Source organism: Sinohyriopsis cumingii, unplaced genomic scaffold (genome assembly GCF_028554795.1).
Source record: "Sinohyriopsis cumingii isolate HCF-2022 unplaced genomic scaffold, ASM2855479v2 utg000198l, whole genome shotgun sequence".
NCBI classification, from domain to species: domain Eukaryota; kingdom Metazoa; phylum Mollusca; class Bivalvia; order Unionida; family Unionidae; genus Sinohyriopsis; species Sinohyriopsis cumingii.
In genome coordinates, this window is record NW_028315875.1 from 1,020,902 (window position 1) to 1,309,259 (window position 288,358).

At 36.6% G+C, this 288,358-nt stretch overlaps 1 protein-coding gene and 1 pseudogene across 12 annotated transcripts; both read right to left on the minus strand.

Annotated features, from left to right (window-relative positions):
- Positions 1 to 9,167: 9,167 nt before the first annotated feature.
- LOC149774563 (uncharacterized) lies at positions 9,168 to 11,069 on the minus strand (annotated as a pseudogene).
- Positions 11,070 to 71,499: 60,430 nt separating this feature from the next.
- Positions 71,500 to 227,552, minus strand: LOC149774564 (uncharacterized). Of its 12 annotated transcripts, none has more exons than XM_089945086.1 (18): positions 227,380 to 227,552; positions 209,693 to 209,802; positions 193,289 to 193,384; positions 184,735 to 184,836; positions 165,093 to 165,233; positions 160,635 to 160,736; positions 154,972 to 155,034; positions 144,004 to 144,141; positions 135,002 to 135,151; positions 128,936 to 129,043; positions 121,508 to 121,529; positions 115,695 to 115,901; positions 107,096 to 107,146; positions 98,087 to 98,256; positions 86,221 to 86,319; positions 83,289 to 83,372; positions 81,411 to 81,563; positions 71,500 to 77,443 (listed from the first exon to the last, which is right to left on the minus strand). In XM_089945086.1, the coding sequence occupies exons 2-18, from the start codon at positions 209,756 to 209,758 to the stop codon at positions 77,333 to 77,335; spliced, it is 1,863 nt and encodes a 620-aa protein (XP_089801212.1). In that variant the 5' UTR covers positions 209,759 to 209,802; positions 227,380 to 227,552; the 3' UTR covers positions 71,500 to 77,332. The 12 variants fall into 12 exon arrangements, with proteins under 12 accessions (XP_089801212.1, XP_089801211.1, XP_089801210.1 ...); XM_089945085.1 differs by lacking the exon at positions 227,380 to 227,552 and adding an exon at positions 227,282 to 227,351; XM_089945084.1 differs by lacking the exon at positions 227,380 to 227,552 and adding an exon at positions 226,741 to 227,061.
- Positions 227,553 to 288,358: the final 60,806 nt, after the last annotated feature.

Sequence of the window (288,358 nt, forward strand, 5' to 3'; positions counted from 1 at the left end):
TTTCATTCTTAATTAAGCATTTGTTTGTGCAGCAGCCAGACGGACTATTAGGGACTCGGTAAACTTTGATTTCATGGTAGAACTGTCACAAATTGAGAATTTCCAATGACCAGTAGTCGCAACGTAGAAGATCAAACCGACCCCAGATCGGCGCCTCTAGAAAAAGGTGGCAAATATACTTAATCCTGATTGTTTACGCTAAATAAGGGGCGTGTTTCCCACACTAAAGTTCCTAGTTTTAATATCGCCCACATCGAAAATTTTAATCAGTCTAAGCTTTTCTGCAAGAGAAAACAAGTCAAGGAGACTACGAGAGAATTTGGGAGATATTCTCTCGTAAAACTGTTGTCGAGAAAAATCGACGAACAAATTTGGCGGTAGAAGCGAGGAACGCTGAAAGCTCAAAGGTATTTGGAACAATTCCGTGTAATTTGTTGATGCCATATATAATGCTTTGCTGAATTTATTTATTATATTTGCATGAATTGAATTTCTACATTCGTATATCAATTTGCTTTATGAAGTATAACTGTGTTGAGTTTATGCATAAGAAGTCGTACATTAATCTTCTTTAGATAAGTTTCACAAATTGTTTGAATTTGTCGTCTAGTTTGCATGAGAATTAGGTTCTAAAAATTTCATGCATTACATTAGTTAATATGAGTTACGAGAATCCGTGTAAATTCACCGAATTTAGAAGATTTCATGTATGATTAAGGCTGAATGTGTATTCTCCGAACATGACGTAGAAACCATGTAATGTATTTCATTTATTCACTTGTGTAAATTGAGGCTGGCTCGGAACCGTTATGCCTCGTGTGGTGTTAATTAGTGATGTTAATGCGTGATGAATTAGCCATTAAACTAACTAGGGTCATTATCGGACACGTGGAGCTGACTGATATCCTTGGCAACTGTTTAGCACCGATAGTAAGATCTAATAACGAGGGGGAATAATGCAAAAGCCCCTGTTATCATAAACAACAGAAAATTTAGGTTGTCTCTATTTATATTTTTAAAAGGGAGAAAATAGCTCCTGCGACGTATGGTGCGAAGTATTATTTCTGCGACGAATTCTGAGACGTATCCTGTGACGTACCTGTGAATCTACATGCACCGCACAGAGTGAAAACCGAAAGAGGCAAGACCGACAAAAGTCGAAGGAACAGCTACAGTGGAAGTGGAGTGAACCGACTGAACAGGTTATGCAATCGTACAAGGCATTGACCTCGATTGTTCACGCGATCCTATGATGAACTAAATCTATCAGTAAAACAGATCGGCTACTTTATTTAAATATATTTGTGTTTGTTTTTTGTGTTGTTTTTTTTTGTAATTCGGTGAAAGTTTTATATGTAAAAGCAGAGTATATTCCAGATGTAATGAATTCTCACAGTTGTTTTATGTAATTGAATAAATTGTTTGTTTACATGTACGGGGGCTCGTGATGCTTTGTTCTATATATCTGCTCAGATCTCTATCTATTCCACCTATAAGTTTCACCACTTATATTTATATTTACTCGAACCGTTCAATAATATCGAGGGCGGTCAACCTCTAGATAACGAAAACCAAATTAAGCAGACACCTTGAAAGGAGGTACAATCCGCCAACCCACACCTCTTGCAAGAAGAGGGGACACTGTATAAGGTTTCTACAAAGTGGACCGTGCGTAACGCTTACAGTACTGCATCGTTTACGAATAATCTTGTTTAATAGTGTGAACCTTCAAAAAATATGCGCAGGTATTACCTATCCCTGATATATATATATATATATATATATATATATATATATATATATATATATATATATATATATATATATATATATATATATATATATATATATATATATATATATATATATATATGCTGTAGTGAAGTAGTGAAGTATCGCTAGAACAAATTACTCGCTAATGTAGGGATTGTATTCGCAGATGGAGAGATTATATTTAATGGCACCAAAAACTTATACTACTGAGATAAGCAAATATAATGCCTATACTACCATACTACCAGCTAATCATATGAATATGGTTCTCATTATATGTGTCTATCCTTTCCAGTTTATGGCACCGATGTAAGTTGTCGTGTAAACTCCTGGATAGGAAAATAGGGTTTTCTTCATTTTGAGGCTAGGATGAATCTGCAGCAGGTACTCTCGCCCCATTCATTTTTGAGTTGCTGTCATAAAAACAATTTGCATTAATGTTGCATTCTTTTTTGTGGGGTGGGGTGGGGTGGGTTGTTACGGTGTTTTCGTTTGCTTATACTAGAGTTTATTCATTCATTGCATCAAGCATTATACAGCTAATACAATTTATTCTGCGACATGCTCGACCAACCATTTTACGATGAGGTCAAGGTCATACAGTTTACATTAATTTGCTGATTATGCACTCAACATGCAGGCCTTTGGCTTCTTGTGTTTAATTCAGGATTTTAAATATTATTTGTGGCGTAAGCATCCTACATAGTATTAGTATGTGTCTTGGTGAGTGAAACGCACCATGACCAAATGATGCATCATTGACTTTGGTTTTCTTTGCATTTAACTTTGCTAGGATTCATTTACGGTCTCAGAGCCATGCAATCAGCGGGTGGAGAGGCATTCGTGTTCTGTGAGCACATTTCTAGTTTTGATAGTTATGCAATTTTGATAAACACATCACTGAAAATAATGTGATAAGTGCAAACTGTTTTGCTGGCACAAAGCTTTACTGACAGATGCATTTTTTAGGTTTAAATTTAGTTGATCCTGTGTCAGGATTAGAACTAAGACATCACGCCTAATTTTCTTATCAGAGATATTTTGTTATGTTTTTAACAATACCAATGGCATATGCTATTTAATCTTTTTGTATTTGTCCTCCGTCAAGCTTTGTACAGCGTTTATAATGTTAAACATTTCTGTTCTTATTTATCCCGTTATGTGTTACCATGCCAAATGTATACCATTCTAGTTTTTTCTAAGTATTTCATGATTTGAAACCAACCTGCGTTTAAGAATTTATATTTATAAGACACAGGCAAAGTTTCATCTTTATTTTTTTCTAACAAAAAAAACTGGAATTGTTACCGTTTTATAAACTGCATAACACAGTTATATCATTGGTCATTTCACACCATATCGTCATGCTAAAAGTGTCCGAAACAACCACGTTCGTTCTGTATATTTATATCTGAGAAACTGCATCTTAAGAAATAAAGATTTTTTCTAATTATTTTCTACTGAGCGAGAAAAATGTTATATTTTTTTTTTGTTCTATGAAACAAAATGTGTGAAACTATGACTTCATTTAAACATGTTGTGATTCATTTATCACTTGCAGTTTACATTATTTATGGTAGCAATGTGATGTCACACATGACAGTTGATTTAATGCAAGCGGTATCCAATGTGCTGTTGTGATTAAATTTACTTTTAATGGATGGGATCTGCAATGTGATATTGACAAAAAGTTTACATTTAATTAATGGGGTCTCAAATGTGCTTTTGAGATAAAGTTTACATTTAATGGATGGGGTCTCCGATGTACCATAGAGATATGGTATACATTTAATGGACGGATTCTCCAATGTGCTATTGATATAACGTTTACATTTAATGGGTGGGGTCTCCCATATACTATAGAGATAATGTTTACATGATTTAATGGTGAGCGTATCCCATGTACTATAGATATATGGTATACATTTAATGGATGGGGTCTCCCATGTACTATAGAGATATGGTAAACATTTAATGGATAGGGTCTCCCATGTACTATAGAGATATGGTAAACATTTAATGGATGGGGTCTCCCATGTACTATAGAGATATGGTATACATTTAATGGACGGATTCTCCAATGTGCTTTTGAGATAAGGTTTACATTTAATGGATGGGTTCTCCCATATACTATAGAGATAATGCTTACATGATTTAATGGTGAGTATCTCCCATGTACTATAGAGATATTGTATACATTTAATAGGTTGGGTTGTCCATGTACTACTGGGATAATGTTTACACTTAATAAACGTGGTCTCCCATGTACTATAATGATAAGGTTTACATTTGATAGACGGGATCTCCTATGTACTATAGGAATAATGTTTACCGTTAAATAGACGGGGTCTTCCATGTACTACAGGGATAATGTTTACATTTAATAGACGGGGTCTTCCATGTACTACAGGGATAATGTTTACATTTAATAGACGGGGTCTCCCATGTACTACAGGGATAATGTTTACATTTAATGGACTGGGTCTCCCATGTAGTATGTGATGGTCAGTTTATTGGGCATATAGTTCTTTCATCATTTCCTAATGTATTGATGGAGCGACTCTCAGATCGAAAGAGTGAGAGAAAGGCATCATTCTGGCCTCCTTTAAATGGCGGTGTCGCTTTTGCGATGTAGGTGTTACATCGCTAGTATTAGCAAAGAAGTAATGGGATCAAACTGGATAAAAGGAAGTCAGAGATCTAAGTCTGCAGTACAGCAATTCTTTATTAAATTAAGCAACACTACACTAGATATAGAAGAAACGTTACACACAAATCATTTGAAATATATGATAAAAAATGCTATATTTAATTAGAGCTAACCAACTTCAGACAATTCTATAATTTCTAAATTTTAGAATTAAAAGCCGAATAAATTGTCAATAAAGCAAAAACCTTAAGAATCAAATATTAAACACTTATACCAAATTTATTTTCAATCAAAGTATTTTATTAAATCTTTATCCTAAAAACTAAAATATTACTTCCTGTAGTTTCAAAGGCATTTTGTTTCTCTATAAATTATTTTGTAGCATGAAGTTGGTACCAAAATATTTCTACATAAAAAACCAAACTTAATATTATACATTAACACAAATTCTAAATAAATATAAACAATCCGAGACACACTATATTTAAAAAATCATATTGTATCATAATAATGGCAACGTGTTTCAAGTTCTTTAGAAGTGAAATAATTACTCATTATGCTATTTCTCAATGCATTAGACACCTAAGAGAAATCTCTAACTAAAATTAATTACATTCTTATTACCTGGAATAAAAGAAGTCAGAATCAAAGTCTACAGTACAGCAATTCTTGACCAAGCTGTTAGAGCGGGCGTATAAATAGTGATCCACATTCTGGGAGGCCTTTGCTTTGCCCATGATAGGTCATGACTTTACAACACTCAGCTTTGGAACACGCTTGTCCCTCTTGCTTCAAAAGAATCACTAACAGCTTTTATTCTGAACCCAATGATAACTTGCCTCGTCAAAATTGCTTACAATGCACAACCTAGAACCCAACCTAGTTTTAGTCAATGTCTGAGAATGCCGGCGTGAGAAAGCCTCTTCTTAAGATTTGTTTTATAAGATACCACAGTTGTTTTACAGTGATACAGCTGTAACACTGATAGACTTTGTTAAGGTACCATAGTACATAGAATCACATAATACAAAATTTCAAACGATCATTTTCATTATTAGACATATAATATTTATTATGTAAGTTTAAATTACAATTCCGAAAATGACACTTTCTAAAAATTCCTCAAAAAATTACATTTTAACAATCTCAAGAAATTACATCGTAAGATCACTATGCACAGTAAATGTGATGACATGCATTCCTTTATCTCTTTCTAGAGCACCAACCCCGTCCAATATGTAAAAACGGCCCAGACACGAAAACACATCTATTTTAAAATGCAAAAAGAATGAAACACATAGGAATAAAATTATGAGCGAAATTTAAAATACGATAGGATATTACAATGAAAATCAGCTTCTATACACTAGGGACATTATTGAATCCAAATTGTATTTTTTTTAAAAAATAACTGACTACATATACAAAACTATGGATATGAGAAGAAGAAACATATGGCTAACAGAATTAACAGTGACCTCAGTTTGAACTCTGCCTCCCCACTCCTACACTTACCCCCCACCCAACCCCCACCCACATACACACACACACTCCTATAAACACAGAAAATACACCCAGGCTCTCACGCCTGTCTAAAGGATCAGATTACAAGCAGCGGGGAGTTAATTAGTTTCTCCTAGGCACACTGTTTAGTCGATAACATCCCTCCACCTTATCTCCCCTACTATATACTAAATCAGCACCCTTTACCTGACTACAAACTCCCCCACCCCAAGCTATAAACCATAAAAGGGGCATTCGGTCTATATAAAGCTACAGGGACAGGGAAACACAAGACATATTTAGAAACACAGGGTGTCACTTCTAAGTCCTAAATAGCAAGACATACTATGAAAGTCCTAAGAGGGTCAACAAATTATCTCTTTTTAGATATACCGATGACTGTGTAGAATTAGTCGCTTTATTTCGTAACTCTCGACTTGCGAATGGTAACTTTTAGACTGTAAATACATAATATGTAGCTGAATACACAAATGATACATGTTAATACTCAATATTTTAAAATGCATATTATTTGTAATTGCTGAAGTGGACATACTCATCGTATAATGTAACTTTTAACACATTTCACTCCAATATATATAGATAACAAGCGCAGTAGAACTTTCAATCGCCGTTGTGTAATCGACAGATAAAATATATAAATCAATAGATAAAATAGAAAATGGAAATTTCAAAACAAACAATTTGGCTCAATATGCGAAATTTAACTTTCTGACAGACAACACTGACATTTAAACTGCTGTTTTTTCATTGGACTAAATTTTGTCCGTTATTGTGCCTTATACGAATACACAAATGACACATCTTCATACTCGATATTAGGTTTAGTTGTTAAAGCGGGCATACTCATTGTGTAATGTAACTTGCAACAACGACAACATAAAATAGCAGCATTGTGTAATGTAACTTGCAACAACAACAACATAAAATAGCAGTATTGTGTAATGTAACTTGCAACATCAACAACATAAAATAGCAGTATATTAAAAATGCAGTGCTAACAAGCACAATACAACTTTGAACAGTTTATGTGTAATGTGTAATTCATCCGATAAAATCTAAAACCTCAGAATATGGCATGGAATCATCAGCACATACCAGCTGATTCAATATGTCAAACTGGAATTTTCGACAAAAAATGTCAACATATCAAACACTGCTGCATATTTCAACAGATAACATCTAAAAACTCGACATATCAAATGAAACGTTCAAGTAAAAAAAAAATGATTTAAAAAGTGAAATTGGAATTGTCGACATAAAACATTAAATTTTCAACTGCTTCTTTTTTATCTTAACAACATTTTTCCGCTATATTGCTTCAAAGTCTTAACGGCCCATGTCATTATTGGAGTAAATAGAAACTACCTGAGGTGCAGTGTCGTTTCAAAAGAACCACCTCTTGTACATATGATACAAGTAATAAGTATATGGTCAGAATTGTGTTTACAGTACGCACATGGAATAGTGTTTACAGTACGCACAGAGAATTGTGTTTACTGTACACACAGGGAATAGTGTTTACGGTACGCACAGGGAATTGTATTTACAGTACACACAGGGAATAGTGTTTACAGTACGCACATGGAATACTATTTACAGTACACAGAGGGAATAGTTTTTACAGTACACACAGGGAATAGTCTTTACCGTACACAGAAAAAGTACACAGACAGGAAAAAGTGTTTACAGTACACACAAGGAATTGCGTTTACAGTACAAACATGGAATAGTGTTTACAGTATACACATGGAATAATATTTACAGTACACACATGGTATAGTGTTTACAGTACACAAAGGGAATAGTGTTTACCGCACACACAGGAAATAGAGCTTGCAGTACACACATGGAATTGTGTTTGCTGTACAGACAGGTAAAAGTGTTACAGTACACACAAGGAATAGTGTTTACAGTACACACAGGGAATATTGTTTACAGTATACACAAGGAATAATATTTACGTAAAGGTATGGTACTTAAGAGAATGTCGTTTCAGCTGCAAGATACAATAAGTAATAGGGATAACCTCTTTTACTGTAGATAACATAGCACGTACATGCTTAATGAAAAATCAACAGAGCGATTAACCTAAAAAATGCCTAGAAATAAAATGCACTTTCCCAAAACTATTTCCACGGTAAATACATCCTTTAAGACAGAAAGTAAGTCAATTTCCTGTACATTTACACAAAACACAACTAACAAAGGGGTGGGTGGATGGGACACTTAGCCATGCGTCGAATACGATAATTTGCAATCAATCTTTTTATTAGGACGCCATGTACTTTGGTGATAATAATACGCATATTAGAATCAAAATCCCCAACAATATTAGTATTATTACTTTGTAATTAATATTTTTTACATGTCCGATACTGATATGTTATCATTTAATGATAATGTGTACAAAGTAATCAATCCACGATATGAAATGGAAGTTGTCAACTTTATATTTTCATCTGTATTAATTATTTATACAAAAATATGTCTTTGTTGATACATTTAATTCGTTTTATATCTTTTTAAATTCCACTATCTGATTACAATTTGAAAAGAAAATATCATATGCAGATTTTCATTGCGAAATTATATGAATACTCTAGACAAATGTCCTTCATCAAAATAAGTGCCTTTACCCCCCTCCACCTTTAGAAATTTCTGGATTGAACTCTAATTACCAATCATTAAAGAGTTGTTATCTATACATTAGTCACTTCAACTCTGTTACTTTGACTAGTTGTTCAAGAAAATATTTTCAATTTTCACAAGGGAAGTAAAACAAATAGCCTGCTTTGCACATCTTTGTCATTCTAGTGCAGTTTGGGGCTTGTTGTTATCATGAGGTTTTGTTTACGATCAATATAGTCCGAATATTCAAGTTTTCCACTCCAGTTTTTAAAACATTTAAAAATAATCGTACAGTAACAACTTACGAAACTGCCATTTGAGTAGGTGGGAGTTTCGTTTTTTATATTGTTTAAAACATAATCCTTTTACTGGGAGTCCTTCTTGAATAATGAGTCATTATTCTTTTGTTTGAACGGTACTTATAGGGATAACGTTTTCACGTATAATTTATATAAATAATGTGTGGGGATTTAGTAGAAAGGTTGGTAGAAACCGTCATAGGCAATATTTAAACAGACAATCATTCAGACTGCCCAAGTTTTGATAAGTGTTTTCGGTCAATTTTTTAGACGCTCAAATCTAATATGTCCTACATTGTACATGTTCTGTCCCGTTGTTTAAATGTGCGTTTGAAATTAGGTGAAAGGGAGGTGAATCCGTTGAAAAACGGAAGTAGGAATAAAGACCCACACATAAATAAATTTATAAACGCCGCTTTTAAAGTTAGGCAGACGGCAATGCTTGCTATTAAGGCAAACAGTGAATATCCCCATAAATGTTTCAGACTAGAAACAAAAGGATTTGAGACTTTGAATTCTTTCTCTATGGCCCTCTGTGGAATCCACTGGACACTGGGTGACAAGATGGCTAACCAGGACCGGCAAATACGTACTGTACCAACCACAGCCTCTGGGGTAAACTGACAAATTGAGGTTACTGTCTCCAAAAACATGATCTTGTAGTTTGTCTTGTTGCATGTTGTAATCTTTGGGAAGACGATTACCAAGATTATGACGATGATAACGGATATATAAGGATACCTAAAGTGAATATTGGTATGAAGAAAGATGTATAACAGAAGGAGAGGTCTCATAAACATTTGCCGCACGGCCAAATTAGCAAGGTAAGAACTCAAAAAATCAAGCTTACTTGGTGTTCTCACTTTGGTCATGTCGAAATTCTGCCCCTGAAGAATATTTTGCAAGAATCTCATCGGTCTGCCAAAAGCATTTGGCCAAAAATACATAGCAAGAAGAATTTCACCTATATTCCATCTCCTTTCGCGAATATTCCATGTTATATAGTTGTAGCTTGGAGCTTCCAGCAAATAAACAGATCCAGCATAAAGAGGTTTCAAAATGGCTGCTTCAAATGTGTCATGGCTGAGAACATCAACCGGGACACGTTCAATCAGTTTGTCTTTAGTGCCAATTACTTTGTCAATGTACATACGATTTTGAATCAATGCCTTTCCAAAGAATCCAGATTGACCAAAAAAAGTCATAATAGCGTTTATCATCGGTGTGTATGTGGCTTGTTTCATGTATTCTAAATGCATGAAAATTGTGTCGTATGGTTTGCACTGAAGCTTTATTGCTGGTTGAATTATTGCCCTATCCGGGTGTGTTGCAGCTATCTGCAGTATTTCGGTCACAAAACCTTTGGGCACTCCACTGTCAGCGTCAAGGACTAGAGTGTAATCAAATTTTCGTTTAAAAATATTATTTACGTCCGCAGAAGAATGAAACAGAGGCTGCCCGTAGGGACGAGCTCTTTTTCCGTAATATTCCGGATCACAGTAACTGTACGCTTCATCTACTCCTTCTGATAACAACATCAGGTCCTGGTACTGGCTACATTTTCGAAGAACACGACTCACGCGATGGATGACCATAAACTCTCGTGCATATTTGTCACATATATCGTCTAAATGCTCACGAACAAAGACTGTTGGATCTATATTTTCATATACCTGCCAAACATTGCTGAGGCGAAACGGATCCACAAATCCGTGATCTCCTTTTGCATATGATACTCCTTCACGAAACAATTCCTTGCAAATTAGGACTCTGTAGGTATCTCGTATCTTTAACTCGTAATGTTTCAATTCTTCCTCATTTGTTGCGCTCACTAGGACAGCAGAAACGTTTAGTCCAAGATTGCTGATGTACCCTTCGTACATTTTCTCAAAACATTCGTCAATGTCATCTGTACTCGTTGCCAGAAGGTTATAGTTCAAAACTACAGTCAATATGTCAGCTGAAATCTTTTTGTTCTCCCTGCGGTTTCTCGAGACTATGATTGTTACAATCGTTTGGACGGTGATTTCTAAAACAGAACCTTATATAACGCTTAATATCACTACCATTAGGACTCCATTTACAATGTTTGTACGAGACCAATCAACGTTGATAATGTTTAAGAGGATGGCTATTAAAAATAGAGCCATCCACGTTGAAAAGTATAGAAACACTCGCACACTTTTCCCCATACTAACGACAGCAGTTTATTTTCACCTTCAAAACCTACGAATTAAAAAACAAATATGAAATCAATCAATCTCAGGCTAGAATTTCTTTTAGATTGTAAAACAGTATTCCCCTTAGAGATTGAATGTTGATCATTCTACAAATCTGACATGCTTAAAATCAGGAATTGCTTCAAGACATTTACTTTCAACAATATAACTGTAGTTGTGTCATCTGCTTCTAAAAATATTATATCAGATTAGTGGCGTGCATCACTAACCATTGTTTGAATTCTAAATACCTAGTTGTTTTTGTTTTTCTTTCTAAATACGCCGTGTATGTAACGCGCCTATCACTTTTCTTCAGTACAAAACTGATCCATATTTAAAATGTCAGATTCATGTTAAGATCGGAAGTTTGAGATTTATAAATAGCAGCCTATTCAATAGGAACTTGCTGCATATAAGTCAAAAAATTATTTCAGTGCAAGAAAAAGGAAATTAGTTTTGACAGAATGTTCCAAAGTCTTATCATGTAGGACACAGGTTAAATGACAACTTATTCTGTTTGGAATATGTACACGTCAAATATCTTAGAAATTAGGACTACGTCATAGTAGCATAGTTAATATACAGAAGCAAAAATATATAAATTGTCTGTTATATTTTATATACATATTAACAGTTAAAATACTTACTTTTCTCAGTTGTAATAAGTTACTATTACAGATGCTTTTGTAATCCAGGTAGAGTAGTTGATACTGAGCAGATAGTTAACACCAGCCTTTTACAAGCCTATCGTAGTCATGCACAATTTACGTTAAATGGTAGATTGGGATTGCAAATTTGTCTGGGCTTGTTCCACCCATGGCCGTGTTCTACTCATCTGGAAAAGATAATTTACATATACCTTTGACCAGGAAAGCGTGTAAATTAATTATTGAATGCCGGCTGTTAAGTGGTGCATTCATTCCTATATTCAAACGTAAAGATATTTACTTCTTGTTATTATTATTCGTTCATGAAGAGTGTTATTTCTGATACCTTTTCTTATCCTATGTTTGACAATCTTGAGTAGAATTTAACTAGGACCACCAACTCAAAAAAAGAAGCTTGAATGCACCTAACGTTTTCCTGGGTCTGACCAAAAGAAATTTGTCCAATGCAATGTGCCCCCCACCCCCAATAAAATGGTAGATTGGTATATGGCGAATGATGAAACAAAGAAACAAAATCAGATAATTGTGTCTCAATAAATTTATGGTTTATCAGGTGTGATAATTGACAACGATGTGATTCTATTATAAAAGCTAAAATGATTTTTCCATTACATTAAAGGTTATTAAAATAATATCCAGTTCTAAAGAAGAAACTATTAAATAAATTAGTTTATCATAATGGTTTTATTCAGCCTAAGGGATTATTATTGATTATATTATATCCCAGTTAAAATATTATATTTTATACACCGTAAACAATAACTACGGTCATTTTAGAAATGGAATTACATGTATATTCAAGTGCAGCTCGTCATTAAGGACTTGACCTGCAGTCCTGAATGAAATTATTTGAGGTAGGTATAAAGCCTTAATTAATTGCAGATGCACTTTCACGTGTATATGAGTTCTAGATTACTTTATTTGTATAAATTTTGTACATACATTTATACAGTAAATGAACATTAAAATGTAGTGATCAGCAATCTTCAATGTCGATCCATATTTTAGCGTAAAAATGTAAAGTTTATCATGCATTTATTGGCTCATAATGGCCTAATTCTTTTCTTTAAAAACTTATGTTGTTAGCATTATTCTGTATCATTGAATTTGTTACGATTAGGTTGTTGACACTACTCAGAATCTCTGAATTTGTTCATTATGTTCTGGGTATTGCTCAGAATCAAAGTTTGTTTAATTTATAACGATTAGAGTGTGGGCATTACTCAGAATCACCCTATTTGTTACTTATATGGTTGCGGGCATTACCCAGAATCATTTAATTTATAACGATTAGAGTGTGAGCATAAGAATCACCCAATTTGTTACGATTAGATTGTAAACATTACCCAGATTCATTTAATTTGTTACGATTAGAGTGTGGGCATTACTCAGAATCACACAATTTGTTACTTATGTAGTTGCGGGCATTACCCAGAAAAATTTAATTTGTAACGATTAGATTATGGGCATTACTCAGAATCACCCAATTTGTTACTTATATGGTTGCGGGCATTACCCAGAATCATTTAATTTGTAACGATTAGAGTGTGGGCATTACTCAGAGTCACCCAATTTGTTACTTATGTGGTTGCGGGCATTACCCAGAATCATTTAATTTGTAACCATTAGATTATGGGCATTACTCAGAATGAACAAATTTATTCCGCATTAGATTATCTTTATTATATTTTCCCTCTGAAAGCATTCACTGATTAATGATGATAATGTTACTAATTGGAAAATAATAATTATTGTTGTTTCTAGCCAGTTCAAAAGTCTTATTGTTGTCAATGCATGTGTGATGGGTCAGGGATATATACTCATACTCAGTGGGTAAGTCAGATATATATATATATATATATATATATATATATATATATATATATATATATATATATATATATATATATATACTGGAGCGTGAGAGAGAGAGAGAGAGAGAGAGAGAGAGAGCACCGGCGGCGGCGACCTAAGTGATGTGATCTCGCATTATGGCCGCAAGCGAGGAGGGCCAAAACATTTTGGAGTTTATTTAAAGCATATCATTAAAACAGAATATTTAAAAGGAAATTTAATTTTGAAAACAAACCTGTATATTGCAATGAATACATCATTGAATGTTTTCAGTGATATAGAAATTAGATTCTGTGTGCCCATTGTCCTCATTTCGCACCGGTCCCGCACAACCGAGAGAGAGAGAGAGAGAGAGAAAGAGAGAGCGAGAACATTGTAAATATACACCAAATAAAACGGAAAGTACTATCCCTTAATTCTACAGGAGAATGTTTGATAATACATAGTTTTTTATAAATATGAATAAATAATGTTATCATACAAGTTAGAATTTTTTAAATTTGTACTCTATGGTGATTCAAACCCGGGGATGTGACTATTTATTAAATCTAGTTACTGTCAAGTATCTATGGATGTGTCATTATTGATTCAGTATAGTTAAATGCTAAGGGATGTAACATTATTTACTCAATCCGCCCAATGCATCGGTGATAATTAACATCACGTACAGGTAACTAGGAGTGGATGCAGTAAGCTTGATGTTTACTGTTCTCTTTGGTTTTTAAGTAGTTATGCAGTTGAGTTCAACTTAAATTCGTATTCATCGCATGTCATAGAACAACCAGAGACTAATTATGTTGAATGGCATTCCCTTTTATTGGTGAATAAATAATACAATCAATTAAATTTTGCCACGGGATCTCGAATTCAGTACACGACTTTCCGACCATGTATAGCAATATAAATAGAAGCAGCTACTGTGGAGTGATCATACGTAGCAGCAGAGAGGGCGAACAGCCTCTAATTGACTCACTATTTCAACAAATACGCCTTCCTGGAAATCGCAAAAAAAAAAATGTTCAAATTGAACATCCTTGGAAAATCTTAGCAAAAAAGGATTTACCAATCGAGTGTCGAGTAGGAGACTTCGCCCTCTCTGCTGCTATTAATTAAAAGTTTTATCAAGACCGATTCGATATCGTGACCGTGGGTCATTGTAAGTTTATTGTTATAAAACCATGCGGGGATAACTGAGCCTGACTAAATAAATTTCTAAACTTAATTATATCCATATCACCGCTACACCAAGTCTGATGAATATTTCGTAACGTGTGAGTATCAAATCCGTTAAATACAGCAAGAATATTACAATTATCCCTAATTACTTTAGGTATTTGTGTATACCGCTGAGTAACATAAATCACGTCTGTGTTTTTATGCCTACCTCTAGAAAATATTCTAGCTGGATTTGATTGCTTATCCAGCATTACATCATCGTATACAACTAAATTATTAATAAATCCGTCAGTGTCATCTATAGACAGTACTTCATTAATGTCAGTGATAAATTCAATAACATCATCACCGCGCTCTTCCAGCAACTTTGCGTTTTCATTAAAGTCTTTCAGTACACCATAACATCGCTGGTCATCTACAGACGGAGCAACTAAATACAATTTATCCCATTTCAACCACCTCATTATCAAATTAAGCAGCAGTTACGTCTTACCAGACCCGGACAGTCCAATTATGATCACACGGATAGAATTTGGTAACGCTGCGTGATGTTTAACAGGCTCTTGTTTTCTTGCCGCTGAGAAATAAATTACATTCGTGTTATAGAAATATAATAAATAATATTTATTTATATTGTGTGAAATGCAGGATGTGTACCCCAACAAGTAAACTGATAACTATTACAACAAAAAATAACAGGTCAGCAGTTACAGTTAAGTGTGAACGATGCAGTAAAAAGAAATTTAAGTTTATTTCTAATCCAAACAATACAAAAGAAAAGAGATGATATTGCCGCCCAGTTAGCCAGACTACCAGGAACTCCGTGGGCTAAGTACCCAGGAGAAAAACACCTCCCAGGATATAATTACTGTGGCCCTAGAACTCGACTTGATATCAGACTTTATGACCAAGATCAACCAAAACCAGGTGAATATCCAATAAATGCTATTGATAAAGCGTGTCATGCTCATGATCTAGCTTATAAAAGTAAAGATCTGCAGCATAGGCACATAGCACATGTGAAATTAATTCACGCGCTAAATTCCATAAAAAATAAATCTTTCAAAGAATCATTAGCTAATTGGTTGGTGATATCTGCAATGAAGGGTAAGCTTGTATTGGGAAACAGAGTTTCCTAAGCTGGTAATTAATCAACCGATTATTGAAATAATGGAGTCGATTTATTACTGGAGGGGAAGAGCAGCGATTAGTAAACTCGCTTCGGCGGCAGGTGTCGAACGTTCTACTGCTAAAAAATGGTTAGCCCGACAGGCAATATGGCAAATTTATCTACCGCCGCCTAAAACAATACGCGCATTTTGATGTCAGCGTCCCTAATGAAGTTCATCAGGCTGATATTTTATTTCTGCCACATGATACGATCAAAACTGGAAGACGTCGAGTAACGTACAAATACGCCTTAACTGTCGTTGATGTTGCAAGTAGGTATAAGGAAGCAGAGCCGTTATCAACAAAGACAGTTGCTGAAGTAGCTTCTGCGTTTAAACGAATTTATCGACGTGGTGGTCCGCGATGGCCACAGCTGTTACATGTTGATTCTGGCAAAGAATTTCATGGCGCACTATCATCGCTGCTGAAGCGACATAATGTCAAAATACGACGAGGACATACTGCAATTCACCGCGATCAGGCAATTGTTGAGCTATTTAATCGAACACTTGCTGAACGGTTATTTGGATATCAATACGCGAAGGAAATAATTCAAGATAATAGATCTCGCGAGTGGGTTGCAAGATTACCAAATGGTGTGATAGCTGCGTTAAATAATGAAATTATTCGAACAACCAGCATGGAACCTATTAACGCGATCACAAGCGCGCATATACCAGTACAACGACGTGATTTTTCAGCGCAGCCAGTGCTGGGTAATGTGACTGTAAGATATTTATATGAACCTGGTGAACTTGAAGGTGGTAAAAAAGAGCAACTGATCCTTTCTGGAGTATCATATCACATACAATTTCCAGCGTGGTAAGATCCACGGGTAGACCTTCAGTCTACAGATTAGATTCAACTGCTCCTCAACGTGGATTTACACGTGAACAATTACAAGTAATTCCTGAATACACATAATTACCACCGCGATCACTTAACTAGCGCCGATACTTCGATTACACTCGAGACAGGTCAGCATAACATTTTCTTGTGTATGACCGCGACTACTATCTTTTCTATCTACGGTAAATTGTCTTGGATTATTACTCGAGTACTGCCACAACATTACACAATTACAGCTCGCACAATGATTATTCTGCTGTTGTTTTAGCGCTATGACAAATTCAACATCTAGATCAAAGTCGCGTTTTTTTGGGTCACTTTGTTTATAACCGGCTAATTTTTTTCTTACTATATCGCTGTCAATAACATCATTGATGGTTTCTGAAACGTCTATGACAATTCTCCGCAGCTTAGATATTCTTCTGACTCGAGACACTGCGAGATAAACTAAGTTTGACCACTCGACACGATCGTCGACAATCCAAACTCGAGTATCAGAGATGGTTAACCCTTGAGATGGGTGAATTGTCATTGCGTATCCTAACGTCCACAGGGATTTATCAGCTCGTAGCGCATCCTCAACAACACTGACATCATCTAAAACAACATCTTTTAATACGAGATTCTCTTTCTCAGTCTGTCGTGGTATATCAGCGTCGATATTCTGTCCTCGTGTATCAACTGGTCTATAACACAATGGTACACGTAGATCTGAAAACGTTTCTTTATGCTTTTCAAATAACCGCTGTTGAAGTGTATCACGAACTATCTTTCTACTTGCCACTATCAAATCGTTGGGTCTCCACACTTGTAGAAAGTCGTGCATTGAAGTTTCTGAAATTATTTTACGCATTATTTCATACTGAATTTTATTCGGTTGTAGTATGATTAATGTTTTTAATTCTCTTAATTCTGCATCAAGAGATCTATGATCATCAGTTATCTCCTCGTAATAATCTACAAAATTCTTTAGCCAATCATGTGAAGATAACCCAACAAACGGTGGTGGTTGATTGTGATCGCCGAACATTATCACAGCTGTATTTTTTAATAACAACCAATCGAGAAACATTTTTAATGTATCTTGAGATACTGTACATATCTCATCCCAAATAATAATTTTTGGAATATATTTCTCTCCCATTCGGTAAGGAGTCCATGTGTCACCCTTGTATCGAAAAAAAAAACCAAAAACGGTGATAAGTACATGATTGCACTCCTCGTTGTTTCATTTCTCTTGGAGTCTGTTTGTAGGTGTTAAAACAACCATATCATCTGAATTCTTTCGAAATAATTCGATCACCCGAGTCGTCTTACCAGAACCCCCCGGTCCGTTTAGATAGACCGTCTTGTGTCTGGATACTGGATCATACACAGATGCCGCAGATGATAATTCTGATATCTGATAGCTGTAATAAATATCCTTGATCTCAACATCTGCGGATTCAGAATAATTATATAACATTTCTTGTTTTATTCTCCATTCACCACATGATGCATCAGTACTTGTAAAACGAGTCAGTAATTCTGAATATTTTTTATCGATATAAAACGAATCCGATGCAACTCTGACTGCAGTGTCGGGGAATCTATTTATCATCGATAATAAATTTATAGAAACATAAGCGAGCATTGAAGATCTTAAATGAGTAAACTGAGGTGACTCGCATTCAATATAACAAACAAGTGTACCTAACCGTGTTCCGTCAGATAAATTAGCGTTCTCTCGACTTACAAATATATTTCTCGCTGTTGCATCAGCGATTATAAAATCATATTCAGCATCATCTAGAATTAATCGTGCATAATGTCGTCTGTGATCAAATGCACACACACCCATCCCCCTTGAGTAAATTTACCGATTATTCTTCTACCAAGATCCTTTGCGGTTTTATCATCATCAGGTGGTGGTAACCAAACTTCGGTCTGCATCCGATATGATATAATTGCCTCACTTACAACCAACGATATTAACATTGTAAGACAGTATTCCCATTGTTTGCCAACCATATTACTGTCCTATTTTTCATATTCTTGACAGGGTAATGCATATTATTATATATATAAAAAACACAAATTCTGGTGACTAAGGTCAATCCGTTTCACTTTACTGAATCGATAGCATCGGTATTTGTGTTTAAGGTCAATCCGTTCCACTTTACCGAATCAATAACAACGGTATTTGTGAATAAGGTCAATCCGTTTCACTTTACTGAATCGATAACATCGGTAGGTTTGATTAAGGTCATCAACCTGTTTAATGTAATCATACAGCATTGTATGGTAAATAAGTCAATATAACTTCACATAAAAGACTCAGTGACTTTCTTACTTCAATCGCACCTTCAATCATCCTTACACAAAAGACATACCCCTCTGTGACTTTAGTACCTCATTTAAACCTTCAAGCATGTACGAAAATCTTTATATAGAGCTAGTTTGTTTAAAAAGGTATTATAATTCGAGAACGGCATTTCAGATTTAAATCATTTATAAATTCATAACGTCTGTCGCATTGGATGTTATAATTGTTGTCGTATATCATATGAGATGTCCCTGGAATCTTGACACGTCAATTGAGAATGGTCATATAGTACGTCATTTTAATATTTATACTGCAAAGAGTCAGGAGGGATCAATTAAGTAAAACTAAAAACATAAAAATTAGTCTGTTCTGATGTGTGTATGTATGTATGTATGTATGTAGATAGGTAGGTATAAAGGAAGGTAGGTAGGTAGGTAGGTAATTATGTATGTATATAGGTAGGTAGGTTGGTAGGTAGGTAGGTAGAACATCTTTATGAATTTTTGACCTCTATTCTTGTCTTTGAGCCCATGTGGTTAATCTTTTCTTTGAGCCCATAGGGTCCATATAATTTCAAAAGATTACACGTACTTCATCTCTGCAAAACAATAACCGGGATATAATGTGGCCTGAATAACTGGGATATAATGTGGCCTGAATGACTGGGATATAATGTGGCCTGAATGACTGGGATAGCACTTGGCCTGAATGACTGGATATAATGTGGCCTGAATGACTGGATATAATGTGGACTGAATGACTGCGATATAATGTGGCCTGAATGACTGGGATATAATGTGGCCTGAATGACTGGGATAGCACTTGACCTGAATGACTTGATATAATGTGGCCTGAATGACTGGGCTATAATGTGGCCTGAATGACTGGATATAATGTGGCCTGAATGACTGGGATATAATGTGGCCTGAATGACTGAGATATAATGTGGTCTGAATGACTGGGATATAATGTAGCCTGAATGACTGGGATATAACTTGACCTGAATCACTGGGACACAGTGTGGCCTGAATCACTGGGATATAATGTGTTCTGAATGACCGGGATATAATGTGGCCTAACTGACTGGGCTATAATGTGGCCTGAATGACTGGGATATAATGTGGCCTGAATGACTGAGATATAATGTGGCCTAAATGACTGGGATATAATGTAGCCTGAATGACTGGGATATAAGTTGGCCTGAATCACTGGGACACAGTGTGGCCTGAATCACTGGGATATTTGAGGTTTTGGCTCCAAAATCCAAACATTAGCGATCATACGCCAAATATTTCAAATATATAATAGCAGGTAAGTATAACAGAAATTTGAGGTTTTGGCTCCAAAATCCAAAACATTGCACTACTCCGCATTAAGTTTATATTTATAAAATAATTGTACTATGCCGTACGTTTGGGGATGTGAAGGTACAAACTCAAGTCTTAAGCTAATACTCCTCACGGTGGTAACAATGCAAATGTTTTCCGTTTCTTCTCTCGTTAAAACACATTCAAAACTAATTACATCAGTACCAGGACAACGACACCGGTACGACTCAGGTGCTCTGTATTACATCCGTACCAGGACACCGACACCGGTACGACTCGGGTGCGTTGTATTACATCATTAACATGACAAAGATAGTGACATTTCATGATTTATTACTACTACGAGACCGACTACTTAACTTACCGAGTGGTGGGGTCAGAGATTATCCTGAGAAATAATATAATGGTACTTATATAGCTTACAAATGTTCTTGCTTTCGTTTATGGCAAGAAAAATAGTATATACGTTATATTCTTTGAACAAAAATAAGTTATTGTCAGGTGGAAGAAAACAAAACAGGCTTGAAAGAAAATCCCAGACCAACCTTGCTGAAAATGAAATTGTCTGTGCATAGACTTTTCTACTGCGTAGCAAAACGTTACAATCTGTTGTACCTTATCACTGCTTTAATTCGTCCATCATCTCTGTTTATTATATATATATATATATATATATATATATATATATATATATATATATATATATATAAAGAGAGAGAGAGAGATAAATTACAAGCATCCAATCCAACCCGTGCTGACACTTCCATATTACCCATAATGCATACCAGTAAGTCGTATCAGTGACTTTATCGTGGGATGCATCTGAGTCGCATCAGTAGCTGTGGCAGAGCACTAATGTTCTATTATACACGGTAGTCGTACCGGTTTATGTATCATGAGACTAATTCGCTACCAAACATATAAGTCGTGCCCGTGACCTTGTCCTGGCACTAAGGTACTAAAATAAATCGCTACGGTGGTTAGAGCGTCCGCTAGACATCACTATAAACTGCCACACTGTAGACATCTTAGCGATATGACTCAAATATTGTTAAAGCTACGTTAACAATTCAAAACACACACGCACACACAGGCACTAAAATGTATGTCAATGGTACCAGTGTATATGTTATGACACTGTGGTATTATCAATACATGTTACATATAAGTTGTGCCAGTGGCCTTGTTTTGGCACTGAATTACTACATATACACCTGAAACGTGCCAGCAGTAGTATCCTGATATACATATGAGTCGTACCAGTGTATATATTTTGTCACCGAAGCACTCCCATATATGTGTTTCGTATAATTGATGTGTTATGACACTGGGGTATTATTATACTTGTGAGTCGTGTAATTTACAATGTCATGGTATGTATAGGAGGCATACGCGTGTATTTGTTATGTTACTGCAGTACATGTGATTCGTACCAAAGGTTGTCTTATGACACTGAGGTATTACCATCCATGTGATTCGTACTAATGACTATCCTGTGGCACTGAAATGTTTCCATACATTGAAGTACTACAAGTCATTGTCAAATGACAAGGACGTAATACCATACATGAGATTCATAAAAATGGCTGTCTTATGACACATAAATACTACTATACATGTGTCGTGTGTAGTACAAATGCCAGTCTGATGACACAGCAGTACTGCAATACATGTGATACACACCACTGATTGTGTTATGCCACTGGAGTACCACCATACATATGACTAGTACAGATGACTGCTATTAAGACACTGGACTACTACCATATATGTGGTTCATATCAATGGTTGTGATATGACACTGGAGTACTGCCATACCTGTGATTCATACCAATGGCTGTGATATGACACTGGATTACTACCATACAGGCTGGTAATACAAATGGCTGTCTTATGAGACTGAAATAACACCATACATGTGAGAAGTACAAGTGACTATCTTATGACACTGGAGTACTGTGATAGATGTGGTTCATACCAATGGTTGTTGTTGGGTTTAACGCCGTTTTTCAGCACACGATAGGCTATGCATGGCGGCCAGTATTAATGGTGGAGGAAGAACCCGGGAAAACCCCGGAAAGAACCACCGAACCTCGAGAAGCTACTGGCAAGCTTTCTCACACACCCACATTAGCCGAATCCGAGAATCAAGCCCACGCAGACAGAGGTGAGATGGCAGTGATCCGTAACGGAGAGCGCTTAAGACCACTCGGCCACTCGGGGCCCCTCATACCAATGGTTGTTATATGACACTGAAGTTCTACCATACCTGTTATTCATACCAATGGATGTGATATGACGCTTTACTACTACCATACATGTGATTCGTGGGTAGTCTCATATTTATAATAGCAGTGCAAACAAAGAAAACCATCTGATTTGGACAGCAAACTTCCTAACATTGATTCATATTGATTCTTAGTGAAAACACATGGCACAATGGACTTTTCATAAATCTTTCATCACACTCTTATATTAAAATACGTTGCATGGTCCAGTAGAATTTCAAGAAAGTGTACACATATTTAATAAATTACATGAACATTTAGAAAAAGATAGAGAAGGTTGGTGGTGGCTGGTGTTTGGTATTTCACTCCAAGGCACAATGCTAAAGGATAGAAATGTATTATTGTCTATCACAAATAATGCAAGTAACCAATAAAGCATGTCATTATCTTGTTCAGAGCAAGATGTTTTCCTTGTCTCAATAACATGAAAACATACGTGCCACAACTTTTGAATGTAATCATACAGCATTATATGTGTAAATAGTCAGTAGAAAATCTAAATTATAATCATACAGCATTGTATGTGTAAATAGTCAATAGAAAATCTAAGTTATAATCATACAGCATTGTATGTGTAAATAGTCAATATAAAATCTAAATTATAATCATACAACATTGTATGTGTAAATAAGTCGATGGAAAATCTAAATGCAATCATACAGCATTGTATGTGTAAATAAGTCGATGGAGAATCTAAATGCAATCATACAGCATTGTATGTGTAAATAGTCAATAGAAAATCTAAATTATAATCATACAGCATTGTATGTGTAAATAAGTCGATGGAAAATCTAAATGCAATCATACAGCATTGTATGTGTAAATAGTCAATAGAAAATCTAAATTATAATCATACAGCATTGTATGTGCAAATAAGCCGATGGAAAATCTAAATGTAATCATACAGCATTGTATGTGTAAATAGTCAATAGAAAATCTAAATTATAATCATACAGCATTGTATGTGCAAATAAGTCGATGGAAAATCTAAATGTAATCATACAGCATTGTATGTGTAAATAAGTCGATGGAAAATCTAAATGTAATCATACAGCATTATATGTGTAAATAGTCAATAGAAAATCTAAATTATAATCATACAGCATTGTATGTGTAAATAAGTCGATGGAAAATCTAAATGCAATCATACAGCATTGTATGTGTAAATAAGTCGATGGAAAATCTAAATGTAATCATACAGCATTATATGTGTAAATAGTCAATAGAAAATCTAAATTATAATCATACAGCATGATATGTGTAAATAAGTCGATGGAAAATCTAAATGCAATCATACAGCATTATATGTGTAAATAAGTCGATGGAAAATCTAAATGTAATCATACAGCATTATATGTGTAAATAGTCAATAGAAAATCTAAATTATAATCATACAGCATTGTATGTGCAAATAAGTCGATGGAAAATCTAAATGTAATCATACAGCATTGTATGTGTAAATAGTCAATAGAAAAACTAAATTATAATCATACAGCATTGTATGTGCAAATAAGTCGATGGAAAATCTAAATGTAATCATACAGCATTGTATGTGTAAATAGTCAATAGAAAATCTAAATTATAATCATACAGCATTGTATGTGCAAATAAGTCGATGGAAAATCTAAATGTAATCATAGAGCATTGTATGTGTAAATAAGTCGATGGAAAATCTAAACGCAATCATACAACATTATATGTGTAAATAAGTCGATGGAAAATGTAAATTATAATCATACAGCATTGTATGTGTAAATAAGTCGATGGAAAATCTAAATGCAATCATACAGTATTGTATGTGTAAATAAGTCGATGGAAAATCTAAATGCAATCATACAGCATTGTATGTGTAAATAAGTCGATGGAAAATCTAAATGCAATCATACAGCATTGTATGTTAAATAAGTCGATGGAAAATCTAAATGTAATCATACAGCATTATATGTGTAAATAGTCAATAAAAAATCTAAATGTAATCATACAGCATTGTATGTGTAAATAAGTCGATGGAAAATCTAAATGCAATCATACAGTATTGTATGTGTAAATAAGTCGATGGAAAATCTAAATGCAATCATACAGCATTGTATGTGTAAATAAGTCGATGGAAAATCTAAATGCAATCATACAGCATTGTATGTGTAAATAAGTCGATGGAAAATCTAAATGCAATCATACAGCATTGTATGTGTAAATAAGTCGATGGAAAATCTAAATGCAATCATACAGCATTGTATGTTAAATAAGTCGATGGAAAATCTAAATGTAATCATACAGCATTATATGTGTAAATAGTCAATAAAAAATCTAAATGTAATCATACAGCATTGTATGTGTAAATAAGTCGATGGAAAATCTAAATGCAATCATACAGCATTGTATGTGTAAATAAGTCAATAGAAAATCTAAATGTTAAACCTGGAATTTATGATTCATAAACCTTCATAAAGGTTCAGAGACATTTGTGAAAGGAATAGAGTGTAAATTGCAACTCTTTATATGGCATGCAAATGTTAAAATCCTTTATTCTTTCACATGAAAGACCCGGCGACTATCGTAATTCAGTCGCACCTTCAATCGTCCTTACATAGTGGACATACCCCCTCAGTGACCTTCATAATTTCATCACACCTGCAATCGAGTAAGCAAATCCTTATATAGAGTTAGTTTGCATGAAAAGGAATGCTAATTCGAGTAGGGCATTTCAAATTTAATGTATTTATACATTCTTATCAAACCTATTATCAATTCATATAAATTCATATCGGATTTATGCTGTAATTGTTGTCGTGTATCATACGAGATTCCATGGAATTTTTAAACATAAACGAGTCAGGAGGTTTCAGGCCCATAAGACAAACAAAACAAAGCATAACCTATTATCATTGATATATGTATAGATTTATATGTCTATCTATGTATAAATTTATATGTCTATACATAAAAGTACACGTCACGTCCTCCTGATTCTCATATATGTACATTTTGTCTATGTTGATTTGAATCTCCTAAAGGAAGAAATAAAAACGCAGGTGTGTGTGTGTGTTTAAATGAGCGCGAATTTCTCCAACCTTTAATGGACCATAGTTTAGTAAAGTTCTAATTTCAACATACTGGTTTACGCTTGTAGCAGTCAGGTCAAACCGTTCATCTTTGTTCCTTTAGATTTTGTGTTTGTAAAGATGGCAGTGTTTACAGGTGGGATGGTTTTGTCATGGTAAACAACCACGTGGAAAAACGACTTAACAGCCCTCTCAGTGGAACACCCACATCTGATTGCACACATACAGAAAAATTAACTCGTGGGGCCATCAGTTAGGTTTTTCTTGTTTTACCGATATCGGCGCAAAACCTATTAAGCACAGTGCGGGATACAAATATGTATCCACATATATCCTCTATTGTAATATTTCCCATATACAGATGGAAAGAAGGTGAATTATATGTTATTTACAAGCTACTGAGTCACTTAAGACGGGGACCTTGAAATGACCAGCATGATTTTCTTTTCATATATTCATTGCAATTATTTATAAGGAGACAAATAAGACGGGGAAGATGTAATGCCCAGCATTAGTTCCTGTTCATACGCTCATCACACTTATTCATAACGAGATGTACAAGAAGGGAACCGTGTAATGACCAGCATTAGTTCCTTTTCATAAATTCATTGCAATTATTTATAAGGAGACAAATAAGACGGGGACCTTGTAATGACCAGCATCATTTCCTTTTGATACATTCATTACAATTATTCATAATGAGTCAGATAAGACGGTTACATTGTAATGACCAACATTAGTTCCTTTTCATACACTCATGACACTTATTTATAGTGGGGGCCCCGAGTGGCCGAGTGGTCTAAAGCGCTCACCGTTACGGATCACTGCCATCTCACCTCTGTCTGCATCGGTTCGAGTCTCGGTTTCTACTAATGTGGTTATGTGAGAAAGCTTGCCAGTAGCTTCTCGTGGGTCTGTGGTTCTTTCCGGGTTTTTTCCGGGTTCTTCCTCCACCATTAATACTGGCCGCCATGTATAGCCTATCTTGTGCTGAAAAATGGCGTTAAACCCTACAACAAAAACAAAACTTATTTATAGTGAAAAATACAAGAAGGGAACACTGTAATGACTAGCATTTGTTCCTTTTTATACATTCATTGCAATTATTTATAAGGATACAAATAAGACGGAGATCTTGTAACGACCATCATGATTTCTTTTTCATACATTCGTTGCAATTTTCATAAGGATACAAATAAGATGGGGACCATGTAATGACCAGCATTGGTTTCTTTCCTTATACTCATTACACTTATTCATAATGAGATGTACAAGAAGGTAACCGTGTAATGAGCAGAATATTCACTGTAGTATCTACATTACCATCATTAATAAACAAACAAGTTGAATATTTTTACTTAAAGTGGAAATTTCAATGATAGTTTCTGTCTGTCTTGGGCGAAGGTGTATTAACCATTTTTGGGAGGCGACCCAGGTTAGGTTTGTGATGTTAACATTGAGGCCAATCAACTGCAAAAAAAAAAAAAAAAAAAAAACACTTGGGTAGGAAATTTCAATATACACAATATATACACCTCGTTACTGACAGACAGGGGACAGACAGGGTGGTCGAGATACGTAAGCGCTTGCTTAGACATATCCTTGACATCTCACATCTCTACGAGGGTTCGAGAGTCGGGGTCGGCCAAGGTGAGTATGCGAGAAAGCGTGCCAGTATGTTCCGTACGTTGGTGCTTTTTCCAAGGGTTTCAACGATACTTCCTACACCAGATATGCTGGCAATTATAGTGTAGGTTTCAAACGGCGTGAAGCCAAAACAACAACAAATGAGAGACAATTTGATCTTTTGCAAAATAAGACAGTTATATTTGTACTAAACCAACAGAACTTGTGGCAACATTAAAAGGATTATTATTGTTGTCATAATTTACACCTCGTTACAGACATAAAAATGTGGGTTTGAATATTTTGTGACAGCAAGGTGTAAACTAAATCAACAAGCACTCTTATGAATATTAATAGAAAAAAATTAATGGAGTACGCTGGCGCTAAACGTACACCCAAATCACTTGTCTCCTTTATGGCATCTCTCTCAAATGCATGGTTTCAATTTACCGCATGTAATAACTTTATACCGTTAATTATTAACTTTCACCAAACACAGAACACCTATAATATGTTTTGCTTTGAAATGTAGTCCCGTTTGAAACAAATTTATCCCGATTCCATATGTCTGAGCATACATTCCACGATTTGAATAATTCAAATGGTTTATAATCCAGAACAAATATGTAATTTAGACTAATGGTTTGTAATCAAGGATAGTTTATGACGAATAATTTTGAATGAATTCGTTTAGCATTTATTAATATATCTGAAGATCATAATTTGTATTTTTCTTAATTTTTCATTAGATTCTCATTACATTACGATACATTACACCGAACGTTTTTCTCATTACATGTGAACCTCCTAGTAATTACTTATCATACAAAACCAGGGAATTTTCCCACATTTACATATTAACATGTTGCTAATGAGTGAATTTAAAAAGAATTGAAAATAAAATTGAAATAAATTCCCAAACTGCAGCAAGTCAACGAGCAGACGATTTTATACAAGGATTTTGAATATTTAATGGTAGACCAACATGGTAGATCTGTGACATATATTAGATCAACAAGATATATCTGTGATATGTGTTACACTACCAGGATATATATGTGGCATGTATAAGAAAAAACCGGGTAGGTCTGTGGCATGTATCAGACCAAATGGATAGGTGTGAGGCATGTTTTGGACAAAAATATATATATGTGGCATAAATTAAACCAAAAAGATGGGTCTGTGGCATCTGGCAGACCAAGAGGATAGGTGTGTGGCATGTGTTAGAGCAAAGGGATAGATCTGTGGCATGTATTAGACAAACAGGATAGGTCTGTGGTATGTGTGAGACCAACAGGATATGTGTGTGGCATGTGTTGGACAAACAAGATATATATGGGGCATACATTAGACCAACCGGATAGGTCTGTGACATGTGTCAAACCAACATGATATGTATGAGGCATGCGCTAGACCAATGGGATAGGTCTGTGACATGTGTAAGACCAATGGGATAGATCTGTAGCATGTCTTAGACCAACAAGATAGGATTGTGACGTGTGTTGGACAAACAAGACATATCTATGGCATACGTTATACAAACCAGATAGGTCTGTGTCATGTGATGGACGAACAAGATATATATGTGTCATACGTTAGCCCAACGGGATATGTCTGTGGCATTTGTCAGACCAACATGATAGGTCTGTGGCATTTGTCAGACCAACATGATAGGTCTGTGGCATTTGTCAGACCAACATGATATGTGTGTGGCATCTGTTAGGTCAATGGGATAGGTCTGTGGCATGTGTTAGCCCAACCGGATATGTATGTAGCATGTACTAGACCAACAAGATAAGTTTGTGGCATGTGTTGGACAAACAAGATATATATGTGGCATACGTTAGACCAACAGGATAGATCTGTGACATTATTAGACCAGACAGATAGCTCTGTGACGTGTTGGACAAACAAGACATATCTGTGGCATACGTTAGAACAACCGGATAGGTTAATGGCATGTGTCAGACCAACAGGATAGATCTATGGCATGTGTTGGAGAGACAAGATATATCTGTGACATACGTTAGACCAACCGGATAGGTCTGTGGCATGTGTCAGACCAGCCTGATAGGTATATGGCATTTGTCAGACCAACCGGATCGGTCTGTGGCACGTGTGAGACCAACTGGATAGATTTGTATCATGTGTTAGGGCGACAGGATAAATGTGTATCATGTGTTAGACCGACAGGATAGATTTGTATCTTGTGTTAGGCCGACAGGATAAATCTTTATCATGTGTTAGGCCAACAACAAGATATTTTTGTGGCATTTGTTAGACTAACATAATAAAATTATGTTTTATTCTCTTTGGAAAAAAATATGATGATTAATGTTCATTTTCATTATGGAAAAGTATGTTCTAAAATGTTAGGTTTACCTTCAGATTTTGTTACTAATTAATACATTTTTACTAAATGTATTCTTTTTGATTATGGTTGCAACTCTAAGGTCTTAAAGGAAGTAACAGAAAACAGACAAGTTTTGTAAAATTCAACAAAAGAATACAAAGTGAAAATATTAAAGGAATTTAGCGCTGTGAATTAAATACCCAATAATTATAAGTTTTATAACATGTCCAAAAGTACAGAATATTCCAAATGAATTCCAATAGAGTTACGATTTAATTCAAATCATGAACGTGCTGATGTGCCAATATAATTGAATGTGCTGATGTGCCAAGACCGGATGTATCACAGTAGTTTGAATATCCTTAAATAAATTCACTATAATTCAAAAATAGTGAGTCAGTCCTAAATCCGACGAGCACAGCTTCAATCATTCTGGCAACAATCCGGGGCTGTGGTCAAACAGTGGTGAGTCTTCGCTACAACATAGAATTGTTTGTATTCCAGGGAGCGTTACCTCGCTTAAACTGCGTGTTTCTCTTCTCTAATAGCCACCTTTCATCGTTGCATTTAGTACTGCGTTTTGAATTTATCTGATAAACCATGGTGCATCCATAATATTTATATGTAATAATTGGTATCATGATAATTATGTACATTCCTAACACGTTGCAACTACCACATGGTAAGTGTCCGTGTTTGTATAGTACCTGATGACTTGTACACACCCTATTTAACCGATATGAGAGTAGCCAATGACAATAGATTTAATATTCTATCTAGCCTGTGTGTGAGTGACCACTGCAACAAGATCAAATATCCAATCCAGCTTGTGTTTGAGTGACCAAAGCCATGAGATTTAATACCCTATCTAGCCTGTGTGTGTGACCACAACCACTAATTTAATACGCTATCTAGCCTGTGTATGACTGACCACTGCCACTAGATTTAAAATCATATCAAGCCTGTGTGTGAGCGACCACGTCCACTAGATTTAACACCCTATCTAGCCTGTGTCTGAGTGACCACTACCACTAGATTTAATACCCTATTTAACTTGTGTGTGATTGACCACCGCCACCAAATTTAATATCCTATCTAGCCAGTGTGTGAGTGATCACTGGCACTAGATTTAATACCCTATTTAACTTGTGTGTGATTGACCACCGCCACCAAATTTAATATCCTATCTAGCCAGTGTGTGAGTGATCACTGGCACAAAATATAATACCCTATCTAGCCTGTGTGTGAGTGACCAATGCCACTAAATTTAATACCCTATCTAGCCTCTGTGTGAGTGACCACTGCCACTAGTTTTAATACATTATCTAGTCTGTGTGTGAATGACCATTACCACTAGATTTCATACCCTATCTAGCCTGTGTGTGAGCGACCACGTCCACTAGATTTAACACCCTATCTAGCCTGTGTCTGAGTGACCACTGCCACTAGATTTAATACCCTATCTAGACTGTGTGTCAGTGACCACTTCCACTTGATTTAACACTCTATATAGCTTATGTGTGAGTGACCACTGCCACTAGAATTAATACCTTATCTAGCCTGTGTGTAATTGACCACTGCCACTAGATTTAATACCATATCTAGCCTGTGTGTGATTGACCACTGCTACAAGATTTATTACCCTATCTAGTATGTGTGTGAATGACCACTGCCAATATATTTAATATCCTATGTAACCTGTGAGTGAGTGACCATTGACACTAGATTTAATGCCCTATATAAGTCTGTGAGTGAATGACCACTGCCTCTAGATTTAATACCCTATCTAGCCTGTGTAGCGTCTGTTTGCGTGACCACTGCCACTAGTTTTAATACCCTATCTAGCCTGTGTGTGAGTGACCACTTCCCCTAGATTTAACACCCTATATATCCTGTGTGTGAGCGACCACTGCCATTAGATTTAATATCATATCTATCTAGCTCTTGTATGAGTGATCACTGCCACTAGATTTAATACCCTAATTTTATGCTTTTGAGTGACCTCTGCCATGAGATTTAATACCCTATCTCGCATGTGTGAGTGTCCCCTGCCACTAGATTTAATACCATATATATCCTGTGTGCGAGTGACCACTGCCATTAGATTTAATACCCTATCTAGCCTGTGTGTGCGTGACCACTACCACTATCTCTAATATCCTATCTAGCCTGGGTGTGATTGGCCACTGCAACTAGATTTAATACAATATCTAGCCTGTGTGTAAGTGACCACTTCCACTAGATTTAACACCCTATATATCCTGTGTGTGAGTGACCACTGCCATTAGATTTAATATCATATCTATCTAGCTCTTGTATGAGTGATCACTGCCACTAGATTTAATACCCTAATTTTATGTTTTTGAGTGACCTCTGCCATGAGATTTAATACCCTATCTCGCATGTGTGAGTGACCCCTGCCACTAGATTTAATACCATATATATCCTGTGTGCGAGTGACCACTGCCATTAGATTTAATACCCTATCTAGCCTGTGTGTGAGTGACCACTACCACTATCTCTAATATCCTATCTAGCCTGGGTGTGATTGGCCACTGCAACTAGATTTAATACAATATCTAGCCTGTGTGTTAGTGACCTCTGCCATGAGATTTGATACTCTATATAGCCTGTGTGTGAGTGACCACTGCCACTAGATTTAATACCATATATAGTGTGTGTGTGATTGACCACTGCCACTAGATTTAATACCTTATCTAGTTTGTGTGTGAGTGACCTCTTCCACAATCTCTAATTTCCTATTAGGTGTGTGTGTGATTGGCCACTGACACTATATTTAAAACCCTATCTAGCCTGTTTGTGAGTTACAACTGCCGCTATATTGAATACCCTATCTAGCCTGTGTATGATATACACTGCCACAATATCTAATATCCTATCTAGCCTGTGTGTGAGTGACGACTGCCACTAGATGTAATACCCTATCTAGCCTGTGTGTGATATACACTGCCACAATATCTAATATCCTATCTAGCCTGTGTGTGAGTGACCACTGCCACTAGATGTAATACCTTATCTAGCCTGTGTGTGAGTGACCACTGCCACTAGATGTAATACCCTATCTAGCCTGTGTGTGAGTGACCACTGCCACTAGATGTAATACCCTATATAGCCGGTGTGTGAGTGACGACTGCCACTAGATGTAATACCCTATCTAGCCTGTGTGTGAGTGACGACTGCCACTAGATGTAATACCCTATCTAGCCTGTGTGTGAGTGACGACTGCCACTAGACTTGATACCCTCTCTAGCCTGTGTGTGAGTGACGACTGCCACTAGACTTGATACCCTCTCTAGCCTGTGAGTGACGACTGCTACTTGATTTAATACCCTATTTACCCTGTGTGTTAGTGACCACTGCCACAAGATCTAATACCCTGTCTAGCCTGTGTGTGAGTGGCCTCTGCCTTTAGCACTTTGTGACTTGAAATATTTTATATCATACAAATTTCAATTAAATTATTTTTTTAAAAATTCCCAAAGTTCTGTTTAAAAACTGCATTTTTTTCGAGCATATTTGAATACAATTTTCTGATAGAGATTAATCCCAAGTTCTTCATGACAAATTCTAGTAAATACACAAGTTGGCTTTCTCACTTCTAGGCACATTAAGCTGCAAAATTGTTACATTGCTTAACAAAAACAGTTCATCATTTCAGATGGCTAAAAACTTTCTTATTAATTAGTAGATAAAACTTGGTAATGCCATGATTGATACATGAAACTTGGTAATGCCATGATTGATACATGAAACTTGGTAATGCCATGATTGATACATGAAACTTGGTAATGCCATGATTGATACATGAAACTTGGTAATGCCATGATTGATACATACAACTTTGTAATGGCTTTATTAGTACATGAAACTTATAAATATTAACAATGTGCCTTTTCTGAAGATATTGTAGTCCGTTTAACCGAGATTCATTGCAACAAGTTTAATCTGGCAGGAACCGCATCACAGTTATGATATTCCACGTAAATAGTGCTTTGTTTGCATGGTGTGTTTGCCATTGACCTATTGAGTATAGTTACTTATTGCATTATAAAATAGAAGACATGAAACTTCCTGAAATTGTTCACAAAGTTGCATTTACTTGTTGCTGAATGTAAACAGTAGGATGTCAAATATCCCAGTTTTCTAGGTTATGCAAATGCTTGTCGTTTAATGAAAAGAGTAAGATGTCAAATGTCCCAGCCAGTTTTCTGGGTCATGAGAATGCTTGTTGGTTAGTTCTTCTGCATAGTTTGTTTACATTAGTAATACGTGAATCAGTCTGGTATTGATCTTGGTTTGTACACCAAAAGCTGGTAAAGAACTGCATCAAGTGCTACAAAAACGTTGTATGACTTAATGCAATAGCATTGTGACGAACTATATGGCTGGGGTGGGGTGTTCCCGATATTTTATTAAAACTATTATAGAAGTCCCACCCAGGCTCCGTTTTGTTGGAAGTTAAATTTAGTGAAAGATAGATGTAAAGCTCCGAGCCCCAAGTCAGCAATGCCGACGGGAGGATGGTTAAATATACAAAAAGTCTGGCATTCAATTAAATTTTTTTAAATAACAATTCAATAATCAAATTGCTCAAAATTCCAATTACACTCCTTCTGCTCGACTCTTTAATAGCCTGTTGCATCACTTGATTAGCAGTATGAGATTGATTTCCATCTGTGCTTGTATTTTTACTCATCTGTTGTTACCTTTCTCTCTTATTTTGCCCAATTTCTTCTCCTCTTCCTTCCCGACCTTTCTCCTAATTCCTTCTCAACCTCCTCCTCCTCAACTTTTTCTATACTTTGGTCCTCCTCCCCCACTTCTCTCCCACGACTATAGTTCTGTCGACTTCGACTGTTTCGGCTACAGTATCAATTCCGTCTCCAACTCTTGAAGACTTGGAACCCAATGGAACCGGAAGTTCTCTGTCCCCTTATCCATTTCATCTCACACTACACACAGCCTATCATCAGATAACGGTTATTAAATTTCTTCGGTCATGCATTCTTTCACATCGAGATGCCCATACTTTCTTGCATGGTAAAACAAACATATTCATCAACAAGGATATCGCCTCATTAAAATACACACAAGTGATCATATTTAAGATGAGGAGAGTGATGCATTCCTTAAAATGTATTCCCGGGAAATATTGTGCGATAATCATATCAAGCATCTGAATAATATGCTAGTTTTAGACAGCTTCAGGCAGCTTCATTTTTAGATAGCTTCAGACAGCTTCATTTTTAGACAGACAGCTTCATTAGGCCACATCTATGATGATGTAAAGTGTAATTTTAAAAGGGAAACAGAATGTGCCAACAGTGATTCCTTGAAACTGCACACCTAAGCTGCAACACCTTGATGCAATCATTAATAAGTCTTTCAAGGCCTTGGTGAAAAAGGAGTGGGTGGAGCACATCAGTACCAGTAAGACCAACCAGAAAGGGAAGATAAAGCCACCAACCAAAAACATAATAGACTGGGTATCAAAGGCCTGGGTTCCTGCATAGATTTTACTTAATCAGAATAATTGTGAGACCATCCTATTTTGATAAAAAAGTATGTGCTTATGTCTGATGCAGCAACAACTTTACATTTTAGAAACTGAAATTTTATATTCCCATGTATGTTTGATGTGGTAAGCTTGTGTTTTCTGTTCTCTTTTGGTAAAAGATTTAATAATGCATTCAATAAAATTCGAGCCACAAACCAAACTCAGTACATGACCTTTAAGGCAGCTAATGTAAGAATGATGATATGCATCCAAAATGCCAAAAATAACTTTAAGCATGTTGCTTGTCCTGGTCAAGCTTCACCTCTACCACCTGTACAACCTGCAAATTCTTTACATGGGATTGCTAAATGTTATTAAATATGTAAAATATATGGCTGCCTTTAACTATTTTTAATTTTGCTTTTCATTCTTGCTCTCTCTTTAACACACACACATACACTTTCTCTCGTGTCCTCATGTCACTTGATCACTTTCACTCTTATGCTTCCTTTCAATAATGAAAATTGATTGAATGTAAAGCTAAGAGGGAAACATTTGTTTCGTATCTATATATTTTGAGGCATTTGAATAATCTACATCAGTCTTAAAGGTCTACAACATCAGAAGATACCGATTCATATGTCCGAATCCAAGATCTAAATACCTGCTAATTACTGCCATAATACCTGGTCTAGAAAATGGTATCATTGTGTGCACAAAACTGCCGCTTTGCACTTGGGCCCAAGGCAGCAAGTCATGTGGCTTTGCATATACCACAGCATTACACAGCACAGCTGGTCGATAGAATTAATGAATATTAGACACATATTGTTTTATCAACTGAAAATAAGTATTGAGTTTTTCCAAGACAAAGATAATCAGGTTCTCATCTTCGAATGAAACTGTCAAAGCATAGGGTGCTGAGCATAATCATACTAAAATCTTTTATCTGTTATTGATTTACAGGCGAGTATTTACTGTTTCTCAATATGAATATTGGGGCATTATTATAGCACTAGTTTCTCAATATGCATACTGGGCAGTATGCTTGAGCTAGTTTCTCAAGATGCATACTGGGCAGTATGCTTGAGCTAGTTTCTCAAGATGCATACTGGGGCGGTAGTATTGGGCTAGTTTCTCAAGATGCATAGTGGGTCAGTATTAATGGGTTAGTTTCTCTCGACACATACTGGGTCAGTATTACTGGGCCAGTTTTCTTTGTGGAAACTTTGCCAATAATTAAATAGCTCAAGGATTTAAATGTTTAACTTTGTTCTTATTACAAGCACATGTTACTTGCCCTTAATCTATTTCTGAAATGCTTTTATACTAAAATCTTTCTCTCTAACTGATACAAGTTCACATGTGGTATCCACTGTCTTTATTTTGATCACTGTAAACTCAAGATAGGATGTCAGATTGACTCATTATTTGCATATTGGGATAAGTAAACCATGACAGTAGTAAATGGGGACGATTCAGGGTCTATGGGACTTATCATTAAAAACACCCCTGGGACCATATAGGGTCTATGTAAATTTAACATGGAGAAAACCCCTGGGACGATATAGGGTCTATGGGAATTAGCATTACAGACCTTCTTGGGACTGTATAGGGTCTATGTAAATTTAACATTAACACCCCTGGGTCTGTATAGGGTCTATGTAAATTAAACATGGACAAAAACCCCTGGGACTGTATAGGGTCTATGTAAAATTGAAACAGGGAGGGTCTCTATGTTTTGTTTAAAAAAAAATTAAAAAAAAAAAAAAAAGTTAAAAAAGGGTAGGCAATTGAAAGTCTATCTCTTTTCAAGAGAAGTGGGTGGCCCTGAAAAGGGCCTTTGGGTTTCTTCTTCTTCTTTTATTTCCTCCACTTCTTCATCCATCCCCTTATCTTTTCTAATAATCCTTTCTTCTTCTTTATATCTGACTCCGGTAACCAGTCAGGATGGCCCAACTCTCTAAACTTCGTCTGTATCTTCATCCAATTGTTGTTAAGCCTCTCAAACTCTTCCTTTTTCTTTTTGTTTTCCTCATCTTTTCTTTCTTCCCTCCATCTCTCTTTAATCTTCTCTATTTCTTCCTCCATTACTTTTCTCATCAGATCTTCCCCTTTCTTCATCTTGTCCAACCCCCATTTTACATTCCTCCACTCTGTCCAGTACAATATCTTTTCTAGGAAGCACCGGACTTGATGACATGATCCAGTGCTTCCTTCAAACTTCCCACTCTGAAGTAAGGTGGGTTAATGAAGCCTCTTGACTTATTGACTTCTTCTTCTATCATCCCTGCTATGATATCTCTTGCTGTCTTTAGGCCTTGAACTTGACTGGTTACCAAGTCTTTCATGTCTCCATGCCTCCATTCCTCTTCTATTCTTCCTACAACACATTCTACACCCATTATCCAAAAATAGATGTCTCTCAATAGATTAAATAAAACTGATACTTGAGTCATTTTGTCTCAGTTATTCCTTAGAATGGTTCCAACATCAAACTTTGTGGGTTCTTATAGTTAAAGCGCGGACGTGAAGGAAAACATCCCCCAAGACATAACATTGATACTACCTAGATCATAACCTAACAACGCGCGGACGTGAAGGAAAACATCCCCTACTTTTCTCATTTCATATGATCTACTATCCACATACGTGAAGCATCAATAAACAAACCCCTAATCTACTATTTACACACGCAAAGCATTAAAATGAAACCCAAATCTACTATCCACACAAACCTACGTCAGCGCTTACAAACACACACACACACACACACACACACACACACACACACACAAACACACACACACACATACACACACAAGAAAAAAGAGTCAGTGTTTATATTCACACTACTCTACATACACACATTGGCAAATCGATTGTTATTTCTTTTCTAAAGGTTTGGGTAGCCCTGAAAAGGGCTGTTTGTTTTTGAACTCCAGTGACACCTGGTTAATGATGACACCTTCCAGGCCTGGCACCACACACACATCTTCTTCCCCAGTCTTCTTTTACCTTTTTTCTTGGGAGTGCAGAGGCGGGATAAGTGGCTTCAGAATCCCAATTTTCTGTCTCTGGGATTCTGAAATTTCTTCTCTCCTTTTCCTCCTCTTCTTTTTTTTTCTTTCCTCCTCCTCTTTCATCCTTCCCTCTTCGACAATGGCCTCCGCGGCCAGTTCATTTAGTATGCGCCTGGCATATTCCAGGTGCATCTGGAGTTCTAGAAGCTTTACAATTTCTGGTAATTCTGGTATTCATTGTCTTGTTAACGAATGAACAGGGTAGCTAGACTGCCAAGCGAGTTTCAATTTATACTAAAAGCGCGGACGTGAAGGAAAACATCCCTAAAACAAAATTGATCTTACCTAGATCATAACCAAACAACGCGCGGACCTAAAAGAAACACTCACTCACTTTTTTATACTGCCCATCACTATTCTAAAAAATTTTCATTAATCACTTCAATATACTATTCACATACGCAAAGCAATCCAATCAAACCCCCAAATCTACTCTCCCCACACCTCAAACAGCTAAAAACATGATCTTAATCTACTATCCACACAAACGTACGTGAGCACTTACAAACACACAATCATATACACAAACACATACACTCACACTATAAAAAAGAGTCAGTGTTTATATTCACACTACTCTACATACACACATTGGCAAATCAATTGTTATTTCTTTTCTAGAGTATTGGGTAGCCCTGAAAAGGGCTGTTTTTTGTTTGCTATGGCAATCTTTTAGTTTCTAAGAATGCGTCGTCCTCTGAGGATAGACTTTCTGACGATAGGCCTGCTTCTTCGGAAAGAGAAGAAGAACTCTTTGGTGTCGATACGACAATCGGCAAAGCCTCTGTCAGGTTCAGGTTGCTGCTGCTGCTGCTGCTGTTGCTGCTCTCTCTGCTGTTTCTGAAGTCTGTACTTCTCTGTCCATTCTTCTTTCTCCCTGTTCACTTCTTCTCTGAAGAGCTCTTCTATGAGGTCTTCAGTGACTTTTAACATTCTCACATTCTCCATCTCTTCTGGCTTCGGTATCAGACTGTGTCTGACCCTATGCAAATTCACGTAGGCTTCGTTTAGCTTAGCTAGTTTTGGAGCACATCTTCGTAGGAGGATGAGTCGACAATGGATGGTTAGACTGAAGGCTACCCCCGGCTTTAAGTCAAAGCGCGGACATGATGGAAAACATCCCTCTACGGTTTTCGAGCCGCAACGTTCAATGAGTGCCATGAGAGGAATAGTAAGAAGTCAAAGAGCATGAATCAAAATTCCTATAGCCAAACAAAAGACAAAGGCATTTTTTTCAACACACATTTTTTTTTATTCAAAATCACTTAACACTAACAAACAACTATAACATTTTTAACAATAATCCAACAATATAACATCAAACATTTTTTTCAAATCACAAACATTTTTTTCAATGATCACTCTACTTTAAACAGGGCTGACAACGTTGTGAATGAAATTGTGATTTCCACTGTTGGAAGTCATTAGGCCATTGACGGACACTACGTTTCCTAGCTTGAGACAAAAGATAAGCATAATGGTCACAAAACCATTGATCTACTTTCACATCGTTTCTAGAAGAAGAACGAGGATCAAAATGAGTCACTAAATGTTCACAGGAATAGTCCAGGCTGCGATGATGCAGAAAATACACACAATATTGTCCACACACCAAGGAATCTGTGCCTTGTAATTTCACATTATTGAATCGGGTGGTTTGAGCATTTCTTCTCATAAAGTCAATGATATCGTTTTCCGAAGGAGGCAATCCGTACGAATCGAAATATTCCACACATCCTTCTTGAGGAAAGTAGACGGCTACCCAGTGAGTTCCTGGGAGATGACTGTCGTCCGTGTTGATCACATAAGTTAGATGGTCTTGAGGTTTGCGATGAGGGAGTTCATCTTTATCACAGACGACAGGATTCCAAGAAACAGTATACGAACTGTGGTTCAAAAGGTAATAAAGTTCCCAGGTATCCATGTTTTTTTCTTCTTCACAGGTAATGATAAGTGATCAATTCGATCCTGACCTTTTGCTTGAAAATGTCTGACAAGTAAAAGGCGTTTGGCTCCGACTTCTTATTCTGGTCAAAGAGAGATTCGATGCGACGGCGCTCCAGAGACGTTAATGGAGGAGAAGAATGTTTATCCAAGCCTTTATACCACTCGTTCAACACGAATTCTATCTCGATGACACCCCAAGCTTTGTCCAGATATTCGTCCAATGTTTCTTCTTGGCTCAACATCAGACATTTGTGGTGTTGAATTTGACTGGGATGATCGTTGTGACATCCATAGCACTCTTCCTTGATAAATTCTTTCATTACATCTGTCAGGAATGTAGCAAAACAGGAGACTAAATGGGCTTCTTGTTCTGGCCATCTTGACTTCATCATGATAACTTCTTCGTCTTGGGATTCTTCTTCTTCTTCTTCTTCTTCCATGGTCTACTCACATTTCATGTCCAACGTTTCTCCACCAGGTAAAGAGGAATAACAGTCTTCCATGGCTTCTAATAGTCTAGAATGACTTCTCTCAAACTGTTGATTTCTATGGTATTATCGAATTCGGCATACAGGAGGACGTTCACCGTCTCTGTTAGATTTGTAGTAAACTGAATTTCCACACGAATCTGGCCAGATTTTATAGGGTGGAAATGTCCCTCGTCGCTGCCTTGGTCTGGAGTGAAATCGAAAGCCCACAAAGCGTAGCCTCCTGCGTAATCCTCGTGCGTAATGCCGTGACTGGTGTTGGTTCCTAACTGACCGGTGGCTTCGTACAGGGACAAATACGACCTCAAGTAATTCTTCTTGTCAAAGTTAGGTTCGAAAGGTCGGGTACACAAGGTCTTGCCATCGCGACTGACTTCGATCTTGGACACGTCAAAGTGATTGAAGTGGAAAGGATTTTTAGCCAAAGCTCCGTTGAAGGCTGCATTCTCGACGATACCAAGGATCAAACGTTTGGGTAACTGTCCTTGGAACAGATGATCTTTGATCATGGATCGCAGCCCCGTAGGAATGGTGAAGGTTTTCACTTCCACGCGTCGTATGGGATACTTGGCGGTCGTTCTGCTCAACGTCTGACTGATGTCGTTACCCACTTTAGGTAACACTTCCACGCGTCGTACGTAGAGCCTGGCTTCCTCGATGACAGTTTTGCAAGCACTAGTACCTATCAAATGGAAAGCGGCACTACTACGATTCAGTCTCACGCGGAGATTCACTCCGTTCAGCAAATACTTTTCTTGTAACCACATGTCCAAATGCAAACGATCCATCAGTTCTAAACTATCTCCACTTTTGATTCTGTCTCTTCGTTCTACAAATCCTGCATTGTGTTCTTTGGTTGTATTAATTTCGAATTCTTCAGACTGGCCTGCATCGTCAGCTTCCCATACCACACAGGCATTGAGATGAGTCTTCTTGGCGTCTATTCCGTACGTAAAGAGATTTTCTAGGTACGCTCGATAAGGGTAAGTATCCATGCTGCTACTGACTAGTTTGTTATTCAAGTACAAGTCCACTCCACTGAACAAGGAATGCATGAAATTGTTGACGGGAGCTATTACCTCATCACCATCTAGGGGCGTATTATCATCATCGACAACTTTAACTTTCAGGTACAAGTAACTGCTATTCAGATCGATGTAATCTTCTGGCTGTCCTTTGATTTCAAACTCGATGGGAGCTGAGGCTGTCAAAGAGGAGACGGGGTGAAATTCCACCCACTGGGATTCTTGCATGGTCATCATGGTGGGTGGCATGACAAAAAGATCCAGTTCCGACTTGGAACAAGCGCAAGACTCTCGGTGCATCATTTTTTGTTCTTTCTCAATAATCGAAAACGTCTAAGTCTCGAACGGTTTTTCTTTTCTTTGCCTTTCTAGAAGTGTGAAGTCTGGTGAAAGGGTGTTTTCTTCGTCGTCTCTTTCTACCTTGTCCTTGCTGAATGCCTGACTCGGTAGCGTGCAGGGCATTTATAGGTGTTTCTCGTCGGCCCAAAAGGTCTTTACCCGTTTGCAGCAAGACATTTTTACCTGCCCTCAAGAAAGCTTCTTTGGGGTTTTGTTTGTCGATGATGACATTTTGGAGAAATTCTTTACCGTGTGTCAGTGCTGCATCTTTCAAGGCGTGCAATCCGCGTGTCACCATCGGTTTCAACACGGGGGCCACCGAATGAAAGACTGATTTTAGCATATCTCCTAAACCGTGTCCTCGCTGTCGAGCAACGCCTCGGTACACTGGATACATGACTTACGAGTCGTGAGAGAATCGTTTTCGAAAATGGAGTCTCACCGTGACTTTTCCTTTGGTGAATGGAATATTTTGTCCCAAATCTCCTTTTATAGCAATGTTGACCGTGTCCAAATACGACTTGCTGACCGGCAAATAGTGGGGATATAGAAACTCGCGGTGGACGTGGTAAGTGTTTCCACCTTCCTCGTCAGCGACCGTGGCAGAATCCACTTTGAAAGGAATGACACGCAGTAACGGTACGGAGGTGTGTCCCACCACGTTATACTCCACCACATCGGAGTACACAAAAATCAAATTCAGTCCTTGGTTCAGTTCTACCGGGGCACGAAAAAACTTGCTAAAAGAATCGTTGTCGTAAATAACTGCTGATTCGCCTTTTTGTTGTTCTACTTTCTTCCTCAGTTCCATGTCCCCGCCCAACATGGCAAACAATTCAGGACAAAATATGAAACCCAAGATTTTACTTTCAGGAAATTTCATCAGGAGGCGACGAGTTACTTTGTGGTACTCCAGTGTGACACTTTTTCTGGCAATCTCCAAAGATTTCACAAACGCAGCATTAAGTCTGGAAGCTATGGTGCTGACCAAATGTTGACCACTAAAATAATAGCCTGCGGGAATGGTCAAGACATAGGCGGTCCACTTGTGATCTTTTTGGCGCTGGTATTTTTTTATGAGATTTTTCCCATGGGTATCCAAGTACTGTTGCATTTGTTCGTCATAAACTTCCACCTCAGAGAAATTTTGACCGGGAAGGACATTGAGGACTTGGGTCGGGTGAATCATTTCTACCAAAGCCACTTCCCAATGGGCTTCGTGATCTAATGGCATGGCCTGAGATAATTTGGCCGTGCAACAGCACAACGTGTTGTTGGGAAACACCTCCATGGAACTGACACTAGGTAAGGTTAAGTAAAATTGGTTTTGGTGACTCATAATTCCAGAGTTCTGTGGCTGTCCGAGGGGTTACTGGACGTCAGAGGCGTGTCTCCGCCCAAAATAGGGTTGTTGTTGTTGGAGTGGTGACTGGCATTGGCACTGGACACAAGGTTCCCGTTGTTCCCGTTCGAGGTGAATTTCAGGGAGGGATTGGGAAGCAGGTAACCGATGCAACTGCTCAATAAAATGGTCCACAATTGTTTGTCTCCTTGTTGCAAACTCAAATTGGCAATGGCTGCCCCGATGACACAATACACCACGAAGGTTTGGCAGAAAAAGACGATTTGCGTTTTAGGCACACGTTCTCCGCACCACACCCACAAAGGTTATTTTTGTAAATCTTGCAGAGAAGAACTGGGTGAAGGAGTGGTCGACGTAGCTGCGTCTGTGTGAAAGGGCATGATGGTCACTTCTTTTTATAGTCGATGACTTGCGAAGCGTCGATCCAAGAATCAAAACTGGGTGGATATCCTTTCCAACGTACTTTGACTTCTTTGACACGTCGTTTGCCCACTTTACGGGTTCTGCGTTCGAGAATGCTTTCGATGTCGTACACGTCGTCTTCATTTTTGGTGACACGTTGTAACTCGGGCAAATAAAACGTTCCTTTGAGCACTTCTCCGTTCATGTCTTCCAATTTATAGACGGCAGGATGACGGCCATGCACTCGTCCAGTGACACGAAACAATTCGGTAGTCCAGTTAGGTAAGTAACCTTTGTCGAAAGTGCGTTTGGTTTTGCCATTGCGCACCCAATCTCCTACGGTCAACTCTCCACTTTTCTTGGGGACAGCCCTCGTCGGGGACGTACCAAACAGGTGCTCAAACACCAGCACTTCGTTGTCGGGAGTCACTTCTTGCGGGGCACGTCCAATGCTTCGATGGTAAGATTGGTTGTACGCTTGCACCAGGTGGGGTAAGATGTCGATGTACTTCAGAGTGTGGTGATGCGTAAAATATTTCCACATGCGTTCTTTCAAAGTGCGTTGAAAACGTTCCACGATGCTAGCTTTGGTTTCGGGATTCTCGGTGGTAAAAAAATGAATGTCACGTTTCTTTGATTCTTTTTGGAAAGCTTGGTTCAGAAATTCGGTACCTTTGTCCGTTTGCCATCGAAGAGGGTGACGATCGCTTTGTTTCAACACTCGTTGCAGAGCTCGCACTAATTCGTTGCTGGATTTGGAAGTCAAGGGCACGACCCAGGCAAATTTGGAAAAGACGTCGATGACACAAAACAAATATTTGTAGCCATGATTGTAGCTGGCCAAATGAGAGACATCGGCTAAATCGGCTTGCCATTGATGATCGATGCCTTCCACTCGGGTGCGACTTCTGGAAAACTTGCGTCGAATGGGTTTGTGTAAAGTGTAGGTAGCTTGTTCTTGTAGCCATCGTTGCACTTGAGGTAAACGGAGACTTTTCAGTCGAGTTTTGGCAGCACGATACAATTTTTGAACTCCTGCGTAACCTGCAGGATGGGAGGGATCGTAGTAAATGCTGGCTAAGACGTTTTCCATTTTTTTGTGTTTGTTTGTGTGTTAATAAGTCACCCACTCTTCGGTGATGCTACTTTGGGTGGGTCGAAAGGGTGGTTTAGAAACGGATTTACGTGTCCGTTGGGCTACGGGAGTAGAAGTCGAAGGTAGTGGTGGTGGAGGTGGCAATGGAATTTCTTTGGTCTTCTTTTCTTTTTTCACTTCTGGTTTCCCTTCTTTCTTTTTCACTTCTGTCGAAGGAGGAGTGGACATCATCTTTTTAACCCAAGCTTTCATTTCTTCTCGTTGGGGTGTGGGGGACGGGGTCAACAAGGATGCTGCAATCTTACTCGAAATGGGAGCTGCTGACGGTGTTTGAAACACTTCTCGCATCGCTTCTTCCTCAGGTCTTCGTGGGGTAGCATCTCTGGTGACCCCTGGGCATGGTAGTAGTGGTGGTGGTGGTAATGATGATGGTGCTGGACTTTACATCAAGGTCATAAAATCTTTCAGAGTGGGTAGAGCTGTTTCGTCTAAAGCTTTCTGGTGAAAGAGTTGCAGTCGTCGCAAGAGTTGACCGTACTTTTGCGATTTTTCTGTTTCGGACAAATCCTGGCGATCCATCAAGGACTGCAATTCGTGTTGTAACTGGGACATCTCGCTCAAATTAGGATTGGGAGGTAAATGCGGGGTGCGTTGTTCTTGCCAACGATGGTATTCCATCCATCATTTGTAAGGCACTAAAGCTAGTTTTCGTCCTTCCATGGGGTTGTCAGGGGTTGATTCTGAGATCTTGGGACTTCAGAGGGCCTTTTTATCTTGCTCCCACCAGTCCTCCCAACATGGTTCCCAAGACTCCTTTCAGCATGGGGCCTAACAAGAGGGGTAAAATACCTCCACGTTGGACCAACATCTTCTTCTTTTGACGAATGGGAAATTTCTTTTGAACCATTTGGCGAAGAACGATGTTTGCCTAAGCATTGTTTCTGGCGTTTGGACAAAGGGATCGTGCCTTTCAAGACGTTCAAACAACATTCGCACACGGTATCGATGACGTCTTTGGAGGCCGATTGAATGAGTTTTTTTCGTAGGGGTGGAGAAGCTTTGGACAGAACAGATAACATGTCCCCATGTTTGACTAAACGAGGAGGCAGTCCTTTCCTTTTCTTTCCTTGGGGTTGTTTAGAAGAGGGATGTTTTCTGGAGGGTGACATCTTCAGGAGCACCAAAAATACTGATACCCTAATTGGTCACACACCTTTTTTATACTGAAACGCGTCGCCACTGATTGTCTTTACGTCGTATCAACTTGAGGACAGGCATGACACGTCGTGCAGGGGTACGTAACGGACTAAATCGAGCAAGTTCTTGCTTGGACAAATCCAGTAAACCTTGTAACATGCCCGATCTTTCTTGGACTTTGATTTTGGGAGAAGGTACTTTGTGAGCAGCAGCCACTGCCACTAAATTGGAGGGTCCTGCCACTGGGGAAGTTCTTGGGGTCATCAACGGAGAAGTTCTTGGTGTGATCAACGTCTCCAAGTACTCTTCAGTTCTTGGTGTCATCAACGGAGAAGTGGATGAACGTGAGGCTGCCGAAGACGCAGTCCCCGTCGTGGCAGGTCGTGGTTTGCGAGTGTAAGGTTGCGTCCTGGCCGAAGTGCCTCTCTTGCGACTAGTTTTCTTCTGTGGACTTTTCTTTTTCTGGGGACTTTTTCTGTTTCTTTTTCTGGGGGCTTCTTTTCTTTTCCGGGGTGGTGTCTGGTAAGAGGAGGGTCCCGCCACTGGAGAAGTTCTCCTTGGGGACCTGGTCTTTTTCTTCTTCTTGGAACTTCGTTTGGCTTTTTTCTTGGGGAGAACTTTGGGGGCATTAGGATCCCATCTTAAGAGAGAACGAATGATGACCCCTCCTAGAGTACCGCTCCCTCCAGGTTTCAAAATGATTTGTTTTTTGGTTTGAGTGTCGATGCGAGGATCGGCCAGATGGGTCAAAGCGACTTTGTTTCGATCAAAAAGCGTTTGGTTTGATGAGGAATCTGAATGATCCCTTGGAGTAATTGAGGTGCTGTCACCGTGAACCTTCGTAAGACTTCTTTGAGACTAGCTTCTAAGACACGACCTCGTGTTTCTGGATTTTTTTCTCGACTGATGCCATACAAGGCACGAATCAATTGACGGGAAGATGCGACTGAAGGGACGTCATGTTGAGGTTGTGTGAGACAGACGAAAAGGGTCTGAGGTTTTTATATATTTTTTGTGGAGTGAAATTAAGTCGAGGACGGAGACGTGTACAGGACAGGCCCTCCGTCTTGGCACCAGTGGTGAAACAAGTGGGTACGAAATCGCAAATCATCGGAGGTCGTAGGTTTCAAATCGACGAGTAAATAGGCGTGTGAAGTTTGAGTGGCATCGTCGTACGCCTGAGTCAGCCAAGGCGTTCCTAACTGTTTGGCTAAGACTTGCACTTGCGATTTATCTCGAGGGCTTTTAAACAAGACCACTTAATGCGCATTGAGACTGATGGTGCGATGGGCTTTACTTTGTTGAAACAAATTTTGGGTGATGTAAACGACACTGGCATTACGATGATGTCCTTTGCGCTTGAACCACAGTTTAATTTCTTCTTCGTCTTCTCCTAGCATGTCGTCGAAAATGACCAAATGGGTTTGCCGTCGTCTTCTTTAGGAATGCCTTCCACAAACACGATGGAATCGCCTTGACTTTCTCGCAAGAGGCTGTACGCCGATTGCCACTCTTTGTAACACCACACGATGTGTTGAGGTGGCCGATCGATCAAATGATGCTTATGTTCGATCAAACGTTTGACGAATTCGGTTTTGCCTGAACCGCTAGGTCCAGCAATGAGCATGTTAAAGGGATGGCGAAGATACAAAGCCTCCCAAATGGCACGATCTAAGTGTTCGTCGATGACTTTGACAGTAGAGGAAGAGGGAGCAGAGACAGCAGAAGTAGCCATAGTGTCAGGAATGTCACTTGTGACACGAAAACAAACAAGACGAGAGTTTATATACTTTTTTTCAGAACACGTTTATTGAATGTTTTAAACATGAATACGAAAGACAAAAATACATAAAAGCCAAAGGCTTAAGTACAACGATAAAAGGCACATGAAAATCATTAACGTGGAATAAAAACAAGTGCCTGTACAACACGTTTTGGGTAAAGTTCTGACCAGTTCTATAGGGGGTAAGGTCACACAAGTGTCCTCCCGAAAGGGTCTTTCAGGCCTGTCCACGACAGTCCTGTCCTGGGTGACGGGTTCTTCTGGCACCGTCACTAACACAGGTTGAAAAGTAACTTTTTTCTTTGGACGTTGAAAGGAAGAATCACAACTCTCGAGCATACTTGGCCACTTCTTGGGTCCAAGCCTCAAAATCCCATTTTTTCCAGGCACGGACATCTGTCCAATGGGGGTGTAACTCACAAGCTACACACACATCGTCATACACGTCTTGGGTAGCTAAAAGTTGACGAATCTTTTTTTCCCGTAGAGGTCGAGAAGTATCCAGATGAAAACGTAAGGCTTTGAGCAAAAGGAGTCTCTCGTGAACATTTAAAGGCACCACTTTCATCTTGAATGGGGTGGTAAATACTGTTCGTAAAGCGTCCACAAGGAATCGGCTGGTAAACGAAATCCCAGAAAACAAGTCACTAAGACACACACTATGCGTCGTCCCAAATTGAACGGATACAGTTCTCGTAATAATTGATGGTAATGATCCACGGTTTGAATATGGTCATTGAGTTCCTTCCACGGAATCTGTTCAATTACATGCGACATAAGTCGTGGCATGGCAGCCTGTTTTTATACTCTCTTTGTTTCGGAAACAATACACGTACTTTCTAGCCAGAGATCTTCGTTCTCCAGTGGGGAATCTAAATCTTGCATACTGTAACCTAAACTTCAAAGTTTGTTTAGAAGTTTCCTCTTCCGCTAAGTAGATTCCACGTAAAATATGTTGGTAATCCTTTAACTTGTCTTCCTCAATGCGTTGCACTAGGCGAATCTCGAAGTAACCAAAATGATCAACACGTGGATCATCGGGGCCCTGGAAGTATTGTACAAGGTCTGGCCACTGAAACAATTTCTGACCAATCAGTTCTCTTATACCATTCAGGTACCAGTGGTTAAAGATCTGGTGACGTAACGGATGCAACTGTTCTTTACGTTTGACTTGTATTTTGACCAGCTCTCGGTAAATGCGTTCTGTCAACTCCACATGCAAAGCACGAATGTTCTCTTGTAAAGTATCCATGAATAGGTCATACTAAATCCTCTTTTGTCTGACAGAAGAAATGTACCGTTTGCACAGACATGATTTTACTTCAGTGTCGAATCTAAATCGTTTCATCACTAATTTGCACATTAAAATTCGTTGAGAAGTTTCCTCTTTCACTAAGCTGACATTGTGTAAAAGATGTCGGTAATTTGTTAACTCTTCCTCTAGAATTCGATGCAGTAAGTTCACATTGAAGTAGATAGAATCATCAATAGCAAACCAATCCTTTTTAAAACCAGGGGGTTGTTGATCAATGTCTGTCCAATGGAACACTTTCAACTGAATCAGTCCTTGTATAGCATTCAGGTACCAGTGGTTCAAACACCGGTGACGTAACGGATGCAACTGTTCTTTACGTTTCACTTGTATTTTGACCAGCTCTCGGTAAATGCGTTCTCTCAACTCCACAGGCAAAGCACGAATGTTCTCTTGTAAAGTATCCATAAACAGATTATGGTAAGTTACTTCAATGTCTCGGTCCCACTAAGGGTAAGAAATGACAATTCGGTGACCATCGAGCATGTTCTACGTAGGCCGAATCTTGCGGTTCCCAGTGATGAAGTGACACACCGCAACTGAAGCACTTGACTTTATCTCCTTCGCCCAAGTATAACAATCCGGCTCTGGCTAATTCTTCGGGGGTCGGTCCTCCCAGATACTTAGGCCATTTTCCTTTGAACGATTGAAGACGATTTTCAAAGTCGCAGTATTCCGACAAACGCACAGGAAACGAATATTCGTCTTTCACAGGTTCGTTTCGATGAGGGTTGGGTGACATGGACAGGAGTTTGCTCAGAGCTGGATGACATCCGTAGGGGGGTAGACGTGAAGTGAACATCCACCTTTAAAACGAAACCCAGTAAAATGTCCAAGAGGACGAGCGGCATCGCTTTCGCATCCCTCAGGTTTGATACGCACAGCATCACTTTCCATGATAGGGGTAGTGAGAACAAAGTTCCCATGATGCTTTACGGCATCGCTAAGGTCACAACGTACAGCATAGTACCCATCGCAAGGCTCACAATCGCATTCCACTTCAGAAGCCCCACACTTGAATTGTGCCTTTCTAAACTTGTTTTGTGTTTCTCTGAAAGTATTCATCTTGTTCGCTTGGTCTTGGTAGTCACAATGAACTATCGATCTTGCCTAGGGTTCCTTTTTATATACAGACCAATACCGACGTGTCCATACGGTAAAGTGAAATGATTGGGAAGTCGCACTCGCTTCTGGTACACGATTTGATAGACTTTTTCCAAGGGTCGACTGACGATGTGGTGAGTGGGTAAACGTACAATCTTGTTGGGTTGATAGGTGGTCACTTTAAAGTGTTCATCCTCTCCCGATTGCAAGGCTTCTTTCAATACCCCAAAGTTGACCACACGACTGGTACGATAATTCAGAGTCAATCCTTTCACTTTACACGTCGTGTGCACTTCTCCTTGTGGGTCCCGGTATTCGTAGCCGCAATTTTTGGGACCGCAACTGACGAAACTTAGAATCTTGTCGTCGGGATGCTCGTCTGTCCAGGCTACTAAACGGTCTCCTTCGATGTCAGGGTGCTGTTGACTCGGGTGATGGATGTAAATGCAACTGTCCGCGTCAAAGTACAGGACGCGTTCCCCTAACAGTTCTAAAGCTTCGTACAATTTTAAGCGAGCATGAGCTGTCACGTAAGCCGCAATGATGACATTTCCAAAAGGGTCGTCTTGTACAAAGTCCAGATCTTCTTCGTAATTGACCAAGATCAAATCCTCGCGAAAGACGTCCACATGTTTCATGAATTTTGTTTTGTCGTGGATCATCTGAAAGTAGCGGGAAGGTTCTGTCAAATACTCCGTCTTGGGTAAACACGGTCGTTGTGCCATTTTACCCCACAAGCAATTTAACATCACTTTGGCAAACGATCGCCTGCCTTCGTTTTTCTCGATGTGGTTTAAAGGAATGCATTCGTGTTCATAGTATTTCTCTTTGAATGTCTTTTGGTCTTCGGGAGTGTGACACCAGGGCGGATAGCCGCTGGCTTCTTGCTTCAGTTTCAAAAAGGCATCCACGTAGTCGGCGAAAATGTCTTTCTGCGTGGGGTCACCCTTGTGGTAATGCTGTGTCTTGGGAAAGTGACAAATTTCGTACACTTCTAACAGTTGGTACCCCGTGTCCAGAGCTTTGAACAATTCTACGCTGACCCAGGTTCCCGTCAAAGCCCGTTCTTCCTGGGTGTGCTGACAAGACTGATCTTGGTTGCACGTTTCGGCACAAGTACGGCACAAAGGAAACATCAGTTTGCCTTGGCAATGGTGAGGTAAGACGGGATGGTACAAGTCCGCGGGAGGCAAAACTTTGCACTTGATCAAGCCTTCGTATTGTCGAATGTTTTTCAGGTCAATGTGTTCCGTCAGCAATTGCGGCTGCCCTGCAGGAAAGTGACAATATTTGCACACGTAGGGATACAGCGAACACACGTCCAAGTATTTGATTTATTCTCCTTTCTCTTCGTCGGCTTGGTACAGCAAACAGGTGGCATTGGTCCTTCCTCCGTACAAACTATCCCTCGGGTTCAGGGGGTCCATGAACTGGTAGCTTTCCACGACACGTTTAAATTCGGGATCGGTTTTCAAACGGTGATCGTATTCGTGTTCCCACATTTCCACCACTTGGTATCCTTCCTGTTCTAACTTTAGGCGTCGCTGACAAGTGTCCTGGTACAAGTCTTCCATGGTTCGTTGTAAAAACTGATTTTTAGTGTCGCGGTCAGGGTAACAGACGGGACATCCGTGAAATAAGCAACCGTTAAACTCGTACATGATCTTGGGGTTTTCTAAGTCCCAGCCATCGACCGAATGCGTTCCGATGGTCTTTTCGCCTCCTCCGTTGCGGGAATGCTGAATCCATTTGTCTTCCTTGTCGCACAAGTAATGTAACCAGCGTAGGGCTTTGACCGAGTATTGACGTTTGACATAGTGGGTCGTTTGAGGACTGATGACAGCCACGGTGTTTTCAGGCATGAATCGTTGCCGGTACACTAAGGAACACGCTTTGGCAATGGTGCAAGCTTCTTTCAAAGGATCGACCCCTCCGTGTTACATGAACAGTTCTCGAAATTTTCCACAGCAACGTCGTAAAATGTCCACGTCGGAACGACAACACTTTAGCATTTCTTCCTGAAAGTCGAAAGGGTCCGAGGCGTGAGCCTGGTACCAAGCGTAGAAAGCTTCTCGTTGTTCGATACGCATGTTGTCAGGGTCGTAATAGTGAGCCTCAGGTAAATGGGGTAGAACGGCGTGTTGATTGGCTTCTGTATTGAAAAAGTGTGGAAAGTACCCTTTAGCCATTTCTGTCATTCCAAACGTTTTAGGCATTCGACTCAAAGGCATAGCCAAATAGCTCATCGAATCTTTAAACTGCACTTGTCCCACTTGCATGAAAATGATTTTGGCTCCGTTCAAAGTCACTTTAGGACGCTCGGTGCCTTGTTCCGTAAAGTATCTCAAAAGAAACTGTCCATCATATCCGGAGAAATTGTGAGCCATCACTGTGGCATGGCGATGACAATCTCCGTAACGTTCGATGTCCTCTTGGCTCCACGTCTTGTCGATGGGGTCTATGACCCATTTGGCAAAATCGGCTAACGTGTTCGGTCCCCGAAAGATTTTTTCACGCCCTCCGGGAATCTTACTGCAGTGAGGGCAATGAGTGAAGATAGGTTCTTGAATGCACTTCTCGCACGCTCGATGAGCCACGCAGAAATTAGGAATGTGAATACCGGTCTCTTGCATGCATTCGAAATCAAAAAAGATGAAATTGCCTTTCTTCTTGTGACCGTCCTCTTTCTCTGGTGGGGCTTGGTATTTTTGCACGTAGCATTGGTGTTCCAAGTCCACGATGTGGTGACAAATGTGACTTTTTTTTTCCTGAACATACGTGTGCCTTGGTACTATTGGTACGTATGCCTTGTCCACACGTAGGGCACAATCTCAGGAGTTGACAAGCACATTTCTGCTGTGAACCTTGCGCCTTCAAATGTTGTTGGTAACAGGTAGGGCTGACAAAAGTGCGCAGACAAGTTGAACAATGCACTAGTCCTTCGCTCAGACAGGGTGGAGAGGCCAAACATCCTGAGCATTTCGATCCACAATGTTTGTGTTGCTCTCGATTATTATAACCATAGTCACATTTCTCACAGTAATAACCGTATCCAAGGAATGCAGTGATACTGGTAATGGTATCGAAATGGTCATCGTGATAATAGACGTGAATGTATTTTCCGTCCTTAAAGTCTTGGCCTCGAAACAACAGAGGCCCACTCACTTCTTGAGGGTGCACTTTCAAGGTGTAGAATGGAGCTAGGGCATCTTGCAATATTTGCATCTCAGGAATGCCGCAGGGTGTGTCTTTGGACAGGACAGCTTGTCGTAACAGGAGTTCTGCTTCACTTCGTTGTTTGGCTCGGTCCGATTGTCGAATGTTCTGCCAGGCTCTTTTCCATTCTGTCGTGTCGTTCTTGTTGGCATAGGTTCGTCCCACCACGATGGCTCGGGCTAAACACATCTGGTCTTGAGAATTCTGAATTTGGACGAGACTCTTTTTGGTGCTGCGAAGGTCGTTCACCAGTAACACCTTATTGCGTTGTCCGGTCCCTTGAGGAGGAGAGACGTGGGTCATGTCCAGTGTGGCTTTTCCATCGGTGATGTCAAACTGGTCATTAGATTGTTGCACGTGTTGAATCTTGTCCATGACTTTGGAAGCGGTTAGTTCTGCGGGTCTGCTAAACTCGATCGAAACAGGGGATTTCAAACCGTCGTGTTGTATGGAGAGTCTCAAGCGATCGTCTTCTTTGGGTTGACATTGTCGCTTGAGTGTAGTGAGCAAAGAATCCCACACCCGGTGATGAACCCTTCAGTCTTGAAATCTTTAAACTTCACCGTGTATTTGTAAGCCGTGGTTCTAAATTTTCTAGAGGAGCGCTTTTCCGTCTCTCGAATGGAATAGTACCTTACAGGGTTGACTGAGGGTGGTGAACTTTGTTTAGAGGGTTCGGATTCTGGTTCACTCCTGTCCTCTTCAAAATCACTGGCATGAATTTGTGCCAAGACTTCAGCCCTGGTACGAGGCGATAGATCACGTTTCTGCCTCTTACTTTCTTCTTCTTTCTTCTCAAAAGAATTGGATCGTTTCATCTTGAGTGAAAAACGTCAAATGACTCAAGTTTATACACCATGGACTAATTTATAGTCATGGCAAACCAGCGTATATAAAAGGGTGTGTGTCTTTTCCTTTCACTATTCATTTCACTCTCTAACAGAGCACAACGATGGAAGAGACTAACCAAATCGAACGTTTCATCAGAGCTTTGCGAGGGGTCATTAGAAAATTCTCTTCAGACCAGCCGACGGACTACTCACTTCCTTTCGAGATAAAAGTGAAGATACTTGCTATATCTGTCAGAAGAAGGGGCATTGGTCTTCAGAGTGTCCAGACCGTCAAAAAAGAAAAACAGGGGTTAAAAGAGACAAAAGTCAAGATACCTGTTATTATTGTGAAGAAAAAGGACATTGGTCTCCAGATTGCCCAAAAAAGAAACAAGAGGAGTCAGAAGAAGAGAGGGATTGGTTAGAGAAAGAAGACGAAGAGGAAGAAAGCAGACAGGTGAAGAAAAAGAAACAGGAGAAGAAAAGAAGAAGGGAAGAAAGTAAGGAGGAAGAGGAGGAAAAGACTGTGACGGTGAAGAAATTGAAAAAACAGAGAGAGTAAACAAAGAAACAGAAGAAGTGAATGTACTTTTTAAAGTGCTCTGTTGTGAATTGTGAATTGGATTGTAACTATTGATTAAAGAATAAATTAGGTATAAAAAGGTAAGTGTCTTTGAGTTTTGATTTTAAAATAAGAAGCTACACTCACGCACTCATATACACGTACTAAAGGAGTAAAATGGTTTTTTTTTTTTTTGAATTATTGGCAATTGAAAGTTTATCTCTTTTCGAGATACGTGGGTGGCCCTGAAAAGGGCCTTTTTTGGTGTAGGGGTGAGTTTAAGCAATCAAATTTAACTGTCTTAATCCTTTGCCACGGCCGATGCCTACTTCTGATGATGATGATTTGGTTGAAATCACTAAGGGTGGTACGGTAGGCTTAGTCACAGGGTTGGCGTGTTTAGCTCGGGAAGGTCGTATTCTCTTCGGTCGTGATAAAGAAGTCTGATACATTTGTTTCAGACTTCTTAACTCCGCTGAAATGTCCAACAGTACCGTGACGGTTTGACTTTCACCCTCTTGTTTCTTTGCTGCTTCTTCTTCTTGTTTTTTTTATTTCTTACCTCTTCTCCTTGTTGCTGCTGTAAAAGAAAAGCTTGTTCCGCTTCCTTTTGCCGCTGTATAAATTTCTCCAATTCTTCTTTCTGTCTCTGTCTAAAATTCTCCACTTGCGGTAATGAAGAAGGTAACGAAGGTTCCGGAACAAATTCTTGCGAGGTAAGAAAATCCACAAAATCCCAATTCACCTCTTCTGAAAGTAAGTCCGGGTTCCCTTGGTCAGTCTCCCCTGCTGGTGCACCCCAATGGATCGTTTTCTGAGTTTCCGTCATGTTGAATCACTGTCACATAAATTGACTGTACACAAGCGCTAGCGAATCTATATAGACCACGTGACGTCACAGACTGCTCTCTTCGGATTGGATGCGGGCTGACTGAATTTTGTAACGCGTGTTCGGATTGGTGAATGAACTCAATTTGTTTCAATCCTTCCTCTACCTATAAATAAGACCAGTTCACTGCATTGATTCACCTGTTCTCGTCGCTTCAAGATGTGGACCACAGTCGAATCATCCACCCTTGTGTCTTCGATGATGTTTAGGACGGACATGCTCAAAATCCACAAAATCCCAATTTACCTCTTCTAAAAGTAAGTCCGGGTTCCCTTGTGTAGTCTCAACGGCTGGTGCACCCCATTTGATCGTTTTCTGAGTTTCCGTCATGTTGAAAAACTATCGCATGGATTGACTACACACAGGCGCTAGCGAATCTATATAGACCACGTGACGTTACAGACTGCTCTCTTCCGATTGGACGTGGGCTGACTAAATTTTGTAACGCGTGTTTGGATTGGTCAATGAACTCAATCGTTTCAATCCTTCCTCTACCTATAAATAAGCGCAGTTCACTGCATTGATTCACCTGTTCTCGGCGCCTCAAGATGTGGACCGATGTGCAATCTTCTACGCTTGTGTCTTCAGTGATGTTCCGGACGGACATACCCATGTATGTCCGGTCCAAGTGCTCTAATGGAGCATATATCACTGGTTTAATAACGCACCGCGTGATTTTTAATTACTCCAGGGAAAGGAAAGAGAGCCTCATCCCCAGGCTTTTATGTACTCACAGACTACTTTTAAATTTATCCACTCAGGTGTAGGACTAACTAGTCCTTAACAACCTGACTGAAAGGCTTTAAACATGAGTGGGAATAGTCTCACCACACACTCATTTTTCTGTCCGAGCGTGGTAAAGGAGGAAAAAGGTGCTCCAAAAGACAGCCATGGGTGTTAAGTACTCAACAAAACGCTAGCCCGTACTTATTTCAAATCAAGTCGTGTCACCAAAAAAGACGACGTGTACGACATCAAAGGCATTGTCAAACGCAGAAACCGTAAAGTGGGCAAACGACGTGTCCAAGAAGTCAAAGTACGTTGGAAAGGATATCCACCCAGTTTTGATTCTTGCATCGACGCTTCGCACTATAAAAAGAAGTGACCATCATGCCCTTTCACACAGATTCAGCTACTGCGATCACTCCTTCACCCAATTCTTCTCTGCAAGATTTACAAACACAACCCTTGTGGGTGTGGTATGGAAAACGTGTGCCTAAAACGCAAATCGTCTTTTTCTGCCAAACCTTCGTGGTGAATTGTGTCAACGGTGCATCCATTGCCAATTTGAGTTTGCAACAAGGAGACAAACACTTGTGGACCATTGTATTGAGCAGTTACATCGGTTACCTGCTTCCTAATCCCTCCCTGAAATTCTCCTCGAACGGGAACCACGGGAACCTAGTGTCCATATATACTAGAATTCATAAACAGGAACGTCACTCAAGCTGAGGCTATAAAAAGATAGTGGGATTTTCCAAAGGAATAACCCACAAGTTGGAGCTATAAATAGATAGTGGGCTTTCATAGGAATTTCAGCTGATTATAGATACATAGGTATTTATCCACGATCGTCACACAAGTTGATATTGTAAGTAGTTACTAATTTTATCCATTTTAGTCTAAACCATTGTAACTTAATTTTCGGGGATATGTTTATTTTCCTTTAAATTCTGGGACAATTTCGTCATTTTAGCGTTACTTTCAGTCACATCCATTTTGTCGTTGAGCATTTCCTTGATTATAGCTATTTATAGCATCATTACAATTATGCAGATTTTTGAACACCCCAGCAAGATTTCAGGTCTTGGTAATGCTTTATATATAAATCTCACGATTGTACTAGTGTATGTATGTTTCTGACTCTGTTGTGTTTGACCCTCTACCATCATTGTCCCTAGACAATCCCACCATGTTCAATTCCCCTTGACGCTATACAGACCCACCATGTTCAATTTCCATATGTTAAATTCCCCTTGACGCTAGACAGTCCCACGATTTATTTCCATGTTCAATTGCCCTTGACGCTAGATTGACCCACGATTTATTCCCATGTTAAATTCCCCTTGACGCTAGAGTGACCCACGATTTATTCCCATGTTAAATTCCCCTTGACGCTAGAGTGACCCACGATTTTCCTTAATGTTAAATTTCCCATTGACGCTAGAGTGACCCAGGGGTCTCTGTAATGCTAATTTCCATTGACGCTAGGGTGACCCACTTAACTACTTAGAAGATATGTATTCCTGGCATACGTGCTTGATAACAGAAAGGTACACCTGGCTTATATGCTTGCTAGAAGATAGGTACACCTGGCATACATGCTTGCTAAAAGAAAGGTACAAGTGGCTTATATGCTTGCTCGAAGATAGGTACACCTGGCTTACATGCTTGCTAGAAGATAGGCACAACTGGTTTATGGGCTAGATAGCAGAGATAAAAATTATGACCCCAATTTTGTAACAATATAGATGCAATATATTAAAAGAATATAGACTCCTACAGCACTTAACAATGGTCCAATACCAATTTAGTATAAATAACAACTGAGAATAACGATTTCATTTCAATAAATAAAATGTTGTTGTTATCAACATGCATGGATTGTTCCTGAAAGAGAATATTTGTTTAGAATTTGTAAACAAAACGTATAAAAAAGAAAGAAAATTGAAACTAGACACTATACTACACTGATAAATTTAATATTCATTAGACATGATAATATCTTCATGTTGTGTTATATTTTTTAATCAAATTTATTAGGTTACTTCTAAAATCAATGTAGACCACTGTACTCTCTTTCTTCTAATTATATCTTTTTCAAAACCATGTCTGCAAATTATCTCCTTATCTTAGTATTACTTTCTTTTATATTAATGAATGCTTTATATATGCAAGAAAAAGCTGAAAATGACAAATTATGTACAAAACTGAAATGACTAAATATTTAAGAAAACGTTGTAATTTTGTTTTGGTTTCCTTATAAACTTGCTTTTCTTTTGACGTCATGTCCAATGTATTTTTCGGGTGTAAGCATTAATGCAGAAAGTCTTTTAATTTAGCATGGAATGTCTTGAATGATATTTAGGCATTTTTAAACAATAACAGTCAAGTGCTCAACAAGGTTAGAAATATAAATAACAACATAAAATCTAAATGAAAACTGGTCTTGGACCAACTGAACAATGCTCTTTAGAATAGTGTGTGTCTCAGATGGAAATTGTGAATTGACCTGCTACCATTACATCCATTAACATTATCAAAGGAAAGTTTCACAGAAAATCTTAAAATTTAACATGCGGAACATGTGGCACATACATAAACATTGCCAGTTGCAAGATGCCGGTCTGATATCATAGGTCATGACATTTTTCTTTTTAAAAAGCACTCTTCATAAGTGAGATTAGTGGCAGTGTTGTCCACCAGACCACTTGACTAGGCAGGGTGCTGGTTGCCTGTCAAGCTAAGACCACTAGAGTGGGCAGGATGTTGACTGCCTGTCAGGGCATTTTAAGCATTGCAAAGTCTCTTACAAATGAACCCTCTCAATGACCAAGAATGTCTTTATGTACTGCACTGATACATTTATAAATTAATATCTGTGCTGTTAGTGCAAAATAGATTCTTACTGTACATTAATGGTACGCGATTTTCGACTGCGATCTTGTTTCAGACGAAACTTTCGGCTATATTACTTACTTCAATAAGATGAGTAACTGTTTTTTATTGTCGTATTGACATAATCGTGACTTGTGTCATTCAGACAATTTCATACAACGCAATATTGCATAACATAACACCACTGTGGGAGCTTTGTTTCATGCTATTGTTGGAATTCCACTGCTAGCGGCGCTAATAGTGTATGCAGGAAACCGCAAGGATAAAATATCTCCAGCCTCGTTAGAGAGGTATGGTAATACGAAATCACAAAAGGATATTGTAATTTTCCTACTTGTAAGAAATGTCGGTAAACTTCTGGCTTTTCTGGGGTAGAAATTTTTTAGGTATATAATAAATACATATATCGTATATTTCATCCCTAATTCTGTCAGTTAAATAGATTTGAATGATGAAGTTTACTACTTTTCTGTGTTACAATGACTCATAATTATTACCCCTGAGAATGTAACGCGAGGCTGCTACATCAAATGTTGTTACCTTCCAGAAATGAGTGAGTGTGTGTGTGTGATTTGGATTTTTAACGTAGCTTGAAAAATTTTTCAGTCATATCGCTACGATGTCTGCAGTGTTGCAGTTTATAGTGATGTCTAGCACAGGGGCATCATGCCGCAGACATGTAGCATGATGTCCCACCCAGTCACATTACACTGACACCAGGACGACCAGTCCTAACACTAACCTCTTAATGATGAGCGCCAAGCGAGGTAGCTGTTAGTACCATTTTTGTAAGACTTTGGTATGACTCGGCCGGGGATAGAACCCACGATCTCCCGCATCCGAGGCGGACGCTCTAACCACCGGAGTGGTCCAGAAATGAGAGTTGCACATGTATGTTAAAGCCATGGACAAGCCCACATTTATAAATAATGGGAAATATCTCGTAGATCTATCGGTAACTAATGGGATCAGTGTACCTTACAGTTGTTGCTATAAGGAAAAAATATTTTTGGGGGGGATAAATTCTAAATTTGATATGTCATTTTGGATTTTAAATGTGGAAAAAGATACATAACCTAAAAAGGGACGACCAAAGATAATATAATCGGATAAATAATTAACAAGTTTTGCATATCTAATCTAACTTGTAATAAATATTGTCTTTACTTTGAGCATTCTACTCCTTTTCTTGGTACGGTTATTCTTGGAAGAAAACAATCGTGTCTTGCTTGAGGATGCTGATGGTGATAACTCCATGCACTACAGCCGTCACCATTCTAACATTGTCATGCTAATCTTCACAGGGGTCATGGATCCACACTATGTCCCTATCCCATTATACCTCAAAGTGCCTTCGCCTGTCCCTTGTAACGGGCATAAAGGGCCGAACAAAAGAGCATTGGAAATCGTTTCAAGATGAGCAAACATCGATTGCCAACACGTCACTTAAATAAGACCTGAATTATGGAAGAGAAGGTATGATTTATAAAAGAATGATGAGAACGCCATGTCCAATAAGCTATTTCGTATTCTTTCATGGTTATGGATATTTACATATGAAGTTAGCGTACAGAAAATATAAAGATACACTTAAGATTTGAGAGAAAGAAAGTTCTTCTTGAAAAAACATTTGAGTCATATATGTACTTGGAACTAAAATAGAATCGTTGGGAACAAGACTTGTTAAGATACAGAAAAATTATTGCTACTTCTTTAAATGTAATATCGTTCAGTGTTCTCTTTGTAGGATTGTAACTGTATTTTACTCTATGAACTTATAATAACGTTAGTTTAATCTTAAGACACAGAAGCATTAGTAAAATACTCACTTCCGTTTCAGATATTGCCATCTATTCTAATGCCGCGAAAGACGATTCTTTTTAAGAGGATCTGCAACCGCACGTATATGCAAATCCATTTAAATTGTTCCGATATCAAACGATCGAAATAAATACGAAATATTCTTCAGAAGAGGAAACAATTCAGTCATCCGCGTTGAAAACCTTGAAACCTACAACACAAAAGCCCCCAGCATTTCCAAATAAAACCAAGATAAGTTGAGATGACCCGTATAGTTCAATGTCTGGAGACCCCCCCCCCCCCCGCTCTTCCCGCGATAATTCCAAAAAACCCGAGAAGGAATGTTCTACATGGTTAAATTCCTGTTGAGCAATTACCTTCGACCAGCATAAGAAAAACAAGTCCAGTTACTTCAGATCACGCTCTTTTTGGTGACATTGATCAGTTCACAATTAAAGATGTGAGCGAGGCACTAAAGCTTCTGAAGTTAGAGAAGTACATTCCTGAATTTGCAGACCAGATGATCGATGGAAGAATGCTTCAAGGATTAGATGAGACTATCCTCAAGGAAGATCTCCATTTCACTAGAATCGAGGTACTGCGACTTATGAACTTTGCGAAATACAGTCATATTACGACGTAGGGCTGTTTTTCTTTTTAGGAGTCTGCATATAATACGTGTAGTTGTTGTTGTTGTGGGATTTAACGCTATTTTTCAGCACACGATAGGCTATACATGGCGGCCAGTATTAATGGTGGAGGAAGAACCCGCGAAAACCCCAGAAAGAACCATCGACCCACGAGAAGCTACTGGCGAGCTTTCTCACATACAATGGCTGGATCCGAGACTTGAACAGGCGCAGACAGAGGTGAGGTGGCAGTGATCCGTAACGGAGAGCGCTTTAAACCATTTGGCCACACGGGGCCCCGATAAGTGTAGCTTTCAATTAACGTAATGGCTTCATTATAGTTATGCTTGATTGTTATGTATATTTAACTGAATTGTTTGTTAGTAAGTATTAATATTTTTTATTCCATTACACGTTATTGTAATGTAAAATTGTATGCTGGACTCGACTTTGTCCGAAATTGAGTTCATTTCTGCCTGACCCAATTGACTTTTTTAAATTTCAATTATTTAAACAACTAATAATAGCTAAATTATACTCTATGTGTATGAGCATATTCATCATCATTGGCGACTCGGTCTCGAAAGACCATGCAAATAGCGCCCTTGGGGTGTTGTCTGTCTCTGTTGGCAACGTCTGCTGTGGCTGTGCAGGCCTATACGTGAGTGACAGTCCCTACTGCAGTTGGTGCAGACATACTGGGAAGTCTGCGTTACTGTGGTTGCTGTTGCGTTCTTCTTTCTCTTACGTTTCTCTGCCGCCAACTGGCCTCTCCTCGCATCAGCGACTGATATGCCATTGTTTACCATCAGTCTCCAGGTGCCTCGGTCCTCAGCCAGCTCTTCCCAGTCATCGGGTGAAATGTTGCATGCCTTCATGTCCCTTTTGCACACATCTTTGAAACGGAGTGAGGGGCGTCCGACTCTTCTCATGCCAGTGGCCAGCTGTCCATATAAGATGTCCTTTGGCAGCCTTCCATCCTCCATGCGTCGGACGTGACCCAGCCATCGAAGGCGGCGTTTAATTAGCAGCGAGTACATGCTGGGGGTACTTGCACGCTGCAGGATCTCGCTGTGTGGAACACGGTCTTGCCAGCTGATTTTCAGGATGCGTTTTAGGCACCGTATATGGAAGAAGTTGAGCCGGCGTTCTTGCCTCATGTAGGTACTCCACGTCTCACTTCCATATAGAAGGGTGCTGAGAACACAGGCCTGGTAGACTCGGACCTTGGTGTGCTCTGTCAGCGCGTTGTTTTTCCAAACCCTCTTTGTTAATCGAGCCATGATGGTGTTTGCCTTTCCAAGCCTTCTGTCCAGCTCCATATCAATCGAGAGAGTGTTGCTGATGGTTGACCCTAGGTAGGTAAAGTTGTTGACTGCTTCCAGGGTGACACCGTTGATTTTGATTGAAGGGGCAATGGTGGTATCTTGCACGCTGACATTTGTTTTTTCCAAGCTGATTGTGAGACCAAACTGCGTGCAGACAACAGCAAAACGGTCTCCCAGTCTCTGGAGGGCTTCCTCGGTGTGGGCCACAAGAGCTGCGTCATCTGCAAAAAGCATCTCCCTGATGAGCACAGCTCTCACTTTGGTCTTTGAGCGCAGTCGTGCCAGGTTGAACAGGCTCCCATCAGACCTGGTGTGTAGATATATGCCATCCGTGGACGTGTCGAAGGCGTAGGACAGGAGCAGGGAGAAGAAGATCCCAAAAAGTGTTGGTGCCAGCACGCAGCCCTGCTTCACACCACTGTTAATTGGGAAGGAAGTTGAGGATGATCCATCATACAGGACTGTTCCCTTCATATCTGCATGGAAAGAGATTATCATGCTGAGGAGTTTTGGGGGGCAACCGATCTTACTCAGAAGTTCAAAAAGGCCCTTCCTGCTGACCAAGTCAAAGGCCTTGGTGAGGTCGATGAACATCATGTAGAGTGGTTGACCTTGCTCTCTGCTCTTCTTTTGGAGTTGTCGTAGGGAGAAGATCATGTCTGTCGTCGACCTGCCTGCTCTGAAGCCGCACTGTGATTCCGGGTACACACGGTCTGCCAGCAACTGCAGCCTGTTGAGTATGATGCGGGCGTACACTTTACCAACAATACTCAACAGCGAGATCCCTCTGTAATTATTACAGTCACTGCGGTCGCCCTTGTTTTTGTAAAGGGTCACAATTGTGGTATCACGCATGTCTTGGGGGACTACTCCTTCCTCCCAGCAGCGGCAAAGTAGCTCATGCAGTGGTTTAATCAATGCTGGTTTTCCACGTTTGATAGCTTCGGGCGGGATGCTGTCACTACCTGGTGCTTTGTCGTTTGGAAGGCAGTCGATTGCTTTGCTGAGCTCCTCTAATGTTGGCACTTTGTCCAGCTCTTCCATGGTGGGCAGATTCTTTATGCTGCTGAGGGCTGCATCAGTGACTGACGTTTCTCGGGAGTATAGTTCTGAGTAGTGCTCCACCCATCTGGCCATCTGTTGCCCACGGTCTGTGATCTTCTCTCCTGTCATGGATTTCACGGGAGCGACCCCTTTCACTGTAGGGCCTAGAGCCTTCTTGATGCCACTGTACATGCCTTGGATGTGTCCGAACTCGGCACTGCGCTGGATCCCTTCACACAGTTGTTGCCAGTACTCGTTCGCACACTGTCTAGCAATGTGTTGGGTGTTACTTCGGGCACTTCTGAGAGCAGCAAGCGTCCGTTCATTAGGGCATTTTTTGTAAGCTATGAAGGCTTTTCGTTTCGCCTCGATTTGTGGTTCCATCCTTGATAGGTGTGCATTGAACCAGTCCTGGCTGGGTCGTTCCTTCTTGCCAAACGTTGACATAGCTGTACTGTAGATGGCACCCTTCATGGCGTTCCACTTGGCTGTAACGTCATACTCAGGCAGGTCCTGGAGAGCCTTGTTCAGGGCAGACACATACTCCTCCACCTTGGCAGGGACTGATATCTGTGCAGTGTTTATGCGAGGACGTCCTTTTGGTTTTGAGCGGTGTAGCGCGTGTGGCTGTAGTCGCACTCTGCTGCTCACAAGGGCATGGTCAGAGTCACAGTCTGCACTGTGGTAGGTTCTGGTGGAGAGGACGCTGTTAAGGGCAGAGCGCCTGGTGATGACCAAGTCGAGTTGGTGCCAGTGATGAGATCTGGGGTGTTTCCATGACACTTTGTGTTGTGGCTTACACTTGAAGAAGGTGTTTGTGATGCACAGGCCATGGTAGGTGCATAGCTCCAGCAGTCTCTGGCCGTTTTCGTTGGTCTTTCCAGTGCCATGATATCCGAGGCAGGTAGGCCAGGACTCGTGGTCCGCACCTACTCTGGCATTAAAGTCGCCGAGGAGGAATAGTGGTTCATTTTTGGGGCATCCTTTGATCTGTTCGTCCAGCTGCCCATAGAACTGATCCTTCACGTCTTCTGATGACGTGAGGGTTGGGGTGTAGACACTGATGATGTTGACAGGACCTGAAGTAGTGGTGAGGCGGATGGACAAGAGACGCTCAGTGCCGCCTGTGGGAGGTTCAACCGAGGCCAGGAGATTGTTTTTGATGGCAAAGCCCACTCCGTGCTGACGGGGCTCCTCAGGTTCTCGACCCTTCCAGAAGAAGGTGTAGTTTTCCTCTCTGAGGGAGCCACTAGAGGCGAGCCTGGTTTCCTGGAGGGCAGCTATGCTGATATTTAGTCTGGTGAGTTCTCTATCGATGATGGCCGTCTTTCTGGTGTCGTCCACTTCTCTGAGGTCGTCGGAGATGCCTGTACACATGGTGCGCACATTCCAGCTTGCAAATCGAAGAGCTGGAGTCTTCTTTATTGGTTTCTTGTTTCTTTTGTCTGGTGTGGAATTACCGTCTGCTTGTCATGCTGAACAACACACTGAGCTCCAGACACCCACTGGAGCAGGCAGACGATGGCGGGTCAACACCTTATTGACCGGGGGCTGCCCGGCTTGAGGCGGGCGATAGTTGGCCAGTGGGACACGATGATCCCTCCCACCGTCAAAGCTGACCCGTGGCGCCCCTTCCCTACGCCAATCGGGTGGGACTTATAACCCGTAAACTGTCAGCTTCCGTGTTGTTTCCTCACTCAGTAGCGAGACTGGAGTGTCCTCTCCAGGGCGCAAGCCTGGGCGTGGAGTATGGAGATCCTGGGCTGCCCAGACGTCAGGATCCCCCTCTCGTCCTTGCCGGTGGGGTCCAAAGGAATGCTGAGCATGACATTTGGCACCAGTTTGGATGCAGGAGCTGCCGGAAGGATGTCGTAGTCGACCCCCAGCCGCCTTAGGCGCTCCACTCCTGATTTTCTGTCTGGGTTTACTCCCGTAGCCTTTCCTTCTCCCGAAGATATCCACAAGGCAGTGGAGCCATAATCCAATGGATGGGACTTGGTTGGTTTTGAATCAGAGTTTCCTTCTCCTAGATGAACTGCCTGACAAGGCTAACGAGCTTCATCTGCCCGGGTTTGGGGTCAGAGTTTCCCTTCTCTTAGACTGGTTGCCTGCGAAGGCTAATGAGCCCAGTCTGCCCACCCAGTTATATCGCCGGGTACTCGGTCGCGCCACACAGCAGGCTCTGTTAAAACAGGGGGCACCGCGTGAAGGTGCTGCTGTGGACACAATAGTGTAGGAGAGGCCATATGCAAGTAATCTCCCGCCCCGCAGAGCGAGACAGTGGTCCTGCGGCGATCACTACACCTGGGAAGGAGAGGCTATGAGAGACACTTCACTTTCCTTTGGCAAGCGGGACGTCAGGCCCAGGCCACGCTCCCCCCATGAGCATATTACCAGGATTATTATTCTGGTAAGCAAGGAGTAGTAAATATGTTAATTTGGGTCAGGGTTTTAGAGATTCCTAACTGAATTTTAAAGGTTATTGTGTTGTAAATAAACAAGGCTCATTAGATCATTCTAGAAGGTTATTTTCCAAATGCTAATTGTGACCTGAGCTTATGTAGAGAACTATATAATCTTGTGATTGTGAGGATTTGGTCATTCATGCTTTAACATCCGGCACCTTCAAGTTGTATTATGTTGTGACCTGTTTGGGCTGAATTTTATTTTCTTCCAGTTACTGAATTCAAGTGATTATTTTCTCTGGAAATACACAAATGCTCTGATAAATTTCTTGGATAAAGAAATTCACTGGAATTTATAATATATTCAAACCTGGAATTATTGTGATTCAACAAAAGGCTATTGACACGTCAGCACTCCAGGAGCTATAATAGACACATGACTGACTTCAGTTTTGGATCTCTTTGGGACTTTTACTGAATTTGATTCAGGACTTGAAATTACTAAGACTTGTATCTGATGTAATTTGTTTAAATTTTTTACCAAGCTTGTTGTCTTTCACTCATTTCTGTTACTTATTTTAAGAGCATGGACTCGTAACAATACAAAAGTATATGGCATGAATATGGCAGCCAGATAATTCGTCTTGGAAAGAAACATATACAGATTATTAATTAAATATTATTCATCACCCATAATAAGAAAGTATGGAAGTTACAAAAAAGGTAGACAAAACCTGAGGTCCGCTTCCGGGGTAAATGACTGCATCATAGGACGGGTACTGCAGCATGGACAAGCAGTTATCTGTTGCTCCTAACATTCTAATCAACAAGGATATTGCTCTCAACAGACACATAAAAATGATCGTATATGAGGAGAGTGATGCAATTGATGCTATCTTCAGATTCTGGGAAATATTGTGAGATAAGCTAACCAAGCATCTGAATAATATGCTAGTCTTAGACAGCTTCATTTTTAGACAGCTTAAAACTTAGACTGCTTATACAGCTTTATTTTTCAACAGTTTCCTTTTTTATAAAGCTTCATTTTTAGACAGACAGCTTCATTTTAGACAGACAGCTTCATTAGTCTACATCTCTGATGATGTTAAGGAACTGCACATCTAAGTTGCAACGCTTTGATAAATAAGTCTCTCAAGATCTTGACGAGAGAGAAATCGGTGGAGTACATCAGCACTAGAAAGTCCAACCAGAAAGGGAAGATAAAGCCATCAGCCAGAACTATAATAGATTGGGTAACAAAGGCTGGGCTTCTGTTATAGAAATTTGAGGTATTTGAGGTATTTGAGGTATTTGAGCCTCAGGAGAATCATTGTAAACATAATAATTGTGAGACCATCCTATTTTCATAATAAAAGTATTTGCTTATGTCTGCTGTTGCAGTTTCAGATGACTTTGGTGGCCTAGTGGTTAGAGTGTCCGCCTTGAATGCATGAGGTCATGGGTTTGAACCCCAGTTGAGTCATACCAAAGTCTTATACAAATGGTACTCACAGCTGCCTTGCTAGGCGCTCAGCATAAAGAGGTCAATGTTAGGACTGGTCAGCCAGGTGTCAGGATAATGTGACTGTGTGGGATTTCATGCTACATGTCTGTGTCATGATGCCCTACTGCTAGACATCACTATAAACTGACACACTGCAGACATCATAGCAATATGACTGAAAAATTGTTAAATCTACATTAAAAATCCAAATCACACACACACACACTGATGTTGCAGTGACCTAATGTTCCAGAAACCTAAATGTTATATTCCCATGTAACTTGGAAGTGGTTTGCTTGTGTTTTCTGTTCTCTTTCAGTCAATAAATTAACAATGCAATCAATAAAATTCAAGTCACAAACCAAACTCAGTACATAACTTTTACAGCATATAATAGTGATATGAAGGACACAGCTACTGTGGAGTGACCATATGCATCCAAAATGCCAAAAATAAATTACTTCAAGCAAGTTGCCTTTTTCTGTCAAGCTTCACCTGTACAACCTACACATGCTATCCATAGTTTCCCAGTTTCCTATCTTCTTGTACTTAATTTAAACATCTACTTGGAAGGATTTATTTTCCTAAATTTGTGAGCAATAAAATATTACAAATTTCAAACTTGACCTTTGGCTGACGATAAAAGGTGCCATAAAAAACTACTACATGAGTATCCCATTAATGCTTTACATGGGATTACTAAATGTTATTAAATGTGTAAATATATGACTGCTTTTAACTATTTTTAATTTTGCTTTTCATTCATACTCTTTCTTTAACACACACACACACACACACACTCTCTCTCTCATGTCACTTGATTACTTGCTCTCTTATGCATCCCCTCATTATTGAAAATGGACTGAATGTTAAGCGAAGAGACAAACATTTCTTCTATATCTTTACACTTTGAGACATTTGAGTAATCTGCATCAGTCTTAAACAAGGTCTATAACATCAGAGGATGCTGATCCCTATGTCCGAAGCCAAGGTTCAAATACCAGCTAAGTACCATGATAATACCTGGTCTAGAAAATGGTATCACTGTATACATGCAAACTGCTGCTCTGCTCAAGGGTCCAAGCCAACAAGTCATGTGGCTTTGGATAAACAATCAGCATTACACAGCATAGTTGGTCAACAGAATTAATGAATACTAGACACATTGTTTTATCAACAGAAAAAAGATTTTGTTTTTACACAAAAAAATAAACCGGTTATTAGCTTCAAATGAAACTCTCAAAGCATAGTGTTGAGCATAATTGTATTATCAATCTTTTATCTGTGATTTCTTTACAGGAAAGTACTCAATGTTTCTCAAGATGCATACTGGGGAAATATTATATGGCTAGTTTCTTCAGATGCATACTGGGTCAGTATTATAACACTAGTTTCTCAAGATGTATACTGGGGAAATATATGGCTAGTTTCAAAAGATGCATACTGGGGAAATATTATAGGGCTAGTTTCAAAAGATGCATACTGGAGCAATATTAGTGGGATAGTTTTTCAAGATGCATTCTGGAGCAGTATTATTGAGCCAGTTTATTTTACATACTTTGCTAATAATTAAACATCTTAAGGATTTAAATGTTTAACCTTGTTATTATTACAACCATGTCTTATTTCCTCTAAATCTTTTAAGAAATGCATACACTCAAATCTTTCTCTCTAATTGAAACATGTTCACATGTGGTATCCACTATCTTTATTTCAATCAATGGAATCTAAAGAGAGAATGTCAGATTCACTTTTTATCTGCATCTTTTTATCTGACATTATTCATATTGTGCTGATACATAAACCATGATAAACATATTGTTCATATTGTGCTGGTAAGTAAACCATGACATTATTCATATTGTGCTGGTACGTAAACCATGATAAACTTATTGTTCATATTGTGCTGGTAAGTAAACCATGACATTATTCATATTGTGCTGGTAAGTAAATCATGATAAACATATTGTTCATATTGTGCTGGTAAGTAAATCATGATAAACATTGTTCATATTGTGCTGGTAAGTAAATCATGATAAACATATTGTTCATATTGTGCTGGTAAGTAAACCATGACATTATTCATATTGTGCTGGTAAATAAATCATGATAAACATATTGTGCTGGTAAGTAAATCATGATAAACATATTGTTCATATTGTGCTGGTAAGTAAACCATGATAAACATATTGTTCCTATTGTGCTGGTAAGTAAAACATGACATTATTCATATTGTGCTGGTAAGTAAATCATGATAAACATATTGTTCATATTGTGCTGGTAAGTAAACCATGATAAAAATATTGTTCATATTGTGCTGGTAAGTAAACCATGATAAACATATTGTTCATATTGTGCTGGTAAGTAAACCATGATAAACATATTGTTCATATTGTGCTGGTAAGTAAACCATGACAAACATATTGTTCATATTGTGCTGGTAAGTAAACCATGATAAACATATTGTTCTTATTGTGCTGGTAAGTAAACCATGACAAACATATTGTTCATATTGTGCTGGTAAGTAAATCATGATAAACATATTGTTCCTATTGTGCTGGTAAGTAAACCATGATAAACATACTGTTCCTATTGTGCTGGTAAGTAAACCATGATAAACATATTGTTCTTATTGTGCTGGTAAGTAAATCATGATAAACATATTGTTCATATTGTGCTGGTAAGTAAATCATGATAAACATATTGTTCCTATTGTGCTGGTAAGTAAACCATGATAAACATATTGTTCCTATTGTGCTGGTAAGTAAACTATGATAAACATATTGTTCATATTGTGCTGATAAGTAAACCATGATAAACATATTGTTCATGTTGTGCTGGTAAGTAAACCATGACATTATTCATATTGTGCTGGTAAGTAAACCATGAGATTATTCATATTGTGCTGGTAAGTAAATCATTATAAACATATTGTTCATATTGTGCTGGTACTTAAATCATCATAAACATATTGTTCATATTGTGCTGGTAAGTGAATCATGACAAACATACTTTTCCAATAGATTCTGAAAGTTTACCAGTTTAAGATGTCTAGTCCTCAGTTCCTTCAGTTTCTTTATTCATTACTTTTGCTATACAATTTGAACTAAATCTACATGTAAGTTACCATGTACATTAATGTAAATGATCTGAATGTTAATCACAGTGACCATTAATGGCACAGTGTAGCTGAATAATAAGGTACAAGTTGCAGTCCAAAAGAAAAGATCACAACACAGTGATAGTCATTTAATCTTTATTTCGTTGCAGACAGAATATTAGAATACAACTAGAATACTTCCCTGCATGTCATAACTCAAAATTGTCATCATTCATTGTAAACTTTCAAAAGCTAGTGCCTTCAAATTTGAAATCCAATGAAAAGCATCTATAACAAGCATCCTCCAAAGTCAAAAGGGGCCAAAATTGGTATCTAAATTAGTTTAATTATGGTGAGTAAAAAAAGGTACAGCAAGACAAATTTTGTAAATTTTATTTTGTTGTTTTTTTGTTTCAGTGGTGAAAATTTTGAAATTAAAATTTTGTTATGTTTTGAAAATTTCACCTCAAAGATCAGTCAATGATAGGAAGAATCTATTACCTAATGAATTATTAGAAGAAAATTTAATACAAATTTCAATTGCTTATCCAGATGTAAAATTATTGTTGTTGAGAGATTATAGCTGCAGCTGTGGCAACATGCAAGATGCACCTGATGGAGATGATGCAAGTTTTATTTCAGGAAGTAAAATTACCATTAATCCAACAATTTTAACATATAAAACATTCTAAAGATAAAATGGTAAATAAATTGAGTTATGCCTATCATATTAATACTGTCAATGGCTAGATATATGAGGATATATTTATACATTTTACATGCCTCATAAATGAATGGGCAAGCGTCTTATTTTATTTTACAGCTTCTAGTACCACGTAGACTTGCTTATAAGTTGAGTAAAACTGCAAACAACAAAGATCCAATCTGCTGTATCATAATGAGCCTGCAGATCAGGGTTTATGTCATCTGTTCCATTGATTACTCCTCATAAACTGCAGAGATCCTGATCTGCTAGCACATTATGTGACAGATCTGGGTCTGTGCAGTTTGCAGTTGGAATCCTCTTATAAACAAGTATACACAGTACATTATTCTCATGTAACATATAAGCAAAAAGATAATAGGTGTATTATGTAAGGCTATACCCATAACTAGTATTACAACATGCAATCTAATTTTCACTCACATGTTCTATATATAGGGTAGCCACTCTCCCAATTGACAAATATTTTTGTCAGGACATTTTCTTCTTGCCAGTGAAAAAACAAGGCCATGGTTTTATTTTTTAGGTATTTTGATGACATATTAAGAAAAAAGAGCTGTAGCACTAAATTTTCATAAATTTTTCTATATTATCATAATTTGTCACCCAAATAATAATGTAAAATTAGAAAATGGTATGGTCTATTGTTTTACAGCTCAGCAATTCATTATGGCCTTTTAGTCCAGTGGTAATACAAGTACAGTGCCTTGCCCAAGGACACACCACAGAAGCTGCCCCAGAGTGATTCAGTGGTAGAATCGGTCATGTACTCTTAGTCAATTCTATGTACCAGTAACTCTTATGACAATTGGACTGAAAATTTCTCCATATACAATGCTTACAAAGTAAATATGAGTATTACAATGATGTTCTAAATGGCTTCCAGTACATTCACCATTATAGTGAATGTCAAAACAGACATCCAAAGCATTGCACTTGTGTCTCATAAAATGTCCTGCAGATAAACCCCCGAAAAATTTGTTTTGCAGGTCCTTTTGTGAGAACTCTTGTACATGCCTTTAAATGCCAGTTTTGACCTGCAAATGAAAGCATTAATCCTTAATCCATGCAAGATGGCAATTCTTCTAGCCATATTACATGCAAAAAGGCACAATTATCATGTAGGAAAAGCTATACATTAGGATTAACAAGCATGTCAAGTTTCACAAAAATCTGTTGGCTCATGAAGTAGAACACAGTGACACCAAAACAGCCATACCGAATGTCAGTATAACCAATTTTGGCCCAAAATGGGAATGTAAATCAAGTCTAATGACCATCCTCTAAGCTGTTTATCAACAGGAGTTGGGTCAAGAAGAAAACAAAAGCACTATTTACAGTGTTTATATTACAGAAATGACAACAGATCATCAGACTGCATAACTAGCTTACAGGTTAATTAAAAGACAGGCACAACTAGCTTACAGGCTAATTAAACGACAGGCACAACTAGCTTACAGACCTGCTAGAAGATAGGCACATATGACTCACATGCTTGCTAGATAGCTTCAATTGGCTAACAGGCTATCTGGACAAAAGGCATAACTGTGTTACAATCTAGCTAAAAAAGATAGGCATATCTGATTAACAGGATTGCTAGAAGATAGGCACAACTGCCTTAGAACACAGGCCCACCTGGCTTACAGGCTTACAAAGAGAGAGGCACACCTGGCTTACAAGCTTGCTAGAAAATGTGCACACCTTGATTGCAGGCTTGCCTGAAGATAGGCACACTTGGCTTACATGCCTGCTACAAAAAGGTACAACTGGTTTAGAGCCTTGTTATAATATAGACACATATGGCTTTCATGCTTGCTAGAGGAAAGGTACACCTGGCTTATATGCTTGCTAGAAAAAAGGTACAACCAGTTTAGAGGCTTGCTATAATATAGACACACATGGCTTTCATGCTTGCCAGAAGAAAGGTACACTTGGCTTATATGCTTGCTAGAAGATAGGTACACCTGGCTTAAAAGTTTGCTAGAAGGCAGGTATTCCTGGCATGCAGGTTACCTAGAGGATATGCTCAACTGGCTTACATGCTTGCTAGAAGATAGGTATGTCTGGCATACAGGTTAACTAGATGATAGGCTCAACTGGCTTACATGTTTCCTAGAAGAAAGGTACACCTGGTTTACATGATTGCTAGAAGATAGGTATACCTGGCGTATAGGTTAACTAGATGATAGGCTCAACTGGCTTACATGCTTCCTAGAAGATAGGTACACCTGGCTTACATGCTTGCTAGAAGATAGGCACAACTGGTTTATGGGTTAGGTAGCAGAAATAAAAATTATCACACTATTTTTTTAACAATATAGATACAATATGTTAACAGAATATAGACTCTTACATCACTTAACAATGGTCCAATACCAATTTAGTATAAATAACAATTGAGAATAAGGATTTCATTTCAATAAATTAAATGTTCTTAAGTTGTTATTAACATGCATGTAATGTTCCTGGAAAAGAACATTTGTTTAGAATTTGTAAACAACACTTATAAACAAGAAAGAAATTGAAACTAGACACTATACTACACTGCATAATTTGATAATCATTAGGCATGATATTATCTTCATGTTGTTTTATAGTTTTAAATCCTAGTTATTAGTTTACTTCCAAAGTCAATGTAAACCACTGCACTTTTTGCTTCTGATTATATCATTACAGTTTTGCTTTTTTTAAAACCATGTCCGCAAATTATCCCCTTATATTAATATAATTTTCTTATATATATATATATATATATATATATATATATATATATATATATATATATATATATATGCAAGCAAATCTGAAAATCACAAATCATATACAAAACTGAAATGACATGACTAAATATTTAAGAAAAAGTTGTAATTTTGTTTTGGTGACGTTGTAAACTTGCTTTTCTTTTGACGTCATGTCCAATGTATTTTTCTGGTGTCATCATTGATGCAGAAAGTCTTTTTAAATTTAGCATGGAATGTCTTGAATGATATTTAGGCATTTTTAAACAATAACAGTCAACTGCACAACAAGGTTAGAAATATAAATAACAACATAAAATCTAAATGAAAACTGGTCTTGGACCAACTGAACAATGCTCTTTAGAATAGTGTGTGTCTCAGATGGAAATTGAGATATGACCTGCTACCATTACATCCATCAACGATATCAAAGAAAAGTTTCACAGAAAATCTTCAAATTTACCATGCGGAACATGTGGCACATATATACACATTGCCAGTTGCAAGATGCCGGTCTGATATCATAGGTCATGACATTTTTTATATAAATAAAGCACTCTTCACAAGTGAGATTAGTGCCAGTGTTGTCCCCCAGACCACTTGACTAGGCAAGGTGCTGGTTGCCTGTCAAGCTTAGACCACTAGACGGGGCAGGATGTTGACTGCCTGTCAGGGCATTTTAAGCATTGTAAAGTCTCTTACAAATGAACCCTCTCAATGACCAAGGATGTCTTTATGTACTGCACTGATACATTTATAAAAGAATATCAGTGCTGCTAGTGAAAAATAGAGATTAATGATGCTCCAATGTATTAAACTGTTGAGATTTAAGACAGGGCAACTCCCAAGAATGGTAGGATGCACCCCAGAGAGGGCAGACTGCAGGCTCCTAAAACAGGCTAGAGACAACCGAGTATACAATTTTGTTTTCTGTATCTATGACTGGATAGGTTCTTATCTTCAACACTATAAAACAAAATCTTGAAGCTTACATTAGACAGCTAGAGAGGACTTATTAATCTTACAATTTAAAATAAATGACAAATAATATTATATTTGGTGAAAATACTTTAGCTATTGATACAAAGTAAAACATTGTCTGAATATGCTAGCTCTTTTGTTAAATCTAACCAGAGTCGTATATGACTTGCAAAGAAATCTATTGGGAAATTAATGTTGCTGGACCTACTGAACATATTCAATTACTAAAATCACCTTTATGTGAATTTGAAAAGGAGCCTGTATCTTCACCCTGTGCAAATCTGATAAATTTTTAAAGATTTATTTACTTATAATTGTATGGATAATTAGTGGCAGGGTCTTTTTACCATAGTTTTATACGTAATGACCCTTACTTGGAAATAAATATTTATCAATGAATAGTGAAAGAAAATGCAGACTAACCTCATTTTCAAGAGATTTTCAATTGCTCTGATCCTCAGCTGTTTAAAAATATAAATCATTCCAAAAAAAGAATGTTCATTTTCAAAAACATAAATTCTTCAAAAATGTACCACTTCATAAGCTAAACTAATGTACCCAGCATTCATTTCATATTTATACACATAATAGAGTCTTTTATGCATATGACTTGTGAATCTATTTCAGAGAATATTCCATATGCTTCTATCAAACTGAGTGTCCAGTCCAAATATCTTAACACTTACATTCTTTTATAAAAGACAAGAATCAAACTGTCATCTTGATTAAAAGATGGTGGTTAATATTCAACAATATTATATACAGTGAAGCTGCAGGACTCAAAATCAGCATTAGTCAGTGAACCAAAAAGTTGGTACATTTGATAATTTGGCTTGCCATTCTGTCATCTGGAAACTTTGATAGCCATTTGTATTTAATTATGCTCTGAACATTTTGAAAACAATTCAAAAGCATTCAGAAAATTTCAAGGATGCAAGTTAATACCTCTTGCACTAAAAACGTACTAGTTCCACGTGCCTAAACGACATCAAGCATAACTAGTCCTCCTGGCTACCAAGAGATTCATGTTAAATTCAACCCCTGGCAAGCCACAGTAAACCAAACCGCAATTAAAAAAAAAATTTGTTTATCTGAACTAATATTATATACATTTACTGACTGAACTTTGTAAGATAGTTCATAATCAGCCAAAGTTCCTATCATCTGAAATTGTCTGGTGTCCCCACAAGAGTTTCGATTATAAAAGCTCTGCTACACAGATCTTAAATATTTCTGCAAACAGAAAACTCTGTTTAGGTTATTTTGACAAAAGAAGCAAAATATGAGTACAATGCTATTCTTAGCAGTTTTGTATATATCAATGTCATGGACATTACAAGAATATATACATGTTTTGTAAAGATACAAATCATCCACCATAATAATGATCTTCCTTGAGCAATGATGATGTTAAATACTTAAATGTAAATTTAAACATCATCAAGAAACACACAACAGTATTCCCTGCCATTGCTTCACATTAAAGCAAAGTCATGTCGATTTTGTAGCAAGGGAGTTAATTCTGTTCATATTCAAGGGCATACAGTCAGGATGGTCTCATACTGCTTATTCTCCTTGTTGTTGACCAGCATCACAGCATGTTTAGTATGATGTTGAATCAAATCTGGGACATCTTTGAAAGTCTGAAAAACATAGACAAAAAAAATGAAAAAAATATCAAGGTGTTTCTCAAAACACAAATTATGCCAAGCCTCCATTACTGTATAATTAAAGAACTTACATAATGTCACAGATCATTTGGGATTGAGATAAATTCCATGCATGTGGTGTAAAATGTAAGAGACAGCACAATATAATTTATATGGAACGATGTGAACCATGAACTGAAATCACTAATTCACTCAATATATTTGCATATATCTAGATGGATTGATGGACAGGTGAACTATATACATAAACCACTAATTTACTCAATATACATGTATACAGCTAGATGGACTAATGGACAGGTGAATTGTGCATAATGTTTGGAACAGCATTAGGAAATATTAGAGATTGATTAACTAATTGTGGTTTATGGCACATCAGCACTGCAAGGCTATTTAACGCTACAGAAAAGGTTATATTCAAGATTATTTATAGCTGATGAAAGCTTCATTATTGACCACTGATAATAAAATTAAACAATTAAAAACAAAATGATGAGATGGCGAGGGTAATATATCAAGCTTCCAAATCAACAGGAAATGTAAATGGTGTGTATGTCAATGAATAATTTGATAAAAATGTGACTTGGGATGAATGACAGTACACATTACATAAAATTACTCGGTGATACCACAATACATATTAGAACTGATGTTTACTTCTTTCAAGAAATTTAGGATGCAAATCAAGTTTACTGTATCAAAAAGTTCCTTGATGTGTTGAACATTGTAGTAATGTTCACATGCAATTTGGAGATGAAGTGTTTCATGGTGAAGAGGTCATAGCAAGAAATGCACTCAGATGTGTGTTATACTCGCACAAAAAGAATTAAAAAATTATCAAGTAAAAGTACACAAAGATGTTACTTCTCCATAGCTATGATTTTCCACCAATACAGGACACCAACTGGAAATGACATAAATTTATCCCCACAAGACGAAAGTATATGCTTCTTGTTGTCAAAAAAAACAACACTATAAACTCTGGATATGGTACATGTAGATAAAACTATTGGAAACTAATTTACTGTTCAGCCTCATATCGATGTACATTCAAGACACACTAGATTGTGACCGCTTTCAAAACTGTTCATTGTTTCAATTTATTTTCAAAATTCTCATTAATACAGGTAAAAAGTAATCAATGATGGCTTCCCTATGTTGGCCGACTTTGTAAAAAAAAGAAATCAGCACACTTAAAAGAATCCAAAGGAACCAAAGTTGGCTTTGTTATGTCGGTCAACTTCATTTAAAAAAAAATCAGCACACTTAAAAGAATCCAAAGTCAGTTTCCAGGGTTGGCTTGCTTTGTAATAAAATAACCAATGTATTTGATATTCTGTTGGTAAGTTTAAGCAATGAGTTTACTTCTTGTTGTCAGTTGTGTTTATTCATCAACCGGGCTTCTAAATGTTTACAATATGTAATCATAATTGATACAAATGGGCATTGATGGTCGCAGGCTAAATAGTATATACAGCAATAACTTGCATTAAAAATACTTTTGTAACCCATACTAGTAAAAGATTATTATTTGCACTCACTGTGAATGTATTTTCAAATAATGATTTTTATTTGCAAGAAACTGTCGCATAGTTAACCTTCATATGATAAATTCTTTGTCATTTTGCACCTTATTACAAATCATGCATGAATGACAGGTGCCTTCAAGCAATCGGGTGATATTCCCATCTCAATTGCGATTTTGTTATCTGACATAAGGGATACACACTACAATAAGGATATATACACCAGCCGGCATCCGCTAATTATATGGAGTTTGCGAATATATATTTTCTTTAAAAAATTTTGCATGATGAATAAAGAAGGAATAAATGTTAACAATGCAAGGTTAGTTTCTTTCATTTTATTTTCAAATAAGTGTTTTGTTTCTCTATTTTATTGTACTGTGCAGTGGGGGAGGCACAAATTCAACACAAAAATATTTCGTTTTTTAAGTCTTGAGACAGATACCTTGATGAAAAAGTTTCACCATAAGTTCTTGGACAGGAAAAAAATAATTATTTTATTGTGTCCTAATATATAGGATAAATAAGGTATATATATATATATATATATATATATATATATATATATATATATATATATATATATATATATATATATATGATTCTACAGGTTTGAACACCTTTAAATGATAAATGTCTCAGAGTAATACGTCATATTTCTTTTTAAAAAATCCTTTTGAGTTCATATTGGTTATAATAATGCCAAAGAAAGAGTTTAATCAAAGTCTACACTATGCACATTCAAAAAGTATTATGATTATTTTCAACATTAATATTTTACATCTGCATTATGTGGTGAAATTAAACACTTGAATGGCTAGGTTGAATGAAGGGATAAATGTGTGTCATATCCGTATTTTGCACACAGAAACTATCGATTGTTAATGGAGACTCACAAATAATTTTGTCATTTAGAAAACCAGATTTTTAGGTCTTATTAAACATTTTTTTTGGTGAGCATAAATAACAAATGCATTTTTTATGACTATAATAATATCAGATATTTGTACAATATATGTAGCCAGTGACCTTTAAAATGTAGGAGTGGGTTATATATAACAAACTCTTATTTTTGCAATGACCCCCCTTTGTCCCTTTTTATGGTTCTGTAGGAAGGAGCTCAGTCACCAAGAGTTGGTTTGATTACGTGTAGTTTGTTATTCACTGCATCATTTCAATATATCTTACTAAGTAAAGACTTTTTGATATTTATAATTAACAAACTCAAATCAGTATTAATTACAGACACTACTGATTTCGATAGTCACTATGGCTGGGACCAAATTAAAAGGAAAATTGGAGTCTGCTTCAGTCATTCCAACTGTATCAGGGCTTGTTGTTGTTATTGTTGGGTTTAACGCCATTTTTCAGCACACAATAGGCTATGCATGGTGGCCAGTATTAATGGTGGAGGAAGAACCCGGGAAAACCCTGGGAAGAACCACCAACCCACGTAACAGGGCTTGTGTTTTGAGTAGTGCAAATGCTCTCATGTGACGTCACACTCCTTGCATTGCTTCCAGGAGAGTGATTCATTGACCCCCCTCCATCTTATTGTTCAAAAACAAAGATTTCCAAATGTTTTCTACATGAACGAAAATGTCTCAATTTCTGTTGCAGATTTCATGGCAGTTGCCTTTCACAAGTACTGATACATTTAGAGATTCTGCCATTTTGATATATAATATCTTATGCTGTAAATGTTGACGTTTTGTAAATATTTTAGTGGCAGGAAAGTCATTAAAATGTTATTTAATTTTGTGTAGTGATGAAACTTATCATTATTCCTAACAATTTGGCTCATTTAATGGCATCATCATATCAAGCCAGTGTCTTTTTTTTTAATGTGCAATTTTACTTCGCTGACATTTACTTTAACAGCTATGGCTATTCCTTTGCACTTAAACACAAAAATACCATCTGCTAACAATGATAAAAGGCCATTCAGCTCAACTGGTCACATTTCAACAATGGAATGTTCCTGTAAAAAGGTGGTGACTTTAATATTGAAATAATTTCAGGAGAGTGTATAACACTCCTCAAAACTACCAGGAGAGTTGTTTGAAGCTGTCAAGCATTTCACAAAGTACAAGGCCTACAGTATACAAAAATATGTTTATCTCTGAATGGATAAACAAAAAGGTGTGACTTTTTAATTAATTTTCAAGGTGTGTCTCTTTGAATAGAAGTGTATTTGATGCACTTCAGTGTCTTAAATGCAAAATGTGAACAACAGTTATACATGTCCACTGTACAAATATATAGGATTTGCAAATAGTATTATACAAAGCCATTAAATTCCAAAAATAAGCAGCAAATGATTTATACATGGAAATTTTATGTAAATATCCAAGATATGCAATTATGTGGTAGGAATTTAACAGGGATGCAGTGTGTAACCATAAAATACTTACAAGTTCATCACTCTTTTCTTCTCCAAGAGCGTACCTCCCATCCTTTTTGTGCCGTATCTTTAGGTTATATACATGATCTTTGTACAGGACGACCAGTGAGTAAGGCTGATCTGTTTCTTTACCACTGCTTGTTCTAACCATGTAAGCTCCATCCTGGAAAGATTATTTCAAAATAAAACAAAATTTGTTTTATTTTTATTAGAAATATGTCCATGGAAGTCACTCAAAATCCAAAACCAAACCAAAATGTGACATATTGACATCTTTGGGTCAGAATATATACACAAATGTTCAAGTCTACTATTGTACAGCAAATACCTGTTTCAAAGGACTATTTGTGTATACGGGTTGCCAGAGGGTCCCATTTTGTATGCACAAATCAATACCTACTTGTATCACATGACTTCTATGTTGATATTTGCCCTTTATGTCATACCTCTTACCACTGAACTGCACCTCAGTAGCCCTTCATGTAATAGCTCTTAATACTGAACTACAGCTCAGTAGCCCATTGTCATAGCTCTTACCACTGAACTACACCCAAGTAGCCCTTTAAGTTACAGCTCTTACCACTGAAATACAACTCAGTAGCCCTTTCTCACAGAACTTACCACGGAACTACACCTAAGTAACCCTCATGTTATAGCTCTTGCCACTGAAATACAACACAGTAGCCCTTTCTCATAGAATTTACCATGGAACTACACCTAAGTAACCCTTTAAGTTACAGCTCTTACCACTGAAATACAACTCAGTAGCCCTTTCTCACAGAACTTACCACAGAACTACACCTAAGTAACCCTCATGTTATAGCTCTTACCACTGAAATACAACACAGTAGCCCTTTCTGTTATAGTAACTACCATTGAACTACACCTCTACACCTCATTAGCCCTTTAGTTTAAAGCTCCTACCACTGAACTGCACCTCAGTAGCCCTTCATGTAATAGCTCTTAATACTGAACTACAGCTCAGTAGCCCATTGTCATTGCTCCTACCACTGAACTACATTTAAGTAGCCCTTTATCATAGATCTTACAAATGAACTACACCTAAGCAGCTCTTGATGTCATAGCTCTAACCACTGAACTACACCTAAGTAACCCCTTGTTATAGCACCTACCACTGAACTACACTCTGACAGTAGCCCTTTAGTCCACAGCTCCTACTACTGAACTACACCTCAGTAGCCCTTCTTGTCATAGTCTCTAAACTGTACAGTATATAATATCAATCCTTCCCATATACACTGTACAGTATATGATATCAATGTTCTCCATATACACAGTACAGTATAGAATTAGCAATCCTCTCTGTATGTACTGTACAGCATACAGCAAAATCTGTCTTGAAACACCACTGCTATGTGAGGCCACCTGTCTTGAGAGACCATATTTTCAATGCACAGATTTATTGATTTTATATTATGACCTGTTATGAGACCACTTGTCTTGAGAGACCATATCTTTATGGCAGAAGGGGGTGATCTTTCATGATAGGTTTTACTGTATGATATAAATGATCTCCATATACACTGTACAGTATATAATTTGCCTCGAGTGGCCGAGTGGTCTAAAGCGCTATCCATTACGGATCACTGCCATCTCACCTCTGTCTACGTGGGTTCGAGTCTCGGATTCAGCCAATGTGGGTATGTGAGAAAGCTTGCCAGTAGCTTCTTGTGGGTCGGTGGTTCTTTCCAGGGTTTTCCCGGGTTCTTCCTCCACCATTAATAGTGGCCGCCATGTATAGCCTATCGTGTGCTGAAAAATGGCATTAAACCCTACAACAACAACAACATAATTAGCAATCCTCTCCATAAACATTTACAGTATATCATTAGCAAAATTTCGACAGTAATATTATTCATGTTCTTACCATTTTCTTTGCTTTAACCATCGAGTTAGCTTGTTGTCTTTCTACATCTTTGAACCATTTATGTCCAATGAGTGGATCCTGTGGCTATAAAAAAGAATATCACAATTTACATCAAGATGTTAGCAACAAAACAGCATAATCCCCATGCTTGTCCCAATTATTGCTACCCTTCCAATGCACAACTACAAGCATAAGCATGCACATTGTGTTATGTATATTTCATTTAATTGTTTGCTTGCTAGTTTTAAATTTTTTTTATTTCATTACATGCTATTGTAATGTAACAATGTATACTGGACTTGACCTTGTCCAAAACTGAGTTCATTTCAGCTTTACCTGATTGATGTTGTTTTAATTTCATTTTGTGAACAACGAATATAGCTAAATTATTCTCTATGTGTATGAGCTTACTATCAGGATCGGGTTTTGGAGATTCCTATGTGAATTTTACAGGTTACTGTGTTGTAAAAAAACAAGGCTCATCAGATCATTCTAGAAGGTTATTTTCCATTAGGTAACTTTTTTTTAATAAAGAAAATGCTAACTGTGACATGAGGTCAAGTAGAGAACTATATAATCTTGTGATTGTGAGGATCTGGTCATTCGTCCTTTAACATCTAGCAATCTTGAGTTGTATTTATGTTGTTATCAGTTTGGGCGGAAATTTATTTTCTTCAAATTATTGAATTCAAGTGATTATCTTCTCTGGAAATACAAAAGTGCTCAGATAAAATTCTTGGATTAAAGCATTCACTGGAATTTATACTGAATTAAAACCCGGAATTATATTTCTGTGATTCAACAAAAGACTGTTGACACATCAACGCTTTAATAGCAATCACAGACATGTCATCGCTTTCAGTTTTGGATCTCTTCCAGACTTGAGCTGAGTTTTATTCAGGACTTTTTATTATTAGGACTTGTGTCTATAAGTCTTGGGAAATAAATTATTTGTTAAATTTTACAAAGCTTGTTGTCTTTCACTCTTTTCTGTTACTTATTATAAGAGTAGAGACTCAAGACGGTTGTAACACATTCCCCACCATTCTTCAAAACACATTGGGATCATTAAAAATAATTACTTACATGCAAGCACATTATTCCTCAGAGATTTTAGGGATCTGATTAATACAATGCAATCCATATACATATAGAATCCAACAGTCGTTTAGGATCTCACAAATCGAAGATTATCACCTAACCTACAGCATGAAAGCTGATGAAAATCTTGTTTGATATTACTCAACCATACAAAGGCTGTGGTCTGTTCTAGTGGCATTTTCAATTGCTTAATTCTAATTTCATAAGGACAAAAAACACCAAATCAGTACCAAGACTTGTTTTTTCTTTCAATCTGTACAAAATGAGATCTAAGTAATGGTTGTACCATCCATACAGTTAAAGGAAAAAGATGCCAAGTGGGTCATCTCCCACTAAATGTACCTGCTGTATCACAATGACTATGATAATGGCAGTATGTTGTATGCATTGGAATTGCACGTAACTGCAAAGACATTACAAATAACTGAAAACTGTGCCCTCTTTTGTACAACTTCATCAAATGCAGTTTGTAAAATGCTTTCAATGACTGAATAATCATTGGAAGCTTCCCACTGCTCAGCTACACAATCACTATGTTAATCTAAATTTTTTGTACTTGTGAGTGTCATTATCCTCCAGACTGTTGGATCAGCGTCATTCAAAAAGAACATCATGCCAGAATGCTTTCTGTCAAATTTGGTCACATTGCAGTGAGCAGTTTTTGAGAAGCAGTCATTTATAAGGTCTTCTATTTTTAGTAACAGTGGCCATATTTGATGGTGGATCAGCATCATTCAAACAAAACAAAAGAGCTTCATGTCAATATGCTTTCTTTCAAATTTGGTCAAATTCTGTTGCCTACTATTTTATAAGTTGCTAGCAGCAACTGTAATTGGATGGTGAATGGCACACAATATATTAGGGAAGATACAAGACAAATACAGGACCATATCATAGCTCAATTTGCCTTTATGACCAGGTGAACTAAATATAATCAATTTATGAAAACATCTGGTCCTGAAAGGGTGGACAAGAACATTGTGAATTACACATTATGCACACACTCATTGTTATGAGTAATCAGTAGAACAAACAATATTCATCCTGATCTGCTGGCACATTATGTGATGGCAGATCACGGTCTATGCTGTTAGAAGTTGGACCAGGTTTTTAAGCAAGTATATGTGATATTGAACAAAAATTTACAATACCTTTAGAAATTCAGAAATAAAAAATAAAATAAAAATTCTCACACTTCAAACAATAATTCTTCTGCCTGAACTATTCTAAAGTTAGTCTTTTTCATCTATTATAATTATGGTCTTAAATTTTTTGTACAAATTTCCATCAAAATTAGTATTTATTAAATATATTTCAAAATTTTGTTTTGACTAACTGAAATTAAATTAGCAACTCAAATAATAATAATAATAATAATAATAATAATGATAATAATAATAATAATAATAATAATAATAATAATGGTATCAGTAGCAACAGCAACATGCAGTACTAGCAGTAATTGTACAATGCTACATTATACCTGTCTTTTCCTGAATATAGTTCCTACATGTGCCCTGTTACAGCATAGTTGGGTCATTCAAGGGAGTTAATCATGGGTGTGTTGCACATACCTAGTTATCTCAGTGATCAGGCAGAGAAAGATATGAACACGTCATATTGGAAAAAACAAGGTCTCTTCTGCAATCCACTAATTTAAGTACTGATGAAAATGTAACTTTTCACAAACAAGGAAATTGGTACACAAAAATAAATGAATACACATTATCAACAATAAAGACACAAATGAAAAAGTAAGAACAACTAGTTAAAAAATGCCCATTATGATAGATCAAAGGAGAATAATGAGGTTTACAGAAAAAAATGATACCTTAGAAAGGGCATCATCATAAATTTCCTCCTGATCACAATCATCATTCTCGACTGCAGGTGATTTGGGCCTTGCCACAGCTTGTGTTTCAGTTTGTTTCTAAAGACAGAGAACAATCTTACTTACAAAGATGGATATAAAAGACAAGCTTGAATACACTCACACATAAATACACTGAATATCTTGTAAAAAATATGATTTCATTTCTAAATTTACCTAACTATATTTCACAGATATAAATACAAAACAACAGATCTAGTACTATTTAATTACAAAAACTAATTTTTGCCATAATTTGCCTGGTAAGTTCAAAGAAATAATTCATATAAAAAAAATCCTTACAGTAAATCTTCAGAAAAAAATAACAAACTAGGATAAAAGCAATATAAATTCATGTTGTTGACAGCAGTTAAATGTTAATAATATCTTCTTATATTAAACATAATAAAATCATATGCCATGAACTTAAAGCATTTTTATAATTTCTGATTTGTGCAAATTATTATTACTAATGAATTTATTTATCACTATTAGTATGATATTGACACCGTATGCTTAAAGAATTACCTTGGCAAATTGTGTAAGGTTAAGGATTATCAAAACAAGCACACAAAGATGAAGCTTTGTTCCTTTCATTGATATACACATACTATATGCATTGTCTCTGTCAACATTACCGTGCTGAATAAAAACACATGCAGAATCAGATTTTGTAAAATTTTAGATCAATTTAACCCTCAGAGTAAGATGTAATGAGCTAACAGGCCTGATTAGTTGAAAGTTACAACAAAATTACAATATTCGAGACAGGTGAACTAACTATAAGATACACAACTCTCCAATTTTCATTTAATTCGCAATACAATGATACTATCAATTTATTATTATTTTAACATTTTCCATTAGAATCTGATTCATTTTCAAAACTTTCATTACAGTATGAAAAGAATATACATTATAGCAAAAGATGCAATGTTTTTTTCCAACCCTCTCAAAAATTGTAAAATTTATATCAGTAAAAATTACCTGGTTTAGATTACCTAGTTTAGATTATAGGCACTGATCAGTATTTGTGAATCTACCTGTCTGATGTCCTGGTTCTGTCACATGTATGTAGTTTAGACCAAATAGGGGTCTGTGTACTTATTACATCATGGTAGTATATTATGGTAAATATGGTAATGGAGATGTACACTCACGGTTTGTCAAAAGATCCATTTTTCATAGAAAACTTAATATTAAAATGAAATTGATGAGTATCTACCTTATAACAAGAAATCATATTAATGTAACCTGTGAAATCATCAACTTTAATCTCATTAATTAATCATATGTTGGGTATACTGTTTGTGCCAGCCTAAATATGTCAGTGTTATTAACACATTAACCCCTGGTGATGAGTTAATGTGGCAAGAGGTAGCAGATTACTGCCAAGCTCTGTATCGTCATGGTCATGTATGATACACTACAGTGGATGGTATTATAGAAAGGTAGACAGACGTAGCTCTACAATGATACCAAATAATCTGGAATTTCTAGTTGCACTACAAAATACAGAGGGAAAAACCTTATTTATTTGACCCGATTTTGTTCTATCCAAAATTCACCTGTGGTCGGAATCTGATTTTGTGTTTGGATTTTAGACTTTTTGGTCTCAGATCTAAGGCAAATTGGTATGAAATGCAAACAGACAGATGAACCTTTGCAAAAGTAGGATAAGATGGGCATTTGGAATAAAGAGTGGTCTCGATACAAAAATAATGGGTTTGATTAGCAAAAAAAAAAGGACTCCAACTTTTACCCTTCTGCTCATGCACGAGCCAAATAGCCAATGAAAAACGATGTTACTAACACAACTAGGCAGCATGTTATTGAAAGATCACCTGGAATTTGGTGTTTTCAGACGTATTCAGAAATAGCTTTCAAAATATGTTTCCTACTCGAACTTCAAGTGAAAACAACAAAAACCTCCAGGGGTTAATGTGTTAACTGATCATGACTTGTTGGGTATAATCTTAGTGCCAGTCTAAATACGTCAGTGTTATTAAATGATCATGACTTGTTGGGTATAATCTTAGTGCCAGTCTAAATACGTCAGTGTTATTAACTGATCATGACTTGTTGGGCATAATCTTAGTGCCAGTCTAAATACGTCAGTGTTATTAACTGATCATGACTTGTTGGGTATAATCTTAGTGCCAGTCTAAATACGTCAGTGTTATTAACTGATCATGACTTGTTTGGGTATAATCTTAGTGCTAGTCTAAATACTTCAGTGTTATTAACTGATCATGACTTGTTGGGTATAATCTTAGCGCCAGTCTAAATATGTCAGTGTTATTAACTGATCATGACTTGTTTGGGTACTAAATACGTCAGTGTTATTAACTGATCATGACTTGTTTGGGTATAATCTTAGTGCCAGTCTAAATACGTCAGTGTTATTAAATGATCATGACTTGTTGGGTATAATCTTAGTGCTAGTCTAAATACTTCAGTGTTATTAACTGATCATGACTTGTTGGGTATAATCTTAGTGCCAGTCTAAATATGTCAGTGTTATTAACTGATCATGACTTGTTTGGGTATAATCTTAGTGCCAGTCTAAATTCTTCAGTGTTATTAACTGATCATGACTTGTTTGGGTACAATGTTTGTGCCAGTCTAAATACTTCAGTGTTATTAACTGATCATGACTTGTTGGGTATAATCTTAGTGCTAGTCTAAATACTTCAGTGATATTAACTGATCACGACTTGTTGGGTATAATCTTAGTGCTAGTCTAAATACATCAGTGTTATTAACTGATCATGACTTGTTTGGGTATAATCTTAGTGCCAGTCTAAATTCTTCAGTGTTATTAACTGATCACGACTTGTTGGGTATAATCTTAGTGCTAGTCTAAATACTTCAGTGTTATTAACTTATCATGACTTGTTGGGTACACTGTTTGTGCCAGTCTAAATACTTCAGTGTTATTAACTGATCACGACTTGTTGGGTATAATCTTAGTGCTAGTCTAAATGCTTCAGTGATATTAACTGATCACGACTTGTTGGGTATAATCTTAGTGCTAGTCTAAATACATCAGTGTTATTAACTGATCATGACTTGTTTGGGTATATTGTTTGTACCTGTCTAAATACATGTACTATATAATAATTTTGTTTAACATTAAAAGACTTTGTCAAAAACAGAAAAAAGGTATTCAAAAAGTTTGGCATGTTGTGCTTAAGCAACTGAGGATAACACGTGTTGTTTTAACAATCAGCAGATTTTTCTCGATTAAACAATTTAATTTTTGGGGTGTATCATTAATTAATCTTGTGTGTATGCCTTCTACCACTATTTTAAACAAGTGCATATAGGAATTAACTAAAAACTGCATTACTGACGAAGCACAAAATGGATCTGCTGTTGTGTTTTTAAATATATAAAAGAGGTGGGACGTTTCACTGTTTGTATGTAGATTTATCTAAAGGTTTAACAAAATCAAACATATTAGACTGTGGGAGTATTTTGCTTTAAAATATATGAATTCTGAACAATTTTAAATTTGTTATACTCTATTTCCTACAGTCATGGATAAAGCCAAGCAAATATTTAACCAAATTTTAAAAATATTATATAATGAGGTCAAGACAAGGTTGTGTTTTGAATCAATACTGATTTCTATCTTTATTACTGATGAGAACAGGTTGCTGAGACAAACTTGTGAAGATATTTTTATATCATAAAACACCCCTATCTTCTAGTCCTATTATTTGTTGATGATGCAGTTAACTGCGCCGATACAGCAATAGCATTGCAACAACACAAATCAAACAAAATGCTCTTAGAACACCATCTGAGTGGTGGTTATCTTGGATAAGATAAATTTATGGTGTTTTTCTGATGAGGACCTTTAAGAAATTATGAAGTGTCTTTTTAAAAGGGGCATATATTGGTACAGTTTCAATTTGCAAATAAATAGGTCATGTGTGTACACCCAAATTATCTTAGACAAAGGCCAGAAAATTGAACAGCAAAGGGTATTAAATCTGCTATCTTTTTTTTATTACAAGTGAAATCTGGGTATTTTAATTATGAAGATGCTATTAAAACATTTGATGCTATGGTAAAACCAATATTATGCTATGGTTCAGAAAATGTTAAAAGCTCCTTCTGTAAGTTACATCTACACATATAACATGAATAATTATATCACCCCATATTGGCACCATTTTCATTCTGGCCAACTTAATATCATAACGAGTCTTGTGCTGAATTCTCCATGTTGACATGACTTTCTATTCAGGAGGCCTAACAATATCAAATATTTTCAATATGGCTGCTATGGTGACCATATTGGATTTCAGATCTGCCCAATTTTCATTGAGTACTACAGTAACACCAACATCATAATAAGTCTTCTGGTGACAAACCAATGTTTATATGTCTTTCTATCAAGGAGGAGTGGTGATGAGACTTTCAGGATCGCCACTGTAGTGGCCAAATTGGTTATCAGATCAGCAGTTTTAATTTAAGACCAACAATACATTACAAGAAGTTTTCAGGTGAAAACCTAATGCTGATATGAGTTTCCATTCAGGACAGGTAGCAATAGCAGGATTTTCATTCTGGCTTCTGAGGTGTCCATACTGAATGTCTGATTGGCACCTTCTTTTATTTAGGACCAACTAGACAGCAGTATAAAAAGTCAGGTGAAAACCAGGTACCAATATGAATTCCTCTAAGGAGGAATTGAGAAAACAAAAATTTTCAACATCAGATGTCAGATCAGCACAATTTTATTCAGGACCAAGCAGAAATTTTAAAAACACTTTACCTGCAAACCCCATACTGATATGACCATTCAACATTTCAACATGGCCTTTGTGGTGTCTACATTGGATGTCAGCATGGCAGCATGGATGTCCAAATGGAACCATTTTCATTGAGGGCCAATGGTTCATCAAAAGAAGTCTTCTAGTGAAAATCCCTGGTCAATATGGCTTTCCATTCAGGATGAATAGTAACAACACTGTTTTCATGAGGGCTGTTATGGTAGCTATAACGGACATCAGATCAGCACCATTTTCATTTATGACCATCTAGATGCCATAAGACATGTTTTATTGTAAACTCAATTGATATGACCATCTATTCACGATGAGTAGCAATATTATTTTCAAGACAGCTGCCATGGCAGTGTTTTCTATGGTCTTTTTTATTTCATGTCCATGTGATTGTGTGCTTTGGCAGTTTTCAAGATGGATGCCATGGTGGCCATACTGAACATTAGATCAGTACCATTTTCATTTTAGACCAGCTAGTATTCATAAGACATATTTTAATGAAAGCTCCAGTTGATATGACCATATTCATATAGAGTAGCGATAATAATTTCAAAATATCTGCTGTGGCAGTCATATTGTCTGCCTGAGCAATACCATTTCCTTTTAAAACCAGCTAGACCATTGAATGAAAATAGGTGTATAGTTTCATAGCAATCCTCCAAGTAGCTAAGGAAGAGCAGTGACAACAAACTTGTGCTAACAGATGGACGGATGGATGAACATTGGACAATGGAAGATGGACAACAGGCCATTTAATAGACTGCTATTTATAAGATGGTATCCTGTTTTATGCAATGTGATCATGTGTCTCTCAACTGCTTTGATCTGCCAAGCCTAACTGGCAAAAAGTAGCTCTGGATATGGGTAAAACTGCTAAGTTTGACTGGGAAAGATTATCCTTGGAAATGGCTGTGTATGTGTGTAGAATTGCTTAGTCTAACTGGCAAGCTCTGGATAGGACTGTGTATGTAAGCAAACCTGGTAAGCCTAACTGGCAAGCTCTGGATAGTGCTGCATATGTGCATAAAACTGCTCAGCCCAACTGGCAAAGACTATCCCTAGAAATAGCTATGTATGTGTGTAAAAATGCATAGTCTAAAAGACAAGCTCTGGATAGTGCTGTGTATGCATGCAAAACTAAATCTAACTGGGAAGCTCTAGATAGGACTGTGTATGCATGTAAAACTGCCAAGTCTGACTGGCAAGCTCTGGATAGGACTGTATATGCATGTAAAACTAAGTCTAACTGGGACGCTCAGGATAGGATTGTGTATGCATGTAAAACTGTCAAGTCTAACTGGGAAGCTCTAGATAGGACTGTGTATGCATGTAAAACTGTCAAGTTTGACTGGAAGCTCTGGATAGGACTGTGTATACATGTAAAATTGTCAAGTCTGATGGCAAGCTCTGGATAGGAAAGTGTATACATGTAAAACTGTCAAGTCGGACTGGCAAGCTCTGGATAGAACTGTGCATACATCTAAAACTGTCACTTCTACCTGGGAAGCTCTGATATGATTGTATGCATGTAAGACTGTCAAGTCTGACTGGCAAGCCCTGGATAGTGCTGTATATGTGCATAAAACTGCTGATTCTAACTGGCAAAGTTAATACCTGGAAATGGCTGTGTATGTGTTTAAAACTGTCAAGTGTAAGTGACAAACTCTGGAAATGGCTGTGTATGTATGTAAAACTGTCAAGTGTAAGTGACAAACTCTGGAAATGGCTGTGTATGTGTGTAAAACTGTCAAGTGTAAGTGACAAACTCTGGAAATGGCCGTGTATGTGTGTAAAACTGTCAAGTCTATGTGGCAAACTCTGGATATGGCTGTGCATGTGTGTAAACTGCAGAATAAAGATGAGTCATCTCTGAAGCAAGCAAAGCATAATCAAATTAAATTTCAGAATTCTATCTAGAGGTTGGATTGGCAGAGAGCATGGTATAATTTTTGATGTGATTGCGATGATATGAGTGAATGCACATGCGTGTTTATGTTTGTCAAAAACAATTTCTTGTTTGGAACTTTATTTAAAGCTTAAAATAAAACAAATTTCTTTTATTCAAATACAAATTTCCAGTCAATTTCTACAGGCGAGTAGATTAAAATGATGCCTCACACCATCACCAGTGACAGTATTGGTTGGCAGTCCATACGTATTATTATGTGTTCAGGCTTGACAGACACGGAGCAAGACATTAATTTTGACTGGTTTTGTTGTTGTTTGTTTTAAGATTATGCAGTGACTTCAAATCAATACTTGGCTTGATCATAATTTAAGACTTATGTGCAGCATTTGAACAATGTATGTCATCAATATACAAACATTTCCAGCTGATGATTTCCAATCTTCAATCCAATTTACCATTTCTGATAGACACTTTGAGCTTTACAACTACTTAAAAATAGCTGAAAAAAGTTAAAGCCATTTTTGTGATATTTTTCTTTTACTGCAGGGAAATGCAACTCATTAACCCCTGGTGCCATTTTTCAGTGTCAGGAAACAGTACCCTACTTAAGAGCTGTGTAATACCAAGGTCATGTAATATGCACCAAAATGGGTGGTATTATAGAAAAGTGGACAGATGTAGTTCTACAGTGATACCAAATAATCTGGACTTTCTACTTACATTACAAAATACAGAGGGAAAAACAAATTTTTTGAGAACCGATAATTTTACACCAAAAATGTGCCCATTGTTGGAATTGGATTTTGTGTCAGGATTTTAGACTTTCTGACCTCAGATGTAAATGGAAATCTCTTGGGAGAAGATTTAGATGTATTCACAATCAGGCCCCAAAAGGTTTTCCTATTCACATTTCCAGCAAAATAGACAGGGGTTAATGAGTTAATTGTAATAATAAATAATATACAGAACACTTTGCCTCAGCCCAGTATTCTTAGCTAAATCTCTTAGCATAGGTTACTGTAAAAAAAACGAAAAACGCTTGAATCAACATTTAATATTCAAATTATGATTTTTGCAAACAGGAGAGACCCAAAACTGCCAGCATACTGTGTGAAGGAGGTCTCAGCCTTTACTGCTTACAATGTACACATATTGTAGAAAAGCAAACATTTTAGTAGCATGCAAAAGGAAGGAAGTAGAGACTTCATTTCTGTCATGGCTTATTTTTGTTTAGCCAGACTCTTATGCTGCTCTGAGATGAAGTCCAATGGAACACAGAAGCCAGATGGAACACAGATGCCAAAGTGACTGCCTTATTGTTGTCTTCTAAGGCAGGTTGAAATAATACATGATGATAGGAAACTCTCTCTCACAATGCTTACCTTGGTTGATGGGATTCTACTGGTTGCAGGAGGCAGAGGGGGTGAAAAAGATGACACAACCATGACTGGTTTTGGCTTTAGAATGGTTGGATGTGCTTTAGACTGCTCAGAAATACTTTCTGTAAGAAAGACAGGCATGCAGATGCAAGGGTTACAGAACGGACAATTCATGCATTTAGGAAATAATGACATCCAAACTTTGATAGGAAACTACAAAATCAGTCAATAAGACACCATAAATGCTCGATGCATTCAACTTCATGACGTTACACCCTATCAATATTGTTTATGAATGAATAAATATAAAGTTATGTTTGCAGCTTAGTTTTTCTCACTTGAAGGCAATCACACATGTTTAATGAAGGAACAAATACCAAGTTATGTTTGCAGAGAATCGAGGTTAGTTTTTCTCGCTTCAAGGCAATTATAGTATTTTTAAATTTATGTATTCCAGGAGTGAATGTATCCTTTTTATCAAGACCTCTTCATATTTGCTATCTGTATTTAATTTCCACAGTCCGAGCTGGCATGTGTCTGATGAATGATGTATAAAATGATTACAGAAACTGTACTTCATTCTCTACAGCATTTTCACAAAATGGGCAAAGTTCCGCACTTAAAATCTTCCTTTTACATATATCTCTTAATTTTTCAAGGGTAATAAATGATCTGCAAGGATACAAATTCTTTTTTATACTGGATTATATTGAAGAGGCAGATACAGAACTGATATTTAGTTCTGAAGAGATTAAAAGTGCAACAAAAAAAATTATGGGTACTATCTGCTTGTTTTCCTTCTGAGCAATTGAATAAACAGTAATTGGAGTTTGCACTTTATCATGTGAATTCAATATTAAGCAAGACAAAAATCACAAACATTGTTCTCTCTCTCTCTCTCTCTCTCTCTCTCTCTATATATATATATATATATAAATGCATGCTCACACACATACAAAATTTGGCACGTTTTAAATGGGCTTATGCAATTATTTTATTGCAGCAGTCCCAGGGACTTAAAGTATGATGCAAAATACTACGTGACAGCCTAGTGGGAATGGTCAAGAGGTAACTACGACTGTAGTCATGGGATCAAATCCACACATTTTCAAGGTGTATTTTTATTTATGCCTCATTGAAAAATTCTTTTTCAAAATTCCCAGCAACAGCATCAAGAATAAACATTAGTTCCTACACCTGTATTGCCACTGGTACAAAATAGACACCAACTTATAAATAAAAACCAATAACAACTATTCAACATCAAAATTATTTTTTTTAAATGACCAAATTAATAATTTAAAATTTACATACAATACATTAATGAGTTTCAGTTTAACAAAAATGAAGTGCCATAAATTGCTGATGTAGAAGTGCTTGGAGCTTAAATGGTTCTTCTTCATTTAACGGTACAAGCCCATTTACACCTTAAGGGGGTAGCTGCATATCAGGACATTCTATTACTGGATTGAAAATGTAATGCAGATATAGGGGAATTAATTATAATTATTGTTTCTTTACAGAAAGAGCCATAATAATAAATGTCTCAAGACGTTGGGAGATAACCTTTAAAAAAATTGCCAAAATTTGGCAAAAATTTTGGGTGGGCTTATCAGCAAGCATGGGTTTATAAATAGATAAATATGGTACTTGGAAAGTAAGCCTTTTTTGGATAATAAAAATTGGCAAAGTTTGTTAAGGATAGAAATATGGTTTATGAAGAACTGCTAACTGTTTGTAAGGAGGTAATGAACTGTTTGACATAAATGAATGTGCAGTCCAAATGCATTTCATAATTCATCCCATTTTTGTACACTAATGTATAGTGAAATTTATTTCAAGGAATAAGTTTCTTACTCCAATACTAGTAATTTGTTTTTAATACTTTAAAAATATTTCCTTCTCTGCATGACTTATTTAATAATTTGGGTAAATAATATCAGCAGCTTACATAGAAACACCTTATTCAGGTTACTTAGTAACACCTTATTCAGGATACTTAGCAACACTTTATTCAGGTTGCTTAGCAACACCTTATTCAGGTTGCTTAGAAACACCTTATTCAGGTTACTTAGAAACACCTTATTCAGGTTACTTAGCAACACCTTATTCAGGTTGCTTAGAAACACCTTATTCAGGTTACTTAGAAACACCTTATTCAGGTTACTTAGCAACACCTTATTCAGGTTACTTAGCAACACTTTATTCAGTTTGCTTAGCAACACCTTATTCAGGTTGCTTAGAAACACCTTATTCAGGTTACTTAGAAACACCTTATTCAGGTTACTTAGAAACACCTTATTCAGAAAAAACCTTTTAAGAACCAAGTAGTAGTTTTGTTTACCACATTAATGCAACCCGACATGTTTTACAAATGACCTCAAATGAACATTTGCTAACTGGATATACTGGACATAAGGTGCCCATAATTATCCAATGCATCTGTTTGGTCTATGTTTTATTTAAATACACCATAGCCATAAAGTACAAGACAAAAGATGTGTGAAAACTTATCTCCTAGACTTATCAAATGCCCTACAATTGTGTGATTATCCTGGGTCTATTTTGTTTCTTAAGCCATATACTTGTAACGATATTGTGTGGTGGCGTGTCACAACATAAAAATACCGTCAAAATAAAATACATATAGCCAATGCCAAGTTAAAAGAGAAAAACCATACAAGTGGAAATAACATTTATCATACATACTTTTTTATAAGTCAAGTCAAGCTGCAAATAGCAAAGATTCTGATCTGCCATAGCATAATATGGCTGCAGATCTGAGTCTATGCTGTTTATTCTACTGATTACTCCTAACAAACTGTACAGGCCCTGATTATATGATGGCAGATCTGGGTCTGTGCAGTTTGCAGCTGGACTCATAAGCAAGTATATATGGTAGCATCCTCCAAGACTTGTTGAAAGTTTCAAAACAATAAAACTTACCATATGACTCAACTGGATATGTCTGTCAATTAAGCGTTATTTATTTTGAAGCAGTAGGTGTGCTTTTGTTAATTACTTCATTTTTCAAAGTTTGCGAGAGAACTAGTAAAGCACGGAAGGTTAATAGTGAAACTGAAGTAACACCACTTAAGTCTAGAACCAAATATTTTCTGGTACATTGAACAATTAGCTAACATCAAAGTTTTCTTCCTTCTTATAAGATTTTTTGCCTCCTTTAAATTTTCAAATTTAATCACACACACACACACATGTATGTGTGTATGCGTATGTGTGTGTGTGTGCATGTGTGTGTATTTCTACTGCTACCTAAGGCAGATTATCACTATAAAATGGGTATGCATCAGAATAGACAAAGGATGCCTTATTTAATCATATCACACTCTACTACCTAAACAAAGCTGGAAGAAATGTAAAACATCCTTTTCTTTTCATTTCTTTACATATTTATGCCAATTAGAAAAAGATCTCCTGCACTGGACTGCAAATCTCCTGCAACCAAAAGATAAATCATGACATGCATTTGCACTTTTGAATTTGTCACATGTATAGACTAGTGTACACTTAATGACTGATTTTGTCCCATGCCATTTTATGTGAAAATGTGCAGCAGTAGTAAGGTAAGAGAAACATTCGCCAACTACAGGTAATTTGTTGATTCAGTACATGTTGATAGATACATATTGCAATATTTAGGTGGAAAATCAAGGTTACGAAAGACTTGTAGATCTCGTACAATTAAAAGGACAATAAATTTAGTTCCATTCCCCATTCACCTGCAATAAATATTTATTTTCTTTAGGAGGAGGTATGGGTTTGGGCGGTGGGACTGGGCGTGATGCTGCTGCTATCCCCGATTTCTTTGCCTTTTCTGACATTAACATTATTTGACGTTCTTTCACAGACAGTCCCACTGATATAGTTTCCTCATTAGATTTATCATCTCCTGGAAAAAGCATATTAATATAAACTTTTAGTTAGGCATGCCAACTGGCATAATACTAAATGCAGCACAGGCTCTCTATAAGGCCTTTCATATAATAGTTCCTGTTATAAGGCAGGTATGGTTTTTAGGTAGCAGCAAAATTATATGTAACACAAACTTTATTGAAAGGTTCTCTCACTATAAAACAATATGTTCTAGATCATTACTCATGGACAGTGTTATAATGAGGCCACTCATATGGACAGTGTTATAATGAGGACACTCATATGGACAGGTTTGTAATGAGGCCACTCATATGGACAGTTTTATAATGAGGCCACTCATATGGACACTGCTATAATGAGGATGTTCATATGGACAGTGTTATAATGAGGACACTCATATGGACAGTTTTGTAATGAGGCCACTCATATGGACATTGCTATAATGAGGACACTCATATGGACAGTGTTATAATGAAGACACTCATATGGACAGTGTTATAATGAGGACACTCATATGGACAGTGTTATAATGAAGACACTCATATGGACAGTGTTATAATGAGGACACTCATATGGACAGTTTTGTAATGAGGACACTCATATGGACAGTTTTGTAATGAGGACACTCATATGGACAGTTTTATAATGAGGCCATTCATATGGACATTGCTATAATGAGGACACTCATATGGTCAGTTTTATAATGAGGCCACTCATATGGACATTGCTATAATGAGGACACTCATATGGACAGTGTTATAATGAAGACACTCATATGGACAGTGTTATAATGAGGACACTCATATGGACAGTTTTGTAATGAGGACACTCATATGGACAGTTTTATAATGAGGCCATTCATATGGACATTGCTATAATGAGGACACTCATATGGTCAGTTTTATAATGAGGCCACTCATATGGACATTGCTATAATGAGGACGCTCATATGGACAGTGTTATAATGAGGCCACTCATATGGACAGTTTTGTAATGAAGACAATCATATGGACAGTGTTATAATGAAGGCACTCATATGGACATTGCTATAATGAGGACACTCATATGGACAGTGTCATAATGAGGACACTCATATGGACAGTTTTGTAATGAGGACACTCATATGGACATTGCTATAATGAGGACACTCATATGGACATTGCTATAATGAGGACACTCATATGGACATTGCTATAATGAGGACACTCATATGGACAGTGTCATAATGAGGACACTCATATGGACAGTTTTGTAATGAGGACACTCATATGGACATTGCTATAATGAGGACACTCATATGGACATTGCTATAATGAGGATACTCATATGGACAGTTTTATAATGAGGCCACTCATATGGACAGTGTTATAATAAGGATACTCAAAGGGACAGTGTTAAAATAAGGACACTTATATGGACAGTGTTATAATAAGGACTATTGTAGATTCTTATTTTTGCAGTGTTTTGATTTTCTACTACTGCTGACTTGATATTATCCTCCTTCCCATTTTAAGTTATACTGTGTAACTATTGATGTATTTTTCACAGATGTTGTATTTGTGCAGAGTACTTACCATATCTACACACTTAGAAGTGGAGTACCACTGAAAACTGCATAGACCCAGTTCAGCCACCACATAAAGCACCAGCAGATTTGGGTCTATGCAGTTCGTTAGGAGCAATCCTTGGGAAAATTTCTTCATAACAGTTTTCATTCTTCAGTATTGGTTGCATACCAATTGCAGGAAAACACATGGGCCAAATATAGGCATTTAAGCTACCATGATTTACAAAACTTTTTGTACTAAGATGTAATACATAGTAACATAGTGAAAATGGACACAAAAGTATTATAATTTTATGCATAGCTATATTCGTCACTATTGTATTTACAACTGATATTGAATTGTTTTTCACAAAGATACAAACAAAATCTGATCTCTTCATTTTTTGTACAGTTACCATCCAAAAGTGATTCCCCTGTTTTTTACATAGATTTTGGTATAATAAAAAAGAATGAATATAATATGAATGAAAAATTATAAACACACTCAGTTATGGGAATGGTACCCACTGTATTATCATTCCAGAGTTTCATGTTTTATAACATGATTTTATACTATCATCACATTAACTACGGGAAATGCTTTTAAAGCACAACCTGAAATACAATAAGATTTTTAATGGCATGTAGGCAATATGCAAGATAAAAGAAGCATTAACACCAACAAATATGCAGCCAAAAAAAAAAATCAATTGTTAAGTAAAGTACCCACCAAGCATTAACACACTTAATAAAGGACATATATGAAGCAGATACGATACAGGACCAGTCTTAAGATCTTTGCAAATATACTGAATGTGAATTTCTTCTATAACTTCATGTTCTATAAAAATTCATAAAAGGTAATTTTGAATGAAAGTCAGTGTCCTATATGATGAGCATCTAAAATGACAACAATGTTGATGCTGATTGAAGCAGGTATAAATTTTAGTTTGATTGGTTTACAATGGCTAATTAATACATTTATTTTGGGCTTATACAGGTTAATGGATTTTATCATTTCTACAAACCATGCATTTAAAAATCAATAGTAAAGTGATCTATCTCTCAATCAAATATAACTCTCTACGGCTAGCAGCATATCAAAATTTTATCTACTCCCTTCACCCCAAAATATCCATATATTCATTTATTCCCTACCCCCACTAAACAAAATGTCATTTGTTTTGAAACCAAACCAGCAACAATCATGTCCCATGAAAGGAATGAGTTCACAATGCTATCCATTGAATGTTATCATAATTTCAACAAAATCTATTATCAGAGTGGTGGAATGACAACATTGCAGTCAAAGAATACTAAAATTTCATTTTTTTCATGCAGTACCAATCTCTGAAGATGTATTTGTTCCTTTCAACCACTGACTGACACACCTAAATATCAAGTTATGTGATTTCATGAGCATTTTGTCTGAGAAAATGACCTAGACACAAAAACTAACCATGTGAAACTGAGCCCAAAGTAAAGGTAAGCACAAATCATTAACTCCTAAATTAGGCAAAAGTGACCTAGTTTTCTCTGAAAGCTGAATCATTCATCATAATAAAAGTATATACCAAGTATCTGTTTCCATGGGCAATAGTGCCAGAGAAAGTGAGATCAATGCAAAAGTTAGCCAATATAACTATGCCAAGAAATATAGGATGCTATAACCAAATTTTCAGTGGAAGGTCTAGTACTCCACATGACACATCTAAACACCCATGTCTGTGATTACCAGTGTTTACTAGTATCTGAGAAAATAACCTCAACATAAGCAGTAAGTGAAGTGATGACACCAAATGACGGCTGGAGAGATATCATTATCATATAGCTGGGATTGCTTTGCAATCTGACTAAATAGACATGCTTAGGATATTAAGTCACTTTCAACATTACTTTAATATGGTGCATGAAAATGGATTACATGTATTAATAGTAATTTGATTGGAACTTTATCTTCATGTAAATGATGATAAAAATGGAGGTCATATTATATTAAAGACTAATTACAAACGCTTGATTAATAATGTCATTTAAAGAAGGCCAGGTGATCTGGAAAAACAAAAATTTAATTCTAAAATTGAACAAATGTTGCTGCCCTGCCCTAAATATGTCACTGAACAAAAGTTTGTATTAAGAATTATTTAGATAATTGCAACAAGATGAAAATGTTACTACTACTACTACTACTAATAGTAAATTCAGCTAATTACTTCTGCCAAAGCCTTTCCATAAAATGGATATCATTAAATAAACAAACTGTTGCATACAAGATAAGAAATCATTTAACTGACAGAATAACTGTGTAGAATATTTCATTTGAATTTTATATTTTGTATGTTAGTACAAAGCAGTGTGTTAATGCTATCAATACCTGTAGTAAGCACCTGTTACTATTACAATACAGTATTACAATTTGTACATTTTATTAGCATGAAATCAAAGTCTGCTTGCATCTATACAGTTTCTTTCATTACTTACATCAGATCATCTGAGAAAAGATTGATGTTAATGATGACAGAGCTCAAAATAAGCTTCAAGGTCAATTATGGAGAAAATCTTCAACATTTTATGCTTTCTGTGGCGATTAAAAGTCTTGTAATATTTGCTCCAACTGAATTTCCAAAACTTACTGTTCAAATTAATGAAAAATTACGAAGTCCAAAAATACTGACTGCATTATCTCCCTTGACTAAAGCTTGCTTTGCAATTACATGACATCATTCAAGAACAAGTCAACCAGCCACTAATATAGAAACAGCTGACACTGAACAGTCATTTTAAACACAGATCATGGATTCTCTGTATTATTACCCTCCAAAATCATGGATTCTGTGTAATATCACAGACTTATGGATTCTGTGTATTATCATCAAAAAGTAACACATTCTGTTCAGTACATTTTCACAAATCGTGATCTAAAATAGAAAAGGGTTACTGCTTTCTTTTGTTTTTAAATTCCAAATAAAGAAACATGTATATTCATTAAAGTGTTGTTTTATTGTGGAGAAATAAGTGCAGCAGATGTCAAGTAGAGAATGTCAAAACATTACAACAGGAGATAAGGGATGCATTTACAGGGTCAGAGTCCCCCATGTATGGTTACAACTTAATCTGAAGAGTTATTGTTAGAATTGTAACTAAAATTAGAGATCTGGTCATTTATATTTTCAATATGCCCTAAATAATTCAGTTTAAATAATACATAAGTATCATTATCAGATTCTAAATATATATATAAATTGATAAAAGTGCAAATAGAAGTTGGTTTTTGAATGTTAAGAGTTAAACAAACTTTTTTCAGTGGAAAAACAATTTATATCCACAAAACAACATGAAACACAAAAAACAAGAGACATTCTCGACTCCTTCGTGTCTGAATGAAAGGGATATCACCAAGCAACAAAAATTAGAAGAAATAAAGAAGATAAAATTAATAAATTATCTTAAAATGGGTAAATGTCAAATTTATGTTTGAGTGCTTTTGTTGTAGTGTTTAACGCCAATTTTTCAGTTCATGATAGGCTATACATGGCGGCCAGTATTAATGGTGGAGGAAAAACCCGGGAAAACCCCCAGAAAGAACCACTGACCCACGAGAAGCTACTGCAGGCTTTCTCACATACCCACATTGGCCGAATCTGAGACTCAAACCCACGCAGACACAGGTGAGATGGCTGTGATCCGTAACGGAGCGCGCTTTAGACCACTCAGCCACGCGGGGCCCCTTGTTTGAGTGCCATCAGCCCAATAAAGCTGTATAACAGAATCAAAGAAGGGATTATCATGTCTATCACGCAGAGAATCAAAGTGTTTTGACCCAATTTCAGGCTTGGAACTAAGGACAGACACCATGTGTGTTACAGAATTAACACCATCTACAAAATGTGCAACAGAAATTATAATTATGTCCTGGTCAAGTTATGGATGGAGGTACTAAGAAAGTACATTCAAACCTGTCACTATCAGCCACTCATGGAAAAGGCAAATCTGGCCATTACACAAAGGTGATCGCTGTACACAGGTTCTCTATTGAAAATGGGTTTGGAACAAATACAATGCAACAAATATCATTATAATTAATATTAATATTACTATCATTATTAAGATTATTTTATGTGTACTGTACAGCAAAATTAAATGTTGTTCTCTCGTAAATATATATTTCACACATTCATACTGTAACGTGATCACAATAATCCATCCTAAAAATGAAATCATCGCCAAATTAAAAAATATACACTGATCTAAGTTTGTTCACACTATAAAAACATAACCTGGATTAGTCAGTTGCTCAAAAGGCAGCTGGATTATGTGATGAACAGAAAATCAAAAGAAGCCATATATGGCTATTTGTTGCGGCCCATGAATCAAAACTTCACATGCCTGTACCGACACATTTCAAATACTGAATGACACTGGCAATAACGAAAAGGGATGTAACTCATACCTTTTCTCAAAGAGGAACATTTTTCTTTAGAGATAGCCTTAATTCATGAAGATGGAGAAAACTAACTGTAAATGTCACACTAGCACAAAGTTGTGAGTTCATTTCTGTTGTGTTAACAAAGCTACTTTTTCCACCATCCAGCAAACAAATTGTTGTGACCTTCAACCCAAATTATAAAAACTGCCTTGCTTTGGAATTTTACATACAGACACTTTTGAGTTACACTGTCAATGTGACTGGAGTTTAAGTGCATGGAAGATAAGGAATATTTGCACATTGATTCATATGATAGTCCTTTGATACTCCTTTATCTCCCTTTTTCTCAATAAGCAAAAATTTATTTTCCACAGAACTGCTTCGGTGACCTAGTGGTCAGAGAGTTAATAACGGATGCAGGAGGTCATGGGTTTGAACCCAGGTCAAGTCATACCAAAGACTTCTAAAAGTGGTACTAACAACTGCCTCTCTAGGTGCTCAGTATAAAGAGGTTAGTGCTAGGACTGGTCGGTCTGGTGTCAGGATAATGTGACTGGGTGGGACATCATACTACATGTCTGTAGCATGATGTCCCAGTGCTAGACATCACAATAAACTGCCACAATGCAGACATCGTGGTAATATGACTGAAAATGTTTTAAAGCTACGTTAAAAATCCAAATCACACACAGTTTGCACAAACTAAATGATCAATGTAGATACACTCTAGTGACTGTTTACGACAGGAAGAAACTATTGGTTGGTTAGGAAACATCCCGCTGCTAACCAAAAAAGGCAGATGACCATATGTGTGTGTGATCGCAATGACCACTGTGAACTGTTGACTGCACTGAAAAGGCAACAGTTAAGACAGGTTTGACTTTATATAAAAAGCACTGAAGTGGAAAGTGAGATAAGGAACAAGATTTGTGTGTGTGCGTGATTTGGATTTTTAACATAGCTTTAACAGTTTTTCAGTCATGTTGCTATGATGTATGACTCGTACGTTGTTTGAAAACGTGACCTCCCCCATCTTAGGTGGACGCTCTAACCACTAGGCCACCGAAGCAGTCAGCTGGGACAAGATTTGAAGTAATAATAATAACAGATCAAATGTTTATCTCAAAACCAACTGCGAATTCCCCGAATTGTAATCAGTGTTAACAAGTTCTATTGTCTAATGATATGTCATGTTTGCATACTTGTCAGGGGCAGGTAATATATATGGCAACTTTTGTAAGAGTTGTACTTTTCAACATATTTGTAAATGATGCTTCATGGAAATGGGGTTTTCAGGTATGGAAGAAAAATATATAAACTCAAACCTCCATATTTAACCATTAAGCTCACTTCATATTCATTATCTGATATCTGATACATCTTCTCTCATGATGTCAGAATAAATACTGTTTGAATCACTTGCAAAATTGTAAATAAAAAGTAATATATGCATTATTTATCAATAATGTGCATCAATGCATGCAAAATGCGGCGGTAAATACAGTATATACAGACCCTGCAATGGGCAAATTTTACCAGTGGGAAGAAAAAGAATAGTTAATGGAATGCAGAATGAATGCAAATAAAATGCAGAATTTAATGCATATGAAAGGATAAGTGGAAATGGAGAATGCAAATACAAAATGCAGAACAATGATTGATAAACAAAAAAAAAAGGCAATGCATATGCATTGCCTGAATGTATTTAATACCTATATTTCAGACTACCACAAAATTTCCAGTCAAAAACTGTAGGATAATCCAAACTGACAGTACTTCACTATTACAAATTGTACAATTGTTCTTAACAAACACCAATGATGAGATGACATTATCACCACTACTTGCATAATCTTTATTTCAACATAATGAAATAAGAAATAAAACCCGCTGACAAATGTTTTTACATTTATTGCTGTTATGGTCAAATTTATATTTATTGTAAATTAAGTCACTGAATTGGATGCATTTTTATTTTATTAACAAGACAAGATACTAAGAAAATGGCAATTTTTTTGTTTAAAACTACTGAAATTTGAAATCTGGTTTTGATAAAAGCATTGCAAATGAATGAAAGATCTGGAAACAGAAGTCATAAACACAAAACCAGAATGCATTTTGGAGCCTATGAATGAAAAACGAGGAACTGGAGCATAAATTAATACAGAATCAATGCAAGTGGAACAAAAATGAATGCAAAATGAAAGCAAATAAATAATGCAGAATGAGTGCAAAATGAAAGAAAATAAATAATGCAGAATGAATGCAAATGAGGCATAAATGAAATAAAAACAAAATGCAGAGTGGTAAAACTACCCATTTTAAGGTCTGTACAAGCACTGCTAATTAGTGATTAATGACAATGAAACCTGCCTGAGCAAAGATCGCCATATAAAAAATACCTGCCCATAAGGACAGGATTTATGTCCTGTTTATTCATTTTCACATAATTTTACCTCAGTATAAAGGGTAATTGAAAATACAAGGCAGATTTTTGTGGTTTTGTTAATGTCCCTTGTAGACAGGTTTCACTGTTTATTAAATATTGGGTTAGGTACACTCTGAAGCATTTGACCATAACTATGGAAGAAGCAGGTCAGCAAACAGGTGGATGGGTATTGTTAGAAGCCATACAATGGTGGAAACAATTCAGCAAATGGGCGGAAGGGTATTGGATAATGGTACATGTTAGGTCATATGATATGTTTATGGTGTGTTACAAATGAGCCATTATAGGATGTAATCAGATTCTACAAAAATGGCATGTGCAGGTGTCTCCATTATAAAGGTTTAAATGATAGGATATATAATACAAACTGAATATTTACAATCAAGTATTCATTACTACTGTAATATATGGAGTTACAAAGATACTGGACTTACCCTTCTTTGAGGAAATATCACTAAATTTAGAGGCATTGACTGGAACTTTACCTATGTGTGAATTGAGCTATGGTCAATTGAAATTTGTGTCAACATATGCAATACATACTTTACAAACAGGTAACTGTGTATCATGCTAAATTAAAATACATGTACAATTGGTTCTTCACTGTATTTTGCCATATTGTAACATGGTCCATTGTATAATGCATTTATAGTCATAGATTTTATTACATTATGTAATAGTAATGTTAATTGTGCCCCAGTACAAGATAACCTCCACCCAAAACAATGTACACTTGTATGGTTCCTGCAAATAATGTTATAGAGGGATTAAGTATTTATTTACACATGCTTAACATGAACCTAGATGTGAACAGTATACACCCAGCTTTGCCACATATAAGTGTGTCACAGAATTTAAATTCCTACTGTATTAATGATTCATCAAAAAATGGAGATTATGTACGCAAATGAATAAATCTGAACTAAAACCTTAACACAACTTTAGGAAGACTGACCTCAACTTCAAGGTCAGAAGGAGCATCGATTGTTTTAACTTCATAATGACTCATCCCATAATTTGTCAAGGGGTTTAGGAAAAGTAAGCGAATGAAAAAACTTTAACCAAAACATTAATGCAGATTTTATGACAACAATCTTGGCCCCCAAATAAATGGGTCTGGTATGCACATCCTAGAAATGAAGTCTCAGCTTCATCATGATTTATACGAAATATGATAAGAATCTATCAAGAGACCATTAAAGGAAATATAGGCAACTGCAAAATTTGCGATAAAACCATAACAAACTGTCAATGACATTATTAGAATTGCCATATAAAACCATAACAAACTGTCAATGACATTATTAGAATTGCCAAGTGAATGCCATATCTCATTTTCCACTAATGTGGACTCAACATAAATATGCCCTTATACTTGAAATAACCATTAAATTGACTGATTTCACTCCATAATCTCAGCTGAAAAACTTTCTGGCTATAATAACTCAAACCAAATAATAAGTATCAAGTTTAAGCAAACTAAGTTGCAAGGACTGGTGTGATATAACTATAAATCAGCCTTAACACCAAGTTTTCTCAATTATCCAAATCTTCTCAATTGCACATATATATATATATATATATATATATATATATATATATATATATATATATATATATATATTCCACCCTTCCTGCTGTCCCCAGGGGATAGATTCTAAAACTGTTGTGCACATATACACACCACCCTAATCACGTCCCACGGAATCAAGTTTCTATCTTAAATGGTACAATGAGTCATGTGACATTATGCAGGTGCAATACATACCTATTGCTCAATCTATTTGTAACATTACCAAAGTAACCCAACAAGTACCATACACCATTATATCAAAGCTGTCAAAGCTGACAGTTATAGAACATGGGAAAGGTCTGTATGATCAATGACGATGTGAATCATGACAACTAATAACATAATTATATCACTGGATGTTATATCAGTCATGAAATAAGAAAATTAGAGTTATATCACTGGATGTTATATCATACATGAAATCAGATGATCAGAGAATTGTGAAACAATGGCCCAAATCCTCCATTTCTATACAATACTCAAACAAAATCTGATTCAGAGGTCTTTTTTCTTTATCCCAAAAAGCTATAATTATTTAAATTAACTGAAAATTTAAATTTGTATTATACTTCTAAAAGCTGACAGGTTAGATTGGTTATCTTTAATGAAGTAAGTACCTGAAATGTAAATTTAATGTAGAGACATTAACTGTTTCTTTACAGTATGGGAATTTTATGCTCACATTATTTCAGAAATTGCATGTCTGCAGGACCAAACTTTGCTCCTATGATTTATGTCTGGGAATGTTATGGATTATTTAATCAATGAGTACATAATTACCTTTAATTGTGAACGTACTACATCAGAATTTTCTTGTACTTTCATCGGACAAATTGTGTCATGTGAAGACTTGATATGACAGATCAGTGTGAAGTAATGTCATCATTGTGTTATTTTGTTATGAAGTACTTCAACATTCCACGCCTTGGATCCATATTAAGTTGTACAAAATTAATCACAACTGATGTTGTTTCATAATGAATAACCTTAATATTACACACCTTGTGTCCATATTGTCATAAAAAATTAATCACCATTCAGGTTATTTTGTAAGGAAGTACCTTAATATTCCATACCTTGTATCCATAGTAAGTCATAAAAAATCAATCACCATTCAGGTTATTGTGTAAGGAAGTACCTTAATATTCCACACCTTGTATCCATAGTAAGTCATACAAAATGAATCACCATTCAGGCTATTTAGTAAAGAAGTACCTTAATATTCCACACCTTGTATCCATAGTAAGTCATACAAAATCAATCACCATTCAGGTTATTGTGTAAGGAAGTACCTTAATATTCCACACCTTGTATCCATAGTAAGTCATACAAAATGAATCACCATTCAGGCTATTTAGTAAAGAAGTACCTTAATATTCCACACCTTGTATCCATAGTAAGTCATACAAAATCAATCACCATTCAGGTTATTTTGTAAGGAAGTACCTTAATATTCCACACCTTGTATCCATAGTAAGTCATACAAAATCAATCATCATTCAGGTTATTTTGTAAGGAAGTACCTTAATATTCCACACCTTGTATCCATAGTAAGTCATAAAAAATCAATCATCATTCAGGTTATTTTGTAAGGAAGTACCTTAATATTCCATACCTTGTATCCATAGTAAGTCATACAAAATTAATCACCATTCAGGTTATTTAGTAAAGAAGTACCTTAATATTCCACACCTTGTATCCATAGTAAGTCATACAAAATCAATCACCATTCAGGTTATTTTGTAAAGAAGTACCTTAATATTCCATACCTTGTATCCATAGTAAGTCATACAAAATTAATCACCATTCAAGTTATTTTGTAAAGAAGTACCTTAATATTCCACACCTTGTATCCATAGTAAGTCATACAAAATTAATCACCATTCAGGTTATTTAGTAAAGAAGTACCTTAATATTCCACACCTTGTATCCATAGTAAGTCATACAAAATGAATCACCATTGAGGTCATTTTGTAAGGAAAGTATCTTAATATTCCACACCTTGTATCCATAGTAAGTCATTCAAAATCAATCACCATTCAGGTTATTTTGTAAGGAAGTACCTTAATATTCCACATCTTGTATCCATAGTAAGTCATACAAAATTAATCACCATTCAGGTTATTTTGTAAGGAAGTACCTTAATATTCCACACCTTGTATCCATAGTAAGTCATACAAAATCAATCACCATTCAGGTTATTTAGTAAGGAAGTACCTTAATATTCCACACCTTGTATCCATAGTAAGTTATACAAAATGAATCACCATTGAGGTCATTTTGTAAGGAAAGTATCTTAATATTCCACATCTTGTATCCATAGTAAGTCATACAAAATCAATCACCATTCAGGTTATTTTGTAAGGAAGTACCTTAATATTCCACATCTTGTATCCATAGTAAGTCATACAAAATCAATCACCATTCAGGTTATTTTGTAAGGAAGTACCTTAATATTCCACATCTTGTATCCATAGTAAGTCATACAAAATCAATCACCATTCAGGTTATTTTGTAAGGAAGTACCTTAATATTTCACACCTTGTGTCCATGTTGTCATAAAAAATGAATCACCATTCAGGTTATTTTGTAACGAAGTACCTTAATATTCCATATCTTGTATCCATAGTAAGTCATAAAAAATGAATCACCATTCAGGTTATTTGGAAGGAAGTACCTTAATATTCCATATCTTGTATCCATAGTAAGTCATAAAAAATGAATCACCATTCAGGTTATTTGGAAGGAAGTACCTTAATATTCCATACCTTGTATCCATAGTAAGTCATACAAAATTAATCACCATTCAGGTTATTTAGTAAAGAAGTACCTTAATATTCCACACCTTGTATCCATAGTAAGTCATACAAAATCAATCACCATTCAGGTTATTTTGTAAGGTAGTACCTTAATATTCCACACCTTGTATCCATAGTAAGTCATACAAAATCAATCACCATTCAGGTCATTTTGTAAGGAAGTACCTTAATATTCCACACCTTGTATCCATAGTAAGTCATACAAAATTAATCATCATTCAGGTTATTTTGTAAGGAAGTACCTTAATATTCCACACCTTGTATCCATAGTAAGTCATACAAAATTAATCACCATTCAGGTTATTTTGTAAGGAAGTACCTTAATATTCCACACCTTGTATCCATAGTAAGTCATACAAAATCAATCACCATTCAGGTCATTTTGTAAGGAAGTACCTTAATATTCCACACCTTGTATCCATAGTAAGTCATAAAAAATCAATCGTCATTCAGGTTATTTTGTAAGGAAGGATCTTAATATTCCACACCTTGTATCCATAGTAAGTCATTCAAAATCAATCACCATTGAGGTTATTTTGTAAAGAAGTACCTTAATATTCCACACCTTGTATCCATAGTAAGTCATACAAAATCAATCACCATTCAGGTTATTTTGTAAGGAAGTACCTTAATATTCCACACCTTGTATCCATAGTAAGTCATACAAAATTAATCACCATTGAGGTTATTTTGTTTTTAAGTAATATAGAGTAAGTAAAAAAAATCATTGGCTGGTGCTATATAGTTGTGTGGTTTGTTAGTAACCCAGTACTGAATGATACCAAGTCAGCAAAAAATGTACACGTGATTGGCACTCTGTAAGTTTTCGGGACTGACTTTGCTGTCTATGTTGTTGTTTAGGGTTTAATGCCATTTTTCAGTGCATGATAGACTATATATAACATCCTTTATAACTGGTGGAAGAAGAACCTGGAATATCCCCATAAGAAACTTTTGGCAAGCTTTCTCACATACCGGAATTGGCCTAGCCTGAGACTTGAACCCACACGGACAAAAGTGAGATGGCAGTGATCAGTAAAGACGATTGCTTTAAACCACTTGGCCACACAGGTCCAGACTATTATACCATACTAGCAACATTAAATCTTGTATGTAAAAGGTATACTGGCTTCAGGCAGTGCATGTATCAGCCATTCATGTGCTGGGAGTATATTGTCATTGAAGAGTGAATGTACTATTTATTGATCTGTGCGCAAGGGAGTATTTTTATCAGACTGGCATGTGATCCTTCATGGGCATGGAGTGGAATTATGTTAAACAGTGAAAATAATGTACTAATCATTTGTGTTCCAGGAGTTCATTCTTCAAGATAAAGAATCTTCAAGTCCTAATAGTGCATGTCAGGGAGACATCTCATCTTTGTCAAGCCACTTTCTTCAGACAGGCCTGGATGTGAGAGTGAGGGTGACTACATAACTCTGCAAGTCATGAATTTTCATCAACCTGGGGAATATTTCCATTTGACCATGAATGCATCAACTCTTCTTAATGTGCCTAGGAGTGAATGTCTATTAGACAGTGAATTATTAATTGGTATCTCATGGGCAATTAGGCACACAAAGAGCAAGGATTTATTGTCACCAAATCATCTGCCATTTTTATAAAATAACTCAATTTAAGTAAAGATTTAAAGCACACATTCCTCACATTACAATTCATGAAAACACCATGATAGCCAGTTATGGGCTTATGTGATGATAGGAATCAAACCATTACCCTTCTGGTCACAAGTCCAATGCCTCAACCAGAGATACCATGAATCTACCATCCATTAACTGCACTAAAGGGACAACAAAAGTGTCCTTTATATATAAGCTTCCTTTACACAAAGGTTTAATATGAAAGGGAAAGGCACAAGAAATGATAACGGCAGTATAGTTGGATTTCTAACCATGATATAGAGATCACAGTGATCTAGTTTTCACTGACGGCTATAGTACTCATCATCACATGTAAACATAACAAGTTATGTAAACTCCATATGCAAAAGTGCTTGAGAAAATGAGCTAAATGCAAAGTATAACAAAAACATTATTTGACCTTAAAATATAGGTCTGAGTGACCTAATTTTAACTGTAAGGTCTAGTAATATAATGATGCCTCTAAATACAGATTTATGTGACTGTGAATAATAGTGTCTGAGAAAATATCCTCAATGTAAACTTAATTGGTTGATAACGCCAGTCAGCCAGCCAGATATCATCAACCACATGGGAGTTCCTTTGCAATTCAGCCTAAAAAAGGATCTAGAATCCATTATATTAAAGTATCTGGTATGATACATTTAAATGTATTATAATTTCTTTCATGGTGTAAACTATTTCACATATAACTATAAACATATTGGAATGTGCTCAAAATGGGCTACCATAATGGAACATATGTTTTGTTTTCCTCATATTTGAAAATGGGCTACCATAATAGATTATGCATTTTGTTTTCTTCATATCTGAAAATGGGCTACCATAATGGAGTATGCATTTTGTTTTCTTCTTATCTGAAAATGGGCTACCATAATGGACTATGCATTTTGTTTTCTTCTTATCTGAAAATGGGCTACCATAATGGAGTATGTATTTTGTTTTCTTCTTATCTGAAAATGGGCTACCATAATGGAGTATGCATTTTGTTTTCTTCATATCTGAAAATGGGCTACCATAATGGAGTATGCATTTTGTTTTCTTCTTATCTGAAAATGGGCTATCATAATGGACTATGCATTTTGTTTTCTTCTTATCTGAAAATGGGCTACCATAATGGAGTATGCATTTTGTTTTCTTCTTATCTGAAAATGGGCTATCATAATGGACTATGCATTTTGTTTTCTTCTTATCTGAAAATGGGCTACCATAATGGAGTATGTATTTTGTTTTCTTCTTATCTGAAAATGGGCTACCATAATGGAGTATGCATTTTGTTTTCTTCATATCTGAAAATGGGCTACCATAATGGAATATGCATTTTGTTTTCTTCTTATCTGAAAATGGGCTATCATAATGGAGTATGCATTTTGTTTTCTTCTTATCTGAAAATGGGTTACCATAATGGAGTATGCATTGTTTTTTTCTTATCTGAAAATGGGCTACCATAATGGAGTATGCATTTTGTTTTCTTCTTATCTGAAAATGGGCTATCATAATGGAGTGTGCATTTTGTTTTTTTTTTTCATATTTGAAAATGGGCTATCATAATAGAGTATGCATTTTGTTTTCTTCTTATTTGAAAACGGGCTATTGTCTTGGTGTTTTGAAATCCCTTAGAGCATAATACACTTTGTTAATAAAATCAGGGTATGATATGACAGAGACAGTAGATATAAAGTTAACAGAAAATGGATTCCCTAAGCAATTTTGGAGTAATATGGTTAGTCATAAAGTAATGCATTTTAAAATTGAACAAATTATTAAAACCTCTTCAGACTTTCAGAGTTTTCTGGATTTTCACTGAATCTGTTCCAATGTATGGGATATATATATATATATATATATATATATATATATATATATATATATATATATATATATATATATATATATATATATATATAAAAGGTAACCAGCCATATACAATATATTAAAAATCTAATGAAATGGTTTCCTATTATATTTACTGAAACAATGAAAATGTAGAAGATTTATAAAAGGTAACAATCCATGCAGAAAGTATTAAACTCAACGCTAATTTTCTAAAGACCTGATACCTCTTGTCCATGGAATTTAGTAATTTTATAACCCTACACACAGCAGGTGAGTTAAAGCATAGTTAACAACAAGAACATACCTGCTTTAAGCTGTCCAACATCTACTTAATAAGAGTGGTAAGTTTAAGATTATTCCAAGCAATCCCAAATAAAAACAAAGATTTAAGAGATATTATTTTACAACATACTTCAAATAACTATCAAAGTCTAACAACAGTAAAGCTTATTACATTAAAGCTGAAATCATTTTTGTTGTTTTAACATAGCATGTGAAGCATTGCAAATTTTTGACATAGGGATATTATCATGAATTTAAAGTCAGTATCCTGTCCATTCCAATTTTGAAACATTGGCCATGAAAGCAAATATATCTGAAGCTGCATTCCTTCCCAAAACTAATTTGTTTTGTTTTCAATTTTAGTTGGTTCACTCCAATTAATTTATAAACAGATTAGGTCAGAGGTTGGGCATAAATCATCTCACATGGACACTTAGTTGGAGCACACATGCTCTATTCATTCTGCTTAGACACCTATCAAGTTATATTTACAGGTTAGCTGTGTACAGTTGTACATGTCAAAGTGACCCAATTACTAGCTTGTTGACACTGATACAAGCAAATGACCAACAGCAAACATGTACTGAGAAATTTCCTTTCCCAATGTTTTTCACCTCCACTTGAATTCTCCAAATTTATTTCTCTGGCATACCATTTTTCAAAATATTTTCACTAGTATTTTTTAGGCAGCCACAAAATCATGTCATGCCATTATCTAAATATTCATATCTGTTTGTGAGGGAATGCAGCTTAAAAGCTCCAAAATCCTTAGAAAACCCTGTCAAGAAGTATGCTGACTGAGTAATATCCAAAATTAGATTTTATAGTGAGTATAATTACAGTGATGGTATAATAAACACACCTTGTTCCTTATGCTTAAATTTTTCCAAAGTTGACCTGAAGTCCCCATGTGATTGAACATTCTCCTCTTGCTTGCTGGGAGCTATGGATGACTTGTTCGTCTGTTTCAGCCCCATACGAGCTGAGTTCAGTTGATCTTGGCCAATTAGAGGCATTCCTGAAGCAGCACGATTCTTGGGGATTTCCTGCTTGGAACGATCTGGGACCTCTTGTAAGAAGAGCAGTTAGATCAATTATCATATAATGTAAGGTGACTAATATGTACATCAAAACTTGTGAGATGTCACACCTAACATTTCACTGTAGATGAATGCTGGTGCATATTTAATGCGAATAAATATTTAAAGCCACATATGAGTCTCAGTCCGAGTTGGCAGAAAGAATGAGTTTTACTGTATTTACGGTATGTTTTCAGACACGGTATATTTTCGGACACGTTTTTTTTTTCGGACAGTTTTTTTTAGGCCAAATATATTTAAATGCCTTGTAATTTTTGGATGTTGCTCCACTATAATTTTTTCTACAACTTATGTTTTCAGACACAATCTAAGAAGATCTGCTGCATCATTTTAAAGTAAAATTCATGGCGTGTTTGCCATTAATTTAACTGATACAAAGTTTGTTCATTTGGTCGCTAGTTATGGCTTTGATTAGAAACTATGACCCTTGTGTTATATGATTAAACAATACATCAGAGTCGGTATGGATTAGTAAATTCATTGGCATCGTGCAACAAAACAAACCCCTTATCCCTGAGGCATTATGTACCAAGGTTTAAATATAGTTACTGTTCTACAGGTAATGAACTTCTTTGTAGACAATAAATATTGATTGTGGGTGCTACATGTTCAGTACAGTGTGTGCTCTTTTAACAAAATCCAGATGGCTGCCTTTTATTTCTGAACACGCCTGTCAAAGAAATCCCACAAGTTATATTATTAACAATTATCACCTAGACATCTTGAAATCTCCACCATGCATCAAAAGAATCTTTGAGCAGTCGATTGTTTTGAGTTGACAAGCTCTGCTCATTTTAAAGCTACCCTCAGCTAGGTGGAAAAAAAGAAGAGAGAACCACAACAAATAGATCACCGTTATAAAAATAATACCAACATATTAATCACGCTGACTCGTACATTGCAACTTGCTTTGTATTTTTACCCTTCCTAGGCATGCATACAACACTCACCCCATATGGAGCCTCTCACAATTGGTGCTCTAAGATTAGCCATCATACATGTATCAGTGTTTCTACTCTCAATACTAAAATGTTTCTGTTATAAAAATCTTCAGAATAAAATTCCAAAATCTTTTTATTTAGTTTGTATACATATCTTAATTGCACAGAAATAAAGCTTGCATGCGTTTGTAATGTAGATTTTAATGATCACTGATTAGCAGAGGGTTAAACTGTGGATTGCAAGATTACTAATATGGCAGTTCTTTTGGAAAATACACACACAATCATGGCTCTAATAATGTATGGCTGCATTTTCTGGTGGATGTACATGTGTCAAATAGACAAAAGAGGCAAGCAATGCCTGTTTTTCATTCATTATTCTTTCCATGGTGTTAGACAAAATACTTGTTTTTCTTTATGGAAGCATGCCTTCATGTGAGCTAACAGTAACTTCATATCATAACATAACATGGCCACATCCAACTTTGACATAATCTGCACATTTCATGTTAACCAAAGAGGTGTCAGAGTGGTGCATTTTCTGAATGGACAATTAATATATGCCCCCTCCCCCCCATGTATACAGACTATGCATGCTATTGTAAACATGCTGATACATATCTGATTGTCTGAGACTTGAGATGCTGAGTATATCTTAAAAAGTGCGTAAATCTCAGCAAAGATAATACTTGGACAGAGCTTTAAAGATGTGTATTAGACAACATAAACTATATCTGGATTACAAATGAGACAATTAACTGCTACCAGAGGGATTAAACTAATTATTTTAGAATTATCAGTGAGACAAGGAATTACCATCAGAGGGTAGAGCCTAATTATTTTAGGATTCTCAGTGTGACAATGAAATGACACCAGAGGGATTACACTAATTATTTTAGGATTATCAGTGAGGCAAGGAAATACCATCAGAGGGATTACACTAATTATTTTAGGATTATCAGTGAGGCAAGGAAATACCATCAGAGGAATTACACTAATTATTTTAGGATTATCAGTGAGGCAAGGAAATACCATCAGAGGGATTACACTAATTATTTTAGGATTATCAGTGAGACAAGGAAATACCATCAGAAGGATTACACTAATTATTTTAGGATTATCAGTAAGGCAAGGAAATACCATCAGAGGGATTACACTAATTATTTTAGGATTATCAGTGAGACAAGGAAATACCATCAGAGGGATTACACTAATTATTTTAGGATTCTCAGTGAGGCAAGGAAATACCATCAGAGGGATTTAAACTGATTATTTTAGGATTCTCAGTGAGACAAGGATATACCATCAGAGGGATTATACTAATTATTTTGAGATTACAAATGAGACAAGGAAATACCACTAGAGGAATTACATTAATTATTTGGGGATTACCAATAAGATAAGTTAATACCACTAGAGGAAAACACTAATTATTTTGAGATTACCAATGAGACAAGGAAATACTAATAGGAGAATTACACTAAATATTTTGGGATTACCAATGAGGCAAGGAGTACCACTAGAGGAATTACACTATTTATTTTCTACAAGACTCTGCTAAGCAGACAAAAATAATATCATTGCAAGATTTAAATTCCCTTACCTTGATGCAAACTCATTCAATTCATCTTTTCAAAGAAGAAGACCCTACCAACTTTTCTATCTGAATCTCATCAAATCATTAACTTGCTTTTATTGCAAACATGACAGTCATTGTAATTAAATGATAGTCAGTCATGTACACCTCATAATATTATGACACCTAAAAGTTACTATGTAGAGACTAACACTGATCAGACACATAATCTGAGAGATTTTACACATAGTTGAGACAATAATGACTATTCCAACTATAATACATCTAAATACACAAGTTGCATAATATAAAAGGATATTAACTTGCAAAATGATGTATGGAAGACACAGAATAAATGATTATAACTTTGCAAAATGAGGTATGGAGGTCACTGAATAAATGATTATAACTTTGCAAAATGAGGTATGGAAGATGCTGAATAAATGATTATAATTTTGCAATGTATGGAAAACAATGAAGTATGGAAGACACTGAATAAATAATTAAAACTTTGCAAAATGATGTATGGAAACTCAAAATGAATGATTATAACTTTGCAAAATGATGCAGAGAAAAAAAGGAATATAACTTTGCAGAATGATGTATGGAAAACACAAAAAAGGGCTAGCTCTGTAAGATGGCAAAGGATGAACACTAAAATCTGAACAGCTGACACTTATAAAAATATAATCTGCACCCAAATGGATCTTCAAAGGCTTGGGAGGTAAAATATTCTTTAGTCACTTGGCAAAGAACATCTTAGTAAACCTGAGGCAATAAATTAACACAATATTTAAAAAATAGTTCTAAACTAAATTTATCATTAGGGCTGTTCAAATCAATTTTTGATTTCTATAAATGCAGTTGTCCATATATGTGCAGAGGGAGAAGTGCTCAGAAAGAAATTGTATCATTCATACAAACATTTACAAAATATAGTGGTCTCCCGATTATATGTCCTCCCCTTCTGCACCAAGAAAGAAGCCTTATAAATGGGTTGGCCTTTCCAGAGGAGGACAATATTGGTGAGAAGTAAATGTGAAAAGTACAAAAGCTACTTCTCAAAGCATTCAATATCTTCATTTAAAAGTAACATTAATTAAAAGGTTCTTCTTGATTTAAGAATGGACCTATTTCAAGTGAATATGTATAAAAAGTTTTTAATTCTTAATTGGTATGTTCTTGGCTTGTGCAGTGCAAACCCAATTAAAACTGTGTCATATAAATCTGGGTACAAAAATCGCTTAGTATTCAGAATTATTCTCTTTCCATTTATTCCATTTTCTCACTGCTGTAGAATATTCTCCTTTTCTGTTATGTCATTCTTTCCAACATCAAAATTTTTGGCATAATCTCTTGAACTCTCCCAACTGTCCTTTAACCGAATAACTTTACTTGACGACAAATTCCGTTTATGTAATGACTAGTTAAACTTTTGTAATGCGTTATTCATTTTGTTGCTAACTGCAATGCAATCTAATCAGGCAGACAAAACATTTACAGAGTAGACAAAATACCTTGTTTATAAATGAAGTGGTACATGCACAGTCACTTGATTTTTTTTTTTGTCTTCACCTATTACACTGTCTTACTCAAGGTTCATATCTTTGTTTGTGTTTTTCCATAAAAAATGCTTGCTCCATGCTGCAACGGAGGGTTGGCTGCCCACGAGGGGTAATTTTGAACACGAACTCAATGCCAAGAAAACTAGCCATGTAGAGGGGGCCTGTATTAGAGGGAGACCACTCTATCTTAACTTATGAGTAGAATATAATCTTCGAGTGTAGTAACAATGCAGCAATGTAAAAAAAAAGATTTCTGGTGATTGAATTACTATGTAGCAATGTAAATAATTTTCTCCAATGCTAACTGAGTAACAATGTAGCAATGCAACTAAGATTATCTTTTGCTCACTGAGTAGCAATGTAAATAAGATTATCTATTGCTCATTGAGTAACAATAAATGTGGCAATGTAAATAAGAGCATCTGTTGCTGAGTGAAAATAAATGTAGCAATGTAAATAAGAGTATCTATTGCTAACTGAGTAACAATAAATGTAGCAATGTAAATAAGATTATCTATTGCTCATTGAGTAACAATAAATGTGGCAATGTAAATAAGAGTATCTATTGCTAATTGAGTGACAATAAATGTAGCAATGTAAATAAGATTATCTATTGCTAACTGAGTAACAATAAATGTAGCAATGTAAATAAGATTATCTATTACTAACTGAGTAACAATAAATGTAGCAATGTAAATAAGATTATCTATTGATCATTGAGTAACAATAAATGTGGCAATGTAAATAAGAGTATCTATTGCTAAATGAGTAAAAATAAATGTAGCAATGTAAATAAGATTATCTATTACTAACTGAGTAACAATAAATGTAGCAATGTAAATAAGATTATCTATTGCTAACTGAGTAACAATAAATGTAGCAATGTAAATAAGATTATCTATTGCTAACTGAGTAACAATAAATGTAGCAATGTAAATAAGAGTATCTATTGCTAACTGAGTAACAATAAATGTAGCAATGTAAATAAGATTATCTATTGCTAACTGGGTAACAATAAATGTAGCAATGTAAATATGACTCTGTACAGCTAATTGTAAATATGTGGCAAAGTAAATAAGATTCTCAATTGCTGAGTAACAGTGTAGCAATGTAATAAGATTCTCCAGTGCTAATTGAGTAACAGTGTAGCAATGTAATAAGATTCTCCAATGCTGAGTAACAGTGTAGCAATGTAATAAGATTCTCCAATGCTGAGTAACAGTGTAGCAATGTAATAAGATTCTCCAATGCTGAGTAACAGTGTAGCAATGTAATAAGATTCTCCAATGCTGAGTAACAGTGTAGCAATGTAAATAAGATTCTCCAGTGCTAATTGAGTAACAGTGTAGCAATGTAATAAGATTATCCAGTGCTAATTGAGTAACAGTGTAGCAGTGTAATAAGATTCTCCAGTGCTAACTGAGTAACACTATAGTAATACAGCTGATACACAATCTCTGAAAACATAAATGTCTAAATATGTCATAACTAACCTGGTATTGATTCCTCAGATGCCTGCAAAGGAAACAATAGCGAAAAAGTAAACAACTGCAAACATGGCATTATGAGACAGGATGAATTTTAACAGTAGCACCCTGCATGTCTGAGAATATAGCTTATCACTAAAATATCAACATAAGGAAGAATTTATTGATGCAGAATGGGATTTTTAAAAAGTACAAAGATAATAAAGTGTATTTCGATTTATTAAAAAATAGCAAAGGTAAATTAATGATAAATATGTTATGCTGACATATCAATGAATCCAATATCCACCTTCATTATAAGAAGTCCATTTTTGTACTGTAGCATTCTCAGTTAATTTAGGATTTGGTTGAATCCAGTGGATTGATTTACAACTGGCTTTTCAGGAGAGGTACAAAGATGGATTGTATCCAGTAGTTATTCACTCAACTAAACTGCTCTGATACATTTTCATAGAGAAACAAGTTAGAAGTGTATATACAGACTGATGTCTTGCTGGCTCAAAAGATATAGTGTACATGCAAAAATAAAGTATGTTGTTTCCCTTGTGTTATTCTGTTATTCTGAGTACTGGAATCCTTTGATATATTACTAAAAAACAATGCTAGCCAAAATTCATAACTGCATTCTTGAGTTAGTATGTACTAAAGTTAACCATAATACAAAAGTGTACTTTGAATGCACCATTATATGGCTACCTTGTGTTTAAGAGCGACTGCATTTTTGACCAATGCATCTCAATTACCTGGACCATAGTCAAAGTATGCCATCCTACACAAGCTTCCTGTCCAGAAACCATTATTTCCTTTTTAGACTTACCACGACCTTTCACCTCTAGACATTAAATCTATAGATTTCTTTATTACCCAAATTGTGAGTCATCCACAAAATTTGGACAAGGAACTTACTCTACAACAAAAGTTACTCTGCAAAACCAATTTTAATTTGAGTCATAGTGACCATGTTGACCTTTGATGTTTTGACTCCAAAATCAAATGGCATATTCCTTACCTTAAGTGCAAGCCTAATACAAACATTTGTAAGGATATATGGTCTTGAAATTAAGTTTAGTACCAAATCCATTTTTTTAGTCAAAGTGACTTTTAACCTTTCATTGCTAAAATCAATGTTACCCAATATGCAAGTCATCTAAAAAATCTGGTTAAGTTACATGAACAAAAACTGAAATGCTTGTGCTGAAACGTCTTCTTTGTTCAGTCTGCGATTGACAGACTTTTCCCTTACTCCAAGAACTATTGACAAAGCATGATCTAGTATGTGATGTAGAACTAATGTATGGAAGCATTTTTATCCTTTCAGTCACAGTGACCTAAACCATGGATGATTTTACCACAAACTTGATAGGTGTCTTTTTTACCCCAAGTGAAGTCATCCACAAAGTCACAAAGTATGGTAACTGCAAATGACAAAGAACTGAAGTTGTCAAGCAAAAATGTGATTGAACAGAGGGAAAAACAGTGTCAAATCATAATACACTCCTACCAAAAATGAGTGTATAAAAATGCCAGTTAATCAGGATTCATGTTCTACTGACTTCGCCTGACAGACTGGATAGACCCCGATATACTGACACATTATGGAATGGCAGATCTGTGTCTATGCAGTCTGCAGAAAGACCTGACTTGTATATGATGAATAAACTCTGTATCCACGTCAGACTGGTTCTACATTTACATCCATTTCATTTCACTGGTTCTACATTTATATCCCTTTCACGTGTAAAAAAAAAAACTCCACATCATGACATCTGTATAGAATATCGTAAATTCCAAATAAACAGTAATATGTGAAAATAGATACAGAAAAAAAAAATGTAAATGGGCTTTCAAGAACTTCTGTAGCAAAAGACCTCATCAGTTTAAAAAGAAAAACTGCAAAGTTTAAGATACCAAATTAGTTTAGCTGAGTATAAATTGGTCCAACTGTGAAGTGATTTGTTTTTTTAATTAATTTATTTGTTTTAATTTAGCAATTTTATTTTTTATTTTTCTTTCTTAATCAATCACTAGTAGTAATTAGTTAATCTAGTTGATCAATATCAAATTCATTAGTTAATCTGGCTGACCAAATCAAATTAATTAGTGAACCTGGTTGATCAGTACCAAATTCATTAGTTAATCTGGTTGACCAAATCAAACTAATTAGTTATTCTGGTTGATCATTATCAAATTAATTAGTGAATCTGGTTGATCAGTACCAAATTAATTAGTTAATCTGTTTGATCAAAATCAAATTAATTAGTTAATCTGGTTGATCAATATCAAATTAATTAGTTAATCTGGTTGATCAATATCAAATTAATTAGTTGATCTGGCTAACCAATATACAATGTATTGGTTAATCTGGTTTATCAATATAAAATTAATAAGTTAATCTGGTTAAACAATATCAAATTAATTAGTTAAGCTGGTTGATCAATATCAAATTAATTAGTTGATCTGGTTGATCAATATCAAATTAATTAGTTAATTTGGTTGATCAATATCAAATTAATTAGTTAATCTGGTTGATCAGTATCAAATTACTTAGTTAATCTAAATGATCAATAACACCTTAATTAGTTAATCTGGTTGATCAATATCAAATTAATTAGTTAAGCTGGTTGATCAATATCAAATTAATTAGTTAATCTGGTTGATCAGTATCAAATTACTTAGTTAATCTAAATGATCAAAAACACCTTAATTAGTTAATCTGGTTGATCAATATCAAATTAATTAGTTAATCTGGTTGACCAATATCAAATTAATCAGTTACTCAGTTAATCTGGTTGATCAATATCAAATTAATTAGTTAATCTGGTTGATCCATATCAAATTAATTAGTTAATCTGGTTGATCCATGTCAAATGATTTGGTTAATCTGGTTGATTAATATCAAATTAGTTAGTTAATCTTGTTGATCAATATCAAATTAATAAGTTAATCTGGTTGAATATCAGTTAATCTGGTTGAACAATATCAAATTAATTAGTTAATCTGGTTGATGAAAATCAAATTAATCAGTTAATCTGGTTGACCAATATCAAACTAATTAGTTACTCTGGTTGACCAATATCAAATTAATAAGTTAATCTGGTTTATCAATATCAAATTTATAAATTAATCTGGTAGACCAATATCAAATTAATTGTTTAATCTGGTTGATCAATATCAAACTACAATTAGTTGCATTACAACTGATAAGAGTTCACCAAAATAAGTACATATAACCTAACAGATTCTTACAATTTCTTTCCTCCTTTTTCAAATCTTATATTCTTAAGAACCTCCCACATATCTAATTTGGTAACAGAAATATTCTTGCATGTTTAAGTTAAAATGTTCCCAACATCAATGCAAGAATTGTGTTGTGGCCTTTGACCTTCAGACTGATATTATGGATAAAAGGTCAATGAACTTGTCTCATATTTGGGGTGCAACAATATGCCCAAAACGGTATTGTGATATATTACGATATACCAAAGCTATATTGCAATACAATAACACTTAATGAAAACAATAAAATAAACACTATAACATTTACTAATGAAAAATACAACATATATAAGTGATGTTACTCTGTAAGACAAGCTTGTTTTTCATATAAAAAGTCATTCATTCCTTTTTGTAATCATGTTAACAATCCGTCATTGATAGGACAAATCAGACAATACCTTTTACCCTGAAATCAATGTTAACAATCCATCATAGATATGACACCTCAGACAACACCTTTAACCTTGAAATCAATGACAGAATACCATCTATCAACTTCTTTACTGAAAAACAATGAAATACAATGTACAGTCAGAATTCATTTTCATTTCTCATATACAGAAGTCGAGTTGTTCATTGGCTTAATCAAGTACAAGAATGAAAGTCATGACCTTTAACCTGCCCCCAAGGTCAAGTAGTCTGGTTTTCAAGCTCATTCACAAAACTGTAGATATGCTTGTGGTCAGTTCTACATTGTTATCACTGAAGACCAATTACATATTGCAAGAGATGCTTGACTAAGAAACCTATAGCAATGACACTATTTGTTCAAGAGCAGTGATGACATTTTTGAGATGGACACAATGGATGCCATGCTGGATAAACATTATTTCATTCAGGATCAGTTACATACTGTTATAGTAATTTATTGCAGCCATTTGGGAGGATATTTCAGCATCATTACCGTATTTACCTCATATGTTGGGACATGATAAAATAATTATTTTTTTTCCTGTCCCAGAACTTATGGTGAAACATTTTTTCACTTTGTTCATATGTCCCAAGACTTAAGAAACAAAATAAATTTGTACTGCATTTGTGCTCCCCCCTCCAACTGCACGTCGCAATAAAATAGATAAATAAAACACTTAATTGATAATAAAAAGAAAGAAACTAACCTTGTGTTGTTATCATTTATTCCTTTTTCAACATGAGCATTAAAGAATAAAATATTTCCACGAAATCCATATAAGTAGCGTAGGCTTCCATACTGTAGCGTGTATCAATTATGTCCGATACCACACACCATGTTGTTCATTGACATGAACACTGAGAAACAATTGTGTGTGGTTGTGCTCAAAGGTTTAAACATGTTATCCGACTGAAAACTGGAGCCAACAAAATCGCATACAAGAGGGAAATAGTCAATTGATATGTTGAAGACACCATTCACGCATGACACGGTGTTGGGTGCAAAATAATCAAGATTGAATTATATCCAGGTCTACTGTATGACAATATCTCACCAAAAAAAATCATCATTTGAAAACAAATTTACTTGAGTGCAAGTGACAGTCTTTTCACCAGCTAGGGTTACATAATTATCCTTACTATACCAAGCACATATAAGCCTTGGTGGTGAATAAACACGACTGGCAACAAGCAGTTAACTCCTTCTTTGAACCTACCGACAGGACATCAAAGACAAAAGGTTATTTTTATTACAAAGCAGGCGATCTCAGAAGCCAACCCCAGTTACTTTATTTTGTAAAGGATATCAATACAAAGGTTATTTTATTGCAAAGCAAGCCGACATCGGAAGTTGACTATGGATTCTGTGAAGTGAACCAATTTTTTTCTTTTTTTCGAATATACAAAGACGGTCGAGAAATGGAAGCATACTTGGGTTCCTTTTCAACTGTATTCACGGGAATTTTGAAAATAAATTGAAACAATGGAACGAATTTTAAAGTGACACAATATAGTGCTTTGTGCACAGATGTCGATGACCCAGCGTCACCCAGAATATTTGGAGAAAATAAAATCATGTGATGAATTCGTTAGGGCCAGAAGAGAACTATACTGTATGACAGTATCTCGCAAATAAAAATCATTCTTTTAAAACACATTCACTTGAGTGCAAGTGACAATCTTTTCGCCAGCACGGGTTATATAAGTATCATTAATATTTACCCGCAGACATCAGTGCACCTTTGTATTAATTATTACTAAAGATGCCAAGCACATATAAGCCCTGGTGGTAAATAAACACAACTGGCAGCCAGCAATAAACTTCTTTGAACTTGCCGACAGGACATCAAAGACAAAGGTTATTTTTATTGCAAAGCAAGCAGACATTGGAAGCCGACTTTGGACTCTGAAGCCGAATTTTTTTAAAGGATATCAATACAAAGGTTATTTTATTGCAAAGCAAGCTGACCTCAGAAGCCGACTACTGGATTCTTTTAAGTGTGCCAATTTATATTTTTAGCTTTGAATATACAAAGATGACTGAGATATGGAAGCTAACTTTGGTTCCTTTTCAACAGTATTCACAAAAAGTTTGACAATAAAGTAAAACAATGGAACAGTTTTTAAAGTTGCACATTATAGTGCTTCATGCGCGAACATCGATGACCCAGCATCATCCAGAAGATTTGGAGAAAATAAAATCACGTGATGAATTTGTGATGTCCAGAAGAGAAACAGATCATTTTGCCGACAATATGATCATTAACATGGATGAAACTCTAGCGTACTTTGATCGCATTCCTGGATGGACTGATGATAAGATGGGGATCAAAAGTGTGAGAATTAGCAAGACTAGTGGAGATTTGAAAAAAAAATCTTCCTTTTGTTCTTGCAGTTTCCACTTCAGGTGGTGTGTTGCCTCCAACAATTTTTCATGGTATGAGAAAGTTAAAAAAGTATTCATGTACCAAAATAATAGACCATACGTGTGCAAGAGAAGGGTTGTGTTGATGAGATGTTGCTGCAGTGGATTAAAGAATTTTATCTCAAGTACAGTTTTATATTTAAAAAATAAAATTTCAGTTGGATTGCAATTTCCGACATGTAATTTTCGAATGATTTAAAAGGTGTCCCACAACTTACGACTCGAAAAAAATGATGTGTCCCAGAACATACAGTGCACAAAAAAATACTTTTAAAATTAATTTATGGTGTCCCAACAAATACGGTGTCCCAACATATGCAGTAAATATGGTAATACAAGACAAAAATTTACATACTGTATGATCTGTTTTATCGCAAACCCTATTTAAATGTGACCACCTGTTTTTGGATAAGCCCCTGTAGCAAGAGTTTCAAGACAGTGGCCACATTGGGCGGTCACATCTGAAAACTTCTCATTCAGGACCAACAGCATATCAAGAGAGGTTTTTGAGTGGAGACCAAATGTTGATCCAAGCAGGAGTAACAAGATTATGACAATGGTCTTGTTAGTCATATCAACACTATTTTCACTGAGGACTACCTGTATGGCCACAGAAGGCTTTTTGTGAAAACCCCATTCAAATGTGACCATCAGTTTGGGAAGAGTTGAGCTGATGTGATTTTCAAGATGCTGGATGTAAGATCAGAACTATTTTCACCAGGACCAGCTAATAAGAAGTCTGGTCTGTTAATTGGATCATCTATGCAACAGAGTAGAGATAACAAGGTTTTCAAGAGAAGTAACAATGACAAGCTTTTCAAGATGAAAATCATCTTCCATGTAAGATCAGCACCATTTTCATTTAGGACCATCCACAGCTCATACGTGATGAGAATCTTTTACAGAAAACCATATGTTAATATGAATTTCAATTTCGGCAACCAAGTCAGACAAGCTGGACATAAAATATTAGCACCATTTTCATTAGAGCCATACATATTTTCATTTCGTTCTTTAGGTGGAAACCCTATATAATGCCCATTCACTAAGGAGTATGAATAACAAGATTTTAAAAATGGCCATCACACTGGACACTGAATGGGTACCATTATCATACTGCATCGGCTAGACCTCAGGTTGAAACTGTATGCAAAGTTCATGACTTTCCTCAAAGTAAGTTAGCAGAAGCAGAAATAACAAACAACAGATAGACAGATGATAGCTGAAGGATACTGGCACATCACATACATTTTTTGGGTCTTGAGCCAGTAAAGCAATTATCCAGACTTTAAATATGTGTTATACACTCTCTGATACTATACCGTTGCTGCTGGAGGTGGGACTGGTCTTCTCTGCGATGGCATTGCTGGGGGAGGAGGGGGTGGAGTTGGAGTTCTATTTCTCTGGTCAGGTAGGATTTCATATGTATCCTGTAAAATCAAATAAAGTTTTATTGAAACTTTGTGAGTTCCATGTGAACTTTTGGAAAGACTATAAATGATGGACTATGAGCATGACGAAGATGGATGTTTTATCCTGTGAATTCATTTACGTTTGTGGGTATCAATGGCTGTATTGTAACAAAGAATATTATGTTACTCTGAAAAAACTTACCTAGTCACATGAACATTTGAAAATAGGAAAAAATGTCCAGTACCTTTCAAATCCAGTCCTTTCAGAATAACAAAAGTCTTCATCTTTCCCCTCTATGTTTCATACAGATGAATGAAAGAAACTCTTTCAAATCACCTCCTTTTGCCAGCACTGAATGACCACCCAAATAAAATGTTATTTAGTTTAAACTTGAATGAAACTTCAATTAGGGTGGGTTCTAGTATTTGTAAGGAGGAGTGAGTGAGCTTTATGGTAAAGTGATCACATAAGTATTCTTGAAGAAACATACTGTACTATACAATTTTCTTTCTCCAACAAACACATCCAGCTTCTACCAAGAGTACATTTTTGGTTGGCATCCTAATATAAAGGATAAACTAATCCATTAATATGAAGGTAGTTTAACCAACATACGATGTTAGCACACTGGTAACAAGTAAAAGAGTGAGGTATTTCACATTATCAGTGACTGAGTGAGGTATGGCACATTATCAGTGACTGAGTGAAGTATGGCACATTATCAGTAGCTGAGTGAGGTATGGCTCATTATCAGTGACTGAGTGAGGAATGGCATATTGTCAGTGACTGAGTGAGATTGTTGTTGTTGTTGTTGTAGGGCTTAACACCATTTTTAAGCACACAACAGGATATACATGGCAGCCAGTATTAATGGTGGAGGAAGAACCATAGAAAAACCCCAGAAAGAACCATGACCCATGAGAAGCTACTGGCAAGCTTTCTCACATACCCACATTGGCCGAATCTGAGACTCAAACCCACGAGACAGAGGTGGGATGGCAGTGATCCGTAACAGAGAATGCATTAGACCACTCAGCCACTCAGGGCTGAATGAGGTATGGCACATTATCAGTGACTTAGTGAGGTAAAACATTATCAGTGACTGAGTGAGGTATGGCACATTATCAGTGACTGAGTGGGTATGGTACATTATCAGTGACTGAGTGAGGTATGGCACATTATCAGTGACTGAGTGGGTATGGTACATTATCAGTGACTGAGTGAGGTATGGCACATTATCAGTGACTTAGTGAGGTAAAACATTATCAGTGACTGAGTGAGGTAAAACATTATCAGTGACTGAGTGAGGTATGGCACATTATCAGTGACTGAGTGAGGTATGGCACATTATCAGTGGCTTAAAGATAAATAATCCAAATGCTTTAGAAACTTCACATTCCAGAACAGCAATAGTAAACCAAAAGGCAATGAACACAGGGTAGGTGAAACCAAAATACAATGAACACAGGGTAGGTGAAACCAAAAGACAATGAACACAGGGTAGGTGAAACCAAAAGACAATGAACACAGGGTAGGTGAAACCAAAAGGCAATGAATACAGAGTAGGTGAAACCAAAAGACAATGAACACAGGGTAGGTGAAACCAAAAGACAATGAACACAGGGCAGGTGAAACCAAATGACAATGAACACAGGGTAGGTGAGTGATGTGTCTTATGTGAGGATGAGCATCTAGTCTCACTCACTTTAAAGTACATGAAATTGTCTGGTCAATACCATAGAGTGATACACAGCACTGTCTCCTTGGTGATGTGGTCGGCTGACTCCCAAGCATGCTCACTGCCCACCCTTTGGGCAAACAATAAAATCACTAAGTAAGTTCTGAATCAATAAAGTGGACTCCTTGTTCCACACATACCTGGATGTTGGAAGAAAAACACAGCAATCATCCTTATGTTCACCACTACAAAGTCCTTATCTAAGCTTGGTATGTCTGTACTTTATGTGTCTAAATGGGGTAATGGATGTATGTTTCTGCAACAGATTCTCAAAACAACGACCTTCAAGTTTCATGGAACTTGGATTTTGTCTGACAGGTTTCCTTCATTTTTCCAACTGCTGCAGTAGAGAGAAGAATAAATGTTCATCAACCTCCCCACTGTCTATATGGATACTGACCTAATGTGCCTCATACGGTGAGAAAATATGATAAGTCTTTTCAACTGTTACATTAGAACTGAACTCTTTCGACTCCATTGTGAGAAACTTGATCAAGATTTTCTATACTCAGGAGTGGATTATAATGCATTCCTCATCAGACACAACTTCCAAGTCAATGTATATCAATCCCAACACCATGAATGAAGAAAAACCATCATCCTTATGTGTAAACCAGTACATACCCACAGGTCACATTATTATCAATGGATCCACCAGTTAGATTGGTTGCCAACCAACTGATATGGTATGTGTCAAGTGGATGGGCCCTTAGCTGGGCAGCTGGTAAAACAGACAGGACCAGTTATATGGGTTCCGTATACAATAGCACCATTGGACTGTATGTGGCACAACATGTCAAATCAACTGACAACTCCATGCACCTGGACCAAAGCTTATGATTGGACAAGTGGGGGAACTTGCAATGTTTGATCTATTGTGATCACGACCAGTCTGTACTGAAGTGGAAGACAAAAAAGGATTTTTGACTTGGTTGCTATGGTAACCACACCATTCCTGGTCATGCCACTGCAAACAAAACCAACAGAAAGCATCCTGTCAAATTCAAAATGGTTTGGTTGAATCAGAGAAATCAAATATATATTCTCCACCTAATTATTATGGCAATCAGTGTTGCAAGAGTAAATTCCCTTGACAAAAGTATCACTGAAATAAATCCGTAAACATTTTTTCATTATATAGAATATTTTGACTAAAATGGCTGGAAATTCTTCCCCCAGGCAATTGAGCAAACATCTATAACCATGTTGGACAAGAATCAATCCCAAGATATCTAGACTGTATCTGGAACTGTGTAGGAAATGTTGTAGGACATATTACACATGTATACACATCCAGATGGGCATGATAATATAATTATTGTCTTTCTTTAAAAAAGTGTAGCAATAAAAAAGTAGCATGCTTCAGCATGATGATAATCAGGCAAATATGATTTTTAAAAAAATTAAACTTCCACATAAAAGTAAGCAAAAGTCCCACATAAAGAATACATTGTAATCTCATATAAAAAGGTGAACATTATCTTCATAATATTGTCATTCACTGCGTATCATCTTTTGCTTGATACCTTTACTCTCCATGATCACATTTACAAATGATTAGTATGGCACTATATTGTCAGTATTATACCGATGTACCATATACCATGACAGGGTATATTGTCAGTATTACACCATTGTACCATATACCATGACAGGGTATATTGTCAGTATCACACCAATGTACCATATACCATGACAGGGTATATTGTCAGTATTACACCAATGTACCATATACCATGACGGGTATATTGTCAGTATCACACCAATGTACCATATACAATAACAGGGCATATTGTCAGTGTTATAGCTTATGTACCTTATACCATGACAAGACATACTGTCAGTATAATACTAATATGACATATACCATGACAGGGCATACTGTTAGTGTTATACTGATGCAACATATACCATGACAGGGCATATTGTCAGAGTTACAGCTGATGTACCATATACCCTTACAAGGCATGCTGTCAGCACTATACTGAGGTAACATATACCATGACAGGGCATATTGCCAGTATTATACTTCTGTAACATATACCATGACAGGATATACTGTCAGTATTATATTGATGTAACATATACCATGACAGGGAATACTGTCAGTATCTTATTGATGTAACATATACCATGACAGGGCATATTGTCAGTATCATATTGATGTAACATATACCATGACAGGGCATACTCTCAGTATTATACTGATGTACCATATACCATGACAGGGTTTACTGTCAGTATTATACTGATGTACCATATTCCATGACAGGGCATACTGTCAGTATTATACTGATGTACCATACATATACCATGACCAGGCATATTGAGGCATATTATCAGTATTATACTGACATACCATATACCATGACAGGGTTTACTGTCAGTATTATACCAATGTAACATGTACCATGATGGTATATTATTAGTATTGTACTGGTTTATCATGTACTATGAAAAGGTACAATGTCTGTATTTTACTGATGTAACATGAACTATGATAGGGCACATTGTCAAAATTATACTGATGTACCATACATATACCATGACATGGCATAATGTCAGTATTAAACTGTTGTACCATACATATACCAAGACAGGGTAAATTATCAGTATTATACCGATGTACCATACATATACCATGACAGGGTAAATTATCAGTATTATACTGATGTACCATACATATAGTATGACAGGGTATATTGTCAGTATTATACTGATGTACCATACATATACCATGACAGGGAAAATTATCAGTATTATACTGATGTACCATACATATACCATGACAGGGTAATTTATCAGTATTATACTGATGTACCATGCATATACCATGACAGGGTATATTATCAATATTATACTGTTGTACCATACATATAGTATGACAGGGTATACTGTCAGTATTATACTGATGTACCATATATATACCATAGGAGGGAAAATTATCAGTATTATTCTGATGTACCATACATATACCATGACAGGGAAAATTATCAGTATTATACTGATGTACCATGCATATACCATGACAGGGTATATTATCAATATTATACTGTTGTACCATACATATAACATGATAGGGTATATTGCCAGTATTATACTGATGTACCATACACCATGACTGGGCATAAAAGGCAAATTAACATTTAGTCTTTTATAGTACAATAGGGGTATTTAATAAATGGTGATGAAAACTAGATGGCATAGCATGGACAAATCTGTGATCAAGAGCTAAACACAAATATTGAACTTTTGCTAGTAAAGATTAAAATGTAAGCAACAGTGACCTTCCCTGATTGTGTGGGTGTTGTATTAAGAGGGATGAATAAAATTCTAGTTTCGTGATTTGAACATAAAACCAGTACCCAAAAAATGAACTATAAACAAAATTTCAATAATGTCAATGAAGCATGAAATATAGATAACAGAGGCCTTTTTTTATAATATGGGTCTGGTGCTGATCAAGATGCATTCTTACACCAAGTGTCACAATGCTAGGAAGGATATTATGCATACAGCATGCCAAAAATTCAAGTGATCATGAAAAAAGGCAAAACTTAACCACTGCCAATAAATCATGAATATAGGTCACAATAAGCATCCTTTGTTGTAAGAGTGTGATACTAACATAGATGCATATCATCATCATTTTCATTACTCCAGCATAAACTTCAAATACAAAATGTAGTCCAAGTCAGTGAAACATAGAACTTGAGTAATAATAACCTAATTCTGCAATGAAGGAGTACTGCTCATCAAGATATATCCCCTCACCAAGTTCCATGATTCTAAGGAGGATAATATGTACTTAATTTGTACTTAATATGTACTAATGCAAAAAAAAAAATCCTTGGCTCTAAGTTTAGTAGTTTTTGTGATATAGTGCTAAACTGGGTTTGCATTTGTGGACATCTGTTGTACTGGCTTACAAATAAAACAACAAAATTGTAAACATATGGACTTACAGATTGATGGATGTACAGCAAAAAAACAATATCCCACCTTTTACTATGACAATTGAGGTGTTAAATAGATATTATTATTTTGGGCACAGTTTACATGTCATTGTTATAAAAAAATATCGATCAGTTAACAATATTAATATTTTTATGTTTGACAGGCAGTAAAATAATAAAATAGTTAATAAAAGTGCATGAAAAATTATAGACAAGAGAGATACTGAAGTCTTTAGTCAAAATCCCACAAAACACAGCAACATTTAAAAAAAAAATCTTACTCCAGAAATCTGATTAATGATTTCAGAAGCAGGAGGTGGAGGAAGAGGTACTCCTGTCTTTCCTGATGATGGTGGGAGGCGTGCAGGGACACTGGGCTGACTCGGAGCAGGGACTGATTCGTAAGTCTCTTGGGGCTTATTTACTGCAGCCTGCAAGAAACAAAGAAAAAACACAGCACAGTGCTGTAAACGTTGATCCAATGATCCTTGTATATAATATTCTCTAAGGGAATCACTGTACTGATTAATTCACTAAGGCCACATTCAAGCTTGGTTGGTTGGTATCTGAAAAAAAAAAGAGTAAATTCCGTAGCCACAAACTCACCAAGGCAACTAATATGTGCTGGTTTGAGTAGGATTTGAACTAATCACCTTAGAGCTGCATGCATGGCACTTTACCACTGAGCCACAAGAGCTTCCTTCAACAAAGATATGTGAAATTTCCAACAAGTGGTCTACTGTGATTTTCGCATATTGTTGGACATTATCAGAAATTTTGCTCTAATTTTGTCAAAATTACTGAACCTTGACAAAATTTGTTCAGTAACTAAACTAAGTTTCATTGGTTTGATAAATGTCAGGAGGCTTTTGATAAATTCAAGACCATACTTAAGTGTGCACCAGTTCTTTCAGCTCCATATCTCAGTCAATCATTTTAAATGTCTTTGATGCTGGTAATGAAGAGGTTGAAAGAGTATTGATTAACAAAGAGTCATATCGCTATAATGTCTGCAGTGTGGCAGTTTATAGTGATGTTTTAGATTAGAATAATGATAACATGGATTTGAAACATATAGTTATATATCATCTAGTACTGTAATGTATATCTATATTGTGTGTTTTTTGTGTGCCCATGAATGTGGATTGTAAGGGTCTTTTTTGTAAACAACACATTACATATCTAATATTTGTCTATGATTGTAGATTATATTTTAAGATAATTATCACATTCGGATAAACATGTTTACATGGGTTTGAGTTCTAGATACAGCCTTGATTCTGACCTCAGAAGAATCTAGAAATGAATTTTGTTCTCAGTTTGACGGAAATTTCGATTAAGATGACAAAGTATTTTCAGAAAATGGTTATTGCAACACAGGCCAAGTGGTGACCTAAATATGATTGGCTGCAACTTAGAATGTTCTGGAAATGAACTTTTGACCCTCATTCTGGTTTTTCTTATTGTGTCTTAGGATTTTATATTAGTTTTTTTATATATATTAGAAATATTAATTCCTGTCTTTAACTTCATCTCTGTTTTCAGATTTAATTTGAGAGGAATCATTTATTTAAATTATTCATTGGAATTACAAAGTGTTCCATGACCTTATGACCAAACCAACATTTTGGAATCATTGTATATTCATTTAAAGACATTCTGGACAAGATCATTTTGATACATCAAGCCCATTAGCACATCTCCACATTCCAGGTTATTGGTACATCAGCACAATCAAAACTGGAATAAATTCACTTGGAACACAAATGGAATTCATTGAGAATACTCTATACTTTGGACTAGTGATATCACTTTTAAGACTATCTGGGATTATATTCATAATATTTCTTTTTAAATTTTCATTTTGTATTCTATGGAAATAAATTATTTGTTGAATTTTATGAAACTTGTTGGTTTTTGCTCTTTCAGTTACTTCGTTTGAGACCACAGAGTTGTAACAGACAAATACTAATTATGAACAAACAGTCAATCATTTTAGATGATAAAAAGTAAGGTCATAGTCTAACATACAAATATAGCCAAAGTGCAATCAACAATTACTTAGCTCACTTCAACTTTCACAAGTTCTCAGTACTCACTGTACACACTATCATGTAGAAAATAAATCCTTACAACAGTGATCTTGTCCCCTTTCTAAAAGTACATTCTTTTTATCATATCAAAACAGATGCAATATGCTGATTAAAAAAAATTGATTAAAGTTGTTTTTGTGTTCATTATTTTTAATATGATTGTTCTTCAAATCTGCTTGAAGAAATATTATCACTGTCCATTCCTAGAAGCCAGATTTTACTGGATGAAAGCGGCAGGTTTTGAGTATGCTTAGAGTGACAGTGTAGATATTTCATGCCTCAATAATTACCTTGTTTAAAAACACTACAGGTGAGGCACACATGAAGGCCACTCACCTAATTCCTATAACTGTTCCCATGTACAATACACAGTTAACCTGCTGAGGTAACACATTCATGTCTGTTCATAGAATGCATATTTTATTGTGTGACTGTCCTAGGCTATAAGTAACACTGGAGTTACAGACAGCAGTACAAAATATATAGCTCAGATATGCAGCAATAATTACCTTGATTAATCACTACAGCATGGACTTTTCATAACAAATAAGTTATGTACACAACTTTATCATAAAAATACCTTTTAGAAGTGATGTGTACAATAAAACACATGACATATAAAGTCATGTACACTACAGTGTCATAAAAATACCTTTTAGAAGTGCTGTGTACAATGAAGCACATGGCATAAAAAGTTATGTACAAAACTTTCCTTGAGCAGACTGAGTCCTGTTAGAGTCATCTCTGACGTAGCACATATATCATAAAGATGACCGGAATATTAATGTTTGGCTCAAATGGTCTTCCTGGCCAATAACAGCCTCAGTTGTCATTATGAAAAAATAATGACATGATTACCAATGCTCATGATAAACTGGGCATGTTAATAGCAGTTTCAAAGGTCAGAAATAGTTGCCTATTTAAAGAACATGAAAAGGAATCCTCAAATAAAGTATCACAACTTCATGCATTCTGATGATGGATTAATACTGTTCAAAACACAACACTGGACACAACATAGAGTTCCTACAAAATGAATGTCCACTGTGATAATAAAACAACTTTGTGTTACATACTGCAGATTTTACAAACATCCTCTATGTAATTCTAGGTAATATGGGCTTTATATTCAAACTGTTATTCCTTTATATCACCCAAATTATATATATCAGACTCTAACAAGGGTTTCAGTGACTAGCTTGCGGGTTGTAGAATTAATTCTTATGAAATACAACAGTAAACCAATGAAGTTGCAGTGAGGTGTGACAATTTGTGACAAAGTATATTAGTACATCTACTGTCAGCAGAGGTATTTTCTTATTAGTTTCCACTGTAAGCATATGTTTTATGTTATTAATTTCCACTGTAAGCAGAGGTCTTTCATGTTGGTTTCCACTGTAAGAAGAGGTTTTTTGTTATTAATTTCCACTGTAAGCAGAGGTCTTTTCTTGTTAGTTTCCAGTGTCAGCAAAGGTCTTTTCTTGTTGGCTTCCACTGTAAGTAGATGTCTTTTCTTATTGGTTTCCACTGTAAGCAGAGATTTTATGTTATTAATTTCCACTGTTAGAAAAGGTCTTTTCTTGTCAGTTTCCATTGTAAGCAGGGGTCTTTTCTTGTTAGTTTCCAGTGTCATCAAAGGTCTTTTGTTGGCTTCCACTGTAAGCAGATGACTTTTCTTGTTGGTTTCCACTGTAAGCAGAGGTTTTTTGTTATTAATTTCCACTGTTAGAAAAGGTCTTTTCTTGTTGGTTTCCAATGTAAGCAGAGGTCTTTTCTTGTTGGTTTCCACTTTAAGCAGAGGTTTTTTGTTATTAATTTCCACTGTAAGCAGAGGTCTTTTCTTGTTGGTTTCCATTGTAAGCAGAGTTTTTTTCTTGTTGATTTCCACTACAAGCAGAGGTTTTAATTCTTGTTAATTTCCACTGTAGTCTGAGGTCTTTCTTGTTAATTTCCACAGTAATCAGAGGTCTTTGGTTGGTTTCCACTGTAAGCAGAGTTCTTTTCTTGTTGGCTTCCATGGCAAGCAGAGTTTTTTTGTTATTAATTTTCACTGTAAACAGAGGTATTTTGTTGGTTTCCACTGTAAGCAGAGGTCTTTTCTTGTTGGTTTCCATTGTAAGCAGAGCATTTTTGTTATTAATTTCCACTGTAAGCAGATGTTTTTTACTTGTTGGTTTCCATTGTAAGCAGAGTTTTTTTTGTTATTAATTTCCACTGTAAGCAGAGGTCTTTTCTTGTTGGTTTCCACTGTAAACAGAGGTCTTTTCTTGTTCAATTCCATGGTTAGCAGAGGTTTTTTGTTAATGATATCCACAGTAGCAAAATTCACAAGGACTCTCATTGGTTTTTCCACTGATTTTTCCAGAACACAGATGAGACTTCAATTGGACAGAAGTAAAACTGGAGCCTCAGAAGTTGAAATTCTGTGCAGAATGAGCTGTTTCGACCCTAGGGGATATCTAACCTTTAGTATTTTGTTTTTGTGCATTGATACAGGAGGATGTTGCCTGGATCCTACCTTACATCCATTATTATACAGTGAAATCCAATTTTAAAAAAAGCTGTGTTAACAACTTGATTTTGGTAGCGCAGTTCAGTTGCACACTATTGTGATATGGTGTGTGTATGTGTGATTAGGATTTTTAACATGGCTTTAACACTTTTTCAGTCATATCGCTAAGATGTCTGCAGTGTGGCAGTTAATAGTGATGTCTAGCACTGGGGCATTATACTGCAGACACGAAGCGTGATGTCCCACCCAATCACATGATCCTGACACCTGGCAGACCAGTCCTAACACTAACCTCTTAATGCTGAGCACCTAGCAAGGCAGCTGTTAGTACCATTTTTGTAAGTCTTTGGTATGACTCGGCTGGGGTTCAAACCCATGACCTCCCGCTTCTGAGGTGAATGTTCTAACTTCTAGGCCACCGAAGCGGTCCATTGTGATGGTATCTGTATATTGTGACATCTGCCGTGTGCTACAATGTCAGGCTATCAGCCCAGTGCTCTCTCTTTGCAAGGAAAGAGTTCGGATATAATACTGCATATATCTGTAATGATTGGTCTCCAAGTTCTGCACTTCCCAGTTGCACACTAGTGTCTGCTCTGTGTAGCAGCTTCCTGTTAGTGTTCAGTAGTATCCCAACTATGCACACTAGTGTCTGCTCTGTGTAGCAGCTTCCTGTTAGTGTTCAGTAGTATCCCAACTATGCACACTAGTGTCTGCTCTGTGTAGCAGCTTCCTGCTAGTGTTCAGTAGTATCCCAACTATGCACACTAGTGTCTGCTCTGTGTAGCAGCTTCCTCTTAGTGTTCAGTAGTATCCCAATGAAGCAAATGAGATTTTCTCCCTCTTAAGTTGAAATTATTTCCTGTTTTAATAATTCTTCCTTTACTTGTGACATTGTCCCATATCAAGTCGAAGTTTGTCATAGATGGCGAGTCATAGTAAAGAGTGGCATCAGATAGTGCTGCAGCGACTTCTAAAATTTCAATCCACCATCTCTGTTTACATTAAAATGTACCATGAATGACAATAAACCATAAATAAAAAATCTAAAGATGAATGTTAGAAGAAAAACTCATTTGTATGACAAGTATTAATTGAGGATCAACTTCAATGAATACTAATCGACCACAAGAACATAAATATAGTTGTATGATGAAACTCTAAGGCATCTGTCTGTTCTTTCAAAAGCCCAGTGAAAGTGACTGTTCATGTAATAATACCTGTATAACCTTGACTTTGACTGGATCTTTGGATACTGATTCAATAATGGCCAATTCAAGGGGTTTTGGTCATGTAAACTAAATGTGATCTTACAAAATACCCCAAGAAGACAGCCATTTATTAATAAGTGGTTAAAAACAGCTTCTTGCATGAGTCACTGTTTATCTCACAATTTCAATGAATATATACAAACCATTATACAAATGTCTGGTTTTGACTGGATACTCATACAATCTCAACAGCCTGTAATATTATTAACAATTCCTCTAAAAGAGAAGAAAATAAATTCTCTTGTAATACATGGCTCTATACTGATAAACAACAGAATATTAATACAGTTATTAGTAAGCTAAAGTATATTCTGAACCTGTAATATTTGTAGGTATAACTAATGAGCCTTTGCTATGTGTAAGTACAATTAATGAACCTTTGCTAAGTGTAAGTACAATTAATGATCCTTTGCTAAGCGTAAGCACAATTAATCATCCTTTGCTAGGCGTAAGTACAATTAATGATCCTTTGCTAAGTGTAAGCACAATTAATGATCCTTTGCTAAGTGTAAGTACAATTAATGATCCTTTGCTATGTGTAAGTACAACTAATGATCCTTTGCTATGTGCAAGTGCAATCAATGATCCTTTGCTAAGTGTAAGCACAATTAATGATCCTTTGCTAAGTATAAGTACAACTAATGAGCCTTTGCTATGTGCAAGTGCAATCAATGATCCTTTGCTAAGTGTAAGTACAACTAATGAGCAATTGCTATGTGCAAGTGCAATCAATGATCCTTTGCTAAGTGTAAGTACAATTAATGATCCTTTGCTATGTGTAAGTACAATTAATGATCCTTTGCAATATGTAATTACAATTAATGATCCTTTGCTATGTGCAAGTGCAATCAATGATCCTTTGCTAAGTATAAGTACAATTAATGAACCTTTGATATGTGTAAGTACACTTACTGAATGTTTGCAATGTGTAATTACATTTAATTATCCTTTGCTATGCATAAGTGCAATTAATGAACCTTTGATATGTGTAAAATTAATGAACACTTGCTATGTGCAAGTACAATTAAGGGGCCACTCTAAAGATATTATGAACTTCTTTGAGAGTGACGCATGTAAGGTGAAGTTGTTTGCATTTGTGACATGCACAATGAAGAGAATGTTAGTATATCTCTATGCTACTTTCATGTACTGTGGCTGAAATTTCTTTGGATATTGTATTTGTTGAAACTGTACGTGACCTAAGTACACAGCTAATTAAAATGACTGCTCCAATTTGCTTAACATTCAGCCTGAATTAGTCTAAAGTACACTATTTTTAGCAGTGATTAAAATAGGGAAAAGGAATTTTGCCAGCCTAGACAATGCTAGCTTCTGAATGTGCAATAAATGAATTACCAATATATAAAATGTAAAGAAAAGTTATCAGCTCTCTTTTTTAACAATTTGCCTATGAACTCCAGGAAGTGAAAATGGCCCAGCATAGGTAGACTCAAAGGTGCACATCAGAAGTAAGGTGTCAAGCTGTATACACTATAACCCATTTTAACATATCAGTCATACACCAAGCCAAGATACCCAGTGAGGAAAAATGGGGAAATTCTTTTTCTTTCAAATTCTAACATTATGCTAAATATGAAACTGTAGAGCACCACCTTAAAACAAGTATGAAAATGTTTGCAATTATTTTTCTTATTTTCATATTTTTATGTATGATGTTCTGATTAAAATTGTACATTAATATTGATGTTATGCATGAAAAAACCTAATTATGCCTATTTTGCTCTTGTTTACATACTGCTCTGGTGGCCTAGTGGTTAGAGCATCTGCCTCAGATGCGGGATGTTGTGGGTTCGATTCCCGGCCTAGTCAAATCAAAGACTTATAGAAATGGTACTAACAGCTGCCTCGCTTGGCGCTCAGCATTAAGAGGTTAGTGTTAGGACTGGTCGGCCTGGTGTCAGGATAATATGACTGGGTGGGACATCATGCTACATGTCTGCGGCATGATGCCCCAGTGCTTGACATGACTATAAACTGCCACACTGTAGATATCGTAGAAATATGACTGAAAAATTGTTAAAGCTACGTTAAAATTCCAACTCACACACACTCTTTCTTACATAATATGCCCTGAGGCAGTATTGTGTGTGTTATGATATTAATTATGGGAAAATAAGAAGCCTTAGAATTCAGGAGTGAAGTCAACTTAACTTTAAACTGTTGTATTAAGTGAAAGAAATATATAGTAAAAATGTTTCTTTCATGTATTTGTAATGCAAGTAACATAGTGGTATACCAACATTCCCTCCATTGCGCATGTTGTAAATGTACATAACTTCACCTTACACTTGTCACTCAGTAAGTTCATAATATCTGTAGAGCACCCCTATGTACAATTAATGAACCTCTGCTGTGTGTTAAGTACAATTAATGAATCTTTGCTATGTGTTAAGTACAATTAATGAACCTTTGCTATGTGTTAAGTACAATCAATGAATCTTTGCTATGTGTTAAGTACAATTAATGAACCTTTCCTATGTGTAGGTACAATTAATGGACCTTTGCTATGTGTAGGTACACTTAATGAACCTTTGCTATGTGTTAAGTACAATTAATGATCCTTTGCTATGTGTAGGTACAATTAATGAACCTTTACTAAGTGTAGGTACAATTAATGATTCTTTGCTATGTGTAAGTACAATTAATGAACCTTTGTTATGTGTAGGTACAATTGATGAACCTTTGCTATTTGTCAAATATAGTTAATGATCTTTTGTTAGGTGTTAAATACAATTAATGATCCTTTGCTATGTGTAGGTACAATTAATGAACCTTTGGTATGTGTAGGTACAATTAATGAACCTTTGCTATGTGTAGGTACAACTGATGAGCCTTTGCTATGTGTTAAGTATAATTAATAATCTTTTGCTGGTTGTCAAATAGAGTTAATCATCTTTTGCAACATGATAAGTACAATTAATGATCCTTTATAATGAGTAAGTACAATTAATTTCTTTTGCTATGTGTAGATACAATTAATGAATATTATCATTACTGTCTATCAACAAATAATTGTCATGAATGTAACTTTCACCCCCTTAGTCCCCTCCCCTGAGAGTAGGAACTATTAAAACCACTTCAAACTGCTGCCCATGACCTATAAAGAAATGGTGGACATTCAGTGTGTACAATGCCAGTGGTAGTAGAGGTGAGTTAAACAATATGTTATAGTGAAGGGTGAAAAAACTGCATGTGTAGAGTGTGAGACTGTTGTCTATGCAAGCATGTGAGTAGGCAAGTATGTTTTAATTGAGGTCATTTATATAAATATACAGTGAATATAAATGAGGTCTATTCCTTCTTAAAATGAATGTCGTTAATATGTACATCTTGTTTGTTGAATGTCTTGAAAGACACAAATTATAAAAATTGAGCAGGATTCTTACTCCAGCATTTTTATTACTAGAGGCAGGTGGGGCAGGAAGAGGTACTCCAACTTTTGAGGAGGGTGGAGGGTGTTTAGGAGCAGCTGGCTGACCATGACAAGGAACTTCCTCATATGTATCCTGTTGATTTTGTGGAGCCTGCAAGAAACAATATGTACATATAGAAGATAATGCCCAACAATGTGTAATTGTACAACAAAATGTCAAACAATGTGTACCTTTACAACACGGTGTCAAACAATGTGTACATGTACAACATGTCAAACATTGTGTACCTGTACAACAGTGTCCAACAATATGTACATGTACAACAGGGTCAAACAATATGTAAATGTACAACACAGTATCGAACAGTATGTAAATTTACAACACAGTGTCAAACAATATGTACAAATATGTACAACAGTGTCAAACAATATGTACATGTACAACAGTGTCAAACAATATGTACATGTACAACACAGTGTTAAACAATATGTACATGTACAACGCAGTGTCAATAATATGTACCTGTACAACACAGTATCAAACAGTATGTAAATTTACAAGTGTCAAACAATATGTACATTACAACACAGTGTCAAACAGAATATAAATTTACAACACACTGTCAAACAATCCATACATATAGAAACACAGTATCAAACAGTATGCAAATTTACAACAAAGTGTCAAACAATATGTACATGTATGACAGTATCAATCAACATATACAAGTACAACACAGTTTCAAACAATAGGTACATGTACAACACAGTGTCAAACAATGATCCAACATAATTGACTGTATATGATACATTAGGTGAGACTATAAATTACTCAGGTAGGTTACAAATAAGGCTGTGTCACTTTTTGGTACAAGATAAAACAAATTTATAATAAAATTATCAGGACCTGCATAATTAATTCATTATCTCCTTACTTAGACATACTCCTATTATGGAACTAAATGTCATTGAAAGACATTTTGTGTCAATATGACCCATCCTAAACCTTTTGCCAAATTCATTAAAATTTGCCCATTTGGAAAAACACATTTAGTACCTCAATAGTAGTCCATGACAAGTCAATGCCCATTTGGAAAAACACATTTAGTACCTCAATAGTAGTCCATGACAAGTCAATGCCCATTTGGAAAAACACATTTAGTACCTCAATAGTAGTCCATGATAAGCCAATGCCCATTTGGAAAAACACATTTAGTACCTCAATAGTAGTCCATGATAAGTCAATGCCCATTTGAAAAAACACATTTAGTACCTCAATAGTAGTCCATGATAAGTCAATGCCCATTTGGAAAAACACATTTAGTACCTCAATAGTAGTCCATGATAAGTCAATGCCCATTTGGAAAAACACATTTAGTACCTCAATAGTAGTCCATGATATGTCAATGCCCATTTGGAAAAACACATTAAGTATCTTAATAGCAATCCATGATTAGTCAATGCCCATTTGGAAAAACACATTTAGTACCTCAATAGTAGTCCATGATAAGTCAATGCCCATTTGGAAAAACACATTTAGTACCTCAATAGTAGTCCATGATATGTCAATGCCCATTTGGAAAAACACATTAAGTATCTTAATAGCAATCCATGATTAGTCAATGCCCATTTGGAAAAACACATTTAGTACCTCAATAGTAGTCCATGATAAGTCAATGCCCATTTGGAAAAATACATTTAGTACCTTAATAGCAATCCATGATAAGTCAATGCCCATTTGGAAAAACACATTTAGTACCTTAATAGCAATCCATGATTAGTCAAAACTTGAATTCCTTTCTTTTTTTGTAACTGCTGAGAATCAATACAATCTCTGAGATTCTTGAGAAATGCTAGCACCAACATACCAAATTTAGTAACCAAAATATTTTCTGTATTATGTTCACAAGGTACTGGTAAAGGTGGTACAAAAAGTCATAACCTTTGGCCTCGTGCTGGATAGCTTCAATAGAAATTACTGAACTTAATTGTCCACAATCTGGGTTCGATAAAAATTCATACTTTACTTGTTCAAGTTATCATGCTCATTTGCTATTACAGATGAAAACATAAGTCAAAACATCTGACCCTGCAATGTCAGAGTGCTGACTTTCAGCTTATGAATGTAATAGAAGTCCCTTGAAGGGACTGACATTCTACTGGGCAAAGGAATTTCTAGGAATTCAAGACAAAACATTTTCTTCTTTTTGACTGCTCAGTGTTGAAACGATCTCTGATATTCTTCCGTAATAACAAGATTTAACTGTTGAGGTGGACATAATGGATGTCAGATTGGTACCATTTTCATTTAGGACACAACAGTGACAATCAGAAGCCATTCAGTGAAAGCCACAAGATTTTCAAGATGGCTGACATAGTGGCCATAATGAATGTATGAGCAGCACCATTTTTGTTTAAGACCAATTAGACATTATATGAAGTCTTCTGATGTAAACCCCATGTCAATATGACCTTTTGAACTAAAGTAGCAATAACAAGATCTTCAAGGTGACTGCCATGATGACCATTACAGATGTCAGACTGGCACCATTTTCATTGAGCGCTAACCAGACATTGTTCAAAATCTTTTCAGGAAAACCCCATGTTGTGATAACAGTATTACCATCTCCGTATTAGCAATAAACATAGTTTTAAATGGTTGACACCATTTTCATTTACGATCAACAACGTATAATAAAAAGTCTTTAAGTGAAAACCTTATGTCAATACAACCATCCAATTAGCTGCAGTAGCAATAACAAGAAACATGATGAAAATACTGGATGTATGACAGGCACTAGTTTCATCAGGGGCTTAAAGGTATATTATAGAGTGTCTTTAGCAAAAACTCTACCTATTTCACTATAGCCATCAGTTTAGGAGAAATAGCAACATCAAAAGATTCAAGAAGGCCACCATGGTACCCATATTGCAGATCAGATTAGGACCAATCATATTTTCCAGTAAAACAAAGAAAAGATCACTGTAGGTCTACTGATGTCAATATAACCATAGGAAAATAAATTTACCTTGAAAATGGCCTAGCAGGAAAACCAGCATCATATTTTGCCAACAAAGCTTTAATAAAATCCAACATGGAGTACGGAAGAAACAGTGATGAACTCAATTCCAAAAATCTCCCTATTTTTGACAACTGTTCAGACATTTATCCCCAGCTGGGCCTGAATATTGATCAAATACCAGAGTCTTTTTAGAAGTTCATTATAGATATGTCACATATTGTTGATAAGGTTTTGACAAGACTAATTAGATTAACATTGTGATGGTTTTTTTTTAAAGCCCGTAAGCAACTCACTTTGAATTCTGAAAGGGTCCAATCTAGAATTTGAGAGACTCTAGCATAGGTTATCTGAATTTTAGCACTAACCATAATTATAATACTGAGTTGACAAACTTTCTTTAAAATCCTCCAAGCTGTTTCTTGCGGATGGCCATGATAATTGTTGTCATGAAAGGAGGGACAGACTGACAGACTAATACACTGGGACAATGACACTGTCCACACTTTTCAGTGAAGTCCAGGTCAATTAATGAACTTGCATTAAAATAATAATTACAAAAACTATGAGCAAATTAGGGATAGTAAATATATACATTTGTGATCTTTGGTAAGGCTAATGGTATCTGTTAAAATCTTGATGAGTATAAACACAAGTCATCTGGATATGACATAACCATCTGGTCCCCACTTACATAAAGACTTCAACTAAAAGTAACCCATGGTTCAGCACTCTCTATTTGTATACTACTTAATTTAGTATCCCATAATCCACTTCCTTGATTTGTATACTCCTTAAGCTAGTACCCAATAAATTAAATACAGTTAATTGATTAGTATACTAATAAAGCTGGTACCCTGTAATATTTCCTTGATTTGTAAACTAAAGCTAGTATCCTATATTCCACTTCTTTGATTTGTAAACTATTTAAGCTAGAACCCTATAGCCAGGTAATTGATCTGTATACTACTAAAGCTAGTGCCCTATATTCTAGTTCCTTGATTGGTATACTAAAGCTAGTGCCCTATATTCCAGTTCCTTGATTGGTATACTAAAGCTAGTGCCCTATATTCCAGTTCCTTGATTGGTATACTAAAGCTAGTGCCCTATATTCCAGTTCCTTGATTGGTATACTAAAGCTAGTGCCCTATATTCTAGTTCCTTGATTGGTATACTAAAGCTAGTGCCCTATATTCCAGTTCCTTGATTGGTATACTAAAGCTAGTACCCTATATTCCAGTTCCTTGATTGGTATACTAAAGCTAGTGCCCTATATTCTAGTTCCTTCATTTGTATAATGCCTAAGCTGGTACCCTATAATATTTCCTTCATTTGAATACTACTAAAGCTAGTACCCTATAATCCAGTTCCTTGATTTGTATACTACTAAAGCTAGTACCCCATATTCCAGTTCCTTGATTTGTATACTACTAAAGATAGTGCCCTATAATCCAGTTCCTTGATTTGTATACTAATGCTAGTACCCTATATTCCAGTTCTTTGATTTGTATACTACTTAAGCTAGTACCCTATATTTCAGTTCCTTGATTTGTATACTATTTAAGCTAGAACCCTATAATCCAGTTCCTTGATTTGTATACTACTAAAACTAGTACCCTATAATCCAGTTCCTTGATTTGTATACTACATAAGCTAGTACCCTATAATCCAGTTCCTTCATTTGTATAATACTTAAGCTAGCACCCTATAATAGTTCCTTGATTTGTATACTACTAAAGCTAGTACCCTATTATCCAGTTCCTTGATTTGTATACTACTAAAGATAGTACCCTATAATCCAGTTCCTTGATTTGTATACTACTTAAGCTAGTACCCTATAATACAGTTCCATGATTTGCATACTATTAAAGCAAGTACCTTATTATCCAGTTCCTTGATTTGTATACTACTAAAGATAGTACCCTATAATACAGTTCCTTGATTTGTATACTACTTAAGCTATTACCCTATAATACAGTTCCATGATTTGTATACTACTAAAGCTAGTACCCTATAATCCAGTTCCATGATTTGTATACTGCTAAAGATAGTGCCCTATAATACAGTTCCTTGATTTGTATACTACTTAAGCTAGTACCCTATAATCCAGTTCCTTGATTTGTTGTTGTTGTTGTTATAGGGTTTAACGCCATTTTGAGCACAAGATAGGCTATACATGGCGGCCAGTATCAATGGTGGAGGAAGAACCGGGAAAACCCCGGAATGAACCACCAACCCGGCAAGCTTTCTCACATATCCACATTTGCTGAGCCCGAGACTCAAACCCACGCAGACAGAGGTGAGATGGCAGTGATCCACGACGGACAGCGCTTTAGACCACTCGGCCACTCGAGGCCCCTTCCTTGACTTGTATACTACTAAAGCAAGTACCTTATATTCCAGTTGTATATTAAAGCTAGTACCCCATATTCCAGTTCCTTGATTTGTATACTACTAAAGATAGTACCCTATAATCCAGTTCCTTGATTTGTATACTACTTAAGCTAGTACCCTATAATCCAGTTCCTTGATTTGTATACTACTTAAGCTAGTACCCTATATTCCAGTTCCTTGATTTGTATACTACTAAAGCTAGTACCCTATAATCCAGTTCCTTGATTTGTATACTACTAAAACTAGTACCCTAAAATCCAGTTCCTTGATTTGTATACTACTAAAGCTAGTACTCTATAATCCAGTTCCTTGATTTGTATACTACTAAAGCTAGTACCCTAAAATCCAGTTCCTTGATTTGTATACTACTAAAGCTAGTACCCTATATTCCAGTTCCTTGATTTGTATACTACTAAAGCTAGTACTCTATAATCCAGTTCCTTGATTTGTATACTACTTAAGCTAGTACCATATAATCCAGTTCCTTGATTTGTATACTAATGCTAGTACCCTATATTCCAGTTCTTTGATTTGTATACTACTTAAGCTAGTACCCTATATTCCAGTTCCTTGATTTGTATACTAAAGCTAGTACCCTATAATCCAGTTCCTTGATTTGTATACTACTAAAGCTAGTACCCTATAATCCAGTTCCATGATTTGTATACTGCTAAAGATAGTGCCCTATAATACAGTTCCTTGATTTGTATACTACTTAAGCTAGTACCCTATAATCCAGTTCCTTGATTTGTTGTTGTTGTTGTTATAGGGTTTAACGCCATTTTCAGCACAAGATAGGCTATACATGGCGGCCAGTATCAATGGTGGAGGAAGAACCGGGAAAACCCCGGAATGAACCACCGACCCGGCAAGCTTTCTCACATATCCACATTTGCTGAGCCCAAGACTCAAACCCACGCAGACAGAGGTGAGATGGCAGTGATCCACGACGGACAGCGCTTTAGACCACTCGGCCACTCGAGGCCCCTTCCTTGATTTGTATACTACTAAAGCAAGTACCTTATATTCCAGTTGTATATTAAAGCTAGTACCCCATATTCCAGTTCCTTGATTTGCATACTACTAAAGATAGTACCCTATAATCCAGTTCCTTGATTTGTATACTACTTAAGCTAGTACCCTATAATCCAGTTCCTTGATTTGTATACTACTTAAGCTAGTACCCTATATTCCAGTTCCTTGATTTGTATACTACTAAAGCTAGTACCCTATAATCCAGTTCCTTGATTTGTATACTACTAAAACTAGTACCCTAAAATCCAGTTCCTTGATTTGTATACTACTAAAGCTAGTACTCTATAATCCAGTTCCTTGATTTGTATACTAATGCTAGTACCCTATAATCCAGTTCCTTGATTTGTATACTACTAAAGCTAGTACCCTATAATCCAGTTCCTTGATTTGTATACTACTAAAACTAGTACCCTAAAATCCAGTTCCTTGATTTGTATACTACTAAAGCTAGTACCCTAAAATCCAGTTCCTTGATTTGTATACTACTAAAGCTAGTACCCTATATTCCAGTTCCTTGATTTGTATACTACTAAAGCTAGTACTCTATAATCCAGTTCCTTGATTTGTATACTACTTAAGCTAGTACCATATAATCCAGTTCCTTGATTTGTATACTAATGCTAGTACCCTATATTCCAGTTCCTTGATTTGTATACTACTAAAGCTAGTACCCTATAATCCAGTTCCTTGATTTGTATACTAATGCTAGTACCCTATATTCCAGTTCCTTGATTTGTATACTACTAAAGCTAGTACCCTATAATCCAGTTCCTTGATTTGTATACTACTAAAGATAGTACCCTATAATCCAGTTCCTTGATTTGTATACTACTTAAGCTAGTACCCTATAATCCAGTTCCTTGATTTGTATACTACTTAAGCTAGTACCCTATATTCCAGTTCCTTGATTTGTATACTAAAGCTAGTACCCTATAATCCAGTTCCTTGATTTGTATACTACTAAAGCTAGTACTCTATATTCCAGTTCCTTGATTTGTATACTACTAAAGCTAGTACCCTATATTCCAGTTCCTTGATTTGTATACTACTAATGCTAGTACCCTATAATACAATTCCTTGATTTGTATATTAAAGCTAGTACCCTATAATCCAGTTCCTTGATTTGTATACTACTAAAGCTAGTACCCTATAATCCAGTTCCTTGATTTGTATACTACTAATGCTAGTACCCTATAATACAGTTCCTTGATTTGTATACTAAAGCTAGTACCCTATATTCCAGTTCCTTGATGTGTATACTAAAGCTAGTACCCTATAATACAGTTCCTTGAATTGTATATTAAAGCTAGTACCCTATAATCCAGTTCCTTGATTTGTATACTACTAAAGCTAGTACCCTATAATACAGTTCCTTGATTTGTATATTAAAGCTAGTACCCTATAATTCAGTTCCTTGATTTGTATAATGCTTAAGCTAGTACTCTGTAATCCAGCTCCTCTATTTGATAAATGTTGTTTCCATGGTTATAAAATAAATAAACAGAATATGAAAATGTACCAAATGGCACATCTATGCAGCTTTATCATGTGTCCCAAACCTGGATGAAATACCTACAACAGTTTGGGAGTTATGTTCCAGAAACAAAAATGTTTAGGAACAGACAGATGGACATAGCAATTGCTATATTTATCAGTTTTAATATATAATAATATAACTTGTTTGTTATAATTTTCTTGTATTACAAAAATAAAATGGATAATTGGGTAACAAAACTACCTGTAAAATTTTGATCCTTGTAAACTTTAATCACTAAAAGTATTGGCAGTTTTATATTTCCTTCATATATTAAAATTAATGGGTATATTTTAAAATCTGAAATTTAAATATTTTAAATTCCTTCCAAAATTAGGGATTTTCATTTGTCAGGTAAAAAGCCAGCAACAGCATCATGAAAATTAAACTATATTTTGTAAAAATTGTACACTGAATGTGGCTTTAGTAACAAACTAGATTAGGCATGTTTTGGCAAGCAAAAATATGTTTTTCCCCCTCCTAACCGTGACAACTAATGTTATTTGTAATGCTGGTACTTGCCTGAAGGATGGGAAAATTTTGCAAGGTTAATGAAACTAAATATTCACAGGAGTGCATTTATTTAGTCAAAGAGTAACATTAGAAGGGACAAATTTGGTTCTGGTGACCTGAAATTGATTTTCAAGGTTAACAGTCTAAAGGAACGAATGTTCACATATGTGCAAATTATCTTGGAAATCAGTTGTAATAACAAGTGATCTTATCTTTTGATGTTGATAACAGTGTCATGGGAATTCATATTAGTTACAGTGAAACCTTTCTATACAGGATACAGAGGAGCTCATTTCATATTTATATGAAGGTTTAAAAATGCTCAATCAAATTTTGCAAGATGATGGTCAAATATGCAAGGATGCTAAGAATGACAAGAATCCAAATCAAAAGTAATTGTATAACCTTGAAAATGAAGTCATGGTCACCATAAAAGAACTGAGTCTTCAGACATTTCAAAGGCATCTAAAGTTCAAGTTCACTAAACTATATCAAATGAAATCAACCCCACTATAAACAGCATTATCATCATGTAACCTTGAAATTTATTGAAGGTCAAAAAAGGTAACTGGGTTCTTGAGACTCTTATAAGACATCTGCATATCAACATGGTTCAGTTTAGCCAAAACATACAAGAGATATCTTGCGTAAAAGAAATTGTCCTCTACTTGTTTACAAGCTGCTACCTTCACTAAACACAATGCATCCCCCTGTATTCTTGAAAACCAGGTCACTGTAACCACAACCTAATCAGTCCTCAGACTTTACCAAATCTCTAACATGTCAATATCAAATTGGGACTGGCTTGTTTTAATAGTTCCCAAGATATCACTTACAAGGTCAGTGTGAGCATCCTTCAACATAAGAAAGAGAATGCCACTCTATGAATCTGAAATCTAAATCATGGTCACCTCTGTCTGCATGGGTTCGAGTCTCGGATTCGGCTAATGTGGGTATGTGAGAAAGCTTGCCAGTAGCTTTTCGTGGGTCGGTGGTTCTTTCCGGGGTTTTCCCGGGTTCTTCCTCCACCATTAATACTGGTTGCCATGTATAACCTATTGTGTGTTGAAAAATGGCGTTAAACCCTACAAGAACAACAACAACTAAGATAATCTGTTACCCAGGTAATGCTATAGTAATCTGTTAACAAGACAATGCTATAGTCATCTGTTATCCAGACAATGATATAGTCATCTGTTACCCAGGTAATGCTATAGTCATAAAAAAGCAAGTTTACCTGGGACAAAGTCATATTGTAATCTTATAGTGGAATGATTCAACCCTGAATAATATCAATCAGTAACCTACCACCAATGTTAATAAAAAGGATTTACTGTGGAAATTACTGGAGGCACATAAAAACCTAGATCTCCATTTCAATTTAGGAATAACTGTAGAAAGATTAAAACCTATATCTCCATCTTAATGGAAATTACTGGAGGCAGATAAAAACTCAGACCTTTCATTTATTTTGGGAATTACTCTAGGCATATTAAAATCAAGGCTCCCTTTTAGTTTGGGAATTACTGGAGGCAGTTTGAAAACTAGACCTCCCTTTTGATTTGGGAATTACTGGAGGCAGATTGAAAACTAGACCTCCCTTTTAGTTTTGGAGTAACTGGAGAATGATTAAAACCTAAATCTCCCTATTTTCTGTGAATGGACATTTTAGCATTTTAACAATCACAATGGAGTCAAATTCACCAGATTTAAAAACTTCACACACCAAAATTATTCAAAAGAATTATTTATAAAAAATACCAACCATTAATAAAATAATTATCTTTCATGTACTCTTATACTGAAAGGATTTACTGCATTTCAAAAGTATATACTTACTTGAATTTTTGCTTTAGTTAGAGTCATGTGAAATGATGAACATAATCTTTGATCTTACTGTCTGCCTGTTTGCTGATTATATTCCTATTTGTCAATTTTTACTGTACAATTTTCATGTTAAATATTAATATTATCCTTGCCTTTACTTGGAATGAAATATGTGTTACAATAAAAGAGTGCTATCATATTCCAGATCCCAATCTAGCATTTGAGACCTCTATCTGGCATTGTTATTTACTATCAGCACTCCAGTATAATCTGGAAGAATCTGTTCAAGCTAGCTTGATTGAACTTTTAAAAAAAAAGTAAAATGAAGACAAACTGACATGGTAAGAAGATTTCTGTATTTGAAGTGAACATTTCAAATGGATTATAACTGCACCCCTGTTCCACAGATGTGCCTTATTTTAAAACACTTTTAGCATCATCCTGTGCAAAAATCTCCCTACCCATATCTCAGCTATTATGAAATGGTAAAAATGAATTCAACTGCTGTGCAGATCTGTGTACAGTATACTCTCAATCTCATCAGTCTCATTCTTGAAAATGTTGGAGAAGCTGAGTGAAAAGTAGTATTACAAAATTTGAGAATTTTCTTCAAAAAGCATGAATACAACTTAATACAGAGAAGTAACCAAAAAATTACCTCATATGTTTCCTCTTCAACACCTTCCTCATCTTGAATTCCCACCTCAAATTCATCATATGTCTGAAACACCAGAAATTGCCAACACTTAAATTTTCGGATTATTTTCTACCATTTACTATCTTATATCAAAGGTGATCAGTAGGACTGGAACTGGTTTTGTCCCTAAGACCAGCTACCTAAATGGGTCAGCAAAGCTGGGTCTGGTTATGTCTTTAAGACCAGCTACCTGAATATGTCAGTAAAGATGGGTCTGTTTTTGTCCCTAAGACCAGCTGCCTAAATGGGATATGTTCTTTTCATAATGTTTGTACCCTAAAAGCCTCTGCTACTTTTTTTCAAATGGCTAATTAAAACAAAATAAAAGAAACCATTCCAATTATCATAAACAGGAATGACAGCAATATGATTGTTACGCCAGCATTTACCTAAATATTTAACAACAGAAGTCAGTTTTTATTAAACAGAATTATATTTTACAGCAAATTCTATAACACAACCACATGCCAACATATCAAAATGCACAATTATCACATAGCCTACCTACTCAAGGTGAATTACCATAAATACCATATATATTGGGACATGATAAAATAATTATTTTATTTCCTGTCCTAGAACTTATAGTGAAATTTTTTTCACCTAGGTCATATGTCCCAAGACTTAAGAAACAAAATAATTTGTATTGAATTTGTGCTCCCCAAAGCATGTTCCAATAAAACAGACAAACAAAATGTTTGTATGATAATAAAATCGAAGAAGCTAAACTTGTATTGTTATCATTTGTTCCTTATTTTTTTCATCATGAGCATTAAAGAATAATATATCCATGAACTCCGTATATGTATAATAGGCTTTCATACTGTAGCTTGTATTGCTTATGTCCGATAATGCACAACACATAGTTCATTGACATAAACATTGAGAAACAAATTGTGTTGGACTCAAAGGTTTGAAAATTTTATCCAACTGAAAACTGGATTCAACAAAATCACAAATGATAGGGAAATAATCAACTGATCGCTTGAAGACAACTGCAATTCATGCATGACAGTGTTAGGTGCAAAATAACCAAGAGAGAATTATATCCAGGTCAACTTATATGACAGTATCTTGCAAATAAAAATCATTATTTGAAAATACATTCACTTGAGTGCAAGTGACAATCTTTTCACTAGCATGGGTTACAAAAAGTATCATTAAAGGAAGTTATTGTTGTGCATACTACTTACCAGCAAACATCAATGCCTGTTTGAATTAATAATAACAACAGATAACAAGCAAATAGAAGACCAGATGGCAAATAAACACAACTAGTGGTGAGCAGTAAAGTCATTGTTTTATAACAAAGCAGGCTAACTTTGACTGCTTTTAAGCTATTTTGTTTTAAGGGAAAGTATATCAATATAAAAGTTATTTTATTACAAGGCAAGCCAACCTCGGAAGCTGACTTTGGATTCTTTTAAGCGTGCTGATTTTTTTTTTTAAATATAAAAAGATGGATGAGATAAGGAAACTAACTGTGGTTCCATTTCACCAGTGATCACGGGAGTTATAAAAATAAATTGAAACAATGGAACAATTTTTAAAGTGACACAATGTAGTGCTTCCTGCAAGGACATCGACCACCCAGTGTTGCCCAGAAGATTTTGAAAATATAAAATCATTTGATGAATTTATGAAGGACAAAAAGAAGAAAACAATTTCGAAGAAAATATGATCATTAACATGGATGAAATTCTAGTGTACTTTGATCTCATTCCTGGATGGACTGATAATAAGATGGGGGGGTTAAAAGTGTGAGAATGAGCATGACTGGTGCAGATTTTAAAAAATCCGACATTAGTCCTTGAAGTTTCAACTTCAGGTGATGTGTTGCCTCTAACAGTAATTTTTCATGGCTTGAGAAAGCTAAAAAAATATTCATGCAACAAAAGAATGGATCATATGTGTGCAGGAGAATAGTTGTGTTGATGAGATGCTGCTACAGTGGATTAGAGTGTTATCTCAAGTAAGCAGTTTTATATTTTTTAAAATAATATATCATTTAGAGTGCATTTTCCAACATGTAATTTTCGAATGATTTAAAAGGTGTCCGACAACTTATGACTCAAAAAGACAATGTGGTCCAGAACTGACAGTGCACAAATAAATTAATTTAAAAATTAATTTATGGTGTCCCAACATACACAGTAAATACCGTTATCTGGAAATCTAGTTTTACAATCTTGGCTGTTCCGTGTTATCCTCCTTTCGATAAAGTTAAAAATAGATAATGTGGCCAAGTTCAATCTAAGACATTTATCTTCCCAAATATGACTCTACATCAACAAGAGTTAGTAAAGTGGAAATCCTCAATCTGGGTTTTGTCTCGATAATTTTACCTATTGTCACTACTGATTACAATACTATCCTCATATCGGGCTTTGTCTCTGTAATTTTACCTATAGTCACTACTGATTTTACAATACTGTAACTCCTGTTATTAAAGCATGTGTGTATGATCTCTTCCTTAAAACACTGTCCATAATGATGCACCATCCATACTCTCTAATTACGGTGTTTTAAAAGTGTTACAAATATCATAGATCCTGTCAGTTTGGATAATGCCATCATTCCACATGTGAACCAAGCTTGCAATGCGAAGATACTAACTCAACTTAAAACATTGGAACCACTTCTCTCTTTGAACTTGCCTCATGTACAAACCAACTTTAACAACTAAACATTACAATCATAAAGACTATTGTTGTTGTTGTAGGGTTTAACGCCATTTTTCAGCACACGATAGGCTATACATGGCGTCCAGTATTAATGGTAGAGGAAGAACTCGGGGAAAACCCCGGAAAGAACCACCGACCCATGAGAAGCTACTGGCAAGCTTTCTCACATACCCACATTAGCCGAATCTGAGACTCGAACCCATGCAGACAGAGGTGAGATGGCAGTGATCCGTAACAGAGAGCACTTTAGACCACTCAGTCACTCGGAGTCCCAAATAAAGACTACAAAAAAGAACTGAAATTACAAATCCATAACTGGTATGCTAAATTGGTCAAGGAGATCTTAAACCCTGACTGATCAAGCTGATTCATGTTGAATTGATAACTGCAGTTCATGCAAAGATCTGTAAAAGATGGGACCTAATTATCTGTGGCTCTGAGAAAGTGGACTTTGTTAAAACATCAGTGATATGTAGGTTTTAGTACTTTACTGTAATTAGTGAATATGCATAGTGTTTCATTAGTAACTGTGCTTCTGGCAGTAGTTCTCGTGTTTTGCAGTCATGTTGTGCATTGGGATTAAGCTTGTATCGATAAAATGAGACATGCTTTAATAAGGACTTAAGTTTTTTGGTAACAGCTACTGGATACCATAGAAATGTGCTGTTCATAATAATTTTTTCATACAATAGACACATGTAGAAGCTAATATTTGATTACCATATTATGAAAATGACAATGATTTCTAAAAAAGTTATTTTTGATCTCCAAGAATGAAGCACAGGAGAAAATGGAGGATGGAGACCAGGAAGGCTTTTTCATCCTATGTGGCTGGTTAGGTTTAGTTGGGTCATTATATTCATGGTTTAGAGCATTAATGACATCCACAAAACAGTGGTACCCCCAGGGAAATGTGTCATACTACAGTATTAATAAATCATCAGTCAGTAAAAAATAAACTTAAGACTGACAATGGCACAGTAAACCTTTCTGAACCCTAAGTTTGATTTTAACTTTGAAATGACTAAATAATAAAATTGTATCTGATTAATAGTTCATATGAAGTACCATATTTACCAGATATGCTGGGACACCATATTTGTTGGGACACCATATTTGCTGTGACACTATAAATTAGTTTTTAGAGTAATAATTTTTGCACTGTTTGAAGTTGGACACATTGGTTGTTTTTTTTAGTCATAATGGTTTGTTTTTTTTAGTCATTAGCTGTGGGATACCTTTTGAATCATTTGAAAATTAAAAAAAATTGAAAATGCACCCCAACTGAAATTAGAAAATATAAAACTGTGTACTTGAGCTAAAACTCATTAATCCATTTCAACATTATCTATTCAACCCAACCCTTCACCTGCAAATGTACAATCCATTCTTTTGGTGCATGAATATTTTTTTTAAGCTTTCTCATGCGTGAAAAATTATTGTTGTTAGCAACACATCTCCTGAAGCTGCAAATGCAAGGACTAAAGTCAGATTTTACAAAATCTGCAGTAGTCATGCTTATTCCCATCTTACTGACAGTCCATCTAGGAATGATATCAAAGTACACTGGAATTTCCATCCATGTTAACGATCATACTATCAGCGAAATCATCTTCTTCTCTTCAAGCCTTCACAATAACATCAAATGATTGTATTTTCTCCAATTTTCTGAGCAACACTAAGTCATCGATGTCCATGCATGAAGCACTATATCATGTCACTTTAAATACTGTTCCATTGTTTCAATTGATTTTCAAAATTCTAATGAATACCAGTGAAAAGGAACCAAAGTTAGCTTCCTTATGTCAGATCTGTATATTAAAAAAGGCACACTTACAAAAGAATCCGAAGTCTGCTTCCATGGGCGGCTTGCTTTTTAATAAAATAACTTCCGAGGTCAGCATGCTTTGTAACAAAAACAACCTTTGTCTTTGGTATCCTGTCTGTAAATGCAAACAATGAGTATACTGCTCACTGACAGTTGTGTTTATTCACCACCTGGGCTTGCATTTGCTTGGTGTCTGTAGTCATAATTAATTCAAACAGGCATTGATGTCTTCAGGTAAATATTATACAAAGCAATAACTTGCTTTAATAATACATTTTGTAGCCCATGCTAGCAAAAAGATCGTCATTTGCACTTAAGTGAATGTATTTTCAAATAATGATTTTTATTTGCAAGATACTGTCATATAGTTGACCTGGATATAATTCAGTTTTGGTTATTTTGCACTTAACATCATGTCATGCATGAATGACAGATGCCTTCAACCATTTAGTTACTTCCTTTTGTTGGATCTAGTTTTCAGTAAGGTAATATATTCAAACCACTGAGTACAAGCAAAAGCAATTAGTTTCCTTCTGTCTATGTCTCTTCATCAATCAACGATGTGCCATGTGTTATCAGAGATAAGTGATACACGCTATGGTTGCCTATGCTACATAAATAGAGTTTCATGGATATATTTTTTTCTTTAATGCTCATGATAAAAAAAGAAATAAATAAAGGTTAACAATACAACGTGAGTTTCTTTCATTTTACAATCAATCAAGCGTTTTGTTTATCTATGTTATTGCAACATGTGGGGGTGGCATAAATTCAACACAAACTAATTTTGTTTCTTAAGTTTTGGGACATATGACCTAGGTGAATAAGGTTTCACCATAAGTACTTGGACAGGAAATTTTTTTTATTGTTTCATAATATATATGGTAATATTGTAAGGGAAGGTAACTCTTGTCATTGAGTAATGGTAGGTAACGCTTGTGAAACAAGTAATGGAAAGTTACTCTTTACAACTTAGTATCTACAAAATGGCATATTAAATTTAAAATTTAAAGCAACTTCTCAGCCTAAGTAGCAGGCAATGGTCGACACTACAGCCATTATTTCATTGTGAAATTGCAGTTGGGGGAAATGCAGTTTTAATCATTTCTTACCTGCTGTTCAGGCTCGGGTTCTTCAGTAGTTGGAGACGGAAGTCCTTGTTCAACCAGTCCTACACCATCTAACTCACTATATTCCTCCTCTTGTTGGGGTTCCTAAAGAGTTAATGTAATTATTGTTATTATTATTATTATTATTATTACAAAGTATATGAATTCCAGACAATGAAGCTAGACTATGTGTCTACTGAGGAAATGTTAAAAGGAAAAAGAATGGTGAAAGATTTTTCTCACACTTAAGTTAAATAAAGGACTGGGCAAGTAAAATTTTGTGTTTTGTCTGAGGGCTTTTCCCCAAACAGTTTGAATTTGAGATATAAATGAAATATCAAATCTTTATGCAATTTCATGAAAATAGAGAGTTTAAGAAGTAAAACATCATGACTTTTCCAGGTTTATATCGCATGTATCCAGTGGCCTAGTGGTTAGAGTGTCCGCCACAGAAGCAGGAGGTCATGGGTTTGAACTCCAGCTGAGTCATACCAAAGACTTACAAAAGTGGTACTAGCAGCTGCCTCGCTAGACGCTCAGCATTCAGAGGTTAGTGTTAGGACTGGTTGGTCTGGTGTCAGGATAATGTGACTGAGTGGGACATCATGCTACATGCCTGTGGCATGATGCTCCAGTGCTAGGCATCACTATAAACTGCCACACTGCAGACATCGTAGTGATATGACTGAAAAATTCTTAAAGCTACATTAAAAATCCTAATCAGACACACAGACACACACTTAAACACATCTAACCACTAAGGCACCAGAGCGGTCCATGTCTGTGTCTCATGGCCCATATGAAAATCCCATTTATAATTGCCATGTGATGTGTTTGTGTGTGTCAATAGAAAATCCCATTTATAATTGCCATGTGATGTGTTTGTGTGTGTCAATAGAAAATCCCATTTATAATTGCCATGTGATGTGTTTGTGTGTGTCAATAGAAAATCCCATTTATAATTGCCAGGTGATGTGTTTGTGTGTGTCAATAGAAAATCCCATTTATAATTGCCATGTGATGTGTTTGTGTGTGTCAATAGAAAATCCCATTTATAATTGCCATGTGATGTGTTTGTGTGTCAATAGAAAATCCCATTTATAATTGCCATGTGATGTGTTTGTGTGTGTCAATAGAAAATCCCATTTATAATTGCCATGTGATGTGTTTGTGTGTGTCAATAGAAAATCCCATTTATAATTGCCATGTGATGTGTTTGTGTGTGTCAATAGAAAATCCCATTTATAATTGCCATGTGATGTGTTTGTGTGTGTCAAATTTAATATAAAATCATTCCCTGGAGATACAACAAGTTGTTTCAAAATAGAAAAGATTTATACACCCAATAATTTTAAATGTACCATAAACGGTGTCATGTTAGATGTAAGATCTACAGATGATGTAGCATTAATACTATATTATTATATTATATATTATATTATTAATATTATATGAATATTATAATTCTTCTCAAAGTAATTATTCTCAAAAGGAAAATTTTGCTTTCCTATCATTATAATATGGAATTTCACCCAACAACAGTACTTTATTACACTCCACTCTTTTGAAAATTAATTAATAACTTACTACAAGCAGACTTAGTACTTCAAAATAAATAACACATGCAACATACCGGCAATTCAGATAAAGTTAGGTGGTGAAGTTTTATTTCATGGGATCCCTACTTCAAAAATAAGTAACACATGCAACAGGTGGGCAATTCAGATAAAGTCAGATGGTGAAGTTTTATTTCATGGGATCCCTACTTCAAAAATACAAAACACATGAAACAGGTGGGCAATTCAGATCAAGTCTGATGGTGAAGTTTTATTTCATGGGATCCCTACTTCAAAATTACAAAACACATGAAACAGGTGGGCAATTCAGATAAAGTCAGATGGTGAAGTTTTATTTCATGGGATCCCTACTTCAAAAATACGAAACACATGAAACAGGTGGGCAATTCAGATAAAGTCAGATGGTGAAGTTTTATTTCATGGGATCCCTACTTCAAAAATACGAAACACATGAAACAGGTGGGCGATTCAGATAAAGTCAGGTGGTGAAGTTTTATTTCATGGGATCCCCAAATTATGTCTAGAAGGATCATAATAAAACCTTTTTATTGTTGCTAATATTTTATTTTCTTCATTTGGGTCTACGTTTCACATACTTAATTTTAAAGTTATGATTTACTGACCCTATACAATACAGTTACAGGAGCAGATGGTGTGAGGAACTGATGTAATGTCTTTAATAAAGGTGTTTGGCAATTACTCAGAGTATACATGAAATAGGTTTTCACACATCTTTTTCATGTACTTCAGAATGTTTAAACAGTTAGAAAAACAGAAAAACCAAATTCAAGCTTTGTCAGCAACACCAATATTGATTGTCTGACAAAGAAAATATGTGTAAACGAGACCTAGTCAGATTATTTTGAATTAAATGTAGGGACCTACCATTTAATTTTTAGGTAGGGTCTGGGATTTCTTCTCTGAAAAAAGCACCTGCCATCAAATAGCTTTAAAAACACATTCTTGCTCTGATTTGTTAAAAAAAATCCCTATTATCTCCATTATCTTAGTTACAAAAATAAATCAACTTCAGATGACGAAAAAAAAATATACTGAGATCTCAGCTCAATAGAAAAATGCCAGACCACCTTTTTCGAAATGAGACGGTCAGTCCATTAGTCAGCGACACAATTTCCTGATTGTCCAACAAAGAAACTATCTATAAACTAGACCTAATTGCATCTGAATTGACATCATTAAGATGTTTATCTGATACATTAATGGATAAATAAGACAATCTGATACAATTCTATTTGAGATATCCTACTACTGATGTCCAGTTGCTTTGACAGACATGTCTGATAAATACAGTGATTTCATCACACACAAATGTCAGTACTCAATGACAGCATACATATCTGTAATATTTCTTATCTTATCTAGTTACATGTATTTTACTCCAGTCTGTGATAATATTTATCTAGTTAAATGTACTTTGTTGTTTTCAGTCTGTGAATACAAATATCTAGTTATGTATTATATTGCCTTCTGTATATGAAAATATATCTAGTTACATGTATTTTACTGCCTCCAGTCTGTGATAATATGTATATAGTTACATGTATTTTATTGCCTCCAGTCTGGGATAATAAATATATAGTTACATGTATTTAATTGCCTCCAGTTTGTGATAATATGTATATAGTTACATGTATTTAATTGCCTCCAGTCTGGGATAATAATATATAGTTACATGTATTTAATTGCTTCCAGTTTGTGATAATATTTATCTAGTTACATGTATTATAATGCCTCCAGTCTGTGATAAACTTATGTTGTATTGTATTGTATTGTACATAATATGAATCTTGTAGGTTTTAATGCATCTCAACCATGTATGCGAAAAACCTTTGGCTCAAGAGTCCATTATGAATAAACAGCAGTAGTCATGCAGCACTGTGTATGAATCTCAACAAGGTAGAAACAACTGAAGGCTAGAAATTTGTTCGCGGAACATGAAAATCCTGCACCATCAGACCTGCCAAGCCTGACGAGTCCATCTCAGTAAGGCAGTTGATTTTTTCCAACATTACGTCTAACTGAAAATTTTGTAAAGTACGTGTAGACTTTATTTACCACTAACACAGTTGCACAAATTGTTCCAGACTCTATGCAACTCAATGGCTTGTTGCTATTTCTCAACTTGACATAGTTATTGGAAATTCTTTTTCATTTCACATGACGACGGCAATCATATCTCCCACCATGAGACATACTCAAATTGGCATGAGATGTCCAAAAAATGTAATTGTGTCCTTTCCAGCTTTTATTCACAAGAATCTGAGTACTCCTTTTTATTCTTCTGTGTTGATTAGTAACACTTTTCAAGAAGCTTATTTTCCCTTTTGTTTTAAACATACATCGCTCGCTGCACGCCATTTAAAAAAATTCTATAATCAACAGTCTCATCATGCAGATGCTTTGCATGAACTAATATGTGCAGTTTCAAGCATTTGGGGTGCTGCTGTAAAGTTAGTCTGGCTACCTGACTAATTTCACTTATTATAAGATGAAACCCGGATCCAAACAAAACACGGATGAACCAATTATCCGGATGTTTTGGCAATGATCATTTTTTTCATAGTTTTTATTAGTTTGCCATAAGTCCATAATTTAAGGGTAATTTTTGTAAGACTTATGGCAAAATCATAAGAGTTGGCAGGTCTGCACCATAAAGCAACATTTGGTGGGAGTGTATTGCAAATTTTACTAGTGTGCGTCAAACACAAAATGTTGCAATCATGACTGTGTGCAAGTCCGAGAATCTGACCTAACTGCAAAATGTAATAACATGATGAATGGAAGAAAGGAAAAGGGATAATACTATATGCCACTAAGTTTCACAATTGTTGTGGCATATAACAAGAGACCAAGGAAATGGTACCTGTACAGCTTGGTGCGAGGGTAGCTTGATGGACTTTGGCACATTTGGGTGAGGTGGAAGAGGAGGAGGTGCTGAGACCTGTGTGCCAGGTTCCTCATATTCTTCATCTTGAAAACTGCTGTCAGATGATGCACTAGGTGACTGAAAAAGAGAAAATAATCTGATTTTCTTTAGAAATATAAACTCTGGTTTTAGGCTCCCCTCCCAACCTTGCCCCCAAAAATAAAGGATATATAATATGGATTTACCTGCTACTTGTACACTTGTGCTGGTGTAAGGTGCTTCTGAGAATAGTTCAGCAATAGATGCTGGTGAAATTCTAGCTTTTGTCTTACTACACACACAGAGGTCTCACTAGGATTTTAAAACTAGGACTCCAAGACTCCCATTTTGGTAAAAATAGGAGTCCCACCATCAAAAGTTGCAGTCCCTTCTTTCCTACAGAATCAACACAGACGTGAGTGCATCTATTTTTAGATGCGAGGTTTTCGTAATGTAATCACTCACTATAATATAGCTTTATTACAACAGTCCATTGACAAGATTGCAAATTTATGGTTTATTTATTTGTATATGTACTTGTAGTGATTTTAGGCAAATAAATAGTATCTGACTTGCTGTTTTTTAGCGTATTTTCGCAAATACATGTCAAGTCAGAAAACAGCTTAGACCTTAAAGCGCATCTTGTGAATTCCACAACATAGCATTGTCCCATACGTTTCTGACCTACATAATTTGCATTTTATAGTTAAATTTTTAATAAAATAATACATATGCTTTGGTTTCAATGATTTGTATATTTTTTCTGAATATATTTCCCCAATGACTAAAGAAAACAGACAACCTAATAAACTGGTAGTCATCCCAGACTTAGCGAAGTCAGCCATTATTTCCCATTAGGCCTACTCAGGTTCACTTACAGTTTCAAACTAATTTTATGATGAAATAGTGTATAAGAGGCAGTTAATATATATCCAGATCACCGATTCTGATCTTAAAACACAAGTCTGTTTTATCATCAAAGGATTTTATGCAGGAAATTGATAGTTGCTACCATACTTGGAAAAGGGTTAATGGTTAATCAGCTATCAAAACATAATGCTTGTGAATGAGCAAGAGTTTGTTAACATAACTGACATAAAAACTAGGCCTAGCTACTGATGTTTTGATGAATACATTTCGCTACAACACTAGAACTAACTCGGCTAAGGCGAGGGACATTTAAAAAATATGGTATGGTCAGTCAATGTACCTCTTAAATAATCACAAGGCGAAGTCGTTTTCACTTTCCTAACAGAAGAAGGCGACGTTTACATTTTTAGGCGACTTGTCACCCACTTAAGAATGGCATTTTGTCTAAGTCTCAACATGTCTTGATTCTGAGGTCACATGCACTGCTTATTCCGCTACATTCAGAAATGAACACAATAACGAAAGCTAAAGTTGTTTATTTGATTTACTTTTATAAATGACCACAGGTACATCTCTGGGTCTTTCTGCTTCTGAATTCAATCACTATAAATATCTACATTTTCCCACGCGGCCACCAGTCAAAGCCTTTGAACTTGCCGCCCAGCTATTGCACTATGTTCTTTTTTATGTATTCTTATAAAATGACAACAAGTATGTATCAAGGAGTCTTTCAGTCACTGAATTCTGTCATTGTAAATATCAGCACAGCTAACTGATCAACACATTTTACCACAAAGCAGGTGGCTGAAGTGGGACTGGCAAGTCTTTGAATTTTGCTGCACACATATTACATGTTTAGGAAGGACGCCCGCCTCAGTGAATTTCTGCGTCCCAGATCAAAAATTTGGCAACCAAATACGTGTAATTAAGCGTTTCCAAGATCTCTGACATACCAAATAAAAACTACCCTTAACACTACAGATACCAAGTATAATCTGCGCTCAACACTACACATGCCATATAAAAACTGACCTCAACACTACACATATCAAATACAAACTGTCCTCAACACTACACATACCAAATATAAACTGCCTTCAACACCATACAAACCAAGTACAACTGTCCTCAACATTACAGACATCAAGAATGAACTGCCCTCAACATTACACAAAATACAAACATCCCTCAACACTATACATACCAAGTACAAACATCCCTCAACACTATACATAACAAGTACAAACATCCCTCAACACTATACATCACGAGTATGAACATCCCTCAACACAATACATCACAAGTACAAACATCCCTCAGCACAATACATACAAAGTACAAACATCCCTCAACACTATACATACCAAATACAAACTTCCCTCAACACTATACATACCAAATACAAACTGCCCTCAACACTACACATACCAAATACAAACTGCCCTCAACACTATACATACCAAATACAAACATCCCTCAACACTATACGTACAAAGTTCAAACATCCCTCAACACTACGCATACCAAATACAAACTGCCCTCAACACTACACATACCAAATACAAACTGCCCTCAACACTACACATACCAAGTACAAACTGCCCTCAATGCTACAAACCAAATACAAACTGCCCTCAACACTATACATACAAAGTACAAACTGCCCTCAACACTATACATCACAAGTACAAACATCCCCCAACACTATACATACCAAATACAAACTGCTCTCAACACTACACATACCAAATACAAACTGCCCTCAACACTATACATACCAAATACAAACATCCCTCAACACTATATGTACAAAGTTCAAACATCCCTCAACACTACGCATACCAAATACAAACTGCCCTCAACACTACACATACCAAATACAAACTGCCCTCAACACTACACATACCAAATACAAACTGCCCTCAACACTACACATACCAAGTACAAACTGCCCTCAATGCTACAAACCAAGTACAAACTGCCCTCAACACTATACATACAAAGTACAAACTGCCCTCAACACTATACATCACAAGTACAAACATCCCTCAACACTATACATACCAAATACAAACTGCCCTCAACACTACACATACCAAATACAAACTGCCCTCAACACTACACATACCAAAAACAAACTGCCCTCAACACTACACATGCCAAGTACAAACTGCCCTCAATGCTACAAACTAAGTACAAACTGCCCTCAACACTATACATACAAAGTACAAACTGCCTTCAACACTTTACGTCACAAGTACAAACATCCCTCAACACTATACGTACCAAGTACAAACATCCCTCAACACTATATATACCAAGTACAAACATCCCTCAACACTATACATACAAAGTACAAATATCCCTCAACACTATACATACCAAGTTCAAACATCACTCAACACTATACATACCAAGTTCAAACATCACTCAACACTATACATACCAAGTTCAAACATCACTCAACACTATACATACAAAGTACAAACTGCCCTCAACACTATACATACCAAGTACAAACTGCCCTCAACACTATACATACCAAGTACAAACATCCCTCAACACTATACATACAAAGTACAAATATCCCTCAACACTATACATACCAAGTTCAAACATCACTCAACACTATACATACCAAGTTCAAACATCACTCAACACTATACATACCAAGTTCAAACATCACTCAACACTATACATACAAAGTACAAACTGCCCTCAACACTATACATACCAAGTACAAACTGCCCTCAACACTATACATACCAAGTACAAACTGCCCTCAACACTATACATACCAAGTACAAACATCCCTCAGCACTATGCATACCAAGTACAAACATCCCTCAACACTAAACATACCAAGTACAAACATCCCTCAATACTATACACACAAAGTACAAACATCCCTCAACACTATACATAACAAGTACAAACATATACTAAGTACAAACTGATCTCAACACTACATGTACCAGGTACAAACTGATTTCAACACTACATGTACCAAGTACAAACTGATCTCAACACTACATGTACCAAGTACAATCTGTCTCAACACTACATGTACCAAGTATAAACTGACCTCAACATAACACATACCAAGTACAAACTGCCCTCAACACTACACATATCAAGTACAAATGTTTCTCAACACTACACATACCATGTACAAACTGCCCTTGACACAAAAGACACTTATTAAATAATTTGTGGATAATCTTGCATACTACATGTTATCCCCCAAAGAACTGACAGCAAGTGGTATTTCCACCACTGTAAATTAATCCAAACTATCACCTAATAGCAAAGTGGCCTGGCTATACCTGTAACACCTGGATATTACACAGTGAAGTATGTGTAAATCACTGGCAGCTAAACAATCTAGTGAAACATGGTCATTACACTGTGTATGTACACTAATGTAGTTATTTTTTCTGCTGTCCTCATGAAGGAAATCTATCTAACCACACCTGTGATCTTTTCATTACTGAAAGGATGGATTCAAAAGATGAATGACCACATGTACTTTAATAATTTTTTTCTTAATTTGCATAAAGTGAAATGCCAACCTGCCTTCACCATAAGTATGGTTAAGGAAACATATGAAGACTAAAAATGATGCTACAGGAATGCAAATTCTAGTAAATGATGCCAACCTTTTAATTGTTGCATGCCAGAATATCAAGAAGCATGCAAGTGTCATGTAGGAAAGCTTTGTGAAGACTGAACAAGAGGCCTAATTATACCTGATACTCTCACTGGTTTACATAACTTTAAAGGTGATCATTTCACTAAGTCAGCTTATATAATACTGTAAGAAAATAACCTCCATTCCTTTATATCATGCTGATTTTACCTACTTAGATTAAAGGCATAATTAATATGCATAGTCTCCTGTGCATAATTTAACTCGTCCAAGATCGTGATGAAATAAACCTGTTCATTAGGTTTTCTCCAAAATGCATGAGAAATATCATCTCTAGATCCAGATTGGCAACAAGTTCAGCCAATCATATGCAAGATCATCTCATTTATATGCTCAAATCTCACTTATCTTACAACCTAAGAGAATGGTGATATAAACATATTTACCAAACTTATTTATTTATTTGGTCTCCATAACAGTAACAAGCTCAGCCAATCAGAAAAAAAGGTCTCTTCCAATATCTTGATAGTTTGATAAGATATGATAATTAAGTACAGTTGTTGCAGTGCTGACAGACTCAGTCCATCCAATGCAAGATACCATAATGTGATCTTGTATCTGATTTGCTTCACTTAAACCTCTAGAGATAGTGTTTCAAACCTGATTTGACTCAAAGTAAATAGGTTAATATTATTAAGATGTTGATTAATCTTACTATGGGTGAGACCTGTGCATATTTAGGACGTATTCCTACACTTTATTAACTGAGATTTTTACCAGTATAGAGACTTCATTTTTGAATAGATTTTGATTAAACTTTGTGAATAGGTTTATCAGCATTTCATCATTATCTGGTGATTATGAGTGAGATCCATGTGTATTCATTATGGCAAGTTCAGTCAATCAGATACAAGATTACTATATTAATATCTGCAGATCATGCTCATTGCACTGAATCTATGCAAGTTTAGCAAAGTTTAATATAAAAATTATCAGAAATAGAGTCACTGAAGAGAAAGCAAGTTCAGTCAATTAGATGCAAGATCAATGCATTATTATGCATTTAATCTTGCTGCTGACAATTACACCCTTCAGATGCAAGATCAATGCATCATTATGAATTTAATCTTTCTGCTCACAATTACACCCTTCAGATGCAAGATCAATGCATTAATATGCATTTAATCTTGCTGCTCACAATTACGCCCTTCAGATGCAAGGTCAATGCATTAATATGCATTTAATCTTGCTGCTCACAATTACACCCTTCAGGTGCAAGATCAATGCATTAATATGCATTTAATCTTGCTGCTCACAATTACACCCTTCAGATGCAAGACCAATGCATTATTATGCATTTAATCTTGCTGCTCACAATTACACCCTTCAGATGCAAGACCAATGCATTATTATGCATTTAATCTTGCTGCTCACAATTACACCCTTCAGATCTTCAAGATTTATGTCTGTTAACCAAGTTTACTTAAAATCGGATGATAAAAAATGTATTTAAAGTTGTACCACCTTCAGCCAATCAGATGCAACATACCCTATCACTATAGTAAAAGTGGGTCCCATTCATTATTAAACTTAAATAACATCTTAATCATAAAAGCCTATATTCCAAGTCTGATCAAAATCAGAAATATGGTCTCCAGAGTGTTACAATGAACAGCCGATCAGATGAAAGACTGCCTCATTACTTTGCATAAACATTGCCCATGATCAAATCCCTGAGAACACAATGGTATAATGTCCATATCTCAAGTTTGATCAAACTTAGATCAGAAATATGGTCTCCAGGGTAGTAACAAGCTGAACCAATCAGATGAAAGATCACTGTTTATGTATGTGGCTCTCACATGTATTCAAATTTGCCTGAGATCTTGAAAATATAAACCCATACTCCATGTTTGATCAAATTTACATTCAAAGTGACAACAAGCACATGTCATTTTTGACAGACAGTGGCTGGATGACAGAAAACAGATGTGTGGGTCAAAGCTTAATTTCTTCCAGTGTCATCACATCCTGATAAAGAAAATAAAATTCGTCGTTTGACCCAGCACTTTAAAACTATATACCGTATAACAGTGAAACAGAAAGTTTTTTTTCCCGTTCCCCCTTGTTTATTTAGACCTTAAATTATAATTGGGAAAATGTCATAATAATCCCCAGCAAACAAGTGAGTTCCTAGATCGTAAACTATGTCAAACAATCATTATGATAACATGTATCATTTTCTTTATTATGTAAGCTAAGAAAACATTAATTTGCATTTCTGTGATTATTATTAGTGGAGACATTCTTTTAAAACAAGTGGTATGCATTCATTTTATTTATGTTTAGGTGATAACACTATACCAATTGTAACTATTTAATAATAAAGGAAACAACAAAGAACATGCAATGTAAATATGACCAAACAAGAAAGGAAAATTTAAAAATTAAAGCAAAAGACACCATCTAAATTCAGCATGAAAAAGAAAACACTGTAGACCAATAAGGTCTATGTCCATTTAAAGTTCAACACTTAAAACAATTTGAGAAACTGAAATAATGTCAAAAAATCTAATCAAGTCATTAAAATAAACAAATATGCCTACCAAATATTATTTATCAACCTCAAGTAGTGTTTGTCTAAATCTTTAGTAAGGTTTTCATACAAAAAAGGTCAACATCCCAACAAGTTTTAAAAAATAAGTTAAGATTTAAAAACATCCTGTACTAGGCAGAAAGTCTAACTGTATCAGCTAAATATGCAATCCAACAGGCCAAACAAATTTCATTTAAATTAGCTTTAGCTTAATTGTGTTAACAAAGTTTAAATAAAAAATTCAAAAGTTAAATGGAACAATTGCTGTGATGGCCTGAAAATCAGATCAAATCATTGACATGCCTACATTCATGCCAGCCAAATTTCTCTACAATATCAGTTCCTTTTTACACTCATGTTCAAAAGCTTCTTGGGACTCATCAACAGATGTACTAAGGGACAGAAAGGACCAATTCAAGATGCCTGTGCTGTTAGCAGGGAGGGTATAGAAAACTTACCCAACTCACTCTGGACAATGGGAGAATTGGGGGGGAATAGAAAACTTACCCAACTCACTCTGGACAATGGGAGAATTGGGGGGAATAGAAAACTTACCCAACTCACTCTGGACAATGGGAGAATTGGGGGGGGGGGAATAGAAAACTTACCCAACTCACTCTGGACAATGGGATAATTGGGGGAATAGAAAACTTACCCAACTCACTCTGGACAATGGGAGAATTGGGGGAAATAGAAAACTTACCCAACTCACTCTGGACAATGGGAGAATTGGGGGAATAGAAAACTTACCCAACTCACTCTGTACAATGGTCCGGAAATTTCAGATTTCTGCAGTGGTTGTCTAGTTTGAACAGAAGGTATAATCTCCTCCTTACTACTAGGTCTTGTAATAGAAAGAGTCCTCTTAAAAAAGTGAAATCTGAAAGACCTTTTCCCCATCATATTCTCACTGAAACGTTGGAAGAAATGTTGCACGCTGCTACAGTTTGTGCATATTTCAAGTACTGAAGACATTGGGACACTGTTTCACTAATTTCACTTAAAAGACATTTTTTTAAAACCACACATATGACTGAACTGATAATATCTTAGTTGAAATATGTTAAACTTCAAAGTGGAAGCTAGTATTTAGCAAGCCACTTCCTGATAACAACAGTAAACTTGCCATAATGATGTAAAATGAAAATAGCCCTTAAGGGCAAGGAAGGCTAGGCAGGTTGCTTAGAGTGCACAGATCAATACCATCACTTTAAATGTATGCTTGTATGCACCAAATTTAATATATGCAATCCAATAATGTATTGAAAATCTTTCATTTATTCCAAATTTTCTTTTGACAAAGTTACCCTTTCGAAAATCTCCATTTAATTTTAAGTCTCTTCTTCAACACTGTATATCATTCTATTTGCAAATTTCTATAGAACACTTTGTTGTATAAATGTGGGCACTAATGTGTGTACAAGTGTGCAATGACTGTGCCTAAGGTCATATACAGATTGAAATTTAAAACAAGAGACCCATGTGAGCTTTCTATTACTGGACTACTCACCTACAGCTTGGATCATTATGGTTGAATGGGTTAGTAAAAAAAGTGATTTAAAGGATTCTGATTTTACTGGTTCATAATATATTTTGCCCAATTAAGCCATGAATGTTTTTTTTATCTAAATGAAAATATCCAATGCCATCTGGAGATGATAATAGAGATTTGTGATTTCAAATAATAAATTATCTAGTTCATTTCATACATTCTGTCACTAATATACCTCATATAGATACATAACATGCATACCTTTTGGCAATTAAGAATGAAATAGGAAGAAAATAAGACTAATTAAAATTAAAAAGAATTAAAAAATATGAAACATGGGAACATTTAATCATTTGTAGAACTATTATGCCTAGAAAAAGAATGAAAAAAGAAATTTATGACAGTATAACATGAGTCATTAATTATCCTCAAATCCACTTTACTCAAAATAATATATACACTTACCATGAGATCAACATACCATCTAGTACAGCTGGAACTCATGGTAGTTGTTTGTCCATTCACAAGATTTAAGTCAATATGATTCAGTCAAATATTTTGAGATAAAACTGTCACCATTTTATTTATATTAAGTTTAACAAACTAGGCCAATTCTTAAAGATAAACCAAGTAAAGAACAGAAAATATAATCATTGTTTCACATACAATACAAACCTGACGTCTAAAATCATGAAAGATATACAAATATTTCCTTGCCCTGAAACAAAAATCCAGGCTGTGACTCAATCCATTGTTTTATAATGCACACACTGAACTGTTTTAATTCGTTTTCAAAAGTTAATGTACCTTTCAGTTTCATGTCTTAGTCCTACACATTACTGTTTCACCGAGTATACATTCAGATGTTGAACAATAAAGTAAAATAAATCAATAAATTAAAAAATAAATCAATCAATAATCAATCAGCCCATCATGATAATTCCTTATTAATATGTGCTGTGAGAATCTCACTATAAAAAATATAAACTGTACAGGAGCTCTAGTAGCAGAAAAGAAATTCCAGGAATTCAAAATATGTAAGACCATTTCTTCCTTTTAAGCCTCAAGTGTTTAAAACAATCTTTGGCACTCTTTGGTGATAACAAGACTTTCAAAATTAACTGCTGTGGTGGACATAATGAATGTCAGCTTGGCATAATTTTCATTCTAGACCAAAAAGACATCATTAACTGTCTTCTGATTTAAACCACATGATGATATAACTAGTGCTTTGGAGGAGTACTGATAACTAGTGTTTTGGAGGAGTACTGATAACTAGTGTTTTGGAGGAGTACTGATAACTAGTGTTTTGAAGGAATACTGATAACTAGTGTTTTGGAGAAGTACTGATAACTAGTGTTTTGGAGGAGTACTGATAGCTAGTGTTTTGGAGAAGTACTGATAACTAGTGTTTTGGAGGAGTACTGATAGCTAGTGTTTTGGAGGAGTACTGATAGCTAGTGTTTTGGAGGAGTACTGATAACTAGTGTTCTGGAGGAGTACTGATAGCTAGTGTTTTGGAGGAGTACTGATAAGTAGTGTTTTGGAGGAGTACAGATAATAAGATTTTCAAGATGGATGCCATTGTGAATACATTTGATACCAGAATGGCGCCATTCTATTTAATGTCTTTTGGTAAAAGCAAAATGACAATATGACCAGCTATCTAGGAGAAGTAGTGATAACAAGATTTTCAAGATGGCCATTGTGTTAGTCATATCAGAAATGGTATCATTTTTATTTATGACCAACTAAAAAAATCATAAAAAGTCTTTCAGTGCAAACTGCATGCTGATATGAGCATTCATTCTGGAGAAATAGTGATAATATTTTCAAGATGGCCACTATGACAGGCATATTGAGTGTCTTAATGGCATCATTAGGACCAACCAGACATCATAAAATATTGTTGTTTAGTAAAACAAAGAAACCCATGTTGATACAACGATCTGTTCAGGAGCAAAAGTAATACAATTTTCAAGATGGCAACCGTGCTGGTCTTATTTGACATCAGATGAACACTCATTTGGGACATCTCTGAAAGTGTTCTGTGAAAACCCATGGCAATATCACTTTTTTATTCAGAAGGAATACCAACAGCATGATTTACAAAATGGCCACTGTGGTGGCATGACATCAGATCAGCCACTACATGTCAATAGAAGTCTTTAAGTAAAAACACCGTGTTGATATGACCATCTAGTCAGTAGGAGTAGCAATAAGAACAGTTTTCAAGATGGCCACAGTGACAATGATATTGGATGTTTGAGCAGCACTGGTTACATTTACAACCAACTATACTATAGGATGAATATGTCTCAAGTTTCATGGCAATCCTGCAAGTCATTCAGGAGAAGTAATGATATAGAAAAAATTGTGCAAATGGGTTGATGGATGACAGAGAAGACACCATCCCATCCTCTGGTCTATGACAAGTAGAGCTAAAAGCTATTAAACTGAATTTTTATTTCTAATGTCACAAATACATTAGAGCAGGAGATGACAATTCCCCTGTCTAACAAGCCTCAAGAAGTAAAATTCATTGTTGGACTAATGAAATTTCATAATAGTAGCCCAATTTGTACTGTGGAGATATAGAACAAAACTTCAAATTATGTGACCATTTTCTTGGCTTCATCCTTACTGGGCTAGGAGGTCAAAATCAAAATTGTTGCCCCAGTGTTAGAGTTTGCATTAGAGAGCAGTGAGCTTTTGGTACATTAACACAGCAGTTTCAATATTTTACAACTGTGCAATCAATAACCTGTGACAGTCTAATTTAAAAATTAGCTTAAAGTTATAATCCAGTAACAATAAACCAAGTATATTTTTGTTATTCTGCATAAAATCACATTTTCTTTAGTACTTAAATTCATATATATTTTAGTGACAGGGTCTTTCCAGAGATTATCATTGTCTCGTAGGAACCCCAAACTCAATAAAAAATTTTACACTACGAAAACCTGTATCCTATGATTGTGCCCCCCCCCCCCCATCTTAGGCTGAAGAAAATAATATACGTGGTTCTGGTTACCTGAACTACCCTATTTTAACGGCCACAACCCTAAAACTTTGGGATAGGTAAATGCACAAAAAATGGTACAATAACATGCCCATTTGAGAAATAAAAGCAAACAATTTGTACTGACCTTCCTAAATTATTGTGACTGGAACCAGAAATAAGTTTTATTTTGGCCTCATAACAAATTAATGCTGTATATTCTCCCATAACAGCTGGATCCAACTGCAAACTGCACAGATCCCAATCTGCTGTTGCATCATGTGGCATAGATATGGATCAATGCCGCTTGTTAGAAGTCATCATCAGTTCAACATAACCTCTGATCTGCCAGTGCATTATGCAACAGCAGATCTGGGTCTATATCATTTGCAGCTGGATCCAATTTTTATGTGAGTATGTGCAATAGTCTTCAGGGAATTTGCACTGTTCAAAAACTATATCATACATTATATTCTTGTTGCACAATCTCAAATTAAACATATTAAATCAAGACTTTCTTTTCTTGTGAATTGTAAAAATTGAATTAAATATAGCAAAATCTCATTCATCTGGACAATTTTCATCCAAAAATACTAAAATGTCCTGCCATTATGTGGATGTGGAATAAGCCTGATGCCCTCCTGGAGGCCATGTTTTTGGAGGCCACTAATGGAGGTAACATGTATGCTATCAGCTACATTCATTCTATCATAATGTATAATGGATTTTTTAAAACGCCGTAATTTATGCAGAAAAATTCTCATTTTGTATTTGAAGATTCTTAGCCTTTTGGGGGAATTTTTGTGATATCTTTACTGTTTATCTTTTGCTTTCTACTGGATATTAACATCTGGTTAGAGTTTTGACTTAATATGTTGGGAATGTTAGCAAGGTGTCTGACACTATCATGTTTACTAACTAGGGTTTACCTGGCAGTTTATGGCCAGGATTGTGCTTATGTGTCATTAATCCCTATAAATATATACATATCAATATCATAAACTGGAAACATCATAATTTTCTAAATTAATTAATCTATAGTTAATATAAATATTAAGATGTGGAAATAAAAATTTCTGGATTAACTGCATTTCTATCTGTAGATATCAAATGTGTGGCTTATACCAGTAAACCTTTCTGAAAAGGTATCAATGTAGTACCATTTATGAATTCCCTTGTGGTTCTTTGATTGAAAATGAGATGAAATTATATCTTAGATAAATAAAATGTTAAAGTGAGAATATCACTGTGATGTATTCAAACTAGTTAGATCATCAAATAACATTGGAATGTTAGTGAATACAACAAAACCATGATCTCTAAAACTTTACCGCAAAATTCAAAACCAGGCTGTTAGTTCCAAAATATCATGCCATGCAACTTAACCCAAATCAAATGAATAGCTGTTGAACATGTTCAACTTGTATAATTTTCTAAACTAGTTTTCTGTGATTAGTATGCCACACTTCCAAATGAAAGGGTGAAGGTTTTTATCCTGCCATTGGATCACTCTGGGTGGCAACCATGGTGTGTCCTTTAGCAGGGGAATGTACTCTAATTGACTCATCACTAAATAACCTACTTGCATCACTGTCACTAACTCATCCCCCTCCCAATTCTTCTTACTCACCACCTGCTTAATTATAAAGACTTTTGCATACACACTCAGTATTGTATCAGATTTCAAAATTTTCAGGCCAAGACATTTTAACTGTTAATAGACAACATATAACAATCATTGTGCTAATATATTGTGATACCATCTGCCTACATACATACCCACCAACCTACCTACCTACCTACAGGGCATAAAAGACATAAACCCATTAAAAAAACAATATTCTTCTTAAAATCTGCATGAATGAAAATCTATTATCAGTGTCCAATCCGAGAAGCCATATTTTAATGGCAGTAAATAATACTGGAGTTACAGACAGCAGTACAAAATATATAGCTCATGAGGCAATAATGCCATAGGCTATAAGTAACACTGGAGTTACAGACAGCAGTACAAAATATATAGCTCATGAGGCTATAATGTCATAGGCTATAAGTAACACTGGAGTTACAAGACAGCAGTTCAAAATATATAGCTCATGCAGCATTAATTACCTTGACTTATCACTACAGCTGAGGATCTACATGACTTGTTTAATTCCTGTGATTATTCACATGTAGAATACACAGGTAACCTGCAATGTTAAGTCATTAATGTGGAAAGTTTATCATTGAATAAACATTTGATCCTAATTCCCACTGAACTGGACAGAAAGGACCTTCTGAACAGACTAGGATGAAGCCAGTTCTAGCACTGTTGAGTCAATGTGATCATAAATGATGGGTCACAGTGACCTACTTTGTCTTAAGGAAGTAGTACTCATCAAGATGCATCCCTTAGCAAGTTTCATGATTCCAGGTAGAACAGTATTTACAGTATACCAATCCTGCACTAAATGCAAAGACTTTACAAGCACTCAAAATTGATGCCCACAGGCTAACATTTGCAAGTTACAATTCTTACACAACAGTAAATGGCTAGCTTAAAATATTGAACTATAAGTTTCTTTCTTGTGATAGTGTTCTAAACAGGAAATCTGCAAATGGATGTTTAAAATGGTATGGTTTGATCCAGCTGAAAATATCACATTGTCAAAATGTTGCGACAATGTAGTACTGAAAAATGTTAATGTCAAACTCTGTTAACCAAGAATGTACATGTATGTATAAAGTTAGTCCCCTCCCATGACATTAGATACTATAAATCTCATAACAAATTGTTACCTAGGAACCACTGGAAAGAATGGTTGACAGTCATTTAGGATGTACAGAGGTATATGTTAAATTCTGTACAGATGTAGATTCCTGAGGATGTCCAACTGCTTAAAGAAGAGTTAAGGGAGATGTCAATGCCAGAGGTCGTATAACTGCTTACCTCAAAGAAGAGTTGAGGCAGATGTCAATGCCAGAAGTATTACAACTGCTTACCTCAAAGAGTTGAGGCAGATGTCAATGCCAGAGGTTATACAACTGCTTACCTCAAGAAAGAGTTGAGGCAGATGTCAATGCCAGAAGTATTACAACTGCTTACCTCAAAGAGTTGAGGCAGATGTCAATGCCAGAGGTTGTACAACTGCTTACCTCAAAAAAGAGCTGATGCAGATGTCAATACCAGAAGTTGGACAATTGCTTACCTCAAAGAAGAGTTGAGGCAGTTTGTCAATGCCAGAAGTTGTACAACTGCTTACCTCAAAGAAGAGTTGATGCAGATGTCAATGCCAGAATTTGTACAATTGCTTTCCTCAAAGAGTTGAGGCAGATGTCAATGCCAGAGGTTGTACAACTGCTTACCTCAAAGAAGAGTTGAGGCAGATGTCAATGCCAGAGATGTACAATTGCTTACCTCAAAGAAGAGTTGAGCTAAAAATAGCACTTCTTAATGCATGTGATTTTGTGTTCTGTGTGATGGAGCTATGTTAAAACCCATCAAAAGTTTGTTGCAGATGCACTGCAATTGGCACCCATTGTTGCATCAATAAATATATTTATGCAAATAGACTGAAAAATGGTTAAAGACAGTTTCATTTACTTGGGTGTTTGTGTTTTACAGGTTGAATGCATTTTTCAGCACATGACAGCCAGGATATTTGGAAGAACCCAGGAAGAACTAATGCCACATGGGAAGCTACTGACGTGTTTTCTCAAAATCCCCAAATGACCAAGCCAAGACTTTAACGCACACAAACAGATGTGGGGGCCCCGAGTGGCCTACAGTGCTCACCATTACAGATCACTGCCATCTCACCCTTGTCTGCATGGGTTTGAATCTCGGTCTCTGGCCAATGTGGGTACATGAGAAAGCTTGCCAGTAGCTTCTCATGGATCAGTGGTTCTTCCCGGTGTTTTCCCAGGTTCTTCCTCCACCATTTATACAGGCCTCCAGGTATAGCCTTTCTTGTGCTGAAAAATGGTGTTAAACCCTATAACAACAACAACAAACAGATGTGAGATGTGGGTTATCCATAAAGGAAAGCACCGTAAACCAATTGGCTGCCTGGAGTCCCTTGCAGCTGGGCTTTATTTTTTTCATACCTTTCTTGTATCTATTAAACTGAACAATATGCATACGATTCACCCTCAAAAGATCAAAGCTATTGCAATGTAAATATTTCAGCATAAAAATGGAGTGTCCAAAAGATCAAACTCTTGCAATGCAAATATTTCAGCATAAAAATGGAGTGTCCAAATGATCAAGCTCTTGTAATGTAAATATTTCAGCATACAATCACCCTGGGTGGTTGCCTCTTAAGAACCAGAAGCTATTATGGTCCCATCAACTTTGCCCTAGTTTCTCTGAGAGTCGTTAGTATGGCCACATCAACCTAGCAATTGTTTCATTAAAGACAATATACTGTCCCCACATTCCAAGAGCTCTAATAAACATTATTGTGCAATAGACGAGTTAAAAATTATGGTCAACATTTCTTGAGGAAAAAAAAACTGGGAAATTATAGTGTTCTGTACAGAACTGCAATATAAATATCATATGAAATTATAGTGTTTTGTACATAACTGCAACATCAATATCATATGAAATCATAGTGTTCTGTACAGAACTGCAATATCAATATCATATGAAATTATAGTGTTCTGTACAGAACTGCAATATCAATGCAATATCAATATCATATGAAATTATAACATTCTGGACTACAGAACTGCAATATCAATACCGTATGAAATTATAGTGTTTTGCACAGAACAGCAATATCAATATCATATGAAATTATAGTGTTCTGTACAGAACTGCAATATCAATATCACATGAAATTATAGTGTTCTGTACAGAACTGCAATATCAATATCACATGAAATTATAGTGTTCTGTACAGAACTGCAATATCAATATCATATGAAATTATAGTATTCTGTACAGAACTGCAATATCAATATCATATGAAATTATAGTGTTCTGTACAGAACTGCTATATCAATGCAATATCAATATCATATGAAATTATAGTGTTCTGTACAGAACTGCTATATCAATATCATATGAAATTATAGTGTTATGTACAGAACTGCAATATCAATATCATATGAAATTATAGTGTTCTGTACAGAACTGCAATATCAATATCATATGAAATTATAGTGTTCTGTACAGAACTGCAATATCAATGCAATATCAATATCATATGAAATTATAGTGTTCTGTACAGAACTGCAATATCAATATCATATGAAATTATAGTGTTCTGTACAGAAATGCAATATCAATGCAATATCAATATGAAATTATAGTGTTCTGTACAGAACTGCAATATCAATATCATATGAAATTATAGTGTTCTGTACAGAACTGCAATATCAATGCAATATCAATATCATATGAAATTATAGTGTTCTGTACAGAACTGCAACATCAATATTGTATGAAATTATAGTGTTTTGCACAGAACAGCAATATCAATATCATATGAAATTATAGTGTTCTGCTGCAACAAGACACCAATACACCAGATGCATGTAGGTTATGTCACTGAAAATGAAGTCTTCTTGTACAGTTAGACAAGATTCACTAATATACTAAATATGCGTAAGTGATAGTTATGAAAATGTACAAAATCTAAAACAACACTCCATGTCAATATAACAATCTGCCTTACATCCCTTTTTAAAACTAGTCAAAATTGCATTCAGATCTTAATATAAGGAATGCCTGCATAAATTTATTCTGGACTACGTAACTTCAGCTACTTTGCATTTTGTGGCTGTATGAAATTTAAAGCTACAAACAGTTGTTATAAATATCTCAGAAGCAATCAAGTATGTCTGCTAAAACTATACTTAGTCTAAATGCAGCATCTACACCATACAATTCCCGACAAACAAAATCCCTAAGACGTAATTATGATTATGATAAACTGTACTACACGATTCAAGCCTTTCGAAGCTATGATTATTATCAATCTGCTGTATCCAGCTGCCTTCAATTCTTGAGTTTCTTGATGCCAAATATAAGATAACAGCTAATGCTTGTACATTCAGTTTTAAAACAGCAACTAAATTCCTGACTATTTGATTTGGGGTATAAAATGCACATGTTAACAGGAAAAATACATCAATAAAATTAAGTCGACAACATGTATGGTGGAAATCATGCATTTAAGCTAAACTGCTAGTCTGTCTACAAATTATGAAGGTTGAGATTTGATCCTTCGCAGGTCAAAACACTCATAAATTTGTGTAGGCAACAGATGCAGCATGTTCATTTGCAGAAGTTGAAAGTTTAAGATGAAAGCCACCTTTTTCATATTGAATACAAATATTGTATGAGGCTGCTAGAGTAATCCCATCATAACAACCCATCACCACTAATATCATCACTTATATACTATATACACTCGCTTATAAGTCGATTCAAACTGTAATCAAAACAGACCCTGATCTGTTGTATCATAATGTGCCTGCAGATTAGACTCTGTTTTGTTTATTCTACTAATTAATCCTAACAAACTAAAAAGAAATAAATCTGCCAGCACATTATGTGACATCAGATCTGGGTCTGTGCAGTTTGCGGATGGACTCATCTTATAAGTGAGTATACGCAGTACTATGCATTCTTATAACACATGCAAGTATGAATATTCATGAATCATACACAACTGGGTAACATTTAAATTTCTTTTCTTGCTATTTATTTCACTTAGTTATGGCATTTGACTAATGACTGCCAGTGTGGTAGCTTGAGAGAACTCAGGGAACATCTCCCTGCCCCCCAAACTTACCAGTGTGGTAGCTTGAGAGAACTCAGGGAACATCTCCCTGCCCCCCAAACTTGCCAGTGTGGTAGCTTGAGAGAACTCAGGGAACATCTGCCCCCCCCCCACAACTTGCAAGTGTGGTAGCTTGAGAGCTCAGGGGACATTCTCTCACCCCAAACTGCCAGTGTCTCCCTAAATTCAAGAAATCCCTATATCATGATCATTAAATGAGGACAGAGGTACATAAAATGTCCAACAAGGTGCGTTTATTTGCATAATTCAACTTTACTGTTGTGTTCTTATGTAATACAGTACTCCCTCAATTTAGCAATGTCCATCGAGCCATAGAGTATGCAGTCTACAATCATACAATATATATCATACACTTTTTGATGTTGATTGTAAATATGTGTAACTTTGCTTCAAACGTTAATCCCTCTATCATTTTTACAACAGTATTGTAACAGTATTTTATAATGCGTAATTTATACTTTCTCATTATAATGCTGTACATGGGAGCCATGGTGTATACTGTTTAAAAGTGAGACCATCTATTAATAAAACACTGGATGGCATTAAGAATGATCCCTACTGCATTCAATCAAGACAAGACATTAGTGTCAAACTGGTGTATTCTGCTGAAGGTTGTCATAATGATTTGAGTTTGATTTGATTGCTATGCTTTACACATGTACCAATTAACTCATTTACTGTCAGCTGCACGTATTTCAATATTTTCCAAATGTTACATCTGACAGCAGTGATTTTACCTTTCCTATCATTGGGTATTACTAAATATGAGACATTAAATTTGTTCAGATCATAAAAATCACAAAGACTTTTATGAAGTAGAAACCATTAGAAAGCATTATGCCTCAATGTGTCTCCCAGTATTTATCGCAATAATTTCATCACGTACATCAAAGCCCTGCAACATGTTTAACAGAACACAAAATCTAACACCTGAACACCATGATGAACATGTGTATACTATCCTCCAATTACATATAAACAATGTCTCTTTGTAATATGATCTAGCAGGATTTAAATGACATCAAGCAACCAACCAACACACAAATAGATAGTGCAAGAGAACAAGATCTTTTTGAAATGGGAAAGTTCCAGCCATGAAAAATGAACATGCTGCATGAAAGACAGAAAATATCTCCGTGTAAATACTCAAAACTGTTGCAACTGAACACCAAACACACAAGACAAGCTGGCCTACATTTAAATTTGGGGGGCGTGGTGGTAAGGGAGGCCCTGTATCCATTCCATGATCACTGGTCCACTGACTGGGTTCAATGTAAGAATCATCTGGACTGGGTCTCTGAATCAATTAATGACACATACAATATTATTTTCAATCAATATGAACATATACAGATGCAGACACCACAACTGCCAATTTGTTTGCAGAATTTTGAACTGCATTTTCTATTGGGAACAGGAATCTCCTGTGAAAACATCTGAAAAATGTCAAATACATGCAAATGATTTACTGTATATAGTCACTTATAAGTTGGCTCCAGCTGCAAACAATACAGACTCTGATCTGCAGGCAGGGTTAATGGTGTTTATTCTACTGATTAGTTCTAACAAACTTGCATAAACCCAGATCAGTTGTTGTACTATGTGACAGCAGATGTGGGTCTGTATCATTTGCATCTGGGTCCTTTTTTATAAACTACCATATATGGTACATTATAATTTGCCATTTTAATCTACTTCCAGGAATTTTCAAAATGGTCAGCTTGACGTAAGTATTGATACATAATACAACACAAGCATTTATCAAAACATGATTGTGACTGGCATGATTCATCTCTACATTTTAATAGATGTCTTTCACGATTACCCCATACACTTAAGTCAGACTATATATGGTACAGATTATGTCATCACTAAGTCAGACTATATACAGAACAGTCCATGTTTTTCATGACTATCCCCAAGTCAGTCAATATACAGTACAATGCATGTGTTTCATGATCACCTCATCAGTAAGTCTGTCTATCCTGTATATAGTCAGACTTACTGATGAGGTAATCATTAACACTGTACTTTGTATAGTCAGACTTACTGATGATGTGATCATGAACTGTACTTTATATACTCAGACTTACTGATGAGGTGATCATGAACTGTACTTTATATAGTCAGACTCACTGATGACGTGATCATGAACTGCTAATTTCATGATCACCTAATCAGTAACTCTGACTATATAAAGTACAGTTCATGATCACCTCATCAGTAAGTCTGACTATATAAAGTACAATTCATGATCACATTATCAGTAAGTCTGACTATATACAGTACAGTTCATGACCACCTCATCAGTAAGTCTGACTATTGGATGTGGGTAATGGTTATATCAGTCAATTGGATGTGTGCAATGGTTATATCAGTCAACTGGACGTGGGTAATGGTTATATCAGTCAATTGGATGTGGGTAATGGGTATATCAGTCAATTGGATGTGGGTAATGGGTATATCAGTCAATTGGATGTGTGCAATGGTTATATCAGTCAACTGGACGTGGGTAATGGTTATATCAGTCAATTGGATGTGGGTAATGGGTATATCAGTCAACTGGATGTGGGTAATGGGTATATCAGTCAATTGGATGTGGGTAATGGGTATATCAGTCAATTGGATGTGGGTAATGGGTATATCAGTCAATTGGGTGTGGGTAATGGGTATATCAGCCAATTGGATGTGGGTAATGGGTATATCAGTCAGTTGGGTGTGGGTAATGGGTATATCAGTCAATTGCGTGTGGATAATGGGTATATCAGTCAATTGGATGTGGGTAATGGGTATATCAGTCAATTGGGTGTGGGTAATGGGTATATCAGTCAATTAGGTGTGGGTAATGGGTATATCATGATTACCTCATCAGTAAGTCTGACTATATACAGTACAGTTCATGATTACCTCATCAGTAAGTCTGACTATATTAAGTACAGTTCATGATTACCTCATCAGTAAGTCTGACTATATTAAGTACAGTTCATGATTACCTCATCAGTAAGTCTGACTATATTAAGTACAGTTCATGATTACCTCATCAGTAAGTCTGACTATATACAGTACAGTTCATGATTACCTCATCAGTAAGTCTGACTATATTAAGTACAGTTCATGATTACCTCATAATCACCTCATCAGTAAGTCTGACTATATACAGTACAGTTCATGATTACCTCATCAGTAAGTCTGACTATATTAAGTACAGTTCATGATCACATCATAATCACCTCATCAGTAAGTCTGGCTATATACAGTACAGTTCATGATTACCTCATCAGTAAGTCTGACTATATTAAGTACAGTTCATGATTACCTCATCAGTAAGTCTGACTATATTAAGTACAGTTCATGATTACCTCATAATCACCTCATCAGTAAGTCTGGCTATATACAGTACAGTTCATGATTACCTCATCAGTAAGTCTGACTATATTAAGTACAGTTCATGATCACATCATAATCACCTCATCAGTAAGTCTGACTATATAAAGTAAAGTTCATGATCACATCATAATCACCTCATCAGTAAGTCTGACTATATAAAGTAAAGTTCATGATCACATCATAATCACCTCATCAGTAAGTCTGACTATATAAAGTAAAGTTCATGATCACATCATAATCACCTCATCAGTAAGTCTGACTATATTAAGTACAGTTCATGATCACATCATAATCACCTCATCAGTAAGTCTGACTATATAAAGTAAAGTTCATGATCACCTTATCAGGAAGTACCCCAAACTTGGCAAAATACAATTCTTCTTCAATGTATAAAGGCACTGTGTCATCATACTGTGTGTCAGCTGTACATATGTGATCATGGGCTTCTGGGGAACCCGCTGAATGATTTGGGGAGGGGAGAAATATGTAGTGGTCACCTATTAAGTTTTTCAGATGTAGGTCAAAACATGTTTAGGGGTAAAATTGGGGGAGGGGTGGGCACTCAGTTTTGAAGCATTCAAACTTAGTAATCAGTCCATACATACATGTACATATTTCTAATTTAAATTAAAAACCTTAGTTGATACCTAATTATATAGTACACCTGCCATGAAAGGCATCTGTCATAAAGGACACCTGCTCATAAAGAATACATACCCATAAATAACAACTGATATGAAGGACACCTGCTCATAAAGGATATCTGTCATAAAGGACACATGCACATAAAGGACAATATGAACATTTTTGTTTACTCATCATAAGTACATTTAACTCCTATACAAAAGTCCTCTGTCCACCATGGACAATAGATTAATCATGAAAACAAAAAGTATTTGAAATGAAACATGTGATATTCAGCTAATTTTATTCATTACATGTTAAAAAAGCAAACAGCATTCTTAATTGTTTGTACTCTTACATGCAGACACACACACACACACACACACACACACACTCACACACACACACACACACATTATCTAATAATTAAACCTTCTGTCTCTAGTCTTATCAGCGCTTTTCCTATTTCACAAATGGACACAAAATGATATCACTGTCTAGTTCAAATTATGTGAAAAACATTAATTATTTTTATAAAGTTTATATTAAAAAAAGCTTTTCAGTGCTTGAAAAATAATGACAGAAAACTGAAAACCTGTCCAAATCTACAATTAAACTTGTTTCCAAGAATGTTAAGTTTTGAGGGGTTTTACTGCATAATTTTAGTTTTTATGCAAAAGATATTTAATTTCTACTTACAATACAACAGATTATAATAAATTTAAAGTCACAGAAATTGTAAACATGCTAAAGGAAAATGGTAGCTAAATATGTTTTTAAGTAATTCATAAAGGAAGAAATCTGAAAAAGACATTCAGTAAAGCTTGGCTAGAAGGCATGAAATAAATTTATATGATAATCGGGACAGCTTATTTAAAAAAGTGTCCAAGATATGATTAGTTGCCAGACAGGATTAAATTGTGATGTCATATTGTTTGTAGTCTTACCCAGGATGGAAGGATTTAAAAAAAAAAAGGGTATGATCATCATTCTGAAGTTAAAACCTTGCTGAAAAGTCTAAAAAGTGATGAATATAAATTCTCTTTGTACAGTAGATCAATGCACATTGAAAACAGATACAGGTTGCACAAGATCAGACCATAAGAACAAGTTTCGTTTTTCAAAGAATACTTACTCTTGATCTGCTTTCATTTGGTATCCAAGGCACTGGCTAGTTGTATTGATAAAGCAAAATACTCTTAGTTTTAAACTAAAGTGCAACCACCAATTATTAAACCTGCCTGCATTAACTAACATGCAGAATTTCAATGAGACTAAAAAAATATCTTCACTAGCAAAATGCTGACCCCAGTGACAGGGCACAAAAAACATGAAAAAACAAGAGTCCCTCAAATGGATTGATACTCTACTGGCAGAATAGAATTTCCATGAATTCAACAAAAGGCTATTTCTTCCTTTTAACTGCTGAGTGTTGAAACCATTACTGGTACTCTTCTGCAGTAGCAACATTTTCAAATTAGCTGCTGTGGTGGACATATTGGATGTCAGTTGGCACCATCTTCATCTAGGACCATCATAAGAAGTCTTCTACTGGAAACCCCCTGTTAATATAACTCTCCATTTTGAAATAATAATAATAACAAGATGTTAAAGATGGATGCCATAATGGCCTTACTGGATATAAGATCAGCCCTATTTCCATAGTACCAACTGGACATCATAAGAAGTTTTTCAATGAAAGAACTATGTCGATACAGTAACCATCTAGAAGAAGTAGTGATAAGATTTTTTAAATGGCCACTGCAGCAGCCATATAAAAAGTCAGATCACCAACTGTTTCATTTAGAATGAACTATACGAATCCTTTCAGTTAAAATCAAATGTTGATAACACCATTCATTGAGAATAGAAGAAGGTCACTGCAGCAGGCATACTGAATGTCAGAATGGCACCATTTTCATAAAGAGCCAACCAGATATCAAAAGAAGTTATTCAGTAAAATCCTGATTTTGATACAACCATCCCTTCACTGACAGAAGGATTAGTAATGACAAATGATGGCCATATTGAACATCAGATCAGTACCACTTTCATCTAAGACCAAGTAGACAGTCTTTCAGTGAAAACCCTCTGTTGATACGACCATCCCTTCAGAAGTAGCAGTAGTAAGGGGTCAAATGTGATGGAAATATTGGATGGCAGATCACCATTTTCATTGTGAAGCAACTCAACATTATAACAAGTCTACTGAGGAAAAACCCACATCAATATGCCTGTCATTTCTGAAGTAGTAGGCAAAACTAGATTTTCAAAAAGGCCACTATGGTGTACATACTGGACATCAGATTAGCCAAAGTGTCATTTAGGAAAAACTACACATCAAGTCCTTCAGTAAAAATCACATGTTAATACGACGATTGAAAAGAATTTGCAGTAATATGATTTTGAAGATGGCCACTGTGGCATCCAGTTTGGATGTCTGAATGTCAACATTTTGATTGAGTAAAACCTAAACCATAGGATAAATGTGTCTAAAATGTTTTCTGACAATCCTCCAAGTAGCTTAGGAGTAATAACAAACTTATGCTAATCAACAGACATTGGATGACAGAAAAACAATGAATGCTGGACAACATATAGTCCCATAAGCTTTCTGATCTATGTCCTGTAAAGCAAAAACATCATTTTCTATGACATCACAGTAGATGCATTATAATAAAATGATAAAAACCAAAGAGTTTTTTTAAAACTGTTGTTCATAAAATCTGCTTCAGAAATTATGGTCACTGTCTTTCACTGGAAAACAGGTTCTACTGGGTAAAAGTCAAAGGCTTTGAGTAACCTTGGGGAGCCAGTGTGTCCACTATTACAATCATAATTCAAGCATAATTAATCACTCATTATGGCCAATTCACCTGAAGCCTCAAATGAAATGCTTCCAGTGTGCTCTTCAAAAACTTACTCATGTACATTTAACATACATTTTTAGAATAATTTGTCACAGTATACAATATATATAGCCATTAAAATGGAATATTTATCACTGAATAAAAATGTATTACTATTCTGAATTGCACTGGATGGAAAGGGTATTTTGTACAGGTGTGCAATGCATAAAGCAATCTGGCATTAGAAGCTACAAATACTTAAACTACATTATTTAAGCCTAAAATATAGGTCACAATAACCTGGTAAAATAAGTTTTAATACTACCAAAGATTCATACAATTCTAAAGTTTTAGAACTCTAACATATTCACATATATAATCAGAAAATTTCACCAAAGTCACTGAAGCATGAAATATAGGAAACAGAAGCCTCACTTTGCAATTAGGGTCTGTGACTTAGCAAGATGCACACTGTCACCAACTTTTAGGATTCTGAGTACAGTTTCATATATATATGGCATGCCCAAATGCCCATAAGTTAAATGCAAAAGCTTAACTGAAGAATACATGGAAATAATGTACATGCATGTACACAGTTAGCTCCCCGACCTACTCCCATAAGAGTTTTCCAAGATTGCATGAACCATCAAAAGCTTTCCTTTAGTTTGCAGAGGCAAGCTAATAATAGCAATATTTCATCCTGTCAATACACAGTAAACCAGTCTGTGCTTGATTAGGACAATTCTTTGACTATCAACTTACCTGTATGATCATGTTATGACATACTTTCAAAATGTATTCACCCCCTCTTAAATAATAATAAAATGATGCAAATATTCCATGGTCTGTAATGTGTGAAATAGTGTGTTAGATACCAATGTTTCTAATTCTAGGGCCAGTTAATGCTCAGTAAAATGTACTTAATTTCCACAACATCGAGCTGAACTCAAGATTCGTTAATAGATATTTACTTTATGTGAGGTTCTCCCTTTCTAAACTTACATTAAAAAAAAATCAGAGAGCCGTAGTAAAAAATGGCTTGAGTATTATAGACTCAAAAAACCATAATATACCTGTATGCAACCTCATACAAACTGTACATGCAACCTCATACAAACTGTACATGCAACCTCATACAAACTGTACATGCAACATTTATATTACTGCCTGTAAATGTTCACACACTCATTAAAAGCGGTAATATACATGCACGTTGCTGTCACTCTTAAATTATATAATTACCCATCCCTGTTTACACGGTTTACAAGGATCATTTAGCACGATTTTATTTGTTGTAAATTCTTTCTTAAAATATGCATCTATGATATTCAAATCAAATTAGGCATCACTTGAAAACTGGAGAAGTTATTGCAAACATTACATAACATTATTGCAAACATTACATAACATTAAACATCAGGTTAATTCAGTGATAATGTTAATACAAATATTTCTGAACTACAGAATTTGCCTTTAAACAACATGTTTGTTAAACAGAAATTTTGATCTGTAACATTTTATTTTAAAGAAACATTTTTTCAAGCTGATATACCACTGTTATTTCTTAGTTACTGTAGATCCCACACAAGAATTCAATATTTATGTTCATGCAATAGGTACCATTCTATTACTGAAATTTTCATAACGTAAAAATATAGTAGGAAACAATATCCTGACAATCCATGGGTTATTTTACTAAAACAGTCAGTTTCAACAAATATAAAATGAATTCTGTCCAAAGAAGGAATGAACAGCAAAGGAAAAAGCTTTAAGTTGAGTGAGGTGCAGCAACTGTGGAACAAGCTTAAAGATTACATGGGGAAAAGGCTGAGTTTCTAATCTTTTCAAGAAAATGGCATCATTTTGGTAAATGTTGCAGCCTTAGTTACAGCAATGTGACCAAAATATTGGTATCAATAATGCTTCACAGGAGTGACTCCAATTTATAAGTTGCAAATGGTTTTACAAAAAGCATGTTCTTGTTGGTACAAAATCAATATTAAAAAAACAATTATGCCTACACTCACTTATAAGTCTATGTTTTTACTGTAAATTTAATTCATGCAGAGTAGAGGTTGTCTTACAAGTGTGACATACAAAACAAATTAATAAATCAAGGAGTAATATTTCCTATGGCAATTGATTTTTTTATGTACCATATGCAAGATCACCTCACTGATCTGCAAGGATTGCACACACACTGATATGCAAGGACTGCATACACACTGACATGCAAGGATTGCACACACTGACATGCAAGGATTGCACACACACTGACATGCAAGGATTGCACACTGACATGCAAGGATTGCACACACACTGACATGCAAGGATTGCATACACACTGATATGCAAGGATTGCACACATATTCCAAATGACCTGAGTCATTGATGATTCAAAATTTTATAAAAACTGGATCAAAAACATGGCCTCCAGAGACAAGCAAATGCTGACAGACAGACAGACACAGAGCCCTATCATAAGCTCTACTAAGGCCTTACAGTCAGCAGAGCTAGAATTTTTAAAACCAACAAATGAAAAAAAAAGCAGCCAACTTGTCAGACATTACATTACTCACTTAAAAGTTGAGCTAAACTGCAAACAACAAAGATCCAGATCTGCCATAGTATAATGCACCTGCAGATCAGGGTCTGCATCGTTCTTTCTACTGATTACTCCTAACAAACTGCACAGATCCAGATCTGCTAGTGCATTATGCAATGCAGATATGGGTCTGTGGAGTTTGCCGTTTGACTCATTTTATAAGCATGTATGTACAGTATGTTCCTTGACATACGTGGAGCATAATGTTACCAATATTAGTCTCAATAAATTATTAACTTTTGAAATGTTTAACAGTTCCTACAATTATTTCTGAAAAAGCCTACCAACGGTCCATTTCTTGATTGGTTGGAACTGCCACCTGGTTTTCCTGGGGTGGGTCTTGATGGAAGAGGTGGAGGTGCTTCATCTGATTCTGCAGGCTACAAGAGATAGAGAACAAAATCTATAAACTTTCATAAAAAATCCTAAAAAATGAAAAGTGGTCCATCTACTAAGAACAATTACTTAATTTCTGACATCTTCCATTTAACAAAACCTTTATCAATCCTGCACAGTACTCTCACTTATAAATTAATTAATAAATTCTAGAGAAATGAAAAAGAGCTTGGGGAATTTTTTTATAAAATGCATAATTTATCTTTTCTCCACAATGACTGTAGTACCCCAAAAATGGCAAAATGCTTCATGACTCAGTAAATGACCAATCAATTAGCTATGGGTTCAATGGAATGCTTGATATATTGATTAATGAAAGCCATGCCTTGCCAAGAGTTTTTAACATTTTGATAGGGACACTTAAGTGCTTCTGGAGTACGGAATACCATCCTAGTAAATTTCCTCCCTTGTCATTTCCCTAACTTGTGAGTCCCTCTATATCCACCAGTCCACTCCGCCACCACCCCTCTGATAATGGCCCAATTCCTTGTGGTACACAAGTACACAAGCTTTGTCTCATAGTGGGTAGAGCATCAGCTGTATTATCCAAAGGTCATGGGTTCAATGCCCACCCTGTCATATCCTTGGGAAAGACAGCTCCCATTTTCTCAGCATGATATGGAAAATAATGTGATAAAAGTGCTGTTAAAACCAACAAAATCCCCAAAATTAAATGGATCATGGATTTAAGGAAACTTCAGCATATCAAAAAACTATAATCAAAAGTATAATGCACATTTTCTATGAGTGGTGACCTTGATCCCAAGGTGAAAGGGGAAGCAAGTCTGTCAATAAATGAGTTGTTTTAGCTTCAAAAAGGTTCAACCCAATTGAGAAAATGTCATCAAAGGGTTTGAGAAATAAAAGCAAATGAAAAGACTAACCAAAATCTATGACATCTATTTTATATTGCTGTGACCTCGACTCCACGGTAACGGGTGATTTTTGCCAAGAATCAATTATGGGGTTTAGAAAATATAGTCAGACCTGCTTTCAAGAATACCTACATTAGGCAATCATCTACCTTAAACAACCAGTTATTTCAAAGCACACTCAGGACCGCTCCAGTGGCCTACAGACTAGAGCATCCACCTCAGAAGCAGGAGGTAATGGGTTCGAACCCCGGCCGAGTCATACCAAAGACTAATGATGACATCACTGGCAGCTGGAGGAAAAGTGACTGCTATCTATTGCCTCCCACTAATGTTACTCTTAACAAACTGATCAAATATTGACCTCTTACACCTTGCACCAATTTTATAAATTATTTGGCTGGAATGATAGCAGATATGAAATGTTGATGTTGTTCTTGTGGGTTTAAAGCCACATTTCAGTACACAAAAGGCTATACATGGCAGCCAGTATAATTGGTGGACAAAGAACCCAGGAAAACCCTGGTAAGAACCACTAACACATGGGAAGCTACTAGCATTCTCACATACCCACACTGGCTAAGCCTGAGACTCAATCCCATGTGGACAGAGGTGAGATGGCAGCGATAGGTAAAGGCAAACACTTTGGACCACTTTGCCACCCAGGGCCCCAAAATAAGTTTTTGAATAATTATATATCATAGCATTTCTGACATATGATATGATATATGATATGATATGATATGATATGATATGATATGGTATGATATGATATATGATATGACAAGATATATATGATATATCAAATGACATTATAATTATATGATATGATATCAAATGACATTATATATGATATGATATTATATGCTATGATATGATATGGTATGGTATGATGTGTGTATGTGTGCATGTGTGATTAGATTTTTAATGTAGCTTTGACAATTTTCCAGTCATAATGCTATGATGTCTGCAGTGTGGCAGTTTAAAGTGATGTCTAGCACTGGGGCATCATGCCGCAGACATGTAGCATGATGTCCCACCCAGTCACTTTATCCTGACACCAGGCCAACCAGTCCTAACACTAACATCTTAATGCTGAGTGCCAAGCGAGGCAGCTGTTAGTACCATTTTTATAAGTCTTTGACATGACTCGGCTGGGGATCAAACCCATGACCTCCTGCATCCAAGGCAGATGCCCTAACCTCTAGGCCACTGTAGCGGTCTACTGCACTTGTAACATAATATGCTAAACACCTGTATGAAACCTCATACAAACTGTACATACAACCTCATACAAACTGTACATGCAACCTCATACAAACTGTACATGCAAACTGTAAGGAAAAAAGAATACAGTATATACACACTTATTAAGTCAAGTCCAATGGTAAATAATATATACCCTTATCTGCTAAAGCATAATGCACTCTGATAGTTTACAGTTGGTGTCAACTTATAAAGAAGTACATAGAATAATCTTAACACAGATGACAAGGTGTTCGTAACCATATCTGTCTCCCCATTTGCCATTGCTTTGCACAGATGGTGCATTTTTCAGTATAAACCTTACACCTACCATACATACTCTCTTATTAATTGAGTCAAACAACAAAGATCCTGATCTGCCGTAGCATAATGCACCTGCAAATTAGGGTATACCTTGTTTGTTCTTCTGATTACTCCAACAAAATGCACAGACCTAGATCTACCAATGCATTATGGAATGTCAGAGCTAGGTCTGTGCAGTTTGCAGTTGGACTCATAAGTGAGTAATAGATGGTATAGTAATATTATCCCAACAGAATTCAGCCATTGCAGACAATATGTGAATCTGAGCAGCTTTAATACAAAACTTGAATACTGACATATAGTGACATTATCTGAGTTTCACTTGAATCCAGTAAGCAAAGTAGAAAATGTAGTTCATTCAAGAACTTTAACCTTGTTAACAACTAAAGTGATTGCTGTAACTCACCATCCATACACAGGCAAAACAAAATTTTGGGGTTTGTTTTTGACAAATTTTTTAAAAAAAACTGCTTACATAGACCAAACATATAACTGAAAGTTAGACTGGCAGTTATAAGGTTGGTAACCCACAATGATTTTCCAATATAAATACTGGGAACAAGTCTCCATGGTGAGAGAAATGACAGTCATAATGTCCATCTTCATTTCCCGCCACAACATGCTGATTAAAGTATAGGATGGGGATCTCAATAATTTCAAAGATATGATCAAAGGCCAAGGATTTTTGTTGTTGTTGTAGGGTTTAACGCCATTTTTCAGCACAAGATAGGCTATATATGGCGGCCAGTATTAATGGTGGAGGAAGAACCCGGAAAAACTCCGGAAAGAACCACCGACCCACGAGAAGCTATTGGCAAGCTTTCTCACATAACCACATTAGCCGAATCAGAGACTTGAACTGATGCAGACAGAGGTGAGATGGCAGTGATCCGTAACTGTGAGCGCTTTAGACCACTCGGCCACTCGGGGCCCCTTCCAAGGCCAAGGATAAAACCCATGTACTAATGCTGGCTATTCATTTTCAATGTGTACAGAAGTATACAGACTTGACATCTCAATACTTCCAAAGACATGACCCAACCAGGTTCCATCCTTCATAGACCTACAAGCTCATGGTCTGATATTAAAGTTTTGAATCTTGGCACAACCTACACTCATATTATTATTGTCACTGGATCATTCATCAACAGAATTCACTAGAGCCTTGTAATAAATGCCGGGTTCTGTAAATACGAAATAACAATATAAATATGCTGCATAAATAAATGGTATCCGTTAAATATAGCCAGACTGTAATCAATGATTACACAGGAAACGGGAAACGTTAAGTACATATCTTCAGCAGAAATTGTAAACATTAGTTATCATACAGAACATCAGTTGATATCAATGTGATCTTGATAACAAAATGATCGTCCCTGTTACAGACCATAAACGACAAAAGACTAAAAAAAATTTTTTACTTCTTTCAATTGATATTAAAGTAGAGGTATAATTATTATTGAGTTCATGAAAACATTTTCTTTCTTTCTTTATATAGTTTTCCTAAAATCTGCTTTAGAAGCAATTATCATCATCCATCCCAAGAAGGAATTATCATTGTCCACCCCAAGAAGCCATATTTACATGAAAGTCACAGGCTATGAGTAAACTTAACCTGACATCCAGAAGGACCATTCATGCATCAGCAATACTAATTTGCAGAAAGCCTTTCATTGTCAGCATATATTCCAATATGTGCATGGATAATTTCACTTTGCATTCCAGTGTCTTTTGAAAGTGACCTAACTATCTGATGAAATCCCTCTTTACTTGTCAAACTGAATGGTCCACTCCAAAACTTCACTGAAGTCAAATTATGAATGAACTCTTTACAGGTGTCACCTATTGCAGTGTACCATATACACTTGCTTCTAAGTTAAGTCCAACTGCAAACGGTGCTGGCAGATCTGGATCTGTGCAGTAAGTTAGGAGTAATCAATAGAACATATACCCTGGTCTTTAGGCATATCATGCAATGGCAGATAAGGATCTGTGCTGTTGTTGTTGAAATAGGGTTGAACACCATTTTTTAGCACAAGATAGGCTATACATGGCGGCCAGAACTAATGGTGGAGGAAGAAACTCGGAATAAACCCTGGAAAGAACCAGCGACCAACGAGAAGCTACCGGCAAGCTTTCTCACACACCTGCATCTGACGAGCCCGAGACTTGAACCCACACAGACAGAGGTGAGATGGCAGTGATCTGTAACGGTGAGCACTTTAGACCACTCGGCCACTCAGGGCCTCAGGATCTATGTTGTTTGCAGTTAGAGTGAGTATTTACAGTACATATAAACAAATAAGGCTTTGTACTGCACAGCAAGCAAACTCTCAACTTCCAAAACTTACACAAGAGTCCCTGAAAGGGATTAATACTCTACTGACTGAAAAGAATTTCCAGGAATTCAACAAACCAGTAAGACTATTCCATCAGCAATAAAACAATTTTCAAATTGCTGCTGGGGTAAAACCCGATGCTGATATGAGCATTTATTAAGGCAAAATATTGATAACAAGATGGTCATTGTGACACGCATACTGGATGTCACAATTTTTAGGACAACCAGACATCATGAGAAACTGCTTATTAAAATGCCCATCCAATCAGAAGCAGTAGTTAAACAATACTTTCAAGATGGCCACTGCTGTGCCATATTGGAGATCAGATCTAAACCAGGCACATTTTGAACCAACTCTACATAAAAAAGAATTCTGATGAAAACCCCATGACAATGTTACATTTCATGCAGAAGAAGTAGTATTAAAAAGGTTTTCAAAATAGCCACTGTCGAGGCCATACTGGAAATTAGAACAGTCCTGTTTTCATTTCATTCAGGACCAGCTAGCCATCATAAGGATTCTTTCAGTGCATACCCATGCTGGTACAATCATCCATTCAGTAGCAATGAAATAATTTTCAAGATGGAATCTCTGGTGGCTATATTGGACATAGATCAGCAACAGTCTCATTTAAGACTGACTGGACTTCATAAGAAGTCTTCTGGTGAAAAGCCCATGTAAATTTAAATCCCCATTCCTCGAGATTAGATTTTAATGATGGCAGCAGTGTTGGCCATATTGAACATCAGACCAGTCGTTTTCATTCTGGACTAACTACTGGCCATAAGAAGTACTAAAGTAAAAACAGTCTTTCAGGAGAAGTAGCAATACAAATATTTTCAAGATGGCTGCTCTGGTGGCCATACTGGACATCAGAAAAACTCTATTTTCATTAAGGACCAACTACACTTCTGAAACTCTATGTCAATATAATTTTCTATTCAGAAGTAGCCATAACAAGATTTTTAAGATGGTCATTGTGGCATCCATATTGGAAATCAGATTGGCATTACTTTTATTTAGGAACAACTAAACATCACAAGAAGTCTTTCAGTGAAAACCCCATGCTGATACAACCATACATTCAGAAGGAATAGCAATAACAAGATCTTTACAATGTCCACTGCTGTAGTCATGCTGGATGTCAGATTGGCACAATTTTCATTTAGGACCAAATGGGCATCAGAAGAAATCTTTTAGTGAAAATACCATGTTGATATCTGTTCAGGAGGGGTGGCAATAACCAGATTTCCAAGAAACTGGACATAAAAATTGGCACCATTTTCATTTAGGACCAACTTAAGACATCATATAATCTCTAATAAAAAACTTGTGCTAATGGCCGGATGACAGAAAATGGAAAACAGACCATCTCAAATGATCTTTTGGTCCATGACCAGTACAGCTATGATACTGCTCGAAAGTCAGGTCAGCTGGTACATGTACATCTTATTAATAAAAAATGCTTACTTTTAAGAAATTAAAGGAAAGGTAAGTATCAGATTTATACTGGAGTTAAGATAATCAAAGATGGCAATTAGTAATGGTTTGTGGGATTGACCACAACTTTTGACAGAATTAATGTTTGACAACACTTCATAGATTTATCAAAACTATGATTGGCTAATACATAAAGGCTTTGTTGACCTGATCATAACCCATTACCTATTCTAACTTGTATCAAATGCCTTCTTCACTGGAGCTACTTTAAGCTCACCAATCACAAACAGTCTACCAGAATGTGGGTCATCTTCCATGGTTTTACAAATGATCAACCAAGCTCAAAATTGTAGGATATGGCAGAGAAATTGACCTTGATAGAAGTCAGAGAGTACCCTGAGTACAGGCCCTTGGATATTACAGCATGCTTAACACATTAGCAGATCTGTTCTCCTTCTCCAACATTTTTGTGTCATGCAGCCATTGATACACGTTGCATAAGATACAAATATCTGCTCAAGTCGTCCATACTGCATGTGTAGCCATATATCATTTTACAGAACACTGTTTTGTCAATCATTCAGCATTATAATTTATTTTACAGGTTCAAAGAAACAAAAAAAATATGTATTAATAAATGTTCAAAACTTTTTAAAAATGTCCCTTAAATATGAAAACTGGAGTAATTAATTGGTTGGAGATTTAAGGAAATGTCATTTTCCTTGTGATTAAAGATTTTTTAACACATTAAATGACCGTCCAAATGAATAATCAACTTGAAACAAAAAATATCAGAATATTTTTCTCACTCTTGTTTCAGTTTTAATGGCCATAATTCTTAATTTCTGTCCATAGCAGGGATTATTTTCCTACATGGCAACGAAAACACCCCCATCTCATTAAATCATCTCTCTAAGGCTTGCAGGGTCTATTCAAGCATGTGCACATGTGTGTGTGATTTGGATTTTTAACGTAGCTTTAACAATTTTTCAGTCATATCGCTACAATGTCTAACCACTAGGCCACCAGAGCAGTCATTCAAGCATCTGACATTGTGGGATTCTAATTAAAGATCCAGCACAAAAATCAGCTGAATGCACAAGAAACAGTTGAATGTGACACAAAATCAATTGAATGTGAAACAAAAGTCAGTTGAATGCACAAAAATCAGTTGAATGTGACAAAAATCAGCTAAACATGACACAAAAATGACACATTATCAAGCCCTGCCTTTATTTCTTCCCTTCGATATTAAAAAACGTCCCCCTTTTTCTTCATATGAAGGAGGTATTCCCCATTTCTTTTCACACGGAGAAGGAAATTCCCCTAGTAAATTTTAGTTCTAGAATAGATTCTGAGTCTGAGTCATTGCTAAATAATCCATTGTTATTCTTTCCAATGAATCATTACCATTTACACATTTGTTTCAGAAGTATTATGACATTAAACCGACTTGCTCTATTATATTTTCAACCTTATCACATTTACATATAATATGTATGTGTACTACTTTTATGCATGTAGCAGGAAAACACGTAAAGAAAATGGGCATAACAAGACACCATGGGGACTACAATATTATGCTGAATGGTCAGTCAGACAGAGACTGCTCTGGTGGCCAAGGCAGTTAGAACGTCCACCTTGGATGCAGGTCATGGGATCGAACCCTGGCCGATTCATACCATGACTTATAAAAATGGTGCTAGCAGTTGCCTCCTACTGGTGCTCAGCATTAAGAGGTTAGTGTTAGGAGTGGTCGGCCTTGTGTCAGGATAATGTGACTGGGTGGGACATGATGCTACATGTCTGTGGCATGATGCCTAAGTGCTAGACATCACTTTAAACTGCCACACTGCAAACATCATAGAGATATAACTGAAATTTTTTAAAAGCTACATTAAATATCCAAATGACACACACACAAACTCACAGTCAGCCACAATACTCTGTGGTCAAGCCATTAGAAGTTATATTTGTGGCAACAGTCATCAATGATAGAAATTACTCTGGTACTAAACATCACAGATTTAATATAAATGTTTGCAAAAGATACTATAAAACCAAAAATGTAGTCTTTTTTATGAATCATATCTATGTAAGTTTTATCACAAACACTTTGTAACACAAGGCAATTTTCTCACTTCCAGCCTCCAAATATAACGAATGACACTACTGTGATGTTTTGTACATGTTACATTTATTCCATCTACACTGAAATAAACAGGATGTTGGTACTTAAGCTGATAATACAAGTACTTTTCAGAAAGGATCCAGCTGATAAGAATGCAATCTGCATTTCAAAATCTGATGCGGATGTAATAATTGAAACAATCTTGACCATATCTCCTTAACAGATAAGTTTTAATTGTACCAATAGCAAGTGACAACCATAATTACTGTTACGAAATCATCCTCAACCCAAAATCAGTGTTACTTACACTTGAAATATCATGTGTACATAACAATGGACTCACAATCACTTGTGAACCTGCATGAACAGAGGCCAGATGATTTCAAGTTCTTAAAAATCACTTGTGACATTCAGACTGTTTCTTCATCAATTTCCAATGTAAACTGGAATTGTTCATCAATTTATGTACCTATTTATATTGTTTTCCATCCTTGTTGAGCAAAAACCCTGTAAAAAAAAACCCAGTTTACACAGATCATAGATGTACATGTCGTGAAACAGAAGACATACATCCCACAAGGATTTGGGTCAAAAAAGGGGGAATTGGTAGCAGAATGGAGTGGGGAGCTCTGTGAGGTACAGAAATGAGAAAGGGAGAAACTTGGTTGAACACAATGGCTAATTCAAGTATTTGTACAAAGAAATACATCATGAAAACAAAGTCATATGGACAGCGTTCTTTTGCATACCAAGGCCCAGCAACGTGGAATGAATTGCCCACTGAACTTAGACACAAAGACACAGTGATCACATTCAAGAGGGCTCTCAAAACTCACTTATTTCGACTGCAAGAACAAACTTAAAGACCTAATAATGTTTCCTACCTTAAATATTCGCAGCATGTTTTTTATTTTTTACTGTTTTTCTAATTTCATGGTGTTTGTTTTTGTAATAATATTATTACATGTTTTTTATCTTATATATGTGTTGTCTAATGTTGTAAAGCGCTTAGAGCTTCTAAAGATTAGGCGCTATACAAAGTCCTCATTATTATTATTATTATTATTTAATTATCAAATACATACAGCAATTTCTTTATCAAATATTTATCACTGCCATTTATTAACTTCAGACCTTGTGTACAAAGTTTGTTTCTTACTATTAACAACCAATGTTGATTTGCAATATAAGAGTTCCATTGAGAAACACAGCTCTGTCCACATGTATTTAAACTGGTCAGTTATTTAAAAAAATGCATTTTGCTCTTTTATTTTGCCCATTTATTTTTTTATAAGAATAAGTGCTAAGTAAAGATGGAAAATTTAAAGTCTTCATAATAATATATATATATATAATATACAGCATATGATTTTAATAATATATATAATATATAGTATATGATTTTAATAATAATATTTATAGGTTACTGCATTTGTATGGGAAAATAGGAACAAGTTTTCGGAATGAATACTGCACGAACTTGTGAGTGCAGTATATCCTTCTGACAAAATGAGTTCATATTTTCCCATACAAATGCAGTAACCTTTTTATTATATGCTCATTTATTTATTCTACCTAAGGTTTAATTATATAAACAAAATACACTACAAGAAACAACATAAATGAATGAATGCTGTATTCCAAACTAAATACACAAGCGCAGATTTGACATTAAAAAATGACATCATTATTAATGCGCACATAGCTCCGCCCAGATAAATTTGAACTTAGTCGCGTGGTCGACAGAACTTTCGAAAGAAAATGGCGTGTCCAGTTAAAATTAAAATTTGCAGTCATATTGTGAATGAATGGGCATTGCAGCGACTTTTACATTGATCCGGAGTGAATATATTTTGGTATTTTGTTTCGATTCGACGAAAGTTTGTGATTTTGGACTGGATTCATCTGTGCAAATTACACATGAAATATATCGGATTGAAGTGGCGCGAGAGAAGCGTGTTTACATCTGCAAATGTGTTTCTGTTTCTGTCATTGAATGTTTGAAATCATAACGTGGGAAAAATATGAAGTCTTTCAATTGCAATTTTCAAAAAGACGCTATGGAATTGAATGTGTATTTCATTTTGAGTGCAGTAAGGAGGATGCATTTGCACTTATCATCGAAATTACAGCACACTTTCGAAATGTGTAATCCAGATTGAAAACCTATGACATGGCTCATGTAATTCAGATTTGCAGAATCAAGAAAAAACATTTTGAGGAAATTCAGGATGTAAAACTGTAAGTATGTTTTATTTTGCCATTTTTATCACCAGCAAAAGAAAACAGTATATGCCTTGTTATTTGTAAGGACATAATCCGTCATTTTTATAAGGTAGCTAGCCTAAATCCGTAACATTGTATCAACGCAAAATGTCAAGACAGCTGGGTATTTTTTTTTGCAATCCAAGAAACATGTTTTAGTTAATTCAGAAACAAAATTTAAACAACCACAACGTAAAGAGCCTCTTACACGAGTGTACATGATTTGTTTACAAATCAAAAGTGCTGGCGTCTGAGTCCATTGTTTATTTACAAAAGAAAATAGTTCCTTCATTCACGTGAATGCTATATGTGTATTGTCGTGTGCGTTCAGTATCGGGGAATATTGAACGATTCTGTCAATGTAAAGTTAACGGGGAAAAAAATGAGCATATAATAAATATAATATACAGTATATGATTTTCCATATTTCCTGAGTGAGATTTAGTAGAAAAAAAACAGCAAAATGATCTTTTACTCATTAGTCGACCAATCAGATTTTTTTATCATATCATTTTTATCTAACTTACAAGTCATATTTTCTGTCACGTTTGCTAGACCACTGGTATAAAGTCATGTATAAGCTATAATCTACCTGTTTTGAGAATATTACGACGGCCATGTGTTTGATGTCTAAAGAATGCCTCGGGGCCAGGGCTAAACTCTTACGCAATGATACTGTGACACACCAGAGAACGGAATCTTGAATCGGCAAAAGCGATCAATCGTGCCATCTAAACAAAGGCTTGTAGTTATCACACCTATGCGTTAAAGCTTAGACCTAAGATCAGAGTGAAGCCCGTGAGGTGAACAAGGCGTGTTCTTATACATAACCCCATTGACAGACAACGAAAGGGACACTGTCCACTAAGTTTGACTGGATTGGTCCACAGTGATATCCAATCAAAAAATGAGATAGAGGGCATTATTACAATATGATGCAAATGATACCTTCCAACTTGTAAGAGAAAAATATGTACTCACCAAGAGAGATTGCAGATCAATAAGGTTTACTCAGAGAAAGCCACTCGTAATTTGGCGGTAAAACTAAGAGGCAGATTCCAAGGAAAGACAAAGCTTAAGTTATTTGCTCAATTTTTGCAGAAAATTACAGCATCATAATTGTAATTATTTGTAGTATGTACACTTAATTACTAGCATCGTTTAGTATGTAGAATTACCTTTGTAATGTTTCATTTACATGCGTATTTTAGAAAAGGGCTTGAGTATTACATAGAGTATTATGGAGATTGTTAGCTTGCGGTCAGAATTAATTTTGTGATTCGCTATTAGGTTACTTTGTAGCAAACCAGTGCATCTATTAATGTGTTATGTTAGAATTTACACATGCTTGAATTGTGAATTCGGAACGGTTGAAGTATGTGAGATTAGTTACTATGTATGTATGTATACATCAGAGCATGGATATTAAAATATTTCAATACTTTGTATGAGTGTGAGGTAAAGAAATGTGTCTGATCATTGTGATATTGTTTAGTATAATGGGATTAAGAATATGTATTGATGTGAGGCAATTTATTGATGTATGTATAAGAAGTAATTGATACCGCGCTGTATTATGACGTTTGTTATACCATACAAGAACATATGGGTATCTCGATGTGAATGAGTGTGTGACCAAAGAAATTTAATAGCCGTTATCTGATGATAGGCTGTGTGTAGTGTGAGATGAGAGGGCTAAGGAAAAAGATTGTACTGTCTTTTTGTTTTCACAGGAAGCTTTTAGGGAACACAGAACTTTGGGTTCGATTGAGTCCTGAGTCTTCAAGAGTTGGAGACGTAAGTGAGACTAGCTGAAACTGTCGAAGTTGATGGTAGTCTAGTCAGTGGAGAGAAGGTGGAGGAGGAGGAGGAGGAAAAGGAGTCTGGAGGAGAAGTATAGAGAAGTTAAGGAAGAGGAGAAGGAAGTGGGAGAAACAGGAGTGAGAAGAATACCATAGATGAGTAGAATACACGGACAGGCGGAAATCCATCTCACACTGCTAATCAAGTGATGCAATAGGCTATTAAAGGGACAAGTGGAAGGAGAGTAATTGGGAATTTTAATCATTTGATTATTGAATTGTTATTAAGAGCTTTACATCTATCTGTCACTAATTTCACTTCCCAATATCAAGCCTGGGTGGGACTTTTATAATAGTTTTTAAAAAAATATTGGGAGCACCCCACCCCAACCATAACAATCCTCACATTTTCTTCCTTGCATTAAAACTATATCATCTTAAACTAAGTAGCAGGAAAGAGCTAAAACCAACATTTTTTTTCCTTCAAAATTCAACAAATATTTTATTTCTCTAGAATACTAAGTGAAAATTGTAAAATGTCTTACGGCATTGTGAATTAAATCCCAAATATTCACAAATTTCCAGCTGAATTCCAGTGGTATTCAAAATAAGTTGCAATACTGAATTTGCTAATATGTGAGTGGCCTGTAGAGTGGAATTGTGCTTATAGTCTTTTGATGCACCACCATAATATAATACAAAAATGTCCTTCTCTGAATTCACTGTCTGAGAGCTCACTGACCACTTGTCACAACTGACCACTTGTCACAACAGGTACCTCAGGTGGTCTCCATTTCCTCATAAGGACCCCATTTTAAAAAAAATAACAAACAGGTATTTCTTTGGATTCAGTTTCACTAACAGCCCTCTTAAACAAACAGGAGATCTTGGGATCTTCTTCCTGTTCAACAATGAATGATTGTCATTTGTCATCCTGATTAGAATAAAAAGAATGGGTAGCAAAAAGAGGATCACTGTGATCAACACATTTTAAATGATCCATACCATGAATAAAATTAACCTCTTCAAAAGCCTGACCAACAAATGTGTCAGTTAAAGTAGTAATTTCCTGAGCAACATCATTCTCAAAAGCTTTCTTTGCCATAGCTCTAGTAACTGCATATGCTGGGTATAAATCAGGGATTTCTTTTTCCACAGGATCAACTTTCTGATCCAAACAAGGCTTGTCTGTTATAAGTGTATTAACCACAACCTTATATCCAGCTAGGTCACTGCCAAGTAATGAATACCCCTGGTGGGTAAAGAGACAATGATCCATCTGTCATGGGTCTGGTGACAAATTTACACAATGGAGAGGAACATTAACAAAGCCACATTTTACTCCCTGAATAAGAACACTTTCATTGGAAGGAGACTTCTCAGAAAAAGAAAAATACCTGATAATAAAAGACTATGAGAAGATCTTGTGTCACTTACAATTTTAATAGGGGTAGGATTGACAGAACCACTAATAGGTGATATAGAACCTTTTGATATGAATGGTTGAGATCCTCCAAAACAAAATCAGACTGGTTTGTTGCACACAACACATTTATTGCTTTCAATACATGACCATGACCATGACCTCTTAGAAATAAGAGCATTTGGAATAGCTCTGTCTTGATTCTGTTGCTTATTTTTTTAAATCTGTAGCATTCACAAATAATATGCCTTTTCTTCTTGCAATAAGTGCACATAGGAAGAAATAAGGAATACAGATAAGTCTTATCAGAAACTTGATTCCTAAAAGATGTGCTACATCGAGATTTGCATGTGCTTGTATGAGACTGAAATTTTTTAAAACGTTTTCACTCTTTTCCGTTACTTAGTTTAAGACCAAACTTATAACAAAAACATCCATGTATACATGTAGGTAACAGTCCTGCGCCTTGTCTAGAAATCAAGGGCACCGTAAACATCATGAGACAAAGTAAATGACACAATATCTAGCATAATATTAGGGATTTTCCTGTACCTGTTTTGGGGCAGATACTTAACCCTATTCACAATGCTAAGAACTTTCCATTCTCCATAAAACTGAGTGCAAAGTAGCCACAACCAGAACCTTTATAAAAAATATCAAGCAATTTGGCCACAAAATCACTATAAATAGGGATGGACACGTCGACGGCCTGGCCACCTGGAAATAGGCAGGTTTTACACTGTCCCAAAGATAAAAATTTGATATTGCCAGGCTGGTCACACACACACACAAACACACACCCAAGCAGTAATAAAATAAAAACAAAAATGTTATTTTACCAGTTGACAAAGATGGGGGGTGAGAGAGGAGGTTTTTAAACAAGAGAGAATTGGAGTGGAGAAACCTGCCCCAGTAAAAAGTTATCAGGTGGGATTGCATCCTTGAGTACCTGGAATAAATTTCCTTACCTGTTCATCCCAAGTAGTTATAGATCTAAAAAATCAATGGTAGGCTAGTGAAATATCAAAAGTTCATGAGTCTTTTCTTTGTAAACTTTGCAAATAAACAATTTAAAAATAATAATTGTAAATTTCCAAATCTGAATTTTTACACATAAAAATACCCAATGCTGTGAACCATAGCAGAAAAATCCATGGATATGTATTGGTCTGGAATTCAGACATGATGCTCATTGCAAAGCTGAACTTGCACAAGTACTGCAGGAGTTTCTTTTTTTTTTGTGGCCTCAAAAGCATGTTACATCAAAAATAAGTGACCTGTATCAAAATAAAATGTAGGAGCACTACATTAGTACAAAGCAATGCAGGAGCATTACACTAGTGCAGAACAATGTACCGGTAGGAGCATTACACTAATACAAACCAATGTAGGACCATTACACTGGTACAGACCAATGTAGGGGCATTACACTGGTACAGACCAATGTAGGGGCATTACACTGGTACAGACCAATGTAGGAGCATCACACTAGTACAGAATGATATAAAGGCATTACACTAGTACAGAACAATGCAGAGGATTACACTACTACAAAGCAATGTAGAGGCATGTCACTAGTACAGAGCAATGTAGGAGCAAAACACTAGAACATAGCAATGATGGAGTACTACACTAGTACGATGTAGGAGCATTACACTAGTACACAACAATGTAGAGGCAATACACCAGTGCAAAGCAATGTAAAGGCATGACACTAGTACAGAGCAATGTAGGAGCAAAACACTAGAACATAGCAATGGTGGAGTACTACACTAGTACAAACAATGTAGGAGCATTACACTAGTACATAACAATGTAGAGGCATTACACTAGTGCAAAGCAATGTAGAGGCATGACACTAGTACAGAACAATGTAGGACTATTACACTAGTACAAAGCAATGTAGGAGCATTATGCTAGTACAAAGCAATGTAGGAGCATTACACTAGTACAAAGCAATGTAGGAGCATTACACTAGTACAAAGCAATGTAGGAGCATTACACTAGTACAAAGCAATGTAGGAGCATTATGCTAGTACAAAGCAATGTAGGAGCATTACACTAGTACAAAGCAATGTAGGAGCATTATGCTAGTACAAAGCAATGTAGGAACATTATGCTAGTACAAAGCAATGTAGAGGCATGACACTAGTACAGAACAATGTAGGACTATTACACTAGTACAAAGCAATGTAGGAGCATTATGCTAGTACAAAGCAGTGTAGGAGCATTACACTAGTACAAAGCAATGTAGAAGCATTACACTAGTACAAAGCAATGTAGGAGCATAACACTAGTACAAAAAATGCAGGAGCATTACACTAGTACAGAATAATATAGGGGCATTACACTAGTACAAACATATGGACAGATCAGTGGATTACATCCCAGAAATTATCCAAACAACTTCAGAAGGCACATGAATTAGAAACTAGAGCTACATACTGGGGGAGGTGGTGCTCTACGACCTCCAGGTGGTGGAGGAAGCACACTTTTTCCTTGTGCTGGCATTATATCACACAGAAGCCTTGATGATGATCAACAAAACTTTACTCCTGAAAGAAAAGAAAAAATAAGGTGGTACAGATTTCAATGAAAACTCAAACAACTCTATGTAATTTTGGCAATGGGTGAAAGCTTTCTCTATCACATAACAATACACCCAGAAACAATGTGTAAAAGCTACTGAAATTAATGTGAAGTCATTCAATTTTCAATATTTCTTCTGAAACCCATTTCTTATATAAACTAACCAGCATATATTGTGCATTTTGCCAGGTTTCTACATACACAGTTGCTTCTCAGCATTGCTGCTGTAATGAACTATCATGACACAACCTTTATAGAAAATCCCCCTAAGCAGACTGTTTAATGAACTGTTAGGGCACACCCTTTATACAAAATCCCCCTAAGCAGACTGGTAAATGAACTGTCAGGGCACACCCTTGTTAGAAAATCCCCCTAAGCAGACTGTTTAATGAACTGTCAGGGCACACCCTTGTTAGAAAATCCCCCTAAGCAGACTGTTTAATGAACTGTTAGGGCACACCCTTGTTAGAAAATCCCCCTAAGCAGACTGGTAAATGAACTGTCAGGGCACACCCTTGTTAGAAATTCCCCTTAAGCAGACTGTTTAATTAACTGTCAGGGCACACCCTTGTTAGAAAATCCCCCTAAGCAGACTGTTTAATGAACTGTCAGGGCACACCCTTGTTAGAAAATCCCCCTAAGCAGACTGTTTAATGAACTGTCAGGGCACACCCTTGTTAGAAAATCCCCCTAAGCAGACTGGTAAATGAACTGTCAGGGCACACCCTTTATACAAAATCCCCCTAAGCAGACTGGTAAATGAACTGTCAGGGCACACCCTTGTTAGAAAATCCCCCTAAGCAGACTGTTTAATGAACTGTCAGGGCACATCTTGTTAGAAAATCCCCCTAAGCAGACTGTTTAATGAACTGTCAGGGCACACCCTTGTTAGAAAATCCCCCTAAGCAGACTGTTTAATGAACTGTCAGGGCACACCCTTGTTACAAAATCCCCCTAAGCAGACTGTTTAATGAACTGTCAGGGCACACCCTTGTTAGAAAATCCCCCTAAGCAGACTGTTTAATGAACTGTCAGGGCACACCCTTGTTAGAAAATCCCCCTAAGCAGACTGTTTAATGAACTGTCAGGGCACTCCCTTGTTAGAAAATCCCCCTAAGCAGACTGTTTAATGAACTGTCAGGGCACACCCTTGTTACAAAATCCCCCTAAGCAGACTGTTTAATGAACTGTCAGGGCACACCCTTGTTAGAAAATCCCCCTAAGCAGACTGTTTAATGAACTGTCAGGGCACACCCTTTATACAAAATCCCCCTAAGCAGAGTGGTAAATGAACTGTCAGGGCACACCCTTGTTAGAAAATCCCCCTAAGCAGACTGTTTAATGAACTGTCAGGGCACACCTTTGTTAGAAAATCCCCCTAAGCAGACTGTTTAATGAACTGTCAGGGCACACCCTTGTTAGAAAATCCCCCTAAGCAGACTGTTTAATGAACTGTCAGGGCACACCCTTGTTACAAAATCCCCCTAAGCAGACTGTTTAATGAACTGTCAGGGCACACCCTTGTTACAAAATCCCCCTAAGCAGACTGTTTAATGAACTGTCAGGGCACACCTTTGTTAGAAAATCCCTTATAGCAGACTGTTAAATGAACTGTCAGGGCACACCCTTGTTAGAAAATCCCCCTAAACAAACTGTTTAATGAACTGTCAGGGCATACCCTTGTTATAAAATCCCCCTAAGCAGACTGTTTAATGAACTGTCAGGGCACACCCTTGTTAGAAAATCCCCCTAAGCAGACTGTTTAATAAACTGTCAGGGCACACCTTTGTTAGAAAATCCCTTATAGCAGACTGTTAAATGAACTGTCAGGGCACACCCTTGTTATAAAATCCCCCTAAACAAACTGTTTAATGAACTGTCAGGGCATACCCTTGTTATAAAATCCCCCTAAGCAGACTGTTTAATGAACTGTCAGGGCACACCTTTGTTAGAAAATCCCCCTAAGCAGACTGTTTAATGAACTGTCAGGGCACTCCCTTGTTAGAAAATCCCCCTAAGCAGACTGTGTAATGAACTGTCAGGGCACACCCTTGTTACAAAATCCCCCTAAGCAGACTGTTTAATGAACTGTCAGGGCACACCCTTGTTACAAAATCCCCCTAAGCAGACTGTTTAATGAACTGTCAGGGCACACCTTTGTTAGAAAATCCCTTATAGCAGACTGTTAAATGAACTGTCAGGGCACACCCTTGTTAGAAAATCCCCCTAAACAAACTGTTTAATGAACTGTCAGGGCATACCCTTGTTATAAAATCCCCCTAAGCAGACTGTTTAATGAACTGTCAGGGCACACCCTTGTTAGAAAATCCCCCTAAGCAGACTGTTTAATAAACTGTCAGGGCACACCTTTGTTAGAAAATCCCTTATAGCAGACTGTTAAATGAACTGTCAGGGCACACCCTTGTTATAAAATCCCCCTAAACAAACTGTTTAATGAACTGTCAGGGCATACCCTTGTTATAAAATCCCCCTAAGCAGACTGTTTAATGAACTGTCAGGGCACACCTTTGTTAGAAAATCCCTTATAGCAGACTGTTAAATGAACTGTCAGGGCACACCCTTGTTATAAAATCCCCCTAAACAAACTGTTTAATGAACTGTCAGGGCATACCCTTGTTATAAAATCCCCCTAAGCAGACTGTTTATTGAAATGTCAGGGTACACCTTTGTTAGAAGATCCCTCTAAGCAGGTTTGCTATAATGAATTGTCATGAGTGTGTGTATGTGTGATTATCATTAACATAGTATTAACAATTTTTCAGTCATATCACTACAATGTCTGCAGTGTATCAGTTTATAGTGATGTCTAGCACTGGGGATCATGCCACAGATGTAGTATCATGTCCCACCCAGTCACATTATCCTGACACCAGGCCAACCAGTCCTAACACTAACCTCTTAATGCTAAGCGCCTAGCGAGGCAGATGTTAGTACCATTTTTATAAATCTTTTGGTATGACTTGGCAAGAACTTGAACCCTTGACCTCCCGCATCTCAGGTGGACACTCTAACCACTAGGCTACCAGAGCAGTCTGAACTGTCAGGATACAACCTTGTTAGGAAATCCCTCTAAGCAGGCTGTTTAGTGAAGTGTCATAACACAAGCTTATTAGAAAATCCACCAAAGCAGGCTGTTTAGTGAAGTATCAGGACACAGCCTTGTTAGAAGATCCCCAAGCTTATGGCTCTGTGAGTTATAACATGGATCACATTTATGGCTCCAATACACAACATTATAAAGTGGAAGCAAAAATCTCAAATAGGCTATGCTTTAAGTTAGTGTGAGATCTACAAATAGGCTACACTTGATGTCATTAAATTTAAAATTACATTTCAACATTACTTAATTGGTTTCAGTGAACAAGACTTGTACTGTCAAGTCACAGGCTGGAACATTAACCATGATTTAAAGTCAGTGTGTGTGTGTGATTTGGATTTTTAACATAGCTTTGACAATTTTCCAGTCATATTGCTACAATGTCTGCAGTGTGGCAGTTTATAGTGATGTCTAGCAATGGGACATCATACGCCACAAACATGTAGCATCATGTCTCACCCAGTCACATTATCCTGATACCAGGCCAACCAGTGTTGACACTAACCTCTTAATGCTGAGTGCCAAGTGAGGCAGCTATTAGTACTCATTTATATAAGTCTCTGTTATGACTCGGCAAGGGTTTGAACCCACAACCTCCCTTAAAGTCAGCATCTTACTAAAGAAAACTAGGATCAATACATATATTCACAGGATCCCAGGGACCAAATGGACCAATATGTACATTCACAGGATTCCAATGACCAATGGGACTAATATGTACACTCACAGGATTCCAGGGACCAAAGGGTCTAATATGTACACTCACAGGATTCCAGGGACCAAAATGTACATTCACAGGATTCCAGGGACCAAAGGTACCAATACGTACATTCACAGAATTCCAGAGACCAATATGTCAGCATCTTACTAAAGAAAACTAGGATCAATACATATATTCACAGGACTCCATGGACCAATGGGACCAATATGTATATTCACAGGATTCCATGGACCAATGGGACCAATACATACATTCACAGGATTCCAGGGACCAAAGGGACACATATGTACACTCACAGAATTCCAGGGACCAAAGGGACAAATATGTACACTCACAGTATTCCAAGGACCAAAGAAAGCCAAGAAATAAAAGGTACCAATGAAAAGCTTTTGGAGCTACTTTCACTGTTTCCTCAAGGAGAATTGTGAAAAACCAAGTTAACTGCAAAAGGTGCAAAGTCAATTTGCCAACAGTATAATGAAACCTGCAACATTAATTAACATTGCTCAATCTCATTATACAAATGTCCGACTTCTAGATCAACCACGATGATAAAGTGTTTACTACATATAAATTATTATTTGCAATTCAACAACGAGACAATTTTATTGCTTAATCTAGGTACTGAAAGGGTTTTGGCAACTGCACTTGGTGGGGTGATACAATGGTGGCCAGCAGTTTCTGCTGTTAAATGTACATGCAATTCTAATGCATACAATGTAGACCCAATTACTGAAACTGTGCCAATAATCAAGATAAATAATTGTTAAGTCTATCTCTATTTATTAAAAGTTATTTAACACACACATTTGTTGAAATAGTCTAGTTGGGGTCTATTTGCAAAAAATTATTCTCATATAGAAATTGCCCTCCTCTCAATAATACATGGAACCTGTACTTTATGAAAATGCCAGAATTTACCATCTCTGTGCAAATGATGGAGAAATGATAGTACTATATTTTAGTATGTGACCAACTCATTAATGCAACATACAATCTTTAAAGTTTGTACATTAGTCTAAAGGTCCTGCAGTAATATGTTGAATTTAATACATTAGTCTTAAGGCCCTGTGATTCCATGTTGAGTTTAATACATTAGTCTTAAGGCCCTGTGTTGAGCTTAATACATTTGCCTTAAGACCCTGTAGTTCTGTGTTGAGTTTAATACATTTGCCTTAAGGCACTGTGGTTCTACATTGAGTTTAATACATTAGTCTTAAGGTCCTGTGGTAATATGTTAAGTTTAATACATTAGTCTTAAGGCCCTGTGATTCCATGTTTAGTTTAATACATTAGTCTTAAGGCCCTGTGGTGAGCTTAATACATTTGCCTTAAGGTACTGTGGTTCCATGTTGAGTTTAATTTATTTGCCTTAAGGCACTGTGGTTCTACATTGAGTTTAATACATTAGTCTTAAGGTCCTGCAGTAATATGTTGAGTTTAATACATTAGTCTTAAGGCCCTGTGGTTCCATGTTGAGTTTAATACATTAGTCTTAAGGCCCTGTGGTTCCATGTTGAGTTTAATACATTAGTCTTAAGGCCCTGCGTTGAGTTTAATACATTTGCCTTAAGGCACTGTGGTTCCATGTTGAGTTTAATACATTAGTCTTAAGGCCCTGCATTGAGTTTAATACATTTGCTTTAAGATACTGTGGTTCCATGTTGAGTTTAATACATTTGCCTTAAGGCACTGTGGTTCTACATTGAGTTTAATACATTAGTCTTACGGTCCTGCGGTAATATGTTGAGTTTAATACATTAGTCTTAAGGCCCTGTGGTTCCATTTTGAGTTTAATACTGTGACATTAGTCTTAAGGCCCTGTGGTTCTATGCTAAGCTTAATTTCTACTTTTATTTAACACATCAATGCTAAATAACACTATTATTTGCTTAGGAAGCATGTAGGAAAGAAAAATGTTGAGCACGAAAAGAATGAGAAAAAGGTTTGTACATGTAACAGGGTTTACAAAAATGATAAGAGTGGCAAAGAATATTCTAACTTACAGGGTGTAGCTGGACATGGCAAGACTGTAAGCATGTGTCAAGTATAGCAGCATAACATTATTCCTAGAATACTTTATTGCAAATCATACGAGGCCACAAGAACTAAACAAAATTAATATTGCTCACATGGTAGTGAATACTGTTGTGGAAATCCTATTAGCTATGTACCCTGTAATCTTGAGTCACACCATTTTGATCTTGTTGGCAGATCCTTCAAATCTAATGTGTGACAATTATATGTAGAACATTAATCACTTTACTTAGAATCTGGCAATCTAATGTGTGACAATTATATGTAGAACATTAATCACTTTACTTAGAATATGGCAATCTAATGTGTGACAATTATATGTAGAACATTAATCACTTTACTTAGAATCTGGCAATCTAATCTGTGACAATTATATGTAGAACAAAAATAACTTAACTTAGAATCTGGCAATTTAATGTGTGACAATTATATGCAGAACATTAATCACTTTACTTAGAATCTGGCAATCTAACCTGTGACAATTATATGTAGAACAAAAATCACTTTACTTAGAATCTGGCAATCTAATCTGTGACAATTATATGTAGAACATTAATCACTTTACCTAGAATCTGGCAATCTAATCTGTGACAATTATATGTAGAACATTAATCACTTTAGTTAGAATCTGGCAATCTAATCTGTGACAATTATATGTAGAACATTAATCACTTTACTTAGAATCTGGCAATCTAATGCATGACAATTATATGCAGAACATTAATCACTTTACTCAGAATCTGGCAATCTAATCTGTGACAATTATATGTAGAACATTAGTCACTTTACTTAGAATCTGTTAATCTAATGTGTGACAATTATATGTAGAACAAAAATCACTTTACTTAGAATCTGGCAATCTAATCTGTGACAATTATATGTAGAACATTAATCACTTTACTTAGAATATGGCAATCTAATGTGTGACAATTATATGTAGAACATTAATTACTTTACTTAGAATCTGGCAATCTAATGTGTGACAATTATATGTAGAACATTAATCACTTTACTTAGAATATGGCAATCTAATGTGTGACAATTATATGTAGAACATTAATTACTTTACTTAGAATCTGGCAATCTAATCTGTGACAATTATATGTAGAACAAAAATAACTTAACTTAGAATCTGGCAATTTAATGTGTGACAATTATATGCAGAACATTAATCACTTTACTTAGAATCTGGCAATCTAACCTGTGACAATTATATGTAGAACATTAATCACTTTACTTAGAATCTGGCAATCTAATCTGTGACAATTATATGTAGAACATTAATCACTTTACTTAGAATCTGGCAATCTAATCTGTGACAATTATATGTAGAACATTAATCACTTTACTTAGAATCTGGCAATCTAATGCATGACAATTATATGCAGAACATTAATCACTTTACTCAGAATCTGGCAATCCAATGTGTGACAATTATATGCAGAACATTAATCACTTTACTTAGAATCTGGCAATCTAATGTGTGACAATTATATGTAGAACAAAAATCACTTTACTTAGAATCTGACAATCTAATCTGTGACAATTATATGCAGAACATTAATCACTTTACTTAGAATCTGGCAATCTAATCTGTGACAATTATATGCAGAACATTAATCACTTTACTTAGAATCTGGCAGTCTAATGTGTGACAATTATATGTAGAACAAAAATCACTTTACTTAGAATCTGGCAGACTAATCTGTGACAATTATATGTAGAACATTAATCACTTTACTTAGAATCTGGCAATCTAATGTGTGACAATTATATGTAGAACATTAATCACTTTACTTAGAATATGGCAATCTAATGTGTGACAATTATATGTAGAACATTAATTACTTTACTTAGAATCTGGCAATCTAATGTGTGACAATTATATGTAGAACATTAATCACTTTACTTAGAATCTGGCAATCTAATCTGTGACAATTATATGTAGAACATTAATCACTTTACTTAGAATCTGGCAATCTAATCTGTGACAATTATATGTAGAACATTAATCACTTTACTTAGATCTGGCAATCTAATGCATGACAATTATAGGCAGAACATTAATCACTTTACTCATCATCTGGCAATCTAATCTGTGACAATTATATGTAGAACATTAGTCACTTTACTTAGAATCTGGCAATCTAATCTGTGACAATTATATGTAGAACATTAATCACTTTACTTAGAATCTGGCAATCTAATGTGTGTCAATTATATGTAGAACATTAATCACTTTACTTAGAATCTGGCAATCTAATGTGTGACAATTATCTGTAGAACATTAATTACTTTACTTAGAATCTGGCAATCTAATGTGTGACAATTACACTGGACAACAAATTTTTACAAAAGTCATGTTACTGAAATAAAATTAGTCAATTCTTATCAATTTTTATGTGCTGAACACGAATATGACAGTCAAATTGCAAAATTGGCTCTAGTTTTTTTGTAATCTGCAAGAAATTAATGTTTACATAACGAAATGCATTCCAATAGTAAAAGGTCAACTGTAATAGCCTACCTATAAAAAATCAAGTCATTGACTACATCTTAGATTTCTTCGTCTGTCTCTTGTACAGCTGTTCGGGAGCATCTCTGAGGAGTGTCCAGCAGTAGTCAGCCAGCATTGTAGTGGACCATTTTCCCTGGTATCTTTGTTCCATTGTTGCGATATCTTGCTGAAAACGTTCGCCGTGTTCATCACTAACAATACCACAGTTGCTAGGAAAGAAATCCAAATGGGAATGAAGGAAGTGAATCTTTAGAGACATATTGCAGCCAAGTTTCTTATACTTCATCAACATGTCTTCTACTAGTTCCTTATAGTTTTCTGCCCTAACATTTCCGAGGAAGTTTGTAGAAACTAGGCGAAAAGCATTCCATGCTTGTTTCACGTCACCTTCCAGCAAGTTGTTGAACCGGTCATCTTTGAAAAGCTCTCGAATCTGAGGACCCACAAAAACTCCCTCTTTAATCTTTGCTTCGCTGAGTCGAGGGAATTTTTCATGCAGGTATCGGAATGCTGGCAAAGTCCGGTCAATGGCTTTCACGAAGTTCTTCATCAAACCTAGTTTGATGTGAAGGGGTGGTAGCAAGATTTTCTGAGCCTCAACCAGAGCTGGGTGTTGGATATTCTTCTCTCCAATGGCTACATTCTGCCTGTGAGTCCATTCCTTCCTCATGTAGTGCATTTCCCTTGCTCGGCTATCCCACTCGCATAAGAAACACATGTATTTTGTATATCCTTGCTGCAGTCCCATTAAAAGGGCAACTACCTTCAAATCACCACAGAGGTGCCAGCTGTACTTGTTATACTCAATGGAATTCAGTAGCTGCCTTAAGTTATCGTATGTCTCTTTCATGTGGACAGCATACGCTACTGGAATAGATGGAAGAATGTTTCCATTGTGCAAAAGCACAGCCTTGAGACTCAGTTTTGAAGAGTCCACAAATAGTCTCCATTCTTGTGGGTCATGAGTGATTTTTAAAGCATTCATGAGGCCCTCAATATTGGAACAGAATATCAGATTACTTTCCTTTCTGAAGAAAGGCTCCAATTGCTGGTGGCGCTTTCGATATGCAGTAATTGTGACATCTTCTTCTAGAAGATTCCATTGTTGGAGTCTTGATCCTAGCAATTCTGCCTTGTTCTTTGATAAGTCCAAATCCCGAATCAGGTCATTTAGTTCTTCCTGTGTTATTCTGTGTGGGGTTGATGATGCACCACAGTGAAAATCTGGATCACTGCATGCTGATGGACCAGGAGAAGAACAGGTCGACTCACCTTTGTCTTCGTCAGATGAATCAAGAGAATATTCTGCTGGAGGTTCTGGAATAGGAAGTCCCTCACCATGTGGAACTGGTCTCAATGCAGACGGAATGTTTGGGTAGACTATTCTCGACTTCTTTCGCTTCGTTATTCCGCCGGAAAGAGGAGGAACCAAGCAGAAGTAACAGTCATTTAGGTGGTTGCTTGGCTCTCTCCACACCATTGGGACTGCAAACGGCATTGATGACCTTTTGCAATTCAACCACTGTGAAAGCTGTGTTGTACATGTAGCACAGCATATATGCGGAGCCCAAGGCTTGTCTTGGTCACCAACCTTGCATCCGAAGTAAAGATGATATGCCTTCTTCACTTGAGAATTGATACTTTTCTTCTGGTTGGCAAATGTCACTTCCCCACAAATATAGCAAAAATTGTCCGCGGTATTAACACACTTTCGAGGCATTACTGTTCTTTATTGTACGTAAATGGATAAAATAATAAGTTTTATGTAACAGTAGCTTGAACTGTCTCGCACAACGTCTAAAATATTATAAATGCTGAACCTATCTGATTGGGCTTTATATAGTACACTGCTTACGTCAGCTTCAGCAGCCGCCTGGCATTAGTATAATAGGCCTACACATGTATAGTACACTGCTGACGTCAACTTACTTCAGCAGCCGCATGGCATTAGTATTGCATTGCATCAGAAAATGATGCAATCAACTGTGGATGATGTGAGCATGATGGTATTATGCAATGTTACATCATTATTCCGGATGTTGCTGCAGTCCTACTGGAGAAATTTACACAGTGAAACATAGAAAATGAGGTATATGAATATCTTCAAAACGAGAGCCAATACAAATTTTTCACGGTTATATTCGTGTTCGGCACACCAAAATACTACAGATTAGGGCCTTTTCAAGTCAGTAATGATTTCACTGTTGACCAGTGTTATATGTAGAACATTAATCACTTTACTTAGAATCTGGCAATCTAATGTGTGACAATTATATGTAGAACATTAATCACTTTACTTAGAATCTGGCAATTTAATGTGTGACAATTATATGCAGAACATTAATCACTTTACTTAGAATCTGGCAATCTAACCTGTGACAATTATATGTAGAACAAAAATCACTTTACTTAGAATCTGGCAATCTAATCTGTGACAATTATATGCAGAACATTAATCACTTTACTTAGAATCTGGCAATCTAATCTGTGACAATTATATGTAGAACATTAATCACTTTACTTAGAATCTGGCAATCTAATGCATGACAATTATATGCAGAACATTAATCACTTTACTCAGAATCTGGCAATCTAATCTGTGACAATTATATGTAGAACATTAGTCACTTTACTTAGAATCTGGCAATCTAATCTGTGACAATTATATGTAGAACATTAATCACTTTACTTAGAATCTGGCAATCTAATCTGTGACAATTATATGTAGAACATTAATCACTTTACTTAGATCTGGCAATCTAATGCATGACAATTATAGGCAGAACATTAATCACTTTACTCATCATCTGGCAATCTAATCTGTGACAATTATATGTAGAACATTAGTCACTTTACTTAGAATCTGGCAATCTAATCTGTGACAATTATATGTAGAACATTAATCACTTTACTTAGAATCTGGCAATCTAATCTGTGTCAATTATATGTAGAACATTAATCACTTTACTTAGAATCTGGCAATCTAATGTGTGACAATTATATGTAGAACATTAATTACTTTACTTAGAATCTGGCAATCTAATGTGTGACAATTATATGTAGAACAAAAATCACTTTACTTAGAATCTGGCAATCTAATGTGTGACAATTATATGCAGAACATTAATCACTTTACTTAGAATCTGGCAATCTAATCTGTGACAATTATATGTAGAACATTAATCACTTTACTTAGAATATGGCAATCTAGTGTGTGACAATTATATGTAGAACATTAATTACTTTACTTAGAATCTGGCAATCTAATGTGTGACAATTATATGTAGAACATTAATCACTTTACTTAGAATCTGCCAATCTAATCTGTGACAATTATATGTAGAACATTAATCACTTTACTTAGAATCTGGCAATCTAATCTGTGACAATTATATGTAGAACATTAATCACTTTACTTAGATCTGGCAATCTAATGCATGACAATTATAGGCAGAACATTAATCACTTTACTTAGAATCTGGCAATCTAATGTGTGACAATTATATGTAGAACATTAATTACTTTACTTAGAATCTGGCAATCTAATGTGTGACAATTATATGTAGAACATTAATCACTTTACTTAGAATCTGGCAATCTAATGTGTGACAATTATATGTAGAACATTAATTACTTTACTTAGAATCTGGCAATCTAATGTGTGACAATTATATGTAGAACATTAATCACTTTACTTAGAATCTGGCAATTTAATGTGTGACAATTATATGCAGAACATTAATCACTTTACTTAGAATCTGGCAATCTAACCTGTGACAATTATATGTAGAACAAAAATCACTTTACTTAGAATCTGGCAATCTAATCTGTGACAATTATATGCAGAACATTAATCACTTTACTTAGAATCTGGCAATCTAATCTGTGACAATTATATGTAGAACATTAATCACTTTACTTAGAATCTGGCAATCTAATGCATGACAATTATATGCAGAACATTAATCACTTTACTCAGAATCTGGCAATCTAATCTGTGACAATTATATGTAGAACATTAGTCACTTTACTTAGAATCTGGCAATCTAATGTGTGACAATTATATTTAGAACAAAAATCACTTTACTTAGAATCTGGCAATTGAATGTGTGACAATTACATGCAGAACATTAATCACTTTACTTAGAATCTGGCAATCTAATCTGTGACAATTATATGTAGAACAAAAATCACTTTACTTAGAATCTAGCAATCTAATCTGTGACAATTATATGTAGAACAAAAATCACTTTACTTAGAATCTGGCAATCTAATCTGTGACAATTATATGTAGAACATTAATTACTTTACTTAGAATCTGGCAATCTAATGTGTGACAATTATATGTAGAACATTAATCACTTTACTTAGAATATGGCAATCTAATGTGTGACAATTATATGTAGAACATTAATCACTTTACTTAGAATCTGGCAATCTAATGTGTGACAATTATATGCAGAACATTAATCACTTTACTTAGAATCTGGCAATCTAATCTGTGACAATTATATGTAGAACATTAATCACTTTACTTAGAATCTGGCAATCTAATCTGTGACGATTATATGCAGAACATTAATCACTTTACTTAGAATCTGGCAATCTAATCTGTGACGATTATATGTAGAACATTAATCACTTTACTTAGAATCTGGCAATCTAATCTGTGACAATTATATGTAGAACATTAATCACTTTACTTAGAATCTGGCAATCTAATCTGTGACAATTATATGCAGAACATTAATCACTTTACTTAGAATCTGGCAATCTAATCTGTGACAATTATATGTAGAACATTAGTCACTTAGAATCTGGCAATCTAATCTGTGACAATTATATGTAGAACATTAATCACTTTAGTTAGAATCTGGCAATCTAATCTGTGACAATTATATGTAGAACATTAATCACTTTACTTAGAATCTGGCAATCTAATCTGTGACAATTATATGTAGAACAAAAATCACTTTACTTAGAATCTGGAATGTTTTATTACTGTACTTTGGGAAGATAGTTTGTTGACTTAACAGGGTTGATTTCAACTATAATTTTATAAGTGCTGGTTGGATTGCAGATGTGACATTGATATTATTTAATTGCAATATAATTACAGAAGAAAATTTAACTGAAATGCAAAATGAAGCATACTGTATTTTCAAGATTGCGTTATTAAAGCTAATAGGAACCAAAATAATCAAGAATTATTGTCAGAATAAAATTTTGGCCCAAAACTTGCTCTGTGTTACTGCAACAACAAACATTTACATTTAACCTAAATAATTACATTTCATTTTAAACTTAATTTTTGCAGCAATTTGGAGAATGCAATGTATCTGTCATAAAACTTATTTCTGGAATTTTTAAAACTGAAAATGATGAAACATCAAACTAAATTAAAACCTGATGCTCTTATATGTATTTTTTATAGATAAATCCATGTTTATGAGGGCATTACAATGGACAAATTTTATATGATAAACAAACATAAAATGATGATTTTGAAAGTGTCTCCATATACTGTACTTAAATTTCAAATGAAATAATGAAAAGATTCACATATCTCTGTGCATGTAACAATCACATTTATTTAACTTTAAGAAAATTCTGTATGAAATGAAAAATCTTTTTTGCAACGTAATCAAAGAAGCATAATATAGAAAATACATAAAGTACATTAATATATTGATTTCGAAGTTTTCTTTGAGATATTTAAATTTGTGCATATTTGTTTATATTCCTTCCATCAGGGGAATATTTTCATTAACCATGTCTATAATGGAGTAAAAGGAGTTGTTTACAAAATTAATGAATTACAAGCCTGAATTTCCCTATATGAAATGGACATATTTAAATGTGTCAACTGTTAGATGTCAAAGAAAAACATCAATTACAATATGTCAAAATATTCTCCCCAGTCCATAAATTTCATCCATTTAAACAATCAAATGGAATTAAACAAAATTTATCATATAAAATGGATTAATTTTGTAGTAAACTCTCTCTTCTTAACAAAACAAATGAGTTCATTTCGACATTCATATATATATAATATTTTATCAATAAATGATGTTTGATATGGAGAAAACTGTCAAATGTGACATCTGTAGCACATTCACAAAAAAACGAGTTTGTAAGATTTGCATGTCTTTATTATAATTAAATATATTTTTAAACCATTATCATTGGTTAAAATAACTATTTCACACCAATGCATATGTAGGTTCCAAACGTGTGAGCAATTTACTCTCGACTGACATTTACCTGGCTAATCATTTGGGCATTCTTTTTCTGTAGTGCAATGCAGGCATAAAATAAAAACACATCAGAGTACTCATGGCAAGCAAGAGTTATTTAAAAATTATATAAATGTTACTGAGGAACAAACATGGGATGTTACAGATTTAAGCAACTGATTATCTTTCCAATTATATCTTAAACCCTTTGATATGCTGCATTTATTGCATATTTTCATGCCCAATATAGTATAGACAACCCAACAATACAGGCAACAAGGAACGTGTGGCAAAATGTGCAATAATTAAATGAATTCATTAATTAAACACTAAACCTCTTTTTGACTGAAATCATAACATGCAAGTGTCTTATGTTAATTTTATCTTATTCCCAAATTTTATTACTCTGCACATTTCTAAAAAGAACTAAAGGAAAATAATAATTAATAGATTCTGATTAACTGTTCCGAATTTCAAATTGGAGTCTTTTATCACAAAAGTTAAGGATGGCACCAAACACTATAAGATTGTGTTGATCAAACATAACTGCTGAACAACCATATATTCTTTCCACATAATATTGTTTTTCTTATTAATTTTAAAAATGATTTTTTTAATTATTTTGGCTCAGTAACTTAGCAAATTATAGTGTTTCAAAAATATCTTATATTAGGGAAAAGGTACAGATTTCCCTTAAGCTCAAAAAGAACCTAGTATGGTTCTGGGCCCAGGGGCTCATGACAAAGAAAGAAATTAAGAGCACCTGTCAATGGATAGTAGACTGGGTGTCCAACCTGTAACAATATTGTTACTGTTATAACAATTCTTACTATAATATTGTTATTTTATCATTACAGGTAGGACCCACTCCCCATACCACTAGTCAGGGACCAATACCCTTAATTTCTTTTGTAATGAGCCCCTCTGTCTGCATGGGTTCATGTCTCAGATTCAGCCAATGATGTTATGCGAGAAAGCTTGCCAGTAGCTTATTGTGGGCCAGTGGTTCTTACCAGGGTTTACCCAGGCTCTTCATCCATCAGTTATACTGGCCACAATGTATGGTAGGTTCTTATGATATCGTTTGTTCTATGGTATCACTGTGTTAGGAGTTTTTGATATTTTTTCTGCACAGCACCACCTATCTCATATACACTATATGATATTAAGTTACTAGTATTGAATCACCAGTTAATTTCAGGAAAATCTCAGGATTGCCAATGAATACACTATTTTTAAAAAACACCCATAAATATCACTGTTTCCAAATAATGGCTGTACCCCATTTTCTCAAATAGAATCTATATCTTCTTAAAACCACTATCACTGTAACAAAAAGGATAACCAGTATGTTGCCTGATAATTGGCCAATGATGTTATGCAAGAGCCCAATAACATGATTACTGTACTTGTCATTACGAGTCAAAATGTGAAGTATGGATAGTTGTTGTTTTCAGGTGACTTTTGCAACTGAATGGTTTTGACTTTAAAACGTTCTTGTACTCGACTTACAACTAAAAAACAAGTGGCATGGAGTGCCATGGAAGTAGCATCCATTTTTCAAGAGGATATAAACTTTGTGCAATATATACATCAAGTTCTGAGGTTAGGATAAGTAAATGCCATCATAAAAATATTTTTTCTGTAAAACCATATCAGAGTAACACCCTTGCATAACCTGGAATCTATATGGTGTCTGCTTATCAGTCATTTCAGCAGTCATCTGACTTAAACTGAAAACTCACTTTAGAGCAAAAACAACAAATAGACATGAATAAAATGTTCAAGGTACGTATTTTATTTACGTATTTGCCGATTGCAAACTTTATGACCCACAATACATAGCCCTCTGGTATACAGCCTATAGAGTGTTGAAAAATGGCATTACAACTACATGGTCCTGTGTTTCAAGCTTCCAGACAGATGAAAAATATTCATCCTTGGTATTACACTAAAGAGTAAAGGTACAGTAGGTTATGTGGGATCCCTATGTTATGGGGAATGCTGCATTCGACAGGCATTCGTTTCTGTCAGTAAAAAAAAAACAAAACAAAAACAGAACCCTATTAACAGCACGCACTCCCCTTCTATTAATTAACACATATTAAAAGAGACGTGAGTGTTGTATATAGTTTTCCTTTTTTTTTTACTAATAAAAACGAGTGCCTGTGACTGGTTCGTTTTAAACTCTCCTTTAGTATACTCATCGAAACGGCAAAAATTAATTAGCAACTTGCCTCAGAGAAGCAGAAACTCTGCAACTATTGTTACCTTTTATCTGTAAAAGTCACCTTTGCTGCTAAATAAAGATCGAATATTTCGTAGTGTCGTAGATAGTTTTCATATTTCGTCAATAGATATCCAACATTCAAAACTTCCTTGTTTTAGGGTCGAAATTAATACTTCCGGGTCAGTAGCCCAACGAATGTAGTCCCAGTCTATTATTAAGGTCAGCTATGTCATCTCTTTTCTATGGTCATCTTAACTTAGATTCAGGCATTCTTTGTATTGATTTATTCTTCAGAATATAATTATTATAAGTCTGTATGTACTTTAGCGACACAGCACAGTGAGTAATCAGGCATTGATGGAGTGGTGGGAGGCGGGACCGGAAATTAGTAACATCACACGTTGTATTGTTTACAGTATAGTTCAGCCTCTCCTCAAAACTGCGGTTAACCTATGATAAGAAACCACACTCTGAGTTTATGTTTGAAGATTTTTGAGATTAGCATATGGAGTTAGACACACTAGAAAGTTAAGCAAAAAGATACATATCGGCACTATATAGAGAGAGAAAATAATTGTTAACCGATTAAATACAGTGTACTTCAAGAATCAATCGGAAATCATCGTTCGGGTCCATGGCTAATCTGGTTCCCTACTATGTACGCTTATAACTGCGATTACCTCCGAGTCTCCGTCTGACTAGGTTGTTCCGAATTGTTGTTTGTTGTTGTTACAAGGGTTTAACGCCTTTTTCAGCACAAGATAGGCTACACATGGCGACCAGTATAAATGGTGAATGAAGAACCCCCGGAAAGAACCACCGACCCACGAGAAGCTACCGGCAAGTTTTCTCACATTCTCGCTGGCCGACCCCGAGACTCGAACCCACGCAGAGGTGATGGCAGTGATCCGTAACTGTGAGCGCTTTAGACCACTCTGCGACTGTTCCGAATTACTTTCGGAATGCAATCTAGCATCAGTCAACATAAAAACACTATAATAACTTCAGCGTAAGCCAGTTTCAGAAATCACTGTCAACAAATAACTAGTTTAATGGTTAGTTACATAATTAAATTATCAGCAGAGGAGATGAACAGACCTTTTGTTTGAACGGCATTTAAAAAAATACGGCTTCCTACGAAAACGAAAAAATATAGTTCAATAACGTCAAACCGAAGACGCTAACTTACGGAGAGTAACTCTAATTGGGTGTGTTTAGTTTGCTACTGTATCCACAAATACTAGTTTAATGGTTAGTTACATAATTAAATTATCAGCAGAGGAGATGAACAGACCTTTTGTTTGAACGGCATTTAAAAAAATAAGGCATCCTACGAAAACGAAAATATATAGTTCAGTAACGTCAAACCGAAGCCGCTAACTTACCGAGAGTTTCTCTAATTGGGTGTGTTTAGTTTGTTACTGTATCCAGGGGCGGATTAAGGCTCACTGGTGCCCTAAGCACTGACAAATATTGGTGCCCCCCTCCTTTCCACGTTCACCTGGGAAGATAACCCTAGGGTGCACCATGATCAAGAAACAGAACATTATGATCAATTTGCACTAGTTTTATCAATTTTTTTTTACAAATCTTCATTCGTTTTTGTTCTTTTCACCCTTTTCTCAACTTTGTGGTGCCCCCTTTGGCCCTGGTGCCCTAAGCACGTGCTTAGTCTGCTTAATGGTTAATACGCCCCTGACTGTATCGTTGTCGTTCGTGTTTTTCTAAATTTGTATGTGCGTTGGTTTACCCGCCGGAAGTTTCGTTGAGGTCGCACCTCCTCTGCTGCTATAAATGTGTGAGTAATTAAATCATTATTATATCAATAATTGAATTTTACACTAGTAGACTAGCCAGAGAAAGAGAATCAATCAGAAGATATCTTCCTGTACGTGATGCTCTCAAACAAACACTGCAAGAAAACCAAGAAGCACAAATTGAATTTGCAGAAGTTACAGAACCATTATTTAAACCAATTTTCGAACCAAGAAAATTGTTACAGCAACCGAGGCAACACAAAAAGCTCTTGAAACATTGCCTGTTGATATTGCTGGCCGTCTTCAAGCAGCTCAACCACTACCCCATCAGCCTCTTCAACCACAACCTGAAGTTCAACCACAACCTCTCCCAAAAATTAGAGCTAACATTATGGATAAATTCAAACCTGAAGGTATTGCCGCTATCCAAAAAAAAAAAAGAAAAAAAAAACCCACATTATATTACTGCGTATGGATATTGTGACAAATACAAATATGTAAAATCCGAATATATTGATATTTTAAAAGCTATCTATTGGATTAAGGATGTATATCGTGACGCTACTAATACTCCGCAGATAAGATCTGTGAAAGATATTAATGATTTTATCATCTTTAACCAGAAAGTAATTGATTATATTGAACAAAAAAGACAAGAAAGGAGACAAAAAGTAATGAAATGAAGTTGCAACTTGAAGAAGCTAAACAATCAAGGAAACAAAGAGAAAAAGAAGTGAAGTCGAGACTTAAAGAGGTTGAACGAGAAATGAAACAAAGACAAGAAGATTTGGAATTTGGAGAAATTAGACGATGGAAAAAGTTATATTCTTCACTAATTAAGAAAAAAGTGGATCTAACAACAATTGAGGAAGAAGGAGCAACTGGAAGTGGTTTCGTTACTCAAGGAAGTGGATTAGGAACTTGTGCTGACAGTGTTCTTGCCGATGTTTACCGACTAGAAATTCTGAGCGGAGGAAAACATGCAGGAAATAATTCTCCAGATATTGTTAATGAAATATCTGATATTTGTCGAAGATTGTTTACAGGCGGTGTTATGGATCGTAAAAATTATCATTCTCTCATTAATGAAATTGTTAATGATTATCACAGCGACTTAGAGCAGTTAATTAATCAGCATGTAATCCGTCAGTTGCTGCTCATTTTGTTAGAGAGAAAAATTCGTGGAAACTAACACGAATTGATTTCTTGAACAAATACAACGCAGTTGTGTCGAATACGGACACGGTGTATTATGGAATATTAAATACGATTATAGGGATGTTATTTTGGTTGATATGGTTGCATGTTATCCCGGAAGTTTTCTTGGTACGGTAGAGTGTTCTAAGTATTTGGAACGATTTGAACATCCAACATACGAGATGACCACGGTATTGATAAATGGATCATTATCGGATTTTGACTTGACCGGATTCGCTTGTTTCGAGTCATTTAAGTTTGCTGAAAATCTTCATCCGATTTGTTATATCTGGTAATATTACGATATATGTTCGATGTTACAATACTATTATCGTTGATTGTAAGTAAAGCAATTATATCGTATCGTCCGCAGAAAGAAGTTTGGTATCCACAACAAAAGAAATATTCTTATGATGAAAATCCTGATATAACTTATTTTGAGAATAAAATCGTGAAAGATCTTGGCAGAAAAATAATCGGCAAATTTACCCAAGGAGGATCATATGATCATAAACGACATTGTACAAGATTAATTATAGATGATGCTGAACTCGATTTTATAATTGCTGATACAACGAATACAAACACATTTATAAGTCGAAGTAATATTAATTTATCAGACGGAACTAAATTAGGAACAATTGTCAGTTATATTGATGGTGAGTCTCCGCAGTTTACTCATTTAAGATATTCAATATTCGTGATCGTTTCGATAAATTTTTATCGGTGATAAATGATTATCACAGCGACTTAGAGCAATTAATTAATCAGCATGTAATTTACGTATGATTATACACAATGCTCAACGTAGACCTTTAATAATTAGGGTAGTAAACTCACGATTGCCAACGTACAAAGCGATTTACGGAGATGGATTTGGTGATGTTGTTCAAGGGTTATTTATGAGAATAGCTCCAAAAGGAATACCGATTGCAAAACAATTAGGAATGAAAGCTGTTGGTGATATTGCCGGTAAAGCATTTTCAGCAAAGAAAGATTAGCTCGATTAGTACGAAGAAAACTAAAGCCAGTACAATTACCCAGCACTGAATATCAGTAAAATATCAGTAAAATAATAAATCAAGCTGCAAATGAAAAACTAACAGAATTGGCTAATATACTCCATTCAGAAAGAAAAAAAATATGACGGTAAACTTATTAGCAGGAAGTGGTCTTCGTGTTAGACGATAATAATTATAATAAAAATGTTCAAACGTGTATCCGATCCAGCGTTTGATATAGACGCACCAATTCTTAAAAATGAATCTTTACGCGATTATCAGTATTATTCTTAAGACGCACGTATACCACCACATCAACGTAGTTGGATAGAACTGCAAGTTCAACTTACAAGCAGATATTTCTTGCATGCAGAAGCATTTATTGAAGTAGAAGGAGAAATTGTAAAAGTAGATGATACTGAAGATGATCCAGGTGATAGCGCTGGCTTTGTTAACAATGGTATTATGGCGTTGTTGGACAGCGCTACGCACATGATTGAAGGAAGAAATGTTGAAACAATTCAAAAAGACGTTGATGCTGCTACAATGATATTAAATTTAGCGATATATTCAGATGATTATACAAGATCAGCTGGTCAGTCAATGATGTTTGTTAAAGACAACACTGATCATCCTGAACACATAAACATGACTTTAGGTAATGTAAGAAACGCTGCAGGAACTGCAAAACCACATAAACTAATATCGAGAAATGTTAGAAAAGTTATCTTTGGAGCTGAACATACAGTTGTACTTGTTAGAAAAGCTACTGATGATGATGCACTTTGGCACGTTGAAGGAGCTAATCCTGTTGCAACTTCAGCACTTCATGGTAAAGTAATACTAACATAAGTTTCACTGTGAATGCCAGTAATTTCCCCATTAATTAATGAAGACGACAAATTAATTACTTTTATGAATTCAGGCGGAAAATCATTGTTATCATGGTTGACAATGACAACAGATAGCATTCAGAGTAATGTTACTGGGTTATTCACGTGGCATATTGCGTCGCAACAAAGAGTTTCTGCACCAAGACATATATTTATTGCCTTACAAAATACTGCACGAGTAAATTCACTAACACGTAGCCATATGATATTTGACAAACTTGGAGTTATTGAAGCTTCCTAATGAATAAATGGAGTTCAAGAACTATCTGAAGATATATTGTTGAATTTTGATTTGAATCATGGAACAAGTGCATAGCATCGATTAATGGCATTGATGGGACGTGATCAAAATATAGATACTGGTTTGCAAATATCAGAGTTAGATTTAACAAGTCTATTTCCAATCTGTTACTTTTCACTGGAACGTATAGACTTATTTAAACAATCTGTCGTTGATATTCATTTTCGAGCTCGTGTAAACCCAGCTGGTATTGATTACAGAGCAATTGCAGGTATACTCAGCGATAAAGCAATGTTATTTGAAGGTACTAGTAGACGAATGAGAGTTATTCATGCTCCGGTAGAAAACATGTAATTAAATCGCTCACGATATTTGTAATGGCATATCATCATTTAACGTTACTCTGACTCCTGGTCAGATTTAAAAGCTTCAGTCAAGTTCAGCAAAGAACTGCGGCATAGAAATATCACTGAAAAAAGATCACATCACAGGTGGTCAAAATAAACTGTAAAAACACCAACTCCGACATTTCAATAGCGCCAAACAATCAAAAACAGGCGTTAAACTCAATCTTTCTTCTGGTAAGTTTAAAGACTCAATTAAAACAGTCGGTATAATTCTACTTCTTGCAGCTATACCTGCGTTAATAGCCGCTGCAGCACCAGCTCTTACAAAGGCAGCTGGAATTGGTGCTGTTGGAACTACTGCTAGGATGGCATTAAAGAAAGCGACAGGACAAGGATTAAAAAAATGGGGAAGGGGTCTAAAATTACCAGGACCTCCTTATCGATACCGAAAAGGTCTGAGACTTCCAGGAACACGTCGTTAATTCTTCCAATGTCAAATTTTGATCTACTTGATGCTACTAAAAATTAAATATAATTTTTTAGAGGTGTTTCTATACGTGATCAATTATCAAAACAACCAAACAATATTGAAACCGGTATCATTAATCTTGATAACAGTTCTGGCCCTGGTACTCATTGGGTGGCATATGCAATTGATCCACGTCAAAGACGTCGCTGAACAAGGAAAGTAATTAAAATTCCCAATCACACTAAAAACGTTAACCGGAGATTTTATACGATTCAAAGTATGAACCGAAAGGAGCTTCGATTGAAATTATCGATCACAATGCGCATGCTTTACTAATGCAGTAACAATATTTACACGAAATAGAAATGTTAAATTTTATCAAGGAGATATATCTGATTTTATTAACGAAATAAGTAAGAATGTTCCTGTATCCGTGTGTTTTTTTCAGAGTTACGATAATGGAAACTATGATCAGTTTCTACGGCTTAATGGAGATATTTATCGCACAGAATCTCTCCATGAAGAAATGAAAAATCTTGCGTTGAAATAAATATACCAATGACGATGCTGAACAATTACTGATTGATTGTTTTATCGTTCCGTCAGTTGCTGCTCATTTTGTTAGAGAGAAAAATTCGTGGAAACTAACACGAATTGATTTCTTGAACAAATACAACGCAGTTGTGTCGAATACGGACACGGTGTATTATGGAATATTAAATACGATTATAGGGATGTTATTTTGGTTGATATGGTTGCATGTTATCCCGGAAGTTTTCTTGGTACGGTAGAGTGTTCTAAGTATTTGGAACGATTTGAACATCCAACATACGAGATGACCACGGTATTGATAAATGGATCATTATCGGATTTTGACTTGACCGGATTCGCTTGTTTCGAGTCATTTAAGTTTGCTGAAAATCTTCATCCGATTTGTTATATCTGGTAATATTACGATATATGTTCGATGTTACAATACTATTATCGTTGATTGTAAGTAAAGCAATTATATCGTATCGTCCGCAGAAAGAAGTTTGGTATCCACAACAAAAGAAATATTCTTATGATGAAAATCCTGATATAACTTATTTTGAGAATAAAATCGTGAAAGATCTTGGCAGAAAAATAATCGGCAAATTTACCCAAGGAGGATCATATGATCATAAACGACATTGTACAAGATTAATTATAGATGATGCTGAACTCGATTTTATAATTGCTGATACAACGAATACAAACACATTTATAAGTCGAAGTAATATTAATTTATCAGACGGAACTAAATTAGGAACAATTGTCAGTTATATTGATGGTGAGTCTCCGCAGTTTACTCATTTAAGATATTCAATATTCGTGATCGTTTCGATAAATTTTTATCGGTGATAAATAGAGTTTCTGAGTTTGCTGTCAGGGTCGCTACGGATTCAATTTATATAAGTAAATAATACAGGATCGCTAGAACAACTACATATTAGCACTTATGCATCATGGGGTGAGTGGAGCAAAAAACAAGAAAATAAGCTTAATTATTCTGTATCCGCCGACTATGAAATTAAGGATTTTTATTACCCCCAAAAAATCAAATGTCAAAATTGTCATCAGTACCATCTCTATTTGATCCTGTATCTGGACATAAAACAGTTTATCTCAATGGGCCTGGAGGAACTGGTAAAAAAAAAACTCGTGCGAACGAATTATTCTTCAACATTTGTTCAGAAATAGTTGTATTAACACCTACACACAGACCCGCATGACAAATGAGAGAAAGAAATATTAAATTATGCACTTATTATAAATTCTTTCCATAGAAGGGAGATAAATGTACTCCTGAACGAATGATAGAGAAATATATTCCTAGGATTATTGTTTGGGATGAAATATGCACCGTTTCCTTAGAAACGTTAAAACTATTTCTTGATTGGTTATTGACAAAATACTGCTTTATGTGGCGATCATGGTCAACCACCGCCTTTTGTTGGTTTGTCTCATATAAATGGTTGTGGAATTTTGTAGATTATTATGAAGAAATAACTTACGATCATAAAGCGCTCGATCCAGAATTAAGACAGTTTAAGAAATTAACCAGACTACAACCGAATAAAGTTCAATGTGAAATAATGTTTGAAATAATTTCAGAAACTCCTGTTAATAATTTTTTGGAATTCATGGAGCCCAAATGATTTGATAGTGGCAAGTAGAAAGATAGTTCGTGATATACTTAAACAACAATTAGTTATGTTACATAAAGAACATTTTTTAAATCTACCCGTACCATTATGTTATCGACCAGAAGATACGCGACGACAAAATATTGAAGTTGATATATCAGGATCGTCAGAGAAACAACATCTTGTATTAAATGATATTGTTTTAGTTCCTGTCAGTGTTGTTGAGAGCGCGTTAACTATGGACAAAACTCCATGGACGCTAGGATATGCTATAACGATTCATTCATCACAAGGATTAACCATCTCTGATACAAATGTTTGGATCGTCGATGATCGTATCGAATGGTCAAATGTAGTTTCTCTCGCAGTGTCTCGCGTATGAAGAATATCTCAGCTGCAGAGAATTGTCATAGACCTTACAGAAAATATTTATCAAATTCAGGAAAACATTGCTGGCAATGGCGATGATATTGTAAGAAAACAATCAGTTGTAAACAATATGACAAAAAAGTAAACGCGACTTGGATCTCGATGCTGATTTTATCGTGACATTAAAAAAAACAAACAGAATAATCATTGTGCGATCTGTAACACAGCAATGTTGCTGTAATATTCAAAAGATAATCCAAGACAAAATACTCATAACCATAGTATTATTACTACGACTACTACTGCTGCTGTAACAATTATTCTTTTTCCAGAAGTGGACGACTTCGATTTACCTTGTTCTATTTCCTGTCGTCTTCACAAGAATTTTTTATCTGAGACGTTACTACTTCCTTCACCCCCTTCTCCACCATTACCTATGGTTGATGATTTCAGACAGAGACAAAAGAAAGAATTCGAGAGTTGTTTGGAACATAAGATAGAAAAATAACAAGAAGTTCTTGTCAACAACAGCAACGACAACAAGAAGAGAAAAGAAAGCGAAAAGAAGAAGTAAAAGGGATACATTTTAATAGTGAACGGAAGAAAGAGAATGAAAACAGAAGGGTGAGTTTGATAAAGACATTTTGTGGAAGTTAAGATACTTAAGAAGAATATACTAGACTTGTTCAGTTCTACCTAAAAAATGGGCCTTCACGATCCAAGACTTGCAAACCTTTTGTGACTACAACTCATATAGCCGCGGAAATTCGAACAGCTTCAGCTGCAATATTTGCAATTGCCACTACGTACCAAAGTAGTAACATCAGCAGAAAAACTACAACTAAACCGTAAAGTGCAACACTTTGTATGTTAATAAAACAATATACAAACCGAGACCCTTTATAACGCCACCTACATATCTTTGAAACAGATACTATTTAATAATTGCCAAATCAAGTTAAACGTAATGTTACATGTTTAGGCTCGAACAAACAGTAACACAGAAAGAGTGAAAACAACAAGCTTTTTAAAATTTAACAAATAATTTATTTTCCTGTCGAATTCTGGAAAAATGAAAAATGGAGAAGAACTTACGGTTTCAAGAATCAAGTCCAAAAATAATCTAAGAATAATCCACGAATTAAATTGCAAGAGTCCTGGTAATAAATGTTCTAATAATTTCAAGTTCGAATCCTGATGTAAAACCCAAGATGGATGACGATGACGTATGCCGTAGTCAGTACTGTGCTTATCTACAGTTCCAGTCTAATGTGTGGGCAGCACATCGAGCATGTGACAAGTAGATACAAGAGCATTTGTTTCACCATTATTCGTCTTGAAGCGTGCTTCTAGGAGAAAGTGAAATGATCATTCGTGGACCCCACACTCTTACAGATTTTGCCGAATGAATTTATACGCTACCGACAACACTTGGAGCAAAGCTGCTGATCAGCGTTACGGGAACTGTCATCGATTTGCTAAATCATAACTCACGCTATCTCAAAATACCACGTACGACGGACATTTTATTTCGAAATATTATTCATAACATGGCTCCAAATGTACAGGTCACCAGGAACGGTTGCAAAACTCATTTACATGAAAGTGAGACAAACCCAATTTACAGATTTGCTGTGTTGTGCATCCATGCATTTGAGTAGAATGACTAAAACGTTTAAAATGAGAGAAATAATACAGGACCGTTTTTCTAACACTTTTTTTAAAGTATCTAAGCAGTTTAGCCAATTGTGCTCCCCCATTTGTCTGACGTTTAAAACTACAAACCCAGGTGGTATGCATACAGAACAAAAGAGAAGGTTTCTACGCTTGGTACCAACTTCCCTCGTCAGACCTGTATCATATTCAAGAAGAAATGAAGCTTCTACCATCGCAAAAGCATGTAGATTAATATATCGAAAAACGTTCATGCCCGAGAGCACACCACTCAAGCATATCTCTTGTTTAGCTGTCCATACTCGGCCAAAGCTTTGCGTTGGCTACATACAGCATGCTAGAAACGGTGGAGAAAATAATAATCATGGAAGTTATTCTGTAATGGTTGGGATTTAGCAACCTCCTAAAGAGTGTTGGAAATTCTAGGATATAACTGTGGAAACACGATTACAATAGACGCTTCAAAGTCGCTCCAAAATTTAAACACTTTGACAATAATTAAGAGATATCGGATGTCGAACCTTTGAATCCAGGCGACAGTTTGTTTGGACGACGTACCCAGTACAATCTGCTTGCTGTACGACGTCCAATAAATCTCGTGAAGAAAATGTCAAATACATATATATCCTTGGGTGTGCAAATATGTTCGATTCCATACCAGCCACACTGAAATGTTACCAGAACACATATAAGCAGACCGCATTGAAACCCTGAGGAGATCGAATCCTTTATTTTGACACTGACAGTTATATGTACATCGATCGCCCTCGTAACAATCATTCACACATTGAAGACGATCGTTTAGGTGCAGGGACTGGCGAACACCCCGAAGACAATATTGTAGGTTTGAAGTTTGGCAGTGGTAGCCTCAGAAATTAAGAATGCCAATAAAGAGGCCGATACGGACAAATGCACAAGTGCAAAGTCAAAGAACTGACACTGAACTGTCCTTTGAGTCAAAATAGTCAACTGTGACGTCTTTAAAGAAGCTTTACAGTTCATGCAAGATCAAAACGATGGCGAGAAAACATTGGCTCCACGCACAATATTACGTTTACAATATATCAATATCGTCGGCAGGCCTCTAGAAAATGTATATTATATTGTCTACCTGAAATGAGTGCGCTTTCATACCACACTACTTAACCATACGGACACGCTGAACTACGGTATAATAAAGGGGAAAAGTTTTACAAATTTCATTGTGAATACAAACCCCGACCTAGAAATATGCATGATTCAACATAGAAACATCGCAGGGTTCAATATGAGGACATCGCATGTGCATCGATAACACAAAATTTGAGACGGCAACCACGTGATGGACCATCTGTGGACTTCAAGTTCATTAAACTCTGTTGCAAGGATGTGCCTTGCCACCAGCGATGCCGTATTGGTACCTGCCAATGGTACCTGCCAATGGATCACATGTGGATCGAAATTTACAAGTAAAAGAAGAATGCACAGTTCCCGTAGGTTTTGCCTGGCTATTATTACATTCAAAATAAAAATGAACATGTTCAAAATTTGTCATATGATCTGGATGGATTACCAGATCTTGTGACGATATTTAGATCGTGTTCAATTCGACATTCAAAGTAACAATAGGCAGGAAAAACCCACGGGAAACGTGCAGTCTTTTTTGCCTTGTAAACCAACTGGCATTTTCAAGGAAATCTAACTCTGTACATTTCATGTTTTAGGAAATCTGTCTCTGTATATTCCCCTCCATGAATCGTCATAGCACAAATCGAACGTCGTATTTGGTCTCTCCGTGATTAAAAGACAAATCATGCATCTTGCTAAAGTGTTGTTGAACATAATTAGTTGATCAATACACTCAAGACTATTCGAAATCATTCTGGATATTATATATTTATGGAAATATGATTGGTCATTTAGAATTATTTCAGATATAATTCACAACATTTTAAGTGTCTCTTAGATCTTCATTGTATATCTTAAAGAAATAAATTATTTCTTGATTGTATTAAACTTATTGGTGTAGCTTCTTTTCTGTTACGTAATTTGTACCTAAAGTAGTAATTGTGTGTTAGTGACTACTTTTATATGATCTATTCACCAGCAGAGATGATGTGGACAATTTATGACAAGGAAACGCAGCAAAGACATGACCACTAATACCTGTTTCTATGCATGATAGATTCAGTGTATTAAAATGTTGGAGAATAGTGATGAAAACAAGTTGAATACATCTGTTTGAAGAAGTTATTTGTCGTCCTATTTCCAAGCTTCATACATACCAAGGAGTGTGTATAGTTAGTTGGATAAAATAAAGATATTTAACGACCAGAAAGATGTATGTGACTGGAAAAGTCATGGCTTCGGTGCTTGGCTACAAAAGATGGCTAATTATGCCAAAGAAATTGTGTCATTGATCCGAAAAAGGAAGTTAACTAAGAACCAGTGAGAGAAAAGTCATAAGTTCAAGTAGAATTAAAGACACCTTTCGAAATAATTGTAGATGAAACCAAAACAGAAAGTAATGCAACGTGTTTGCGAGGATTATTGTATTATTGTACAACTAGAAAACACTTTGAGCTAGTAACATAACCGCGAGATTAGAACGAATGAATTCCACAGAGACTATAAGAACATCAGAGCGTGTTATGTATATTCGATGTGACGAGAATGCCGCACGCTTACTTGTTTTCATATGGATCTGCAGTGTTTGAAATGTGTGCCTTAAATCTGTAGGAGTCGTTAATGCACTATCTGATTTCGTGTTTTAATTATTGTATACTATCTATGAAATTTAAATATGTTTTTACTGATACTATCACCCTTTGAGACCAAATAATTGAAACGTATATCAAATGTATGAAATGTCTTCTGTCGTTGCTGATAATCACATAGTTATAGATACCTTTATTATAGATTCATCATTTGTTCTCAAAATGAATGACGAGAAGTTAGATCGTTAAATTTGGGAATCGTTGTATTTTTGCAATCTCATTAATATGTTGATTTCTATATCCAATTGTTGATACTAAATCGAATTTGCCAGACCCAAATAAGGTTTCGATCGTCCACCACAATGTATCTTATGTATGAGAGCCGCAATCGGCTTACACAATACTGAAATAACGTTAAACTAATCCACATCTTATGTATTTCTCTAGGACTCGACGGAACCGTGTCTGACCTTAGTTAAAACATTTTGTCATTTATAATTCTAAATTTACTTCGACAAAGTGAAGCACATCGCACCATGAAACTCAATGCCCTTTATGTGGTATTCTTGAAAAGTCCAAGAGATAAATATCAGGTCCAAGTGTTAGGCAAATAGGAACACCTTGACTGTATTATGTGGATAACGATGGCACTCCAACGCCCCATGCATATTTATTTATCGATTAATAATCGGTCACTCCATATTGTTTGAGACTTCGTACAAATTTGTATTACAATTGTTGCCTTGGGGAGGTCCTATTATTTGCAAGTAAACTTTGGCGTCTGTCTCAAAGAAACAAACTATAAAGCGTCATTTACTGTGTTTCTTCCTAGCAGTATTCAACAGTATTCAACATGGCTTCTTTTCAATCTCATTCGCCTGCAAAATTGACTCGTACAATGTAAACCATCAGCCGCGAAAACTCGAAATCAATGGACAAGTACATGCAAATTTGAAAAACCTAAATTTCAGAGAATGTTCGAATGGTTTACTTTGACAGCACGTTAGTAACAACAATGCATCATCATTCACGTACCACATCAAATAAAACGTTTTAGTTTTTAAAAACATAAGGTAGAATTGACACGATTGCTGGATCGAAGACTGTAAACTCAAACGAAATAAGCAAATCATTTTGAAACCTGTTCGAAGTTAATTTTTAGCATGTGCCATTATTCGTACATTTTAAAAATGGCATCTTAAAGTCGAAGCTAACAAGACTAATCTCGAAAAAGGCGGTAACAAAAGAGAAACTAGTGGTGATGCAAATAACTCAAGAAGCAAAAACATCTGCCAGAAGGAGTGGGGATACTGACTCTATGACGAGCACATTCTCCAGAAAGCAACTTTCGTAAATTTCTATGTATCCCATCCCCTTTTTCTTCGCCGTTCGAGATTGTGCAAGCCAAACATGATTTAAGAAGAATGAAAAAAATGGGGGAAACTCATTTTTAAGGGAACTTCTACTTCTCAATCGATGACGACGTCTTTTGCACTAGCGATTCTTGCTGCGGCTAAAACAGTGGTCTCTTCTAAGACAAAAGCACCAGATAGAACAGGTGTATTACAAAGTTTACTCGATTTATTCAAACAAGAACTGACATGATTTAATCTATTCAAAGAGCCTCATCGTCGAATGGTTCACATTGTGAAACTGATACCACATGCCGAAAATCAGTGGGGACGAATTTCAGTATAAAGAAATGTATGCGGTAAGATTCTTCACTGCAATGCTTTTTATCCCGAAATACAGATATCATTAAGAAATGAATACCATTCTCGGTCCAAGAAACAACATTCGTCCCAATGAGGGGAAAAAAGGGGTCCCTCCTCGTGTAATGAAACGTTCGGATGCTTCGTCAGGATTGGCCAAATGCAATGCTCATGTGAAAAACAAATCATTTGAAAAGCACCCAAAGAAATCTTTGATAACGTGTATGAATGTTGTTTGAGCGTAGCTGTACCTTTGTCCAAGGACACAACTATTAAGAAAACATCAGGACGTTTTTAGCCAAGTGGTTAAAATGAAAATACCCACCAGTCGAAAGAAACAAATGCTCTTTCATCAAAAAGAGGATTTCTATCCATTCTGGTAGGACCATTACTAAACGTGGCTGCTCCTTTATTAGGATCGATCGATGCACTTCATCTAGAATGAGACATGAGATAACGAGACAAAAGAATAAAATAAGACACACTTCTCTAGAAAACATCGCTTTTGTAATTTGGATGTTAAGAAAGGGCTAGTTCTATACAAACGATGGATGCCATCCCATTGTTTGTATGAACAAGGGATACCTCTTTTATCTACTAAACTTAAGCTCACTGAGATGTCATGGATCGAACCGACTTGTCAAAAACAGACAAATCGCCACAGTACGGATAAGTATTCAATCACCTTCAACGTTTTCACCAGAAAGCTTTAGAAGAAACAACTATACATGCCCTTTCAAGACTGTCATAAAAAACAAAGGAAACGAAAGACACAACGACAGACACAGTCGCACCAATTCGAGAAGACGAAACAAGAGGAGTGTTGGAAACTACGTCTGTTCAAATTCCAAGTTGCTCGGCCACCTCCTTGATGACAACATACCCTAATCCCAGATGAGAAGAATTCAAAGCTTGGGTCACAAAGATGATGTCGACATCTTTATCTGCAGAAGAAAAATAATAGAAACTGGTGAAGACAGATGTGAAAAAGAAAATAAAGAAAATGTAACTACCTAACAACCATTGGTTACTACTCTTATCACGCCTCGGACACTTGAAGCGTCATCACAATCCCACCCTACCCACCACCCACCAAAATATACCACTCAAATAAAAGAATCTGTAACTTATTGACGAAGTAAGAACAACCAACTCTTTTATCTAGCATTTAATACAATACTTCACTTGCTGTTGGTTATGAGGGAATTTTAAAATAAATTGTACCTTTCTGTTAAAACCAAACTCATACGTTTAGAGTAAGTTAGAGTTTTGAAAAAACTGCTTTGGGAAATTAAGTGGTCGTCGTTCTATACGATTCAGAACAAACAAAGAGCGGAGTACCTTAACCAAAGAATGCGGTTTTACAAAAACATTGAAAAAAGACAAATTCATGTTTTTACCTCTAAAAATGTTAATACAAAAGCAAACGTCGTGGAACGTTTATAAAGAACTTTGAAAGAGCATATGTGGACATATTTTACAATCAACACACAATTACCAAGCCTTCTTACCACGTCTAGTAAAAACTTATAATTAAACATACCATCATAGCTTTAGATATCCACCAGAAGTGACCCCTGACGACGAGGTGATGTTGTTTAATCGAATGGGTGTAATGTCACCCACCACAAAAAGAAAAAGCGGTACAGACTGGAGATGGGTTTGCATTGGAAAAACGAAACACACTTTGACAAAGGTTATTTATCTACCTGGATGACAGAATGTTTCATGTCACTGGACAAGTGCATTAACGTGATCCTCCTTTCTATTGGTAGCTATGAACGGAAATTTATTGAAAGGAACTTTTTACTTGCCTGAGTTACAACTAGTAACCGAGAACGAAGACGATATTGAAAGCTTTGGAGAAACGTTAACTTCAGCAAGTGAAAATTTGTTAGAATGGACATTGTAACAGGATTTGAACCATATGGATGCTTGGATTGAATGAAAACGCAAAACATTTTAAGGGCATGACAGTTCATGAAACAAAAATAAATAAATGTTCACAACATCACATAGGCACATTGACACTCATGACCCACCCACTACATATTATATACGACTCCTACACTAAACTTGTCACATATTCACATATGAATAACAAAAGTCTGAACATGGTTCTTACATCCACAAGATGTACAATGAAAATAATATGATTTACAGAATCATACGGTACAAATGGATAAACACGAGTATGATTCAAAGAATCGTATGATGCAAAATAAAATAAGTATGGTTCATACAACCATAAAATACCAATGAAATATAAGTATGAGTAGTGAAGGGGGATATTATAGGGTCTATGGGATTTATCATTAAAAACACCATTGGGAACATATAGGGTCTATGTAAATTTAACATGCAGAAAAATCGTGGGAACATATAGGGTCTATGGGAATTAACATGGCCAAAAACCCTGGGACAATATAGGGTCTATGGGAATTAACATGGCCAAAAATCCTTGGGACAATATAGGGTCTATGTATATTTAACATGGCCAAAAACCCTTGGGACTGTATAGGGTCTATGTAAAATTGAAACAAGGAGGGTCTCTATTTTTTAAAAAAAAAAATAAAAAAACAAAATAAAAAAAAGGGGTAGGCAATGGAAAGACTATCTCTTTTCGAGAAATATGGCTGGTCCTGAAAAGGGCCTTTGGGTTTATGTTAATGTATTCATTAATATAAATGGCACCGCATTGGTCTTCTTCTTGTCCTTAGGCTGCGTCTTACTGTTGGTCCGTACATCAGCACTCTTTTCAGGCATCCTTGTCTTTCGACGTAGATCCTACGTATCCACAGGTTGGTGTTTGTCCTGTGGACAAGGGTCCACTTCGATCGGACATACATGAGCAAGTCTGTCCGAAACATCATGGAAGACACAAGGGTGGATGACTCAACTGTAGTCCACATCTTGAAGCGACGAGAACAGGTGAATCAATGCATTGAACGGCGCTTATTTATAGCTACAGGAAGGATTGAAACGGATTGAGTTCATTCACCAATCCGAACACGCGTTACAAAATTCAGTCAGCCCTCATCCAATCCGAAGAGAGCAGTCTGTGACGTCACTTAGTCAATATAGATTCGCTAGCGCTTGTGTGCAGTCAATCTATGCGACAGTGATTCAACATGACGGAAACTCAGAAAACGATCCATTGGGGTGCACCAGCAGGGGAGACTGCCCAAGGGAACCCGGACTTACTTTCAGAAGAGGTGAATTGGGATTTTGTGGATTTTCTCTCCTCGCAAAAATTTGTTCCGGAACCTTCGTTACCTTCTTCATTACCGCAAGTGGAGAATTTTAGACAGAGACAGAAAGAAGAATTGGAGAAATTTATACAACGACAAAAGGAAGCGGAACAGGCTTTTCTCCTACAGCAACAGCAACAAGAAGAAGAGGTAAGAAAAAAACAACAGCAGCAACAGCAAGAAGAAGTATCAGCAAAGAAACAAGAGGGTGAAAATCAAACGGTCACGGTACTGTTGGACATTTTAGCGGAGTTAAGAAGTCTGAAACAAATGTATCAGACTTCTTTATCACGACCGAAGAGAATACGACCTTCCCGAGCTAAACACGTCAACCCTGTGACTAAGCCTACTGTACCACCCTTAGTGATTTCAACCCAATCATTATCATCATCAACATTACGCAGTCCAGAAGTAGGCCTTGGCCGTGGCAAAGGCATAAGGCAGTTAAAGTTGATTGCTTAAACTCACCCCTACACCATAAAGAAAAAAGGCCCTTTTCAGGGCCACCCACATTTCTCGAAAAGAAATACAATTTCAATTTGCCAATAACTCAAAATAACTCACCCATTTTACCCTTATAGTACGTGTGTTTGTATGAGTGCGTGAGTGTAGTTTCTTATTTTAAAATCACAACTCAAAGACACTTACCTTATATCATTCATTTATTCTTTTCTCCATTTTTTTTACAATCCAATTCACAATTCATAACACAACACTTTAATAAAAAGTTCATTGACTTCTTCTTTCTCCTTGTTTAGTCTCTCTGTTTTTTAAATTTCTTCACCGTCTTTTCCTCATTTTCTTCCCTTCTTCTTTTCTTCTTCTCCTGTTTCTTTGCCTCTTGTAAATAGAATTGCCTTTTTTCTTCCTCTTCTCCCTCTGAAGAATCCCTCTCTTCTTCCGAAGAATCCCTCTCTTCTTCTGAAGAATCCCTCTTTTCTTCTGACTCCTCTTGTTTCTTTTTTGGGCAATCTGGAGACCAATGTCCTTTTTCTTTACAATAATAACAGGTATCTTGACTTTTGTCTTTTTTAGTCCCTGTTTTTGTTCTTTTTTGACGGTCTGGACACTCTGAAGACCAATGCCCTTTCTTCTGACAGATATAGCAAGTATCTTGACTTTTATCTCGAAAGGAAGGAGAGTAGTCCGTAGGCTGGTCTGAAGAGAATTTTCTAATGACCCCTCGCAAAGCTCTGACGAAACGTTCCATCTGGTTAGTCTCTTCCATCGTTGTGCTCGGCTTGAGAGTGAAATGAATAGTGAAAGGACAAGACACACACCCTTTTATATACGCTGGTCTGTTATGACTATAAAGTAGCTCATGGTGTTTGAACTTGAGTCATTTGACTTTTTGTTTTCAAGATGAAACGATCCCATTCATTCGAGAAGAAAGAAGAAGAAAGTAAGAGGCAGAAACGTGATCTATCGCCTCGTACCAGGGCTGAAATCTTGGCACAAATTCATGCCAGTGATTTTGAAGAGGACATGAGTGAACCAGAATTTGAAACCTCTAAACCAAGTTCACCACCCTTAGTCAACCCTGAAAAATACTATTCCATTCGAGAGACGGAAAAGCGCTCCTCTAGAAAATTTAGAACCACGGCTTACAAATACACGGTGAAGTTTAAAGATTTTAAGTCCGAAGTACCGTTAGAGAAAGCAGAAGGGTTCATCACCAGAGTGTGGGATTCTTTGCTCACTGCACTCAAGCGACAATGTCAACCCAAAGAAGACGATCGCTTGAGACTTTCCATACAACACGACGGTTTGAAATCCCCTGTTTGGATCGAGTTTAGCACCCCTGCAGAATTGACCGCTTCCAAAGTCATGGACAAGATTCAACACGTGCAACAATCTAATGACCAGTTTGACATCACCGATGGAAAAGCCACATTGGACATGACCCACGTCTCTCCTCCTCAAGGGACCGGACGCAAAAAGATGTTATTGGTGAACGACCTTCGCAGCATTAAGCGTAGCCTTGTCCAAATTCACAATCCTCATGACCAGATGTGTTTAGCCCGTGCCATCGTGGTGGGACGAACCTATGCCAACAAGAACGACACGGTAGAATGGAAAAGAGACTGGGAGAACATTCGACAATCGGACCGAGCCAAACAGCGAAGTGAAGCAGAACTCCTGTTACGACAAGCTGGCATGTCCAAAGACACACCCTGTGGCATTCCTGAGATGCAAAAATTGCAAGATGCCCTAGCTCCACGATACACCTTGAAAGTGTACCCTCAAGAAGTGCGCGGGTCTCTGTTGTTTCGAGGGCAAGATTTTAAGGACGGAAAATACATTCACGTTTATCATCACGATGACCATTTCGATACCATTACCAGTATCACCGGATTCCTGGGATACGGTTATTACTGTGAGAAATGTGACCATGGTTATAATAATCGAGAGCAACACAAGCATTGTGGATCGAAATGCTCAGGATGTTTGGCCTCTTCACCCTGTCTGAGCGAAGAACCAGTGCCTTGTTCCACTTGTCTGCGCACGTTTGTCAGCCCCACCTGTTACCAACAACATCTGAAAACGCAAGGTTCACAGAAGAAATGTGCTTGTCAACTCCTGAGATTGTGCCCTACGTGTGAACAAGTCATACGTACCAATAATACCAAGGCACACGTATGTTCAGGAAAGAAAAAATGTCACATTTGTCACCACATCGTGGACTTGGAACACCAATGTTACGTGCAAAAATACCAACCCCCGCCAGAGAATAAGGACGGTCACAAGAAGAAAGGCAATTTCATCTTTTTCGATTTCGAATGCATGCAAGAGACTGGCATTCACATTCCTAATTTCTGCGTGGCTCATCGAGCGTGCGAGAAGTGCATTCAAGAACCTATCTTCAGTCATTGCCCTCACTGCAGCAAGATTCCTGGAGGGCGTGAAAAAATCTTTCGGGGACCGAACACGTTAGCCGATTTTGCCCAATGGGTCTTAGACCCCATCGACAAGACGTGGAGCCAAGAGGACATCGAACTTTACGGAGATTGTCATCGTCATGCCACGGTGATGGCTCACAATTTCTCCGGATACGATGGACAGTTTCTTTTGAGGTACTATACGGAACAAGGCACCGAACGTCCTAAAGTGACTTTGAACGGAGCCAAAATCATTTTCATGCAAGTGGGACAAGTACAGTTTAAAGATTCGATGAGCTATTTGGCCATGCCTTTGAGTCGAATGCCTAAAACGTTTGGAATGACAGAAATGGCTAAAGGGTACTTTCCACACTTTTTCAATACGGAAGCCAATCAACACGCCGTTCTACCCCATTTGCCCGAGGCTCACTATTACGACCCCGACAACATGCGTACCGAACAACGAGAAGCTTTCTGGTACCAGGCTCACGCTTCGGACCCTTTCGACTTTCAGGAAGAAATGTTAAAGTATTGTCGTTCCGACGTGGACATTTTACGGCGTTGCTGTGGAAAATTTCGAGAACTGTTCATGGAACACGGAGGGGTCGATCCTTTGAAAGAAGCTTGCACCATTGCCAAAGCGTGTTCCTTAGTGTATCGACAACGATTCATGCCTCAAAACACCGTGGCTGTCATCAGTCCTCAAACGACCCACTTTGTCAAGCGTCAATACTCGGTCAAAGCCCTACGCTGGTTACATTACTTGTGCGACAAGGAAGACAAGTGGATTCAGCATGCTCGCAACGGAGGGGGCGAAAAGACCATCGGAACGTATTCGGTCGATGGCTGGGACTTAGAAAACCCCAAGATCGTGTACGAGTTTAACGGTTGCTTATTTCACGGATGTCCCGTCTGTTACCCTGACCGTGGCACTAAAAATCAGTTTTTACAACGAACCATGGAAGACTTGTACCAGGACACTTGTCAGCGACGCCTAAAGTTAGAACAGCAAGGATACCAAGTGGTGGAAATGTGGGAACACGAGTACGATCACCGTATGAAAACCGATCCCGAGTTTAAACGCCTCGTGGAAAGTTACCAGTTCATGGACCCGCTGAACCCGAGGGATAGTTTGTACGGAGGAAGGACCAATGCCACCTGTTTGCTGTACCAAGCCGACGAAGAGAAAGGAGAAGAAATCAAATACTTGGACGTGTGTTCGCTGTATCCCTACGTGTGCAAATATTGTCGCTTTCCTGTAGGGTACCCGCAATTGCTGACGGAACACATCGACCTGGTCAACATTCGACAATACGAAGGCTTGATCAAGTGTAAAGTTTTGCCTCCCACGAACCTATACCATCCCGTCTTACCTCACCATTGTCAAGGCAAACTGATGTTTCCCTTGTGCCGTACTTGTGCCGAAACGTGCAACCAAGACCAACCTTGCCATCACAGCCAGGAAGAACGTGCCTTGACGGGAACCTGGGTCAGCGTGGAATTGTTCAAAGCTCTGGACATGGGATACCAACTGTTAGAAGTGTACGAAATTTGTCACTTTCCCAAGACACAACAATACCACAAGGGTGACCCCACGCAGAAAGGCATTTTCGCAGACTACGTGGATGCCTTTTTGAAACTAAAGCAAGAAGCCAGCGGCTATCCTTCCTGGTGTCACACTCCCGAAGACCAAATACAATTCAAAGAGAAATACTACGAACAAGAAGGCATCACTTTAGACCACATCGAGAAAAACGAAGGCAGGCGATCGTTTGCCAAAGTGATGTTAAATTGCTTGTGGGGTAAAATGGCACAACGACCGTGTTTACCCAAGACGGAATATTTGACAGAACTTTCCCGCTACTTCCAGATGATTCACGACAAAACCAAATACATGAAACACGTGGACGTCGTTCGAGAGAATTTGATCTTGGTCAATTACGAAGAAGATCTGGACTTTGTACAAGACGACCCTTTTGGAAATGTCATCATTGCGGCTTACGTGACAGCCCATGCTCGCTTAAAATTGTACGAAGCTTTAGAACTGTTAGAAGAACGCGTCCTGTACTTTGACACGGACAGTTGCATTTACATCCATCACCCGATTCAACATCACCCTAACATCGAAGGAGACCGTTTAGGAGCCTGGACAGACGAGCATCCCGACGACAAGATTCTAAGTTTCGTCAGTGGCGGTCCCAAAAATTACGGCTACGAATACCGGGACAAACAAGGAGAAGTGCACACGACGTGCAAAGTGAAAGGACTGACTCTGAATTATCGTACCAGTCGAGTGGTCAACTTTGGGGTATTGAAAGAAGCCTTGCAATCGGGAGAGGATGGAAACTTTAAAGTGACCACTTACCAACCGAACAAGATTGTACGTTTACCCACTCACCACATCGTCAGTCGACCTTTGGAAAAAGTTTATCAAATCGTGTACCAGAAGCGAGTTCGACTTCCCAATCATTTCACCTTACCGTATGGACACGTTGGTATAAAACATTGGTTGTAAGAGGATAGCCACCCACCAGAAAGATGACTTCGCCACAGCAAGAATCGAGTGAGAAACCCGATGAGAACTCCAAGTTCAAACCCTACCATTTTTCAGTCTTCTTACCTGACTATTGTGATTGTGCCCGTCGATTGGACACGTTTCAGAAATGGCCTACGGATAGGGAAGGATTACCTTATTCGCATGTTTTAGCTAGAACAGGATTTGTCTACTTGGGACCTGAGTCAGGATTGGGATACGAGGTACAGTGTTTCGCTTGTGGACTGAAGTTACGAATGGATCTATGTATCTATAAAGATTCAGCTATTCTGGAACATACTCGATGGTCTCCGCACTGCCCTTACCTTTATATGGCCTTTCCACCCATTACACTACGGTACAATGTTGACGGTACCTTAGAGACGGTACCTTCCGAAACAAGACATAAAAAACGTAAAAAAGGAAAGATGTACAAGCTGGAGACTGCATTGCGACTAGTATAAAAAGGGGGCTATGGTCAAGATCGATAGTTCATTGTGACTACCAAGACCGAGCGAACAAGATGAATACTTTGAAAAAGACATCGTTCCAGTTTGGGGATTGTAAAAAAGTTGTATCTTCCTCTAGTATGACTAATATTGGATGGATAAGACCCAGGCATTGCGACGGAAAATGTCCGGAAGGAAACTGCGATTGTCCATGTGGTTACCATTGTAATTGCGTAACGGAGTTTGCAGACGAGTGCGATTGTGAGCCTTGCGATGGGACCGATGCTGTACGTTGTGACCTGAGCGATGCCGTAAAGCATCATGGGAACTTTGTTCTCACTGCCCCTGTCATGGAAAGTGATGCTGTGCGTGTCAAACCTGTGGGATGCGAAAGCGATGCTGCTCGTCCTCTTGGACATTTTACTGGGTTTCGTTTTAAAGGGGAATGTTCACCTTCACGTCTACCCCCCTACGGATGTCATCCAGCCCTGAGCAAACTCCTACCCATGTCACCCAACCCTCATCGAAACGAACCTGTGAAAGACGAATATTCGTTTCCTGTGCGTTTGTCGGAATACTGCGACTTTGAAAATCGTCTTCAATCGTTCAAAGGAAAATGGCCTAAGTATCTGGGAGGACCGACCCCCGAAGAATTAGCCAGAGCCGGATTTTTCTACTTGGGCGAAGGAGATAAAGTCAAGTGCTTCAGTTGCGGTGTGTCACTTCACCACTGGGAACCGCAAGATTCGGCCTACGTAGAACATGCTCGATGGTCACCGAATTGTCATTACTTACCCTTAGTGGGACCGAGACATTGAAGTAACTTCTTACCATAATAATCTGTTCATGGATACTTTACAAGAGAACATTCGTGCTTTGCCTGTGGAGTTGAGAGAACGCATTTACCGAGAGCTGGTCAAAATACAAGTGAAACGTAAAGAACAATTGCATCCGTTACGTCACCGGTGTTTGAACCACTGGTACCTGAAGGCTATACAAGGATTGATTCAATTGAAAGTGTTCCATCGGACAGACATTGATCAACGATCCTCTAGTTTTAAAAAGGATTGGTTTGGTATGGACGATTGTAGTTACATCATTGTAAACGTACTGCATCGAATTCCAGAGGAAGAGTTAACGAATTACCAACATCTTGAACACAATGTCAACTTGGTGAAAGAGGAAACTTCTGAACGAATTGTAATGTGTAGATTAGTGACTCAACGATTTAAATTCGACACTGAAGTGAAACCATGTTTGTGCAAAGAGTACATTTCTTGTGTCAGACCAAAGAGGATTTAGTATGACCTATTCATGGATACTTTGCTAGAGAACATTCGTGCTTTGCCTGTGGAGTTGAGAGAACGCATTTACCGAGAGCTGGTGAAAATACAAGTGAAACGTAAAGAACAACTGCATCCGTTACGTCACCAGATCTTTAACCACTGGTACCTGAATGGTATAAGAGAACTGATTCGTCAGAAATTGTTTCAGTGGTCAGACCTTGTTCAATACTTCCAGGCCCCCGATGATTCACGTATTGATCATTTTGGTTACTTCGAGATTCACCTAGAGCAACCCATTGAGGAAGACAAGGTAAAGGATTACCAACATTTGTTACGTGGAATCTACTTAGCGGAAGATGAAACACCTAAACGAACTCTGACGTTTCGGTTACAGTATGCAAGATTTACATTCCCAACTGGAAAACGAACATCACTGGCTAGAAAGTACGTGTATTCTTTTCGAAACAAAGAGACTATAAAAACAGGCTGTTATGCCACGACTTATGTCGTATGTCATCCAACAGATTCCGTGGAAGGAACTCAATGACCATATTCAAACCGTGGATCATTACCATCGATTATTACAAGAACTGTATCCATTCAATTTGGGACGACAAGTGATGTGTGTCTTAGTGACTTGTTTTCTGGGATTTCGTTTACCAGCCGATTCTTTGTGGACTCTTTACGATCAGTACTTACCACCTCAATGGCCTTAAATGGTCACGAAAAACTCCTTTTGCTCAAAGCCTTGCGATTTCATCTGGATACTTCTCGACCTCAACAGGAAAAAAAGATTCGTCAACTTTTAGCTACCCAAGACGTGTATGACGATGTGTGTGTAGCTTGTGACTTACATCCCCATTGGACAGATGTCCGTGCCTGGAAAGAATGGGGTTTTGAGGCTTGGACCCAAGAAGTGGCCCAGTATGCACGAGAGTTGTTCAAGGAAAAAAGTTACTTTTCAACCCGTGTTAGTGACGGTGCCAGAAGAACCCGTCACAAAGGACAGGACTGTCGTGGACAGGCCTGAAAGACCCTTTCGGGAGGACACTTGTGTGACCTTACCCCCTACTATAGAACTGGTTAGAACATTACCCAAAACATGTGGTTGTTGTACAGACACTTGTTTTTATTCCACGTTCATAGTTATCATGTGCCTTTTATCCTTGTACTTAAGCCTTTGGCTTTTATGTATTTTTGTCTTTCGTATTCATGTTTGAAAAAAAACATTCAATAAACGTGTTCTGAAAAAGTATATAAACTCTTGTCTTGTTTGTTTTTCGTGTCACAAGTGACATTTCTCACACCATGGCTACCTCTGCTGTCTCTGCTCCCTCTTCCTCTACTGTCAAAGTCATCGACGAACACTTAGATTGTGCCAGTTGGGAGGCTTTGTATCTTCGCCATCCCTTTAACATGCTCATTGCTGGACCTAGCGGTTCTGGCAAAACCGAATTCGTCAAACGTTTGATCGAACATAAACATCATTTGATCGATCGGCCACCTCAACGGATCGTGTGGTGTTACAAAGAGTGGCAATCGGCGTACAGCCTCTTGCGAGAAAGTCAAGGCGATTCCATCGTGTTTGTGGAAGGCATTCCTAAAGAAGACGACGGCATCGTCTCTGACTCCCGTCAAACCCATTTGGTCATTTTCGACGACATGTTAGGAGAAGACGAAGAAGAAATTAAACTGTGGTTCACGCGCAAAGGGCATCACCGTAATGCCAGTGTCGTTTACATCACCCAAAATTTGTTTCAACAAAGTAAAGCCCATCGCACCATCAGTCTCAATGCGCATTACGTGGTCTTGTTTAAAAGCCCTCGAGATAAATCGCAAGTGCAAGTCTTAGCCAAACAGTTAGGAACGCCTTGGCTGACGCAGGCGTACGACGATGCCACTCAAACGCCACACGCCTATTTACTCGTCGATTTGAAACCTACGACCCCCGAGGATTTGCGATTTCGTACCCACTTGTTTCACCACTGGTGCCAAGACGGAGGGCCTGTCCTGTACACGTCTCCGTCCTCGAGTTCATTTCACTCCACAGAAAAAAATCTATAAAAACCTCAGACCCTTTTTCGTCTGTCTCACACAGTGTGAACATGACGTCCCTTCAGTCGCATCTTCCCGTCAAATTGATTCGTGCCTTATATGGCATCAGTCGAGAAAAAGATCCACAAACACTAGGTCGTGTCTTAGAAGCTAGTCTCAAAGAAGTCTTACGATGGTTCACGGTGACGGCACGTCAATTACTCCAAGGAATCATTCAGATTCCTCATCAAACCAAACGCTTTTTCGATCGAAACAAAGTCGCTTTGGTCCAACTGGCCGATCCCCGCATTGACACTCAAACCAAAAAACAAATCATTTTGAAACCTGGAGGGAGCGGTACTCTAGGAAGGGTCATCATTCGCTCACTCTTAAGATGGGATCCTAATGCCCCCAAAGTTATCCCCAAGACAAAAGTTCAACAAAGCCCCAAGAAGAAAAAGACCAGGTCCCCAAGAAGAATAACTTCTCCAGTGGCAGGACCCTCCTCTTACCAGACACCACCCCGGAAAAAGAAAAGAAGCCTCCAGAAAAAGAAACAGAGAAAAAGTCCCCAGAAAAAGAAAAGTCCACAGAAGAAAGCTAGTCGCAAGAGAGGCACTTCGGCCAGGACGCAACCTTACACTCGCAAACCACGACCTGCCACAGCGGTGACTGCGTCTCCGGCAGCCTCACGTTTGTCCACTTCTCCGTTGATGTCACCAGGAACTGAAGAGTACTTGGAGACGTTGATCACACCAAGAACTTCTCCGTTGATGACCCCCAAAAGAACTTCCCCAGTGGCAGGACCCTCCAATTTAGCAGCAGTGGCTGCTGCTCACAAAGTACCTTCTCCCAAAATCAAAGTCCATGAAAGATCGGGCATGTTACAAAGTTTACTGGATTTGTCCAAGCAAGAACTGGCTCGATTTAGTCCGTTGCGTACCCCTGCACGACGTGTCATGCCTGTCCTCAAACTGATACGACGTCAAGACAATCAGTGGCGACGCGTTCCAGTATAAAAAGACCTGTGACCAAGTCGGGGTATCAGTGAACTTGTAAAAGATGTCACCTCCAAGAAGCCACAAAAGAAAGAGACAAAGGCAGACGCGTCATCCGACAAAGCGCTTAGCCAAGCATTGACGTTACCCTAAGAAAAGACACAGTCGTTCCAAGAAAAAGAGGCGTCAACAAAGGGGAGGATTCCTTGGCGATTTTCGGAAAAACATTGTCACCTTTATGACAAAGCGATAGTCCCCAAAAAAAGATAAAAGGGTGTGCGTTAAGTCATCGACGTTAGTGTCTGTTCGGTGAATGTCCCGGAACCCACAAGCAAAAATGTCACCCTCCAGAAAACCCCAAGGAAAGAAAAGGAAAGGACTACCACCACGTTTAGCCAAACATGGGGACATGTTATCTGTCCTGTCCAAAGCTTCTCCACCCCTACGAAAAAAACTCATTCAAACGGCCTCCAAAGAGGTCATCGATACCGTGTGCGAATGTTGTTTGAACGTTTTGAAAGGCACGATCCCTTTGTCCAAACACCAGAAACAATGCTTAGGCAAACATCGTCACGTTCTTCGGAAAATGGTTCAAAAGAAAATTCCCATTCGTCAAAAAAAGAAGATGTTGGTCCAACGTGGAGGCATTTTACCTCTCTTGTTAGGCCCCATACTGAAAGGAGTCTTGGGAACCATGTTGGGAGGACTGGTGGGAGGAAGATAAAAAGGCCCTCGGAAGTCCCAAGATCTCAGAATTCACCCCTGACAACCCCATGGAAGGACGAAAACTAGCTTTAGTGCCTTACAAACGATGGATGGAATACCATCGGTGGCAAGAACAACGCACCCCGCATTTACCTCCCAATCCCAATTTAAGCGAGATGTCCCAGTTACAACACGAATTGCAATCCTTGATGGATCGCCAAGATTTGTCCGAAACAGAAAAATCGCAAAAGTACGGTCAACTCTTGCAAAGACTGCAACTCTTTCACCAGAAAGCTTTAGACGAAACAGCTTTACCCACTCTGAAAGATTTTAAGACCTTGATGAAAAGTCCAGCACCATCATCATCATCATTACCACTACCACCACCACCACTACCATCCCCAAGGGTCACCAGAGATGCTACCCCACAAAGACCTGAGGAAGAAGAGACGCGCGAAGTGTTTCAAACACCGTCAGCAGCTCCCATTTCGAGTAAGATTGCAGCATCCTTGTTGACCCCGTCCCCCACACCCCAACGAGAAGAAATGAAAGCTTGGGTTAAAAAGATGATGTCAACGCCTCCTTCGACAGAAGTGAAAAAGAAAGAAGGGAAACCAGAAGTGAAAAAAGAAAAGAAAACCAAAGCCATTCCATTGCCACCTCCACCTCCACCACCACTACCTTCGACTTCTACTCCCGTAGCCCATCGGACACGTAAATCCGTTTCCAAACCACCCTTTCGACCCACCCAAAGTAGCATCACCGAAGAGTGGGTGACCTATTAACACACCAACACAAAAAGTAAAAAATGGAAAAAGTCTTAGCCAGCATTTACTACGATCCCTCGCATCCTGCAGGTTACGCAGGAGTTCAAAAATTGTATCGTGCTGCCAAAACGCGGCTGAAAAGTCTCCGTTTACCTCAAGTGCAACGATGGTTACAAGAACAAACTACCTACACTTTACACAAACCCATTCGACGCAAGTTTGCCAGAAGTCGCACCCGAGTGGAAGGCATCGATCATCAATGGCAAGCCGATTTAGCAGATGTCTCTCATTTGGCCAGCTACAATCGTGGCTACAAATATTTGTTTTGTGTCATCGACGTCTTTTCCAAATTTGCCTGGGTCGTGCCCTTGACTTCCAAATCGAGCAGCGAGTTAGTGCGAGCCCTGCAACGGGTGTTGAAACAAAGCGGTCGTCACCCTCTTCGATGGCAAACGGACAAAGGCACCGAATTTCTGAACCAAGCTTTCCAAAAAGAATTAAAGAAACGTGACATTCATTTTTTTACCACCGAGAATCCCGAAACCAAAGCCAGCATCGTGGAACGTTTTCAACGCACTTTGAAAGAACGCATGTGGAAATATTTTACGCATCACCACACTCTGAAGTACATCGACATCTTACCGCACCTGGTGCAAGCGTACAACCAATCTTACCATCGAAGCATCGGACGTGCCCCGCAAGACGTGACTCCCGACAACGAAGTGCTGGTGTTTGAACGCCTGTTCGGTACGTCCCCGACGAGGACTGTCCCCAAGAAAAGTGGAAAGTTGACCGTAGGAGATTGGGTGCGCATTGGCAAAACCAAACGCACTTTCGACAAAGGTTACTTACCTAACTGGACGACCGAATTGTTTCGCGTCACTGGACGAGTGCATGGCCGTCATCCTGCCGTCTATAAATTGGAAGACATGAACGGAGAAGTACTCAAAGGAACGTTTTATTTGCCCGAGTTACAACGTGTCACCAAAAAAGAAGACGACGTGTACGACATCGAAAGCATTCTCGAACGCAGAACCCGTAAAGTGGGCAAACGACGTGTCAAAGAAGTCAAAGTACGTTGGAAAGGATATCCACCCAGTTTCGATTCTTGGATCGACGCTTCGCAAGTCATCGACTATAAAAAGAAGAAGTGACCATCATGCCCTTTCACACAGCAGACGCAGCTACGTCGACCACTCCTTCTTCACCTAGTTCTTCTGTGCAAGATTTACAAAAACAACCCTTGTGGGTGTGGTGTGGAGAACGTGTGCCTAAAACGCAAATCGTCTTTTTCTGCCAAATCTTCGTGGTGTATTGTGTCATCGGGGCAGCCATCGCCAATTTGAGTTTGCAACAAGGAGACAAACAATTGTGGACCATTTTATTGAGCAGTTGCATCGGTTACCTGCTTCCCAATCCCTCCCTGAAATTCTCCTCGAACGGGAACGTTGTGTCCAGTGCCAGTGCCAGTCACCACTCCAATCACAATCAGAACCCCATTTTGGGCGGAGACACGCCTCTGACATCCACTAACCCCTCGGACAGCCACAGAACTCTAGAATTATGAGTTACCAAAACCAATTTTACTTAACTTTACCCAGTGACAGTTCCATGGAGGTGTTTCCCCACAACACGTTGTGCTGTTACACGGCCAAATTACCTCAGGCCATCCCCTTAGATCACGAAGCCCATTGGGAAGTGGCTTTGGTAGAAATGATTCACCCAACACAAATCCAAAACATCATTGAAGGTCAAAACACTTTTCACGTCGAAATTTTGGATCCAGCACTGCAGCAAAAGATGACGGGCAGTCCTCAACATAACTCACATTCTGCAAAGGAGCTATTATCCCGCAGCAGTGACTCTTCTTCTTCTCCTCCTCCTCCTCCTCTTTTCTTTTATCACTTTAAAATTAACCCAGGCCATTATTTTAGTGGTCAACATATGGTGGAAGCCATCGCTGACAAATTCTATGCAACCTTTGACAAAGTTCTGACCAATGCAAAAAAACGTGTCACCATCGAGTACTACAAACAGTCTCACCGTCTACTCATCAGATTTGAAAGTGAGGAAAAAAGTATACGTATTAAATTTTGCCCTGGATTGTATGACATTTTGGGTGGAGACCTCAAAATGGTCACGGATAAGGACACCAAAAAGATTAAAATGGCAGAGATTGACAACGACGGGCATTTTGCAAGGTATTTTCGTTACCCGGTAGAACTGAACCAAGGACTGAATTTGATCTTCGTGTACTCCGATGTGGTGGAGTACAACGTGGTGGGACACACCTCCGTACCGTTACTACGTGTCATTCCTTTCAAAGTAAATTCTGCCACAGCCACTGACGAGGAAGGTGGAAACACTTACCACATCCACCGCGAATTTGTCCATCCTCACTATTTGCCCGTCAGCAAGTCTTATTTGGACACGGTCAACATTGCTATAAAAGGAGATCTGGGACAAAATATTCCATTCATCAAAGGAAAAGTCACGGTGAAACTCCATTTTCGAAAACGGTTCTCTCACGACTCGTAAGTAAGTCATGTATCCAGTGTACCGAGGGGTTGCTCGACAGCGAGGACACGGTTTAGGAGACATGTTAAAATCGGCCTTTCGTTCTGTGGCTCCGGTGTTGAAACCGATGGTGACACGCGGATTGCACGCCTTGAAAGATGCGGCACTGACGCAAGGCAAAGAATTTCTCCAAAATGTCATCATCGACAAACAAAACCCTAAAGAAGCCTTCATGAGGGCAGGCAAAAATGTCTTGCTGCAAACGGGCAAAGACCTTTTGGGCCGACGAGACACACCTATAAATGCCCTGCACGCTACCGAGTCAAGCATTCAGCAAGGACAAGGCAGAAAGAGACGACGAAGAAAACACCCTTTCACCAGACTTCAAGCGAGAAAGGCCAAGAAAAGAAGAAGAACCGTTCGAGACTTAGACGTTTTCGATTATTGAGACACAGCAACAAAAAAAATGATGCACCGAGAGTCTTGCGCTTGTTCCAAGACGGAACTGGATCTGTTTGCCATGCCCCCCACCATGATGACGATGCAAGAATCCCAGTGGGTGGAATTTCATCCCGTCTCCTCATTGACCGATTCCGCTCCCATCGAGTTTGAAATCAAAGGACAACCCGAAGATTACATCGATCTGAATAGCAGTTACCTGTACTTGAAAGTCAAAGTAACCGAAGCGAACAACGGTTCCATAGACAATGATGATGTAGTAGCTCCCGTCAGTAATTTCATGCATTCCTTGTTTAGCGAAGTGGACTTGTACTTGAATAACAAACTGGTCAGCAGTAGCATGGATACTTACCCTTACCGAGCGTACCTGGAAAATCTCTTGACGTACGGAAAAGAAGCCAAGAACACTCATCTGGATGCTTGCGTGGTATGGAAACCTGACAAAGCGACTAAGTTCAGCGGCATTGTACTTGCTGGGGATACTTCAAATCCAACGGGATTTGTAGAACGACGAGCGAAAACTCATCTAAGTCGTAGTTTAGAACTGATGGATCGTTTGCATTTGGACATGTGGTTGCAAGAAAAGTATTTGCTGAACGGGGTGGATGTCCGCCTGAGACTGAATCGCAGCAGTGCCGCTTTCCATTTGATGGCTGCAGAAAATTCCACTTACAAAACCGTCATCCAAGAAGCCAGGCTCTACGTGCTTCGTGTGGAAGTGTTACCTAAAGTAGGTAACGACATCAGTCAGACGTTGAGCAGAACGACTGCCAAGTATCCGATCCGACGCGTGGAAGTGAAAACCTTCACCATTCCTGCTGGACAACGATCCATGATCCAAGATCATCTGTTCCAAGGACAGTTACCCAAGCGTTTGATTGTTGGCATCGTCAAGAATTCAGCTTTCAATGGAGCCTACGATGAAAATCCTTTTGAGTTTCAACATTACAATGTGTCCAAGATCGAAGTCAGTCGCGATGGCAAGACTTTGTGTACCCGACCCTTTGAGCCTAAGTTTGCTGACAGAAATTACTTGAGATCGTACTTGTCCCTGTACGAAGCCACCGGTCAGTTAGGAACCAACACCAGTCACGGCATTACGTACGAGGATTATGCAGGAGGCTATGCTTTGTGGGCTTTCGATTTCACTCCAGACCAAGGCAGCGACGAGGGACATTTCCACCCTATAAAATCTGGCCAGATTCGTGTGGAAATTCAGTTTGCGAGTCCACTGGAAGCAGATAACACAGTGAACGTCATCCTGTATGCAGAATTTGATAATACCATAGAAATCAACAGTTTGAGAGAAGTCATTCTAGATTACTAGAAGTCATGGAAGACTATTATCCCTCTTTACCTAGTGGAGAAACTTTGGACATGGAATGTAAGGAGACTGTAGAAAAAGAAGAAGTGATCATGATAAAGTCAAGATGGCCAGAACAAGAAGCCCATTTAGTCTCCTGTTTTGCCAAACACTTGGTCGACAAAATGACGGAATTCATCAAGAAAAATTGCTATGGATGTCAAAACGATCATCCCAGTCAAATTCAACACGATAAATGCCTAATGTTAAGTCAAGAAGAAAAATTGGACGAGTATCTGGACGAAGCTTGGAGTCTCATTTCGAACAAAGACGTGTTGCACCAGTGGTATAAAGACTTGCGTGAACATTCTTGTCCACCATTAACCACTCAAGAAATCCATCGTATCGAAGCTCTCCTGAATCAGAGTGAGGAAACAGAACGAATAACCGTTTATTCGTCAGACATTTTCAAGCAAAAAGTCAGGATCGAATTGACGACTTATTATTACCTGTGAAGAAGAAGAAAAAAACATGGATACCTGGGAACTTTATTACCTTTTGAACCACAGTTCGTATACGTCTTCTTGGAATCCTGTCGTCTGTGCTAAAGATGAACTCCCTCATCGCAAACCTCAAGACCATCAAGCTTACGTGATCAACACGGACGACAGTCATCTCCCAGGAACCCACTGGGTAGCCGTCTATTTTCCTCAAGAAGGATGTGTGGAATATTTCGATTCGTACGGATTGCCCCCTTTGGAAGACGATATCATTGACTTTATGAGAAGAAATGCTCAAACCACCCGATTCAATAACGTGAAATTACAAGGCACAGATTCCTTGGTGTGTGGACAGTACTGTGTGTATTTTCTGCATCATCGCAGCCTGGGCTATTCCTTAGAACATTTAGTGACTCATTTTGATCCTCGTTCTTCTTCTAGAAACGATGTGAAAGTAGATCGATGGTTTCGTGACCATTATGCTTATCTTTTGTCTCAAGCTAGGAAACGTAGTGTCCATCAATGGCCTAATGATTTCCAACAGTGGAAATCACAATTTCATTCACAACGTTGTCAGCCCTGTTTAAAGTAGATTGTGAATTGAGAAAAAATGTTTGCGATTAGAAAAAAATTGTTTGATGTTATATTGTTGGATTATTGTTAAAAAATGTTAGAGTTGTTGTTTAGTGTTAAGTGATTTTTGAATAAAAAATGTTGTGTTTTGAAAAAAATGCCTTTGTGGTTTGTTTAGCTATAAGAATGTTGGATTGATGCTCTTTCATTTCTTACTATCCCTCTCATGACACTCACTGAACGTTGCGGCTCGAAAACCGTGTGGGATGTTTTCCTTCACGTCCGCGCTTTGACTTTAAGAACCGGGGTTGTTTCCAGTCTAACATCCATTGTCGACTCATCCTCCTAAGAAGATGTGCTCCAAACTAGCTAAGCTCAACGAAGCCTACGTGAATTTGCATAGGGTCAGACACAGTCTGATACCGAAGCCAGAAGAAATAGAGAATGTGAGAATGTTAAAAATCACTGAAGACCTGATAGAAGAGCTCTTCAGAGAAGAAATGAACAGGGAAAAAGAAGAATGGACAGAGAAGTACAGACTTCAGAGACAGCAGCAACAGCAGCAACAGCAGCAGCAACAACAACAACAGCAGCAACCTGAAGCTGACAGAGGCTTTGTCGATTGCCGTATCGACACCAAAGAGTTCTTCTTCTCTTTCCGAAGAAGCAGACCTATCGCCAGAAAGTCTATCCTCAGAGGACATCGCATTCTTAGAAACTAAAAAAAGAATGCCATAGCAAACAAAAAAAACAGCCCTTTTCAGGGCTACCCAATACTCTAGAAAAGAAATAACGATCAATTTGCCAATGTGTGTAGGTAGAGTAGTGTGAAAATAAACACTAACTCTTTATTAATAGTGGAAGTGTATGTGTTTGTGTGTTTGTGTTAGTAAGTGGTTAAGTATGTTGGTATGGATAGTAGATTAAAATGATGTTTGTTTTTTTGGCTGTTAGAGGTGTATATTTTGGGTTAGATTGGATTGCTTTGCGTATGTAAATAGTCTATTGAAGTGATTTATAAAAAAATTTAAAATAGTGATGGGTAGCGTAAAAAGTGAGTGAGTGTTTCTTTTAGGTCCGCGCGTTGTTGTTGATTTTGGTCACGATCTAGGTAAGATGAATTTTATGTTTTTTAGGGGGATGTTTTCCTTCACGTCCGCGCTTTCAGTATAAATTGAAACTCGTTCGGCAGTCCAGCTACCCTTGTTGATTGATCAACACAGCCAGAAGAATGAATAGCAGAATAGTGAAACTGTTAGAACTCCAGATGCACCTGGAATATGCCAGGCGCATAGTAAATGAACTATCAGCGGAGGCTATCGTAGAAGAAGCAAGAACAAAGAACGAAGAGGAGAGAAGACAGAGGAAAGAGGAAGAAAAAAAACTAGAAGAGAGGATGTCATACAATATTCCCGAGACAGAGGATTGGGGTGCTGAAGCGAATCATCCCGCCTCTGCACTCTCAAGACAAAAAGTAAAAAGAGACTGGAGTCAAAGATGCGTGTGCGGCGCCAGGCCTGGAAGGTGCAACCATTAGATAGGTGCATCTGGAGTTAAAAAAACAGCCCTTTTAAGGGCTACCCAATACTCTAGAAAAGAAATAACTATCCATTTGCCAATGTGTGTAGGTAGGGTAGTGTGAATATAAACACTAACTCTTTATTTATAGCGAGAGTGTATGAGTTTGTGTGTTTGTGTGTTTTTGTTTGTAAATGATGAAGTAAGTTTGTGTGAATAGTAGATTATGGGTTTCTTTATTGATTCTTAGCGTATGTAGAGAGTATAGTTGTGGTTATATTATATGAAATAAAAAGTAGGGGGATGTTTTCCTTCACGTCCGCGCGTTGTTTGGTCATGATCTAGGTAAGATCCATTTTATGTTTTTAGGGGGATGTTTTCCTTCACGTACGCGCTTTAAGTATAAGAACCCACAGTATTCGTCGTTCAAACCTTTCTACATAGAAGATGGCTTCAAACCACCTGGATAAATTTCAATCATTGCAAGACGCCCTTGACAATTTGGGCATGATAGAACAAATGCTCGTACGACTCGTTGAAGACCACTATTCTTATAGTCCGCATAGAGTAAAAATGGAAATTAACAACTTAAGAAAAGCAAAGGACAAGATTAGTTGCGTTATGAAAGAGATAAAGGAGGAGAAGGACGATGAAGAGGAAAGAATAAGAATACGCAAATGGAACGAAAAAATTGAAAAAGAAGAAGAAAATGAAAAGAGGAAGAAAGAAGAGGAGGAAGAGAAGAAGAAAGAAGAGGAGGAGGAGGAGAAAAAAAAGAAAGGAAAGAAGAGTGTAGGAGATAAAATAAGAACTTGGTGGAGAAAAAGAAGAAATTAGAAGAAGAAGAAAACCCAAAGGCCCTTTTCAGGGCCCCCATATTTCTCGAAAAGAGATAGTCTTTCCATTGCCTACCCCTTTTTTCATTTTGTTTTTTTATTTTTTTTTTAAAAAAATAGAGACCCTCCCTGTTTCAATTTTACATAGACCCTATACAGTCCCAAGGGTTTTTGGCCATGTTAAATATACACAGACCCTATATTGTCCCAAGGTTTTTTGGCCATGTTAATTCCCATAGACCCTATATTGTCCCAGGGTTTTTGGCCATGTTAATTCCCATAGACCCTATATGTTCCCACGATTTTTCTCCATGTTAAATTTACATAGACCCTATATGTTCCCAATGGTGTTTTTAATTATAAATCCCATAGACCCTATAATATCCCCCTTCACTACTAGTATGGTTCACACAATCATATGATACAATGAAACGTAAGTATGGTTCAAATAACCATGTTATACAAAGAAAATTAAATATGGTTCACAACCATGTATACATTACACAACTTAATGGTCCTTATTCAGGAGATGAGAGTTAACATCATAATTCCTCATCATTTTCCAGAATTATACGTCCATATTCAACAATTCTCATCATTAATCAGATACATTGTCGGCTGAAATGGCTTTAGTGCCACAATACGGATAATAACTTCACCATCCTGGTTCTTCTAGCCAATCTATCCGTCTATCCATACAAGCCCGGCCCTAGGGCAAAGTGAACGAGGCAACCGCATTGGGCCCCGCGCTTTCAGCCAATATATTTTTTTGTTGCTTCGGGCCCTGCGCTCATGCTTGCTGCCATGTGCCTAGCATGCTGCCGTGCGTCCCGCACATCCTAGGGCCGGGCCTGCATCCATACATACAGCCCTTGGTTGGAAGGTTGTAGTTGGAAGTAAATGTTTTGTACACTCCCTGACAAGATCGAAGCGATCACTATGTCTCATAAAACAATAAGCCTCCTATAAATACATAAATAAAATGAACATGAACAAGGGTGAAGAACTCGTACACACCGTGCTATATGAGTATCTCGCCACGAGCGACCTGCGACGAGATGCTTGTATTTATTGTTCCTTTACACAAAACAAAACAAAAAGAAAGAACCACCCTAGGTAATGCCATATGCGTCTATAACGTCAATTTATCACATTTTTCTTAAGGCAGACCAAATTATTTTCTAGTCTTATTCCGTGACAGACATCCACCCAGCTTTGATCCTGGAATAGTTTCTTTACAAGTTATGGGCTATAAAAGGAAGTAGAAGTGACTACCATACCCTTAAAATCAGCATCTACATTTCGTTCCTCAAAAAAACTTTGATGCACGTTGATTCTTGCGAATGTCTTATATCAACCTATTTGTCTTGCCTCCGACGCTGAAGATGCGAAAATATCACTGGGTAGCACTTCATCCTGAGTCTTTCTTGACTAATCCAGCACAGACTCAAAGGTCAAGCTGACTATTAGATCGATCAAACTAACAGTCACTTGTAGCTGCAAGTATAAGTTCTCAGCGTGGACAATACCTAACAAGCGGAAGATGCCCGAGTAGCCCCTGTCAAAAATTTCATGCATTTTTAGTCCTGCGAACTTGCTTTGTACTAGAGTAACAACCTTTTCAGCAGCAGAAACAACATTGTTAGCAGAACGCACCTACACAAACTCTTGATGTTCGGAAAAGTATCCAAGGACGCTTCCGTGCTATGGAAACCTGACACCTTGGATATCTTCAACGACACATAGTGTACAGAAGCTAACGATCCTCACAATGTTTGATTTGACAAGATGTTTACATGAAAATGTCATTCCTAGCATAAACACCGGTCTTAGAGACATAATTTACTTGTTATCATTTGAGAGGATTTATTTATTTGTTTATTTTCAATACTCTTATTAGTGTTGGATGAAACTAGTGCACAGCTCGACAAAAACGATATTTCTGGGCGTTGGGTGCAGTCCGGGTCTAAGAAAAAGAAAAAGCAGCGAGAGAGGAGAAAGGCGATCCTTACATAGATAACCAGCCACTCTACGATTGCAGATGTAATTCCTGCCCAGGCACCAACTCCGAGGGCCGGTTGCTACCCCGTTGAACACATGAGAAACAATATTCTCACTAAAGTACGACATGAAACACTACCCATAGCGGCTAGTAAAGAAATACAGAAAATAATTAGCACTGTACAATTTGTGAGTACTACCATCACCAATGAAGATCAGCATGATGAAAATGATGAAATTGATGACGGCCAAGAAGAGGAGACAGAAGTGGTTCAAGAAAAGGTAGAGGAAGAAGAGGAATGCTACCCAGATGGACAGAGGCTCCATAAACCTGGACTTCAAGAGATTATAGAAGACCCCAAGAAAACTGGCAACTTAATTAGTGCAGTCAAATACTTGGCCTGGAGGTCTCTTTGGATAAGGAAACCAGGGCCCCAACAATGGTTATTCGGGAGACTCGTCCACTACAATTACTACAACGAGGCATAAGAACAACATCCGATGTCGACCCTGGTGGAAGCTGCTGAGTACCTAACAGACTTACATGGGTTTGAGGCATTCCCTACTCAGCGGTATGAAGAAACTTGGGCGGCTGCAGATTTGTGGCAAAAAGAGAACTGCCGCAACACATTCAACCTGCTGACTTAAAAAGCCCATTTTAAGGTTACAAAGTATTGCCTATTAGCAAGGGATTTCAATTTGGCCTGAAATCCCAGTTCTATAATACTTATGAACCGAACATGACCTTTTATTCACCGTTCAAAATTCAAAACCTATCGCTCTAACATGGCTATACAAAATACAACTTGTCTCTTACACCAAAAATTCCTTTCTAATTTTATTAAGTGACCATAAGTACACTTCGTACTTTTGGACAAAACAAATTTAATTATAGGAAAATTTATTACTAATTAGCAACGTTCCGGCTGACATTTGTTGCCTCCTTTCAGGTCACTCTCCTCCCTGCCAACTCGGACTTTTAAAAGACGAGTGTGTGGATCCGTTCCCATTCCTCTGGAGATAAGGTGCCCCAAAGAGCCTGTACGCACGGAACCAGGCTAACGTCATATGCGAATTGCCCAATCAAGTTCGACGTCTCACACTACAGTGGACAGACATTTCATCAGAATGAGTGTGTGTTGGGTCCATTCCCGTTCATCGTTGTTTGGGACTTTATTGTCCCACGAACTGTTCGCTCAACTAAATAGCACACTTTATGGGCATACATGCGCTGCTTGAAGGATGAGGCCCTCTTTCCTCCCCCACCCCCGCGAATAATTACATAGCCCTCTTTGCTGGCATTAACGCGACGGGCATGCCATATGGCGAATGCGACGGAAATTTAATAGTCAGTCTGCCAGTATGTAATTCAGGAAGAAAGGGGAATATTTCTAGAGTGTTCACTTCCCCTTTAGTGCTGACTGGAAGGTTACTGATTAGGCAACACCTTCTGCACAAACTGGATACTGACTACTTTTCGTCTCAGACCAAACAGATAACAGAAGACCTAACTGATCCTGGAACTCCAAAAGAGCGAGAAATGTGAAGCTACTTATCACCTGCTTTAACTAATTAAACAGGCCAACAGTTACTTCACCTCCATAAACAATACCACTTCCATCTTCAATTTTCGAAGCTTGGAAGCCATCGTAAATGCAACCAACAGCGAGCTCAGCTCAACTGAGGTCAAAGCAGAGATGAGAGGATGAGAAAAATGAAGAAAGAGGCCCATGAGGTAATCAAGAGGCCCAAAGGAGAAAAATCCTAAATTATTTATTGGATCCTTTTGACCAACGGTCGAAAGGAATTCTGAAATTATCTCCTACCATGACGGAATAAATTTAAGGGGTCATATATACCTCGTATTTTTTTACCGTGGTTTTGCTAAAGGAATTCTAAAATAATACGGAGTAGGAAAATTTACAATTGATAAGCGTGACTCTAATTACTATAAATGGCGTACAAGTATGCGAATAACTAAGTAAAATTTTATTTGCAAGGTACACCTGGCGTTTCAGAAAGTTCCTGTAGCGCTTGGGGACTCCAGCCAGCCTTCTATTTCTTTTCTTCGTACGTACATGCAAACCCAGTTGCATGTAACGTAGACAGACAAAAAAGACGCGTGCGCCGTTCGATTCTCAATCGTAACATCACCCAAAATCCCCGAAGTGCGTGCTTGCAACAGAACCGAGATTTCGTCAGGCGTGTAACTCCATCTCCCACCTGATGCTTAACTATGCTACACACTTTGCTTGCAGTAAGGTATTCGGGTGGCAGCACTTGCTTGCTTACCACCTGACGAGAAATTATATATCCTTTTTTGCAGGTTGAAATCCATTGTAATACCCCAAAGGTTGCATACGACGTAAATTAAGTCAGTTAGCCAGTCTTGCCACTCCTCGACCCCCAAACTCTCCAGATTGATAACAATTTAAAAAGCATAAAAAACAGTCCCGAATTTTGCCAGAATGAGCTGCAAATCCTCTCATTCTCTCAAATTCAACAATCACCCGAATGAGGTGGAACAAAACTTCTTTCCTAATTTGCTCACAGATGCGGGAAACAGAAAAACAAAAAAAAAAACTTAAATATAGATTTAACCATAGACAAAAAGGCCGTCTTCTGTAAAACACTCGCATCCTAGGGAGATGATTCATAGGGATATGAAAACTCTCCCGAAATAAAGCTGCGATGACAGTTTTGGATCTGCTAAATGATGTATGGGGATCGAGAACATCGATCCAAAAGCTGAAGCAAGCAATTTTGATCACTATTCCGACAGCGTGAAATGGTAGAGCAGATACAAACTCGTATAGACCAGTTTCCATAACAAACATTGGCTGTAATACATGAAGCTATGATTAATGACAGATTTGAACACCACCTGGAAAGTAAATATTTGTTATCTCAGAATCAAAGCGGTTTCCGCAACGTTGTTTTCCTCGTCCATCTAAAATGCCTTTGATCTAATTTGGACAAAAGAATTAATTGAGAGTTAAACCACTGTGGATTAACATCTGTCGCAGTATGCCAGATAGAGCGAAATCTGGAAAGTGGTTAACTCATTTAGTAAAGGTGAAGTGGTGGTGGACGAGCTGCAGGCAGAACTGAATAAGATTTGTCGATGAGTCTGTAGAAGGGGCTGCGGACTAGTACCCGGTAGAATGATAACATTACTATTTACCCAATTTCCCAAAAAGAAACCCGTTGGGAACCCCCGAAACAATATCTAAAAAATACGAAAATAAATTCTGCGGCAGTGACAACATTTTTAATAATGCTATTTGGTGAGCACCTAGCATGGTGACAATACAACATAGATAGCGGGAAGGTGAGAACGGGACCTAAACTCTCGAGAAACTTGAGAGAACGATTGAGGAGTGGACCAAATACTCATGCCTTTGCCCGTCCCAACCTACCAGATAAATAAGATCCGGTTCAGTATTAAGCTTCAGTTATCTGCATTGGTGCATTCTTTTGGGAGGAGCTAAAAGTAGGGCCGTCAAACCTTTCCTCAAATTAAGAATAGAAGAATTACTTTTGAGGTATGCGACAAGGATCTCAATCCACAAGTTGCATCTTACAGAACTATCATCAAAAGTTTAAATAAAACTCTTCAGGCGTGAACTGATCCCGAACTTACTGGATGTGTATTTCTGTGGAAGGGTCATGTATTAGTAAGAGAAATAAATATCCCCAATATCCTGTCAGAAAATAAAAACAAAACAAAATACTCTGACCATTTTCCATAAACCTACAAAGCCCCTAAAATAAACTGTAATGCTCTTTAAGTATGCAACGGAACATAAGCAATCGCAACAAATAATCGCCAAAATCATTGCGGAGATAGACGTTATATATGAAGAATATATCAAAATATACACTGGGGGTTCCAAATACCAAGACGCGGGACGCACTACAGCAACATCAGGGGTGATTCTTATTTCTAGTACCACATGGGGATTATACTAATCGATGATTGGTCCATTTATCTGGTCGACTTGGGCGTAAAGATAAACCCCACTAAACGGATTGAAAACACACTAAGAAAATTGTTTTAATTAGGGACTCCTATTTCATGCTGAGCTTTCTCGAGTCAGGCAACTCTTCCATTAGAGAGAATCTGTAACGAGAAGTAAACTTGACAGTCAAGGACCTGGATGAGAATAACCATACCGTAGACTACATGTGTATGTCCTCCCATATAGATATACTTGGAAATGAAAGGGCCGACAAATAAGCTAAAACTAAACTGAGCGATACCCAGTAGTCATCAATTTGACTACAGAGTTCATGAAATCTTCCGTAGTATTAGGCAAAATGATACCAAATGGCAAGCAGAATAGAATATCGTTCTCAAAAGTCGGAGCTTATAAAAACTGCGAAAAAAAAACTTACGCAGATCATTGTCAGTGTTCCAAACTTTGTGAATCTACATGAAATTAAAACCAGTACATGATTACCAATTGAGAAACATATTATCAGTCCTCAGCTAGCAGAGCAGCCAGCAAGACAGATCAAGAAAAGGGCTAACGATACCCACACAGGCATTTAATGTAATCAAAGACTTAAGTGTTGGTATTTGATCAGGGTGAAGCCTAAGGACTCTAGCCAGAAGAACAACACTGCCGCTGATTTGGGAGGAAGAATCCTACCGCATTGTAAGCAGGTCCCCAAGAAAACCGGTCCAAGAAAGAAGACGGTCGGCACAAAAGCAGGAGCGAAGGATGCCGACTCAACCGATGCCGAGCCCGGCCAACAGTTACTTCACCTCCATAAACAATGCCACTTCCAGCTTCAATTTTCGAAGCTTGGAAGCCATCGTAAATGCAACCAACAGCGAGCTCAGCTCATCTGAGGTCAAAGCAGAGATGAGAGGATGAGGAAAAAAGAAAAAATAGTCCCACGAGGTAATCAAGAGGCCCAAAGGAGAAAAATCCTAATGGATCTAGAAAGTTTTAAGGGGCAGAATAGACACAAGCTCGAGCTTCCCGAGAACAAGAAGCCGTCCTTGATCCCACCATCAGAGGTTACCCCTCAGTCCTTTAAAGCGCCAACAACATTGCCTCAAATGCTGAAGGGTTTTCACTTTAGTCTGAAAACCCTCTTCCATAAAATCTTTTTAATGCATAAATGCGCTCCATTCGACCTCCGTTACAAAAGTCTGTTTGCAATAACATAAGTACGACCACAAACGTGAATAAGTCACACTGACTTGGTATTGTTTATTGTCTTTTCCGAAATTTTAATGTACACTAAATTCTAAAATAGTAAAAAAGTTAAAAGTATTTTTTTTTCAACTGGATAGGTTCGTTTCAATTACAATGTGTCGCTTACATACAATTGGTTATATGAACAGTCTCAATTAGATTACCTGCCATAATTTATTGGATCGATGGCACACCCATCGTGTTTGAGAATGATTCTGCTGCCGCTTGGGGACTCCAACCTGACCTATCTTTTTCCAAATATTTAAATGAAATAGTATATGCTGTATACAGTACTTGCTACCGATTCGACGAGCAATTAAGAAGTGCGTTATGCGCACAATTAAATTAATCCCTAAATAGCCTCCGTGGCACGCAATCAGGGTATAGACGTTCATGGACGAATGGGCAATATTCATCTTTAATTCAAGTTCAGATTTTTAGTCTTGCCATCGATCGTGAGCTTGACAAAGATGGAAAATTAGAGCAAATAGGGCTGGTAAGCTTAATCGAACTTTAGTACACCAGTATGTTCTTCGCCTGCTTTGATCTAGCACGGGAGCTCCATCCAGACAACAGACTATTCCATTGGGCTATTATGCATTTGAAATTCTGGATATTGGAGCTGTTTCACGTTCACGTACCTACTTGTACACTTTCGTCATGTCCCGTGAAACTCGTGTACATGGCTTCAGCTATTGACAAATATGTCGTCTGTGCAAAATTGTATATATTAAAGTCCAATTTCTTCAATCACGCCGCACAAATGCTCCTCACTAAATACCAAAGATGGACATTTCCTTAATCTCTTTCTAACCACTTTATTTAATAACTTGTCGCATTTGGTCACTATTTTAGTGATAATAAAGCATATTGAGAGCGATGATGGAATGTATGTGTGTGATTTTGATTTTTAACGTAGCTTTAACATTTTTTCGCAGTCATATCGTTACGATGTCTGCAGTGTGACAGTTTATAGTGATGTCTAGCACTGGGGCATCATGCCGCAGACATGTAGCATGATGTCCCCACCTAGTCACATTATCCTGACACAGGCCGACCAGTCCTAACGCTAACCTCTTAATGCTGAGCGCCAAGCGAGGCAGCTGTTAGTACCATTTTTGTAAGTCTTTGGTATGACTCGACCGGGGATCGAACCCACGACCTCTCGCGTCCGAGGCGGAGGCTCTAACCACTAGGACACCGGAGTGGTCAGTAAAGGAATTAATGCGTATGCGGTACGTAAAGCAGTATCAACATGGTGAATTTTGCTTGTGTGCTATTGATTTTCTTGTTTCTGTTATGTATCATCATCAAATACCTATCACTCTGTAAACATGTTACCTGGTTGTTTAGTATATGATTTATTTTATTCCTCTATATCTTTTGGCAAAGGAGTGATTTAAAAAGCATTAAGCATTTGTATATTGAGGTAATTACCTTCTTTTAAGAACATTCTCTATTGAAATGGTTTTGTTTTTGTGTATTTCACCGACGCGCTCAAACTAAGTCAAGGGAAATAATCAATCTGAATGTAATCATTTTAATTCTTACGATAAATCTGAGTTATATCCCCTTACAGAGCCAGACTTGACTTTACAACGCAAAACACCTGTAGAGGTAAATGTAAAAACTTTCATATTAGTAAACATACAAACTATTCTTAGCAACAGAGTTTCAACAAACTCCCATAGATATGAGACGGATAAGTACGTCCAAGGAAAAAGAAAATAAAACTTTTAAGAAATAAAATATTCTTACATAGCTATAATCTCTTTTAAAATAATAGCTGATAGCGTTATTAAAACGATCCAATTTGCACAGGGGAAGGAGGTCATATAAATTAAATTCTCAAAAAGAATTGTATTCTGGTGAGTGATTTATTTCAGAATGATACAAATCAGATCACATCAGCTTTTTGCAACAGAACACCCTTTCGGCTGATTTATGGCAGATAGTAAATCATTATAGATTTCTAAATTATCTTATAACGTAGACTTTATCATTTTTTTCACATGACATTTACTGCAGTTATTATAATTGTATACCAACTGTTCTTTTTCGTTATTTCATTAGAGAATGAGGTCAAAGTCACCTAATTTTTTTGCTTAGTATTTCCTCAGAATTTATGTTGTTTTGATGTACCAAGGTTTAAAATAGGGACGTCCTGCCGCTACCGTTTATACAGTAATGGCCATGTAATTTTTAAGTATACACTAAGTTTAATTTTACAAAATCGGACTACCTTCATTTGTTTTGAACTTCTATACAATTTTGATGTGTAAATGAGTAAACGATTCAAAATCAATGACTTGCTGGACACAGTTATGTTGCAATTGTTTAATTAACTTTGAACAATTTTATTATACAACTTTGTCATATTTGTTATGTTTTCCTTTTTGACTAGACAATTGGTGAACACACTGCGGACGTAATATATCCTTGCACATTCTACCATCATCCAGACACAGTTCCATAGTAAAATAAAGTGGACAAGTCTTCTGTAAATAGTACCGTAAATGGTCAATATTCTGATGACGGCCATATCATGACTAAGTATCACAGAAACAGCTTTTAATCACTCATATCAAGCAAATTATGTTCACTGTTTGCCCTCCCCAATCAACCAAATCTTGTTTTCCTTAAAAAGCCAGACTGCTAGTAACATCTGTCAAAGGGTCGATTCACGTACCAAAAAATGTATCAAGACAAACAGCGGTCGAGATCAGATTTAATTTTTAGGCTTTCGATTTGGTGAATTTTTATAAAAGGGAATTTTAAATGATCATCCATGTCATTTTTAGGGGATCTTGATTTATAAAGGCTTGGGTTTTATGAAGGGTCATCATGCAAGGCCAGATCGTATAAAATCAACTATACTCATTAAAATAGAAATTAAAACCATACAGATCATATAAAATCAACTATACTGACTACAATAGAAACTAAACACATAGATCATATAAAATCAACTATACTCAATACACTAGAACTAAACAAATACAGATCAAAGAAAATTCAACTGTACTCAGTACAATAGAAACTAAAAACATATGATCATATAAAATCAACAGTAATGAATACAATAGAAATAGACACATATAGATCATATAAAATGTACTATACTCAGTCTCATAGAAACAAAACACATATAGATCAAATAACATCAACTGTACTCGTCTAATAGAAACTTGACATAGATCATATAAAATTAACTATACTTAGTCTCATAGAACCTAAACACATACAATTCATATACCATCAACTGTACTCAATCTAATAGAAACTAGACACAGATCATATAAAATTTACTATACTCAGTCTCATAGAACCTAAACATATACAATTCATATACCATCAACTGTACTCAATCTAATAGAAACTAGACCAGATCATATAAAAATTTACTATACTCAGTCTCATAGAACCTAAACACATACAATTCATATACCATCAACTGTACTCAATCTAACAGAAACTAGACACAGATCATATAAAATTAATTATACTCAATACAACAAAAACTAAACACGTACAGATCATATAAAGTTATCTATACTGACCATAATAGAAACAAAACACATGCATATCAAACACACATGAAATAAAATTAACTATACTTAATACAACAGAAACAAAACACATGCAGATCTTATGAAAGTAACTATACTCAATACAATAGAAACCAAACACATGCAGATAGTATACAATTAACTATACTCAATCTAATAGAAACTTGACACAGATCATATAAAATTAACTATACTCAGTCTCATAGAACCTAAACACTTACAGTTCATATACCATCAACTGTACTCATCTAATAGAAACTTGACACAGATCATATAAAATTAACTATACTCAGTCTCATAGAACCTAAACACATGCAGTTCATATACCATCAACTGTACTCATCTAATAGAAACTTGACACAGATCATATAAAATTAACTATACTCAGTCTCATAGAACCTAAACACATACTGTTCATATACCTTCAACTGTACTCAATGTAATAGAAACTAAACACATACATTTCAAACACATATGAAATAAAATTAGCTATACTTAATACAATATAAACCAAACACACTCGGATCGTATGAAATTAGCTATACTCAATACAATAGAAACCAAACACATGCAGATCGTATACAATTAACTATACTCAATCTAATGGAATGCAAGCACATACATATTGCCCACACTCAGTCTAATAGAACCTAGACATATACAGATCATATACAATCAAATATATTCAATCTAATAGAAATTAGATACATTAAGATTATACAAAATCAGCTATACTCAGTCTAATATAAACTAAACACAGATCATTGCTATGTATATCTATATTTTATGTAACTCCTGGTTTATGATTTTATTTAATTTTTGTAACTTTTATTCATGATTTCAAATTGTACATAATATCTTTAGCTAGATTTTGCCTACGTTATCTGGGTCTCTTATGAGCGTAACAATTATAAGCAGCTTCCTACGGATGTGTTGAGAAGTACTAATAATAATATGAATGACGACTGTGGCTTAATATTTCACCGACCGCTGCGGTTTAGAAGATTCTAGAAGAACTCAGTAACTTCCCATTGGTTGGGATATTTCACATGAAAAGGAAAGTTTAAAGCAAAACAACATAGTAATACAGCCGCAGTAGAAGGTGTATATAAAAATGTACTGAGCCATCATATTTATTCTGATTTTGGATTCATACTCATTTCTGTTCCTGGTGTAAGTCTGCAGACGTGTTTTATGTTGTACTTAGATATTATTCGAGAGAAAAAAAACAGTTGTCTTGACTGTTCAGTGGAAATAGAAAGTACTCATTATGTGAACTATAATATGGTTCTGGAATTGTTATAAATTATTCGAAGGAATTCTGGACGACGTCATCTTGACAACATCACGATTCTTGACGGATTTGAAAGACGTTTTGGTTTAATAGACATTAAACACACACCAATCACATAAAATCCACTATACTAATAGAAACTAAATATTCCATCCAGTAGAAACTAAATACATATCAGTCATATAAAATTCACTATACTCAATCTAATAGAAACCATATATTCCATCCAGTAGAAACTAATCACATATCACTCATATAAAATCTAATATACTCAGTCTAATAGAAACTAGATATTCCAATCAATAGAAACTAAACATATACTGATCATATAAAATCCACTATACTAATATAAACTAAATATTCTATCCAGTAGAAAGTAAACACATACTGATCATATACAATCCATTGTACTCAATCTTAAAAAACTAAATATTCCATCCAGTAGAAACTGAACACATGCCAATCATATAAAATCCACTATAGTAATAGAAACTAAAGACATGTATATTATATAAAATAACCTACATTAAATTTAATGGAAACTAAACATAAACAAACCAGAAAAAATCAACCATATTCAGCTTAATAGGAACTAAACACACACATATCATATAAAACCAAATATATTATATTTAATAAAAAAAAAACACATATAGATCATATGAAATCAACAATATTCCATCCAGTAGAAACTAAAGACATACATATCACTATAAAATCAACTGTATTCAATCCAGTAGAAACTAAACACATACAGATCATATAATATTAACTACGAAGACTCGGTAATATTTAGCTCTATATTCGACTATTCTTGTAGCAATCATAATAGGATTTCATATTATTTAAATTAAATTTTATCTGAAAGATTATGTCACTTAATTTAGAACCTTGACACACATCATCAAAAATAGAAAAAGACGCAAAAATGCTTCAATAAGGGAAAATTCGCCTTAAAAGAAATTCTTGTTCATAGAATGAGATCATCGTACAGGGACAAAACTTGACAAGAACCTTAGTCAGCAATCAATACAAGCACTGACAGTGAGAGTCTATCTGAAGAATCAACGGCAGGTAAGATTAAATGCATTCTTGAAACCACTGCTTCTCAGGTTCGGACTACCATAGACGAAGGGGTCATTTGGTTATTCTGGCATATTTTAGATAGATGGAATAATATGCAATATCAGAGTTATTCTAGGTTTTATTATTAGTAACATTTACGTTCCTAAGTCCTTATTAATGTTTCAAGTAGAAAGAGAAAAAATCCATATAATCAAGTGGAATTTCTTTTACAAAATTCTCGCCTCCTCTGCTGTGGACTGCATATTGTTAAGTGAACGTAAACCTATGCAAACGTCATTATACTGAGCATTTAATAACTTTAAATTTATGAATGGTCATGATCAAACCTATATTTATCCGTATCGGACATCCTTGATGACAGCGTTTGTATAGAGAAAATCATATGAGCCTGGAGATTGTCTGAATCTACTTGTGCTTAAAACACGTTTTCAATGAGATAAACACGAGTCATATTTTCAGTTCCATAACAAAGAGTTAGGTTGAATTTTCAGTAATGGGTTTTCCAAACTCACGTCTGTAAAAGGACTGAAATTCCATCAATAAAACATTACTTCTAATTTTTCAATTATAACTATGATACTCTCTCAAAAGATTGTATTTACTAAAGTCATACTTTCATTATCCTTATTATTATTCAGTACTATTAATACCGTGAGTCATAAAAAACATCGTTTTCCTCGATATGGGGCGCAACTCTGTTGGTAGCTATGCATGCACAAATCTTTGCCAACTTATTCCAAATTCGTTCTCGTATTTTTTGGCGGAGTAATCCATAGAGAAAAGGGTTTATGGCACCACCAGAAAGCATTATTCGCCGAGCGATGAAGTCCGCAAGAAGCGACGGCCACGTATCCAAGAGACGACATACAATTCGCATCTGCAAAAGAAAGTTGATCTTATATGTTCAGCAGAAAATAAAGTTATGATTCAACAGTTGAATCTTCACGTGTAAAGAAACATGTCAGGTTCCTCAAGACTTGTTAACTGAGATAACAAGGCAACATGAGAAATATATGTTTTTTTTGCAGAAGTCGTTGTCTCGTCTGTGCACCGTGCATTATGACGTTATCGTCTTCAATAGTATTCATTTATTTCTTGGTTTTATTCATGTACATAGCAAGATCATAGAATCCATTTAAATGACCTTTGATCATGATGACATAATATAATATATTGCTTTTTTGTCATTTGAAACATTGTAATAACCAACTATACAATATATTACCTGTAACGAAATTGATAATGTACCACCCCTGTTATCAACTGTAACATAGACATCTCTGTCAGACCGATCATTTTCTGTAACCATAAATAGAGCAGGTAGTCTCTATTATTCGTTGATGTCACAACTCTTGTTGTAAGACTCATTCTATATGATAACTTGAACTACAGGATGGCACAATTCTTTCTCTTAACGTTGTGAATACAACATTATTCGTCTTCGATCCAATAAGGCTGGCCATATATTTACGTTATTATTTTATCTGGTAGCAAACTCTGTGCTACAAGAGTTCAGTTTAAAGCTGCATAGTATACATAGTGGAAATCAATATGTCAGTCTCAGTAGATGTCATTTATTTATGAAAAAAATTATTTAAGAACTTGTTCAGTTTGCTTGCAGTATTTGTTTGCATGGTATAAGTGAAAGCCTACAAGTTTTGTGAAATTCAAAATATAATTTATTTCCCTAAAAAAAGTGAAAAATATATTAAAAATAACTTACAGCATGTTAAATGAAATCCTAAGTAGTTATAAAACTTCTTTCACAAGTCCAAAATTATCGTGCACGCCAAATGACTTCCAGTGATAATCCAAATGAAGTTCAATAGCCGGGAATAGTTTCATATGTTAACAGATTTTTGGTGTTTTATAATAATATAATACAAAAATATTTAAATGAATTCACAGAAATTTAATACAGCTGTTTAATACGAACAATCTGAATACTTTATAATTCTCATGAATAATTGAAATAAATAATTAAATAAACACAATTATATGACTCCAGTAAGGCTGGTGGTTATGCTATTAATGAATAATTTTCATTAATTTATTCCTTACATGAAAAAAAGACGTAATATAGAAAACAGAAAACGACCCAACTAAATCATTTCGAAATCCCTAACCTGTTAACTTAGGCAAGTTCTTTAGCAGCCAGCCAATGACGAATTTCGCAACCTTGTTTTCCCAGGATTATTCCCATCGAATTCATCAATATTTATTTCCAGCTTCCAAGGTCAAGAAGACCCATTAACAGGTTTTCTCGATTAAATGTACAGATCACTATCTTGAAACTAAGCCCTGTTTTTAAGAAGGACTTGATCTTAAAGCACTGTATCAAATCATAAACAACATTGGCATTTATTGTGTTGTTTAATATATGACCCTTGTAATCGATAATAATTAAAATTAACACATAAAATATAGACATACAGAGCAATGAATTTACCTTATTTTCTGACCATATGGCTTATATGCTTGCAACTTCTTTCCCTAGAACCGGTTAACTGATTTTTAGAACTTTATAAATAATGTTTGAATACATTTACGAAAACATTCTGATAATAACATGTCTCACTAATGCAAAAATAGAATTTATTTACCTTTTCAATTAATGAAAATGTAGGGTTTATCCTTTTAATCTTTAAACCTCTTCTGTCTTTGCTTTTTTAAGTTCTTAAGAACATTGTCAAAGTTGTCTCAGAAGTTTAACTCTTCTTGGCCGTTTCATCGATTTTTTAAGTCAACCTATCTTCCATAGGAATTTGTTTCCTTTAACTATCTACCATTTAATTTATTGAAAATAGCAAGTGGAAAAATATTATTTTAAGGTTGGAGGCAAGTATTTCAAGATTTTATATGTAGTCTTAAGCAAACATTTATTTCGTCTTGAACTCATCTATGACTTTATGAATACATTCTAGCGACCAGCCTTCTGTGCCTTTCACTTGCAAACTAAAACTTTGTTTACTAACTTGTGGTATAAAATTTTCACCGTTACCTATCACTACATATCAATTATATCCGCATTGGTTCGATTCTCGAACTCGGCCTATGTGTGAGAAAGTTTGCCAAAAGCTTCCCGTTGGGCGGTAGCACTTCCTGGGGTTTCCATGGTTCTTTCTCCACTTTTTCTATGACAAGAATTTTAAGTTTTTCACATTTATTTTAATCCGTTTACACATTCGAGTTAACTACGTGATATAGCGAATTTACAGAGTTACTTAATCTGTAAAGTTTGGGTGTATTATAAACGTTTAGTACATAGTTGTTTAGGAATTATTTTAGTAAGTTTCTTTTCCTCTCAAGAACTTCTGTTGTTTTGCTTACTCTATTAAATCAAAATTTGTTAAAATGTTAAGTTGAATTCAATGCAGATGGACATAATCCTAGTCTAAGTGATGAAACCTCAGAAAAAGGCACTATTCTATTTAATTATATAATATTAATTTAGTACTGTCTGTTAATGTTCCAAATTATCCAATGAAAGATATTTACTAATCACATATGTTGTCCCAAGTAATATTGCGCTTGAGAATCATTTTGAAATTTACGCTGATCTAGCGTATACAAAATGTTCACATGCTTTATTTACTCGTTTTCCATCCATTTTATCTAACACTTTCCTCTTTGCCGCTATATATTTACCCGTTATTAGTTTGAATACTCCGTTTACAATGTTGATTTTCAATTCTTATTTGTACTTTTCGTTTTGTTTCAAGACTTCTTTTAAGTTTCTTATTGGTACTAAAATGGCAGATTCTGGTCGAAATGAAAAACCTGCTTACAGAGAAGTAGTTTGCTTTGATCCAAGGGATAAAGATGAAGCAACTTTTTAACTTTATACTGATAAAGTAGTTGATGAGGGATTTCAAAATTTTACACAATCCCCAGAGTCTCTCTCTCTCTCTCTCTCTCTCTCTCTCTCTCTCTCTCTCTCTCTCTCTCTCTCTCTCTCTCTATATATATATATATATATATATATATATATATATATATATATATATATATATATATATATATATATATATATATAACTTGTATTATTTGCTAGTGTTTTCTCCATTAAATTTTGATATGTAAAAGTGTTTTTTGGACTTGACCTTATCCTGTGTCAAGTTCATATTATACCTGACCAGTAGCGTTTATTCTATGAGTGTGGTTTAAATATTGAAATCATTATCAGTAAATGTAAACATGTTTACTTGGGTCTAGTACACTGGTATTCCCCATGGAATAACCTGTTGAACCTGATGTTTAGCACATTCTATTTTTTTATTTTAGTAAAATAATCTCTTTGTTTACACTATTTAGTTTTCTAGAAAAAAGTGTGGACATACATCCTGGCTCTTCTTCATGTCATATATTTTTATTCAATCTTGTTTACTTGAAATATTATCTATTTTTGCTTTATTATTTAGTTGCAGAATCCGTCTTATTGTTGCGTTCAGATTTTGATTTGGGTGAAACTATTATCACTGGAAACACAAAGTGCTCTTAAATAATATTCGTTGACAGAAACATTAATTTGGAATTACAGTTAATTCAGACAAACACGTCTTCGATTATATTATTATGATCGATTGGAAGACTTTTAAAACATCATCACACTTCAGGCTAATGGTACAGTAATACATTCAAGACTACAAGCTCTTCTACGCCTTCAGCGCTGGATATATTTAGAATTCAACTGGAATTTAACCAGAACATTATTCATTAGGACTGGTGATATAGCCTTTGGGATTATGTGGGATTTAATTCATAATACTGTAAGTTCTTTTAAAATATTCGCTTTGTATTCAGGGAAATAATACTGAATTTTTCAAAGCCTTTTGGTTTTCGCTCTTTTTTATTACTTTGTTTAAGGCATATAGTCGTAATCGTACAATGTTATGTTCTTCATGTCCACTGACAATAAAATCGGCTTTGTTCATTGTTTTATATCTCTAGCTACGGTTTGAAGGAATATAAAACTACTACACAGTCTATAAAATTGTTCTGAATCAAAAATTTGGATCAGCCAATGCTGTTTTACATGCAGACAGTTGTTTTTGTATCTGAAAGTAATTGTGAATCCCGTAAATGAAGATATTCCATATTTTGACTTTGCCATCTATTTTCCCCAATTCATTTAATTTTGTCAAAATATCATGCAGATCTATGATGTATATCTTTTCATAGAATAATCTTTACAAGTTTTAAGTTGTAAGTATCAAAACTATGTAGTGTTCCGAATGTAAAAACGTTATTGCTTTGAATCTATATAGTATACCATTATATATCTGAACGCACATATATATGTCATTCTTAGCTGATGCATACAGTTGAGTTTCAGTACAAGAATACGGTAGACTAATTGGTAATTTTAAAATCAGAATTCCAATTATACAAAGAAATTGCAAAACCCCAAGTTTGTACCTAGAGCCATACCCTGTGTGTCATCATTGGCGGCTCAATCTCGGGATATCATACGAGTAGCCCATTTAGAGTGTCGCCTGTTTTTGGGGTTTTGGCATCGTCTATTGTGGCTTTTTATGCCTATGCGCAAGTGACAGTCCCTATTGTAGCTGGTACAGACGTACTGGGTAGTCTGACTTGGTAGGGTTGTTGTTCTCACATCAGCGACTGCAATGCCCTTGCGGCCTGTCGGTCTCCAGGTGCATCGGTCCTCGTCCTGCACTTCCCAGCCGTCGGGTGAAATGTTGCATGACTTCATGTCCCTTTTGCACACATCCTTGAAACGGCGTAAGGGGCGGCCGATCCTTATGGTGCCAGTTGCCAGCTGTCCATATAGGACGTCCTTTGGTAGCCTCCCAGCCATCAAGGCACCGTTCTTTGAGGACACTTGCACGCTGAGGAATCTCCTTGTGTGGGGTGTGGTCTGTCTTGGCAGCTGATTTTCAGGATGCGTTTTAGGCACAGTATATGGAAGGGGTTGAGCCGGCGTTCTTACCTCATGTAGGTGCTCTAGGTATCACTTCCATATAGGAGGGTGCTGACAAACCAGGCCTAGTAGAATTGGATCTTGGTGTACCCTGTCAGGGCGTTGTTTTCCTACACCCTTTTCTTTAGTTGGGCTATGATGGTGTTTGCCTTTCCAAGCCTTCTGTACAACTCCACATCGAGCGAGAGAGTGTTGCTGATGATTGATCCCAGGTAAGTAAAGTTGTTGATTGCTTCCAGGGTGACACTGTCAATTTTGATGGAGGGGGCAGTTGTGGCATATTGAGCGCTAACGTTTGTCTTTTTCAGTCTGATGGTGAGCAAGAACTTCTTGCAGACATCAGCGAAACGGTATCCCAGTCTCTGGAGGGAAATATTGGCGTGGGTCACCAGAGTTGTGTCATCAGCAAAGAGAATCTCCCTACTGAGCACCGACCTCACAATGGTCTTCAGGCGCAGTCGTGCCAAGTTGAGCAGCCCCCCGTCGGACCTGTAGACGAGTCGAAGGCGTAGGACAGGAGCAGGGAGAAGAAGATCCCGAAAAGGGTCGGTACCAGCACGCAACCCTGCTTCACACCGATGTTAATGGCGAAGGAGTCTGAGGAGGTCATTCCTGCTGACCCGGTCGAAGGCCTTGGTGAGGTCGATGAACATCATGTAGAGTGGCTGACATTGCTCTCGTTCTTCTATTGGAGTTGACGGAGGGAGAAGACCATCTATGTTGTGGACCTGCCTGGTCTGATGCATTGGGTGGTGCTTCGGACACTTCTGAGAGCACAAAGCTTCCCTTCATTGGGGAACTTTTGTAAGCTATGAAGGCTTTTCGTTTGCTCTCGAGTATTGGTTCCATCCTTGAAAGGTGTGCGTTGATCCAATCCTGGCTGGGCCTCTCCTTCTTGCCAAACGTGGACATAGTTGTGCCGTAGATGGCACCCTTCATGGCGTTCCACTTGGCTGTGGCATCGTGCTCTGGCAGGTCCTGGAGAGCCTGGTCCTGGGCGGACAAATACTCTTCCACCTGGGAAGGTTCCGACATATGCGCAGTGTTAATGCGAGGGCGACCTTTTGGTTAGGAGCACTGTAGTGTGTGTGGCTGTACGCGCACTCTGCTGATCACGAGGGCGTGGTCGGTCTCCACTATGGTAGCTTCTGGTGAAGAGAACTCTGTTCAGGGCGGAGCGCATGGTGATGTCAGCGATGAGAACTGGGGTATTTCCATGACACTTGTATTGTGGCTTACACTTGAAGAAGGTGTCTGTAACGCACAGTTCATGGTAAGTGCACAGGTCTACAGTCTCTCACCGTTTTCATTGGTCTTTCCGGTGCCTTGACGTCCGAAGCATGTAGGCCATGACTTGTGGTCCGCACCTACTCAGGCATTAAGGTCACCGATGAGGAATAGTGCCTCGTTTTTTGGTCTTCTGAAGACGTGAGAGTGGGGACATAGATATTGAGGATGTTGGTAGGACCTTCAGCAGTGGCAAGGCGGATGGACATGAGACGCTTAGAACCCCCTGAGTGAGGCACAACCGAAGACAGGAGAGTGTTTTTGATGGAGAAGCTAACTCCGTGCTGGCGGGGTTCCTGAGGTACTCGACCATTCCAGTAGAAGGTGTAGTTTTTGCTCTCCGAGGGATCCACTGGAGACTAGTCTGGTTTCCTGGAGAACAGTTATGCTGACATTTAGTCTGGTGAGCTTTCTGTCTCTGATGGCCGTCTTCCTGGTGTAGTCCACGTCCCTATAGTCGTCCGAGATGTCTGTGCATATGGTGCGCACGAAGAACTGAAGTTTTCTATGTCTGTTTCTTGTTCTTTTTGTCTGGTGCGGAGTTTCCGTCTGCTTGTCATGCTGAGCTCTGGGTACCCAATAAAGCAGGCAGACGTTAGCGGGGCAAACACCTTACTGACCGGGGGCTGCCCGGCTTGAGGTTTTCGATAGTCGACCAGTGGGACGTGATGATCCCTCCCACCGTCGAAGCTGACCAGTGGCGCCCTTTCCCTACGCCAATCGGCTGAGACTTATAACCCGTAGACTGCGAGCTTCCGCGTGGTTTCCTCACTCAGGAGCAAGGATGGAGTGGCCTCCCCAAGGCTCAAGCCTGGGCATGAAGTATGGAGATCCTGGGTTGCCCTGACGTCATGATCAACCTCTCGTCCTTGCTGGTGGGATCCAAAGGAATGCTGAGCATGACATTTGGCACCAGTTCGGATGCAGTAGTCGCCGGAAGGAAATCGTAGTTGACACCCATCCGCTTTACGGATTCCACTCCGGATTTTCTGTCTGGGTTTACTCACGTTGCCTTTCCATCCCCGAAGATATCCACAAGGCAGCAGAGCCATAATCCTTGGCACTTCTTGGGTTTGAACTCAGAGCTTCCTTCTCCTAGATGAGCTACTGGCAAGGCTAACGAGCTCCATTTGCCCTGGTTTGGATTCATAGTTTTCTTTCTCATAGATTGGTTGCCTACCAGGGCTAACGAGCCCAGTCGACGCACCCAGTTACACCGCTGTGAACTCACTGGCGCCTCACAACAGCCCTGTGAAAACATGGGCTCCGCATGAAGGTGCTGCTGTGGACACAATAGTGTACGAGAGGCCATATCCAAGTTACCATCTGCCCATATCCAAGTTACCATCACTACACCTGGAAAGGAGAGGCTGTGAGAGACGCTTTACTTTCCTTGGCGAGCGGGACGTCCGGCCCAGACCTCCCACACCCTGTGTGTAATATATAGAGGGGAAAAAAATCAATTTTCACATACTGGAGAGGCCACAAATCCTCTATATGCAAGTCACAAATGGAACCAGCGTCTTTCATATAAAAAGTTTTGACAAATACAGCTGGATGATGATGTTGATAGTAATAATAATGATAATAATACTAATGATAATAACAATAATAACGTACACTAGTAGCTGTCTAATATATATGGCCTGGGTGCGAAAACATCTACAAGAGAATGGTTTAAGAATATCAATGTTAAGTTACATGTTACCTTACAAGTGATCAGATATACTACTTTTAGTAAGAAATGGAACCAGACCAACATCATCGACATAGAAGTACAGCCGAATTCTCATGTCAAACTCAAAGAAAAAATAGGCCAGGTGCTGGTCAGATAACTTGAGAAGGTATGCAAAAACTCATTGGTCAGTCCGATAGTGGTCAGAGTTCTAAGAGTAAAACCCAACAAGTAAGGACCTAGGGATAACACTAAAGCAAACTTGCTATGAAAGCTGTTGTTTTCGGATGAGGAGGAATGCTTCTGAAGGTTTAGATCAACGGACGCGGCTGGTTCTGTGAGATTTTGAGATTTTTAAAAGTAGCTTTAACAATTTTTCAGTCATATCGATATGATGTCTGCAGTGTGGCAGTTTATATAGATGTCTAGCACTTGGGTTAATGCCGAAGACATGTATCATGATGTCCCACCCAGTCACATTATTCAGACACAAGGCCGACCAGTTCTAGCACTAACCTTTTAATGCTGAGCGTCTAGCGAGGCAGTTCTTAGTACTATTTGTATAAGCCTTTGAGATGACTCAGCCGGTTGTCCAGACCCGCGATCACCGGCATCCGAGGTGGACGCTCTAATCACTTAGGCCACCGCATAGGTCTGACGTGGCCGGTTCTAAGGAAGTAGACAGACAATAAAATGAATACGAATAAATAAAACAAAATAAAAATACCTTAAATACTTTACAGAGCCATACAAACGAGTAGTAGTAGTAATAATAATGTTGTTGTCATTGTTGTTGTGGGATTTAACGCCATTTTTCAGCACACGATAGGCTATACATGGCGGCCAGTATTAATGGTGGAGGAAGAACCCGGGAAAACCCCGGAAAGAACCACCTACCCACGAGAAGCTACTGACAAGCTTTCTCACATACCAACATTGGCCGAATCCAAGACTCGAACCCATGTAGGCAGAGGTGAGATGGCATAATAATAATAATAATAATATATAAATAAATAACATGTGATAACTGGAACCGAACTGTTAAGACATAGTTCATAGATGCAATTTCTACAAAATATTCGGTCACCTTTACAATTACACATACTTCTTAAGGTCGTGTTTAAGTTCACTCATCATACTAATTTATCTAATATTACCCTAGTGAAACAACTCAAAAATGATATGTTTTAAATTTGTACTAGAATAAGGTTACATGTACCCGCGCAGTTAAATTTCCTATACATTAGAAAGAAAGGCATTGATTTTATGCCATTTTCTTTGTTGATTGTAAAATTTATGGAGAGACATTTATTTGCACAAAAGTGTGAAAGAATCAAGTGCATACTTCATTCATTTTTTTTATTCTCGTTCTTGAGTGACTGGAGTTTAGACTGACATGTATTCAATAACTGTTATTGATGATTATGCGTTTTCTGTTATTAACATTTCCTGCATCCAAAAGTAGGAGTTATTCCGAAATGCTCAAAAAAGAGCACGAAAGTTTGTCTTTGAAGTGAGATGGATTTTGTAAAATGAATATTAGCTACATTGGATCTTATTGTTGTTTTTCTGACCCAAAATTTGAAAATTGTATTGTTTTTGTTTGTGAAAAAGTCAATTGATTATGTTTATGAAGTGACGCTAAAATAAAGCGTAACACTGGGACTTCCCTACATAAGAAATAAATCGACAAATATAAAAAATTGTAACCATAAAGTTTCATGTCCCATATGACTCATTAACCCCTGGCGCCTCGTTTACTCGTCAGTAGGTAGTAGTCTACTTCCGAGCTCCGTAGCGTCAAGGTCATGTACAATAAACTAAAGTGGTGGTATTTTAGAAAGGTAGACAAACGTAGTTCTTCAATGATACCAAACAATCCGGACGTTCTAGTTGCACTGCAAAATACAGCGGGAAAAACCTATTTCTTTTGGACCCGATTTTTTCCACCGAAAAGTCGCCCGTGGTAGGCATCCAATTTTGTGTCCGAATTTTAGACTTCTTGCCTCAGATCGAAGGCAGACCGGTCTGAACTTCACATAGACAGGTGAACCTTTGCAAAAAGTAGTATAAGATGGGTATTTGAAATAAAGAGTGGTCTGGATATGAAAATAATGGATCCGTGAAGCAAAAAAAAAAAAACAACAACAAAGAACTCCAACTTTTACTCTTCTGCTCGTGCGCGAGCGAAATAGCCAAAGAAAAATGATTTTTCTAGCAGAACTAGGCATTAGGTTAACCGGAAATGTTTTGGAAGTCGATGTATTAGGATGTATTCAGAAATAGCCCCCCCCCCCCCATTTGTTTCCTACTCGCATTTCAGGCGAAAACGACAAAAACCTCCAGGGGTTAATGAGTTAAACTCTTAACCAGAATTACTTCCAAATGCAATAAAACTTTTCGCTTATTTTAATATTAGTTTAACTTATCAAAGCATTATGAGTCGGGGAATAATTGTTTG

Excerpts from the sequence above, each read along its gene's own strand:
- LOC149774564 (XM_089945086.1), bottom strand. The coding sequence starts at position 209,758 with ATGCCAGCACAAGGAAAAAGTGTGCTTCCTCCACCACCTGGAGGTCGT. Across the intron at positions 193,385-209,692 it reads GTAGAGCACCACCTCCCCCA|CCTGCAGAATCAGATGAAGC; the intron begins GTATGTAGCTCT and ends TATCTCTTGTAG. Across the intron at positions 98,257-107,095 it reads TGATATTTCCTCAAAGAAGG|GAGATGATAAATCTAATGAG; the intron begins GTAAGTCCAGTA and ends TGCTTTTTCCAG.